The sequence below is a fragment of the Diabrotica virgifera genome, chromosome 5, assembly GCF_917563875.1.
Source record: "Diabrotica virgifera virgifera chromosome 5, PGI_DIABVI_V3a".
Taxonomy (NCBI): domain Eukaryota; kingdom Metazoa; phylum Arthropoda; class Insecta; order Coleoptera; family Chrysomelidae; genus Diabrotica; species Diabrotica virgifera.
Genome location: NC_065447.1, coordinates 146817521 through 147065784, shown reverse-complemented (window position 1 = coordinate 147065784; position 248264 = coordinate 146817521). Strand labels below are relative to the sequence as shown.

At 32.8% G+C, this 248264-nt stretch overlaps 2 protein-coding genes across 5 annotated transcripts; both read left to right on the top strand.

Moving 5' to 3' along the window:
* The first annotated feature begins 11240 nt into the window (after positions 1-11240).
* On the top strand, positions 11241-173368 carry LOC126884493 (neprilysin-1). Of its 4 annotated transcripts, none has more exons than XM_050650428.1 (15): positions 11241-11348; positions 38670-38730; positions 59228-59322; positions 83482-83781; positions 91081-91333; positions 91415-91637; positions 92524-92903; positions 104935-105031; positions 120350-120526; positions 129543-129702; positions 134133-134181; positions 134238-134305; positions 135813-135943; positions 152068-152232; positions 173042-173368. In XM_050650428.1, the coding sequence occupies exons 3-15, from the start codon at positions 59301-59303 to the stop codon at positions 173216-173218; spliced, it is 2202 nt and encodes a 733-aa protein (XP_050506385.1). In that variant the 5' UTR covers positions 11241-11348; positions 38670-38730; positions 59228-59300; the 3' UTR covers positions 173219-173368. The 4 variants fall into 4 exon arrangements, with proteins under 4 accessions (XP_050506385.1, XP_050506383.1, XP_050506384.1 ...); XM_050650426.1 differs by lacking the exon at positions 11241-11348 and adding an exon at positions 11378-11672; XM_050650427.1 differs by lacking the exons at positions 11241-11348; positions 38670-38730; positions 59228-59322 and adding an exon at positions 11378-11672.
* A 19977-nt stretch (positions 173369-193345) lies between these two features.
* On the top strand, positions 193346-232353 carry LOC126884492 (upstream stimulatory factor). The gene is made up of 4 exons (XM_050650425.1): positions 193346-193495; positions 197302-197456; positions 213200-213462; positions 219010-232353. The coding sequence occupies exons 1-4, from the start codon at positions 193467-193469 to the stop codon at positions 219367-219369; spliced, it is 807 nt and encodes a 268-aa protein (XP_050506382.1). The 5' UTR covers positions 193346-193466; the 3' UTR covers positions 219370-232353.
* The last annotated feature ends 15911 nt before the right edge of the window (positions 232354-248264 follow it).

Genomic DNA, 248264 nt, shown 5'->3' with positions numbered 1-248264 from the left:
TTTAATTGTTTTTGTTAATATTCCTGACTTATTTAAGAGCGAGTATACTTAAGTCAATTAATATTACTGAAGTTATCACATTATGTATAACTTTTTCTGCAAAAATCGGAATGGCACCTCTCACATCCACCTCATAGCAGATCCGTTCTGGTCTACACTTGATTTGTACTTAATAGTAGCAAGTGTAAAATATATATCTCCCATAAAAATAATATTACTTTATTTTAAAAGCTTTTACGCGTTTAAAGTTTATTTCTATTTTATTAGTGTTAAGTAATACTTTGCAGCCCATAATAGCAGCAATTCTAATTATGTATATTATGTAATTAGCTTTTTCCAAAATTAAAAGCAGCGCATATTAAAGAACGTCATATTATGTTAAATACATTATTAATTATATTATTTCACGTAGCCCTACAAGGTTTCCAAAATGGTTGTCAGACAATTTTTAAAGAGGGTAATAGTTTTATTATACAGGGTGTGACAAAAAAAGAGGACCAGTAGAATATTTCGCGAATTTCGCGAAACACATTTTTTAAAAAAACATTTTTTAAAAAATGTATTCAGTACCATAACAATTAGTTTGCAGACTTCTAATCTGTATATATAAATGAATGGGAAGAAAGAAGTATTTTTGAAGTGTTTAAAATTATTTAATTTCCTAGCTAAGCGCTTTCGGCTTACAAAGCCATCTTCAGAGCTTTGCTTCAATAAAATAATTCTTATAAGTAACTAATTTTAAATGGTACAAAGTTTAATTTACGTCAAAGGTTTAAAGTACTAGCAGTACTAGTATAAAGAGGGATCTGCAATAAAAACTGTGATTTTTATTTAAGATTTCAAAGTTGCCCCGCCCCACCTGCGGCGGGAGTAAGGGAAGGGTGCGGAGTCGCGTTTTGTGACATTCGATAGATTTTTAAAAAATATTTTGTATTTTTTTTTATTTCTAGTGTATTTCTAGATATATTAAACCGTTTCCATAATATTCCTAACGCATCACGAGAAATCTTTTCTCTTAGCAGGTTTTATTTTAGCACAATTTTTGTTATTTTATTGTTTTCTCGTGTGTTTCAAGCACTCTTTTATGTCATTTGTTATTTTAGATTTATTATTCATTGTTTCCTGTCCTTTATTTGTTTTTTTTTCACTAATATTTTCCTCTCCGATGGTTCCTATTATTCCTACTCTGATTTTTTAAACCTATGTTTCACTTGCATATTTGGTGGATGCTTTAATAAATCACGGCTCACCAAAAAATGTTTTTTCACTTCATGAGCCAAATCTTAAGACCATAAAGTAGCGATCAACAGGTAGCAACAAACGCGGTTCAAGATTGCGGCTGTAATTTTTAATATTTTGTCGAGATATTTGGCAAACATATTCGTAATATAATAAAGAATGGCGATACAGAGCCCAATTTGAGAAATATGTAAGTATGTGGAAATTACTCTATAACTAAATAAAATATTGCAAAAAGGAGCCTGTACCGCCATTAAGAAGAACAAAAAATACACTTTCTTCAAATAAACTTTTTTATCCCATGCCTAGATTTTGTGTCACATTGGATCTACTAAAAATCGATTTTCTATAACAAGAAATCGAACGTGACTGACTTGGCAACATTTCGCGGCTATGAGTGAAAAATTATTGTTTTGATAGTATAAATGTCACTGTCAGTGTCGAATTACCGACGCACTGTTGCCTCACTGTTGAAAGTTCGCAGAACTTTCGAAAAACAAAAATATTGATGACGCGCTACTGTTTACTCCTAATAATTGTGGGTTTAGAAGAACAAGAATATTATGTTATATCTACTCGGTTAAAAAAAATGAGTTACATTGCTTGCATTTAAGAGACGAGGTGAAGAGGACAAAGAACGAAAGAACTAGGTGAAGGATAAAAATTTTGCTCTGCGATGAAAAGTAACACTAGGAATGGAGTTGGAATAATTTCTGATAGATAAATGAAAGGTAACCTAACAGAAATTGTAAGAATGAGTGATACTATAATGTCGGTGACATTTTTATTTGCTAAATTAGTGTTGAATATTCTGTGTATGTATTAGTCCTGTCGCCAGGGGGGGTACAACGGCCTCCTTTATTCAGATGGACTTACCCAAGTTTTTTTCATGTATTTTGACCCGTAGAATACGAATTTTTTGGGTAACAGTTGATCCGGATGTCGATAAGATTGTTATTGACCAAGAACTTGAGGAATTACATAACCGCGATCTCTCGCAAAACAAAACATTTTTTGGTATTTTTTGGGTCATTCTAAGCAAAACATGTTTCTACAATTTTTTTCGTAGGATGGCTAGTTTTCGAGATAACCGCGGTTGAACTTTCAAAAAATCGAAAAATTGCAATTTTTGAACCCGAATAACTTTTGATTAAAAAATAAAATAGCCAGTCTGCTTACCGCATTTGAAAGTTTAAGTCAAATTATATCGGTTTTAATTATTTGCATTGCTAAAAATTTATTTTTTTATTGTTTAACAAAGCTATAAACACATAGTGTTTCCCGTGCCTTTACATGCATTTTAACGCATGCTACGTAGAAATAGCCTCGATTGCACTAGTACCTATTCTACCTACTCGTTAGATTTTAAATGAGAAATCATAGAAAACATCACTCACGCACTAGGTGTTTGTAGCTTTGTTTAACAATAACACAATAAATTTTTAGCAATGCAAATAATCAAAACCGATATAATTTGACTTGAACTTTCAAAGGCGCAAAAGTTATTCGGGTTTAAAAATTGCAGTTTTTCGATTTTTTGAAAGTTCAACCGCGTTTATCTCGAAAACTGAGCATCCTACGGGAAAACTTGTTAGAACATTTTTTACTTAGGACGACCCAAAAAATACAAAAAAATGTTTTGTTTTGTGAGAAACCTCTGTTATGTAATTCCTCAAGTTCTTGGTCAGTAACAATCTTATCGACATCCGGATCAACTGTTACCCAAAAAATTCGTATTCTACGGGTCAAAATACATGAAAAAACTTGGGTAAGTCCATCTGAATAAAAGAGGCCGTTGTACCCCCCTGGCGACAGGACTATATGCTTCACTAGGTTTTTATGATCAATTAAAAGACATACCTACTTAGAGACATTCTACGTCTGTTCCTAAGAAGATATAGGAAGGTGATGAAGGAAGAATAGGAGGTGATTTTAATACATATATGAGCCAATCTCACGGAGGAACGACTGGTCATTGTAACTAAAAATGGTGTTGGAGATGAGATACTAAAATTAGCAACAGCGTTAAACATGTCGACTGCTAACACATTCTTTCAAAAGAAAGAAAGGCTCACACAAAAAGGTATCATATACAAAAAGTGGCCAAAATAATTCTTAAATAGACTATTTTATGGCAAGAAAAATATACGTGAATATTAGAACAGCAAGGTAATGGTTAGTGAGACTGTGATCCAACAACAGAACTTGTTTGTGCTGAAAAGAGAAGTAAAAAGCGAAACGACACCAAAATATCGAAAAGAATCATAAAAAATTAAGTGGTGGATATGAAAAGATGAGAAAGAAAGTCTATTCAGGGCCAATATTGAAAAAAAAATGAGCTGGAGTGTGAAAGGAAGCCCTAATTCAATTTGAAGAAATATTATTCTTCTTTAGGCACCGTCTCCTCTAAGGAGGTTGTAAATTATTACAGCTATTTTCACTTTTGAGATTGCAGCCCTGAACAAGTCGATGGAACTGCAATTATAATACTTTCTCAAATTGTTGAGCCAGGAGTTGCGCTTTCTTCCAATACTTCGTTTTCCTTGCATTTTTCCTACATTTTTAGCAACATATATTTATCGCCTCTCATAACGTGGCCGAAATATTTTAACTTTCTTATCTTAATCGTATTCATGATTTCTTTTTCTTTTTCATCTGCCTGAGGACCTCAACATTTGTTATTCTGTCTGCCCAACTTATTTTTAATATTCTTTGGAGGTCCACATCTCGAATGCTTCAAGACGATCGCTTATTTATTTCTTTAATGTCCAGGCCTGCACCTTATACAGCAGCACCGAAAACACATATAAACATAATATTCTTATTTTGAGTTGCAAACTAAGGTCTCTACTGCATAATACTTTTTACATCTTGTTAAATGTTGCTCTAGCTTGTTCAAGCTTTTAAGAAATATGGCAAGTATTATTAATGTTATTGCTATTGAACTACTTGTAATAACCTCAGGAAAGAATATTGGGAATAAAGACCTGCTGGTAGTCAAAAGAAATTAAAAAAAAATAAAGGCGAAGAAAAATTTGAAAAAAATAGGTCGGACACAAATTTTCTAAACTATAAGGTAGCCAAAAAGAAGGCAAACATAACAGTAGTAATAGCTAAAGCGTATACAAATCTATATGACCAACTTGACATTAGGGAGGGTGGAGAAAAAATTTAAAATTGCCGAACATAGAGCAAAGAAGGCAAAAAATTTTATTCAGATCAGATGTATCCGAGATGAAAATAATAAAATAGTAGTTCACAAATTAAAGGTAAATAATTTGGACCAAACCATATACCTGGGAAAGTATGGATACCCTTACAAGAGACAGGAAAAGTTGCATTTTTTGATAAGGGCAGTTCTGCATTTTTGGCAGTTGCATAAATTTGACGTGATTTTCCATCTCTCATTAATCATTATTATTTGAGAAATAAAACGGCGAATGAAACACCAGAGATTATACTTAATATTAGGTAAGTATATATATTATGAGACTAATGCTTGTTCAGACTACACTGTCAAATGTTGGTTCTGCGTATTTCGCAGTTGCAGTATATCCACATTGTATGGACCACATACTGGATGGCCTTCAGATGCAGTTTCTTTGTAAAAGTGTGAAGAAAGTCCATGAAATGGCTTTAGCTTATCGTGAAGTGAAGATGCGTGAATTTAAAGAGTCCACAAGAAGTAGTAAAGAAGGAGCGCACTAGTCATATCTTGAACTAAGTTTTGAATATGAAAAAATTATCCTCACGATGCGCGATGGCTGCAGCGTTTTCTGGCCATTGACAAAAACATGATCGTGTGACCACATCTCATCAGTACTTGGCCCTTATCGACTTTTGGCGTATTTCGCCAACTTTTATTTTTTAACTTTAGAGATCAGAAAGAATACATACACGGCAGTGGACTGAAGCTGGCGAAAGTGCTCAGAAGCTGCCAAGAGTGGCTCAATGGGTCGAACAGTTTATGGCCACTGTATTTTGAAATTGCAAAGGCATAATTTTAATTGATTATCTTATTTGAAAAAGTTAAAACTATGAATGGCTAATATTATTGTGTGTTCTTGGACAAGTTGAAGCAACAATTCAATGAGAAACGGCTCCATATGTAGAAGAAAAAGTGTTGTTGCTTCATGACAATGCTTACAAGAGCATTAAGACCATGTCAATAATTTATGTGTTGGGCTTAGAATTGTTTTATTATCCAGCTGAAAATCCTGATTTGGCCCCCTTTGATCATTAAGTGTTCTCAAATTTAAATATATGGCCTGTAAATCAAAAATTCTGCTCGAACGAAAGATGAAACAAATGTCTATTTTGCAAAGATTCAAGAATCATATTATTCGGACAACATAAAGATGTTAAAAAATCACTGGAATCGTTGTATTAAGTTAAAATGGGACTATAGTGAGTAAAATAAAAGAATTTTCTGGAAAAACTGTTTTTAATTCCAAAAGAGGTTATTGATCAGACAACTAATCAAAATTTCTTGAACACACGTAATAGGCCCAGAAAGTTATATGTATCATAACTGCAAAAATTCTAATAATGCTTTTGTTTCATTTCCATGTTCATTATACTAAATTTACATTCAAGATGCAGTAGAAATAAACAAACCAAGACACGTTAAATGCTACTAGGACCACTCCCGAATCCTAGTTTACAATGTATAAACTTTGAAAATCATGGTTTGGGATTTACAATGTATATGTTACAGTTCAAGTTGATTATCCAGTTGGAGTTGACTCCAACTAGTTGGAGTCAACTCTAACGGCTGGCTTCAGTAAAAGTTGATTATAAATATAAAATGAAGATTTATATTCAACATTTACTAGTAAAAGTAGACTCCAACTAGGAAAAGTATACTCTTCCCAATGCCATTTAGTAAAAGTTGATTCTGATTCACACAAACAGCCGATTCTAGAAATTAAATGTTACTGAATATGTTCAAATTAGTCTAGGCTGTATCGTCGCCCCCGTTAGGTAAATTAGTCCGATTCGAATGTTTTGCACAAACTTACTCAAAAAGAGGTCCTTATAACAAATCTACTGGGTGCCAGGCAGTACCTTGATCGATAAATTGTTTAAACAATTTTTTTTAGACAAATTCACACAAATAATTTTTTCACTGCACAAAATAATTTTCCTAACAAGTCCAGAAAGTCATACTTTTCCGCACGCGACTGCAGTTTGCCGAACGACGCGGGAGTTCGGCAAGCAGTCGAGTGCGGAAACGAGACTTTCTGCAAGAGTTATGAACAATATTTTTTCTACGAGTCTTTAAAAAATGACCAAATATTAATCAATTAATTTAATTAATATGAAAATACATACACAAATTAATTCTTTGACAAGGTTGTCAAAACCAAACTTTCAGCATAATTGGTTAGCATGACGACGATCTTGGTTTCCATGACGACGATTCAAAACCACTGTTGTTATTGTCTACTGATTTGACTTTCGAATATTATGTCAAAATTATTTTATTTCATCGAATTCTCGCGTTATTTCATTAAAACATGGACACAATAAGATATATTTGAAATAAATTAGTAAATAATATCTAAATATTAGTTTATTGTCTGTATTATAATTACTTTAAGGCCATATTAACATATCTAAATTAACACGCGTGCGGAAAAGTAAAACGCGTGCTGAAAAGTAAAACGCGTGCGGAAAAGTAACACGCATGCGGAAAAGTAAAACTTTCTAAACTAAAACGCGTTCGCGAAAGTAGACATTTTTGCACGCTCGTAGAAAAAAGGTATTTTGTGATTTTTCTCTAAAATTAATTGTTGTCGAGTTATACGCGATTTAAAATTTGAAAAATGCGAAAATAGCCATTTTCAAGGCTTAATAACTCGGTTAAAATCCATTATTATGAAAGTCAGAAAGTGACCAAGTTTATAGCCCCCTCTACAAGATCCAGCAAAAATTTTTGTCATTATTTTATTACTAAGCTTTATCTTTAATTATTAACAATGAGCGCTAAGTGCGTATTAGGCGGCCGTCAATGGTGAGTGCTAAAGAGATGCACCATTCCAGCCATCCAATGGTGAATCTCACTCGCACTCACATTGACGGCCGCCTCAATACACGGTTAGCGCTCATTGTTGATAATTAAAAATAATATCTTATTAATGAAATAATGACAAAAATTTTTTCAGGATCTTATAGAGGTAGCTTTAATCTTTGATTTTTTTTTAGTTTCTGACTTTCATAATATATAATATCGTATGGCATTTTTGCCTTTCGGACAGCTCCGGCGCCAATTACACCTTTAACCCTGTTTCAAGTAACTAGTGTCGATGTACACTAGCCCAGGGGGACCTACGGCTTAACGTGTTCTCCGAGGCACGGTGAGACGGCTCGTGTCATTATTGGAAATGAAAATGGTTTGTCTTTGGCAGGGCTCGAACCCACGTGCACTGGCGTATGAGGCCAGCGATTATGCCGTTACTCCACGGCCGCTCGCTCGACTTTCACAAAAATTATCTTTAACCCGCCATTACACGCGCTATGAGGAAATCCCTCACCATATTTGTTTATAACCAATGAAATTGTGTAAACTAATACGATAGCCTTAAGCACCCAGGAATGCCTTTAGCATGGTTTATGAGAGGGTATGAAAAAGTTTTAGAATATTTCAGGCGGCCAGTGTGCTGTGTGATAGTTGAAAGAAGAGACATCCCTCTTCAAGTGAGGGAATTCCTCACTGCGCGTGCAATCACAGTGAAATCACGTTTCTGTTATCTCAAAGAAACTTTTAGGTTTTTATTTAATATTTAGGTAGGTTTAATTAAAATATTATTGTTTGGATTAGGTTTGGAACAGTGGCACACCGAGGGGGGTTTGGGGGTTAAAATCCCACCCAGAGCATATAGAAATATATATAAAAGAAAGTAGGAAAATGTAACTTGTCTTTCACAAATAATACAAAACACTTTCGGTGCCCAAGCAAACCCCCCCCCCCCAGAGGAAAATTATAGGTGCGCCACTGGTCAAGAACCCATTTTTAAATTTACCTATTCTATTTGGGAAATAAGCCACAATTTAACTTGAAAAATTGATTTTATTGACGTTTCGAATTCCACCTCGGACGTCGTTATCAAAATACAAAATATTAATAGTTAATTACATAAATGCCACAAAGAAATAGCTTCAGAACAGTTTTTAATTTTAATTTGTATTTTTAGTACAATCAATTCGCGTAAAGAACGTTAATTTCTTCAGTGGCTTGCTGAAATTGAAAATTAAGAAAACTTGCTTTTGATCTATATTATTTTTACTTTTTTTGTTAAATTAATAAAAAAAATGGTTTACGAGACTTTCTATAATATGTGAGTACAACCCATTTTATATTTATACATGTTGACATTCATTCTTCCTCGAAATAAGTCGAATATATGTAGGTGATGGCGACGCTCATACGCGTGCAACCACGTCACAATAGAAGACGCGTGTAACGGCGGGTTAACCGAGTTATTAAACATTGAAAATGGTTATTTTGGCAATTTTCAAATTTTAAGTCGCTAATAACTCGACAACAGTCAATTTTAGAGAAAAAAAGGCCCAAAGGATCTAAAAAAAATTTGTACGAAGTGAAAAAATTATTTTTGCAAATTTGTTTAAAATCATTGTTTATCGCCAAACGTCACTAAAATCATTCATTATTGTACTCATTTGACCTCATTTTCGGCAGTAAAGTATCACTTTGTTGTATTGAAAGAAGAATGTTAGTTTACCTGCCGCGATTATTAATCAAATTAACCGAGATTGAATGTAAGTGGTCAATGGCAGCAGTCGATTATTTATTTGAGTGAAATTAAAATTTATTTACTTTAATTATTAAAAATATTGTACAAAATTCATCTTATTATTAATAAAATTTATGTCAAAAAGTAAAATTCTGTAGTGTTTCGCAATTATATTCATACAAAATAAATCAAAACTTTACAGATTTAGTAATTAGGTAGGTATACAATATTGATAACTATCGATTAAACATCAAAACCGGCCATCGTGCAAAAGTCATCTGTCATTACTGTCATACGAATTTTTATTTAGTCTAAAATTAAAAAAAATTTCCTCAAAGTTGTAAGTAAGTGTTAATGTTTTTTATGATTGACGATACAATTTTGTACGCACCACCTCAATACTCTTTATCGAACGCGTCTGTTGCTCGCTTCGCTTCCTCTGCTCGTAATATCAGACTCGTTCGATAAAGAGCCACTTTACTGACTTGGTACATAAATAACTATTAAACAATTTTTCGACCACGGTACTGCCTAGTACCATCTGTCCGACAGCGAGTATAACTCCTAGTTAATTATAACAGGTAGAATGACAAATGAGGTGTCAAAGGAAAGATTAATATCCAAGGATGGTACTAAACGTGACAAATTTAACCTAGGGTGTCTATCCGTCTGTCCGCGAATATAACTCCTCCGTCATTATAACAGGTAGAATGACAAATCTTCTTCTTCTTCTTTTTGTATAGACATTACTTTGGTCTGTTTTTTCAATGTGCCTCTAGTAAGTTGTCGTTCCATCGTTTTCGTGGTCTTCCCACTGAACGTCCTCCTATTAGGGAACCATCTCTCGCTGTCCTGACTACATTCTATTCTATTCTTCTGTTTCTTACCCAGTTATTAATGTTATCCACCTTACATCTCCGTCGTATATCTGTACTTCTAGCTCTGTCCCATAGAGTCTTACTATCGATTTTTCGAAGGGTTTTCATCTCGGCTGTTTCGAGCAATCTTTTTGTCCTCTCTGTGTCGGGTTGTGTTTCTGCCGCGTATGTCATTATTGGTCTGATGACTGATTTGTAAATTCTGCCTTTCATTTCTTTTCCGATATGACAAATGATGTGTCAAATGAAAGCTTATAATCCAAGGATGGTAATATTCATTTTCTTCTTTCATTCATTAAATCCAATATTTCCTCTGTCATCCATCTTTGCTTCCGTGGTCGCTGTTTTGTGAGCATTTCAGTTGCCGTTGCAAAGGCGTGTCTGATTTCCTCCCGAAGGCGAAAGTTAAGGATGTTTAATTGTATGACAGTGTGCTAAAAAACAGTGCGAAAAAGTAAAACCCATTTAAAATACATTGTTACTTCAGACACACTTTAAACCCTTCATGTACTGCTATCTATATTTACAATTTTTACATTTTACATAATATGAGATAGAGTAGATAAAAATTATTTTTGTGAATTTGGTTAACAAAAATTGGCTAAACAATTTTTCGACCGCGGTACCGCGTGACACCCTGTGTATTTGTTATAAGGATTGTTATACGGATGTACATATTTCTTTGAGTAAGTTTGTGCAAAAAATCGAATCAGAATAATTTACCTAACGGGGGCGACGTTACAGACTATACTAATAAGTAGTTGAAACGGTCAAAATAAAGAAACGCACACTCATCAAAAATGCACTGGAGATTCTCGTATAATCAACATTTACTGAATCGATCCAGTAAGAGTCAACTCCAACTAGTAAAAGTTGATTTAAATTTTTAAAATCAACTTTTACTGCTCGTTTCAGTTGGAGTTGACTCCAACTAGTTGACTCTAACTGAGAATCAACTTGAACTGTAACATATACACATTTTAAATTATGATTCGGGAGTACTCCTAGTAGCATTTAACTTGTCTTGGTTTGTTTATTTCTACTGCATCTTGATTGTAAATTTAGTATAGGTATCTACAGTTTAGTATATACATCAACTATATAATTTAGTATATAATTTAAATTGTTAAATTATGCTCTAACGTTCTTACGTTGTTCTTAATATTATATTCTATCATAACAATTATTGATTCATGTACACTTGATAATATGAAATAGTTCCTTTATTTATACGTCACTAGAGTTGTTTTGTCTGTCGACATCATTAATTATTACATGCGTGTACGTATCTTCTAATTGATTTACGTATCGTTAATATTGAATATTTAAACAATAATTTATACCTAATATCTACTGTCTTCATTAGCAATGATACACTCTGTATTACTATATTCGGAATTGACCTTAAACCTTAAAGGAAGCACATCCTTTTAAGGAGTAACTAAATTTACATTATTGATATTACATGTAGCCGGTAAGTACTTAAAACTTAAGTTATCTAATCAATAAACGAATGTCAATCGATCTGTGGTTTGTGTTTACTCCAATTTATTGTATAAAGAGGTAAATTCTCAGTACAAAATGACACTTGATGGGCATGAACATACATAGTTGTTATTTCTCTGTCAAATATGAGGTATATCCTCTCGCGAGGAGTGTATTACCGCGCTGTAGCTAGTGACAAGAGTAGTATTTCTGGTAAACATGGATAATCACGCTTACCACCCTGATGAAAATCAACCGGAAAATCGGGGAAACATTCAAAATGCCGGTAACGGAAGACCATTTACAGTTGAAAGTAAGTTGAATCAAAGTTTATTAGTTTTAAGCATAAAGTTAGTGTTGACCTAATAACTTATTTAATTTTACTTCACAGAAAAAAATAAAAATTTAAAATTCCTAAAGTATTTTATAATATAAATATTTTATAATAAAAGTATTTTAATAAACTTTAGTTTTGATTCTGTTTTATAACTTTTTATATTTTTCATTTAATTTTAGTTATATTTAAAAATATTTAACTCATGTTCATTTTTCTTACATAATATGTGGTCTTTAGTATCTAATATTAAAATTTAATTCAGTTTTTGTAAATTTTTCAGGTTTTCATTTCATAACTCAAAACTTATTTTCTTTGTGAAATTGCATTTAATTCCTTTGAGTTTAATTATTAGGTATCTCTTTTTTTGCCTTTATTTTTCTTTTCCCTTTGGTAGTTTTTATTATATCGAAAGCTGAATCCCTATAGAATAGTGTTTTTGGTTTACTTTAAGTTAAATATTTAATTTCTTTATTTGAAATATACGTAATATAATATATCGTATAGTCCTAGGTACATTAACTTAATAGTTATAATAATCCTATTCTTACTTTGAACAATAAGCTCGGAATTTGATATCTTAATATTTGCTTGTTTATATTTCCTACATTTTAGTCTCTATACCTACCCAATTTTTTTCTAAATGATTAAATTCTGCCAGTTTCATTAATTTCTAATATCCAGTACTTATTTTTTAGTAGGTATTCAGTGTCTCTCGTTACTGTAGATGACTTCCTTCTCTTTTTATTTGGTGTTTATTTTATGTTACAAAGCATCAATCCTTATATCTGTTGTTTTTTTAATATTATTGTCTCTATATTAAATAAATTAGGATGCATTTTTCTCGAATATTTAATATATTTTAAGAGCGTAGGTGCAAAATTTCGAACCAATTCTTTTTAAATGCATTTATTTTTTTCGAATCCTGAAAAAAACTAATAAATATTTATAAAAAAAATTCAATTAAAACGCAGAACGATTACATTACCGAGGGCCAAAAATCCCTTAGATTAAATAGAAAGTTTCTTTTAAATGAGATATTTAAACTAAAAATCACATTTTCTCTTCTTTATCACCCCTGTAACTTATTCAAATAAACATTATAGAGGTTTTCAGGGACTTTCGGCCGTCGGTAATAATGTAATATTGCATTCTGCGTTTAAATTTTTCAAAAATACTTATTGGTTTTCTCAAGATTCGAAAAAAATGAATGCGTTTAAAAAGCATTGGCCGAAATTTTGCGCTTACGCTCTTAAGATAAGTTTTTATTCATTATGTTGCCAATCGTTTATCTTCTTTTATTAATGAAGATTTTATGTATACCGATTATACTAAAATCTAAATGTAGCATTCTCGTATGTACGTAATTTAAAATCTAAGGAGTATTACTCCAGGGAAATAAGGTTTTTGTCGGGACACTTGAGCAGCCAGGTTGCAAATGGGTTTTTGGGGTACTATATACCTAATACATTATACATACAAAAATGCCCGTCACAGTTCGGACGAGAATTTTAGTTATTAACCAATAAGGGTCAAAAATGGCAGTTTTTTCGTTTAAATCGCTACTGGTAAAAATAGGATAAATAAATATCTTATTTATAGTATTCTTCTTTAAGTAGATGAGCCAATGTTTAAAACGGCAGTTTTTTAATTTTGGTCCGATCATTTGTTGCTCCGAAAATTGCAAAATAAAACTAAAATTTCGAAAATAAAAAATTTGCTATAACTTTCGCGAAAGTGACTTTACGACTTTTATATTTCACAAAAAGTTGAGTCGAAGAGTCCGTATACTGGACAAAAAATTTTAAGACGATTCGTCAATTGTTTAAATTTTATTCAATTTGTTTTTCCCAAAGAGCTTTTTTTGTAATGTTATTGTTCAGAAAATAATAATTATATAGAAATTCTGTGAAAACCACATAAAAGAACAATAGTCTTGTTTTCAAATTATTGAAGAAAATCATTAAAAAGTAATTTTTGTCACTAAGAAAACATTTTACTAACGTAGAGTCATTTTTGGCTTGAAAACAATTGGAATAGCTTTGTTAATATTGACTGTAGACTAAATTTACCTTGGAATTTCAAAAGCTGGTATTTTTACACAAATTTTCAAAAAAAAAACTTTTCGCCTATGTTAATTACGGTCAAAGTTAGCCACTTTTACTATTTAATTCACAGTTACTTCAATATAGATAACATTCTCCTGTAACAGTGTTAGTTACCATACTACTCCGAAACGGCTTGGCCGATTTTTATGAAATTTTACAAGTATATCCTATGGGACTGAGAATAGGTTTTAATCTATTTTTCATACCCATAAGTTATAAGGGGGGTTGCCCCCCTGACATTTTTAAAATTTTTTTGGACAAAATTGTCTATCTCAATTTTATATGATGTAGGATTAAAAAATACATACAACCCTTAATTTACACTTTTCCATCACCAACCCCTATTTGTTAATACCCATCTATATATTTACATCTATAAAATTCTCCTGTCACAGTTTTAGTTGTCATACGCCTCCGAGACCGCTTGACCGATTTTTATGAAATTATATATGTATATTCGGTAGGTCTTAGAATCGGTCGTAATCTATTTTTTATATCCCTGAGTGATAAGGGGAACTCCCCCTAACATTTTGAAATGTTCGGTGGGGATTTACGTACATAACGTACTCTACAAGACTACGAGTACATAGAATTTAAAAAAATTATGATCAAAATCCATCAACAAGCTCTGGAGATATTAATCGCAGCATATGTTTGAAAGATCAGTTTCATTTTTTGAGTGCACGGATTTTAATAATTCATTTCCACCGACCACAAATCGATTTCGTTAGAACGTTATTTTTAAAGCTTTATTAACAGCTCTGTTGAAGTTTAAAGTTTACTCAAACTTTTACACATAAACTATATACCTCCAACTTCGAAATGGCGCTAGCTGGGTTGCTTAAAATTGTTGTAAACAAAGTAGCTGTCAATTAAATAAAAAAAGTGGCTAACTTTGACTGTAATTAACCTAGGCAAAAAGTGTTTTTTTGAAAATTCGTATAAAAATACCAGCTTTTCAAATCCTAAAGTAGTTTTAATCTAAAGTCAACATTAACAAAGTTATTCAAATTGTTTATGAACTAAAAATGACCCTACTTTAGTAAAATGTTTTCGGAAAAATAAAAATGACTTTTTAATGATTTTTGTAAAATACTTTGAAAACATGACTTTTTTTCTTTCATGTGGTTTTCACAGAATTGCTATTACATTACTATTTTTTGAACAACAATATTGCGAAAAAAGCTCATTTTGATAAACAAATTGAATAAAATTTAAACTAATTAACGAATCGTCTTAAAAAATTTTGTGCATTATATGGACGGTTTGTCTCAACTTTTTGTGCAATATAAAAGTCTTAAGGTTATTTTCACAAAAGTTATAGCAGTTTTTTCATTTTCGAAATTTTAGTCTTATTTTGCAATTTCTGAAGCAACAAATGATCGAACCGAAATTCAAAAACAGCCATTTTAAATCTTGGCTTTTCGACTAAAAGAATAATAGTAATAATAAGATATTTAATAACCCTATTGTTACCTGTAGCGATTTAAACGAAAAAACTGCCATGTTTGACCCTTAATTGTTAATAACTAAAATTCTCGTCCGAACTGTGACGGGCATTTTTGTATTTATAATGTATTAGGTATATAGTACCCAAAAAACCCATTTGCAACCTGGCTGCTCAAGTGTCCCGAACATGGTATATTTTTGCCCTATTTCCCTGGAGTATATCGTATATTATGATAGATTGTATATTATATAAAACTAACCCGTACTAGACATACAGCTCTAATGTTTTCGCTGTGTGGTTTTATATTTTTTATATATAGTCCAAGTAATGAATCTTTTCACCTCACAATTTTTACAGAATGGATCGATTTGCTTGAAAATTTGAGAATAAGTAGTGGATAGTCCAAGGATCAAAATCTATGTATATGATGCCGAAAGGCGCTTTTCGCAAATTAATAGTTTTCACGAGATATACTCATTCACGATTCACTCAATTTTTGCCGTAGAAAAAATTTTTTCAAACCAAATTCTTGGGAATTAAATAACCTACAATTTCATATTTAAATATTTTTTTGTATATCTGATGCTAATCTTTCCATTCTGAAGAAAAGCATTTTTTATTAAACTACAAAAATTTCGTATTCAGTTTTAATTCCAGTTTTTTTTTAAAACTAATCATTCTAAGCCAGTAAAACTTCTAGAATATATTACTAATACATAAATAAAGAAGAATGAATAAGGTCAATGACTAAAAACACCGATAACTTACATTATTATGCTTCCAATTGGATTTCTCCTTTTTTTTCAAAAAAATATCGTGATTTTTTAACCGTAACTTTTTTATCTTTTATCTTAGAAAGTTTGGTAAAAAATAATTTTGTACGTTTTATAAGATCTATAAGCCTATTAATAATAAATCTTTTTAAAATCCTCAGTCGCAAAAAGAGGTGACTTTGAAAGGATTGGTAAATGTGGTTTTTGCATGTTAATACAAGATTTAATTGCCAATAATAGCTCACTTAATCTCACTAGGCTACTTTTCTAGACATTAGTAAACATTTATATTTAATTTTAGTTCATTCCGGGATTATTTTATCGATGGTATGGTATGTTCAAGGTATCCTAAGTATTCTATACACTCTAAATACCTTACGTAACTTCTCGTTTGGAGCCCAAGCCTCATACATATAAGAGAACATAGAAAATATAACATCGAAAAGCCCTTACTCCTTACTGCACATGAATTTTCATATAACAGAGCTCATGCGACTATGTACTTTTAACTTTCTTGCTATTCTCTATTTCAATTTTGATTTCCTCGTACTGATCTCCTTCTTGGCCATTATCTCGCAATTGCTGGCTACAGTATCTATTAAAATGTTTAAAGTTTCTTTAACGGTTCTCTAACGGTAGGCGGCCGCAGATTGAGGGAGTAAAAAATATATACTTACTTGGGAACGATAATCACAGAAAATAACGATTATACTGAAGAAATAAGAGTGAGAATTGAAAAAGCACGTGAAAACTTTGTGAAAATGAAAAAGATTTTATGCAGCAAAGATCTGCAATTGGCGCTCAGAATAAGGCTAATTAAATGTTATGTGGGTACATAGTAGCGTTACCAGGTGTCCCGATTTGCGCGGGATGTCCTAATTTTCAGGGGTCTGGGGACGCGTAACGATTTGTACCTGATCGAGACACTAAATGTCCCGATTTTCAGCCACGAAAATCAATTTCAGGAGGACTTGCAGTGAATTTTATAACTATGTTATAAAAACAAGGCACTCCTAAAAGCGGCAAAATCGAATGAAAAATAGAATTTTAATAAAAAATAAATAATTTACTTAATCTACGATTTTTTTTTGTAATTTCGTCTGAATATTATTATTATGTAGGATTAAATACAGATTATAGAAACACCTTGTAGTCCAGTAAATGAACGGGAAATACGGCGATACCGTGTAATTTTCAGGATCAACTCCGAATTGCATGAAAATTTGGACGGCTTGTGCCGTTGGTTGCTTTTACTCGGAGGGTGACAGTCACCCCTAGTTGGGGGTGAAAAACCACGCTTTTAAAATAAGTCCGGAGATGGATAAATTGACTAATTCTAAGCAATTTTAGTTCTATAGGATTTTAACTTATTACTTACTTAACCCTTAAATGCATCGTGTTGCCGTTCGGCAACATAGGTAAACGATTGAATGAAATGTCTATTCTGATTCGAATTTGAAGTAACTGTATAGCGTTGCCTTTAGTCTACATAGTGGTAATATTAAATAGTTTGGCACTTTTTGTACAGATGTCATAAACATGCACTTCGACCCATTGAATTGTTTGGCAGCCAACCTGTAACGTCGTGTATTATTTGACGAAGTTTGTGAGTCTTATCTAGTTAGAATATTAGTGATTTATTATTGAAAAAATATCCTAGTTAGTAGGTAAGGTATATACTTTTTACTTTTATTATGCTCCCTTGTTGTTTTTCCCGCATTCATGAGAAAAATGAAAAACATTCTTTGTTGCCGTTTTGCTACAGTGCGCACTCAAGAATCCCTGACACAAAATATTTACATCTGATTCTTTATTACAGAATACATCGTCAGAATTATTTGTCGGAAAAGGATCTTCAGGAATATTGGGCAAATTTCACTGGCCTGAGTAGTGAAGATGAAAGTGATTTCTCCGACACAGATAGTATTGCAGACCCTGAATTTGGACCTAACTATGGCGACGAATCTGATGAAGAAACGTGCAATGGGGCTAAAGATATGGCAGAGGAGATAGACAGAACAGAAAATATGGAAATGCTAGAAAGTGAGCAAATCATCCACGAGAATGAAAGCTTGCCATCTACCGATCTTGGAGCATCCGGTAATGTAGTTGTTCGTTTGGCTCGCATTATTCCATAGCATCAAAATTTCCGTCTTTATCATGATAATTATTATACAGGTGTACCGCTGCTTGTATATAAAGCCAAAAGGGGAATATTATCATTGGGAACAGTTCAAAGGCAACGGATACCATATTGCAAATTACCAACACATACGGATATGAAGAATTTCCTCGTGGTGATAGTCATGAATATACTGCTACGGATGAAGGCGTAGATATCTCATCTACAATATAGAAAGTCGTCTTGCTTTCCACTTTTGCAGGTATATCTCCTATATACAAAATATAACGCTTTCATAAGACTGCGAAAAATCTACCGAAGTAGACTGTCCCTTTGTAATTAAAGAATATAACCACCATATGGGAGGGGTTGATCTCATGGACAGTCATATTGGAAGATAAAAAATTTCTATAAAAAGTAGGAAATGGTACCTCCGGCTATTTTATCACTTACTTGATTTAACAGTTGCCAATAAGAGCGACGGTTGCTAAGAACCCACAGGCAAAGCTTTTAACACAAGCGACTTTTCGCACAGAACTTGCAGAGTGTCTGTACAAGATGAGGAAACCACAGCAAAAAGAGGGAGACCAAATACATTGGAAGCTGACATCCAAGAAAAGAAAAAGAGAAGACCAGCTCAGTACGTTCCCCCAAAGATATTAGTAGGGACCAATATGGACACTGGCCGACTATAGAAGATAACAAACAACGGTGTAAATATCCCAATTGTAAGGGATACAAACAAAATGTCAGAAATGTGGTGTGGCACTGAGTTTCAATAAAAATAATATTTGTTTTTATAATCTTCATGTAAATTAACAATGTAGATTTTATATCCTAACTTGACCTTGTATGCACAATGTAGAATTTTGGCAACAAACTTGTTATTGTCAAAAACAAGTGTTTAAAATTAAACTTCATTTTTTCTATTATTTTTTCAATATTACTAAGCTTCCGCTAAAGGCCTTTTTTGATATTTGACATCAATAAAAAAAATCATGCATTTAAGGGTTAATACTTTTCGAGTTATTTGCGATTGAAAATGTGTATTTTTCGACAAAAAAAAATCACGCTTTCAGGCGATTTTCACAAATAACTCAAAAAGTAAGTATTTGATCGAAAAAAATATTCTTAGCAAAAATGTAGCACAATATAAAAAAATGAAAAAAAAAATGGTGAATTCGTAAAGTCTATAGACTCAGCAAAAGCAAATTTGTAGCTCATGGAAAATACGTTATTATTCGTCAAATTTCAAATCAAATATTTCAACGTGAAATAACCAAGAAATGAAGCACTTTTCGGAAAAAACCAATTATCACTTTTTTAATAAAGCTTTATTTTTATGTTTTAAAAAAGTTTCTAGCATCAAAACTAAGCGAGTTATGATCAAAATCAAGTTGACTCCTTTTTTTGTTAAAAAATCGTGAAAATCTCCCTTGACTTAGCACCCCAAATGAAATTAATCGTTACCGCTTTACAAACAATTTACTTTAGTTATGTATTTTTTACATGATTGAAAGGGCCTAAACGAGTCACTAATCTCGAGTGTATGCAAAATATGAACAGCCATATCTTAACCAATTTTTGTCTTACAGAAAAACAAAATGTATCTATCATATTTATAAAAGCAAAACCCACCTACTTTTTACTCCTTGAGATTTTTAGTATCACTAATACTTTTTAAGTTATTTTGAAAAAAGGACATTTTCCAATATTTTAGGAATTTTTTTTACTATAAAACCAATTTTTTTCATAACGAAGCACTCCCAACCGGTTAACCTTACAGATCGTATAAACAATACACCATGTAAAGTAAATGGTAAAGCGGTAACGATTAATTTTATTTACGGTGCTAAATAAGGGGAGATTTTCACGATTTTTTTACCAAAAAAAGGAGCCAACTTTATTTTGAGCGTTACTCGCTTAGTTTTAATGCTAGAGACTTTTATATAAAACAAAAATTAAAGATTTTTTAAACCTTTAAAAAATTTTAATAGGTTTTGCCCGAAAATTGCTTAATTTTTTGGTTATTTCAAGTTGAAAAATTCGATTTGGAATTTGACGAATAAGAATGTATTTTTGATGTGCTACAACTTTGCTTTTACTGGTTTTATAGACTTTCTGAACATACAATTTTTTGACTTATCGACTTAGTTTAAAAATTATATAGAACAAAAGTTTATAGGGTTAGTCTGTTGATCCATTTTGGGACTTACTTTAAACGCGCGTTTTTTTACTCCCGAGAAGGGGTAACTGTAAGTGTCACCCCCCAAGTAAAAGCAACCAACGGTACAAGTTCAACTTTGAAATAGACAGTAAGTAGAACCTAAAACCAGATTTTTATGCAATTCGGAGTCGACTCTGAAAATGACACTCCAAAACGGTCATTTACTGGGCTATTGTTGTTTATTTGTCCCGATCTACAACCCTAAATCCCGATTTGTTTTTGCTTATGTACCGATTAAAAACAAATCGGACCTGGCAACACTAGTACACAGTGTGCTTTACTATAGAGCATTATACTATGGACATTACCGAAATGCAATAAATCGACTTAACGCGTTTGAAATGTGGACATTTAGAAAAGTGTTAAGGATTTCATGGATAGATAGAGTCACGAATATAGAATTAGATGTTAAGGAGAATAAGCAGGGAGAGAGAGAGAGGGAAATTGAAAACACAGTAAAAGAAAGCAAATTGCAATATCTCGGATATGTGATGGGGGCCAAAGATATAACATCTTGAGACTCATAATTCAAGAAAAAATAGAGGGTAGGAGAAGCGTAGGAAGGATACGCTTTTTCTGGTTGACGAACCTGAGAGAATGGTTTGGTTGCAGTTCAAGGCAACTGTACAAAGCAGCTGCCTCGAAGGTCAGAATAGCCATGATGATTGCCAACCTTCGTCGCCGAGATGGCACTTAAAGAAGAAGATGGATTTTTTAAAAAGTAAATAATGACTCCATAAAAAATAAAGCTCTTAATAACAATTAATGTGAGAGCGCAGAATTCTGTCTTCCCTTCACAAAGAATTTACGCCAAATTCTTTGTGAAATTAGTACCCTGCCCTATGCAAACGTTTGCCGTTTGTAATTACATAGGTTTTTATTATATTCTTCTTTAAGTTCCATCTTAAGTCAAATACAGTCATCCAAAAAACAGCTCCTGAAAATTGCTATTTAAATAGTGAAATAATATATTTTGAGCTTGTAAACCTCGATCTATTACATCCTTAATAGTTTTTTATTGCCAGTGACCAAGAAAAACCTAGAAGTTAATTGTATTTGAATCTATTTTACCCCATTTGGGGTTTCCGTTTGGAGACGTCAATTAGAAGCGACAAAGTGTTCAATTATTAAAAACTTTAAAATTTAATATGGACTATGCAGGGAGACCTCCAGATAAACCTCCAGATATTAACAGGATGGATCAAGATAATAATTCTACAGACAATATAAGAGAACATTTCCTATATCAGAGCAGTGACGTAGGACCTTTCCATGTATATATAGAAAATAATACTCCGAACTTTAAAGGTCAGCTTAATGCTATCAAAATTGGCGACATTATACTCTCTAATTTTTCGAATTTAGATAACAAAATTACTAGTATTGACTCAATAGGCAAGAATAGAATTAGAATTAAATTTAAAGATTATTAATCAACCAATTTTTTAATCAATCAAAAAGCTTGCTCATTGTTTACAAACAACAATTTAGATGTTTACGTTCCGAAGTTTATACTCCATAGACACGGTATAATTAGGGACATAGATATAGAATTTTCAGAAGAATATATCAAAAATAAAATTAAGCAATATGACATGCACTGTAAGTTCGAAGTAGTTTCGGTTAGAAGAATAAATAGAAAGGCAGAGAAACGTATCGAAGATAAAACAATAAGAGACAAAGTTCCAACAAAATCATGTATTGTTAATTTTAAAGCACAAACTCTTCCTAAATATATCACAATTAATAAAGTGATTAAAGACGTCGAACCCTATGTTCAAAAAGTTCTATTATGTTTCCCTTGGCTCCGTTTTGGACACCTTGGATTTAATTGTAAAGCACGTCCCAGGTGCAACAAATGTCATGATTTCCATAATACAAAAGATTGTACAGTAAATGAATATACTCCAACTTGTTTCAGCTGTCAAGGTAATCATTTGACTACACACCTAAGTTCATGTCCTGAATTTTCTAGACAGAAACAAATTAAGAATACGATGTCATCATTAAATCTAAATTTCTTTGATGCATGTAAATAAATTCCGAAAGTTTCATATGCCAATATTGCTGCCAGAAATAGTAGTTCTTCCTTGCCAACCAATTCTAATCAGAATGAGCAATCTTATCAAGTAATTCCAAATCAATCAGCTTCATCCGCAAAGAAATTCTCCTCACAAATGTTCTTCAGCAGTAATAACCCAGAAAAAATAAATTTTAAGCGACACCGGCCAAGTTCTCCCAATCCTTTGGAATCAGCTAGAAAAGAAATACTTTCTCAAGAAAATATTCCTAGACAAAAAGGTGGTATTTATAATACGTCTAAATATACAGAGCATACAAATACAACAAACTTGCAAACACAAGGAGTACCATCACAATTAAATAATGTAATTTTAGAGTTGGTTCTTAATATAATTAGTTCATTAAAACTCACTGAAAATTTAGACAAATCAAAAACAGAGATTACACAACATATTAATAAATACTTAAGTACGGCAGCGATCTCACAAGAAGACTTACTATTTCAAACATAATGTCAGACACAACTAACCCTATAAACTTTTTACAATGGAACTGTAGCTCAGCAGTTTCTAATAAACCAAATTTAGAAGCCTTACTTATTCAAAAATATGTATATGTGGCCATGTTATCAGAAACATGGTTTAAACCAGAAAAATTTTATAACTTCTCAGGATATAATTGTTTTAGATCTGATCGCCCTGATGGGTACGGAGGCACAGCAATTTTAATTAAAAATAAAATAATTACAGAAGAGATAAATTTATTGGATAATTATAATTTTACTTATAATTGCATAGCTGTTAAACTTTCGTGTATCAAGAAACCTATACATATAATATACGTATATAAATAACCAGGTATTAGAGTAACGGTTGAAGAATGGGTCAATTTTTTTCAACACATTCCTTCTCCATTCATCATTGGTGGAGACTTCAACGCTCACAACATGGCATGGGGTTGCGAGAATAATGATACTCACGGTAAAGTTTTATTAGAGGCGATAGAACAATGTAATCTATTATAATATATAATATATTCAATATTATATATATTCAAGTATAATTATACTTAAATGATGGTTCTCCAACTCTTGCACTAACTTCCAGCCCATCAGCAATCGATATAACAATATGTACCCAGGACATTGTATCTAAATTAACTTGGTCTGTTATTCAAGATCCACATGGTTCTGATCATCTACCCTTGATCATCGCCTTGGAAAACTCGGAACAAGCAATACAACATGGTGACAATACACACAAAAGATGGAATTTACATAAAGCAGATTGGAATTTGTATTCATCGAACTTTTATTCGGGAAAACAACCACAAACTTATGAAGAATTAGTTACCGAAATAAACCGATGCGCAACCATCTCAATTCCAAAATCATACAACAACAACAAATATCCTACAAACAAGCTACCAAAACCATGGTGGGATAATAACTGCGAATCAGCTGCAAATAACCGCAAAACAGCATATAGACGTTATAAAACAAATCCTAATCTTCACAATCTTTATTGAATACAAAAAATTAGATGCCTTAGCAAAGAAAACTTTTAAAATTAGAAAAAAACAAACTTGGATAAATTACTGCGAAAGCTTAAACTCCAACACTCCAATCAGCGACGTCTGGAAGAAAGTAAATCGCTACAAACACCGAAAGCAGTCAAATCAACTTCCGATAAACACCGAAGCTGCATGGATAGAAGAGTTCCATTTCAAGATTTCACCTCCTTAGGTTCCAAGTCAAATAAATGAAGCTACAGTTACCGTACCCAGAGAAAACTTCAATCTAGAGAAACCATTTGAATTATGGGAATTAAATCATGGACTCAAGCAAAATAATAGTTCATCTCCAGGGATGGACTGTATATCATATTCTATGCTATATTTTCTACCTACAGAATACAAACTATTATTACTACAAATTTTTAACACTATATGGCAAAACAAAAATTTAATTCCCAAAGCATGGAAGGACTATATTGTATTACCTATAAAAAAACTAGGAAAGCCAGATAACACCCTATATCTTTAAGTTCCTGTATACTAAAAACTCTAGAGAGATTAATCAAAAATCGGCTTGAATACTGGCTTGAATCCGAAGATATCCTTCCCAAATCTCAGTACGGCTTTCGAAAATCCAGGTCTACACAAGATGCTCTCACTTCCCTAGTCTCTTCTTTACAGGTCAATTTTACAAATCAGGCGTCGACAGCTGCAGCATTTATAGATGTAACTTCAGCGTTTGATAACATCAATTTAGACATTCTTTATAAAAATTAGTAGATCTTGGAATGCCAGTTAAAATTTCAAATTTCATTGTATCCCTGTACAAGAATAGATGGACTTACTTAAAAATAAACGAGAACCTTTTACCACCAAGGTTAAGGAGTATAGGTATACCACAGGGTAGTATTTTAAGTCCACTTCTTTCTTCATTGTACAATATAGATTTAGAACGCATAGTACCTCCACACTCTAATATTTTAAAATTTGCAGATGATGTTGTGTTGTACACCTCCCATTCTCCTCTAGACATTTGTAGACGTCAACTTGAATTTACATTAGATTGTGTAAAAAATGATTACCATTCTCTAGGTTTATCCATATCAACGACAAAGACTGAAATTTGTTTTTTCTCCAAAAAACGCCAAATTCCTCAAGGCACCTTCAAATTAGGTAGAATAGAATTTCCGATAAAAAATTGTGTTAAATATCTTGGGACGTATTTGGATCGTAAATTGTTATGGAAGGATCAAATTCATTATATTATAAAGAAATCAGAAAATTCTATGAATATCCTTAGAGCTTTTTGTAGAACCGGTTGGGGAGCTGACCCGAATATTGCATTGCTATTCTATCGCTCAATGATTCGACCAATTTTCGAATATAGTTGTCATTTATATGGGTCTGCGTCAACAGGATATCTTAATAAAGTTGAAATCCAAAGGAATAAATGTTTGAGACTCTGTCTCGGTTACTTAAAATCTACTCCTATTACTATTATTGAGATTGAAGCTAAGGAACCACCACTTACTCTACGTAGACAGTTTTGTACAGATAAGTTTGTAGCTAGAGCTATTTCAAAAAACGTCAGCTACTTGAGGACTATTCGTAACTTGAATATATTAGATTTAAGCCACAAATATTGGTGTACTAAAAAAACCCCCATATACGTTGAAAGCTATAGGAAATTGACAATGTATGAACACCAAATATACAAAAATAAAATACCTCCAATTTACACTAAACCTCCTGAAACTCTCTTTTCCAAGATAATACAAACAAATTACATGGATTCAAACCTTCCAGGCAGTATTATCAACAAAATAATTAAAGACAAGTGGCCTATGTTTCAATATATTTTTACTGACGGCTCCAAAATTCAAAATAGAACCGGAAGTGCAATATATCACTGGAATTCTGAATACAAAGAATCATGCCGATTGCCTAATATATACTGCCGAATTATCAGCTTTATTACTTGCGCTAAAATATATAGCCTCTGTTGGTATGGACAATTATATCATTTTCACCGATTGTAGAAGTATTGTGGACAAACTCACTTCTATCCAATCGACAAAAAGTCTAAACCACATTGAGATAGAAATTAAGAGTCTATATTATGATATTACTTCCTCGGGCAGTTCAATTATTATTTGTTGGGTTAGAGGACATTCTGGAATATTTGGAAATGAAGAAGTCGACAAATTAGCTAAATCTGCAGCTTTAACCAAACGAAACATAAACAACATACTTCTACCAGTAACCGATATAGATAATATCAGTAAAAACCATTGCAAACAAAATTGGCAACGTGTATATAACCAAAGTACAACGGGAATAAATTTTAGAAATTGCCAACCACTAATTCCAAATGAGAGATGGTTTAAACAAGAATCAAATAGGCTATTTATAAAAACAATAAACAGAATGAGGTCAAATCACGCACTAACCCCAGCATACAAACACAGCATAGGTATCAGTGATAACCCATATTGCGCCTGTGGTGGAATGGGAGATCTACAGCACCTCATATTGGAGTGTGGACAGTACAGACAAAATATTAAAGTGATGTATGAAAAGTTAATTGATCTAAATTGTCCTTTACCTGTCAATTTAAACGAAATTCTTCTTCCAAAAAATAAGCAGACGTTAAAATGTCTTTACGAATATGTAACGTCCTGTAAATTTAAATTTTAAATAGGCTTAGATAATAAAATTAGAAATTGTAAAAATATCACACAAAATTGAAAAATGTATCCATTAATATATTATAACACCCTGTAAATTTAGATAATAGGTAGGCTTAGATATTAACTTAAAATTGTTATTGTAATACCATACAAAAGAAAACAAATAGTCTGGCTAATTGACTATGTCAAAGCCATTAATAAAAAAAAAAAAAAGTTCCATCTTCTATCGAAGGTTGGAAATCACCATGGCAATGCGGACTCTGTTGAATGCCGCTTTAAATAGTTCTGCACTACTGCATTCGAACCATCCCCTTAAGTTCTTAAGCCAGGATGCTTTTCGTCTTCCCACATTTCGCTTTTCTCGGATTTTGCCCCGCATAATAAGTTGTAATAATGAGTATTTTTGCCCTCTCATCACATGTCCCAAGTACTCAAGTTTGCGTCTTTTGATAGTTAGTATTATTTCCGGTTTATTTCCTATCCCTCTAGTTACTTCCACGTTTGACATTCTTTGAATCCATGATATTCATAGGATTCTTCTGTAACACCAAAATTCAAAGGCGGCCAACTTATTCAGGTGGACTTGTTTTAATGTCCACGCTTCCAAGCCATAAAGAAGAGTAGAGAACACGTACACCGAAGCATCCTTAGACGTAGTTCTAAGCTTATATTCCGACAACAAAGAAACTTTTTAAGTTTAATGAATGATGCACGTTTTTATTATACGAGCATATATTTTTGTCATCTACTTCAGATTCTGAGAGTATGAATTTTATGTTGCCTTTGTTAAATTCTTGTTAGCAATATGTTTGTAGACGCAACAATGCTTTGTTCGTGCAATGAGTTTTTCGTTCTCTAAACGTTTAAGCATTTCTTGTTGTGTAATCCGGGTCAATTGTTTCAATAGTGGTATGCAATCTAGTTCCTGGATAAACATAATATTATAATAGTCCAAGTAATGAAGCTTAAAATAGTACAAAACCTCGCAATTCTTACAGAATGGATCGATTTGCTCGAAAATTTGAGAATAAGTAGTGGATAGTCTAAGGATCAAAATCTATATGATACCGAAAGGCGCTTTTACCATGGGGGTGGTTGCCACCCCATCTCGGGGGGTGTAAATTTTTGTTCGTAAAACATTCATTCTAAGCAAAAACCGTTCTATACATTTTTTTGATAAAATTATTAGTTTTCGATTTACTCTCTAGCGAAAGTGTTAGTTTTATATCGAAAAAATCAATGTTTTTAATAAGTTTTCTGGTAATAACTCCAAAAGTTTTCGTTTTAAAAAACAACTTTACTTAACAAAAATGTACCTTTCGAAAAAATAAACCAAATCGATTTTTTAAAATTTTCTTTAAGACCAATAGTAATCGAGGTATACTTTATTATAATATGTTAGCTCTTCGTCAAATGCTAAATATTACAGTTTCAAAGTCAAAAGACGGGAAAACTATGCATTTTTCAAGGATAACTTGTTTGAACTAATTTAAACTATATAAAAATATCTACCTCAAGAAATATAAAAAAAGTATCTAGCTCAAAAATTAAGTTACTTGTGTGTAATGAAAAGAATGTCAGTCCCTATTTTTTTTCATCGAAAAAGTGATCGAAAGCAACCCACTAATCACCATCCTAATTAAAATTAGTCATTGACCTTATTTGATCTTCTTTATTTATGTATTATTAATAAGTTCTAGAAGTTTGACCGGCTTAGAGTGATTAGTTAAAAAAAAAATGAAGTTACAAGCGAATAACGAATTTTTGTAGTTTTGAACAAAATGGCCTTTCCTTCAGAATAGAAAGATTGGCGTGAGCGGTACGAAAAAATGTTTAAATATGAAATTGTAGCTTACTTAATTTTCAAGAACCTAATTTGCAAAAATTTTTCTGCGGCAAAAATTGAGTGAGCTATTGACAATTAAATCTTGTATTAACATGCAAAAACCACCTTTACCATCCCTTTCAAAGTCACCTCTTTTTGTGACTGAGGATTTTAAAAAGATTTAATATTAATAACCTTATAGATCTTGTAAAAACCTACAACATTCTTTTTTACCAAACTTTCTATCGTAAAAAATAAAAAGTTACGGTTAAAAATCAATATATTCTTTTGAAAAAAAAGGAGAAATCCAATTGGAAGCATAATAATGTAAGTTAGGGGTGTTTTTAGTCATTGTACTTATTCATTCTTCTTTATTTATGTATTAGTAATAGATTCTAGAAGTTTGACTGGCTTAGAATGATTAGTTTTAAAAAAACTGGAGTTAAAAGCGAATAAGGAATTTTTGTAGTTTAATAAAAAATGCCATTTTCTTCAGAATAGAAAGATTAGCATCAGAGATACAAAAAAATGTTTAAATATGAAATTGTAGGTTATTTCATATCCAAGAATTTGGTTTGAAAAAATTTTTTCTACGGCAGAAATTGAGTGAATCGTAAATGAGTATATCGAAAAATATTGATTTTTTTTAATATAAAACTAACACTTTCGATAGCGAATAAATCGCAAACTATTAATTTTAATCAAAAAAAATGTATAGATCATTTTTTGCTTAGAATGAACGTTTTTATCAACTTGTATGGTCAAAATGTAATAAAAAATTTCCACCCTCGAGATAGGGCGGCAACCACCCCCATGGTAAAAGCGCCTTTCGGCATCATATAGATTTTGATCCTTGGACTATCCACTATTTGTTCTCAAATTTTCAAGCAAATCGATCCATTCTGTAAAAATTGCGAGGTGAAAAGCTTCATTACTTGGACTAATAATAATATTCATATCTTTTATACCTCTGCTTATTTTTAGTTATTTTTCATTGATGTACCTACTTGTTTTTCTTGATTCTGAATTGCACGGAAATTCTAGGGCGTTTTTTTTTCATTTTCTTATGTTAATGGAAGTCATTATTTGTCTTTTATAAATATTTAATTTCATTATATTTTTCTTATAACCATATATCCTTGCATCCTTTAATCTATTTAGTGTTAATTTGAGTTTGCATGAATTTTGTGAGATTTTAATTCTTTTCTGCTCGTCTCTTTTTCATTAGTTGCAACAGTTTGTCCTTCATCTGCACTTAGTTTTTGTTATTATATTTGGTTTTAATTTATCATTGGTAGCAGTAACCAAGACATTTTTAATACTGGTCCACATTTTTCTCATTTTCTCGTTAGGCTCAAGTTTTTTTGCTTTCTGTATACTTAGGTCTTCAAGCATTTGCATTGTTTGCTCTTTTATGTTGTTTCTTTTTCCATATTCTCTTTAACTGCAGTTTAATTTTTATCAAAAACAGTATAGGTATGGTCTGAATGTATTTCGGCTCTTGGATTTATTTTCAAGGACTTCAATGGATTTTTAAACCACGTTATTTTACCACAGAAGGGAACTGGATCAGATATTCCCTATTATTTCGTATCTCTAGCGCAGAAACAGACGAGCCACTCTGCGGCGCTACTGAGTGGAGCCACAAAGTGGCTTAGGCAGGCGATTTTGTAGCGCCAATGATTTTGTAAATGGACGCCACTAGCAGCGAGGATCGGCGACAGTGGCTAGCCACTTTAGCTCGTCTAGAATAGCACGTTTAATTTATATAAAAATTTAGGGCAAAACCAGACGGATCACTCTGCAGCGCTACTCTGTGGATCCACAGAACAGCTTCCGATGTGACGTGGACGTTGCACCCCAGATGAGCGACTGTGACCGGCCCACAGCACACCCCCACATAGCAATGCAAGTTCCGTGTTAACGAGTGAAACGACGATTGTCGCATCAGCCAGTGGTCGGGAGCGTAACTATATGCCATATGGCGGTAAATTCAAAAGACCTGTAAAATTAACTGGGATTGAGAACTCATAAGGATAATCAATATAACCTTAAAATAACAAAAGAAAACAAAATCCTTATCCTATACGATAATATTTATATCGTTGATTGATAAAAATATACCTGTATGTATTTATCAATCAACGTTTACCATTCGTATACTATTTGGATTTTCTTGTGTTATTTTGAGGTTACATTTATTTTCCATTACATTAAAATGCCAAAGTGGTTAAAAAATTAAAGAATAAAACATAGAATACAATCTTTATTTATAAAAATGTTTATATGTATGTTCATAAAATGTTTGTTATCAATTATCAATGTAAAAACTTAAAACAAAACTACCCTATTATACATAATATACAGTGAGCACGTAAAGGTTGGAATAAATTCATTTTCTCAAGAGCGGACGATTTTGGAAAAAAATCCCGAAACAGGTCAATTTTTATTTTTAAATTACGACTTTTTGGCATATATATCATACTAGTGGCGTCACCCGTCTGGGCGTGATGACGTCATCGATGATTTTTTTAAATGAGAATAGGGGTGGTATGATAGCTCATTTGAAAGGTAATTCAATTCTTTATTCAGTAATATAAACATTAACATAATTATTTATAAAGGGTGCCTAAAAAATTTTTTTTTTAATTAAATTTATTGACAAAAAGAAGGTGTGTAATTTATTTAATTCAAAATACATTTTACTGCTATCAGAAAACAGAAAAAAATGTTTTTTGGCAAATAAATGTTGTTTTTTGCTTAAATTCAATATTAAAGCAGCCACCCACCAGCCTCGTGACAATTTGAACCAATTTAAGCCAATATCAATGATTATTTTTCAAATATTCATTTTTTTCTGTTTTCTGAGAGCAGTAAAATGTATTTTGAATTAAATAAATTACATATATTCTTCTTTTTATGTCAATAAATTCTGAGAGCAGTAAAATGTATTTTGAATTAAATAAATTACATATATTCTTCTTTTTATGTCAATAAATTTAATCAAAAAAAATTTTTTTTGGACACCCTGTATAAATAATTATGTTAATGTTTATATTACTGAATAGAGAATTAAATTATATTTCAAATGAGCTATCACACGACCACTATTCTCATTTAAAAAAATCATCGATGACGTCATCACGCCCAGATGGGTGACGTCACTAGTATGATATATATGCCAAAAAGTCGTAATTTAAAAATAAAAATTGACCTGTTTCGGGATTCTTTTCCAAAATCGTCCATTCTCGAGAAAATGAATTTATTCCAACCTTTACGTTCTCACTGTATATTTACACAATATTATTTATTCATCAGTTTAAACCACACCAAAATTGTATATATTTGGAATAAAACACAACTACTGTAATTCACTTTACACTTTTTGTTATTGGATGCACTATTTAAACGCTATTTATTAAAAAATAAAACAAATAAATATGGCGTCGTATTTTTCTCAAGGAAATGAAAACACAACGAAACGGAAGTGACAGTGGTGACAGAACGAGCGAAGGAACAACATGCACGTGCAGAAATCTGCAGAAATGAGACTAGTATCGCCATCCCGTGCCAGGGAGCGAACTAGCAAACGTGCGTTGACCTTGAATATCCCTGTTACATTGCTATGTGGGGTTCTGCTGTGGACCGGCCACAGTGGCTTGCATAAGAACCCACGGTAAACTACTTTTGTGGATTCACAGAGTGGCCGGTCATCGGAAGCTACGTTGTGGTGCCACAGAGTAGTGCTGCAGTGGTTCGTCTGTTTCTGGGGCTAGACCTAGTTCCGACTCCTAACTCACTGCGCTTCTGCATACTTTCAATCTTGAAGGTTTGACTAGCAACACAGGTGCGCAGTAGAACAGTTGCTGCTGGCTTAACCTCGTAAATTCGTTTAAATATGTTCTCTCTTGAAGCTATTGGAACTACTGAGATCATTGGAAGACCTAAAATACTAATAGATCTAAATAATAAAAGTGCCACTTTTAAGAGTTTGCATGACATCATTTTGTATAAGCTCTTTTATAGCTTAATAATAGTTACCACACTTTTTTAATCTTTAGTTTCCAGGTTAAAAAAAACTTACAATTGACCTCTTAAACTTTTGTTTTAATAATTCATTGTTTTAAGGAAGTATTAAAAACTTGAAGTTACTTAAAAGTATTTTTCTAGTGCAATCAATAAATAAATAATTGATATTTTAATATCAAACGTCCTGATGACAGCATTTACCAGCAGTTACCTAATCCTATTAGGTTAGGAAAATAAATTTTTCTCAGGATTTTTAAATCATTCATACTAGTCCAGGGCTCATCTGTTTTGAGATGGGCGTTGAGAGGTGACTCAAATTTTTTTGCAGAAATTGCTTGAAAATAACTCAAATAATAATATGTGAGTTATCCTCCCACTCAAAATGGTCCGGAACATTGTTTAAATAATCACAATGTCAAAATATGAAGGAAAAATTCGATTTTTTTATTGGTTTTTTGATTATAACTTTAAAACTGTTAATTTCTGAGAAAAGTTATACTGACATAAAAGTTGCGTAATTAAATTTCCTACAATATAGAATTGGTTAAAAATTTAAAAAATAGTCACCCTTGTTGCAAAATAGCAATACTTGCGAAAAAAACCATACCAAAACAAGTATTCGCATTTTACGTTTTTCAACCATTTATGCTACACTTAGGACCTTCATATTTTAACCAGAAAAACTTTATGATATCGTAAAACAACACTGTAAATTTCATTAAGATCGGATTAATAGATTTTGCAAAATAAATTTTGCAATCCAGCTTTCGCAAAAAAAATTCATTTTTTAAAAATGTTGCAGGACTGAAAATACAGCAAATAGTAAGTTGAATTTTTTTTTCTTATAGAGGTGTACTGTACCTTTCATTTGCAATTTGCAAAATTAAAATCGAATAATTAAAACGGCGTCAGGAAATTTTTTAAATAAACATTAATTTTTGGTGCTACGCGCAGGACAGCGGTGTTTGATTAACACAAGTTGATTTCCACCAAAATTTCTTCTAATCTTTAGCTAATATATTAGTTTCTTACTCTATATTTTGTTGTATTTTAATATTTTAATTCCACAAAAATCAAACTAATTTTATTATTGTTTGTGAAATATTGTTTAAACAATTGCATATGTTTAAAAATAATAAACTTTTATTCCCTAAGTTAAAATATATGAACAAAGAAAGTTTTTGCTAAAAAAAGTGTTATTTTAAAGGATAAAGTATGTGTTTTTATTTTGCAATAAACAAATTTATTTATTTATATCGAAATGTAATAAAAATTAAAATGTATCAATCATTATTAAAGGTCATTGAAATGCCCAATCAGAGCAAACTAACCGCTGTCCTGCGCGTAGCACCAATAATTAATGTTTATTTAAAAAAATTCCTGACGCCGTGGTAGTTAATCGATTTTAATTTTGCAAATTGCAAATAAAAGGTACAGTATACTTCTATATGCAAAAAAAAATTCAACTTGCTATCTGCTTTATTTTCAGTCCTGTAACAATTTGAAGAAACGAATTTTTTTTGCGAAAGCTGGATTGCAAAATTTATTTTGCAAAATTTATTGAACCGATCTTAATGAAATTTGCAGTATTGTTTTAGTGTATTATAAAGTTTTTCTGAGTGAAATATGAAGGCCCTAAGTGTAGCATAAATGGTTGAAAAAACGTAAAATGCGAATACTTGTTTTTGTATAGTTTTTTCGCAATTATTGCTATTTTGCAACAAGGGTGACTATTTTTTAAATTTATGACCAACTCTATATTGTAGGAAATTTAATTATGCAACTTTTATGTCAGTACAACTTTTCTCGGAAATGAATACTTTTAAAGTTATAATCAAAAAACGAAGAAAAAATCCAATTTTTCCTTCATTTTTTGACATTTTGATTATTTAAACAATGTTCCGGACCTTTTTGAGAGGGTGATAACTCAAATATTAGTATTTGAGTTATTTTCAAGCAATTTCTGCAAAAAAATTTGAGTCACCTCTCAACGTCCAAATGTACTAATATTTTTACAGATCCGCCCTGGTCTATACATATTTTTAAGTATTTACTTAATATATGCCTAGGAAGATTATATTCAACATTTTTGTCAATATACTCAAGTAGTGTCAATAATTCAACTCCCCCAATACTAGCTGTGATGATTCTGGTTTTTAGCATGAACCATGAATCCATTATATTAGTGAGGCTTCAATGCTCCTCTTTACTAGTGCTCTTTTTATGGATTCATATGAGATGTTATAAAATGCTCTATCTATGTCATTGAAAGCGCAAAGAGCTATTTCTTTTGCCACTATTGTCTTTTCAATGTTTCCAACAAGGAAATTTAGAGCATTTATAGTGGATTTGCCTATCTGGTATGCAAATTGAGGTTTGTGAAATGGTTTGCTAATTAGAGTTTCGCTTCTTATGTAGTAATCTACTAGTTTCTCCATTGTTTTTAGGAGAAAAGAGGTGAGGCATATAGGGCGATAAGACTTTGGTTCGTCCGTAGGACGTTTCCCCGTCTTTGGTATAAATACCACTTTTGCGTCCCTCCAAGCTTTTGGAATGTGACCCAGCACAATCCTTGCTAAGAAAAGCCGCTGTAGTTGGGCTGTATTTGCGTGAAGCCTTTTTGAGGTAAATCAGGAAAAATTCCGTCCCGTCCCGTTCCGGGGATTTAAAAGGTTTGAAGCTTTTAACAGCCCATTCGATTTTGTTTTTTGTAAAGATTTTTTCCGCTAGCTGTCTGCCGGATCTATTGAGGCCCTTTGGGGCCTCTGCCAGCTGGATGCTTTGCGGTTCATAATCTAGTACTTGTTGAGAGCCAGAAAAATGAGTCTTTAAAAGCTCTCTAATAGTTTCCGTTAGACTCTCAGTGTAGTCACCATTCGGCTTTTTAATCAGTCCGATTTCATTTATGTGATCTTTTGAAAGAACCTTTTGGAGTCGTTGTGCAGGGGCTAATTCCGTTATCCCTTCGCACAGTTTCTTCCATGAGTTCCTATTTGATTTCCTGAGTTCTTTATTGTACTCAGTAAGGGCACTTCTGTAGGGGTCCCAGCTACTTGTACATTTTGCCCTATTGAAGAGTTGTCTGACCTTTTTTATAAGTTGTTGTACTGACCTTTTTTATAAGTTCCTACTCTTTGTTCCACCAGGGAACATCTCTATTAGTTGTCGTACGTTTAAATGGACAACTTGGTTCATATACCTTTATTATGGCATTTTGAAATTGTCTTTCTTTATTGAGGCTCTATCTAGATTTTCCTTTGTGTCGAGCGACGTATCGAATTTCTCCATTTCGCTTTCGAGACGCTCTTTATAAGTGTCCCAATTGGTCTGTTTTGATACTCGATACTCCTCAAAGTCCTCCTCAGATGCGCCCATGTCGAATCTTATGTGTTGATGGTCCGACATTGAGGCTTCATGCGAGACATGCTAGTTGTATATATATTATTTGCTATAAACGACATAGTTAGGGTTATATCAAGAACCTCTTTCCTAATTGCGTTTATAAATGCGGGTTTATTACCTCTGCTTGCAATATCTAGGTTGTTAGCAGATGTTAATTCCTGTACTGTCCCATGCTGTGTGGTGTGCATTTGCATCGCAGCCAAGAATTAGTTGTCTATTCCTCCTCTTGCACCATCCCATGAGTATTTGTACTTCCTCTGGAGGTGGATAGTCTTCAGAGTCACCCGGGAAGTAGGCCGAGGCAATAAAAATTTGCCTCTTGCCTACTTCTGTTGGCATTTCCACTATTGCGGTTACCAAATCTGCCGTAATGAATTCTGGAACAGAAATATATTTGGTATTATGTGAGAGCAGTAGCGCTGCTCTTGGATTGTCAGTATTGGTGCTACAATTGTTACTACAACCTACCTACCTGATTTTATGTTGAGTCCATATATTCGTCCTCCATTAATCCAAGGCTCCCGTAGGACACCTATGGCTATGTTGTCTTCAGTAAACCTTCTTCTAAGCACGCTGGTAGCTGCTTTTGAATGTTGAAGGTTTATCTGTAGACACTTCAGCCTTTAAGTTGGGTTTTCAAAAGGGCTTGGGGACGTTTTAATTCCTCTTATCTTTTTTATCCGGTTTCACAGATTTTTTATCTATGGCTGATTCCTTGTACATGGTATTTGCTTGCCTGTCCTCCTGGATATTCAGCTTGGATTTGCTCCAAAGATTCGCTCCCCTCGATTCTCGTAAGTTGAGCACTTTCTTGCTCATCTGGGGCCTTAGATATTGTAGCGGGTTTTTGAGACCCGCTTGCTACGGATTTTTGAGACCCGCTTGTTGCGGGTTTTTGGGGCCCGCTTGTTGTGGGTTTTTCAGACCCACTTGTTGTGGCTTCTTTCTTGCCACTCTTTTTCCGTATGACTGTACGACCATATCTATAATTGATCGTATATCCCATAGTTTTTTGTTTTTCGGCTATCTACCGAGATGGTTAGGATCTCCACGGCTCGACTTATAGACCTATTTATTACTCTCCATGAGGAGGCATGGAGGCTGTTTTGAGCCTCTATAAGACCTAAAATTTTGTCCGTTGAATACTCTTTTCTTCCGTGAAAGTACGTCGTAAAGAGTTTGGTGTGAGGAATTTCTTCTCCCTCTACAAGTCTCAGCGTGGCGCCCTCCCATGGATGTATATCTCCAATGTGTGTCTTTAGCCACTGCAAGGTGGATTTATTGGCGCACATCAGAGCTAGCCAGCCGAGCCTGTTTTGAGCACTCAAGAAGTTAGGCTTTTCGCTCTTTTCTTTTTGGTGCTCTAGAATCTTGTCTAGGATCAATTCCTTAACGGCCTCTAATTGTTCCGTTGTAAGAGATTGACTTGGGAATTCCGAAGGCAGAATTCCCACTTTTATACCTTCAGCCATTTGACTGAAGGAGGGTTTTGCAGATTTAGGCACAGTGTCGCCTTTATCTGCATCACTCCTTGATTTTTTTGCCTGTCGGCCTTCAGGAGTGTTCTCTTCGGACTTCGGAGCGGACCCTTTTGAGTCCTTTTCCCAGAGATTTCTCCTTTATGGGCTCGACTGCTTTCTCTCGGGCTTCTTCCGGAGTCAGCCCTTTCTCTAGAAGGTATTTAAACCTTTTCTTGCGGCACCACTGAGCTTTACTGTTTATTTCCCTTGTTGAGGACTTAAGGACTTAAGCTCGTCGCCACTAGTTAGGAGAAGCTCTTCCTCAGTTTTTTCAAGCTTGTTTTCGGCCTGTACATGAGGTTCGCCAACTTCCATGCCTGTTTCCGAACTTTGGGAGTCGGATGTCCCTTTGTTTTCTTCATTTTTAGGTTCCATAAAAGTTTCCACGAGAAGCTAGGGAAATAAAAATCGCCTGCAGCAGAGCCTCGCATGCTACAGGAAGGCTATGGAAACGGGGGTGCGCCAGGTGCCTCAGAATACGCATAATACTAGTTAGATACCCTCTAACCATTCATCTTTTCTGCTTATGCTGTTCCACCTTTAAATTGGGGGATTTTATTGTGGTTCCCTTCCACTTGGCCGGCCGGTTAAGGCAAGCCCCCACATCTATGCTCGTCTTATGGACGAGCATCTGGACAATAATCCAGTCTTGAGATTCCATTTTAGGGGGCGAGCACCATCCTCCACACTGTGAATCCTGGTAGAGATAGCTTGGGTAGGTTGCTTCTTGGTCGCTGAAGCAGTTCATCCATTATTAGGCTCTTGACTACCTAGGAAGGATTCCCAGATATTCCAGAGAGCTAAGTTGTGACAGGAACTGCTCTAGCGAGGTCGTTTCACATCCTTTCATACTTCCCGTTCACCAGGCTTGTCCGTTTATAGGAGGTGCCTTCATTCATCGGAGAGGTCCTTATTAGGGAGATCCCATTCATTCACACACATACTTGATCCACTTCCTGCGCCAGATTATAGCCACAGCCCTATCTGAACAGTCAGCTTAAGCCCCCGAAGCAGCATCAAGGTCTTGCAACTATTATCGGGGGTGAATCAAGTAATACAAAGCCAATAAATAAAAAAAGGTTACGTTTTTAATAACATATATTTTATATCACTTCTTTATTATACTGTTCATGAAATAATACGAAAATTCCTTTTCATGACAATGAAATAAGGAGTGGCATATATTATTTTTTAATCCAAATCCATATAACAATAGTTTTTTATTGTTCACAAATTACCTCTGATTACTTTTGTATTGATTCAATGAATAAACCGAGCATTTTCCTATTGCAGGAAATCAACCTAGGAGCGACCGCAATGATTATCTAGTAGAAATCAATTCAAGAGCGAAAATGTAAGTTCTATACATAATACCCATATCATTTAACATCGGAATCAATTTGTTTTTTCATACAGTGTGAATGTTTTGGGTCGTATTAGTCTGGGCAGATTACCGAAAAAAGGCCATGTTTGATAAATGTTATTTACTAGCTATTTTATTGGTGGAATCGAATCTTAAGATTGCATATACAGGTATTCAAAATCCGCCAGAAAGTGTGCTATTTTGCTTGTAAAAAAATTAGCGCTCCGAAATCTTCGTTTTTTCAATTATTGCTCCGTAACTCCGAAAATTTTAACTTTAAACCAATAACAGCCAAAATGAAAATTCACCGTAATTTAATTTTGCACTGAGATATATTTTTTTCTTCAACGAAAATTTTACTCGGAATATCCGGGTTTTCCCAACAAAATCTTTAATTTGCAACTAAAATTTTCTTCTTCTTCTTCTCCAAAACAAAATTTTTAATTTGCAACTAAAATTTTAGGGAACTATTTATCAATACCTAAATAGCTGGTGACATAAAAGCTTTTTTGTAGTTAATTATATTTCCGTACGCCGTCGACGATCTAACAAGCATTTTAGCACCAATTAAATTGAAAATTAGGTTAAAATTTACGGTCGCAATAATAACCAGAATAATTATGATACACCAAAATAACTATGATTTTCGTATAAAAAGGTACTATACAATACATACATATCTAACGCACTTTGCAGAATTGAAATTGGGCTATTTGAGAGGCCTCACTGGCCTCAGGATTTTTTAAAATTACCTATAAACAATTTTTTCGCTTATAAACAAAATAGGATACCTCGGCAGCTCTTAGATTACATTAAGTTAAGGAAACGGTATTGGAAAGTATTCGGCAGGACTTTATTTAAGAGAGACAAAGTTGAATTGCGAGGAGTGGTTCCTGTTTATGAGATACAACCGGTCAAAAACCGACATTTGCGACGTAGTTATAAACAATAGGATGGTAATCTTCGAATCGTTACCTTTTCATTTCGGTCCTTTTTCTACATACACATTTTCATATCTTCAAGTGATTCATAACATATATTTAAATAATAAAACGATCGGTATTGCGCGTGAAAAATCCAAAAAATACCAAAATTCCAATCAAACACTAGGTTGAATAAAGTAGAATTTCAAAATTCAAAGTTGGTAGGTATACGTTAAAAGAATGTATTTTCACGGCTTCCCATAGAGCGATTTTCTTCATTTTTTTAACGCATCACTAAATGCGAAAAACGCCATAATTTTTTTATAATAAATTAATTTATTTATTATAACAAAAATTTTTAATTTGTTTAAAGAAAGTTTTGTTTCAACGATTATACAGCTTTCAAATGAGAATATTTGTATTTTGAACGTTAAAAGGTACACGTGTAGTTTTTCTAAAAAAAGGTCTACAACAGGAAAAAATATGTAGTTTTACTGTGATATAATAATCACAAAACTAAAGCATCTTTGGCATTTAGTAATACGTTAGTTAGGTGGCTCTACTCGAGTTACTTCGGATTAAAAAATATAAGAAAATTACTCTATGAGAATCTGAGAATAGTTATTTATGTACCAAGTCAGTAAAGTGACTCTTTATCGAACGAGTCTGATATTACGAGAAGAGCGAGTGTAGCGAGCGAGGCGAGTAACAGACGAGTTAGATAAAAAGTGTTTACTGACGTGGTGCATACAAAATTTTATCGCCAACATAATTTGTTGACTATGTAAGAGTTTGAGCTCTGTAATTATTTAAAAATAATATAAAATTTATAAAAAAAACTTGAATAAAAATCTGTCGTTTATTTAATTTCTTTAAAATCTCATTATAACACTACACAATTTTTTTAATTTGATTATCTTCATTATTTCATAAAATTAATCATCTTTCATTTTAATAACCCCTGAATAAAAAACTAAAGAGTGAAGTACTGAAAGCTTGGCAGCTTGGACAATGCCGAAATATATTTTATCTACAATTTCACTTTCTACGATAATTTGGTATTGGTTTTAACACTTAACCTGCAATTTACAATTTAAGAACTTTTTAAATTTTAGACGTCATAATAATTTCATAACAGTGATGACAGATAACTTTTGCAAGATGGCCGCTTTCGATTTTTAATCGATAGTTATCAATATTGAATAATTACTAAATCGGTAAAGTTTTAATTTATTTTATCGCCAACCGTCACTAAAGTCATTCATTATTGTGCTCATTTTCTCTCATTTGCGGCAGTAAAGTAACACTTTATTGTACTGAAAGAAGAATTTTACTTTACCTGCCGCGATTAATCAAATTAACCAAGATTGAATGTAAGTGATCTATGGCAGTCATCGAATGGCTAGTATAGGGCTTTTCATCGATTGTCATTTGTTTCGAGCTTCTGTCAAATGTCATATAATCCGTGTATAATATTAATATATACGGATTATACAACATATGACAGAAGCTCGAAACAAATGACTGTGAATGAAAAGCCCTATTTGAGTGAACTTAAAATTTATTTACTTTAATTATTAAAAATATTGTACACAATTTGCGATATTATCAATTAAATTTATGTCAAAAAGTGGAATTTTGTAGTATTTTATAATTATATTCATATAAAATAAATTTTTTAACCTATACCGATTTTGAACTTAAAAATTCTATTTTATACAATCTAGTTTTTGATTGGGATTTTGGTATTTTTGGTATTTTTCATACCTAATACCGATCGTTTTTTTATTTTAATATATTTTAAGAGTATCTTGAAGATATGAAAATTTGTGTGTAGAAAGAGGGCTGAAATAAAAAGGTAATAGTTCAAAGATTACCCCATTGTTTAGAAGTGCGTCGCAAATGTCGGTCAACTTTGACCGGTTGTATCTCGGGAACTACTCTTTGCAATTTTACTTTGTTTCTTTAAAAGAATCATTCTGACGCGTTATTTTCAATACCGTTTCTGAATTTAATGTAATCTAATAATAATTGCTGACATATTATATTTGTTTAATAAGCCAAAAAATTGTTAATAACTTTTTTCTACAACCGTGTTAAAAATGCAATTTTTAGCACTCCATAGGAGCGTTAAAAATGCTACTTTTAAGCACTAGTGCTTTAAAATTTTTAAGGCACTGCAGTTAAAGTGAATTGTCAAATTGTGAAACGTCAAAATATTTATATTTCATTTATTAACATTACAAAATATTTATATTTCATTTATTAACATTACAATTATACATAATAGTACAACTTGCGCAATTTGAAAAAGATGGTTTAAAAGGTTTTTTAAAATTTAATTTATACTGTATTATTGCATTTTTAACACGTTTGTAGAAAAAAACTATTTTGTTAGAATATACAACAATAAAAGTAGATCTTATTCTGTTATGATTTACGTATTGACAGTATAAGCAGTTTTGATGTAATGTCAAGAAAAATATAAAAATGGAATGTCAGTCAAGTTCAAGTAAAAGTTTTTGTAGGTATTGTCTTGTAATTGAGAATGAATAAATTATAATTGTTGATATATATAAGACGTTTGTAGAAAAAATATTGTATGATATACGTGTTAAAAAGTACATTTTTATGGCACTCATGTGAATTGCAGAACTCGCTTCGCTCATTCTGCAAACTTTCACATGCGTGCCTTAAACTTGTACTTTTAACACTTATATCATAAATAATTATAAAACATTCATGAAACCATTCAAATAGTCAAATTTCATATCTGTAAAGTACGTTAGAAAGGTATAGTGCCTTTTTCTACGAAAATCATAGTTATTCTGGTGTTTCATAATAATTACTCTGGTTATTATTGCGACCGTAAATTTTTAATTAACAATTTAATTGTTGCTAAACTATTTGTGTAGCTTTTGTAAAGGACTCCCTGCTAATACTCTAAATGCAAGGAAAAATCTCTGGAAAGAGAAATATGGGAAGTAGGATTATTTCCTGGCTGCGAAATTTAAGGAAGTGGTACGGGTGCAGTTCAATACAATTGTTCAGAGCTGCAGCCAACAAAGTTAAAATTGCTGCGATGGTAGCCAACCTCCGATAGGAGACGGTACTGCAAGAAGAAGACGAAACTATTTGTTAGATTGTCGCTGGATTCCGGAAATATAATATACTACAAATAAGCTTTTATGCCACCAAGCAATTTAATTATTAATAAATAATTACTTCTCTAAAATTTAAGTTTAAGATTAACGATTTTTTGGGAAAACCCGGATTTTCCGAGGAAAATTTTCGTCGAACAAAATGGGAAAATAATGTCTAAGTGCAAAATCAAAATATGGTGAATTTTTATTTGGAAGTTTCCGGTTTAAAGTTAAATTCGTCGATGCTAATTTGTTTATATACAAAACAGCACACTTTCTGCGAATTTTGCGTACCTATATTAGTAATATGTATATGCACTCATAAGATTCGATTCCAGTAATAAAATAGCTGGTAAATAACTTTTCCTTGTTTTTCCTAATTTGCTCAGAGTGTAGGTATATATCTACGCTAGGTAATATGTAAGCAAAAACGCCGAGATACGATAAATGATAAATTAATTTTTTTATATTTTCATATATCGTTTAAATAATGACGTCATAACAAATTCATTTTTTAATAACTTTTTTTGGTGAATTTTAAATAAACCGTATAATTTGAAGAACGCTCTTTTTTATTCTAAAAATAGCAAATTCCTATGACTTATCACAAATGAAACCAAAATTAATATCATAAATGCAATCAGGGATACTGAATGAATGATGACTTTTGACCATTTGGTACCCAAATACAGGCTTAAAATACCTTCCGAATTAGACTTGCCATGGGAGGAATGGTGCAGACGAACGGGGTACGACAGAAACAATCAGCACAGTTTTACGGAAAAACAAATTAGTGACTATATGTAACATCGACAGGACAACCGCTAACATATTATCATCCACAAAAACAAAAGTTGCATTGGAAAATCAAGGAGTAGATATACAAGATCACGTGAGAGGGCTACGACAAATCGTACATCGGACAGACCAATCGAAGAATACAAGTTAGACGAGAAAAACACCGAAATGTAAATAATCGAAAGAAAAGTGAAGACGTCTTCACTTTTCTTTCGATAGGGACGCGTCGTTCCTAGCACAACATGTAGAGCTTCAAGATACGATACAATATCGATACTTTTTAAGTATTGAGTATTGTATTGGTTATGCCAATAAAGTATCGTATCGTGTATAGATATCGACAATACTTTTTTATAAAAATGTCGTATTGATATTAATTTCGATAAGATATCGATACAATAATCGATAAAATATCGGCATAAACGGGATTAAATTAATAAAAAAAAAGATTATTTATTCATTTATCACTCTTTATTACAGAAAATCTCTTAAAATATACAAGAAATATCATAAATTACATTGTAACCTCACAAATATTATCCTTTAAAAGCTCTTTATCCATATGTTCACACAAATGAGTTCTTTGATACTTTTATCTTTTAAATAGCATTTTTTATTCGTTACTACAAGCGTTGCTTCAGTAAAAGGCCGCTCTATTGGTAGGGACGTCGTTTGGACACACAAAATATCCCTAACCAACCGAGATACAACGGGGAAAACACTACTATATGATTTCCACCATAATAAAATATTTGTGTCTTGTCCAGGTCTTGAAGATTGCAAGTAGTTTTCAATTTCCTTTTCAAAAACATCGGTATTATTTGATGATTTTAAAAATAAAATATCGTAATTGATTGACTTATTGGGTTCATTGTCCTTCTCTCTCGCAATAATGGAGAGCATACGCGCTTGTGCGTCTTATAACTCTTATAATATTTTAACTGTATATATCGCACACCTAGATCTAAAGAGAGTTAAGTCAAAAAAGCACTTTTTTCAAAAAACACGAAAAACTGTTTTCGGTGTCCATGTGCACTGCGGGAGTGTTTTGTTTTTATGGTTGGCTTTATTTATACACCAGAATATTATCTTGAAGTACTTTAATATTTAATACACGTTTTAAGGCTAAAAATCGATATTTTTGAATTGTTTTCCTTTTGCTTATTAATATATTTATATTTGTTATACTAACTTGAGTTGAGCCTGTGTTGGTGAATTAAGTTTGTAGTTGCATCTCGTTTGAAGAGGCATTGTTCATTTAGAACGAAGTGACTTTTTGGTTGGATGATGATTATTGTTTTCCACTTAAACCGGCTTGAATAATACCTAATTCTGTTTTCTTCGAAAGTGCTGTTTTTATCGCTTTATTGCTTAAATCAAGAGTTTATTTGAAAAATGCCTTGCATATTTGTATTTTGGATCCATTAATCTCAAAGTAAAAGGGATTGTTGAGAGCTCTAAAATTGTGTGTACTTAAGTACCGATATTTAGACTTTATTTGTTGCGAGTGGCGTACTAAGGATTATTTTTGCTTTTCAAGATCACCGAGTGCCCACTATTCATCAAAGTCCTATTGTTTCGACATTGTGTCCACTCTATCTTTGCATTTTAGGCGACATTTGTCTCTACATCAACAATAAATTGAACAAGAAATTGACAAAATTGGTTATGTTTTTATTTTGTCAAATTTCTTTATTTTCTTTTTATTCACGGCAAAATTGGATGTAGAATTGTGTTTTGTGTAAGTCAAATTTGACCTTGAAGAAGTTGGTCAATTTCTTGTTCAATTTATTGTTGATGTAAAGCGGGTATTAGATTTTGACAGGGTAGTTTATCTACCTCAATCTCAGTACCAGTTTCAGGAACCATAACACCTTCTGCGCCAACTTTGTCATTATCATCTTCGGTATCCGATGCACTGGAGCTGCTGCTGCTGGATCAAGTTACCGATGATAATGAAGGTATGACCTTAGGTGGGTGCGCATTTTTGTTTAACAATTGAAAATTAGGATCTTTATCTTAGTTGTCAATATCATTTTCATCGCTCTAAATAAGTGAAATACATATAATAGTCCGGGGCTGCTGTTTAGATGTGCTAGGGATAGATGTATTAACCGGTGTCAAAACAGCATGAGTTTCTTTGGATGGAACTTTATCGCTAGATGATATCTTCAAGTTATCTTCCACGGTTGCATGTTGACTAGAAGTTATAGGAGTGATATTTTATTTATACTGTTCTTCTACCCTACTTACAGAGTCATGTGCCACAAATCAATTTAGAAATGCCACAAAAAACAATTTTAATCTTTTTAGCTATGTTGTAAAGATAAATTTGTCAGAAACCATCTAAAGGGATCCAACTTGAAAAATTGGCAGTAATAGAGGAACCAATATTGTTAATGGTAAGATAAACATTAAACTGTACTACGACCTACAAACTCGAATCGTCAATAACGAAATAAGTTTAATTTTGATAAGATTTTACAGAAAAAAGGAAGTATCAAATATGACTCAGCAAAAAACAGACACAATTACAATATCGAAAATGTTTCAAGAGTAGGGTAACAACTAAAAATAAAAATAAAATCTTTACCTACCTTGCCAGCGATACAGGTTTAACTCAAATTATTGTATCCTTGTAATTAGCACTAACCATTTAAAAGGTGACAACTCAAAATAATACTGCTTCAAATTTCAACTAAACAGGTGCAACTCAAAATATCTCCATACTTTTTACGGAGGACACTTGCACTCCGCTTGTAATTCTGATTGCATCTAGCATTGTTCCCATTTATGCGCGGTGGGATCTGGCTCGCTCGTTCAACAGAAGAGACTCTAGGTGTAATCTAGCGTTGAATTTTGCACATATTTTTAAATCTCTTGTATTGATCGATAGGTATCCGTACAGGGAATTAAATGGTGAGCTTAACTCAATTTCACATATTTTTGACTTAACTCTCTTTAGATCTAGGTGTGCGATATGGCCTTATGCAGTACTCACGAGGCGTTTTATTTATTTTTTTCTCTATATCGATATTCTTAATAATATCGAGGCAAGCATATCGACGATACAAGAGTACTGTATTGATTTCAGATAATGAGTAGCTTATCGACATTAATATTGCTAAGGTATTTATTGTATCGGTATCGTATTGATTTTCGATACGATATCAATACAATATCGATATTTTTATCGAATATCGTGAAGCTCTAACAACATGTCATAAACACAGGACATCAAATAAAATTAAATTAAATAGCGATGCTAAACATTGCAAATAGGACTAAACATGTTATCATACTTTCCAATGGAAACCAATTCTACAGAAAAACGTAGAATAAGTTAAACAAATTTTGTTTTTGTTGCTTCCTTTTATTCCTTCTAATAATTTAATTTTATTCGACTTATTCATATTGATAATAGATGACTTTAAAATGATAATTATCAATATTTGCGAGTTGCATTCCTGAGACTTTATTGGAAGATAGTTTATTCGATTATATGAAATCAACAATAACTGACGAATATCCATCAGAAAAAATCATAACACGTGATTTGTCTTTAAAAATACAACCACTTGCAATGCTGATAGTAAAATTCTCTTGTTAGTGATCCTATAGTAAATCAAAAGCAAAAACCAGGAAAAACCTTATAATATTATCCCTCCCTACATGGTAAATATTTGGTCTTACATTTACTTATTTTATATTATAAAATCAGAGTATGGTGTAAGTTTTGAGAGTAAAATGTATGTTGTGTGTGTGCTATCGGATTTCTTGACTGTGGACTTAATCCATTAGCCGAACCAAATTTGTTTACTAACTAAAATCTTATGAGATATCTGTTATACTCTCATTATATTTTTGAATATGAATGACCTATTTGATAATAATGATTTACAAATATAAGTACTTATTATTTTAATGATAGCTTCTTTAATTTTTTTTATTTTATATATATATATACACACATATTTTTTTTTATTATTATTTTTTTTTCTTTTTTTTTTATTTTAATTTTTTTTTTTTTATTTATTTATATTTTTTTTTTATTTTTTTATTTATTTATTATGTGTTTTTTTTTTCTTTTTTTTCCTAACCTAAGGATTATTAACTGGGATACATAAGTGCTCAGGGGTCTTTCAGAGCAAAATCAAACAAGACCAGACCACGGAAAGGAGGGTCAACAAATGGGGTAAACAAAGGTAACTTATATATATATAATTTCACAATTTTAGTTTTATATTATTAATGTGTTTAATTAGGATCTCGTAGATACTTTTATCTTTTGTAGCAATCAGTGTTTGTAAACTAAAAGGTTTTCTTATGTGTTGTTTAGTATGAATTTGATTTATAAAATGTTCTACTTCTTTTTCTTTTAGTTTGCAATCTAATATCATATGTTCTGCGGATCCTAATTCTCCACATTCACAACAGTTTGTGTCAGACAATCCTATTTTATATTTATGTTCTGGAACTAAGGAGTGACCAAACCTAAGTCTACATATATATGATATGAGGACCTTGTTGCCTTGATAATCACTAAACCAGCCTTTAGATGGAATATATGTTTGAATACTTTTATAATACAGTCCCTTTTTGGAGTTGGTATACCATTCTTTCCAGTTATTCATTTTGTTGTTATTAATATAAGCATATGCGTCATTTAGTGTTAGCTTATATTCACAGTTAGTTTCTAGTTCTGTAGCACTCTTTGCTAGTTTGTCTACAATTTCATTGTGTTTTAAATTGCAATGAGCTTTTATCCAGCAGAAAGATATTTCTTTGCCTTTGGCTTTGAGTTCAATAAAGTTTCTTATTATTTCTATAACGATATGATTGTTATGTCCTGTCCACTTTTCCAATTCACTTAGAACACTTTTGCTATCTGACAGTATTACGAATCTATTGTTGTTATTGTTGATCGTGGCTATGTATTGCATTGCTTTCAATATTGCTATTAGTTCGCCTGTAAATACCGTGGTATCTTCATCCAGTCCTATTCCTTCTTTGTACTGTGTTTTAGGGTCCCATATGGCAGCAGCAACTTTAGAGTTAATCTTTGAGGCATCTGTATAAATTTGGTAATACTGTGGGCATAGTGTTTCTATATCTGCATTAAACATAGAGTTCCTTAAATTCGCTGGAAAGTTCGAATAATCTTTCATGTAAATTGGCTGTATATTAGGAGTGCTATTTAGATATATTTGAAATTTGGGTGATATTTTTGATGTGTATAATTTATTTTTAAATTGGCGCAAGTTGTTATATGTTTCAGCAAGTAGTAAAGAAGGTTTTTTCTTCCAGTATTCACTCGTTAGGTCATGTATAAAAAGTTTTTGACACTTATCCCCTATTAAACTCTCTTTAGCAATACTTTTAAGTATAAACTTTTCGCATAGAGTTTTTCTTCTCAGGTATAGTGGTGGTTCATTACACTCTATACTTAAATTTGACAATGGGGTGCTTATGAGAGCTCCGATAGATAATCGAAGGCATTTATTTGATAACACGTCTACTTTTTTAAGATGAGTTTTGGCTGCCTGATTATAAAATATGCATCCATAATCTAAAATAGATCTTATGTATGATCTGTACATTATTAATGAAATATTGGCATCTGCTCCCCAAGTTATGTGACTTACTGCTCGTAATGCATTATAACCTTTTTCAGCTCTTGTCACAATGTATTCAATATGGTCTTTCCAGCTCAGTTTTCTATCTAATATCATCCCCAAATACTTAATTTTAGGTTGAACTTTGAACTGGACGTTTTGTATTTTTACTAGTTCGGGAAGTTTTTGCTTTCTGGAGAATATGCCAATTTGTGTTTTATTTAAAGATATTGTTAAATTTAAGTGATACAAGTCTTCAAGTAAACAACTGTATACTTCATTTATTATTTTGCAGCCCTTTTCTATCTCGTTTTGGTCTACGTAAATACATATGTCATCTGCAAACTGTAATATTTTACCTTGGGTACTATTTGATATGCTTTTACCTATATCCGAAGTATAAATAGCATATAATATTGGGCTTAGAATACTTCCTTGAGGTATCCCAATGTTTGATATTCTGGGACCTAATAGTTTATTCCCAATTTGGATATACAAGATTCTATTACTGTAAAGTTTATAAATTCTCCAGCATAGTATATCTGGGATTCCCATTTTCTTCATTTGGTGATACAGGCTTACCAGATTAACATTGTCATATGCATTTTCGACGTCTATAAATGTAGCTACAACTGACTTATTAGTAGAAAATGAGTTGTAAACATCTAGTACCAAGTGTGATAAGTTTTCCATTGTTGAACATGATTTTCGGAATCCAAATTGTGTTGAAGAGAGTCGAGAATTTTTCTCCAGCCAAAATTCTAATCTTTGTTTAATCATTCTCTCCAATGTTTTCAAGATACATGACGATAGCGAAATGCCTCTGTATGAATCAGGACAATTTGCGGGTTTGTATTGCTTGAGAATTGGGACTATAATATATTCTTTCCATGAGTTTGGAACTTCCATGCTTGTCCATATGCGGTTTATTATATTTAGTAGTTGTATTTTTCTTTGGATAGGCAAATTATATAGCATACTATAGTGAATACTGTCCTTTCCTGGAGCTGAGTTGTTATTGTTTTTTAAACAATTTTTAAGCTCTTCCAAATTAAATAATTCTGTTAGAAATTTACTGTCTTCAGTGATTGTACTGTTCGTTGTACATGTAATTTCTTCCTCTAGGACCCAAGGTCTGGCAATTTTGTTAAAGAATAGTTCGATCCATTCATTTTCAACTATTGGATTTTTAGGTGGATTATAGGCGTTTTTTAATTTTCTAATCTCACTCCATATTTTACCTATCGGTGTATTTTTGTTCAAACTATTACATACATTTTTCCATGAGGCTCTTTTACTATTTAAAATAATTCTTTTTTTATATGCTTCTGCTTGCTGATATTTTAAGTAATTTTCGTGATTAGATATTCTTTTAAATTGTAAAAAGGCCTCCTTTTGTAGTCTAATAGCCTCCCTACATTCATTATTCCACCATGGTTTATTAAATTTTGCATTGGTCACTTTTCTCTTCTCTGGAATGCTAATTTTACTAGCATCATTTATAGAATCATAAAACATTTGATATTCTTGTTCTGTATTTTGTCCTATATTGTCTTTTTGTTTATTGCTTAACAAGTAAGAGAAAACTGTCCAATCCGCTTTTTTAATATCCCATTTAATTCTATTTCTAATTATATCATTATTATCAAAACAGGTATTTACATTACTATCATGTGCAAATTCGATAACTACTGGATAGTGGTCTGAACCCAGACTCATATTTTCTGTGTGCCAAGAGCATTTATAATAGATATCTCTTGAGCAAATTGTTAGATCTATAGCTGACTTATTTTTATTCATTGACCTCCGAATTAATGTTTCCGAACCGTCATTTAAGAAATTAAGTCCACATTCTTCCATAGCTTCAAAAAGATTTATCCCTTCGCGATCAGTTTCATCACATCCCCATATTTTATTATGGCAATTGAAGTCTCCCCCCACTAAAAATGGTTTGTTTAAACTATTAAAGAACCTGACCCACTCATTTTTCGATATACCTAGTTTAGGTTTTGCATATAGAGAATATAGATTTAAAATATTTTGATTTAAAATGACTTGTACTGCAACACACATTACATTATTTATTTTATAAAAATGTAAGTTATTCTGAAAATTTATGTTTTTATTTAATAATATTGCGACCCCTCCAAAACCTTGCGGTCTATCTTCGCGAAATATATTATATCGAGAAAAATTTATGTTTGTGTTTGGTTTCAACCAAGTTTCACTCAATAATATAGCCAAAAATTTATTTTCAAATATATATTTTTCGAAATGTCCCTTATTGTGTATTATCGATCGTGAATTCCACTGTAAGATTTTTTTACTTGTTAGATCCATTTAAAATTTTTTCTAGACTATCTTTAAATTCTTCCATAATTTGTTTATTTTCTGTCGGCAAAAGTTTTTTACCTAATATATTTTTAAATATTGTTAATATATTTTCACTAAGGTTTTTGTTTGTTGTTTGGTTATTTTGTGTTACCTGTTTGTGATACATTGGAATATTCTTAGGAATTGGTAGAGGCGGGTACGCAGAGGTGCTAGGATTGTTTAAAATATTTTCATGTTCTTCCGAATATGGGTAAACCGATTTATTTTGAGTGGCTTCGCTCCATTTTCTTTTTGTTGTTATTGTATATCTATTTCCTGCATTTGATGTTTTTAAGGCTGAGGTATAACTATTACTATATTTTAATTTTGCTTCTTCAAATGCCATATTTTCGTTTACCATAAGATATTTGATAGCCTTTTGTTTCTCAAACTCAGGACATTTTGCTCGGACCAGTGCTGAGTGTTTTCCAAAACAGAATAAACAAGTAGGCTCTGTTAACTCACATGCTTCAGATTCATGCTCCTGTCCACATTGTCCGCATCTTTTTTTCCCTCTACATTGACCCGTGACGTGGCCATACCTTAAACAATTTAGGCATTGTATTACTCTCGGTATATAGGTTTCGACTTGATATATCATTCTCTCAATGATAACTTCTTTTGGTATCATTTGTCCTCTAAAAGTCACCACTATCGTACCCGTCTCTATCAGCTCGTTGTTTGATTTTCTTTTCATTCTTTTTACACTTAATACCTTAAAATTACCATATTTACAAACAATAATGTCCTTTAATTCGTTTTCTGAGATACCTTTATCGACCCCTTTAATTACTCCACTTTTTTGTACCATAAAATTAGGAATGTATATGTCATAATCTTTTTCTAATAAATTTTTACTATCAATTAAAATATTTGCGCTTTTATATGAATTACATTCAATTCTAACTTTATTTCTACCAATAACGCTGATGTGAACTATATTATCTCTTACCGTAGGTTCTGCAGAAAGCACAAGACGCGCGGTGGCGATTCGATGTAGACGGCCAATGTGCCCGTTTCGGTTTTGTAAATAGACAAAATACGGTCCTTGGTCTCCTTGTGTATATTTATTTTTAATAGGTTTAATTAACAACTGGTTTTCATTAGAATTATTGTTATCGCTTACCTAATAAACTGGAAAAAAGTTATTTGATTGTGTTTTTGCTACCTTTTGTACCTGTGAACTTGCATTTTGACTTATTTGTGTTTGTTTTTCCTCCTGATCCAGTTCCATATTATTAATATTTATCGTCCCTCCCCGATCGGGTGGATGTCCTTTGCCAATGGTATTGACTTCCATTTTATTAATTACCGACTCACCAAAACTAATTTTCACCGATCACACACGCAAAAACGAACTGTTCGCTTCGAATGCTAAATCGATACTCCTAAAATGTATGTTATTTTAAAACATAAGTGATGATAAGTATGCTCGATATGTTATTGGCATACTAATATTGGTAATTTCATTCTGTTGATTTCCCCTTTTAATATGTGTAACTAAATCCTATTACGTTCTGTCGAGGAATATCGAAGAGTTATTTAAGGCGAGAAAGCTCTCTCGAATATACAGAAGAAACAGACCTTGATGATGAATTCGAAATCGAAAAGCAGTCATATGAGGACTTTTTACGTGTAATAAGAAATCTAAAACAAAAGAGAGCAGCAGGCCCAGATGAAATCCCAAATGAGCTAATAAAACGATGGCAACGGAAAATATACGACCTAATAATAAGGATTTGGGAAGAAGAAAGAATGCCCGAAGAATGAAAAACTGGATGGATATTTCCGATTCTTAAAAAAGGGGACATCAAAAAATGTAACAACTATAGAGAAGTAACACTGTTAAACAGCTGCTACAACATATTGACATCATTAATCAGACAAAAACTCTCAAAATACATTGAAACTAAAATAGGAGACTACCAGCACGGATTTAGAGAGGGAAGGTCAACAATAGATGCAGTTCACATAATCACACAGTCAATTGAGAAATGTTACAAACATGATATCGACTTACACATCCTTTTCATAGACTTCAAGCAAGTCTTTGACAGCTTAACAAGACCCGACCTAATAGAAGAGATGAAACCCCTAGATATACCAATGAAACTTATAAAGCTTACGAAAATGACAATGAAAGGATCGATTGCAGCAATAATTACAAACTGGCTATATACCAACGGATTGGCTGCTGTCGACTTTTGTGACGATACCTAAAAAAGCAAACGCGAAAAGTTGTAGTGACTACCGAACCATTAGCTTGATGAGTCATGTTTTAAAGATATTTCTACGAATTTTGCACTCTAGGATGTTCCAAAAAATAGAAGAACAGCTTAGTGATACACAGTTTGGATTCCGCAATAACCTTGGGACCAGAGAAGCACTGTTTAGTATTCAGGTTATGGTACAGAGATGCAGAGATGTCGGACATCCGGTTTATATGTGTTTCATTGACTTTGAGAAGGCCTTTAATCGGGTAAAACATACTGAAATGATTGCTATTCTTCAGAAGGTGGGTATTGATGATAAAGACCTACGCATTATCAAAAATCTTTACTGGCATCAACGTGCAAACATCAGGATTGGTCGGGACACTTCTGAAGAACTTCAAATACGAAGAGGAGTAAGGCAGGGCTGCATTTTTTCCCCACTAATATTTAACATCTATTCTGAGTTTGTTTTTAATAAAGCAGTGGATAATGCTCAATGTGGTATCAAAATGAATGGCGTCAATATTAATAATTTGAGATACGCGGATGACACGGTGTTAATTGCGAGCAATTATGAAGAACTTCAACATCTGATTAATAGGATTACCACAACGTGTGATGAATATGGACTCAAGCTAAACACCGCAAAGACCAAGGTGATGGTTGTCAGTAAGACGCCAGTACAACCGGAAGTAGTAACAGCTTATGATGAACAATTAGAGAGAACTAACAGTATCACCTACCTTGGTTGTAATCTAAATGAGAACTGAGACATGAGCAAAGAAATTAGAATACGTATAGAGAAGGCCAGAGCTGCATTCTTTAAGATAAAGAAACTTTTATGTGGAAACAACATTACTTTGAATCTTAAAATTAGATTAGTGAGATGTAATGTGTTCTCTACTCTTTTGTACGGTGTCGAAGGTTGGAATTTAACAGATACTCTTCTCAAGAAATTGGAAGCCTTTGAAATCTGGGTATACCGAAGAATCCTACGAATAAGTTGGGTGGATAGAGTTCGTAACGAAGTTGTTTTGTACCGGATGGGAAAAGTCACGGAAGTCGCCAGAACAGTTAAAAATCGAAAACTTGAATATTTTGGCCATGTTATGCGACACCCAGAGAGATATAAAATATACTCCATTTAATAATACAAGGCAAGGTAGACGGAAGAAGAGGGCCAGGTCGAAGAAGAACGTCGTGGCTTAAAAACCTGAGAGAATGGTATAACAGATCCTCTGCATCCCTTTTCGGAGCTGCCGTTAACAAAATTGCTATAGCCAATTTGATAGCCAACGTTCGATAAACGAGCACGGCACTTGAAGAAAAAAAAATAATTACAGATAACGGAATCACCAAAAATATAGAAGTAGCAAGTGGAGAACGACAAGGCGACTCTCTATCAACGTCACTATTTAATGTCGCTATAGAAGGAACAATAAGAGCTACAGAAATAAAAGGTAAGATTATAACATCGACGTCGCAACTTGTGACATATGCTGACGACATAGCATTAATAAGCAGAAACCTAAACAGTTTAAAGGAAGAATTTACGAAGTTATGCAAAGAGAAGCATCCAAAAGGGGTTTAGAAATAAATCAGAACAAAACAAAATACCTAACATGCTCAAGAAAAAACCCAGTTAATCTGATAAGCTTAAATATTGGTGAATATGAATTTGAAAAAGTAGAACATTTTAAATATCTTGGAGTCTCAGTTAATGGAACTAATGATAGAAGTATCGAAATTAATGAAAGAATCCAGGCAGGAAACAGAACCTACTGGAAATACAGTAACTTCCTCAAAGATAAGAAGCTTACTCAGAATACAAAACTGAAAATTTACAAACAGCAATTAGACCAGTAATCACATATGGTGCTGAAGTAATGTGTCTGACACAGAAAGAAGAAGAAAGATTGAGGATCCTAGAAAGGAAAATAATTCGGAGGATAGCAGGACCACTAAACTTAGGTAATAAGGAATTTAGAAAACTCATGAACCACGAAGTAAGAGAACTTTTGAAAGGAGAAGACATCGTCAGATTTATGAAGGCACAGAGACTCAGATGGATGGGACATATAGAAAGGAGTAATCCAGAAGCCGTTATCAAGAAAATTTCCAAATGGAGACCTGTATCAGGCAGACCACGAGGAAGACCCAAAACTAGATGGGAGAACCAGATAGTAGAGGACCATAAGAAGATGGGAGTCAGAGAATGTGTAACCAGAAGCAAAAACAGGAATGAATGGAGGAAAATTGTAGAAGATGCCAAGTCACACAACCAATTGTAAAACCAAAATGTTAATGCGGATTGATTCACCGCGACAAACGAATCGGAAGAGCCCAAAGAGGGCGGCAATCACTCCTCTAGGGGTGTATATGCCATGATGATGATTATTATAAAATCAGAGTATGGTGTTAGTTTTGAGAGTAAAATGTATGTTATTTTAAAACATAAGCGATGATAAGTATGCTCGATATGTTATTGGCATCTAATATTGGTAATTTCTTTCTGATGATTTCCCCTTTTAATATGTGTAACTAAATCCTATTACGTTCTGTCGAGGAATATCATCATGGTATGTGGTTTGTCTTGTACGATAGATTGTCTTGTCACGTATTACTGTTACCATTATTATTATACACATACCTTAAGACAAATCACATGATAGTATTTTTTTTTTGACGGCTACAGTCTGAAAAATTAAAGAATACCCATGAACGATCACATTAATCACTTATTTTGTATTTGCTGTTTTTTTCTATAGGGCTTTTCATTCACAGTCATTTGTTTCGAGCTTCTGTCAAATGTGGTATAATCCGTGTATATTAATATTATACACAGATTATACAACATATGACAGAAGCTCGAAACAAATGACAATCGATGAAAAGCCCTATAAATAACAAACGGTTGTTATTCGCGGTGTGCAAGTACTTGGAAAGGGAAACGAGAAACGACCGTGCGCGAGTCGCGGAGAAATATTGCATCTATCTTAAATAATTCATATTGTCAATTGAAATTGTCAAATTGACGTATATTTCATACCTTCTGTCATTGACGTAGCAAAATTATATATTGCTCCACAATATTGATATGATATGCAATTATTATATAAAGGTAAATTTAATTAATTGTATTTTGCTTGCAGTACTGCATTTTAATAACTGATTTTATTTACTACATACAATTGTTTACGTTTACTAAACATAACCTGCATCTTATTTTTTCTTCTTATTATTTTTTTGGACTATGGTCTTGACAATTATCCAGCAACCAGGACTAATATAATTGGCCAATATAATTAAAAGTGCGAATTAAAGTACAGAGCGTAGAAATAGAGGTCGCTTTGCCGAACTTGCACGGTCCCAATAGAAAAAGTCAGCAAATACAAAATAAGTGATTGATGTGATCGTTCATGGGTATTCTTTCATTTTTCCGACTGTATATCTTAAGTTAATGTTGATTTCATGTAATCGAATAAACTATCTTCCAATCAACTTATTCCAGGGACGCAGCTCATAAATATTGGCAATATCATTTTAGAGTCATCTACTTTCATCTTCTTCATCTTCTTTTTGTATAGATATGACTCTGTTTTTTCAATCTGCCTCTAGTAAGTTGTCGTTCCATCGTTTTCGTGGTCTTCCCACTGATCGTCTTCCTATTGGGGAACCGTCTCTCGCTTTACTTACTACTCTATTTTTGTTGTCATTCGGCTTATGTAGTTATTCCATTCTACTCTTCTGTTTCTTACCCAGTTATTAATGTTTCCCACTTTGCACCTCTGTCGTATATCTGTACTTCTAGCTCTGTCCGATAGTGTCTTACTATCGATTTTTCGAAGGATTTTCATCTTCGCTGTTTCGAGCAATCCTTTTGTCCTCTCTGTAGCAGGTTGTGTTTATGCCGTGTATGTCATTATTGGTCTGATGACTGTTTTGTAAATTCTGCCTTTCATTTCTTTTCCGATATTTATATTGTGTCATTCAGGCACCCTGCGGCTCTGTTTGCTCCATTCACTTGATCTTCCCTTTCTTTTTCGAGCTTTCCGTAGCTAGATAGTGTGATGCCTATTAGATATTTAAACTCCATCACTTGCTCTATTACCTGACCCTCCAGCTCCAATTTACATCTTATTGGATTTGCTGTTACAACCATACATTTTGTGTTTTTTGCGGAAATTAATATGTTAAATTTTCTGACAGTTTGTCACTTTGAGAGATTAGTATTGCATCGTCTGTATATCAGACGTTGCATATCAGTAAAGATCGCGGCATATTATCATGCACGTATCGTTTCCAGCACGTAGCGTAGTCTCTGAAAAACCTGATTTTACAAAGAGGTGTCTGATACGATACGTTCCAGACAGTGTGAATTGAATAATATGATACGTTCATATTTAAAACCATTAAAATCAATATTTTTCGGAAACTAAACGCTACGTGCTGGATTCGCTACCTACATGATAATATGCTGCGACCTCTAGATGTACCATTGGACTGCCGGAATGGCATTCCGGTAGTCCAATGGTTCATCTTACTCGCACTCACATGGACATCACGCTGTTAGCGCTCATTGTTAATAATAAAAATAACAGCTTAGTAATAAATTAATGATATAAATTTCTTCAGGATCATGTAGGGGGCTTTAAACTTTGATTTAGTTTCTGACTTTCATAATAATAAGTTTTAACCGAGTTATTAAGCCTTGAAAATGGCAATTTTCGCGTCATTCAAATTTTAAATCGCGTATAACTTGACTAAAATTAATTTTACAGAAAAATCACAAGAGACCTTTTTCACTCATAATGACCCAAAGAATCTAAAAAAAATCTACGAAGTGAAAAAATTGATTTTTGAATTTGTTTAAAAAAAATTGTTTAAACAATTTTCCGACCGCGGCACCTTCCGGCACCCTGTAAATTTTTTATAAGGACCTCTTTTTAAGTAAGTTTGTGCAAAAAAATCGAATCGGAATAATTTACCTGACGGGGGCAATACAATATATAGACAATGGTCTATAGAAACCAGTAACGTTAAATGGTGTTTATATACAAACTGTATTCAAAGCTTTAGTAAAAAAATGGTAAATAGTAAGTTAGGATATGTATGTCAGTATGTGCAAGTGGCTAAAAGCCCAATTCGTGTTGTTTTTATTTTACAGAATTAGGTTTTTTTCTATTGCTTTAGATTATGACGTCATTATGATGGAACGGATAGGTATTGAAAGTAAATCAAAATATAATTTTTTTTGTGTCTTTAGCACAAAAAAACTTTAACACAAAAAGACTTTAGGTATGTCATATTACACGATTTTGTTTACATTTATCTAATCTAGCCCTCATACGATATACTTTCTATGTATTATAATATAGCAACTACAGACTTGCAATGATATTAACGATATCTTTTTGTTTCAGTTTTAAACGACCACATTTCTATAAGAGACTGTCAATACTTTTTCTAGTTCTAGCAATAATTTTCTTTATTTTAATGATAGTTTTTATAGTATTATGTAAGTTAACTTACTTTTTAAATTAATAAATTAGTGGTTTTTCATATTATATTACAACGGACATAAAAAGCTACTAGGATATTTCTACCACTCATGGCAATATCTTCCAGAGAGCTCTTACATATGTATTTAGTTTTAATTATTTCAGTTGAAACTAGAGTTACTAGAATGGCATTGATAGTTGTCGAGACAAAATATTATGTTTCACAATATTTATAAAAAATAATAAAATATAAAAAAACATCGTATACATAGCTTTCCGAGAATAAAGAATAAATTACACTCTAAAGCTTAAGATATTACACACTTAGTCTGTGACCAATTTATGTTTCTATAAAAGAGTGTAAACTTCTTAGGCCGGCTATTTGTAACTATCTACCATTTTTCCGTATTTCCGAATATATAAAATATATTAAATATGAAGAAATTCGAATATGTTACGACTTGATTAATAGATCTACATATTTCGCTTGTTCTATATCTGTAGCGTTTGGCAATGGTTGATATCAAAAACGAAAAGTAATCAACATAAGAAATCAAGTAACATATCAAGTTTTGCCGTACCTAATAATTAAAAAAGCGGACATGTCATATTAGTGCAGTCACTGAAGGTGGATATGAGCTATGACCTCCGATTTCGCTGAACTTCCATCGATTTGCATGAAAATTGGTGAGTTGGTTAGAGGATATCTCAAGGAACAAAGGTGACATGGTGCCAACTTGCGCTTTTACCCTGGGGGTGGATGCCAGCCCCTCTGGGGGGTGAATATTATTTTATTAAAAGTAACCTCATAATTCAATAGAGGGACAAATTCTAAGCAAAATATGTTATATAAAGTTATTAATTTAAATGAATACTTTTTAAGTTATTAAAGATCAAAACTTTTAATTTTATGCATGTTTTTAACCGATTTTTCATAAATCGCTTAAAAACTATAAGTTTTCACAAAAAAGTTATTATTCCCAAAATTGAAGCTAATAAAAAATTAAATAAACTCCTTAACTAGAAAAACCCTTTTAGTGTTAACTATAAGTTAGTTATAGGTAATTGAATGTATATATTTTTTGGCCAGTACCCAAATCTAAGTATTCAAGCTTCAATAACGGGAAAACGATGCATTTTAGAACATAAGCTTATTAAACATTTCTCAAAGTTCTTAGCAATATCAATCAAATGAGCCCCCGAAGAAGTTGATAGCATTAAAATTTATGTTACAAAAGTTTTTCAAAATTCATCTTTTAAAAAAATTTTCAAAAAATGTTATTGTTTTCTCTTAAATAACTCCGTTAATTTTTACGATATCAGGTTCAAGTAATAACCATTGGAAAGTTAATTCCAAGGGCTAATAAACCACGTTGAATTTAATCTTTTAAACCACCTACTTTTCTAAAACTAAAATGTTAAATGACCCCGGTTACATGATTCTCGCAGCAAAATTTTAGGTTTAAACGTTTCTATTTCGGTTATTTTTTACCCTACAGAAATAGTATAAAAAGTAAAATATTTGATACAGAAAAAACTAAAATTTGGTTATATATCATTTTTTAGGTATATTGAGTATTTTTGGAGTAATTATCAAAAGAAAATGGAAACTACGATAATTTTAAAAATTCTGATTTTTTTAATTACATCTTTTTTTCAAAAATATTCATTCTAAACCGGTCAAAATTATTGTTGATATCATTACTTATGCTTATATAGAGAAACTTTTTTAAGAATTACAATAAATTTTAATTTTTGAGGAAATGGCGTATGTTTTAGTTTTCACTTTTTCCTAAAAAAATCGAAAGGGTTCTTTTATTTTCATCATAACTGGCTTAATTTTGATGCTGTTAACTTTTTCTTGAGCTCATTTGATAGGTACTTCGAAGTACTTTGACAAGTGTTTAACAGATATATTTTATAAAATGCATTGTTTTCCCGTTATTTAAGCTTGAATATTTAGATTTGAGTACTCGTCGAAAAAAATATACATTCAATTACCCATAACTCACTTTGAATTAACAGTAGTTTAGTTATTTAAGTAAGCAGTTTATTTAGTTTTTTGTTATCTTCAATTTTGGTAATAAGAACTTTTTTGTAAAAGCTGATAGTTTTTGAGTTATACGTGAAAAACAACTTTAAAACATGCATTTTTGAAGTTATACTTCTTTACGATCGAGGGTGAAATTTTATAATTCCCTGGCGCATGCGCAGACAGACAGTATGTAGTTCGTTGCTAATCTTTCAAATTATGTATGTATCAGCGCAAATAAGTCATTAAAAGAATATATCAGTGTTCTTAGTAAATGTATTATTTATTATAATTTTTGTGTCTTCCTCGGGCGTAAGATAATAAAATATCTATTTTTATACTTCACTTTGATCTATTTGTCACCGTGATGTGTAATTATATCCGACACGTCAATAACACGAGGCTTGATAGCTCGGCTGGTATAGCATTGGACCAAAGATCGAGAGATCGCGTGTTCAAATCCCGGACGATTCATATTCATTTTTTTTTATTTTTGGTATTGTTAAGTTTTGGTTAATTTTTGATATTGTAATTGTTAAGTATATTTATTTCGTTGAAATTATATAATAGAAGTATAACTTCTTACGTGCGTACAAAGTACACACACATTGTTTTTTACGAAAAAATAAAATCTTTGATCTTTAATAACTCAAAAAGTATCGATTTAAATTAACAATTTTATATAACAAATTTTGCCTATAATTTGTCCCTCTATCGATTTATGTTATTATTTTTAATAAAATAATTTTCACCCCCGAGAAGTGGTGGCATCCACCCCCAAGGTAAAAGCGCAAGTTGACATCATGTCACTTTTGTTCCTTGAGGTATTTTCTAAGTACTCACCAATTTTCATGAAAATCAATGGAGGTTCAACGAAATCGGAGGTGAAAACCTTCAGTTACTGCACTATATATTTTAATTCTCATTTTCAATTCACGTATATCATAGACATACCAAACTCTACCAACTTGAAGAAATGTTACTAAATAACATATCAAGCAAATAATCTTATTTTGGCAAAAATATCAAGTTTTGCTATACCCCTTCAGATATTATTAACCCTTCTGTATTTTGTGATTTATTGATGATATGGGTTAGTGTGATAGGGATGTCAAGTACTTTTAAAACTTGCTTATTTCTAGAAGGCGCTATTCTACGCTTTTTTTTCAAATTTACTATATTCCTCCAGTCATATTGCGTATATCTCACGTCTCCTCAGAATGGAGTCTATCTATCAGCAGCTTGTTTTGTGTATTCCCTAACCGGTGTTTAATCGGGACAGAAAGTTGCAGAAAGTACCGGCCCTTAATATGTCTAAATGATATTCCCAGAGGCGGCTTTACCTATTGTGCAGGGTGTGCGGTGCACACGGGCGCCGGAATATTAGGGGCGCCGAGCACCAAAGAGCAGGTCCTTTACTTTGTTTCAACATAAAATATGAAATTTTTTTAAATAGGAGGTGGAAGATGAATCAGTAACTGAAGCGAAAATACATTTTAAAGTAAACTTGAAAATGTATTCCTACTATTACCTATTAGATACCGCAATTACTAAATTTGACGAACGCTTCGAACTTTTAAAGCAAAATAATGACACTTTTTCGTTCCTTCAAAAATTAAAACAATGGAAGGATAAAACACTGCAGTAAACGGAGCCCCGCATACAGCAGACTTTTTATCGGCAGATAGTTTAGTCGGGATGGGCTGTTAGTGCGCATACCGACTAAATAGTCGGGTTGGTGAAGAGGGCGCACACTATCAAGAGCGACCGACTATTCTCGAACGATTTAGTACTAAAGTTCTTATTCGACTGTTGAAGTTAGTAGTCGCACAATGAAAAAAATATCCAGAAATGTTATTATCGCTCTCATATAACCGAGGAGGAAATCCAAGAAGAGATTCCGAGAGTATTGAGTGCATCCAATTTACAGTGAAAGAAATGACACGACGGTTAAAAGTAACAGACGTGATCCAGAAGATTGTCATGTTAAAATGGAACTGGGCAGGACACATATGAAGAATGGAAAACAACTGTTGGATGAAGCAAATTCTTAAATAGCGACCAAGGACTAGCAAAATAAGTAGAGGCGGACCTCAAACAAGATGGACTGATGACATCAAGTGAATGACTGGTCACGAATGGATGCAAAAAACAACAAACTAAAAGGGATACATCTAAGGAAGGCTTCTTTGTGGCGATGGATGGAATAGCTGTCGATGATGCTGATGATGAATTCTCAGTGATAGATTCTTTAGTAGAAAATTCTACACAATGTATTCTAAATTACTTGATTACGCAAAAACATTTTTCGCATCGGATGATCTTAGTCACCTTCAATGAACTAGTCATGCTAATTGGGCCATTCAGGTTTCTACAATTAACGATTGTGAATTAGACGATGCCATTTTTTTGCAAAATATTCAAAAAATATTCGCACGGTACAAGTATTGGACACCAAAACTAGGAGAGAATTGAACTATCGACCGATAAACAATCGTCGTGTGTGCGCAAGTCCTATTGGTAGGAGAGCCCAAGCGGGGATTTTTGCAGTTACTCGAGCGCGTCAGATTCATATAGGAAGAAACCTGGTGCCCTGCAGATGTACCTCTACCATATATTAGCTCTTTACACAGGGGAGTTCGTTAAGGGGGGTCCGAAAAAAAATATATCCTTAAAAATACTCGAAATTATCAGATTAAGATAAGGTAAGTTAAGGACATGCAAAACAGTGCAACAGTGTATTTCAAAAATCTGACGATTTGAGCGGTGCGTAAGGAAATGGGCGAGTTAAAAAGTTTCACAAAAAAGCGAATAATTCGCGAAATGAATGTTAGATCGAAAAACTAAAAAATACCTATGTGTTCATTATTTTTCAAAAATCTATCGAATGATACCAAATATGACCCCCACGGTGAGGGATGGGGGGTAAATTTAAAATTTTAAATACAAATCCCGCGATATTTCGCAAAATAAACATTAGATTGAAAAACTGCAAAATACACTTAATCAATAAATTTTTGAAAAATCTATCGAATGGTGCCAAACACGACCCTCCCAGGGAGGTGGGGTGTGGGGTTACTTTAAAATCTTATATAGGAGCCCCAAATTTTTATTCCAGATTTGAATACTTTACGTAAAAATAAGCAACTTTTATACGAAAAATTTTTTCAAATTATGGATAGATGACGCTATAATCGGAAAAAACGATTGTTGGAAATGGAAAATTAAATTAAAAATGGAAAGTCCCCACTAGAATGGAACACTTTACTTTACTTTTTTTGCTTTTAGGACCTACTCTTCACAACCCAATAGGTCCCCAAAGCGCTCGAGTGACTGCACATTTAGCATACTTCGCTCCCCTACTATACATATAGTTAGCTCACACTGATTAATCTGTCGGCCGATATTTGAACGACAAATTAGTTTGAAGGCAAACTATCTGCCGATAAAAAGTTTGCAGTCTGCGGGGGCTCTTTTGGGTAGGTTGTTCTGACGCCGTCTCCCGACATCATTGGCTCCCGACATCATTTAATTGGACTATTTACATCTGGATTTTTGTTTACAATATAAGTGTAAATAATACCCTATAATATCCTATGTGCTAGTACTAGAAATAGGTAGGTACCTATTCGACTATTCCATTTTGACTGCGCGTCTACCAAAAGGCGCCAGAGCATCAACTGCACACGGGCGCTACATGGACTAGAGCCGCCTCTGGATATTCCATAATTGTAATAATAAGTCACCTCTTTTTTTGTGCATTTGCCTTGCCCCCAAGTCAATGATTGTAAGTTCGAGATGAATCTATTCATGTAAATTTTATTGCATTTGAGAGACATTATATTTTCCATAAGATTTGTGCGGTGTACTGTTTTTTTAATTACCTGTTCTTTTTAAATTATTCAAACTTTTGGAATCCATTACTTACCTAAAGAGAATTTTAAATGGATATCGTTTAATTGCAATTGAAATATAAATAAAGCGGGTAGTACTAAGTATTGTTTTTTTTTTCTAACAACGAGTTTTGTACTCAGTTTGTATTAGGCATACATCAAAAATGAAAAAAGCAACCCTAGGGCCTATTTCTGTCAGTCTGATTTTATTCATGTGCCCCTTGAAGCGGCAGTGTCTTGTTAGGAAACCTACGATAATTCGCAAATCATTCCTATTAATATCTAATACCTCTTTGGATTATTTTTTCAAATCAAAGATTAGTTTTCAACCTAGTATTAGAAAAAAAATTAGACTATCCAGAGAAGCGGCACTCTTCTGAACAAAAAAACAACATATGCATAGGTTTTGCAGATGACTTGGTATTTCTGACACGTTCAAGAATAGAACTTCGACAAATGTTCAAAAAGTGTCTGAAGAAGCCAGAAAATATGGCCTGACCATAAACCAAGAAAAAAACAAATATGTGGAAATGAGAGGGGGAAATAACCCAAATAGGTTATATACTTACATATATTTAAAAATAATGAACCTGTCAATGATTATATCGAACCGCTTGTAAAACCGACTGGGAAACATATCAAGTCGACCTAGAATATTGTTTATGCAGGCTTAAACGGTAGAATCGGAATACGAAGACAGTTTGGTCTAGGCCATACTAGTTTATCCTATCGCGCTTAGGACAAACTAGTTTGGCCTAGGCCAAACTAGTTTGTCCTGAAATCGGGTTTGGCCGGTAACATATGCATGTGAAACAGACAATGAATCAGAAAGAAAAAAAAGCTAGAGATTTGGAAGAGAAAAATCTTTTTTGGTTGAAGAAAGTTTTTGGTTGTATAAAAGAGGGTAACGGGGAATGACGCAGAAGAAAAAACCAGGAGCTAATGGAGATGTATAATACCTGGTTGCACCAACAGATCTTAAGATTAAGACGGGCTTTAGAAACAAACACGTGGAACCATTGAGTCTTAGGTCAATTTTCAGATTGCCACAATTGCCACGTGGATTGCTTAGATAAGAATCGAAAATTATGGTGCAACGTAAGTGAGACTTAAAGCGGCCATATCTATAACCTGAGCTGGGCTAAGCTGGAGCTTAAGATTTGTTCGTGCAACCAGACATAAGAGACCTAAAATAATACAGAAAATCACAGCGCAGAGAGTTAGATGATTAGGGCCGGTTTGAAGAATGCCACAAGAAAAAAACTAAAAAACTTTCAAAGAATTGTGCAGTTAGGATAACAAGGGAAGGTAAGAAGAGGGAACCATGAAGGAAGTAGTTTGATCCGTCCGGACTGACATTGAAGAACTTGGTAAAAGGGACTGGTGAGAATAAGTGAAGGACCGGAAAAAGTGGAAGAATCTTGTTAAGACTATCGAAGCCAGGAGCCTCTAACTAGAGCCTGAAGTGCTGTTAAATATATAAAATTAGGCCTATAAACAGAAATGCAGGTGATTAATCCATCCATTATATTTATAAAAGTATAGAAAAATTAACAAATAAAGAGTAAGAAGATAAAAAAGTGAACAAAAGATAAACAAATATAGTCTTTAGTCTAGAAGTCTTTAGAAGAAAAGAACGGAGAGTCCACGAAGGAAGTAGTTTGATGCTGTCCGTAATGATATTGAAGAAACGGGTACAAGGGACTGGAGATAATAAGCCGGGGACCGGAAAAAGTGGAAGAATCTTGTCAAGACTATCGAAGCCAAGAGCCTCTAGGTCTAGAGCCTGAAGTGCTGTTAATATTATAAAATTAGGCCTAAAAATAGAAATTTAGGAGATTAATCCATAATTATATTTATAAAAGTAGAGAAAAATTAACACATAAAGGGTAAGAAGACCAAAAAGTGAACCAAAGATAAACAAATATAGTCTTTAGTCCTAAAAGTTAATTGGTCTGTTGAAAAATGCGAAGAAAAGGTTATCTATTATTTTGAATATTTTATTTTTTTAAAGCACTCTTTTATTCTTTAGCACTATAAATCACTTGTAGTACGAATTAATATAGGTTTTGCAGTTTTGCTATATCACCCGAGATAGTAGCACGAAATAATAGGTACACTACTCCAAGAAATTAACGCACCATCTTAAAAATGGGTAATTTTTGATATCTCAAATTTCCTAAACCTGTTGTCCGATTTAAGCACCTGGGGCGCCGTGGCTCGACTACAGGGGCGCCGCGAAAGTTTTCTTCCAATATTAGACATAATCACATAATTACCTTCAAGTATTAAACATTAAACTAAAGTTGTTTTGATTATTTCATTCATAGGAGATTCTGACCAATAGAAAGCTACAGACATGCAAATTAAGGTGAAAATTCCACACCTGTAATTTTGAACCAATCAAAATACGTTATTTTGACAGATCACCATGGCAACGGAGGTATTTTATCGGAAATTTTTTGCTCGTGGGGTACCCAACAGAGAATTATAGTGGAAATTTTTTGACGTTTACAATAACAGAACATTTTTGACAGACTGGTTTTTATTTGTTTACATAATTTAGTTTTGATTCATTTTCTATCACTTGTAGTTACTCAAAACTTATGTAAAATTGAAGAATATACTATTTTCTATCTTGAAATGGTATTCCCATGCAACTATAATGAGTAGAAATTACGAATTTGAAAGCCTAAATAATTGCTGACAAAGCTATGGCGCGCTATTAATCTGTTCATGCAGCTTTGGATTTTCAAATGCAAATTTGGTGTGGAATTTTCTTACCGAATACCACGCGAAGTCAAATTAATATCCGGAAATTTTTTTTTGATCATGAATATTTTTAGAAAATTTCCCTCGTCTGCGACTCGGGAAATTTTCAAAATATTCATGATCTCAAAAAAATTTCCGGAAATAATTTGACCTCTAGTGGTATTACTAGTGATAATTTTTGATAATCTCCCGTTGTTAAGCATATTACGTCAGATGCCCTTCGTTGCTACGAAAAAATACATTCAGTGACATTAATGACAAATGTTTTAAAAATTATAAAAGTGATGACTTTCAACCGTCAAATACATATTGTTATGATCTGCTTCTTATTAATTTTATATTAATTATTATTTATTTGATTAATTATTTAATTGTCGCAAATCATACATAAAAAATGAATAAAAAATCTCAGGGTGCCTTTTTATAATATTAAAAAAATGTCTAAATTATCTTACGTTATACTTATCTTCTCTCGTGGGTTTAGTATCTCTTAGTTGATCCTAATCGGGATAAAATAGGAAAAAGAAATAAAGCAAAAATATAAAATAAACATACAGAATTGTCTTTTATTTATCAAATCAATACTCTAAAAATCTATCAAATCTAAAACCTGTGGACACAGATGTCCGAATGAAATTTTTACCACTTAAATTTATTCTAGTTAAAAAAAAAACAATTTATCGGTTTGTTCCCGATGACTTTGGTACAACAAAATAAACAAAACCAAATTATGTATTCGCAAGATTAGCTATACTTCCAATTTACTTTTTGAAATATTGGAATTTTAATTCCTACGCTTTTTACTCAAAGTTTTAGTTTCCGAACATAAAAATATCTTTCACATAAGTTGACTGACCTTTTGCTTCACTCACTCTGATGTCTTCTCGTGACCCAAAACAGCTCTCCCTCGTTGACTATGTTAAAGGCTACTCATCAAAGCCCTCTCCGTTCTCCAGCTTCAAAACTATCAGCATACCAGCACCAATTCTCCAAAACGGGCCAAAGCCTCTTTTGACCAGTACTCGATTCAAACAGAACTCCAAAAATTCTCTGCTCTCCTTCTCACAATAATACAGAATCAAAGAGGTATTTCGTCTCAATTTGATCTGTCTCTCGTTCCACTTTACAGCACTATTCTCCACTATCAAACAGCCACTGGTACTTGCTAACTATCTATCCACGAAAACGTCGAACTGCTCCTCAGCGATGCCAATAACATACTGCCTTCTTTTTCAAATTCACTCAACATTCAAACCACTTTTCCCCTTCCAAATTGCCAAGACTCAGAAACATTTCTCTTTTCCATTCGACAAACAAACAGTCATTTACAAAATTATTCCGACCATCCTAATTACTTTCGGAGAAACTCCACAACATTTACTCGGGGTGAAACAAAGATATTAAAATTCCAAACTTTCTTTTAAACCATTTTTCTAGAAAATGATAATTACCTCTACCTGTGGTCTTTTTCCATTTTAAATCTAAATACATCGTCCTTTTCACTTTAATTATTCACAAAAGTCTTTAATGGTTCATCGGAAAGCTCATTAAAAAAGAAATCCACTTACATCCAAACTAAATTCTAATAAATATTTACAGATCAATATACAGGGTGTATCAAATTTATGTGCCCGCGTTATTTAAAAAAAATTTAATTTAATTTTCATTTTGCCTTTGATTGAAAAATTGAAAACACAATAATATTTATAACAACTGTGTGTTTAATTTCACTAATTGATACTTACCTACATATATAAATTACAATAAAATTTTGGTTTTGAACAGTTTTATTCATGAAATAATCGCAACACATTGCACTCGAACTCTAAAATTAATATAGAATTTTTGCCCTCGTGACACTTTGACATAATTTCACTTGCCTTCGGCTCGTGAAATTAAAACTGCCAAAGTGACACTCGGGAAAAATTCAATAATTTTAGAGCTCTTGTGCAATTACTACTGACAACTTTTTAACTTTTAAAATATACCTATATAAAAATGTTTCCCATGATAAACGAGTTCAGTTATTAGTAATTTTATTTGATGCCGACAATATATTCTCGATATTTTAAATTTCACGAAATAATTCTGTCACTACTGTAAATTGACTTCGGACCGACAGGCCATAAATCACTGCCGGTCGGCAAATACAATCGTCTCTTTGCACGTGCACATTTTAAAACTATCATAGAAACTATCAAACTGTACATAGAAAAATTAATGATAATAATATCAATGATTGTTGTCCCTTGTTGCAGGAGTTTATTATCTCCAATGAAGTTAATATCTCTTGCAATATTAAATCTATTTTTACGGATCACTTATCAGAGCTTATCAAATGGTTCGAAAAATACTTTCAAGCTGATAATATCGACCAGTTTGCATGGATTCAAGATCCATTTAGAGCGGAAGCTCCTTCTGAATTTACTTCTTTAGAAGAAGAAAATCTCATTGATTTGGCTTGCGACAATACGTTGAAGACAAAGTTTGGCTGCACGGAACTAACTGATTTTTGGATATCAGTAAAAGATGAATATCCGCTGCTAAGTGGTAAAGCTCTGCGCATCTTAATTCCATTTGCAACATCCTATTTGTGCGAAGCTGGGTTTTCGGCGGTCGCTGTAATAAAAAGTAAATACCGTGCGAAAATTAACGTGGAACAAGAAATGAATAGCTGTGTCCAGTTTGATTCCGAGATTTGAAAAGTTGTGTAATGAACAAGAACAAGCTCATTTATCCCATTAATTACTGTAATTATTTTTTCAGTAAATTGTTTGTGAATTTAAAGTATATTTCATTATTATTAAATTAACCTAACCATATCAACTGCAACAGAAACCGTATTAACTACAGTTAAAGTTAGACGTTAAATCAATATTTTGACTCAGGGCGCCGCGGAAAAATTCTAGTTTATTAAGTGCGCCGCAAACTAAAAAAACTTTGGGAACCACTGTGTTATATCCTTATTCTTTAACAATATCGCTGTAATAAAATTGTTGCTAGACACGTAAATCGTCACTGTATACCGGATGTACCAATCAAACTGTGTTTTTCTCTCAAAAAGTCACCACACCCTGTGGAATATTCTATAATTTATAAAATACTGAATCAGGTCTTCTTAACATTCTGTTAAGGATGTTAAGTTGATACAGGGTGTTTCTAACTAAAAGCGGCAAACTTTAAGAGGTAATTCTGCATGAAAAAATAATGACCGTTCGCTTTATGTTTGCAAATGCTTCGTTTCTGAGATATGGGATGTTGAACTGACGATTTATTTATTGCTCTAAAACCGGTAGTTTATGCAATTGAAATTTCGTAGGTTTTAAGAGGTAGTAATTGCGCATACGGGTCGTATTACCCATATGCACGCCAATTGTGAATATAAAATTCTTAGTTGTATGTCAAAATATCCGCAATAACTGCCTCTTAAAACTCACCAAATTTCAATTGCATATCTCAACCTGTTTTAGAGCAATACATTAATCGTCTGTTCGTAAGAAAAATTTCAACAGCCCGTATCTCGGAAACGAAGCATTTGCGGTCATAAGTTTATAAAGCAAACTGTCATTTTTTTTTAATGTAGAATTACCCTTTAAAGTTTGTCTTTGGCATGTCAAAAACATGGCTAGTTGTTAAAGTCCTCATCATCATAAGTGGCTCGACAATCCGTTGTGGATCTTGGCCTGCTCGCAAAGAAATCGCCACTCCAGTCGATTCCTGGCAACTTCCCTCCATCTTCTGACCCCTAGAACCTTTAGTTCTTCTTCCACATCATCAATCCATCCTCTTCATCGTCATCCTCTATTTCTTGTGCCCTCTGGGTTTGAAAATGTTAATTTCTTAGTGTATTCGTGATCTGACATCCTAGCAATGTATCCAGCCCACCTAAGTCTCTGCACTTTAACGAAAGTTGTATCTTCGACGCCATAGCCCATTTTCATTTACGGCCCCAAAAATCTTTCTAAAAATTTTTCTCTCAAAAATACCAAGAAGTCTTTCATCACTTTGAGATAAGGTCCACGTTTCAGCCCTACATATCAAAACCGGTCTTATTAAGGTCTTGTATATGTTACGCTCAAACTCCTAATTCGGACAATATCTGAAATTTTTACTCACTTCGCGATGTGGACTCACTTCGCGATCATTTTATTTGGACATTGGCCGAAGCGAAATACCCAGAGTAAACTCGTTACTCACGCGTTGTGAGTAAACGAAAGTACTCAATTGCCGAAGTAAACACGCACACCGGAGATTGAGCAAAACCATAATACCCATAACCCGACGTGGGTAATCTATTTTACTCACGTATTTCTAGTTTGCGCAAACGCCAAAATCCATTTCTCAGGGTTCAGACGTGCAGGTCGAGACATGTCACCCCCACTATCCTCACCCCCCACTATCCTCACTATTAAGCAAAGTAAAGTGAATATTTTCTGAAAAGAACTGCAATAAATATTGAAAGTGGTACTTGTATGAAAAAGACTATGTACATATGTATGTATGAAAACGTTTAATAAATTTTTACAATTTTCAATAATAATAGTTTAAGAGCTAGTGAACCCTCCGACTAACAGTCTTCCTGTAAGGCTAGAAATTTGTATAGTGATAATTCATAGCAAACCAAGGCTAAAAACCATGACATGGCAGGCATCAGCCCTGCACGTGTATCTACCAGGTGAATCTAAAAGTGCATAGTTTAGGGGTAAAATAAACTTTCTCCTGTAAGGTTTAAATTTAAGTATGTGTTTGCCAAAAAGTCCTAATTTAAAAATAAAAATTGACCTATCTGAGGATTTCTCTTCCAATTCGCCCATTCTGGAGATAATGAATTTATGCAAACTCAAATGTCTTCACTTATACTACAGTGTCGTTCCCGCTTGATTAACAATTAAAAAACAAAGGGGTTTTCGATATTGTATTGCAAAAAACTCTTTGGGATTTCATCAATCGATGTTTAAAGAATATCTACCTACCTTGGAAACATTGAAATTTTCAGTTAAATGTCCGATCCAGGGTTAAAAATGGCCGATTTCGCAATTTTTTAATTTATTAATCGCTTATAATGTCAAAAACTATTAACCTAAGAGAAAAGTCACTAAAGACCTTTTCTGTCTGGAATGATTCAAAAAACTTTTTTTTTTTTTTTTATTAACTCCCAGTATATTTACAATCTGTCACATATATAATATTGAAGGACAATAAGTAAATGGTCGGATATTTACATTGGACATGTAGGAAATATTTCCAGTGAATTATTTCCTTTACATAATTAACCTATTTATTAAAAACCGTTATTTGTTTGTTATTCTGAGTACACTTAGTTAAACCTGCTTATCAGGTCCGTTGGTTTAAATTTTTTTAAGCGGCGCACCTCACCTACTGTGTTAAATAGATCACTCGCGAGGGGGTTCACATGCGTATTTGCTCTATCCCGATATTTTTCACTATGTCGTTTTATTTCACTTTTTATGGTGGGGACTTCCAAGTCTCTTTCTATTACTGTATTTGGCACGTACCAAGGGGCATTGACTATTATTCTTAAAACCTTATTTTGGAACCTTTGAAGTATTTCTAAGTTTGAATTTGACGCTGTGCCCCATAGCTGGATTCCATATGTCCAGATTGGTTTTAGAATTGATTTATATACAAGTATTTTGTTTTGAATGGTCAGTTTTGATTTCCTGCCGATAATCCAGTATAGTTGCTGCAGTCTAAGTCCTAGTTGTTTTCGCTTGTTGAATATATGTGTTCGCCATGTGAGGCGTTTGTCTAGGTGCATGCCTAAGTATTTCACACTATCAGCTTGTGCTAATTGGCTGTTATTTAGTTTCACTGGTGGACACTGATCTCTTTTCATCGTGAAAGTAACGTGAATTGATTTGGATTCATTCGCTTTTATTTTCCACTTTTTTAGCCATACTCCTATTTTGTTCAAGTTTGTTTGTAGGTTTCTTGTAGCTCCTGCAGGATTGTGATGGGAGGCTAGTATTGCTGTATCATCAGCAAATGTTGATACTGTTGTTTGTTCTGTAGTGGGAATGTCTGCCGTGTACAATAAATATAATATTGGGCCCAAGGTACTACCCTGTGGTACTCCAGATTCTATGTGGTAGATGTTAGTATATTCAGACTGCTGTTTTACTAAGAAAAATCTGTTAGTTAGGTATGATTTTAATAATGGATAGAAGTTGTGAGGTAAACCTTTTTTTATTTTATACAATAGTCCAGGATGCCACACCTTATCAAAAGCTTGGCTAATATCTATGAATGCGGCTGAACAATACCTTTTCTTTTCTAAGTCATTGCTAATTTGTTTAACGACTCTGTGGACTTGTTCTATTGTACCATGTTTTGCTCTAAAGCCGAACTGATGATCTGGTATGAGCTTTTTTTCCGTTAATATTGGCTGCATTCGCTTGAGTAGAAGTTTCTCAAATATTTTTGATAAGATTGGCAAGAGACTGATGGGTCTGTACGAGCATATTTCATTAGGGTTTTTACCTGGTTTGGGAAGCATTATTATTTCTGCTACTTTCCACTGATTTGGAAAGTAGCTCAGCCTTAGCATTGCGTTAAAAATTTGTAGTAATGCTGTGATTCCTTTTCTAGTGAGTTTTTGCACTATAATGCCGGTTATTAAGTCATAGCCCGGTGCTTTTTTTGGTTTAATTTGGTGTACAATTACATCTCTTATTTTCTTGTATTTAAAGTTGCTTATGGGCTGTTCCATTTGGAGAGGTGACTCCAGGTAGTTTTGTATGTCGTCCATGTCTTCTTGTGTACTCTCTACTTCATTTGGTTTAAACACATTTGATAGGTGAAGTGCAAATGCATTGGCCTTTTCTTTGTCGTTTCTGGCCCATTTCCCCTGTTGATCTTTTATAGGGGGAATATGTTGTTGTGGCCTGTTCAATTTTCTTGTTGCTCTCCAGAGTGAGTAGTCTGTTGCTTCCGTTGGCGTTAGGTTTTCAAGATATGCCTGAACCGAGTCATTTTTCATCGTTAACAGAAGTTTTTTTAGGTCCTTACTTGCTTTATTGAGGTTTTTCTTATTTGCTGCTGTCCTTGTTTGCTGCCATTTCTTGCGTAGTCTTCTCTTTTCAGCAATTTGGTCTTTTATTATGATTGGGTTTTCGTCGATTTTATCACTGTCTTTTTGTATCGGGGTTGCAACCCAACCCGCAGTTTGAATGGAAGTTGTTAGTTTTTTTAATGCTACTTCTATGTCCTCGGTTGTTTTAAGAGGAATTTTAAGATCTATACATGCATCCACCCGTTCCTGAAAGGTGTCCCAATTTGTTTTATGATTGCATACTATAGGTTTTTTTGGTCGCACTACTATTCCCTCAAACATGGTTAAGAGTATTGGTGAATGATCAGATGACAGATCAAAGCTGGACTGTATTTTGAGTTGTTTAGTATTAATGCCTTTTGTTACGAAAAACTTAAAAAAACTTTGTTCGATGCAAAAAAATAATTTTAGGATAAAACTCTAATCTTTCCCCTCGTGTGGCAAGGTCTTATGATGTTCAGAATCGCCTGTTATTGTACACATTTCTTCTAAATGACTTACTCAAACACATACTTAAATTTAAACCTTACAGAAGAAAGTTTATTTTACCCCTAAACTATGCACTTTTCGATTCACCTGGTAGATACACGTGCAGGGCTGATGCCTGCCAGGTCATGGTTTTTAGCATTGGTGTGCTATGAATTATCACTATACAAATTTCTAGCCTTACAGGAAGACCGTTAGTCGGAGGGTTCACTAGCTCTTAGACTATAAGAAACTTCTTCTTCTTCTTCCTCTTTATAAGCAATTCTGCTTGTTCATTGGCGGATTGATACCTCTATGGAAGGTTGTCACTCCATCTTTTGCGCGGTCGGCCGATACTTCTTCTGCAGATTGGTGATTTATCTCGTGCTATTTTGACCACACGTGTCTCCTCCATTCTGGTTATGTGGTTGTTCCATTCTTTTTTTCTATTTAGTGTCCATTCGTTTATACACTGTACGTTACATTGTCTTCTAATATCTTCGCTCCTCTTTCGATCTCTCAGTGTATTTCCTGTAATTCTTCTCAGTACTCTCATCTCTGCCGTTTCCAGTAGTCTTTGTGTTGTGGCTGTATCGGGTCTTGTTTCTGATACATATGTCATTATTGGTCTTACACTGTCTTTATAAATTCTTGACTTCATCTCAGTGTTAATAAGTCGGTTTCGCCATATAGTGTTATTAAGGCATCCTGCCAATCTATTTGCTTTTTGTACTTGATTTCTCACTTCTTTATCTAGGTCTCCGTAACTTGACAATGTAATTCCAAGGTATTTTACTTCCATTACTTGTTCAATACTGATACCATCAATTTATATTTTGCATATGTTCTTTACTGATTACTATTGTTTTGGTTTTCTGAGATGAAATTGTCATATTGAATTCTTTTGCTCTTGTGTTAAATCTGTGGACTAATATTTGCCGACTATCTTCATCTTGGGCTATCAATATTGCATCGTCTGCGTAGCAGAGTATTTTTACTTCTTTGTTTCCCATTCTATAACCTCTTCCTTTGTTGACGTTTTTGATGATTTCATCCATGGTTAAATTGAAAAGCATAGGACTCAATGAATCTCCCTGTGTTATTCCGCTGCCTATATCTATAGGTTCTGTAAGTTGCCCATCTATTCTGACTTCCATTTTGTTGTTTTGGTAGATGTTCTCAATAGTTTTTATGATATCTAGAGGGACTTCTCTATTATTCAGAAGATGGATTACATCTTTGAGTCTTACTCTGTCAAATGCTTTCTTTAAGTCAATCAGACATAGAAATGCGGTCTATTATTATACTCCAGTGATTTCTCAGTAATTTGCTTTATGACGAATATTGCATCTGTACACGATCTTCCAGTACGAAAACCCTGTTGTTCATCTGCTAAACTTATCCTCTGATTCATTACGTCTTCTAAGATTTTAGTTGTAAGTTTTATGGTAGTACAGTAGAACCCCGCAAATCCGAACTAATTGGGGGGACAGCCTGTTCGGATTCCGAAAAGTTCGGATTATCCAAAAGTTAGCCTAAGAAGCTAACGAAGATGATTTTTAAAAGATTTGGACTGCCACCGATCCCTTTATGAAACTCTATCCGCACGTTTATGCCTCCAATATTCTAAAGCTGAAAAATATTTAGATCACTGAAATATTAAATCGCTAACGCCAGTAGTTTTGTTTCGTCACGGGACATGGGAATTCGGCCATGTAAATGATTCATTAATTTGTAATCTGGATATTGATTACACTATGCTTCTCATGTTTCTTATCTTTTTCAATGTTTTCGTTCATAGTATACCATGGAAAATGTGTATTATGCACATTCCTTTATTGATTGTGTTTAGTCTAATTCGACGTTTTTATTCACCCATTAGTGTTCCAGTGTTTAATACTGTAGCTAGCATCTTACGTAATTATTTTCTCACATAATAAACATGTTTTTAAATTTTTATTTTGAATTTTTAAAATTTTTTTTCACTTTCCGTTGGTTCAGATTTGCCGAAAGTTCGGATTTGCGGGGTTCGGATTTGCGGGGTTCTACTGTATTTAACAAGTTGATACCTCTGTAGTTTTCTGGCTGCTTTTTATCTCCTTTTTTGAATAGTAGAATTAGTTCGCTCGTTCTTCACTCTTCCGGTATTTTATTGTGTTTTATGATTTTGTTAATTAATGTTGTTAATTGTTCTGTCATTGTTGCTCCACAATATTTCAGTAATTCGTTTGGTATTCCATCCTTACCTGCAGCTTTTCTGTTCTTCAGCTTTTCGAGTGTTTTTCGTACTTCCTGTGCACTTATATTAACATCTTCATTTGATGTAATTTCTGGTGTTTCCGGTTCTAGCATCATTTGTTCTTCCTCTGCATAGAGCTTTTTTAGGTAGTCAATCCATGTATCCTTTTCTATGTGTTTTGGTTCTATTAGTTCCTTTACCTCCGTTCTTTGACCTCTTATAAAGCGCCATATTTCCTTTTGGAGACCATAAAAATCATGTTCCATTTCTTTCGAAAAACGTTCCCACTGATCTTCTTACTACTGAATGTGTTTCGTTTCTTATAGTCTTATAAATTATCGTATGCCTCTTGTGTTTTAGTTGACATGTATTTTAGGTAAGCTTTTTTCTTCCCTTTACATTTTTCCTTCACTTCTGTACAAAACCATGGAGTTCTTCGTCTTGGAAGCGATTTATTTTTATTAATGTTTCTTTCACCAAGAACTCCCTTGACTGAGGCTAACATATTAGACTTAATTTTTGCCCAGCTTTCTTCGACTCCGTCACTTTCTGTGATATACATGTTGCTGCTTTTTTCCGTTAGTCTTTTTTGGAATAGGTATCTTGTGGAGTCGTCCTGTAAGCTTTCGACTTTAATCTAAGAAACTTGTTATATTTTACTGTTTAGTTTTTTTAATGAATATAAATGTAGAATTTCAAGAAAAATTTTATTTTACTTGTTATTATGGAATTAGTGTAGGATATGGTTGTGTTTGGAGGCTTTTCGGGGTTTGCGAAAATTACAAACACCCACAACCCGACGTGGGTAAAATAGATTACCCACGTCGGGTTATGGATATTATGGTTTTGCTCAATCTCCGGTGTACGTGTTTATTTCGGCAATTAAACACTTTCGTTTACCCACAACGCGTTTTGGGTATTTCGCTTCAGCCAATGTCCGAATAAAATGCTCAGTCCGCGACGCGGGTAATTCATGTTGTCCACATCGCGACGTGAGTAAAAATTTCGGACATTGTCCGAATTCGGAGTTGTAACATATATATTGAGATATTGAATGGGTTGCATATGTGAGTCCATATTAAATATAGTAATGAAACACAGACTTACTCACAATCATTTAATTATACTTTGACGACCGGTTTCGATCTCTACAATATACAGATCATCTTCAGGTCGGCGTTACAAGTAGTTAAATGATGCCGTTACAAGGATTGCGTTGCAACTTAGTTGTTGTCATATTAGTACGTCCAAATTATGCTAATTGGTTTGTTGGGATAGTGATAGGGTAAACAGACATGTTACGTAGGTTAAAACACAGTAAGATTTCGAATTTGGAATGGATCCTGAAGGAAGATGCGTATGTGAAACGGGTGATGTTTTGTTAGAATGGAGAAAGACAATGCTCCAGGAGTTGCGTATTAATTGTAGCAAAGTATGAAATGTTATTCTAGGCTCTTGTACAAATGTGATGGTCTTAGCTCGTAGATGTTATACGATGCGGGCAGAGGTCAAAGCATAGGAAATGACAAATAGGAAAATGTTGTCATAAATTAATCTAATTTAAGATATGTTGTTCTCAGTAAGTTAACTGAGGGATGTCATAAGTATAATAATATCATAATATTATGAAGTAGTAAGTGCCATACACTGTGAAACTATGAAGTGTATAGAAATTAAAGGAAAGCTAGTTAGTTAAATGAAAAAATATTAATATCAAAACATCGGTTAAGAAACTTTAAATTGAAAAATTGAAAAAGGTAAGAAATTGATAAAATTAAAGATTATTTTGTTTGAGCTATTGTATAATGGGATATGTACAAAGAAAAAGAAAGAAACGAAATATTAATGGAAGGGTGTAGGCACTTACTTGAGAATAGTTTTTAACTAAATAAATAAATTAACACATAACACATAGGGTTTAAAAGCACAAAGACATAACAATTATTGGTAAAAGGTTTTTTTAAGGGAGGTAGCACTACATTTCCCCAATTACAAAGTAATTGGGGAAATGTAGTGCTACCTCCCTTAAAAAAACCTTTTACCAATAATTGTTATGTCTTTGTGCTTTTAAACCCTATGTGTTATGTGTTAATTTATTTATTTAGTTAAAAACTATTCTCAAGTAAGTGCCTACACCCTTCCATTAATATTTCGTTTCTTTCTTTTTCTTTGTACATATCCCATTATACAATAGCTCAAACAAAATAATCTTTAATTTTATCAATTTCTTACCTTTTTCAATTTTTCAATTTAAAGTTTCTTAACCGATGTTTTGATATTAATATTTTTTCATTTAACTAACTAGCTTTCCTTTAATTTCTATACACTTCATAGTTTCACAGTGTATGGCACTTACTACTTCATAATATTATGATATTATTATACTTATGACATCCCTCAGTTAACTTACTGAGAACAACATATCTTAAATTAGATTAATTTATGACAACATTTTCCTATTTGTCATTTCCTATGCTTTGACCTCTGCCCGCATCGTATAACATCTACGAGCTAAGACCATCACATTTGTACAAGAGCCTAGAATAACATTTCATACTTTGCTACAATTAATACGCAACTCCTGGAGCATTGTCTTTCTCCATTCTAACAAAACATCACCCGTTTCACATACGCATCTTCCTTCAGGATCCATTCCAAATTCGAAATCTTACTGTGTTTTAACCTACGTAACATGTCTGTTTACCCTATCACTATCCCAACAAACCAATTAGCATAATTTGGACGTACTAATATGACAACAACTAAGTTGCAACGCAATCCTTGTAACGGCATCATTTAACTACTTGTAACGCCGACCTGAAGATGATCTGTATATTGTAGAGATCGAAACCGGTCGTCAAAGTATAATTAAATGATTGTGAGTAAGTCTGTGTTTCATTACTATATTTTATATATATTGAGCCTTACTGCACGTATTTATATTTTTCTTTTTTAAATGTTTGTGGAGACCGTGAACAGTAACTGTTTTGTTTGCTATTGCTTTGCATCTTTTTATTTCGTCGCTTGTCGTGTTTATTGAGTTTACTAGCGATCCAAGATAAGTGAATTCCTTGACTTGCTCAAAGGAATGATTGTTAATTTGAATTATCTGTTGGATATTTCGGGAGTTTTTAGAAACCAACATATATTTGGTTTTTTCCTCGTTTACCACAAGTCCTAATTCATTTGCCGAGTCCGAAAGTCTTGTAAGACACTGCACCATGTCTCTCATACGTCTGCCCACTATAACTATGTCGTCAGCGAATGCGAGAATTTGCGTCGATCTATTAAAAATAGCTCCATAGTTGTTAAAGTACCTAACTTTTATATTATCCAGCATGAGCGATTGAATAAAAAAACAGAATGTTAAGAAGATCTGAGGCTGTAGTTGGGTTTTAATCAGTATTTTATAAATGCTAGAATATTCCACAGGGTGTGGTGAACTTTGAGAAAAAAACATAGTTTGATTGATACACCCGGTATACAATGACAATTAACCTGTTTTAGGGCAGTCAATGAGAGCAAGAACAGGTTATTACATACCTCCGAATTCTATCCTACTGCGTGGATTTTAATGAAATTTTAGGAATAACCTGAAAATATCTCCCTATTCAAGTCTACCCTATGCCGATGTGTGCTTTTGTCTTGGGGGCGGTTCCCACCCCTTCTCGGGGTGGAAAATTTTTTGGTTAAACAACCACAGAAGTTGCTAGAGAACCTAATTCTGAGCAAAAACTGTTCTATAATTTCTTTTTCGAAAACTCAATAATTTTTGAGTTATTCGTGGTTGAAAATTGGCCAATTTCATTGAAATATAACACCTTTTCAAACGGTTTTTTGCGAATACCTTAAAAACAATGCATCTAACTAAAAAAATTACATAAAACATTTTTGTAGCTCATAAAAAAACAAAGAGATTCGTTCCTTCTTTAATCATCTAGTTATAACACAAAAAGAGATATGGTAGGTAAAATTAGTTTGTTTTGTTGGTGCATGCTCAAATCAGTGTATTCAACTTGGAATAACAGAGAAACGGTCGATTTTAGGTGTATAATGCTACCAATACCTTTTATTGGGCTTGAAAAGTTCTTTCAAATAAGCAATATTAAATGTCGATTACATTCAAACTAAGCGAAATATGCTGCAAAAAATTGATGACTAACGAATTTTAAGAAAAAAATTGGGAAGTTCATTTAACCCCTCATCCACAAGAATTTAAATGTATCGTTTTCCTTCTACAATACATTTTACTACAGTGTTATTTTTATGTTCAAAAAGTTAAGCGGGTTTAAAATAATTGGTTTTTGAAAAAAATAAGATCAAATTATAGAGCGCATATTTAAATTTTCTTAAAAATCTTCCTTTTTCTCCATGTAACTTGAAAATGATAAGAGTACTTTATAAAAAATAAAATCAAAATGTTTATCTAGAAGAAACCTACATTTTTGTATGGCATCTTTTTTGGCATCTCTTATCATTTTCGAGTTACATGGAGAAATAGGAAGATTTTTAAGAAATTTTAAAAATGCGCTCAATAATTTGATCTAATTTTTTTCAAAAACCATTGATTTTAAACCCGCCCAACTTTTTGAACATAAAAAGAACACTATAGTAAAATGTATTGTAGAAGAAAAACAATGCATTTAAATTATTGTGGATGAGGGGTTAAATATACTTCTCATTTTTTTCTTAAAATACGTTAGTCATCAAATTTTTTACAGTTTATCTCGCATAGTTTGAATGTAATCGACATTTAATATTGCTTATTTTAAAGGTACTTTCAAGCACAACAAAAGTTATTGGTAGCATTATACACCTAAAATCGACCGATTCTCTGTTATTTCAAGTTAAATACACTGATTTGAGCATGCACCAAGAAAACAAGTTTCTTTCACTAACCATATCTCTTTTTGTGTTATAACTAGAAGATTCATAAAAGAAAGAATCTCTTTGTTATTTTATAAGCTACAAAAAAGTTTTTTTATGATTTTTTTAGTTAGATGCATAGTTTTTAAGGTATTCACAAAAAACCGTTTGAAAAGGTGTTATGTTTCAATGAAAATGGCCAATTTTCAACCAGGAATAACTCAAAAAGTATTGAGTTTTCGAAAAAAAATTATAGAACAGTTTTTGCTTAGTATTTAGGTACTCTAGCAACTTCCGTAGTTATTTAAGCAAAAAAATTTCCACCCCCGAGAAGGGGTGGGAACCGCCCCCAAGACAAAAGCACACATCGGAATAGGGTAGACTTTGTTTCTTGGGCTATTCCCTACTTACTGTGAAAATATCACGTAAATCGATATAGTAGGATGGAATTCAGAGCCACATACCCTCATTGACTGCTCTATTTAGCAACAATATTATTACAGCGATATTGTTAAAGAATAACCCCAGTTTCACACACTAATAATTTGAACGTGCGATCGCTAGAGCGGACGATAACATTCCTATGGTAGCTCAAGCAATCGCATGATAACTTTCACATTACACGGAGGTTGGAACGTTCGGTGTTGGAATGTCATGGTGCGTTCAAGCGATCACGCGTTCAAATTTTTAGTGTGTGAAGCTGGGCTAAGGCTATAACATATTAAAAAAATCACTTGTTTTAAATGACCCATTTTTAAGGTGATGCGTTAATTTCTTGGAGTAGTGTATATTACTTGATAAGGACAAATAGTATTTAATATATCGCCCTTTTTATAGATTCAAAACCGAAAGTCAAAATATGTACTTCAAGCGAATGTATCAAGACGGCATCAAGTTATGTTTCCTCAATAGATTATAGCGTAGATCCTTGTGATAATTTTTACGAATTTGCATGCGGAAAGTGGTCAGAAGATCATCTTAATCACGGATGGTGGAATACTTTTTCTAGTTTTTCCACTATAGAAGAAAAAATTGTTATCGAAACCGCAAATGCCTTAACCGAAGAACTGGACAATCCAAATGTACCAAAAGCGGTAACAAAGACTAGAGACTTTTTTAAAGCTTGTATGGATGTAGGTAAGTCCGGTTAAAAAATAATACGATACTTATTAATTTAGTTTAAGAGCATAGGTTCAAAATTTGGTGGCAACGCTTTTCAAATGCATTCATTTTTTTAAATCCTGAGAAAACTAATAAGTATTTTTAAAAAATTTAAGCTCTTAATAAAAGATTACATTATTACCGATGGCAGAAAGTCCCTTCCAATAAACAAAAAATTTCTTTTGAATGACATATTTGAAATTAAAAATCACTCAATTTTCTCTTTTTTTCAAATAAACATTATAGAGGTTTTCAAGGACTTTCAGTCCTCGGTAATAATTTAATCTTTCATCCTACGTTTAAATTTTTCAAAAATACTTACCTATTAGTTTTTCACAGGATTCGAAAAAAAAATGCATTTAGGAATCATTGCAAGCAAATTTTGCACCTATCCACTTAATATTTCTATTATTTATTTAGTGTATGGCGTACTTGGACAATGTAACCATAAATTATTAATATAAAGTACTATAAAAAAATATAAGCAAAAGTTTTACACCACCAAAAATTATGCTTATTTTAAAAGTTTTTTCTTTTAAATAATCTAATCTGGTAAATAGGGGAGTGCATATAGATTTTCACTTCGGAAAAAATCAAACAAGATAGAACTTTTTGTAATTTCATTAAGAAATGTTTAATAAACAACATATCAAAAAGTTCTACTCGAGAAGTGGGTGCTTCATTTTTTATTAAACAAATGAACTGCGAAAATTGATGTTTTTTAAGTAACTCCAAAAATATTAATTTTTGAAAAAAACTGACTTGTCCAATGAAAAATTCAGAAAATTTTACAAAAAAAATCTTATATAAAGATTTTTCTAAAATTAAATCTGCAGCTTCTATAATTTTTTGTTTATAACGCTAAAGTCACCCTTCTCACAAACATTGGCGCACTCTAAACGAGCCTACGGCGAAGTGCACGGTTGAGTTTTTTTAATGTAATTCTTGAACTAATCGATCAAATGAAATTTTACAAATTGAACATGAAAGAAGAATAATTAAGCTATCTTATAGTTATAATAAAAAGAAACAAAATATATGAGAATAAGTACGGTGTGGGCTGAAAGTGAGACTTACATGAATTTTGTTTAAAAATGATTTTAAAATGTGTAACTAATGCAATTTTTCTTATAAAACTCTCAATTTTGCACAACTTACCTTTCAATCATCTCAATAAACGATGTTTCATTCAAAAAAATCTCAAAAATTTAATTCAAATGATACGACGTCTCAAAAAATATAATTTTTGAAAACTTCATAGTTTTACAGAATTAACACCAATTTAAGACGGTATTACGCAATTTTCAACAGATCTATTACAGTTTTATAAGTGTTTCTTTTAAGTTCAGGATGTAATCTTTAAAATGCACTAAATTATTTTACTTAAGAAATGAAACAAACTATTTCTTTTTGAGAAAATTAAGAAACATAACAAAAATGTAATACAAAAACCGAAAATTACCAGCTAAAAAAATGTTTATGCAAAGTGATCAAAACTTTTTTCTGTAAAACTTATCTAAAATAAATTTAATAATAAGCTTCAACAATAATAAATGTTCAACAAAAAAAAATTTTTTAGCTCTTATACAGTATGTCTGCGTAACTTGGAACCTATTGATAACTTTTTTATTATCAGTCTTACGAAAAAAATGTATTCTTTATAAAATACTCTGCATCATATATAATCTAAGATGCAACCATCAAATATAAAATTTTATTAATGTTATACGAGGTATGTCAAAAAATATGAATTTCACTCAAGAGTAAAGTACCTTTATATTTCACAATATCGAAAATTGTTATAAAGAAAAGTTGTTTGGAATGAAAAAATATGTTTCAGTGTTCAACTACATCCTTCTAATTAAAATATTGTGAATAATAAAGGCACTTGACTCTTGAGAAAAATTCATATTTTACATACCTCGTATAAAACTGAAAAAGTTTGATATCTGATGGTTGTATCATAGATTTTAGACCAGGTAGAGCATTTTATGAAGAATAAGTTTTTTTCGTGAAATTGATAATAAACTAGTTACAATATTTGTAATAAAATCATGATGGGTATCCGTAATTTGAGAAGCAATTGATTTTTTTTTCGATTAGAATAATATTATTGTATATTAAAACATAGTTTTTAATTTCAAACAACTTTTCATAATAGCATTTTTTGATATTCTGGAATAAAAAGCTACTTTACTCTTTAAAGAAATTCATATTTTTGACATAACTAGTATAAAATTGATAAAATTTGATATCTGGTGGTTGAGTATTAGATTTTTGACTATCTAGAGTATTTTATGAAGAATAACTTTTTTTCGTAAAATTGATAATAAAAAAGTTTTCCCTCTGGTTCCTAGCTACGCAAACATACTGTATAAGAGCTTATGTATAAGAATTTTCAAATTGTAATGCCATATTCGGATTAAGCATAACCAAAAACAAAATAGAAACATATTTCATCAAAGTAAAATGATGAATTCAACGATATTTTTAAATTATTTATACAAAACAATTGTCATTGTTTAAATAATTAATAAACAAGTAGCGGTCAAATCTGCGAGTAGAACTTTTTACTTTAACATGTATATAAACTAACAAAAAAAGTTTTAGAAAAATATAAGCTTGTTTGAATTATTCCGAAACAATGCATGTTTTCGTTCTAATTGCACTCCCCTAAAACGGATTAACAGATTCCGCTATTTTTTTTATACCTACTTTAATTACTTGTACATTACTGTAATTTCTTAGTTAGTCATTAAGAAACTCTTCTACTGAATAATATGGTCTTTTAAATAGATGGGCTTTTGTCATTTTACAGAACTTGGGAAAGTATGCAGTAGATTTAAGTTGTAAAGGGAGATGGTTGTATAGTTTTTTTGCAGAATATAATATACATTTCTTTATATAGATTACTAACAACTCAGACGACGGGATCGGTAAATAGACATCAAAATTTGAATTTCTGCTGGAGTAGTCATGATGATTCAATGCTCCACGAATTAGGCAAAGAGTTTCTAAAATATACAAAGATGGAAACTTAAACACAGCTATTCCTTAACTGTGTGAATGAGGTTAGCAGCTTTGAATGCTGTAAAAATTAATTGCAAAATAAATACACTTACCATAAAATTTCAAACTCCAATAACTGTTTGTGTAATATAAAAAAATTCAAAATGCAAAAATTCGACAAAAAACAGCAAAAAATTCAACAGACTCACAGCCACTAAAGTAAATAAGCCAGAAACGTCACAAATTGTACCTAAAACCTGAAATCATACTCAAACGTCTTTTTTGTACCCATCTCTTTTCAGTAGTAATAACCCAAGGACATTGATAATTGTTCGAAAAATTTTATAACAGATTTCGAAAGCTTGTTGCTTGGAAACAGACCGACGCCGTAGGCGGAGGTCTGTTGCCTGTAAGCAACAAGCTTGAGAAAGTTGTTAAAAAATTTTTGAGCATTTATCAATGTTCGAGGGTTATTCGGATAGAAAATTTTTTGCTGGTTATGAAAAAAAAATACAGAGCAGAAACAATTTATTTAAATGTGCAATTACCAATTCTTCCACCGTCCGATTTCCATCTAATTCATATTTTCTATCATTGCAAAAGTCCATAAACGCTTTCCATACAAATTTTTTACTGTAAACAGTATTCTTTGGTATATTTGATTCGATAATTTCATTAATATTCTCATCAGTATTACAACCAAATCGTGACATTTTGAAATATTGGATATTTGAAATGTCAAAATCGAAATGAAACGAAATGTAGGTATCCATAGCTACATGATTGAGTGAAAACAGCCCATGGGATCTGTTTTCAGTATAATGTTGGTTTTATTGGTTGTATTCAATCAGATGACCACAAATTAATTGATTTCATTGGATTTCTAATTGAGCAAAAAATTTTCAATGTAATAAGTCTAGAGCGTTCATATATAAAATGAAAACATATGTACCGCGCTTTTCCGCGCTCAGCAGATGGGACGTGAATTGTAAATTGTAGAATTCCCTCATCTTCCTTAGTCTCAGCATCCGTATGGCTTGCAAATTGTAGAAGCCTCGGAGGTGTAACCAGAGAAGGTTCCCATTGTTTTCATTCTGGTGGGGTGTAGAATAGCATTATGTTGTTTTATATGCCACTAGAGTGAAAACTTAGTCTTTTTGCTAGCAGTTGCCGCTAGGGCATCTATGCCATTTCGTTCGTTGCGGTCCGGGACTGCACGCTGGGGTTTGTTTTGGTTGGATCAGAGAAAGTAGCATATGTGCCTCCTGATGAGAGACTAATAAGTTTCGAAACCGGTAGAGGTGCTTGCTGCACTCTCTGATTGGACTAGAATATGGTTCGGCTGTATTTTTGTTTTGCAACGAAATTGAAAATGGTTAATCATTTTTGATTTACATTTACTCTGATTAGAGTACGAAGGGAACCATTCTCGTTGGAACTTTACCGCGCTGAGCAGATGGGACGTGAATTGTAAATTGTAGAATTCCCTCATCTTCCTTAGTCTCAGCATCCGTATGGCTTGCAAATTGTAGAAGCCTCGGAGGTGTAACCAGAGAAGGTTCCCATTGTTTTCATTCTGGTGCATTGTTTTCATTCTGGTGTGGTGTAGAATAGCATTATGTTGTTTTACCACCAGAGTGCCACTAGAGTGAAAACTTAGTCTTTTTGCTAGCAGTTGCCGCTAGGGCATCTATGCCATTTCGTTCGTTGCGGTCCGGGACTGCGCGCTGGGGTTTGTTTTGTCTTTAGTTTCATGCGTGGAAGAGAATGATGCTAGATAAAAAGTATGTGTTTTATCTCGCCAGGTATTAATGACGTACGGGTAAAGAACCCTGGACCCAACTGTAAAAATATTAATTTTAAAATGTAAAGGAAAACAAGAATAAAAAACCGCTAAACGCCGTAAAAATGAGTGGCGCATACAATATTCCAGCTACAAAAGATCTGATATGAATATTACGTGGCGCGAAAATGTATTTTCATTTTGATGCAAAACAAAATTCTAGTTTTATTTTAAAATATTTTTTCATAATATTTGCCCAATTTGAAGTAAAACGCGCCACAAAAGAATAACTTTGATACAGTTTGAATTTTGAAACTCTTTTGTGGCGCGTTTACTTCACATTTAGCAAATATTATGAAAAAATCTTTTAAAATAAAACTAGAATTTTGTTTTGCATCAAAATGAAAATACATTTTCGCGCCACGTAATATTCATATCAGATGTTTTGTAGCTGGAATATTGTATGCGCCACTCATTTTTACGGCGTTTAGCGGTTTTTTATTCTTGTATCAGGAGTTTTTCAAAGTTATTTATAAACTAAATGTATAAAGTTGAATGCAATGTTTCTCGCTTACACGTTAAGCTTTATAAATGGTCGCCTTTGTCGCATTATCTCAAAATTGATCTAGTGTCCATCGAATGTACACTAGATTTTTTTCTATTCGAAATAGATTGAAAAAAATATTGGGATGGCCGGTAAATGAACTCGGATTGCCCGCTGCCAGATCAAATTAGCGTCGTAACCACTACAACTACATAAACCATTTAATTTAATTTAAGGGAATAATCGTTAATTGGATTATACTTTTGTAGCTTAATAACTTCTAAACGGCTTAACCGATTTTGTTCACTAAACATGAGTTTGAAACGTATTGACAAGTAGCATCTTATGCATCTAAGGTCAAGTATGATAACTGAAGCTATTACAGGAATTATTGAGCTTGAAAAACCGTTTTTCCCATAATAAATAGATTTGATCATATTTATGAAGCCTATAACTTAAAAATTCGAATTTTCCCGAATATAAGGTATACACCATTAGATTCGTCTCGAATCCTTCTACAAACGCTTAGTTATTGGCGTAATTCGTAGGTTGAAATTTTGAGTAATTGTCGAAAAACCAAAATTTTCAAAGTTTAGTCTTTCAGTTTTTCGTGAGCCGTGTGTATGTCTGGTTCTGACAGCTTAGACACCATTTGAAAGCTTAACTCAACGCTATTGATTTGGTGTATTTACTGTTCTCCTGTCTCTTCTTGAACCGAAGATATATACCGCCAAAAAATATGCCGTTTTGTACCTACCAAGTCCTATAGCTGGCTTATGGGTAGTCAAAACTCACAAACTACACCGGATCTGAATCGGCCCTCACCCCCTCTTCAAACACAGAAAAAACCGTTTCGCCCCCGAACCGTTTCGCCCCCGAACTGTTTCGCCCCCGGGATTTTACCTAACATTTTTAACTAGTTTGAGTTATAAATACAATGTTAATAATACATTTACCTATTGCTCATTTTTTGTTTGTTTTTCTTAGAAGTGCTTTGTTACACATATGTATAGTAGATAGACAGGATTAATACATAATTGTTCTCAGAAATAATTTTACATATTTTCTTACACAAAGGATTTTGTTCTCAGAAAACTCATTTTGCCTTACTTATAATTTACGGACCTAACCTAACCTAACCTAAGCTAAGAACAAAAAATGATCAAAAGGTAAATGTATTACTAACATTGTATTTATAACTCAATGCAACTAGTTAAAAATGTTGGGTAAAATCCCGGGGGCGAAACGGTTCGGGGGCGAAACGGTTCGGGGGCGAAACGGTTCGGGGGCGAAACGGCTGGGGACGAAACGGCGGGGGCGAAACGGTCAGGGGCGAAACGGCGGGGGCGAAACGTCCGTATCCCCATACATACATATCCACAAACATGTTCCCTTTTTTAAATAAAAATTGACTCATATTTCTGAGCTCGGTAACTTTTGAACGGTATAACCGATTTTCAAAATTAGACATGCGTTGGAAAGGTAATGATCAGTACTATTAGAAGCCGCAAAGGTCGGAGTTCAATTTTCGAAGTTTTTTGGAGTTTTGTGGACGAGAACGAAAAACAGACCCTAAATAAGAAGGGCCGTAAAATCCACATCCTTAGACCAAAATGGATGGTTGACATATGAATGGGTGAGTCTTTTCCTGAACTTTAAGAAGGGAGTTGGCCCAATTTTCAATTCGGTCAGATTTAGAGAATAGAAAATTTCGTGTATATATAGTGTCGCGTGTAGGGGGTGTAGGTGTGCGCCACTGGCGAGGACTGCCGTTCTCTGGTAATGCCAAAGCCGATGTCTTATTTGACACCCATTCTCATTAAAAAAAATGTTGGAGTGTGAAATGTGTGCCCTTTAATCAAAAATTGACCTGTGATCTCAAATTCTTGGCTCCAATCGTATGTTTTGATGATACTACCACTGTTCTTTTTTGTTGCAGATACTTTAGATGAACTTGAAACGACAACAATTTACCCCATTCTGGAAAAATTAAATTTACCAACTATTCCTACCTATTTGGCGGATCCCAATGATAAAAATTTTGTATTTGATTGGCCAAGAACAGAAACGTTAATAAAAAACTATTTATTAATGGACGTTTTTATGGGAGTTGATGTGGCTTCCAATGTTTTTAATGGATCTGAAAATGTACTTTACGTTGGAACACTTTCTAAAACGAGTCCATTACCCAGGTACAATTTTATATAATAATTAGAAAATAGTACTAATACTAACACATATAGGACATAACTCCTAACATCATATATTTCTAGTCCGACGAAAAATAAACGAAAATCGATGAAACAAATTATAATCGGAAGAAAAACTGAAACTGATGAAGAAGCATATAAACAATTGGAGAGAAGTGTTCATGATAATATTATAAAATATGTAATAACGACAATAGTGCTTAATGTTACCGGAAAACCTCCAGCAGAAGATGTACTTGAAACAGCGTCTACCGTAATTCTTGACATGGGGGAGTTTATTGACGAGGTGAGGTTAGCTATATACATGTACAAGACATAAACATCTATATATATATATATATATATATATATATATATATATATATATATATATATATATATATTTTCTTATAATTGCTTTCTGAATCTAAGATTCAGAAAGCAATTATAAGAAAAGATTGTTCCTCGAGATGTACCACATAAACAGTAATAAACGTTCAATTAATTACAAATCAGACACAAGTAGATTAAGCGAAATTTACTGCAATGTTTTAAAATTCGAAAAATAGCAGAATATTAAACAGATGGCTCGATATTGGAACTTTTGACCCTTAACACATGTGAGAAAAGATACCTGACTCAGTGCCGCCCTCGACGTTCTCGTGAAACGACATGCATAGCTTTAAGTTAAATTGCTTTATATAACATACCTACAACAATTCGTAAGTTATATCATTGTAATATTATGTTTGTACCTAACTGTTAGTTAATTTTGTAGTTTGTTCCTGATGAAGATGAAAAATTAATAAATACTCATCGAAATATCGAATTCAACAGAATTAAATGTAGTTTCAATCTAAGCCACAGACCGCAATTCCCGATAATTTCAACACTGTTTTATAGTGTTATAGAATATACTTGCACGGTCGATAAATACATCGGATTTCGAATCCAGTTCTATATATATATATACATATATACATATATATATATATATATATATATATATATATATATATATATATATATATATATATATATATAAATTGTCCTGTCACAGTGTTAGTTGCCATAGTCCTCCGAAACAGCTTGACCGATTTCTTTGGTATTCGCTAGCGCTGAGAGTCGGTCTTAATCTATTTTCCATAGCCCTAAATCATAAAGGTTAAATAATAAAAGTTAATATTTTTTAGTTACAAACAAATACTACTGATCCAGATCTCAGTGAAGACGATATATACACTATTAAAGTTGTTGATCTGGACCAAGAAATTATTACAATATTAAACAAATACCAAAAAGGTTTTTTATTGCCATATTTTAAATATCTTTTCAATGGTACTAACGTTACAGTTGCTCTAAATGATTCGCTATACGTAACAGAATTAGATAGAGTTTACTTGAAAACTGTTATGAACTATTTAGCTAATTTACCAGATATTAAAATTGAGCTATATATGTGGTGGATGGCTGCATATACGATGGTTATCAGTACATCTGAAGATATTTCGCAATATATAACTAAGCAGTTAAATTCCATCGAAGGTGATTCATCGGATGTTGTAAGGCCCAGGTGAGTGTATTTTAAAAGTTATTATGTAAGAAGCGCCAAATGAAATATTGTTCTGAAGCTATTTTCTTATGGTATCTTAATAGCATTTACTATTTTAGTTGGGAATAACCCACAATTTTATTTTGAAATTACGTTTATTTGACGTTTCGATTTCCACTTCGGAAATTTTCACAACGATTTCCGAAGTGGAAATCGAAACGTCAAACAAACTTAATTTCAAAATAAAATTGTGGCTAATTTCCAACTAAAATAGTAAATTATATATATTTTCAAAAAACCTTTTTACCACATAGTGGTGTAAGGCGACAATACATTACATTATGTTACATTATAACACAATACAAAAACAACTTGATCTTAAATTTAACTAATAACTGTTATACATTTATATTAGGTACAAATTTTACCCATTCCTTCTTATTTTTAGCGAGCGCAGCGTTCTTGCTTCTGTCCACGTTGTTCCCCTTTTCTCGATTATTTTGCCTAGTGTTCTATCCCATGTTTGTCGTGGTCTACCTTTCTTCTTTCTTCTTTGCGTTTTTACCTGCCAAATTTCTTTCACCGGTTTTGTCTGATCAATTTTCTGAAGATGACCCCATCAACTGAGTTGCCTTCTCTATATAAATTATAACGTTGACTCGATTTCCAAATCTTCTCTTATTTGAGTGTTCCGTAGTCTATCTCTTTTAGTAACTCCTCGTACTCGTCTAAGTATGGTATTTCATTTCTACTGCCTGTATTTTACTCTTTTGTCGTTCTGTTCGTACCCATGACTCGCAACCAAAGGTTAATACAGGTCTATATATTGACATGAACACATTAATTTTTGTTTTTCGTGTTATTTCTTTTTTATTTATGAATTTATTGCTCATTGCATGGTATAGGTTCATTGTTTTTTGAATTCTATTATTAATTTCTGTTTCCTGTCTTCCGTTGTCTTCTAATTCTACTCCTAAGTATTGGAATGTTCGTGCTTGTTCTATATTTACTTCTTCTATTTTTAGTTTATCTTTTCTTCTTCTTCTTCTTTTTCCCCCATGACCATACCTTTTTTTTATTTTTATTAACTGTCATTTCATACTTTTTTAGTGTTTCATTCCATATTTCTATATTTTTTTGTAGTTGTTTCTCATTTTCGGCCAATATGACGACTTCATCGGCGAACGCTCCTTCTGAAATGTCTATTCTTCTTAAATTTCTATAGAACCCCCATGCATTTTTTTCACTTTTACTTTACATTCTTTAATTATCTCATCCATGTAAATTATAAACAGTGTTGGACTCAATCCTCCTCCTTGTCTTAGTCCCTCGTTCGTAGTAAATAGTTTTGATGTTCTGTTTTGGCTGATGATATAATTCACATTGTTGTTGTAAATGTTCTTAATTACCCTTATCACTTTATTACTTATACCTCTCTTCTCTAATAATTCCCATAATTTTTGCTTTGGTACCGTGCCAAAAGCCTTTTCAAGATCTATGTAAGCCATATACATTTTTTTCTCCTGTTATTTTATTGTTATACTCTGAATATTTTTTTTGTTCAATATTTTTTCGTATATTTTCACGGCAGTGCTAACAGTGTTATTCCTCTGTAATTGTTGCAATCTGTTTTATCGCCCATTTTATAAATCGGCACTATCTGTGCCTTCTGCCAGTCCATCGGTATCTGTTGTTCTCTCGAAACTGCATTAAATATTTTTAATAATAGCTCTGTTGAATTTTGTCCCATTTTTTTATCATTTCACTGGTTATTCTGTCATACCCTGGTGCTTTTCCGTTTTTCATTTCTGCAATAGCTTCTTGCAGTTCATTTATGGTTATAGGGTCTACATTGTCTACTTCTATTCTTTGGTTTGCTACATTGTTTTCTTCTTGATAGCAGTGAGTTTGTAGCACATCTTGGAAATATTCTCTCCACCTGTTCATTATTTCATTTTCTTCTGTAAGCATTTCGCCAGTTTTGTTCTTTATGTTTTCTATTTCTTGAATTTTTTATCTCCATATAACAATTTTTGATTCTCTTTAATGTTTGTTTCCAAATTTTCTCCAAATTCTGTCAATTTGTCCTTCTTTGCCTTGGCAACCAGTTCTTTTACTAGTCTCCTGTGTTTTTTATATTCTTCATAGTTTTCTGGTATTTTGATTTGTAAGTATATTTTCCAAGCATTTTTCTTTCTTTTAACTTGTTGTTTTATTTCTTCATTCCACCATACAATTTGCTTTCTTTTATTGCTCTTTTTACTTGTTCCACATACTTCTGTCGTTGTATTTACTATTATCTCTTTGAAGTTGTTCCATAATTGTTCAACGTTTTGACCCTCTTTATTTTCTTTAGTATGTTCCAGTTTCTGATTTATGATCATCTGGTAAGTACTTCTAAGTATTCTCCGTATTTCTCAACTTATACGACCTAATAGTTTCATATTCTTGCTTCTTTTCTTGCATTTTGTGAGTGTTGTTATTATCTGACATATTTTGTTTTATTTTCATTATTACTAAATAATGGTCACTTCCTATTACTGGACCCCTTCTAACTTTTGTGTCTATTACATTTTTCTTGTTATTTTGTTCTACTAACATGTAATCAATTATCGATTTTCCTTCTCTACTTTTAACTTCTCTTGTACTCGTGTACTTGTGTATGTTTTTGTGTTCAAAAAATGTATTCGTTATTACTAAATTGTGCATCATACAGAAATCTAGCATTCTCATACCATTATTGTTTCGTGCTGTTTCTCCATCTTTTCCTAATATCTCCTTTTGCTTGTTCCGTGACCAATGCTAATTCTTCCCAGAATTTATCCTTATTATAAGCTGAGTTGTCTTCGTTTGGACCATATACAGTTATTATTGTTTTTAGATTCTTGCCTTTATCTTTCATTTCAACCGATAGTATTCTCTCTGATCAGGCTTTCTATTACTTATCTGGTCTGTTAATCTGGTGTGCACTACGCATCCCACCCCTGCCGCTGCTCTCTTGTTTTCTTTTATTCCACTATATAATAAGACATGATCATTTTCTGTTTTTACCATTCCTTGTCCTTTTTTCTTAGTTTCAGTTATTGTTAGTATATCTAGTCCTGTTTTTTCAAACTCCATCTTCAGTTCTTTTTCTTTGCCTTGTATACTTCTAATATTCCATTCTACATTCTAATATTCTACTAAGCAGTTAAATTCTATCGAAGGTGATTCATCGGATGTTGTAAGTGTATTTTAAAAGGTATTGCGTAAGAAGCGCCAAATAAAATATTGTTCTGAAGCTATTTTCTTGCGGTATCCTAATACAATTTACCTATAAAATAAAAATGTATACCAATTTTATTCAGTTGCATTGCGAAGGCAAAACAATCTTACCTTTCAATTAGAATACGGAGCGCAGTCCAGTCCTCTGAATCGCGATTTTCGACTCTTATTGGAGCCTAATCGGAAAGAACGTAGGCACTGTTCCCCATACCCTAATTGACTAGCGTCACAGCATAATAAACGAAACAGCAAGGACACTCCCTGATGCCGCCTTTGAAGTTGAAAAGTACAGGGTCGCCATTTTTCGCGTAGTTCATCTCAGTGGTGATGTGATGTGTTGGTTCATCAGTGTTGCCGATGTCACCAACTTTATTACCCGTAAGAGATTCTTTTTGAATAATTTCTGGAATTTATGCAAAAGATTAACAATACAATCGCCATTCATCGTCAATATTTTGTGTTATGTCCCAATTATTGACATAATTCCCACAGGCATACGTATAAAATTATGTTAAAAAATATGAATGTCATAAAAGTTGAGTAAATCTGATAATTATGTACAAATCGGCAACACTGTCGATTTTCTACATAGTCTGGTACTACGCACAAAATGGCCGACGATCTGCGCAGTAATAGTGCGCGGACTTTTCCCGCCTACTAGTGTGTCACTGCTGTTGCGTTTTCTATGCTGTGCTAGCGTCGAGAGTTTTTCCCACCCATTGCAACCGAAGTGAAGGTATTAGGTGACTAGCGTCATCTGGCAATTGAAAGATGAAGTTAGTTTTCAATCCTAATAGCAAAATTTATAATATTGAAAATATTAAAAATATTACTAAAAGATTTTTAATTTGAAAACTTATTGGTATATTTCCCTGGTGACACTTCCAAGGCTTCTACAATTTGCAAGCCAAATGGATGTTGCAGTGAAGACAAAGGGAAGGAATTCTACACTATGCAATTCACATCCCCCGTCTGCAGCTCGGTAAAGGTCCAACGGAAAATGCACCTGGTTACTCTACGGAGTAATACGACTATAAAATAAAAATGTATACCATTTTTATTCAGTTGCAATGCGAAGGCAAAACAATCTTACTTTTCAATTAGAATACGGAGCGCAGTCCAATCCTCTGAGTCGAGATTTTCGGCTCTTATTGGATCCTCATCGGAAAGAACGTAGGCACTGTTCTCCATACCCTAATTGACTAGCGTCGAGAGTTTTTCCCACCCATTGCAACCGAAGTGAAGGTATTAGGTGACTAGCGTCATCTGGCAATTGAAAGATGAAGTTAGTTTTCAATCCTAATAGCAAAATTAATAATATTGAAAATATTAAAAATATTACTAAAAGATTTTTAAATTGAAAACTTATTGGTATATTTCCCTGGTGACACCTCCAAAGCTTCTACAATTTGCAAGCCAAATGGATGCTGCAGTGAAGACAAAGGAAAGGAATTCTACACTATGCAATTCACATCCCCCGTCTGCAGCTCGGTAAAGTTCCAACGGAAAATGCACCTGGTTACTCTACGGAGTAATACGACTATAAAATAAAAATGTATACCATTTTTATTCAGTTGCAATGCGAAGGCAAAACAATCTTACTTTTTAATTGGAATACGGAGCGCAGTCCATTCCTCTGAATCGCGATTTTCGGCTCTTATTGGAGCCTCATCGGAAAGAACGTAGGCACTGTTCTCCATACGCTAATTGACTAGCGTCGAGAGTTTTTCCCACCCATTGCAACCGAAGTGAAGGTATTAGGTGACTAGCGTCATCTGGCAATTGAAAGATGAAGTTAGTTTTCAATCCTAATAGCAAAATTAATAATATTGAAAATATTAAAAATATTAAAAATATTACTAAAAGATTTTTAAATTGAAAACTTATTGGTATATTTCCCTGGTGACACCTCCAAAGCTTCTACAATTTGCAAGCCAAATGGATGCTGCAGTGAAGACAAAGGAAAGGAATTCTACACTATGCAATTCACATCCCCCGTCTGCATCTCGGTAAAGTTCCAACGGAAAATGCACCTGGTTACTCTACGGAGTAATACGACTATAAAATAAAAATGTATACCATTTTTATTCAGTTGCAATGCGAAGGCAAAACAATCTTACTTTTTAATTGGAATACGGAGCGCAGTCCATTCCTCTGAATCGCGATTTTCGGCTCTTATTGGAGCCTCATCGGAAAGAACGTAGGCACTGTTCTCCATACGCTAATTGACTAGCGTCGAGAGTTTTTCCCACCCATTGCAACCGAAGTGAAGGTATTAGGTGACTAGCGTCATCTGGCAATTGAAAGATGAAGTTAGTTTTCAATCCTAATAGCAAAATTTATAATATTGAAAATATTAAAAATATTACTAAAAGATTTTCGAATTGAAAACTTATTGGTACATTTCCCTGGTGACACCTCCAAGGCTTCTACAATTTGCAAGCCAAATGGATGCTGCAGTGAAGACAAAGGGAAGGAATTCTACACTATGCAATTCACATCCCCCGTCTGCAGCTCAGTAAAGTTCCAACGGAAAATGCACCTGGTTACTCTACGGAGTAATACGACTATAAAATAAAAATATATACCATTTTTATTCAGTTGCAATGCGAAGGCAAAACAATCTTACTTTTCAATTAGAATACGGAGCGCAGTCCAGTCCTCTGAATCGCGATTTTCGGCTCTTTTTGGAGCCTTATCGGAAAGAACGTAGGCACTGTTCTCCATACCCTAATTGACTATCGTCGAGAGTTTTTCCCACCCATTTCAACCGAAGTGAAGGTATTAGGTGACTAGCGTCATCTCACAATTGAAAGATGAAGTTAGTTTTCAATCCTAATAGAAAAATTAACCCTGGAGAACCTGAGCAACCTTACCGGAGATTGGGTAACCAACCCCAGTGGAAAGTAGGGTCAGGGCTGACGAGGAAGGGAGAAATGGTCCTCCGAAAAGGGGGTTGGGCGATAGGCCAGTAACCTATTCTTGTAAAAAAGTACTACTACGAAACCTTCAGATAGGCCTCGGAATGGACGGATATCAAGACGACGACTTTGGCAACGAAATATGGAATTTATGCTGGGAACATGGAATGTCAGAACGCTAAATAGACCAGGAGCACAGAGGATCCTTCTACACGAACTGAAAAGATATAAAATAGGAATCACTGCAGTACAAGAAACTAAATGGTTGGGAAAAGGTATCCGGGACACTAAAACACACACTATACTGTATAGCGGTAAAGATGAAGGAAATAAAGAATTTGGAGTAGCCTTTATCGTAGATAATAAAATGAAGCACCTGATAACAGATTTTCAAGCCATCAATGAAAGAATCTGCAAGCTTAGGATAAAAACGCATTTCTTCAACATAACCCTTATAAATGTACACTGTCCCACAAACGAACAGGAAGAAGACACTAAGGTAGCCTTTTATCAAGATCTAGAACGAATCTATGACTAAATACCAAGAAACGACATTAAAATGGTGATAGGAGACACAAACGCCAAGATCGGAAAAGAAGAAGAGTACATAGGGGTAATAGGGAAACATAGTTTGCATAGAGACACAAATGAGAATGGTCAGTTTCTAATAGATTTCGCAGCTGGAAAGAATATGATTATCAGTTCGACATGCTTCCCACATCGGGACATACATAAGGGCACTTGGATATCACCTGACGGAAACACAATAAATCAAATAGACCATATACTGACTGAAAAAAGAATGGCGACGAGTATATTAGATGTAAAAAGCAGACGTGGCGCAAGCTGTGACTCAGACCATCTACTAGTGCAGACACGGTTTAGATGCAAAATCAGTCAACAGGTAAAGGAAAAATATCCAAAACAAGAAAAACTAAACTTAGATAACCTAAAAGTCCCTGAGGTACAAGAAAGATTTGAGAGAACAGTGGATGAAAAATTACTAGAAGAAAACAGAGCAGACTCCACAATAGAAAATCAATGGAACACCATAAGCAGTATAATACTAAACACAGCGAAAGAAGTCATAAGAACAAAGACACAACGGAGAGAAGAAACATGGTTCGATGAAGAATGCAAACAAGCTATACAGGAAAGAAATAAAGCACATAAGAATTACATACTCAGACGTACTACAGAGAGAAAAACAGAATTTGAGAACAAAAGACGAAGAGCAGATAAACTGTGCAGGCAGAAAAAGAGAAAGTACGAAAACCAACGGATACTAAACATAGAGAGGGAGTTTAAGGAAAACGAAACACGTAGTGCATACCAACTTATTAAACATTTAAGACAGGGATACAAACCGAAGACTAGCCTCTGCAAAAATAAGAAGGGTGAAATCATTAGCGATATGGACGAAATTAAGATAACCTGGATGACATATTTTAAGGAAGTATTAAACAAAGGGGCACAACCACCATTACAACAACAGAGGCAGCAGCAGGCACGGCAGGAGGTACAACAACAAGAGCTGGGGGAAGATGGAGAAGAAAATGAATTAACTAGACCCCCAACGCTAGAGGAGGTCCAAACGGCAATCCACATACAAAAAAGCCATAAAGCACCGGGAATAGATAAAATACCTGCAGAACTACTCAAGCAAGGAGGAAGGAATTTGACACAACAGATGTACCAGCTAATACGAGAGATATGGATAGAAGAAGAAATCCCCCAACAATGGAAGAAAAGTATAATTTGCCCTATTCATAAAAAAGGAGACAAACTGTTGTGTCAGAATTATAGAGGCATCTCTTTACTTTGTTCGGGATACAAAATATTCACTGTTCTCCATATCCTAATTGACTAGCGTCGAGAGTTTTTCAACTAGTTTATCACAATTTACCTACTATTTTAGTTGGGAATAACCCACAATTTTATTTTGAAATTACGTTTATTTGACGTTTCGATTTCCACTTCGGAAATTTTCACAATGATTTCCGAAGTGGAAATCGCAATGTTAAACAAACTTAATTTCAAAATAAAATTGTGACTTATTCCCAACTAAAATAGTAAATTACCAAGCGTAATATCTTAAGTTTTGAAGGAGTTTTACAATAATTGTCGACAGACATTTTTAAAAAATAAGTCTATTTCTCGTAAATCTTGTCTACATAATAACCATCTTGAATTCACCACTGTTCTTCATTAACAGTGACCTTATTAAGGGTCCTAGTTCTTCTGGGTCCTAATTCTGAAACGTTTCTTTCTTGCTGATTCTTTCTTTGTTACTTTTCTTAATATTCTTTATATTTAAAGAACCTCCATCGAACCTGTTGAATTCTATATTTGTGACACTTTATAAGAAAGCAAGTTTCAATACATGATCGAATATAGCCTTATTATATACTTCAGATTTGATTAATTGATTGCAGAAAAATTTGGACAATATTGTGATAGTTGTGAATATTTATGCAAAAACTAGACTTATAATTTTATTTTATTTTATTAGACACTTTTCCCGTGCATTTTAGATGATATGGCATCACTCTGTCATAATTCAATATAAGTATGGTATAAAAATTAAGAATTGATATTTTAAGATCTGAATAATTTAACCCTTATAAACCACCCTTTTTAACCTTCCGCAACTAACATAGGTTTTCTAAACATTAAAGCTAACATCGGTGTCAGAGACCGATATAAAAAAATGTTTCCATTGACAAACTTTCAAGCGTAGGATTGTGTTTACTCCGTGACGGAGTAAAATTTACCTCTTTGGTACGGTGATGCACCCGTGTGTATCATGCTTGACTGTCCACTCAGTAAGGTGATGCACACGGGTGCATCATGAGTTTTCTTTTGCCATATAAGACGGTGACACCATCTGCATCATATTTCAGGTATTTTTGTTTCGTAAGAATTACCTTATTCTAAATTATTTTATTATTTACCTTATTCTAAATTATTATAAATTACCTTATTCTAAATTATTTTATTACCTAAAAGTGAAGAAACCATGCCCAGAAGGGGGTGATGTCCAAAAAGAGATTATATTTAGTTAATTTGATTGGTAATAAGGTTGTTTGGATGTTTGACTGATGGGATTGTGTGGGAGGTGAAGTTACTGTGCTGCTGTTTACAACTTACCTTACTATCCCTTGCAAGATAATTCGGATGGAATTTCCCAGATTAGGAGACTGAGACGATATCAAGCACAAAATAATCTGGGGAATTCCATCCGAATTATCTTGTTTATCTTTTTTAATAATTTTTGTTTAAAATGGTATTTTATGGATAAAATTTAATTTAGCTCCCATACTATGTAGAATAATAAATTTAATAAACATAGTTTTATTTCTAAAATTAGTGTTATTATTACATTAACTTTAATTTGTTGTAGTGTGATACTGTATTTTAACAGACCGCGCGAAGCCGCTCGAATCCGTATATAGGAGACGACTTGCCGAATGACGGTCCGGCACGAAGAAGTTAAACAAGAATGGTGCCTATTTTGTTCGCACGTTTTTCGTTAATATAAATATTTTTTCATCGATTATGTCACGTTCAACATTGGTCTCTGAGACCAAATTTGCCGATAATTGCATAATCACTTGACACCAAGGACTCAAACTTCAACACTAAAAACAGGCACCTGAATCAGGCAGCTACTGATGGCGGCGAAGATCATAATGAACAATTTGGATATAATCGTAAAAACTCTAAGTGGTCCGTCTCACAGACCGAATGTTAGTTACGGAAGGTTAATAACACAGTGTGTAAAAATGTGATTTATTACTGTTTTAATTAATAATCTAATATCAATGTTATTTTTTATCATTTTTTTATTTTTCAACCCTTAAAAATAACCCCTATCTTAAAAAAGTAAAAAACACATTTAAACATATCATTTACATTTAGTTATCTCCTTATTGACATGACTAGGATCTTTTTCTAATTTTACATCACTTAAAACTACCCCTCATGGTGAAAAATATAAAAGAAGAAAAAATTATCTTTACAGAAAAAAAATAAAATATTATGCAAAAGATCTATAGAAAAATATGTAAAATTATTTTTCAGACATTTAAAGAAAAACAGTGGTATCAATGATTTATTTTACTCTTCATTAATGTCGCCACTCTCATTCGAGCCTTCCTAATCTTTATCAGAGATTGGAGCCCTGTTTTGGCAGTAAACACCAGCAAATCCCGCACGTATATTGTTACAAAAAAGCATGACGCACTGCATCCTTTTTTTCAGTTGCAAAAAGTTCTTAATTCCTACGGCGTAGGTGATTTATGCATTTTTGTGGGCTGCAAATATCCATTAGCAGTATTCCATCCCCAATCAATTGGATTGAGAACTTTATCGCCTAGCCGATTTTGAATTTAGTAATAAACTCTTTGGTAGTAAACTGTACTCTTTTCACCAGTAGCTGTGAAAAGTGAGTAGTCGATACCGAGATCCAATTCACATCTACTCCAAAATTGGTGTATGCTCCAAAATAATAAAAAATGTTTGGTTTTTACAATAACTGCGTTGATTCTAAAGATACCGTATTCATTCAAAATCCAATTTAAAAGAAATTTATATTTAGTATTTAAAAGGTAAATGGGTAAGAGCGCAAGAAATGTGATAGTCGCGCTATCAATTTAATTTAAAGTAGTGATATCTCTGAGAGTTTTTGTGCTACAAGTTATGAAAAAATTGAATTTTCTGTCAAAATATTGTTTTTGTACGGAATCATTTTTTTTTCGTATCTCTTATCACTTTTTAGTTACATGGAGAAAAAGGCAGATTTTTAAAACATTTAAAAATGTACTCTATAATTTGATTTTTTTTTTCAAAAACTATGGAACATAGAAATAACATTAAAATAAAAGGTATTGTAGAAGAAAAACGATGTATTTAAATATTGGCGGATGAGGGGTTAAAATCCTGTAAAACATACTACTGATTTTTTTTAAATATATGAGTGATCAATCTTTTTTCTATCGTATCTCGCTTGTTTAAATGTATATTGGTCAGAAGAAAAAAGATAGGTACTAAATGGCCGAAGAAATTATTCAGTTAATAGAAAAGATAGGTCTTATTTGATTTAACTTGCTTTTATTTACAGTTGTTCCATATTCTTCTCAGCCGCCTTTTTTACATAATTACCATAATACTGTTAATTTTTTACTAAAATAAAGGTTATATTGATTATTTAACATTTTATTGCACTTTCATGGTTACCATATCGTTACCTATGTTATTATTACAATCTTAAATCTTATTAAAATAGAATTTGTATGTAAACAATCAAGCTTGGGAGAATGACAGAATGTCAATGTCATCAGAAATTGCCAGAAAAGCAAAAGTTACTAAAAATATACCTAATCAAATTGCAGAAAAAATTTCATGAAAAATAACTCAGGTTCTATAGCTGCAACTTTTTGATCAGCAACTTTTCTGTGCAATTTTTGAACTTTTTAGAACATCTGTAAACATATTAAAAATAGTAGTCATAATCATCCACCTTCGAAAGAAGACGGTATCTTTAGAAGAAGAATAAGAAGACACATCTAATTCAGTGAAATAATCATTTGGTTGAAATAATCTTCTTCTTTTTCTTAGCCTTCTTCGTCCATATTTGGACGTAAGCCTAAACTCCTTCCATTGGACTCTATCCTGAGCAACATATTTTCAATTTGTTCCGCCTCTTCTTTTAATATCATCAACCCATCTGACCTGTGGTCTTCCTCTTGATCTTTTTTTCGTAAGGTCTCCAATGTTTTATTGAACTTAATGAAATAATAGGTACAATAAAATAACAATAATTTCTTTACATACAAGTTATACATATTTATTAATTATTATTTTAGATCTGTAGTCTGCAGTACTGTAACGCAAACATATATGGGATATGGTTTAAGTTATATAATTGGAGATACAAATTTTGCTACCACAACAAAACCAAAGGTAAAACTGTTTACATATTTTTTATTAACTCTTTTCCTCTTAATTTGTAGCATTTAGTCGTATCCTTGTTTTTTATTTATTAGACAATATAGGGGAGTGCATATAGATTTTCACTTCGGAAAAATCAAACAAGACAGAATTTTTTGTAATTTCATTAAGAAATGTTTAATAAACAACATATCAAAAAGTTCTACTCCAGAAGTGGGTGCTTAATTTTTTATTAAACAAATGAACTGCGAAATTAATTCTTTTTTTAAATAACTACGAAAATATAAATTTTAGAAAAAAACTGACTTGACCATTGAAAAATTCAGAAAATTTTACAAAAAAAACTTATATAAAGAATTTTCTAAAATTAAATCTGTATCTTCTATATTTTTTTATTTATAACGCTAAAGTCACCCTTCTCACAAACATTGGCGCACTGTAAACTAATGTACGGCGAAGTGCATGGTTAAGTTATTTTAATGTAATTCTTTAACTAATAGATCAAATGAAATTTTACAAATTGAACATGAAAGAAGAATAATTAAGCTTTTAACTATTTATAATGGGAAATAAGCCACAATATTATTAAAAAATTATTTTTATTAACGTTTTATGGAATGCAGTATAATGTGGATACCCATACTGAAAGAGGAAGTCAATAGAAAGAAAATACCACAATTAGTAAGTCAATAGTCGAGTTAGTACATACTTTATATTTTAATATTACTTATATATCCATGTATTATTAATATTATTTATAATTTAAACAAAATCATAGTAAAGTCAGAATTTGGTATTAATTTTGAAAGTAAATTAAATGTAAGACCAAATACTTACGATGTCGAGATAGTATCACGAGGTCTTTCCTGGTTTTCCCTCGTGATTTACTATGAGATCTCTAACGCGAGAATTTTAATGTCACCGTTGCATGTGGTTGTCTTTTTAAAGACAGATCACATGCTATGATTTTTTTTGTGACGGATATTCTTGAGTTGGGGTTGATTTCATGTAATCGAATGAACTATCTTTCAGTAAAGTCGTCCCAGGAACGCAACTCATAAATATTGGCAATATCATTTTAAAGTCTTCTACTTTAAAATGTATCATATGTATCTGAATTGCCGATATAAATGAGTCAAATTAAATAAATTATTAGAAGAATTTTTTTACTAAGCAACAACATTTTTGTTTATGTTAATAGTATTTTGTATTTTGATAACGGCACCCGATTTGGGCGTCGAAACGTTAATAAAAATCATATTTTAATAATATTGTGGTTATTTCCCATTATAAATAGTTAAAATTGTAAAAATGCCACAAGAAAATAGCTTCAGAACAACAATAATTAAGCTATCTTACGGTTATAATAAAAAGAAACAAAATGTATGGGCATAAGTACGGTGTGAGCGGAAATTGAGCCTTACATGGATTTTGTTTATAAAAGATTTAAAAATGTGTAACTAATACAATTTTTCTTATAAAACTCTCAATTTTGCCCAACTTATTTTTCAAGCATTTTACTAAATGATGTTTTATTCAAAAAAAATCTCAAAAATGTAATTCAAATGATATGACGTCTCAAAAAATGTAATTTTTGAAATCTATGTAGTTTTATAGAATTACCACCACTTTAAGACGGTATTACTCAAGTCTTAACAAATCTATTACAGTTTTATAAGTGGTTTTGTGGTTTTTTAAAGCCTAGGATGTAATCTTTAAAACGCACTAAATTATTTTACTCTAAAAATGAAACACACTATTTCTTTTTGAGGAAATTAAGAAAGATAACAAAAATGTAATACAAAAACCGAAAATTACCAGCTAAAAGAATGTTTATACAAAATGATCAAAACTTTTTTCTGTAAAACTTACCTAAAATACATTTAATAATAAGCTTCAACAATAATAAATGTTCAGCAAAAAAATTTTTTTAGCTCTTATACAGTATGTCTGCGTAACTAGGAACCTATTTATAACTTTTTTTATTATCAGTTTTACGAAAAAAAGTTATTCCTTATAAAATACTCTGCATCATATATAATCTAAGATGTAATCATCAAATATCACTTTTAATTAATTTTATACGAGATATGTCAAAAAATATGAATTTCACTCAAGAGTAAAGTACCTTTACATTTCACAATATCTAAAATTGTTATTAAGAAAAGTTGTTTGGAATTAAAAATTTTGTTTAAGTGTTGAATTACATTCTTCTAATTAAAATACTGTGAATAATAAAGGCACTTAACTCTTAAGAAAAATTCATATTTTTTACATATCTCATATAAAATTTAAAAAATTTGATATCTGATGGTTGTATCTTAGATTTTAGACCCGGGAGTGCATTTTATGAAGAATAACTGTTTTCGTAAAGTGATAATAAAATAGTTCTCATAATTGTAATAAAATGATGATGAGTATCCGTAATTATTTGGGAAAAAAATGAAAAAAAAATTTTTCGATTAGAATGATGTAACTGTATATTTAAACATAGTTTTTAATTTCAAACAACTTTTCATAATATCATTTTTTGATATTCTGGAATATAAAGGTATCTACTTTACTCTTTAACGAAATTCATATTTTTGACATAACTCGTATAAAATTGATAAAATTTGATATCTGATGCTTGAGTTTTAGATTTTTGACCATCCAGAGCATTTTATGAAGAATAACTTTTTTTCGTAAAATTTATATTAAAAAAGTTTTCCATGTGGTTCCTATCTACGCAGACATACTGTATAAGAGCTTCTGTATAAGAATTTTCAAATTGCAATGCCATATTCGGATTCAGCATAATCAAACACGAAATAGAAACATATTTGATCAAAGTTAAATGATGAATTTAACGATATTTTTAAAATTATTTATACAAAACCATTGTTATTCTTTAAATAATTAATAAACAATTAGCGGCCAAATCTGCGAGTAGAACTTTTTACTTTAACAAGTATATAAACTAACATAAAAAGTTTTAGAAAAATATAAGCTTGTTTGAATTTTTCCGAGAAAATGCATGTTCGTTCTAATTGCACTCCCCTAAATATAGAATCAGCGTATTCATTTTTCGCGGCTGGCTTTCTTGTTTTCCTAGAAGTACATTTAGTCGAAGCAATAAAGCACTGAACCTCAAAAAAAACAGAACAAGACGGATCTTAATAATTATTTTTGTATTCTATTCGTGAATGCGCCAGGAAACTTTGTGACCCCGAGCCATAATATAATATTGAAAAACTGCATACAAAAAATGCATTCTTAAAGTGCATCTCAAACAGACAATAAAAAAAATTCAGAACTCGTCAATTATCGGCGGAAATAAGTTCAATTTTGTTAATCTGGGGTTTTTGGGGTCGTTGAAAACGAATATGACGTCATAAGTGATCTCCGGAGTACCTGGTGCAAAGGGTGCCTACTGTTTACCTCTTCATTAAAATTCATTAAAAAATTAGTCAAAATCATTAGGTACTCGGGTGGTTTTTAGGGTCACTAACGACGAATATGACATCGAAAGTGATCTACGGAGTACCTGGTGCCCAGGGTATCTACTGTTTACCTCGTCTTGTGGAGTTTTCGGCAAAAATTTATTAAAAAAACTAGTCAAAAATCATTACTCGGTGGTTTTTGGAGTCGCTAACGACGAATATGATATCGGAAGTGATCTCAGGAATACCTGGTGCCAGAGTACCTACTGTTTACCTCGTCTTTGGAATTGTTTACCTTCGTCAAATGTATAAGCAAGTATTGTGACACTAGATGTATTTTGCAAAGTAGAATAGGGAAAATGCAACGTCTATAGACGTTGTGTCACATTACATCAATCGAAATTAGACGTATATGGACGTTCTGTCCGTCAACGTGTTAGAAAATTAGTCAAAAATCATTAATCAGGGGGTTTTGGGGTCGCTGACGACGAATATGATATCTGAAGTGATCTCCGGAGTACCTGGTGCCCAGGGTACCTACTGTTTATCTCATGACTAATGATTTTTCACTAATTTTTTAATAAATTTGCCGAAAACCTCGGAAGACGAGGTAAACAGTAGGTACACTGGGCATCAGGTACTACGGATATCACTTCCGATGTCATATTCGTCGTCAGATACCACAAAAACCTCTCGATTAATGAATTTTGACTAATTTTTTAATGAATTTGACGAAAACTCCAGAAAACGAGGTAAACAGTAGGTACCCTCGTTACAAGGTATTCCGTAGATCACTTTCGATGCCATATTCGTCGTCAGCGACCCAAAAACCCCCGAGTAATGATTTTTGACTATTTTTTTAATAAATTTGCCGAAAACTGCAGAAGACGAGGTAAACAGTTGGTACAATGGGCACCAGGTACTCCGTAGATCACTACCGATGTCATATTTGTCGTTAGTGACCCTAAAAACCACCCGAGTAATGATTTTTGACTAATTTTTTAATGAATTTTAATGACGTGGTAAACAGTAAGTACCCTGGGGCACCAGGTACTCCGAAGATCACTTACGACGTCATATTCGTTTTCAGCGACCCCAAACACTCTAAAGTAACAAAATTGAACTCATTTCCGCCGACAATTGACGAGTTCAGAATTTTTTTATTGTCTGTTTGAGATGCATTTAAAAATGCATTTTTTGTATGCAGTTTTTCAATATTATATCATGGCTCGGGGTCACAAAGTTTCCTGGCGCATTCACGAATCGAATACAAAAAGAATTATTAAGATCCGTCTTGTCTTTTTTTTTGAGGTAAGACTGATTTTACAATTTTAGTGCTTTATTGCTTCGCCTAATTTCTTTCGGACTGGATGGTATTGTGATTAAGTACTAATTAAAAGTTTGAATACGTTTTTTGTAAGTCAAAGGACTAATTCAACCATTGTGCAACAAATGTGGAACCTATGAAAAAAAATGTTATCATCTTTCTAGTTTTAATTTTTTTAACCGATTATTCTTTAAAATCGTGTTTTATAGGATTTTTCATATTTTTTATAAAGTAGTTAATAACTAAACTGCTCATATTTTGTTGAGTGTTGTGTGTTATTTAAACCCTTACCTACCAATAACCACTTAAACCTTAGTAGGAACATATGAACATATATTATATTATAATATATAATAAAATACAGTTTAATTATTTGTTTTAAATAAATAATGAGACCCTGTTGAATGTGAGACAAGAATAAAGGTAGAACAGCTACGAGACTTGTCAACACGAGATATATACCAAAGAAGACTGCAAAAAGTACTGAATGAAAACTACATTACACCTGATGAAGAGACATAGAAGAAAGTTGGAGGAAGATCAGAGATAATATCAAAATGTCAGCAACGGAAGCACATGGAGAACGTAAGATAAGTAAACATATACGAAAGAAAAGGAGAACTCCATGGTTCTGTGAAGAAATAAAAATAAAATGCCAAGAAAAAATAAAATCTACCTAGAATAGGTCCAGGCAAGTCCAAAAGTACGAGACAAACATATGAAGAATATAAAAAAGTACGAAATGAATTAAACTCAATAGTAAGAAGGAAGAAAACATAACATTGGGAAGCATTTTCAAAAGAGATGGAGCACGACTTTTATGGGATGCAAAAGGAAATGTGGAAAATGATAAGAGGTCAAAAGCAGAAATGAAGGAATTGATAGAAGTAAAACATATTGATACAAATACATGGACAACTCACCTAAAAAACCTCTATCAAACAGCTAATTACAAAGAACTGGAAACACCAGGATTAGAATCGGATGAGAAAACACAAATTAAAGAGGAAGATATAAAGCACGCCTTAAAAAAGATGAAAAATCGAAAAGCTCCTGGGAAAGATGGAATAGCTAATGAACTTTTAAAATACGGAGGAGATAGACTTCACAAAGAACTGAATATCCTTATAAGTAAAATAATAAGTACAGGAAGAATTCCAGAAGAATGGAGAACCACTGAAATGATAGCGTTATTTAAGAAAGGTGATAGGGCAGACCCCAGTAACTATAGAAGGATAAATTTACTGAGCACTATACTGAAACTCACAACAAAAATACTTATGGAGAAAATAATGGCGTGCATAAATATATCGGATGAACAACAAGGATTTAGAAGTGGAATATCATATAACGATGCAGTTTTTGTGATAAGGCAAATAGCGGAGAAATCATTAGAATATAACAAACCAGCCTTTTTCTGTTTCATAGACCTAGAGAAAGAGTTTGATAGAATCCAATTAAAAGATGTGATACACCTACTATATGACAAAAATTTACCACTGGATATCATAAAACTGATAGAAAACATATATGTAAGAAATTAAATAGAAATGAAATTCAATGGAATAATAACAGAACCCATAGAAACAAACACAGGAATCAGGCAAGGAGATTCACTAAGCCCTCTACTGTTTAACATAATCTTGGATGCAATAATAAAACAAGTGAAGAAAAAAAGAGGATACAAAATGAGCAACAGAGAGATAAAAATACTCTGTTACGCTGATGACACCGTGTTAGTAGCAGAGTGCGAAGACGACCTACAAAGATTATTGCATGAGTTCAACATTAAAGGCAGGTTGACATTACTAGTGAATAACGAACGTGGCTCACGCTTACATATTTTGCCCGTGCTATTGTTAGATATTTTATTATCTATTTTCAAACTCGAGCAGTACATTTGTATCTATGCATTACATAAATACAAATGTACTGCTCGAGTTTGAAAATAGATAATAAAATATCTAACAATAGCACGGGCAAAATACGTAAGCGTGAGCCACGTTCGTTATTCACTAGTAATGTCAACCCGCCTTAACGCAAAAGAAATGAATATGAAAATATCAGCCCAAAAAACAAAAAGCTTAGTAATTGCCAAAGAACCAATAAGATGCAAATTGGAGTTAGACAATCAAATTATACAACAAGTAATGACTTTCAAATATCTGGGAATTAATCTATCAGCCGACAACAATATCGAAGAAGAGGTAAAAGACAAAATAATTAAAGCCAGTAGAACGGCCGGAGGACTAAACGACACAATTTGGAAAAACAAACACCTAAGATTGGAAACAAAGTCCCGAATATATAAGTCAGTTATTAGGCCAGTTATGACTTACACGGCCGAAACAAGACCAGATACAAGCAAAACACTAAGACATCTGGAAACCAACGAAATGAAGATCTTAAGAAGGATTGCTGGAAAAGGACTACAGGATAGGGTAAGAAGTGAGGAAATCAGACGCATATGTAAGGTAAACAATATAAATACCTGGGTAAAGAACAGAAAATAAGAGTGGAATAAGCACATAAGCAGGATGTCTGAATCAAGGATAGTAAGAATAGCCAGGGACAAGTCGCCGTTAGGCAGGAGAAGTATAGAACGCCCAAGGAAAAGATGGAATGACAACTTAGGGGCAGAATGAAAGGCACCGTTGAAGAAAAACAGGCAGTACTGCCTATATAAAAGAAGAAGAAGAAATAAATAATAAATAGACGGAAATGAGAAGTCCCAGATCTAAACAATAAATCTGAAAATAATGATGGAACCACTTTCTTGTAACATTCTTAACCTCTGCCTTTTACAATTTATAAGGCAAGGAGAACGAATAAAAGAGACGAAAGGGACTCTACAATATGCGGTCATCTTCCGTGTATTCATTCGTCTAGGAAAAACTCCAACGAAAGTTGATTCTATCTGAAGAGGTCTGGAGAGACCGAAACAGACGCATGGGGATGGTGGATCATCTCTGAACCGAAATGAAACATAATAGTACCTATAGTAAAATAAGATTACACTCAGTGGCGGTTGGTATATAAGTGCTGCGGAGCTGCAGAACCACCAAAATAATCCAAACAAAATTACTTTGAAAATTAAATAAAAAATATCACTACTTATAAAATCTAAACTCATTTAGATGGTTTTCGTGCATGGCCGCCTTTATTTTAATCTGTCGTCCGTCGCATCTCATGGCGATAGCAAGTCCCACTTATTTGACCGGACCGGTGCTACTCCGAGCTGTGAACTGTTAAAGATATCCCCGATAATACCCGCTCAACCCTCGCCTACACTTTTCAGGCGACGACTGAAAGCAATATTTGAGCTGCATTTGTCGCAGTTCGAACTAGTGTGTACAAACCTACGTTTATTGTAATTTTAAATAATCGTTGATCGCGACGCGACGACTGTTAAAATAAGTTGTCCTGCACGTAATTCGGTATTTATATTAAGTATATGAGAATAAAAGTGCTGTTCAGGATGGATGTTATTTATAATTTGATTAATGTTAAGAGATTCTTTAAATATTCTTATGACGAAAAACTAGAATTAAAATGCAAAGGACGTCCTTTGCCGGATATTAAAATCGAAAAAGAAGGATCAAGCCGAGGGAAAAATTACAAACGACAATTTAATTGCGATATTTATACGAGAAATAGTTGGATATATGGCTGCAACAGAAAAAACGCTCTTTTCTGTTTTCCTTGTGTACTCTTTGGAGGTGATAAGTCATGGACGCAAGTTGGTGTAACAGACTTAGTACATTTAAGTGATAAAATAAAAAAGCACGAAACTTCTAAGCATCATTTGCACAATCAAATGGAATATGCTTTATTAGGCTCCGTGAATATTAAAGAACAGTTAGATTCTGCATACTGGATAAATATTCAAAAATTCAATGAAGCTGTAACAAAAAATAGGTATGTTCTCTCAAAAATTATAGACTGCATAAAATTTTGTAGTGTTTTCGAATTGGCGCTTCGGGGACACGACGAGACACAAACATCCGACAATCCTGGAATTTTTCGCGGCCTCATAAATTTTACTGCTGAATTGGATAGAACTTTAGCACAACACTTGGAAGAATCGACGGTTTTTAAGGGCATTTCTAAAGAAATTCAAAATGATATTTTGGACTGCATGTTGGAATTATGCCAGGATAAAATTTTGGAGGAAATTCGGGAATCTCCATATCTAGCTGTCATGGCCGACGAGACTACAGACATTTCAGCAAAATCACAAATGGTTGTAGTATATAGATATTGTCGAAATGGAGCACCGGTAGAACGATTTTGGACATATTTGGTACCTTCAAAATTAAATGCAGATACTTTAAGCAAAAACATTTTCAGTGTTTTGGATCCTATCCTGGAAAACTCAAATAATAAACTAATTGCTCAGAGTTATGATGGGGCAGCGGTCATGTGTGGACAGCACGCAGGAGTTCAAGCCAGAATCAAAGAAAAATATCCATTTGCTCATTTTGTACACTGTTACGCGCATCAATTAAATTTAATAATGTCTAAGGCTTGTTCCGAAAACTCTCAAGTTAGACTTTTTTTTGGAAATTTAAATGAAATCCCTACCTTTTTTAAAAATTCGCCACAACGAGTGGCAGTTTTAGATAAAATCGTCCAAAAGAAAATTCCTCATGGCGCTCCAACTCGCTGGAACTTCAATATTCGAACTGTTAATGTTGTGTTTGAACATCGACCTTCTTTTATCGAATGTATGGAAGAAATAGAAGAATCGTTTGATAAGGCAGCTGTCTGTAGTTCAGCGTCTTCCATTCGAAGAATACTAGTGGATCAAAATTTTGTTTTTTGGTTAACATTTTTCCATCGCATAATGCCACAAGTAGACGTTTTGTATAATGGCCTTCAAAAGACTAAAACGGATCCTTTGGAAATCAATAAAAAGGTGACAGATTTCGAAAGATACATGAATTCAGTTAGAAATTCAATAGATGATACCATTGACCAAGGTTCTAGTTTATGCGTTGAACCATTACCAACTAAAAGGTTACGGAAGGATAACAGTCCAGTAGATCATCGGAGAGCATCTATCGAAGTTTGTGATATAATCATAAATTGTGCAAATGATAGATTTGCTTTTAAAAATCACCTACTTGCAACTTCATTGCTTTATCCTGAGCAATTTGATAATTATTGTGCTAATTTCCCAGATGATAATTTAAGCCTGACTTGCGCGTCATATCCAAATTTAGATAGGGAGCGCTTGAAGACTGAATTATCTGTTATTTATTTTAGAAGAGACTGTAGAGATATTATTGGGGCAATACCTTTTTTAAAATTTTTAATTGAAAATAATTTAACAGAGCCTTTTCAAGAAACTGTAAAACTGCTTCAAATTCTAATTACAGTGCCCATGAGTACGGCAGAAGCTGAAAGGTGCTTTTCGAGTTTAAAACGGATTAAAACATTCTTGAGAAATTCCATGACTGAAGACCGACTTGTAGCATTAACCATGTTGTCAGTAGAAAAAACACTTATAAAAGAAATACCAAACTTTAATGAAAAAGTTATAGACAAGTTTGCTTTAAAAAAAAATCGACGAATCGAGCTTATTTATAAAAAAAATAATATATTTGGCTCTGTGTGTAGTTAGTTCGTAAGACCCTATAATGCAATTATTGTTGTGGCGATTTTGTTTGTAGTGTTTTTTCGTTTGCATTCCTTAGTTTCGCGTATTTATCGATAAAATTCTACTAAAAACATAAACTATAAAACAATTACTAGTGTGCCATAATGTAAAATTGCTATTTTTGATATAATTGGATTTATCTTCAATTTGAAAAGAAGAAAATCGGTAAGTTCTTTATTATTTTTTAATAGATATATAATGAATAAATATATGGTGTAAAATATCAAACTAAAAGCCTCGTAAAATACAACGATTAAAAGATATTGAATTAAAAAAAACCAAAAAATACTGCAGAACTACCAAATTTTTGAGTCACCAGCCGCCACTGATTACACTACATGTAAATCATAATGTAAATTCGTACAGGTTGGAACACATTTTATATCAAAGTTTAGGTGAATACAAAAGATATTTTCAAGAAAGTATCCAAATCATATAAGGGGATCATTGTTTAAATATGTAATTAAAAAGGGGTCATTTTTGCACAATATTTACTTTTTTAACTGCTGAGGTAATTTACATTTTAATGAAGGTCTTTAGGGTTTTTTTCTACAAAGCTGAAGGACAAATCTTTCACCTAAGACTTACTAAATTAAATTGGACCCCCTTTTTATTTAAATAATTATATATAATATTTAAAAATCAAATTTGCAAAAAATATTTTTTGCCTTTTAAATAAAAATTATAAATTATTTTATTTAATAGGGGAAGTTGCGCTATGTTACCAGTATTAAGCAAAAAAAAAATTGGTTAAAAAATATTTAATAATTTATGAGATATTTAATTTGTTTATCAAATGTTACTATATTAATTGCAAAAACGCGGTTGTTACCAAAAGAATATAAACCTGTTTAAAATCTCATTACTCTTATTTTTATGTATGTTTTCGATAAATGTATTGATAAATTCAATGTTTAATTTAACTCCCCTCTAAAATGACATATGAAAATTGTTCTATGTTTATTTATTAACGTCGCGGGGATTAAACATTTTGAAATGCTGTTCGATAATCGGGTTCCTGGGAATTTTTCACTAATTAACAAATTTTTTTGTCGTTTTTTCTTCTTCTTTTTTTCCCTTATAGTAAAAGATATACTTTTGCTTAGAGAGGGGGTTTCATGAAGAATGTCCAATCTCTGAGTTGTTGATTCTAAACCTCAAAATATTAAGATTTAACCAAAATCACTTAAATAAAATATGGCTCCTTATTGAGTTACAGAGTGTTTTATTTAAAAATTTAAAAATTATTTTTGCTCAGTATTTTAAAACTATTCGACGTATCCTTCTCATACTTGGTAGAAAGTGTAGGTACTATACACCTTATGAAATTATGTGAAATACAGGTTTCCGGTTATTACCAGAGGCGTACGACAGGGGAAAGCAAATGGTTGACCCTTCCCAAATTCTACGTCACTGGCGAAATTGCCATTTTACCGCAATTGTTAGATTCTCCAATACTCTCTATGTAAATAACTTACTCTTCACCCTAACGATAAAGTCATTAGTTTTAGAGGTATTTGAAGTTAAAACTTTTAAAGGCACAGTTATTTTGATTAATGTTTTGTGCCGCTTATTTTTTAATTTTTCAAATATCTCGAAAGCTAATGATTTTATCGTTAAGACTAAAGAGTATATTATTCATTCTTAACGATAAAATCATTAGTTTTCGAGATATTTGAAACTAAAAATTAATCGACTCAATATATTAATCAAGATATCTGAATAACTGTGCCGTTACATGTTTACCTTCAAATATCTCGAAAACTAATGACTTTATCGTTACGAGTAAAGAGGATGTTATTTACATAGAGTATTGGAGAATCTAAAAATTGTGTTAAACTGGCAATTTCACCAGTGACGTAGAATTTCGGAAGGGTCAACCATTTACTGGCCCCTGTCGTACGCCTCTGGTAATAACCTGAAACTTGTAAGTATTTAAAATAATTTCATAGGGTTTATAGTACTTACACTTTCTACCAAGTATGAAAAGGATACGTAGAACAGTTTTAAAATACTGAGTAAAAATATTTTTTTAAATTTTTAAATAAAACACCTTCTAACTCAATAAGGAGGCATATTTTATTTAAGCGATTTTGGTTAAATCTTAATACTTTAAGGTCTAGAATCTATAACTCAGAGATTGGACATTCTTAATGAAACCCCCTCTACATATAAGCGAAACTATATATTTTACTAGAAGGAAAAAAAAGAAGAAGAAAAAACGACAAAAAATTTTTGTTAATTAGTAAAAAATTCCCAGAAACCCGATTATCGGAACAGAATTTCAAAATTTTTAATCCCCGTGACATTATTAAAAAAAATATAAACAAATTAGAACAATTTTCAAATTAGATTTTAGAGGGTAATTAAATTTAAATTTAAATTTATCAATACATTTATCGAAAACATACATAAAAATAAAAGTAATGACGTTTTACACATATTTATATTCTTTTAGTAACATCCGCGTTTTTGCAATTGAAAATATAGTTACATTTAATAAACAAATTAAATATCTCACAAATTATTAAATATTTTTTAACCAGTGTTTTTTGCCTAATATGTACTGGTAATATAGCGCAACTTCTCCTATTAAATAAAATAATTTATAGTGCTTATTTAACAGGCAAATAATATTTTTTTGCAAATTTGATTTTTAAATTTTATATATAAATTTAATCTAGTAAGTCTTAGGTAAAAGATTTATCCTTAAGCTTTGTACAAAAAAAAATCTAAAGACCTTCATTAAAATGTAAATTACCTCAGCAGTTAAAAAAGTAAATATTGTGCAAAAATGACCCCTTTTTAATTATTTAAACAATGATCCCCTCATATGATTTGGATACTTTTTTGAAAAAATCTTTTGTATTCACCTAAACTTTGATATAAAATTTATTCCAACCTCTACGGAATTACATTTTGTTTTTTTTTATTTTATTAGGCTATAGGCGGTTTTTATTCGGTGTCGGAAAGTTGGTCGGGAATACTTCGTTGACGGAAAATTAGTCGACAACATTTGGTCGACAAACAGTTGGTCGAATGCACAATTCATCGAAAGTGCAATTCGTCGACGAACATTTGATCGAATGGATTTTTCGTCGACAAAGACCCAAAGGGAATGCCTCGATTCCCTAACAATTTATTTACCTCAGCATCTCAATATTTCGTCTTGTCCGCAAGTGCCCCCAAATTTGATTTGTCCGGAAATGCTCCGTTCGCAAGTGCGCCGACACCAAAAAGAAGAACGGTACAACATCACTAAGGCATTCTGCACACGAGGCGTATCGTCATAGACGCGTATAAGTTTCGTCATGCAGCGACGATTCCTTTATGCCTTAAAATCCGCAAACGATTAGATTTGCAAGCGGCATGTGATCGTCTTCTTTGGAGAATATTAAATACAAGTATGCATTTTTAATCCTGTATTACAAAATTAGACCAAATTAGCAACATAATACCGTAAACCGTATATCGATACCTGTTTTCTATCTCGAGATATCTTAAGAAACGTGCAAATTTTAAACAACTGTTAATGTCACCGGTAAAAGAAGTTAAGGAAAAGTGGAACTATGGAAAAAACAAAGAAACATTTTCAAGATGTAAACGCATATAATTAATTAAAACAACAATAAGACAAACAACACTATAAAATATAACAAAAAAATAAAACAACTACTTACTTAGTGACGACCTAAATGTTCAAATTCTTGCCCATCATTTTCGATGAGTATCCCCATCTTGCCCATCTTTCAAGAGTAGATTGAACAGCAGTCTCAATTTCTGCTTTTGCAATGCTTTCAATGGCGTTTCGTATTCTCTAGATTCTAGATCATGTTTTCTCGAGTAGTGGGCCTAGCGGCAAAACAAGGTCTTTAATCCGTCCCCACAAATAAAAGTTTAAAACAGTTAAATCTGTTGCTATTCAATCTACTCTTGAAAGGGTAAAAATGCTTGCATCGAAACTGATAAGCAACAATTTGAACATTTAGGCAGTCACTAAGACTAAGTAAGTAGTTGCTTTTATTTCTTTGGTATATTTTATAGTGTTGTTTGTTGTTTTAATTAATTTATATACGTTTACATCTGGAAAATGTTTATTTGTTTTTTCCATAGCACACTACTTTTCCTTAACCTCGTTTACTGGTGACAGTAACAGTTATGTTTAAAATTTACACATTTCTTAAGATATCTCGAGATAGAAAAAAGGTATCGACATGCGGTTTTCGGTATTATGTTGCTAATTTGGTCTAATTTTGTAATACAGGATTAAAAATGCATACTTGTATTTAATATTTTCCAAAGAAAACTAGATTTCTGAAAATAATTAAATAACGCCTCCTAGCTTGCATATTACTTATTAGGCTATTTCGAAAATAAGACACTTACATTGAGGAAAAAGAGCTGTTTTCAACAAGACCAAGTATGCAAAATTCGATTTAGCGGAACCGGACTTACAGTCATTTTTTCATAAGAAGGTTCCCACTCACCCCCAGCTCTAATTTGCAAAAGTATACTTAAACTTGTGAAATCAAATATGCGCAGAATTTTATGAAGAATACGATGATTGGATTTCCAGTGCCCTTTCATTAGGTTTTTGTAAAATTTTGATTTTTTTATTTTTGATATTCAATTACACCCTCTAGCGGTGGACCTAAAATTATGAAAATAATTTCCAGGCTTTTCCCGAGTCAACTTTAGTTATAAATATTTTTTTCTCAAAGCTGTACTATAAGCGGTTCCCGAGATATGGCCGAGAGCCATTCTTATTGGGACACCCGGTACATTCGATGAATTGTGCATTCGACCAACTGTTTGTCGACCAAATGTTGTCGACTAATTTTCCGTCGACGAAGTGTTCTCGACCAACTCTCCTGTCCTAGACCCGTTTTAATTTAATTAATACATAATAAATATTTTAGGTAGAAGGAATGATTCAAAGATTGAAGGATTCGTTTGTAAATAGTGTTATGAAAATAACTTGGATGGATAGTAAAACCAAAAGAGATACCCTAGAAAAAAGTAAGGAAACAATATCTTTTATCGGATATCCTGATTGGCTGTATGAAGAAGGCGAATTGGATAAATACTACAGTGACGTAAGTTAAATTTTCTTGAAAGTTTTCTTGAAAGACGAATTTTCTTGAAAGTCAACTAGAAGGTGTTGAGTAGGAATGTGACATTCTTTTTCGCTGCAAATAACAAAATTCCATTACAAGCATTACAATTTCAAAAATAGCCATAGTGGCTTTTATAAATGCTTTCAAAATAAATTTTTGTTTTAAAAGTATTTTGTATTATGTTTAATCATGCTGATTAGGGACCGCAGACATTCGGATACAATTAGCGTCTCTTTGCAAAGACAATGACATCGACTTTGCTAAGTTTTTTTTATTTAAACAATATAAATACACCTAATCTACAGGATTAATCAGTATTTTTTCTTTAACCTAATTTCCCTAAAAATGTTTGTAAACTAGATGTCACCTTGTCCATCCTAGCTTTTTATTACATGAAATGCCCACTTCTTTGTTGTGGCTACACAGCACAGCACTGACTATGCTTTTCACTAATTGCTCACGTCTTTATTGTGGCTACAATACAATGCACAACACTAATAACTAAGCCCGGCACAACTTCTCACATTAGACGAGCTCGAACCGTTTAGTCCTCTTGAGCCTTCGCATCTGGGGTTCGTTGACAACAAGCTGAAGTGCTTCATGGTTGGGATGCTTATGGAGCCTCTCTTCATGTCCCCTGGCGACTTTCTTAATTTCATTTGGAATAGATTCGATTTTAAGATCTCTACGCAAATCGTCATTCCGAACATACCAAGGAGCACATACAATACGAGTATTCCTTAATATTCGGTTCTGAAGCGTTTCTAAATGTCGGTAATTGCTTTTTTGGTACAGCCCCATAATTGCAGGCCATAGGTCCACACCGGTTTTAATATCTAATGGTAAATTAGTACTTTGTTCTGGATGGAAAGTTGAGAGTACCTACCTATTAGCCAATACATATTTTTCTACTTTATCTTCAACTGTTCAGTTTTCTTTTTAACGTGCTCCTTCCATTTTAGTTTGACGTCGAGATTTAAACCCAGGTATTTCGCTGTTTTCTTATTAGGAACAACGCTGTTGTTTAAGATTATTGATTTTCTTGTTAGTGAAGTTAATATGAACTGACTTCTGTTCATTAAACTTTATAAGCCATTTTTTGGACCAGCCGTCTATGCCATTAATTGCTTTTTGTAAATTAATCGTAGATTCCTCTATAGTTGCTCCTATTGTCAGGACTGCTGTATCATCAGCAAATGTGGCCAGTTGGATGTTTTCCCACTCTGGAATGTCAGATGTGTACAAAAGGTATAGTATTGGTCCAAGAACGCTACCTTGTGGAACCCCTGCATTTATTTGCTTTAACTCAGAGTACTCGTTTCCCATTTTAACTCTAAATGTTCGCTGGTGTAGGTATGACTGCAATATTTCAACGAGTTGCATAGGAAATATTTTCTTTAGCTTCATTAACAGACCGTTGTGCCATACTTTGTCAAATGCTTTTGCGATATCCAGGAATACTGCTGAACAGATTTTGTCCCCTTCCAATGCTTTCTCTATTTCAGTTACTATTCGATGGATCTGGTCAATTGTGGATTGTTTATCACGAAATCCAAATTGGTATGTCAGAATAATATTTTTTTGTTCAATTATATGGTTCATTCTTCCTAGTAGTAATTTTTCAAACACCTTTGAGATTATGGATAGTAAGGATATTGGCCTGTATGATGTTAATTCATGGTTATTTTGTCCTACTTTGGGTATCATTATGGCCTTTACAGTTTTCCAAAGGATGGGAACATATCTAAGCCTAAAGCATGCATTTATTAGTGTAGTAAGCTTTACTATGGCTTTTCTAAGTAAATTTTTTTGGTATCTCACCATTGATCAGGTCAAACCCAGGCGCTTTTTTTGTATTGATGTTCTTGATTAATTTTTGAACTTCTTTTGTAGTAGTCAGTTATATGTTAACAGAATCAGTAGCTACTCGTTCATCATCTACATGAGTTTCCCCAGGGTTTGGTTAAAATATGTTTTCTAAATAATCAGCGAACGCATCCACTTTCTCTTTGGGATTTCTTGCCCATGTTCTGTTTTCTTTTCGTTAAGGAGGTATATGCTGAACTGGCTTATTTATCTTTTTGGCTGCGTTCCAGAGGGAGTAATCGGTGCATTCATCATCAGTTAGTTCTCAGGGACTTATTGTCACTTTGTTAAGTAACAAGACATTTACTCAACACACATATTACACATTACACTAGGTACCTGATTACATAAATTCACTGTACCATGCCAATGGCCATAAATTTTTGAGGCATTAGGCTAAATAAAAAAGCTTATGCCGATTGCGAATGTGTAAGAATTCTTAAAAGGCCCTTACACAAAAGTGTAAGGTCACAAAAACAGGCGATTCGAGGTGAGAGCAAGAGCAAGACCAACTGGGTTGATAGTTACCTCTCACTGAAATGCTTCTATGTTTTTGAGAGGGGATCTGTATGCTCACCATCATCATCATCATCATCAACCCGTACGCGTCCACTGCTGGAAATAGGTCTCCCTCAGCTCTTTCCATATGTCTCTCTTTTGTGCGGCTTGCATCTAATTGCCGATAATATGCTTCAGATCATCGGACCATCTGGTTGGTGAGCGTCCTCTGCTCCGTAGTGCTTCTTCTGGTGGCCTCCACTCGACAATACGTTTTGTCCATAGATTGTCTGACAATCTGGCGACGTGTCCTGCCCAATTCCACGACAGCGTCTGTTGTTTGTGCCAATGTGCGTCAATATCAGTGCCAATGGTTTGTTGTATTCCGCAGACTTCTTTATTAGGTTTTTATTACCAGTAAGTTGTCGTTAGTGTAGTGCTATATCCAGATCTAAATCCAGCCTGTTCTCTGGGCTGATAAAAGTCTAACTTAGCCTACAGTCTTTTTTTGATAATTTTTGTGAAAATTTAATATACAGGGTGGTGAATTGGAAAACGGGCCATAGAAAACTCAATGTAAAATTCTAAACTGTTGAATTCCTGCTTCCCTAATTATTCTACATCAAAAGAAATCAGAAACTATTTGTAGAGGATTGAAATCTTTATTGAAAACAATTGTTAAAATTGTTCTACGAATTAAACACATTCCAAAATTTTGTAAAATATAATAAATTGTAGCAAGTATTTGCCAAATTTAGGCCACACACAGTGCAAGAATGTGTATAAGGTTGCCTTCGGTCACAATGAAATTATTATATTAACAATATTTTGAACTGTCAGTATTTTTATTTTATCGTTTTTATGGTTTAAAAAACAATAAAGTCGAAAAGATGTCCTCAGTTGAGGAGAAAGTAGTAATAATAAAGATGTTTTATTCAGTCAATAGTTTACGTACTGTCAGAGATAGTAACGTGTGGCCTTACTTTTACGCACTTACTTAGGTATGGCAAAAATGTATTCTAGTTTTCAAAATTTTGGACTCTGTTTAAATCGTAGAACAATTTTAACTTTTGTTTTTAATACCGATTTTAATCCTCTACAAATAGTTTCTCATGACTTTTGATGTAAAATAATTAGGGAAGCAGGAATTCAACAATTTAGAATTTTACATTGAGTTTCCTATGGCCCGTTTTTGCAATTCACCACCCGGTATGTGTGATAGCAAACTGATAGGACGGTAGTTTTTTTAGATCTGTTATGTCACCTTCCTTGTGTAATAAGACAATGACTGCATTATTCCATTGAAAAGGGGTTTTTCGTTGGTAAATGCATTAGGTGAAAAGTTTGGCCAAAGCCTGGATAATTTTATTTCCACCTTGCTTGATTGCCTCGTTCACTATTCCGTCATCGCCAGGAGATTTATTATTTTTCATTTCTGAAAGTACCTTTTTAACTTCATATAGTAATATAGTGTTACTTCTGGCATTAATTCTGATCCCTGGTTTGTGATTTTGGGCAGGGGCTGATCTTGCCTTTCGTTGGTGCTCTCATACATTTCGCGATAAAACGATTCGACGACCTTGAGGATTTCGGCTCTATCTGTAGCAATGTTGTCATCTTTGCTGTATCTGTATCTGTATGTATCTAATCTGTATGTTACTTTCAACAAAATATTATCTTTTATCATCGACCTATCGTCAAAATGTTTATAATATTTAAAACTTTAGTGGGTATGTAAGTTAAGGGTCATTTGGTCTCATTTTGTTGCTAATTCTAATATTACTGAATACATAGACATTTTTCACCGATGATGGTCCAATAGGACTGAAACCGTGAATTTATAAATCCATTTGGATATTTTTTTAAAAAATTTAATAAAATATTTATACTATTTTATTATTTTACGTTATCATTTTCTAATATTTCATTCTCTGATACTCTTTGTCTGTATAAGTATTCTGTGGATTCTGATTTTTTGTGTTGGTTCCTCTCCCTGCGTTGTGATGTATTTCGTAATGGTTCTTAGTTTACAAAATAGTAGGCTATAGTCTCTATTTACCTGCATCTGCTTAGTTAAGGCAACTTAACGTCATTTATTTTTGATGTGAATGTACCTATATCTTTATTTGTTATAACATAATCTATCATACAGTGCGGTGGAATAAGTGTTGCCCCCCCTGTTAACTTGTTTATTTTAAGAATATAAGCAAAACGCTCGGACAGGTCGATTTTTAAACTAACCATAGTATATTATAGCATCAACGTTTCGAACTTTACGCGATCCCTCTTCAGGTGACAGCCGTAACTTTGACTTTTTTTAATGGGAAAGTACATCATGTGACACCTCATTTAAAAGCTCTTAAAATACTGATTTCAAAAATGTATAATACTTTAATCCTATTTGAGAGCGTAGGCGCAAAATTTTGGTCGAATTCTTTCTAAATGCAATCATTTTTTTCGAATCCTGAAAAAACTGATAAATATTTTTGAAAAATTTAAACGCAGAATGAAATATTACAGTATTCTCGATGGTCCAAAGTCCCTGAGAACTCCTATAATGTTTATTTTAATAAGTCACAGTGGTGAAAAAAAAAGAAAATTTAGTGTGATTTTTAATTTCAAATATATCATTCAAAAGAAATTTTTGTTTATTATAAGGGACTGTCAGCCCTCGGTAATAATATAATCTTTCATTCTGCGTTTAAATTTTTCAAAAATACTTATTAGTTTTCTCAGAATTCGAAAAAAATACATGCGTTTAAAAAGTGTTCAACCGAAATTTTGCGCCTACGATTTCAAAAAGGATTAAAGTATTATACATTTTTGAAATCAGTATTTCAAAAGCTGTTAAATGAGGTGTCACATGATGTACTTTACCATTTAAAAAAATCAAAGTTATGGCTGTCACCTGAAGAGAGATCGCGTAAAGTTCGAAACGTTGATGATATAATATACTGTGGTTAGTTTAAAAATCGACCTGTCCGAGCGTTTTGCTTATATTATTAGAATAAACAAGTTAACGGGGGGGGGGCAACACTTATTCCACCGCACTGTAGATCTTTATCCACAGGTGTTATTGAATATAGATTTGTGTTGGTCTTTGTGGTCAAAAAATGTGTTATTTATAGGGATTTATTTATGGATTTATTTATGGATTTATATTGTTTGGATTTATGGATTTCTAAGAGTTTACCATGAAGTAAACACTTATCCAGAGTGGGCCAAAGAAAACAGTCCACCTCGATATTTGGCAGTATTTATTAGATTTTAAGGAAATGAGGAAACAGGTCGTTTTTTGATCTATGGGGGACACATTTTTACGGTACATACATCTGCCATTTGTCAACCCTTTCACTTCTCCCCCCCCCCCCCTATTTTTAAATAGGGAATAGGGGTTGTGTGCTACCTCATTTCAAAGGATATTCAATTCTCTATCTCTATACCGATAGTATATAATATCTATGTATTATTTTTATTTTATATATTTTATTAACGTATGTATTTGATTTTCGACCATTTATTTTGGATTTGGTTTTGAGACTAGATTTTTGACAACTTATTTTGAAATCCCGTATATTTTTCGGGCTCGTTTTAAAGCTTTCTTCCAAGCTTTTGTAGACAATTTTGTTTATATAATATGACCAGGTTAGTTGTATTAATTAAACCATCCCTATTTTATATCGATTTACATTTCTTGGCAGCGGTACAAATCCATGAAATGTCTAGTCTGGATTTGTGGAAAGTGAAACTTTTCATTGATTTTATTTAAATTATTCAAGGCTATTTGTCCAGCAGAAATATAGGTCGTGTTTAGGTTTCACTTTAATGAAACAAGTTTTTGCAATTGAACTTTGAGTGTCAACATAAAATTGCTCATGCTTAGATGTTACTTTATTTATAGTATCCTGCTATACAGTATAAATAAGACAGCTACTCTAACTAAAGCGATGAGGGGTATCCTGAGTATTTATTAATGCCGGCACCACACTTGGCTATGTTTTATTTGGCTACGCTGTATGCGCTGTATGCGTTTAGCTGCTGATTACAAATTTGAAGGATGTTTTTGGTCGGAATGGTCAATAAATTGTTATTGTATTGTATAACAATTTAATTGTATAAATATAAATTGTATATAGGTAAGGCTCTAGCTCGTAATCCAAAAGAAAAAAATTGGTTCGAATAAAATTGGTTCCTTAATAGCCCAGTAAATGAACCAGAAATGCGGCAATACCGTGCAGTGGCGGATTCAAAGGGGGCGATGAGGGCGATCGGTCCCCCTCTCAAACCAAGTGACTTAATTTAAATTATATACCGGGTGTCCACTTATTTTTCCCCCATTTTAACTGCCTATAACTTCTAAATGGCTCAAGATAAAAATATGCGGTTTTCACTGAAATATTTTATTTTACTAAAAGTTTTGTCTGAATGAATTGAATTTTTTATATCGCTTTCAAATACGAAATAAAATATGGCGGATTTTCGAAAAAAAACGTTGTTGACTATTTTTTAATGGAACACCCAGTATATTCTTTTGTAAATTGAAAGAAAGATCATTCACCTATCTAGCGATATAAAGTTTTTCAAAATCCGTTATCAAATCACTGAGTAATTAATTTTTAAAATGAGAGGTGCAACGTGGATATCGCATACCTAAATAACATAACTAACCAAGTTATGTGATTTCCACATTGCATCTCTCATTTTAAAAATTAATTGCTCAGTCATTTGACAACCGATTTTAAAAATTTTTATATCGCTGGATAGATAAATGACCTTTTTTTCAAGTTTTTAGGTAAGTGACCATTTTTTATATATAACTGGACCGTTCACTCTTGTTAGAGTATAGGTCGCTCAAATACTATGAGCTCTTTTAATCCATTTCACGCGGTGGATTAGTCCGCAGTGTCCTTTAGGTCATCGTTCATAGGTTGTGATGTTTTTTTGCCTTCTCTACTATCTTCTTCCACTCACTCCGGTCCTGAATCTTTTCTCTCCAGTTTGCAATTTCCATCTAACCATTTTTTATACCGCTTTTAAATAAAAAATGGCGGATTTAAAAAAAAAACGTTGTTGACTTTTTTTATTAAAACACCCAGTATATTTTTTTGTATCTTGAAAAAACGTTCCTTTATCTATCCAGCAACATAAAAATTTTTAAAATCGGTTGCCAAATGACTGAGCAATTAATTTTTAAAATGAGAGATGCAATGTGGAAATCACATAACATAATATCATTTTGCTCAGTTATGTTATTTGGGTATGTGATATCCACGTTGCACCCCTCATTTTAAAAATTAATTACTCAGTGATTTGACAACCGATTTTAAAAAACTTTATATCGCTGGATAGGTGAATGACCTTTCTTTCAATTTACAAAAAAAATATACTGTTTATTCCATTAAAAAAAGTCAACAACGTTTTTTTCAAAAATCCGCCATTTTTTTTTCGCATTTGAAAGCGATATAAAAAATTCAATCCATTCAAACAAAACTTTTACTAAAATAAAACATTTCAACGAATACCGCATATTTCTATCTTAAACCGTTTAGAAGTTATAGGCAGTTAAAATGGGAGAAAATATAAGTGGACACCCGGTATAAGGATTATAAAAACATTCATTTATTTTTATAGAAATTTGATTGGCCCTCCCTCTTAACGGGGCTGGATTCGCCGCTGTTACCATTTAATTTTCAGGGTCAACTCCTGCATGAAAATTTGGATTTAGGTTCTACTTACCCGCCACTTTAAAGTTGAACTTGAGCCGTTGGTTGCTTTTACTTGGCGGGTAAAAAACCCTTTTCTCGGGGGTGAAAAAACGCGCGTTTGAAATACGTCCGGAAATGGATAAATTGACAAAATAACTTTTGTTTTATAGAGTTTTTTTAAGTAAGTCAATACTTTTCGTGTTATTTGCGATTGAAAATGTTTATTTTTCGACGAAAAAACACGTTTTTAGGCGGTTTTTCGCAAACAACTCACAAACTAAGTATTTTATCGAAAAAAAAATATAAATAAATCTTAGCAGAAATGGAGCATAAAAAATGAAAAAATTGTGTATTCGTGATATAGACCCAGCAAAAGCAGTGGCTCCTGAAAAATAGTTGTGGCTCATGAAAAATACGTTTTAATTCGTCAAATTCCAAATCGAGTATTTCAACGTGAAATAGCCAAAAAATTAAGCAATTTTTGGGGAAAAATCCATTAAAACTTTGTGTGTTTAAAAAATATTTATTTCTCTTTTTTATAAAAGCTTATAGCATCAAAACTAAGCGAATTATGCTCAAAACAAAGTTTGCCCCTTTTTTTGGTAAAAAAAAAATCGTGAAAATCTCCCCCTATTAATCGTTACCACTTTACAAAAAATTTACTTTACTTATGTATTTTTTATATGATTTGTAAGTTTCACCGGTTTAAAGTGCTTATTTTTGATCGGAATTTGGACAGCCGATATAAAATCGACCGTCCAAAATCGGTGTGTATGTATTAGCGTTAGCCTATGAGTTTGATTATTCCGCTTGCTAGTGGGGGCGGATTTTAGTTTTGATGTATTAATTAGTTGATATCAATTTCAAATAAAACAAAACGTACATAGTTTAAATGTAATTTATGAGTAATTTATTTATTTTCTTAGGTAGTAATAAACGACGATACTTACTTGGAAAATATGGTAAGCGTGATATCGTCAGAATCCACAAGAACATTAAAAAGCTTACGAAAACCTCACAAAAGAGAAATGGCTAGCGAACCCCTTGAAGTTAATGCTTTTAATTTTTTTTCTGAAAACTCTATAAGTAAGTAATTATTTTACACTTTTGATTTGTATACATGCTGTAAGAAAGTAATACTAACATTTTTGACTATCCTTGCTATCAAGAATACCTACAATCATCCCACTACCCGGCCACAAAAGTCTTAATAATATTGTTCTAACATATATTATATAGGTATCTATAAATAAAATCTGTTTGAAGGAACTATAAATATAGAGTTACGGTTAAGTTTCTTTCTGTCTTTGTTTAGGCTTGTTGATGCCTATTCATGGTAGGAGATTTGTTTGACCGATTTGACACCAGAATCTTGAGAGATTTAATGTTAAATTGATAAATAACCGATTTGCTGTCGGTTGTGGTCGTGTTTTTAGGACTATTTTCTTCTAAGTACTTTCTGGGGTAGTGGCGGTAAACACTAACTAACACTAATAGATCGTTGGCACATAAAGGATAAAGGCAAAAGGGTTAGGATAGAACGGACAAAAACCATCGACCAAAACAAGAAAAAAGTACCCTACAAAAGTAAATCACATATAGGTACTACAAAAAAGGTGAATAATTACAATCATTTCAATAAACTTTTAAGAAAATGTAGGTAGTCCGAAGACCAAGTCCAAAACTGAAACAAATAAGTAACGGATTAAATATCCGATACGTAGAAAAGTAGGTACCTAATAAAAAATTAGTAGTAAGATACAGAACCGTAACAAGAAAGAAATGAAATCATAATAAGAAAGAAAGAGAAAGAGAATAAACAAGAAAGTGGTATAATACGATCACAATAAAGATGCACAGAAATAAACAAATTAAGACAAGTTGAATGTTATGAGGAGCACTCCCAAATCATAATTTTAAAGTTTATACATTGTAAAGCATGATTCGGGAGTACTCCTCGTATCATATGATTCGGGAGTACTTCTCGTATCATTTAACATATCTTGGTTAGTTTATTTCTAGTGCATCTTTATTATGATATTAGTATAGGTACATATAATATGTATAACGCACTGATAAAAGAGATGGTGCATCGAAATTAACAGGACAAATTATAAGGAAATACTGCACTACCCTACTGCTAACAGTATAATTATATCCTGTTAGAAAAATATACCCTAAAAAGGTAAATGACACATACTACAAAAACAGAGTGAATAATTATAATAATTTTAATAAACGAAAAATGTAGGTAGTCCGAAGCGCAAGTAAAAAATTGACACAAATAAACAACAAATTAAATAGCTAGCTGATACGCAGAAAAGTAATAGAACAGTAGTAGGAAGAAAGTACATAGAAAACAGTGCACTGATTAAACAGATGATGTACCGAAATTAGCAGCACAAATTGTCAAGAAACTTGTTTTATTGGGAAGCGGAAATACTTGAATGGTGAATTATTCAGTGACATCTATTATAGAGGTCACTGGGGCGGTTCTCTACGTACTACATTTATCGCCCCACAGATTTTTATAACCAAGATGCAGGATGTTTTATCGATTTTGCCCATTTCTTCCTGGATCCATAACTTAAAAACCACCTTGAGCATTTTTTTGATATTTGGTAGTACATATTTATATGATATGTCTCATTCAGAACCCAAACACACAACTACTAATCACAAGAAAAATCTAATCTTTATTTCAAGTTAAGAATAGAACGTTACGCTTACGGAGATCAGTATTGCCAAACCTCTCGCGTACGGGTGGATACTCGACTGCCGATATACGATTCATTCTAGTCAGCACGGCGTGGCATCGCCGTGCTGCTATCGCCCATAAGAAATACTTAGGGCTATTTCCGCAATGTTCTATTCTAAACGTGAAACGCTCCATAGGTCCGCATAAACAAAAAATATAAATTATTTGTGACCTTGAACCAACACCTTGTATATTTAAATTTTCAAAATTTGTTTGCATATTTAAATTGAGCACAAAAAATTAAGTTTAATGGTTCGTTTTAATTTTTAACTTGAAGCTACTTTCAAATTAAGTAGATAGATTTGAAATATTTTAGAAGTCTGATATTAAAAAGCTAGTATTATTAACTTTTAATAATAAATTATTAAAGTTGATTAATAAATACTCATTATGTTTTATAAAATTTATATTTTAAAAATAATCAAATACCTACTTATTTACTATATTGGAACGTCCCACTTACTAATCATAAGAAAACCCAGGTCCGGATTAACAAAAAAATATGAAGTAATTGTGAGCTTTACACAACACCCTGTATATTGGAATTTTCAGTATCCGTTTGCACATTTGAAAAGAGAACAAAAAACTAAATTTAATGGTTTACTTCCATTTTTTGCGCAGACAATTTAATGACTTTAATTTTGAAACTATGTCGAGATTTTATGAACTCAGAAAAATATAACAAAAATTTCAATATAACTTCAAAGATTAAACCGTCTGTCTGTGCAAAAAATTGAAGCGAACCATGAAATTTAGTTTTCTGTGCTCTCGTCAAATGTGCGAACAGGTGTTGTTTCAAGGTCACAATTTTTAAAATTAGTATTTATTCAGTAACGTTAATACTGTATTAGTGAAATTATAATAATGCCTGCTTTTTAATCTCAGAGTTTTTAAAAATTTCAATATAATTTCAAGAATAAAGTCATTGAATTGTCTGCGCAAAAAATTGAAGAGAACCTATAAACTCAGTTTTTTTCGCTTTGTTCAAATATTCAAACGGAATTTGAAAATTTCAATAGGTATACAGGGTGTTGTTTCATGGTCACAATGACTTTATATTTTTTGTTAATCCGGACCTGGATTTTTCTTGTGATTAGTAGTTGGGTCGTTTGGGTTCTAAATCAGACATATGTATACCAAACATCAAAAAAATATGCTAGGTGGTTCTAAAGTTATGTACCCAGAAAGAAATGACAACATCGATTAAACACCTTCATCGTAAATCGGTTATAAAAATCGGTGGGACAATAAATGCAGTATATCTAGAACCAACTCGGTGACCTCTATTCACCATTCAAAATTCAAGTATTTGCGTTTCCCAATGAAACACTCAGTATAAAATAATTTAAAAATTTAAATTGATATGTTCCGCCTCTAAATCTTAAGATACTATGTAGTTCAGAGGAATAAGGGAAAAAATATCCTGTTGGTGACACAACCCCTCCAGGCCGAAACCAAATTTTTTGAGTAGTTTGGACATCTGTAATAATAACCTATATATTTCCTGCAGCCGATTTTGATGATGTACATAGTTATAAACAAATGAAGATCAAAAAACGGTAAATTTTCGCTTTTTTGGTTGCTTAGAAAATTGCAAAATAAATCATCAATTTTGAGTTTTTATAAATATTCATAACTTATGTAAAAATTAACTTAGAACCTTCGTATTACACGGAATGCTGAGACTTCTGTGCTTAAATCAAACCCTATATTTCAAAGTAATTTGTCAAATAGTTTAAAAGTTATTTAATTTGTTTATCCCAAATTAATTTTTTTTTGCAACACTATAAGTCAGAAAATGATCAAGTTACAGTAATACTTTGGACAGTTTATGAAAGAAGAAGATTTACTCTATTAATTTAATTTAAAAAAAGTGACCAAAAATAATTCTAAATAGTGCAAAATTATTTTGCAAGAACAAGTGAATTAAAAAAACGGGGGAGCTAACTTCGTCCCTAATTGTCCTAGGACAATTATTTTTCTTTCTAAATGTGTATAAAAATTCAGTCTTTCTAAATATGAAAAAATAAAATTTTTCTACGGGTAACGGTTACAAAGTTATTCTAATTTTTTATAAGTAAGCAAAAAATCGACATGTTTTGCAAAATAATTTTACACTGTTTAAAATTACTTTTTGTAATTTTTTTTAATGAAGTTAATAGTATGAATATTTTTCTTTCATAAACTGTCCGAAGTATTACTGTAACCTCATAATTTTCTGACTTATAGTGTTGCAAAAAAAATTAATTTGGATAAACAAATTAAATAACTTTTAAACTATTTGACCAATTACTTTGGAATTTAGGGTATGATTTAAGCACGAGAAGTCTCAGCATTCCGTGTAATAAGAAGGTTCTAAGTTAATTTTTACAACAGTTATGAATATTTATAAAAACTCAAAATGTATGATTTATTTTGCAATTTTCTAAGCAACCAATAAGGATAGACTTATTCAGCGAACGCCATATTGAAGTTTTTATACGATTTATGAGTTTCTTACTCTCAAATTTGTTTAAAATGCTTAACTTTTTGGCAATAGACGAAAAAAGCGAAAAATTACCGTTTTTTGATCTTCATTTGTTTATAACTATGTATATCATCAAAATCGGCTGCAGGAAACATATAGGTTATTAATATAGATGTCCATATTACTCAAAAAATTTGTTTCGGCCTGGAGGGGGATGTGTCACGAGAAAAATCTTATTTCTCTGGACTAATGGTAGTGCGTACATGAATTAAATAACTATACAATTTTCAGATATTCCAATGGCTATTTTAAATTTTCCCATGTACCATCTAGGACTAGAGTAAGTATTTTTCACATTAACTCGTTAAAATATGCAAAAATGATTTTCTATTTTAGGGTTTTAAATTATGGCTCTATAGGAACGATTTTAGGCCATGAACTCACCCATGCGTTCGACAATACAGGTAAGACAAAAATTCAAATACACTATAGAACATGAAAATGTTGGATCAGTGTTATAGATTCATCTTTCTTATTTTATTTAATATTCGGTAATAAACCCGTAAATAAACCTGAAATACGGCGATACCGTGTAATTTTCAGTGTCGCCACCGAATTGTATGAAAATTTGGAATTAGGTTCTACGTACCCTTCATTTCAAAGTTGGAATCAAGCCGTTGCGTTGGTTGCTTTCACTTGGGAGTTGAAAGTCACTCCTTCTCGGACGTGAAAAAACATACGTTTAAAATAAGTCCGGAAATGGATACACTGACTAATTCTAAGAAACTTTTGTTCTAGGTACAGAGTACCTAGGTACAGAGTATCTAAGTCAATACTTTTCGAGTTATTTGAGTGTGAAAATGTTTATTTTTCAATAAAAAAACACGTTTTCTTAGCATTCTTAGCAACAATGTAGCTTAATAAAAAATAGTGTATTCATGAAGTCTATCGACCTAATAAAAGCAAAGTTGTAGCACACGAAAAATTGTTCTTATTCGTCAAAATTCCAAACCGAATATTTTAGCTGAAATAACCAAAAAATGAAGCACTTTTCGGAAAAAATTCATTGAAACTTTTTTAAAGCGATTAAAAAAGCTTAATGTTTGTTGTTCACAAAAGGTTCTAGCATCAAATCTAGGCAAGTTACGCTCAAAATAAAGCGGTAAAAAAATCGTGGAAATCTCCCCCTATTTAGCACCGCAAATAAAATTAATTTATTTAGTGCTAAGGGTTCTACTTCAATGGGCTAGAGCTAGTCACTAATCACGAGTGTATGCAAATTTTGAAAATACAATCTTAAGTGGGTAGGCAAAAAATTTGCGTGTAATTCTTTTAAAATGCTTACAAACTATCAATCCCAATAATCACCGTTTCATTGACACTAACCCGGATTTTATGGACTTGAAGCGTTAGGACTTCTGGCTTCCGATTTACCTACTACTAAAGCAATTTAGTCCATCAACTATGTATCTATCCATCCATTTGGACGTTTTGTTTTAAATAAATCATAACGCTACGGAATTCATAGAAGGAACAATTGTTTAGTTTAAACTTTCGATTCCTACTTCACGTAATTTGTTGCAATTAAATACTTAAAATCAATTCACTAACATTTTAAGTCCTAAAATTACAGAAGTATTTTATAATTTTCAAGTATCGTTCCTTTTTTGCTTAAGTAAAAGTATTAGAGTACTTTCATCAAACATTAGTACCAGTTTTGAGACAAACACTTAAAACTTTCAAGTACAAGTACTTATTGGCTTTTTTGTACTGGAAGTACCTAAAGTATTTAGAGTAATTAAAGTACACAAATAACCACTTCAAATAGGTACTTTCAGTAATCAGTACCGCACATCTGAGTACCTACATCTTTAAGTAAAGTCATAAATATTTATTACATTAATTTACATACAATAAGTGTATAAATGTAAAAGAAAAACTACTTATCTTTATATATTTTGTAAATTTTAGGACGAAAATACAACAAATATGGAGACTATGTACATTGGTGGACCAACAAAACTATAGAAACTTTTGAAAACCTTACAGATTGTTTTATTAAACAATATGACAACTTTACTATAGAAGGCATCGAAAAACATGTAATTTCTTTTCTATTTAGTTCGTGTTAAAAGTCGTATAACCTAATTCTCACTCTATTGATTGTGTGAAAACTTCAATGATTATGTTTTTTCTGTGGATGCTATGTTCTTTGGATACTGTGCAACTTCTCTCACTACTTACATACATTCAAAACGAACAATTTCTCACGCAGTGAGAGCAGTCGGCCATTGTAGTGAGAAATATTTTTTCTTACTGGTTCTCCTACGGTTTTTCATACATATGATCGCCGTTTCCATGGTAACATGTACCGGATGTCCCAATAACAATGGCTCTCGCCCATATCGCAGGAACCGTTTATAGTACAGCTTTGAGAAAAAAATATTTATAACAAAAGTTGCCTCGGGAAAAGCCTGGAAATTATTTTCATAATTGTAGGTCCACCACTAAAGGGCGTAATTGAAAATCAAAAATTAAAAAATCAAAATTTTACAAAATTTGCCCAATAAAAGGACACTATAAATACAGTCATCATATTCTTCATAAAAATCTGCGCATATTTGATTTCACAAGTTTAATTCTACCTTTGCAAATAAGAGGTGGGGGTGAATGGGAACTTTCTTATGAAAAAATGGCTGTAAGTCCGGCTATGCTAAATCGAATTTTGCATACTTGGTCTTGTTGAAAAGAGTTCTTTTTCGTCAAGAATCTTATTTTCGAGATAGCCTAATAAGTAATATGCAAGCTAGGAGGCGTCATTTAATTATTTTCAGAAATCTAGTTTTCTTTGGAAAATATTAAATGCAAGTATGCATTTTTAATCCTGTCTAACAAAATTAGACCAAATAAGCAACATAATATCGAAAACCGTATGTCGATACATTTTTTCTATCTCGAGATATCTTAAGAAACGTGTAAATTTTAAACAACTGTTAATGTCACCGGTAAACGAAGTTAAGGAAAGTAGTGTGCTATGAAAAAAACAAAAAAAGATTTTCCAAATGTAAACGTATATAATTAATTAAAACAACAATAAGACAAACAACATTATAAAATATAACAAAGAAATAAAAGCAACTACTTACTTAGTGACGACCTAAATTTTCAAATTGTTGCCCATCATTTTCGATGCAAGCATTTACTCTTTCAAGAGTAGATTTAACAGCAGTCTCAATTTCTGCTTTCTCAATGCTTTGAATGGCGTTTCGTATTCTCTAAATTCTAGATCATGTTTTCTCGAGTAGTGAGCCTCGCGGCAAAAACAAGGTATTTAATCCGTCCCCATAAATAAAAGTCTAAAACAGTTAAACCTGAGTTAAACCTGTTGCTATTCAATCTACTCTTGAAAGATTAAATGCTTGCATCGAAAATGAAGGTCAACAATTTGAACATTTAGGCAGTCACTAAGACTAAGTAAGTAGTTGCTTTTATTTTTCTTTGTTATATTTTATAGTGTTGTTTGTCTTATTGTTTGTCTTATTGTTGTTGTAATTAATTATATACCTTTACATCTGGAAAATGTTTATTTGTTTTTTTCCATAGCACACTACTTTTCCTTTACCTCGTTTACCGGTGACAGTAACAGTTATGTTTAAAATTTACACATTTCTTAAGATATCTCGAGATAGAAAAAAGGTATCAACATGCGGTTTTCGGTATTATGTTGCTAATTTTGTCTAATTTTGTAATACAGGATTAAAAATGCATACTTGTATTTAATATTTTCCAAAGAAAACTAGATTTCTGAAAATAATTAAATACCTCCTCCTAGCTTGCATATTACCTATTAGGCTATTTCGAAAATAAGACACTTACATTGACGAAAAAGAGCTGTTTTCAACAAGACCAAGTATGCAAAATTCGATTTAGCAGAACCGGACTTACAGCCATTTTTTCATAAGAAGGTTCTTACTCACCCCCACCTCTTATTTGCAAAGGTAGACTTAAACTTATGAAATCAAATATGCGCAGAATTTTATAAAGAATACGATAATTGGATTTCCAGTGCCCTTTCATTAGGTAAATTTTGTAAAATTTAGATTTTTTAATTTTTGTTATTCAATTACGCCCTCTAGCGGTGGACCTACAATTATGAAAATAATTTCCAGGCTTTTTCCCGAGGCAACTTTTGTTATAAATATTTTTCTCCCAAAGCTGTACTATAAACGGTTCCTGAGATATGGCCGAGAGCCATTCTTATTGGGACACCCGATACAATACAAACACAATTAGAATTTTAAATAAATAACGTACACAAATTTTAAGAATATTAAATACCTACATACCTAAATGTGTATGTATTTTATTTCAATTTATTCGTATAATATACCTACCTAAATCTAAAAGAAATTAAACTATTTAATTTTGAAGTTTGAACTCTTGATAAAACCTCATTCATAGAAAAAGTACAGTGTACAACACATGAGAAAATGACATATTTCTCCCTCACTTGATTTGCGGCACTCGCCTCGTGCCTCGGCTCGTGCTAACAAACTTCTGCGCTCGTGAGAAATATGTCTTTTTTCTCACTTGTTGTACAATATACTATTTTTCCGTCTTGAGATTTATAAATACCAACCGTAATAGGGATAGGAGATTGGGATCATGGAATGTACGGAAGCTATAAATATATAACAGAACTTTTTATGAATAACACCTAGGTATGAGATATCGAAGAAATAAATAATATAAATGAAATTAGGAAATTTTATAAAAACATCATTTGATTTTTATAATAAGTATAGATGTACCTATCTATCTATATTATTCGTTGTGTGCAAGTACTTATAGGGGATACGAGAAACGATCCTGCGCAAATAGCGGAGAAATCTTGCAACTTTCTTAAATAATTCATATTGTCAATTGAAATTGTCAAATTGACGTATATTTCATACCTACTGTCATTGAAGAAGAAATATTTTATGTTGCTCCACAATATTGATATGATATGCAATTATTATATAAAAGTAAATTTAATTAATTTTATTTTGCTTTCAGTTCCTACTGCATTTTAATAATTAATTTTATTTACTACATAGAATTATTTACCTTTTAATAACATAACCTTAATCTTACTTCTTCTTCTTCCTTTATTGGGTTATATCCCTCGGGATAATTCGCCCAGCTTACACCAGGGAAATACTCTTGTCTTGCTCTGGGCAGTCGAATATTTCCAAATATATATGTTAAAGCCTCAATTTTTTTAAATATATATTAGCAGGAACATCTTCGTATAGGGCCAGACAGTCCCTACAGGAAAGGCAATATTATACCATAAGGGTTAAGACTTTTATCATTTGGAGGTCCAATATCTTTTTATATCTTTATCTTCTTAATTTTTTTAATTCAAATTTGGGAATTATTGATTAATTTATAAATTAAGTTTGGCTAAGTTAAGGAATTTAAGGATCAGGTTAATCCTACGTGGATTAAGGTTGGACATAAGTAGGCAAATTTCAATGGGAGTAGGGATATTTGTCTTGGCTAATTCTTTATATAGGTCAAAATTGGGTGACATATTTATAGGGCACTCAAAAATCAGATGATTTAAGGACCCAACTCGGCCACAGTCACAATATGGGTCATCTTTTACTCCTATCCTGAATAGGTGAACTGGAGTAGCACAATGACCTGTCCTCATTCTAATAATGGTGGTTATATGTCTTCTGTCTTGGTATGCAAAATTGTGGTACCAGGGGAGTTTATCTATCTGACCTACAATTTTAGAGTAAAATGAATTATTTCGATTTTTCACCTGCCATTCTTGCTTCCACCGATTCCAGATGGAATGCTTGATGTCTGGTAGAAAGTTGGAATAGTGAAGAGTGATACCAGCAGCTACATTTAAGGTTCTACCTATATTAGCTAGTTTATCAGCCACCATGTTCCCTTTAATATTCGAGTGTCCTGGAATCCATGCCAGACTAATATTTACGTTATTTTCTTTCGCTTCAATGATGCCTCTCTTGGTCATGAACGATGAATGTTCTGTTTCCATAGAATAGGTTGATCTGCCTATTTTCTGTAAGGCACTTTTAGAGTCCGAGCAGATGATTGCTTGTTTAATCCCATTTTTCAAAATAATTTGGAGGGCATGATTAATTGCGACAATCTCAGCCGTACATATTTGGGTATACTTAGGTAGTTTACTGGTATAAGAATAGTTGATCTCTCGGCTAAAGACACCAAAGCCTGCTGATCCTTCATCATCAACCGAGCCGTCCGTGAAGAATTTGGTGTGACTAGGTTTATTTAGAATTATTTTTTGGAGTTGAACTGAGGCAAGTTCATCTGAACGATTAGATTGGATATTTATGATTGGAATTGTTGATAATTGATGGTCTAGTTCAAAGTTATGGCATGGGTATAAGTCACTTAAATATAAGTTGGGATAAGTACTTTTAAATTTGTTTTTTAAAAGCACTAGAAATGGAATACTTCTGTTTTTCCAATGATTTTGGTTCCTTTGAATTGCCAAGTCTAACAGGTCGAGAGCGGAAATAATTGGGTTGCCAATTAACATTAAATTTTTTAATATAAATTTAGAGCTAAGCCATTCCCATCTAGATTTAAGCGAGATCTGACCACTTTCACTTAAGAGAGCATGAATTGGGGTAGATTTCATGCATCCAGTTATAATTCGGATACTTTTGTATTTTAGTTTCTCCAATCTTTTAATTAAGGAAGTTGGACAATCGAAAATTACCTGGCAGCCATAGTCCAGATGGCTCTGAATCAGACCATTGTGTACAATTTGTAAGGTTTTTGGATCACTTCCCCAATAAGTCCCACAAAGAGCTCTCATCACATTCAGGCCACGATTTACTTTTAGTTCTATTGAGTTTACATATGAATTCCACTTTAAGTTTTTTTGAATATTTACCCCCAGGTATTTGACTGAATCCACCCAACCAATATTCTGGTTACAAAATATTACGTTAGGGGGAGAGATTTTCGTGTTTCCTTTTGTAAATAATATTGCAGAAGATTTGTTCTTAGACAGATTTAAATTGTGGTCTAGCAACCATGATTCCATCTGAATCAATAATTTATTTACATTAATTACCAATTCATTAATATCACTCCCTCTAATCAGAAGAACCAAATCGTCTGCATACTGAATTAGTTTGCATGAAGAGGGGATTAAATTATACAGGGAAAGACAATATAGGTTGAAGAGGATAGGGCTTAATGGGGAACCTTGGGGTAGTCCCAGACTTGATTTTCTTGGGCCATGGGTTTGTCCCAGTTTGTCTTTGACAAATAGCCCTCTATCATTTAGAAGGCAGAAAATCAAATTAGCCAGTTGGGTTGGAATGTTATACTTTAATAATTTGGAATACAAGAGTGATATATTGACATTATCATAAGCAGAAGAGATATCTAGAAATATGCCAACAGTGTATTGATTTTGAGCGAAGCCTATTTGAATTGTTGAGGTGAGGTATGTAAGGCATTCCGTACAACCTCTACCCCTTCTAAATCCTAGTTGTAGTGGATTAAAAATCTTATTATGTTCCACAATCCACTCTATTCTATTCTTTATAAGAGTTTCGAGCATTTTGCCTACACATGAAGAAAGAGCTATTGGTCTAAAGTTTAACGGATTATTACAATCTTTATCTTTTTTGATTATAGGTAAAATTACTGATTGTTTCCACTGAACAGGAACTATACCCGTTCTAAGACTTTCATTAAAAAGTTGAATTAATAACAAAGATCCAACAACGGGAAGATTTTTTAACATTGAGTAGGAAATCTGATCCAAACCAGGAGCCGAGTCAGATTTAATTGAGAGGGAGTTCTGATACTCGTCGAGAGCAAATGGCGGTTCTAGGGCTTGAGGAGATCTAACCAATACTTTATTGACAGCGGAAAGGGGGGTTAAGCAACATAGAATTTCGTGGGATATAGGAGTAGAGGGCAATTGTGTATATATTGAAGGTTTCGAAGCCGATACCTTATTAATTTTCTCCCACACAACTTTTAGAGGAGTGTTTCTATTTAATTTACTGCAAAATAGTCTGAAACTATTTTTACGTTTTGATTTTAGGGATTTTCTTGATTTGGCTATATTCTTTTTAGCCTCGATATAGTTTTCCATTAAGGGGATATTTTTAAATTTTTTTAAGGCAGACACTCTCGCAGAGACGACTTCAGCACATGAGTCATCCCACCATGGAATGTGGTATTTGGAATTATTAGGAGGGTGAAGCCAAGGTATTGTTTCATCAGCTACCGATGATATGGAGTTAGTAAAAAATTCGTAATCTTCCCTGGGAGAAGCTAAGAAAATGCTGTTTAAATTGTTATGATAAGTAGACCAATCAGCTTTCTTTAGATTTCTTCTTTTACATGAATGCGGGGGAGATTGAGGACATACACCTATCTGACATATTATGGGGAAGTGGTCACTAGTTCCAGTATCTGAAATAGTGGACCACTTGCCCACACTGGCTGCCACATCGACTGATGCCATTGTTAGATCTACTACCGACTTACTGCCTCCTGGGGCCACCAGTCTAGTTGGGGACCCATCATTGAGAAATACTAGCTCAAGTTCCTCCAAAGAATCAAAAATAATCCTACCATTGTGACTGTCTCTAGAACTACCCCATGCCTTATGATTACAATTTAGATCACCCATGATTAAAAATGGCTTATTAAGTAATTTAACAAGGGAAAACCAGTTGGATTTGGAGATAGAGTTGTCTTGTGGACAGTATATATTAAGAATATTCAAATTAAAGTTAGGGAGAAATGTGAGTTGGAATTGGACATCATGATTGAAGCCTGGATTGGCAATTTGAATTTCCCTATAATCAATATTATTTTTGATAAGAGTAATTAATCCGCCATAGCCATCCTCTCGATCTTTTCTGATTATTTGATACCCTCTACATCTTATAACATGTTGGTTTGAGAGCCAAGATTCGCTAATAAGGATTATATCTGGGTTAAGGTTTTTTATAAGGATTTTTAGATTGTCAGAATTAGTGTTATACGAACGTATATTCCACTGAATAATAGTTATCGGAGTGTTAGGATTCATTATAAAGAGTATGTTTGCTAGACCAAGGAGTCAAAAGATCTCGAATCCTCAGGCTCGAGATCCTCTATTCCCCTCCGACCCTGGTTTACATTTGTATTGAAAGGTGATACACTTTTGTTTATGCTAGTCTTTAGATCTGCCATATTGTAAGGAATGGAGTATGATTTTGAGTTTATTAAGTCCCCAATGAAGGTCATGACGAGCTCCCTGTGAGATTGGTTCAGCATATACATGGCCTGATTGAAATCCAAATGAAGTTGGGATAAAGATTGTGAGTTAGTGATTTGAGAATCAGAGTGAGCAGGATTGAATTTTGAAGTCGAAGGCTCATTTATTCTTCTACCTGATGGATTAATAAGTAGTCTTTGGTGGGAGATTTTATCATAACCTGTATTTTCTTGTATTGAAGGTCTTCTTCTTTTTGGTGGAGATTGAGTGACTTGACTAAAAGGTTTTGAATATTGAGCTGAGGCTGCAGACCTCCTCTCTTGTGGTAATATGCCATTAGAATTATTCTGATCGCTATGTAAGGGGGGGAAATCGTTTATGTTTAAAGATGAAATATTATGGATCCTAGGAACCTGCTGACTTGCCTCATAGAAAGATAGATTAGAAAAGGACATTAGATCCTTAATATCTTTTTGTCTGACTCTCTCTCTACAATTACGACTATTTGATTCATGGTCAGAAGATTTGCAGAAAATGCAATATTTTGTACACGTATTAGATGAAGAATCCTCATGAGAAGTTCCGCATCTAGCACATTTCTTTTTTCCTCTACATTGGTTCGTAGAATGGCCATAAAGTAAGCAATTTCCACATTGAAGAACAGGGCTGATGAATGGTGTGACCCTCATTGGTAGTTGATATATGGAAATTTCTTTAGGAATAGTTTTTCCTGAAAAAGTTATGCTAATAGTTCCCGTGGAGACAAATTCAACCTTTGAATCCACTTGTACTCTCCGGTTCATTCGCTTTACACTTAATATCTTACATAAAGCCAAGTTGGTTTCTGATGCCTCCTTTATTTCTTCCTCTGTGAATCTTTTATTAACTCCCCTTACTATACCCCTACAAGAAATCTGATGAAATGGAATGAACACGTCATACCCTAGGGCTTCCCAATCTTTCCTCACAACGAAATCGTTGGCTGCTTTTCTAGTGGCAAATAATACCCCTATCCTGTTTTTACCTTTTCTACTGATTTTCGTGATGTCTTTAATTTTTAAAACAGAAATAGATTTAGCTATACTTAACACGTGGTAATCTCCAATATTTTTATCCTGACCCTGGACAAATACTTCATAAGGACCTATGTCGGTCTCCGAAAATAGTATTTGTTTTTTTCCTTTAAGACTTTTCTGAATAATTGGAGGTTGAGATTGACATTCATGTGGGTTGATTTTATTAGGAGGGTCAGGTGGTGGAGGAGGATCGGGAGGAACTTCTTCCTCCATCTTATGCGGCAGATTGACGAATTTAAAATCTATGCCAGTCGATGCAAATTAGAAATTAACAGGGAAATATAGATAGTTTTAGCCCTTACCCTTTGGATGAGTCGTCCGTTCACCTCGAACGATAATCACAGAAATGTCTATTTTAAGTTTTCTTCCAAAAAATCAAATGTCAAACACAACAAAATTCACAACAGATATTCACTGCGAAAAGAAGCCGAGGCTGTTCATCCCAGCGGACCTCGACTTCTTATCAACGATAAATAAAAATTTAACAAGAATTAACAACTGTTTTCACACTAAATTAGGTTTGATGAGGTTTTTTTAGCAAAAATTAAAAACTGTCAACTGTGACGTTTTCAACCAACTCCTACTCCACCTTAATCTTACTTTTTCTTTTTATAATTTTTTGGGCAATCGCCTTGACAAATATCCAGCAACCAGACTAATATAATTGGCCAATATAATTAAAAATGCTAAAAATGTTGCTGAGCCATGAAAAAAAGGTGTCGCTTTCCGAACTTTCACGGCCCCAATACAGTGTGGAAGGCACTTATGGAATAAAATTATTTCTGTCCTTGTTTCAAAAAATTATAAAAAACGCTGGGACCAGTGAATTTTTATATCTATACAAATCTTCAGTTTTTATTTATTTATTTATTTATTGACGGGATACCACCCAATTAAAGATATACATAAAATATTACAATAATTATTATCTAGTGATAAATTAAACATAAATACAGTGATGAGCGCACTAATAACCGGCAAAATAACGCAAAAGATGGAAAACATATTAAGTTGTTAGATTAAAAGAGATGAACCTACTAGAAGATGTGTTAAATTTAGCGATAGTAACTTATTAATTAATATTTTATTGATTGTTTCCCACCTTTAGACGTATCGGACGAGCTTGAGAAATGCCACTGTCACAGTGACAGTTTTAGTTGACATACTTCTCTGATACGTCTAAAGGTGGGAAACAATCAATATAATGTCAATTTATATGTTACTATCGCTAAATTTAATAGCTCTACTAGTTTTATGTCTTCTTATCTCACAGTTTAATATGTTTTCCATCTTTTGCGCTATTTTGCCGGTTATTAGCGCGCTTATCACTGTATAGTGAATATGACAAAAATTGACGATGCAGCCATATAGAAAAAACAAATATTAAATAAGATTTTAAACATAAATTCTAATGCACAGGGTGATTCATGCAAATTAAAACCGGAACAACTGGTGTATGTTTTCAAAGACTGATAGTGTGTAAATAAATTTATTAAAATCAGCTAAGTACTTTCAGCATTTTTAATGCCATCATCAGAGCTATCATCTTATAATTCATTCTGATGATGGCATTGAAAATGCTGAAAGTACTTAGCTGATTTTAATAAATTTATTTACACACTATCAATCTTTGAAAGCATACACCAGTTCCCGTTTTGATTTATATAGAAGTGTGTACAAGTCAAACAATCTGTTTCTATTGATTCATGCAAGCCTAACAGGATCCATAAGCTTTATTTTTAAATGAACACCCTGTATATTTTTATATTTTTAAAAGCTGGTTAACAACCTGATTTCAAAGAACTATATAATGTAGGGCGTATTATGAATAATACAGGGTGAAATTATAAAGTATAGAAACAAGTTATCGAATAAAATTATTTTAGAAAATTATAAAAAATACTAGGACACGTCATCTTTTAAATTCAAATGGCAAATTTATAAATATAAATTTAAACATACAGGGTGATTCACGCAAGTACCTATAGCATAGTCCACGATCTGTAGTTTTAATGAATCATCCTGAATATTTTATGTTTTTAGAAGCTACTTAATAACCTCATCTCAAGAAATTGTAGGTATTACGTAGAGTTTATTATGAAAATACAAGGTGAAATTTTGAAATTATTTATAAATTGCGTCAAGGCATAAATACCAACCCAATATATTGATACTTAGCTTAGAAAATGTATGTGTTTACTTAGTTAATTTAAAAAATAGTACCATTATTTAAAGTATGATAAATTGTTATTTCAAAATTTGATGTAGGTATTTAAAACTTGACGAAAATTTTACATAATTTTAAAATGCCACCTTATATCTTTTACAATAGACCTTACATAATACATTTTTTTAGATGAGGTTGTTGAGCAGCTTCTAAAAACATAAAAGGGCATTTCATTAAAATTAAATATCATGGACTATGCCAGTGGCGTGCTGGCCATATAAATGAATCGGTGCAATCACCGAGAGGCCGCGGCCTCTTGAGGCCGGTCAAATAGGTTTTTCCACAAAAAATTTTAGATGTAACAAAAAAAATATTTAATTTCTAATTGAATGTTAATTTTGCTAATAATATACTCACGGACAAAAATATTTCATATGCATGTGAAATGAAATTTTTGGTGCTACTATCTTAAGCCCCCCAGTATCATAGCAATAGTATTCCTTTTCCGAATGCGATTTTTTTAAGTGTCCTATAAATGCTATAATCGGATTTAAATCTGATCTGGCTATATGCTGGCCAATATAACTTTTTAAATTGAATCTCACAACCAGTATGTCATATCCAATGTGGCTTGCAAATGGCAAGATATGATCTAATAAAATGTTTCCAATGTACATGTCAGCTGGCATTCGCTTAATCACCTCCACGTGTTCGGTATGTCCTTTCAACGCTCCGTAGCACTATTCGCCACCACCAAACCTAACGTTCTGTATGAGGTTACAACTGGCATACTGTTCACTAACTCTTCTGTAGACGAAGTTTTGTCAATCTTGCTTCCATATAATGAACGGTATGCCAGATGTAACCTCATATAAAGCGTTAATTTGGATGGTGGCGGCATAGTGCTATGGAGTGGTATTTCGTGGAAAGGAGATACTACCGAACTGTGGAGGTGATTGGGTGAATGACAGCTAATGTGTACATTAAAAACATTTTAGAAAATCATGTTTTGCCATTTGCCAGCCATATCGGATAACAAATTCGTGTTAATGCACCATAGCGGAGGTCTTTATGTCGGTAGAAGAGTGAATACTTACCTTGGTGAGAGTCAATTTAAAAATTATGTTGGCCACCATATAGCCCACATCAAATTTAAATCCGATTATACCATTTATATAATACTTTAAAACATCGCATTCGGAAAAGAAATCTGATTTCTGTGACACTGGGGGCAGCACCAAAAATTTCATTCCACACGTTAATTTCAAAATATTAATGCAATATTTTTGTCCGTGGGTGTATTATTAAAACATTTCAACACCATTTAATTTTTTTTAATTGTAAAATACAGTTTAATTAAGTAAATGAATGAGACTATATACATAAATAGATTGCTACAGATTTATTTTCATACATACAAGTATATTTATGGTTTTCCAATTTCCTTCAAACTCTGTAGAATAAAAAATGGAAACACGTCTTGCACATTTTTGACGGAATTATTGGAAGTATCGAAAAACGCTTTTATCAAGACAAATCGTTTTATGATGATTTCTGCCTTACTGCATACAATATTGTCATATAAATATGTCATTTATTATTTGTAAGATTGCTTATTATTAAATAAAAAAATATAGCAAATTAAAAAACTCGTTGAATTCAAAGTTTTATGTTTTATTTAAAAATAATTTATATTTTTGTTTTTTTGATTTTATAACTAACGAATGAAGCATCCTGATAATAGAAGGTAAAATGAGGATGGGAGGCCGCTTTTCTATAAAATCACCGGGCCGCTTAAAAAGTTCCAGCACGCCACTGGACTATGCTAGACTTGTGTGAATCACCCTGTATATTTAAATGTATGTTTAAACAGTGCATATTTGAATTCGAAAGTTTTTTCGTATCCTAGCGTTTTTTATAATTTTCTAATCCTCCTCCTCCTCTATCTGTTATCCTTCGTAAGGATGTAGTGGCGTCATGTAAGTCGTTTGACTATTTCTATCCAATCCTCTCTCTCCTGTGCGTGTTGTTTTGCTTCGGAGAACGAGTAACCAGTCATGTCCCTTATTTGGTCCGACCATCGTAATGGAGATCTTCCTCTGGATCTTCTGCCCTCTACGTTGCCTTCAACTATCATTCGTTCCATGCCTTCCCTTCTTCTAGTTATATGTCCAAAATATCTCAGTATATTTTGGTTGATAGTTGTGCTGAGTCTAGTTTTTATGTTAAGTTCGGCTAATATTGAATTATTTGTGCGATGTGCGGTCCATGGTATGCGCAACATTCCCGGTAGACCCACATTTCAAATGCCATTATACGTTTTGCATCTGCTTTTTTGATGGTCCAAGTCTCTGAAGCGTAGGTGGCGATAGGAAATATTAACGCTCGAACAAGGCGTAATTTTGTGTTTTTTGCAATGTCAGTATTCTTCCATATTTTTGTGAGTTTGGCTGTTGCCAATCTGGCCCTTATGATGCGCCTACGGATCTCGTCTTCGCATCCTCCACTGTTAGTAATAACGGAGCCTAAGTAATTAAATTGTCTGACTACTTCGTAACTTGCTAAGTCTCTTATCTCCGGTTGGTTGTTTCTGCTTCTATCGATGATCATTACTTTGGTTTTCTGTATATTTATTTTCAAACCATATTCTGTACTCACCGTTCCTAGCCTATTCATAATTTCTTTCAGTTCTGGTGAAGACGCCAATATAACAGTGTCATCAGCATAACGCAGGTTTTTTTATTTTTCTTCCTCCTATCGTTGCTCCACCTTGCCATTCCTCAAAAACTTGACGCATAATGTGTTCACTATATATATATTGAATAGAATGGGGGATATTATACATCCCTGCCGCACTCCAGATTTTAATTTGAAGTTTTTCGAAACCACATTATTAACTCTTACATTAGCGGTGTTATTTACATAAAGTGCTTGTAATAGATAGATTAGATGTTCTGGTGTACCCATTTCTCTAAGTATATGCCACATTTTATCCCATTTTACGTTATCGAAGGCCTTGGAGTAGTCAACAAAGCACAAATATGTTTCTATGTTAAACTCTCGAGATTTTTCGATAATTTGACAAATATTAAGAATGTGTTCTCTTGTTCCCCTACCTGGGACGAATCCGCATTGTTCTTGTGGAATTTGCGGTAAGAGAATGGATTTTAATCTTTCATTGATTATTGTTAGATGTACTTTGCTCGCCTGAGATATCAACGCTACTGTACGGTAATTACTGCAATCTGTCGGAGAACCTTTTTTGTATATGGGGATAAACGTGAGTTTACCCCAGTCATTTGGCCACTTTCCGGTATTCCAGATCTCATTGCAAATTCTAAGCATTACTTCCGTCCCTAATTCCCCCATTTCTTTGAGTATTTCAGCTGTTATTCCATCCTCTCCTTGTGATTTTCTACATTTTAGCTTTTTTATTGCCGACTCAATTTCAGATTTCAATATTTGAGGTTCTTTTTCATAACTTCTTTTCTCATTATTATGTTCTGGGTCATTGTTAAAGAATAGTATTTCACAATATTGTTTCCAAACCTCTGCGATACCGTCTGGGTTTGTTATGGTATTTCCACTATTATCTTTGATGATCTGTGTCTGCACAAGTGTTTTATAGTTGTATTTATGGTGCTTATCTCTATTTCTTTTTGTATTGAATTTGACGTGCCGTTTTTTTCTTTGGGATTTGTGTTTTTGATGGCTTCGGTGATCAACTTCTTTGTGTATTCCCACGTTTTTTCAGGGTCTCCGGTAGTAACTGGTAGGTCAGCTTTTGCTAGTGCCTCTCTAAACTTTTCCGGGTGTTTTGGAACCAATTTTTGTCTTTTTTTCGCAATTGTTTTACTGTGCAACTTAATGCGAAATTCTGATTGTAGCATTTTATGGTCCGAACCACAGTCTGCAGCTGGTTTTGTCTTCACATTGGTTACAGAGCTCCTCCATCGTTTAGTGATAAGAATATAATCTATTTGGTTCTTGTATCGTCCTCCAGGCGAAGACCATGTTGATAATCTTCGCGGATGATATTTAAACATTGTGTTTACTATACTGAGATCCATATCGATGGCAAATTGAAGGAGCCGTTCACCTCTGTCATTTCGCTCGCCTAAGCCATGCTCACCTATCGTTCCTTTTAAATGTTCGTCTACTTTCGTTCTTCCTATTTTTGCGTTCCAATCTCCTATTATCAGCATTGGTTCTTCCTTAGGTATATTAGAGATGGTTTCATGTATCAGATGGTATGTTTCTTCTACTATATCTTCTGTCGCTTCGGATGTTGGCATATATACCTGTATAATGTGCATTTTGACTGGTTTAGCGTTTAGGGTTATTTTTATTATACGATCATTTACTGGAAGGTATTCATGTACATATATGGCCCAACGTTTTTGAATTAATATTGCTACGCCTTTTTGTCCTGATTTGTTAGCTCCTGACATGAAAACTTTATAGTGAGTGGCTTCCCAATGTCCTTGGCCTTCCCAGTGTGTCTCAGATATATATCTTCTCCTTGATCAGTTCATTTTCTAGTATATACAATTTCCTGGCTCTAGCAGCCCCCTAACATCCCATGTTGCGATGCGGTGTTTTTTACGTAATGCTAAGTTTGATCTTCCAGTATCCCATTTCGCAGATATTGCCTGGTCGTCCACAATCATCTGCCCGGTCGCCCACTTCACACCATTCGACCCGGAATCGATACGGCGCCGGTTGCTAGCCGGATTGCAAAGCACAGAATTTCCTTGCCTAGTCGTCATTTCATAACGCTCTCTGGGAAGATAATCAGGTGGTTTCCCGTTGCCTGCCTGATCGCAGTATCACAGCCGGTTGAACTAAGATGTAGTTGCCGGCTGTGAGTATTTTACACCAGACCTGTATGAATCACACAGCCCCAGTGCAAAAATGACGTAGCTGCTGCCCTATGTCATGCCCTCAGTTGATCCGCGGGTACTTATTCGGTTTAACCTTATTCGTACCTGACCTGCATATCTACAGGAACGTTTCCTATCAGCCATTGGGACGCGTTGTGTCGGGGTTGAGGACACCCCCGTCCCAGTCCGTCTTCTGTGAAGTACTGAAGAGCCCCTACTCAATTCAGAGCTCCCCCCACGCAAGCTAGGACCGGCACGTAATTTTCTAATATAAGGACACAAAAAATTTTATTCCATAAGTGGCCTCCATATTTTATAATTTCAAAAGTTCACCCTGTATTATTCATAATGATATATAACTATATGATATAGTTCGTTGAAATCAGGTTGTTAAGCAGCTTTTAAAAATATAAAAGTATACAGGGTGTTCCATTAAAATAAAGCTTATTTATGGACTATGCTAGGTTTGCATGAATTACCCTGTACATTTAAATTTATATCTAAAAAGCGCACATTTATATAGGTATAAAAATCGACGGGTCTCGGCGTTTTTTATAATTTTTTAAAACAAGGACAGAAATAATTTTATTCCATAAGTGCCTTCCACCCTATATCACTGAATACCACAAGATTACTCTACGCGTATGGATATTACACGTCACGCTAAATATTACTTCGGGCCCTTGCAAAAAGATCATACCGAGCGATTAGAAATATTCACTTAAATTTTGTTTTGTAATTCCACAACTTACTTAGTTTAACAGATTAACTTTTAGTAGGAATATCCTTGTGAAATAATTTGTATTAATATTTTTTATAGATAAATGGTAAACAGACTTTGGGAGAAAACATAGCAGATAATGGTGGTTTAAATGAAGCAATTGGTGCTTATAAAAAATATGTTGCCAAGCATGGGGAAGAACCAAAATTGCCAGGTTTCGAAAATTATACCAGCTTTCAACTATTTTTTATTGCTTATGCAAATGTAAGTTTTTGCTATTCGAAAACTAAAATTGACTAACATAAATTTATTATTTAGAAAAATCTTAAAGATACTTTATTGATTGATGGTCTTTATAACATTGATAAAAAATTCCATGGATGCCTTATTTTAATGTTAATTGGTATTAATACAATCTTATAATATTGTTTACAGGAAAAGTTAAGAGCTATCACATTTAATATTAGTCTATGAGTCTTAGACGGAAAGTTTTTTTAAGTACCTACTTTATTTTAAATACTTACTTTGGGATAGCCATTTTGATCGCCAACATCCGGAACGGATAGGCACCGTAAGAAGAAGACGAAATTATTACTTTAAAAGCTTTTTAAATAGTTTATAATATGACCGTTGTTCTCTTCTATTTACAAATTTATTTTCCAAAAATTTAGTCTAAATTTTCTGTAGGTATTCCTTGTAAAAATGCAAGTCAAAGTTTAAAAAAATAACACAAAATAGAACACTAAAGTTAATGTAACCAAATAAATATCTATATATATAAATATCTAGATATAATATAATTATACAGCATGTCCAGAAACTCTAAGACAATTTAACTTTAAGACAATTTAACCCAATTCACCTAGTCCAAAAATGCTTTCTAAGGGAGCTAGAGCTAGAGATGGCGTCTGGTAATTAGTTTTTCTTAAATGCCTCCGGAACGCTTCTAGTTAGAAAAACAATAATTGGTATTGTCTTTATCTTCCAGAGATAAATCGATTCCATCCATTGCGAATTTCTAAGCGTCCGTTTTGAGTAGGGCAATGGTTATTTTATGGCATAACTTTTTTGTCTTTAATTTTTAAGCATTTCTTAAAAAGTTAAAAAAAAACTATTTAGAAAAACAAAATCTTGTACGTTTAATTATATTCCAGATGTGAATCGATTTCATTAATTGCGAATTTCTAGTACCGGTCATATGCGTCGGTTTTTCTGTAGCTTAACGCTTATTTTATCGCATAACTTTTTGTCTTTAATTTTTAAGCATTTTTGACACTAGATTATTAAATTATGAGGTATTCTACTAGTAAAAGTTACTCGTAATCCTTTTTTTTGAAAATTTTTTTTAATTTTTTTTTTTCAAATTCAAGAGACGAAAAATTTGCAAATCGATTTTCCAAAAAAAAAGGGGTGCTTCCTACCGACTTAAAGCAAGAGTACCTTTTAGCACTAGAGCATCTCACAATTTAATATTTCAATGTACAAAATGCTTAAAATTTAAAGAAAAAAAGTTATGCGATAACGGCGTCCTACCCAAAACGGACGCTTATGACCGGTACTAGAAATTCGCAATGGATGGAATCGATTTATCTCTAGCCGATGAATATGTGTACCAATTTTCGTTTTTCTATCTAGAAGCGTTCTGGATGTATTTAAGAAAAACTAATTACAAGACTCCATTTTCAAAGAGCTCTAGCTCCCTTGGAAAGCATTTTCGGACTAGGTGAATTTGGTTAAATTGTCTTAAAATTACCTAAGGAATCTCCTGTCTTCGTTTGTCGGTAGAGTTTCTGGACAGCCTGTATAACCAAAAAGAAATAAATCAGGCTTAAAAATTTGCCAAAACATTAAGACAACAATGAGAGAACGATAGAATAACAAACAAGAAGAATATTAGATAGATCTTCTAAGAGATGATGATAAATTTACAGTGCAAATAATATAGGTATTTAATAGGTTTCCATTCAAACAACAAAAACACCGTGATTCTGAAGAGTTCACCTGTTTTATTAAAAAATGACAACAACAAATAATTACACTTTTATAAAAAAGAACTTTTTTATAATAAAACCTTTTTATTATTTATAGGAAAGAATATAAAATAATTTAACGATAAACGATTTAACGATAAAATGCTTAAAATTCCAAAAATTACACTCTAATAAAAAAGTACTTTTTATAATATCACGGTTTTGTTATTGTACATATATAGGACACAACATGTTTGGAAAGAATAATTAACTTATAAAATATGAACTTTTAGTAGGTGTATTAACTGTTATTTATAATTATGATTCCAAAAATTACACTAGTATAAAATAGTATTTTTTATAATACCACGGTTGTTTAAAATGGTATATATAATTTTAAGTATATAAACTTTTAATTATTTATTAAAACAATTAAAAAAAGATACGCAACAGCCGGGTTCCAACTGAGGACCATCTGCAGTCTAATGCCACTGAGGCACCATCGATTTGTAGATATCGATTTATTAACGTACTTTAAAATAGCAGTGCATTAGTCACATTTTTAAAATAGTTTGACATTTAAAAAAATCGATTTATCCATACAGTGTGATTGGTCAGTGGGGTAAAGCTTTGTATATCCGTTATAAGTAATAAATAGTAATAAAAGTTAATAACAAAAATTGTAGCCAACTTTGATTACAGATTGATAATCGGTAATCGCAAATTGTAAGTTTTAGACAATAATTATTCAATCATGGCTTACTTAAAATTTGAAAAGATTTAGACCCGTAATTATTAATAATTTTGCTCTGAAAAATGAAAATATCTCGAAAACTAATAAATTTACACATAGGGACTGTTATACAAAAATTATAGTATGGTACTGTTACTTTTCGATAATGATATAAAATACATGGTGTTCTATTTAAAATTACTGAGAAAATAATGTACTTGCATTTTGACTCGCCCTGTATTCAATATAAAGAAAATTAGCAAAACAACCATTTACGAAAATTTTGACAATAAATAAAAAAATATAACGTTAATAAACCATTGACCTTGTGCTTGCTTTTATTTATACAGGTAGTTAAACTTGTTACGATTTTCATATAAAATTGGTTATAACTTTGTAAATACCCCGTATAACATACCAAACCTTTATATTTTTGTAATCAAAAAGTTACGAAGATTTCGAATATAAAATAAAATATAGGGTGTTCTATTTAAAAAAACATAAGTTTGGTCTGCCACTATGTTATCGAACACCCTGTAACATTCTAACTAATTTTGTAATGTGAAGCTCATAGTTCGCTACAATTTTTGTTATTAAGTTTTATCGCTATACATTACTATAACGGATCTACGGAGCTTCACCCCACTAATTAATCAGCCTGTATAATAGCAGTTAAATATTGCATTGTTAGCTAGTTCTAAGCTATCCTGAAAATTTCAGGTGTCTCGGTAGCCTAGAACTATTTTTAAAATGGATTACAAAATTTGCGGAGTCCGTGACACCAACCAAGCCAAGTATAGTATTTTTACTACAAAAACGTTATTACGTAGGTCAAAATTTTTGACGTAAGAGAACTGTCAAAACATTAGAATGTGACTTTTCATTATTGCCGTGTTTATAATAAACATAGCAATAATGAAAAGTCACATTCTAATGTTTTGACAGTTCTCTTACGTCAAAAATTTTGACCTACGTAATAACGTTTTTGTAGTAAAAATACTATATATAAAAAGGTTTTAAAATAAGCGTTGCTAACTGATCCACAGCAATCAGAAAGAAAACTAGGACCACACTAACCTTCAAGAAGAAATAATTTCAGGTCACGGCTTTTAAAGACCACAAACCAATGTAAAATTTTCCATTTTTTTATGTGCACATATAGTCGCGGTAAAATATTGCAAAACCTCCGATTTTTAAACAACCACTTGGATTGACATGAAATTTGGTATACAATTGTGCCGATGTGCGCTTTTGCCTTGGGGTGAGTTTCGCCCCTTCTCATCGATGAAAAACCATACGTACTAAATAAGCGCGAAATTTAATAAACTGACTAATTCTAAACAACCTTTGTTCTATAAAGTTTTTTCACTATGTCAATACTCTTTGAGTTATTTGCGAGTGAATGTTTTCATTTTTCAACCAATTTTCAAGAAATTTCAACGTTTTTAGACTGTTTTTTTGCAAATAACTTTTTAAGTACTAGTATGGTATAGTTAGACCCAAACCCAGACATCCAAAGTGAAAGTTATCCTCCAACACCAAATTGTTCTATATGGTCCACATAATGTTCAGAAAAAAGTCACACCATTTTGAGCGTCGGGTTTGGGGGGGAGAGGGGGGAGAAATCTGCAAATTCGTAGGTTTTTACGTTTTTCGTCATTATTTCTAAAACTAAGCGGTTTAGCATGGACAACCCTCTACACAAAATTGTTCTACATTAAATTTGAAATAAAAAAGACCGTATGCATAACCCTTCAAAAATGAACGGTTCCAAAGTTACGGAGGTAGTATAGTATAATTGGTCAAAAAAAAGGCCTAACCCAGACATCCAAAGTAAAAGTTTTCCTTTAACACCAAATTGTTCTATACGGTCCACATATTGTTCAGTAAAAAGTTACACCATTTTAAGCGTCCGGTTTTTGGGGGAGATGGGGGAGAAGTCGGTAAATTAGTAGTTTTTTTAAGTTTTTCGTCAATATTTCTAAAACTATGCTTTACCGTTAGGAATGTTCTATAGAAAAATGTTTTACATAAAATTTAAAACAAAAAAGGTTCTATACATATATATATATATATATATATATATATACATTAGCACTTCGAGCCAAGCAGGCTCATGGCTTGGTTTACAATCTTCCTCCATTCTTGCTTGTTCTTCGCTTTTTCTTTCCAATTGGTTGCATTGAGATACTTCAGGTCATCATTAACTTCATGGCTCCATCTGGTCCTAGGTCTTCCTTTTCTCTTTTTACCACCTATTGTAGCGCTTAACATGATTTTAGGCATTCTAACTTGGGCCATTCTTTGGACATGTCCTAACCATCTAAGTCTTTGTGATCTTACAACTGCAATTATATTAGGCTCCTTATACAATTCTTCTAACTCCTTGTTTGTTCTTCGTGTCCACTGATTGTTGATTATTTTTCCCCCAAATATCCTTCTAAGTATTTTTCTTTCCCATACTTGTAACATTGATTGCTCGGTTTTGTCCAAGTTTCTGAGGCATACGTAACTATTGGTCGTATCACAGTTTTATACGTTCTTAATTTAGCTGCTTTGGATATATTTTTGCTTCTGAGTATTCTATTGAGTGCATACATGCAACGATTCCCTGACATTAGTCTTTTGTGTATTTCATCCCGGATATTTGGTTTACTAGAAAATAAGGTCCCTAAATATTCAAATCTGTCTACCTTTTCAAATTTATACATTGTTCCTTCATTCGTTGTTATCATTAAATATTGCCCTTGTTCAAATTTTTTGTCAGTCCATTCCATATACTTAGTTTTTGTTTCATTTATATAAAGTCCTTTTTCTCGAGCTGCCTTTTCTAGTCGTTCTACTACCTCTTTTAGTTGTTCCTTGCTTCTGGATAGAATTACTACATCATCCGCGAATGCCAAACATTGATGTTTTTTGTGATATATATGTCCTGATCTGTTAATATTAGCCTCTTTTATTATCATTTCCAATACTACATTAAATAGCAGTGATGACAACGGATCCCCTTGTCGTACTCGTTCTTTCACTTCGAAATTTTCTGTTAGTTTGTTATTTACTTTTACTTTATTTTCTGTTTTCGTAAGTGTAAGCTTTATCATTCTTATTATTTTTGGTGAAACTTCTAGATTTTTTAACGCTTTATATATTTCTTTTCTTTTTATTCTATCAAAAGCTTGCTTAAAATCTAAGAAGAGTGCCATTGTTGGTTTATTATATTCATAGCTCTCAGCTTGTATTTCTCTTAAAGTAAAGATGTTGTCTATAGTACTTCTTCCTTTTCTAAAGCCACACTGGTATTCACCTATGCTATTGTTAAGACTTCTTGCTAGCTTGTTTTTGATGTGGACTGCTAATATCTTATATATTACATTTAATAGTGCCACGCCCCTATAATTTTGACATTCTGCTTTGTCCCCCTTTTTATAAAGAGGACATATCACTGCTTGCTTCCACTCCATTGGTAGTTCTTCCTTTTCCCATATGTTTTTTAGTAATTTGTGTATTTTGTCTGTCAGCTGCGCTCCTCCATATTTTAACATTTCCGCTGTTATAGAATCACTTCCAGGACATTTATAGTTTTTTAGATTCTTAATAATAATTTCAACTTCATTTAGGGATGTTGCTATATCTTCCGTACTGTCTCTTTGCATACTCATTATGGCGTCTGTGTATCCTTCATTATCGTGATTTATGTGTTCTTCATTTCCATCATCTGTGTCTTCTTCATTGTGATTATTTGTGTACTCCCCGTTTAACAATTCATCAAAATATTGTTTCCATCGTTTTAATATTTCTTGGTCATCAAATATCATTTTTCCTTCTTTATCTTTGTAATAAATGGGCTGTGGTTTATATTCTCTTTTTTGATTTTTAATGCCTTGATATAAATTTCTAATAAGATTATTTTTGTAATTCTCTTCAATGTCTTTCAACTTATCTTCGTAAAATTTTCTCTTTTTATTTCGTAAAATTGCGCTGGTTTTTCTTCTTTGCTCTATGTAAAGTGTTTCCGCTGTTTTTGATTTCAGTCTTAGACTTTCTAATCGTAGCTTGTTCCGTTTCTCTATTTCTAGTTTGCATTCATCGTCGAGCCATGCCTTTTGTTGTTTCTTGATTGGCTTGTCAGTATCATCTGCTACGGCTTTTAAAGTATTTTTAATTAAGTCCCATGTTTGTTCTACATTGTCATTTTCTGTAATAAGTTCCAGTTTCTTGTTAAGTGTCAACTGGTATACCTTTTTTTCTTCTTCTGTTTGTAACCTGACTAGCTTGTTCATCATGCGTTTTTCTCTGTTTCTGTTTCTATTTATAGGTATTATTTGTTTCATTTTTATTCCCACTAAAAAGTGGTCTGAATCTATATCTGGCCCTCTATATGTACGTATATGCATTATGCTTTTTTCTACATCCTTCTCTATTAAAACATGGTCTATTTGGTTTACCGTTTGACCGTCCGGCGATCTTCAAGTGCCCTTGTGTATTTCCTTTCTCTGGAAGTAGGTACTTTTTATTAAAAGGTTTTTTTCTCTTGCAAAGTCGATGAGCATGTGTCCATTTTGATTCGTTGTTGGATGCAAGCTGTATTTTCCTATAGTAGGCTTAAATATGTCCTCTCTACCTATTTTGGCATTGGTATCTCCAAGGACTATTTTGAGATCATATTTGGGGATGCTTTCATATACTTGGTCCAGTAGGTTATAAAACTCTTCCTTTACCTCTATTTCTTTTTCTTCCGAAGGTGCATGTATATTTACAAATGAAATTTTTTGGAATTTTCCCTTTACTCTAAGAACACTCAGTCTATGGGATATTGCTCTGAATTCGACAATTGATGCTCTAAAGTTTTTATGTATTAAAAAGCCTGTACCCAGCATTCTATTTTGCCCTCCACTATTAAAGAATAAGTAATCTTCTATTTCCTGACTGTATTACCCTAATTGCTTTGTTTCTTGTAATGCGACAATCTGAAAACTGTATCTTTTAAGTTCAAGTACCATTTGTTTTAATTTTCCTTCTTTGTGACTTCCTCTTATATTCCATGTCGCCATACGTATTACTTCGTTTGATTTTATTGTTTTCTTTTTTGTTTCGTCTTTTCTCTCTTGTCTCCTTTTTCTTTGCCGTGTCGTCTTTATAGTATTGTTCTGTCCGTTATTGCTTATTAGTTTTTTGAGCGGTTATAATTTACTCTTTCCAACTTTTCTCTTTCTCTGTTCCATTTCCATACTTCATTATCCAAAATTAACTTTTGATATCCCACCTTAGCAATTTTCCCTTTGGTCTTCTCATCTTTAGCAGTTGCTCTAATTTTGGATTGTATTTCTCTTTCACGTTTTGTTAGATCATCATTTATGTATATGCGGTTCGGCAGTTCTTTGAGTTTATGTATGTTTTTCATTATTTTCATCTTTTCGTATTTGCTATCCAGTTCGACTAAGTATATTTTATCTCCCAATTTCCTTGCTTCATTGATTTTTACTTCTATACCCATTTCCTTGTCGATAAAATTTTTTACTGAATCTCTTAATACCTTTGGATTATTTGTAGTTATCGGGATGCCTTGTATAACTATATTTTTCCTTCTTTTGTCGCTTTCAAGGTATTGAATTCTCTCGTTGCAACTCATTATTTCTTTCTGCAAATTATTAATTTCTTTTAACATTTTTTCATTATTATTCTTCATTGCTGATATTTCGTTTTTATTTTCAATCTGTTCTTTTTTGAGTTCTTTTAGTTCCTCGGAAATCTCCTTCATTTTCTTATCTTGTTCTTTTTGTTGTTTTCTTATTTCTTCTGTGTCCTCTTTAAGATTTTTTAACATAGACATAATTTGCGTTAGCATTTCTTTGTTGGAACCGTCATCTTTCTTTGGAGATCTGGTGGTTTTTTTAGATTGTTGAAAAGCATCCAAGACATCTGTAGCTTTTCTTTTTCCTGATTCATCTGCTGTAGTTGAGTCATCGGAATCATACATTTTGATTATACCGCGATAGATTTTCATATAAAATTGGTTATAACTTTGTAAATACCCCGTATAACATACCAAACCTTTATATTTTTGTAATCAAAAAGTTACGAAGATTTCGAATATAAAATAAAATATAGGGTGTTCTATTTAAAAAAACATAAGTTTGGTCTGCCACTATGTTATCGAACACCCTGTAACATTCTAACTAATTTTGTAATGTGAAGCTCATAGTTCGCTACAATTTTTGTTATTAAGTTTTATCGCTATACATTACTATAACGGATCTACGGAGCTTCACCCCACTAATTAATCAGCCTGTATAATAGCAGTTAAATATTGCATTGTTAGCTAGTTCTAAGCTATCCTGAAAATTTTAGGTGTCTAGGTAGCCTAGAACTATTTTTAAAATGGATTACAAAATTTGCGGAGTCCGTGACACCAACCAAGCCAAGTATATAAAAAGGGTTTTAAAATAAGCGTTGCTAACTGATCCACAGCAATCAGAAAGAAAACTAGGACCACACTAACCTTCAAGAAGAAATAATTTCAGGTCACGGCTTTTAAAGACCACAAACCAATGTAAAATTTTCCATTTTTTTATGTGCACATATAGTCGCGGTAAAATATTGCAAAACCTCCGATTTTTAAACAACCACTTGGATTGACATGAAATTTGGTATACAATTGTGCCGATGTGCGCTTTTGCCTTGGGGTGAGTTTCGCCCCTTCTCATCGATGAAAAACCATACGTACTAAATAAGCGCGAAATTTAATAAACTGACTAATTCTAAACAACCTTTGTTCTATAAAGTTTTTTCACTATGTCAATACTCTTTGAGTTATTTGCGAGTGAATGTTTTCATTTTTCAACCAATTTTCAAGAAATTTCAACGTTTTTAGACTTTTTTTGCAAATAACTTTTTAAGTACTAGTATGGTATAGTTAGACCCAAACCCAGACATCCAAAGTGAAAGTTATCCTCCAACACCAAATTGTTCTATATGGTCCACATAATGTTCAGAAAAAAGTCACACCATTTTGAGCGTCGGGTTTGGGGGGAGAGGGGGGAGAAATCTGCAAATTCGTAGGTTTTTACGTTTTTCGTCATTATTTCTAAAACTAAGCGGTTTAGCATGAACAACCCTCTACACAAAATTGTTCTACATTAAATTTGAAATAAAAAAGGCCGTATGCATAACCCTTCAAAAATGAACGGTTCCAAAGTTACGGAGGTAGTATAGTATAATTGGTCAAAAAAAAAGGCCTAACCCAGATATCCAAAGTAAAAGTTTTTCTTTAACACCAAATTGTTCTATATGGTCCACATATTGTTCAGTAAAAAGTTACACCATTTTGAGAGTCCGGTTTTTGGGGGAGATGGGGGAGAAGTCGGTAAATTAGTAGTTTTTTTAAGTTTTTCGTCAATATTTCTAAAACTATGCTTTACCGTAAGGAATGTTCTATAGAGAAATGTTTTACATAAAATTTAAAACAAAAAAGGTTCTATACATAATTATTATAAAATCAATGGTTCCAGAGTTACGGAGGGTGAAAAGTGGAGGTTTTCGATACTTTTTATATTAACAGATTTCTTCCCCCTCTCCCCCCCAAACCCGACGCTCAAAATGGTGTGACTTTTTTCTGAACATTATGTGGACCATGTAGAACAATTTGGTGTTGGAGGATAACTTTCACTTTGGATGTCTGGGTTTTTGGTATAGTTATATCATAAATATTGCCCAAAAAATATAAAAAGTATCGAAAACATCGACATTTAACCCTCCGTAACTCTGGAACCGTTGATTTGATAACAATTATGTATAGACGATTTTTTGTTTTGAATTTCATGTAGAAAATTTTTGTACATTGTTTACGCTAAAGCATAGTTTTAGAAATATTGACGAAAAACTTTAAAAATTTACTAATTTACCGGCTTCTCTCCCATCTCCCTCCCAAACTGGACGCTCAAAATGGTGTAACTTTTTACTGAACAATATGTGGACCATATAGAACATTTTGGTGTTGGAGGAAAACTTTTACTTTGGATGTTTGGGTTAGGCCTTTTTTGGACCAGTTATACTATACTACCTCCGTAACTTTGGAACCATTCATTTTAGAAAGATTATGCTTAGGGCCTTTTTTATTTCAAATTTAATGTAGAACAATTTTGTATAGAAGGTTGTTCATGCTAAACCGCATAGTCTTAGAAATATTGGCGAAAAACTTAAAAAACTACGAATTTACTGATTTCTACCCCCTATCCCCCCCCCCAAACCCGACGCTCAAAATGGTGTGACTTTTTTCTGGATATTGTGTGGACCATATAGACAATTTGGTGTTGAAGGATAACTTTCACTTCCGGGTTATGCCATCTTTTGGATCAACTATACTATACTATACGTTTACTAACAAATGTTTACTAACAAAAAGTAAATAATTTATCGAAAAAATATTTATAGCAGAAATATAGCCTATAAAAAAATGAAAAAAGGTGTAGTGAAGTCTGCAGAGCCAATAGAAGCAGGGTTGTAGCTAATGAAAAGTAGGTTGTTATTTGTCAAATTCCAAATCCAATGTGTCGACTTAAATTAACTAACAAATGAATTACTTTTCGAGGAAAACTCATGACAACTTTTTTAAATTTAAAAAAAGCTTTATTTTTGTTTTAAAAAAGTCTCTGACATCAAAAGTAAGTTACGGTCAAAATATTGATGGTCCCTTTTATTATTTTTTTTTTGGAAATAAAATCATGAAAATCACTCCTTAAATTAGCATCCCAAATGAAATTAATCGTTACCCTCAAAAGTTACTTTACTTATGTATTATTTATAGGATTTGTAAGTTTCATTGGTTCAAAATGCTTACTTTTGAAAAGGCTGTAATTAAAGGGGCTTGAACGAGTCACTAATCACGAGTATATGCAAATTTTGAACAGGAATATCTTAACCAAACTAAACTAACATATTTTAACCAATTTGTTTTACAAAAAAAAAAACAAAAAAAATCCAAAATATTCAAAAAAGCAAAATGTACATTTTTAACTGTTTAATTTTTAAGTTATTTTCGAAAAAAAAGGTTTTTTTCAAAGTTGGAAAAAAATTACTTTAAAACCATTTTCTTTTTCAAAAATGAGCACTTTGCCGATGAAACTTACAAATGAAGGGTGAAGGAAAAAAACAGGGAATGTCACACTTTATAAGAAATTGAGATAGTGACACTATCTAACAGATATTTTATGTCTTTACTATTTACAGTAGACTAGTAGATAATAACTTGGACCGTCCGATAAATATGCCTATTTAAAATAGTACTGTGAAGGATAAAAACTGGAAATAGTACTGTAAAGGTAAAAACAAGGAGAGTCCACTTGAACAAAAACAAAAAATTAACTACTATACGTTTTTATTTCAAGTTTAATCATTTAGTTTCCTTTGTTTATGTTTGTTACAAACTTCTTCTTCTTCTTAGGGTGCCTGTCTGTTCCGAACGTTGACGATCATTCTGGCAATGATGACTTTATTGGTTGCTATACGGAATAGTTGTGTTAAGATCTTTCTATACCATGCTCTCAGGTTAGCAAGGCAGGATATTCTTATTCGTCCTGGGGCACTTTTTCCTTTAATTTTACCTTGTAAACTGCATTGGAGTAGATCGTATCTGCCTTGACTTCGCAAGTCCCAAGTACGGCCTTTCACGAAGTTGACTAAATCTGCGGTTGTGTTCATCCTCCGTAGCCGTAGTACTTTTTCATTGATGACTTTGTCTGTACATGGTATATTCAGGATCCTTCTGTACAACCATAGCTTCAAAGCCTGAAGTGTTAGAAACGGCACGGCCAATAAAGTTAGAGTTAGGCGTAATGGAGTTTCCCAAGAAATTGATGTGTGTTTTAAAGCATTCATGTCAATACATGGTGTCACTAAAGGCAAAATTGAACACCTACAAAAAAATTTAAAAGCTACAGGAACTTTTGCACAAGACAAACGTGGTAAGCATAGTTCCCAGCATAGAAAGTTGCATCCAGAATCGCGTGAAGCAATATATTAACCACAAAGTCTTTTAAAACTAGATTATCCCATTACAGTTTACACAAATCTAAGAAAAAGTATTTACCAGAGAGTTTGAACATTACAAAGAAAAACATCCGACCATTAAAGTTTCTTACGTTACGACATATCGGCAAATTTTTTACACGAAATTTAATTTGTCCTTTGGTTACCCAAGATCAGACACGACATGTTCAGCATGTGATGAATTCCAGGCGAAATTAAAATCATTAAATTAAGAAAAGGTTGCTGCACAGATTCGTAAATTAACAATTCAAAATGAGTTACACAAATGTAAGGTACAGACATTCTATAATTTTAAAAAGGCTGCTCGCAAAAAGTAAAAAAAATCAGGCGACCATTGCATTAGACATTAGACTATCAAAAAATATTACATTGCCTTTTGTTATAACCTTTATTGCCATTTTTGTTGCCATAATTTTGTTTTCAGCCTTTCTATCAGCTGGTGCAACTAATGTTTGTAACGTAAAATAATATTGTAATGTAAAATATCACGTGACGTTTGGACAGTCCTTGTTTTTTTCAGTTTTTATTTGTAGTTAGGTACTTGTTTAATTTTTTTATCTCTTCTTTAAAAATTTGGTTAAAATGAGTTTGTGCATTAAATACAATGTACTTTAAGTTTACTAAATAAAAATAAATACTATTTCTTCAGTGCAATGGTTTAAAGATATGTAGTTACAAACAGTAAATTTCATATTTTCTCAAAACAAAGATAACGTGACATTCCTTGTTTTTTCCCCTAACCCTTCAAATCATATAAACAATACATAACTACCTAAATTAACTTGTGAAGCGGTAATGATTAATTTCATTTGGGATGCTAATGAGAGGGTGATTTTTAGGATTTTTGATGCTAGAAACTTTTTTAAAAAACAAAAATAGAGAATGTTTAACATTGTCGAATAAATCAAAATATTCGATTTGAAATTTGTCAAATAACAACCTACTTTTCATTAGCTACAATCTATTCTAGTCGGTCTACAGACTTCATATATACCGTTTTTTTTTTTCACTTTTTTAAAGTCTATCATTTTTGCTAAGAGTATTTTTTGCGATAAAATACTTTTTGAGTTATTTTGTGAAAACCCGTCTTAAAACGTGCTTTTTGTAGAAAAATGAACATATTCACTCGCAAATAACTCGAAAATTATTGACTTAGTGGGAAAGCTCTATAGAATAAAAGTTGCTAAAAATTATTAGTCATTTTATCCAATTCTACTAGTGGAGGTGTAAAAGTATCGATAGGAACCTATAAATTTACATTACATTACAACTATTTACAACATAGTTTCCGATTTTTTAGACCTATCGGAGGAGTATGACAACTGTTATAGTCTAAAAGCTAGTGAACCCTCCGACTAACGGTCGTCCTGTAAGGCTAGAAATTTTTCTAGTGATAATTCATATCACACCAAAGCTAAAAACCATGACCTGGCAGGCATCAGCGGTGCACGTGTATCTACCAAGTGGATCGAAAAGTGAAAATTTAGGGGGTAAAATAAACTTTCTCCTGTAAGGTTTTATGTGTTTGAGTAAGTCATTTAGAATAAATGTGTACAATGACAGGCGATTCTGAAGAGCATAAGACCTTGCCAGGCGAGGGGAAAGATTAGGGGTTTTTCCTAAAATTATTCTTTTTGCATCGAACAATTTTTTTTAGGTTTTTTGAATCATTCCAAACAGAAAAGGTCTTTAGTGATTTTTCTCTTAAGTTAATAGTTTTTGTTATATAAGCGATTGAAAATTTTGAAAATTGCGAAACCGGTCATTTTTAACCCTAAATCGGACATTTATCTAAAAATTTCAATGTTACCAAGGTACATAGATATTCTTTCAACATTTATTGATGAAATACCGAACAGTTTTTTGCAATAAAATATCGAAAACTCCTTTATTTTTTTAATTGCTAATCAAGCAGGCGCGACACTGTAGTATAAGTGAGGACATTTGAGTTTACATAAATTCATTATCTCGTGAATGGGCAAATTTCAAGAGAAATCCTCAGACAGGTCAATTTTTATTTTTGAATTATGACTTTTTGGCATATATATAATACTAGTGACGTCATCCATCGGCGTGATGACGTAATCGATGATTTTTTTAAATAAGAGTAGGGGTTGTGTGATAGCTCATTTGAAGGGTTATTCAATTCTCTATTCATTAATATAAACATTAACATAATTATTTATACAGGGTGCACAAAAAAAGTTTTTCTATTTGTCAAATTTATTCAATTTATTCAAAGTTAATTTAATAAAAAATTTTTTTTTGTAGACCCTGTATAAATAATTATGTTAATGTTTACATTAGTGAATAGAGAATTAAAAAACCTTTCAAATGAGCTAGCACACAACCCCTACTCTCATTTAAAAAAATCATCGATTACATCATCACGCTCAGATGGATGACGTCACTAGTATTATATATATGCCAAAAAGTCCTAATTTAAAAATAAAAATCGACCTGTGTGAGGATTTCTCTTGAAATTTGCCCATTCTCGAGATAATGAATTTATGCCAACTCAAACGTCCTCACTTATTCTACAGTGTCGCGCCCGCTTGATTAGCAATTAAAAAACAAAGGCGTTTCCGATATTGTATTGCAAAAAACTCTTTGGGATTTCATCAATCAATGTTTAAAAATATCTACCTACCTTGGTAACTTTGAAATTTTTAGATAAATGTCCGATTTAGGGTTAAAAATGGCCGATTTCGCAATTTTCAAAATTTTCAATCGCTTATATAACAAAAACTATTAACTTAAGAGAAAAATCACTAAAGACCTTTTCTGTTTGGAATGATTCAAAAAACCTAAAAAAATTTGTTCGATGCAAAAAGAATAATTTTAGGAAAAACCCCTAATCTTTCCCCTCGCCTGGCAAGGTCTTATGCTCTTCAGAATCGCCTGTCATTGTACACATTTCTTCTAAATGACTTACTCAAACACATACATACTTAAATTTAAACCTTGCAGGAGAAAGTTTATTTTACCCCTAAATTTGCACTTTTCGATTCACCTGGTAGATACACGTGCACCGCTGATGCCTGCCAGGTCATGGTTTTTAGCCTTGGTGTGCTATGAATTATCACTAGAAAAATTTCTAGCCTTACAGGACGACCGTTAGTCGGAGGGTTCACTAGCTCTTAGACTATTACTGTGACAGGAGAAATTTATAACATTTCTTCTGTCACAGACGTCTAAAGCTGGGAAAGTATGTAATGTAAATTTATAATTTTCTATCAATAATTTTACACCAACACTAGTCTCATCTCTTTTTATTTTCACAACGTTTACAATACAGTGATGAGCGCGCTAATAACCGGCAAAATAACGGAAAAGATGGAAAACATAATACATTGTGAAGTAAAAATGATAAAACTGTAGAGGTGGAAATTATCGATATAAACGTATAAATTAACATTACATTAAATAGTTTCCCACCTTTAGACGTATCGAAGGAGTATGACAACTGCCACTGTGACAGAAGATTTTTATAAAATACTCCTGTCACAGACGTCTTTGGTGGAAAACTATGTCTTCTTCTTCAGCTGCCATCTCCGCTACGGAGGTTGGCAATCATCATAGCTATTTTAATTTTTGAGGCAGTAGCTCTAAATAGTTGTTTTGAGCTGCATCCAAACCATTCTCTCAGGTTCTTCAGCCATGAAATTCATCTTCTTCCGATGCTTCTTCTGCCATCTATCTTTCCTTGCATTATGAGTCGCAGGATGCCATACTTCTCGCCCCGCATCACATGTCCGAGATACTGTAGTTTTTTTCTTTAATTGTAAGTTCAATTTCCTTCTCTTTACCTATTCTTCTCAGTACTTCGTTGTTCGTAACTCTATCTACCCAGGAAACCCTCATAATTCTTCTATAGGTCCACATTTCAAAGGCGTTAAGTCGTCTCATTGTCTCTACATTTAACGTCCATGATTCCACTCCATAGTATAGTACACTGTATACGTAACATTTTGTTAGGCGCACTTTAAGAGCTAATGTTAAATCTTTGCTACATAGGACCTTTTTCATTTTCATAAAATTAGAACGTGCTTTTTCGATTCTGACTTTGATTTCTGCAGTGTAGTCATTATTTTCTGTTATAAGTGTTCCTAGGTAAGTGTACTTTTTTACTCTTTCGATCTGTTGGCCCTCTACTATTAAGATTTCGTTAGTATTATGGTTGTTTTTACTAATTTTCATAAACTTCGTCTTTTTGATATTAAGAGAGTCCGTACGCCCTACTACACCTTACTATTTTACTCATGAGTCTTTGCAGGTCTTCTAAACTATCGGCCATTATTACTGTATCATCTGCATATATGATGTTGTTAACTAAGACTCCATTTACTCTTATGCCGACTGTTTCATCTTCCAGAGTTTCTTGCATTACTTCTTCAGAATAAGCGTTAAATAATAGAGGTGATAGTATGCAGCCTTGCCTGACTCCTCTCTTTATTTCCATTTCTTCAGATGCTTCTTTTTCAAATCTTACCATTGCTCGCTGATTGTAATAGAGGTGTGTTATTAGTCTTAAATCTCTTTCATCTAGGTTTTTAGTTTTCAAGAATTTCCATGAGTCGATCATGTTTTACTTAATCAAACGCTTTATTGTAGTCTATAAAACAGACGTAAAGAGGACGGTTAACATCCAAACATCTCTGTGTCAGCACGTTGAAGGAGAATAATGCCTCTCTGGTACCCATACCATTGCGCAACCCATATTGAGTGTCACTAATATCCAGCTCCAGTTTAGAGTGTATTCTGGCGTGGATAATTTTCAGTAGTAATTGCACAAGAGCTCTAAAATTCTATATTAATTTTAGAGATCGAGTGCAATTTGTTGCGATTATTTCATGAATAAAACTGTTCAAAACCAAAATTTTATTGTAATTTATTTATGTAAGTACAAATTAGTACAATTAAACACACAGTTGTTATAAATATTTTACGGTTGAAAGTCATCACTTTTATAATTTTTAAAACATTAATTGTCATTAATGTCACTGAATGTATTTTTTCATAGCAACGAAGGGCATCTGACATAATATACTTGACGACGGGAAATTATCAAAAATTATCAGTTTAATTTAGATTTCTGTAGCTTTCTATTGGTCAGAATCTCCTATGAATGAAATAATCAGCAGAATTTTCAAGGTACATATGTGACATTAAGCTTATGGTTCGGTAGTCACTACATTCTTTGGCATTCATTTTCTTTGGCAAACACACAAATGCTGATGTCAACATTTCTCTAGGGAAACTTTATCATCTCGCTAGGTAATTCATCTGGACCAGCAGGTTTATTGGTTTTCATACAGTCTATTGCCTGACTAACTTCTGATTTGGTTATCTCTGGGCCCACATCTTCGGTTTGGCTATCTACGGATGTACTAGCTTCTCTCTGGTCATGAAATAGTTCCTCGATGTACTCTTTCCATCGTCGTAGTTTTCGTTCTGTCTCCATTATAATATTTCCATTTTTGTCGAGCAATATATTTGACGTTCTTCTATTTCCTATTCCGGCTAGTTCTTTGACTTTTTTATGTAGGTTGAAGTTGTTATATCTGTTTTGCAATTCTTCTATTTCTTTACATTTTTCAGAGAAGTAGGTTTCTTTAGCCTCCCTAATTTTCTTCTTATTTGGTTTTGAAGCTGTTTATAGCGGGTCTTATTGATGGTTTTGTTTTTTCGTCTTTCATTCATCAACTCTAGAATTTCCTCCGTCATCCATTCGTCTTTCTTATATTTGGTTGTTGTAAGTACAGTGGAACCCCGATAAGTCGGCCCCCGATAACCCGGAAGTCCGGCTAACCCGGACCGATTTTTATCAGACAAACATTACAACAATAAAAATGTATGTCCTTTATGCTGGATTTTACAATTTCTTTTCAACATCTTAAAATATTTTCTTTTATCTTTCCTTATAAACATTTTGTTCGAATACTATAATATCTTATATTTTTCAGGCTAATTTTATTTATCATAATAAACTTTCTTCGTAGAAATTTGTCGCTTTAGCGAATTCCTATGTAGTTCATTCGTTTCAATTTTCAATGTCAAACACATTATACAATGAGAGATAATGCGTATTTGTGTAATTTGATACATAATATACCTTAGTAAAAATGACTGGCATGGCAGACAACACGTGTTATCGAAACCAACAGGCATCTAGTATCCTTTATTTACTTGTAACTGTCTAGCATTGTTTAGAAAAGACTATTAAAAAATTATTTTTCAAACAATGGTCTTAGTCTTCACTCTTATTAAATAACATAAGTTCGTTCTCGTTGCGAGACGGTATTGTGTGTGTGTAGTAAAGTCGCATTGTTCGTTCCGTTCTGTAATCGTTCGTAAATATATTCAGATTTTGTGTTTGCCTACGTAATGGCAATAAAACTTAAAATGTTGTTTTTGTTTCAAAATGATAACAAAAGACAGTTTGGACAATCGGTGCAAAGCTAAGAAAGCTAAAAATGAGACTCTCGACGACGCGACGCTTTGTATGTGTGGAACGCGAACGTGGTTTACAAGTGTCTGTGTGCCAATTATAACGGAGTTTATCTGTAAGCATACCATATTTTAATAATTTTTACCATTTTCTCCGGCTAACCCGAATTTTCGATAACCCGGATCGGCCGCGGTCCCGATTAATCCGAGTTAACGGGGTTCCACTGTACTTTCTTACTTGGATCTAATATAGAGGTTTTAAATAATTGCCACTGCTGTTCTACGTTGCAATTATTTCCTGGGTTTCTGTCTAGATTTGTGTTGATTACGTGTTTCAGATTTTCTTTTGTTTCTTCTGACTTTAGTTTCTGTAAGTTAAGTTTATTGTTGTTGCGGCTTTTTTGCATCTTTTTTAGTTGAAGTTGAAACCTAGCAATAAGAAGACTGTGATCAGAAGATACATCCGCTCCTGGATATGCCTTTACTGCCTGAATTGAGTTTCGATATGTGTGCTTTATTAGGATGTAGTCAATTTGATTTCTGACGATTTTGTTGTCTTTGTCAGCTGGAGATTTCCATGTATAAAGGCGTCGCTTAGGTAATTTAAATAATGTATTTGCGGCTATAACATTATGCTCCTGGCAAAATTCAATTAGGCGATCCCCTCTGTCGTTTCGATCGCCAAGCCCATAGGGTCCTACATTAGGGTAGCATTTTCTTTCGCCAATTTTTGCATTGAAATCACCCATGATCACTGTTATGTCTCTAGATGCTGTGAGATGTAATGTTTTTTGAAGTTCGCTATAAAAGTTTTCTATTTCTTCTTCATTTTTGTCAGCAGTTGGCGCATAAATCTGGATAAGGTTCATTTTTCCATGGGTTGTCAATAACTGCAACATTATAATTCTCTCGGACATTGGAACGAAGCCTGTTACTGATCTCGTTACTTTTTCACTGAGGATCATAGCAACTCCATATCTGTGTCGGGTGTCGCTGCTTCCAGAGTAATAGATTCGTCCATTGTCTGTATTGAGTTCGCCAGAGCTAACCCATCTTGTATCGCTTATTCCTAATATATCGATATCTAGTTGCATCATCTCATGCTGCATATTCCTCAGTTTCCCAGGTTCATACATACTTCTTACATTCCATGTAGCGATTTTGTAGGTGGATTTGTATATATTTAGTGAACAGGGATTTCGCTGACTAACGGCCTGGGAAGCCATGTCGTTACTGTTGTTTCTTCCTCTGCCGAATATTGGCATCCGAGAACCATGATTAGTAGGTTGTTGATTGTCATTTCTGTAAGCCATGAAGATTTCTAGGGATACTTCACGAGTCTTTAATGCAGTGGTTTCCCGTTGCCTTCTGCATTCTTATACCGTTGACCATTCTGAAAGCCGTTGAAAACTATGTAATTTTAAAGTACGAGTCTGGGTTGACATAATATCTAATTAATACAACAGTAATTTGGAATTACTACCCGTTTATTTAAGCATAGGTACATGTTACGTAAATATAACTAATTGCATGTAAACAATAATGCATGAGGACGCCATGCCAATATGAAAGTAGTTCGCGCATGCGTGTAAATAATTCTTCGTTGCGCGCGCAAACACGGGCTTGATAGTCAGAGAGCTGGATACATTACAGTAATGTATTGTTAATTTATATGCTTATATCGATAATTTCCACCTCTATTAGTTTCATCTCTTTTTATTTCACAATGTATTATGTTTTCCATATTTTGAGTTATTTGGCCAGTTATTAGCGCTCTCATCACTATATATCTAATTAGCAGTTTTCATATAAAAATAATATACTGTATTATATCACTATAATTTACAAGTTTGAGGAACTTTAATATTTATTTTAGATATGGTGTCAAACGGCATCCATTGAAGATCTCACAACTGCAATCGAATATGACGAACATTGTCCAAATGCAATAAGAGTATTGGGGAGTCTTCAAAACTCGCCAGATTTTGCAAACGCTTTTCACTGTCCTACTGGAAGTCCAATGAATCCAAAGAACAAATGCAAAATATGGTGAACAATTATAATTAGAGTTTTTTTATATTTTTAATGGGTGATAATAGTATAATAGTTTAATATTTATTAAAGTGAAGATTGTTAGCAATAAATATAGTTACCTATTAAGTTTAATATTCTGTAAAACAAACTTAATAAATCGTTTTTTCTAGATTTTTTATGTTGTACTCTAAAATACTAAAAATACTGTTGTACTCTATTTACTCTAAAATACTCTATTTTATGTTGTTGCTGCTGAATGATTCTTAGTTTCAAGAAGAGAATATACATCTTATGTTATTATTGCTTCATATTATAGAATCCAATGGGAGAGTAGGTACAGAGGGAGCCTCCACGTGATTGATAATACAAGATCAATAATAAAAATAAAGTGTCACTACCTGGAATTATCTGAAAACGTTTTTATTTATGGCCAATCCTCTCACTTCTGGATCCAATCCAGAAATAAATAAGAAAACAAATCAACCTACCTTGATAATAATGTACTTACATAAAATAAACAAAAGATTGGCTCTTTGCCAAATTCACAATAATGTGATATACATATTGTGTATACGAGAGACTCATCGCGATACATAAGCGTATACAGTGATGAGCGCGCTAATAACCGACAAAGAGCACAAAAGATGGAAAACGTAATAAATTGTGAGATAAAAAGAAATGAAACTAGTCGAGCTGGGAAATTTAGCGATATTAACCTAAAAATGTACATTATATTGATTGTTTCCCACCTTTAGACGTATCGGACGAGTTTGGCAACTACCAATAGGGCTTTTCATCGATTGTCATTTGTTTCGAGCTTCTGTCATGTGTCACATAATATTAATATATCTACGTCATACGTTATTGGTATATAACCATGATACAAACCAAAGACGTATGACGTAGATATATTAATATTATGTGACACATGACAGAAGCTTGAAACAAATGACTGTGAATGAAAAGCCCTATGTCACAGCGGCAGTTTTGGTTGACATACGTGTAAAGGTGGGAAACAATCAATATAATGTAAATTTATATATTAATATCGCTTAATTCCCCAGCTCCACTAGTTTCATTTCTTTTTATCTCACAACTTAATACGTTTTCCATCTTTTGCGCTATTTTGCCGGTTATTGACACGCTCATTACTGTATACCAAATACTAATACGCAACTTTTATGAGAAATGCAACTTATCATGCAGAAAAGCATGATACCTACTGACACTCCAGAGAAACTTGTGCTGGAAGAAAGGCAGAATAGTAGTATTGTATATGGCTTAACACCCCATGTGGGGTTTCGCCGCTGTCGCTTTCTAGATCCATTTTACGGGGTAGATCAGTCTCCACGATCATTTTATTTGTTCACTAATATGTCTCCATTGTTTGATGCATGCATTATTCCGATATTAACATATGGGGCACAAACATGGACAATCACAAAAAAGAATGTGAACATACTCAGAGTCACTCAACACGCGATGGAAAGAACAGTGCTTGGCATATCACTTAAGGACAGGAAAACAAACACATTGATAAGACAGAAAACCAAAGTCACCGATGTGGTACAAAAATCATTAAACTTGAAATGGGAATACGCATACGCTGGACATGTAGCTAGGAACGATCTAAACAAATGGCACAGAACAATTCTAACCTGGAGACCATACCAACACAAAAGACCCAGAGACAGACCTCCTATGAGATGGACAGATGATCTGAATCGAACTACCGAGAAAAATTGGCTACAAGTAGAGTACAACAAAAAACAATGGAAAGGAAGACTTGAAGAGGCTTATATTCAGATGTGGACGTGAATGGCTAGACGAAGAAGAAGAAGAAAAATGTCTCCATTTCTTCCAGTCTATTGCCTTCTCTTTCCATTTTGTAATTCCTGCTCCTCTTAGGTCCTCCTCTACTTCAGTTAACCATTTCGATATGGGTCGACCATGTCCCCTTTTTCCTCCTGGTTGCCATAATATCATAGCTTTTGATACTGATTCTGATCCTTGCCACCATATTATAATCCAGCTATTTGGTTCTTTGTACTTTTATTTTTTTACTATATCTTCTCCATTTAATTCTTCTAAAATTTCTTTATTCGTTCTCCATCTATACTCTTGTTCTTCGATTCTCACTGGACCCATTATCTTTCGTTCGTTTATCCTTAATTTCTCTTCTTCTTTTTTTTGTCATATTCATCGTTTCTGATGCATACATCGTTATTGGTATTATTATTGTTTTATATATCCTTTCTTCGATCTCCGTTTTTCTTTCATCTTTGTTGTTTATCATAACGCCCAGGTATTTAAATTTCTGTACTTTCTCGAATTTTTTATTTCCTATCTTTATCTCTCTGTTTTGTTCTGCTTTTCCAAGTCTCATTAGTTTTTCTCTTTTCATTAATTCTTAGTCCCATCTTCTTTCCCTCTTCTTCAATCTCCATTAATAATTTTTTCATGATTTTTCGTGTTTTTTTTTTGTTACTATCGCTATATCATCTGCATAGGCGATTAGTTGGTAACCTGATGCACTTAGGTTTCTCTTGTGGATCTTTCTTAACACAAAATCTACTGTCAGGTTAAATAGTGTTGCTGACAGTGAGTAACCTTGTCTCACTCCTTTATTTATTTCGAATTCTTCTGTTTCCCCTTTTTGTGTTAGAATTGGCGAGGAACCGCAAAGTGGGCGACAGACGCCTGGTGGCGAATTTCAAAAGCATCAAATCAAGGAAAACAATGAATTTGTCATTAATTTGTGTACATATTTGCCGTCAGTTTATATTGTAATTGACAATGATTTCGACTTAAAAAAAACTATTGCAGTGTTCCTCAGTATTCATTCCTATTTCCTATTATACTCTACGTAATGAAGTAAACTAGCCAATGTCAAATAACACATTTTGTTAATTTAATATTTGTATTAAAAGTAGTATTTTTTAATGTTTAAACGACTGTAAAATCAAATAAATAAAATGTAGTATATGTATATTCGGTGCACAGCATGTACGTTGTTATGTAAAATATTCCGACCACCTCGTAATAATTTCCAAAACAATTATTATAAAATAAATTCACCTACTTAGTTTACAGTTTTTATTTTATTAAAAATTGTTATCTATTAGGGTAAAATAAATTGTAGTGTACATACCTATTAATTAAATTAAAAAAAAACAAGATTAGAAATTGTAAGATATATTATAGTTATTAAGGTACCAAGGTTAAGTTTGTACAAACTTCGAGGAATCCATACACTAACATACACCCACAACTTCCGCAAAATATCCCACATATATTTGATTATCACGTTACTCGATTTTATTCCACATCCCTAAGTCGCTTAAGATTAAACCATGGCAATTTTCCTGCACATTTAGCTAAAATAGGAATGCGTATCAACTCTCTCTGTTCATGTGATAACTACTCTACTGCAGATTTAAATCATATAATCTTTAATTGTGAACTTAATAAAAACCATACGAAAGCACTAATTGCTAGACTTCAGGAGCGGAATGTAAGTTTACCGCTGAATATTTCACATCTACTAAGCTTCAATACCAAAACTATTAATGATATTATCATACAATTTCTTAAAGATTCTAAAATAAAAATTTAATATGACATCTTCAATCTTCAACTTTCAAATATCTGTGGCAAAAAGTTTATCTAATGCCATCCCCTCTTTGTGAACACACACACAAGGTACCAAGGGTATTATAAGGATAATAACGCTTGAGGTCAATGGTGTAGGTATAGACCGAGGGCCTCCGGCCCGAGGTATATACGTTGACCGAAAGCTTTATTATTATAATACCCGTGGTGCCTTCAACGTTTAATGTCCGACTAAATTATTCTTTATATGCGAAAAATTTGAATGACTTTTGAATTAATTAGTTTTTAAATAAGTATATTTAATACCCTTGGTACCTTAATAACTATTAAAACGCTGTGTAATTATTTATCGAGGACCAGATTTTTTTGCTGGACTGTGTATATCGAGCAGGATAAAAAGTAATGACGACTTTAATTTAATAAAAATTTTCTTTATAAAGAAATTGAACAAATACATCGATAGCTTAATATTAAAGCATTATAAGAGTTCCTTACATTAAATTATAATTATCGCAGATGCAAATATGTGAATTGTTGATAGTTTCTAGTTAGTGACAAAAAGGTAAAAACAAATCAGTAGTTAGCATCAAATTTTAAAGAATGCATACAGATGAAACATAATTTGAGTATTCTTTAACCTATAAGATGTCCTGGTGGTAAAACTTATGGAAGCGGAGCCCAAGTTGGGATTTTTCCAGTTACTCGAGCGCGTCAGATTATCATATGAGGAGAAACCTTGTACCCTACAGATGTACATCGTGACCCGTCAAAATAGCCCGGTCAAAACAGCCCCGTCAAAACAGCCCCGTCAAAACAGCCCCGTAAAAAAAGCCCCGTCAAAATAGCCCGAACACAAAATAGCCTCGACAAAATAGCCCGCAAACAAAATAGCCCCGACAAAATAGATCGCACACAAAATAGCCCCGGTCAAAACAGCCCCGGCTAAAATAGCCCAGGCTAAAACAGCCTCTTGTAAACAATTACATAATTATTTATACAAGGTGTCCAAAAACTTTTTTTTAATTTAAATTATTTGACAAAAAGGAAGAATGTATTTAATTTATTTAATTTAAAATGCATTTTACTGTTGCCTGAAAACGGAAAAAAATGTTTATATCATAAATAAACATTGATTTTCGCTTAACTTAAATGTTCAAACTTCCAAGAGGCAGGGAAGACAGGACTCGAGTTCTCTGAAAAGACCATTTTTATTTAATGTGGTTCAGATAAACATCTGAATTGAGGATAATTACCATTTCCGAAAAAATGTATTTTTAAGGAATGATTTCATGATGAATTCTGAAGGGAGCTTTTTTGTCGGGGCTATTTTGTCGGCGGGCTATAATTCCGCGGCTATTTTGTCTGCAGGCTATTTTGTCGGAGCTATTTTGTGTGCGGGATATTATGTCGGGGCTATTTTGTCGGAGCTTTTTTGACGGGGCTATTTTGACGGGGTACCGATGTACATACATCTACCATATATTGGCTCTTAGCACAGGGGAGTTCGTTCAGGGGGCACGAAAAAAAAACCTATCCTTAAAAATACTCGAAATTGTCAGATTAAGATAAGGTAAGTTAAGTACATGCAAAAGAGTGTATGTTTCAAAAATCTGACGATTTGAGCGGGGCGCGTACGGAAATGGGAGAGTCAAAAAGTTTCACAAAAATAAAGCGAATATTTCGCGAAATGAACGTCAGATCGAAAAACTAAAAACTATATGTTCAATATTTTTCAAAAATCTATCGAAAGATACTAAACATGACCCCACGGAGATGGGTGGGGGGTAAATTTAAAATTTGAAATACACATCCCGCGATATTTCACAAAATAAACATCAGATCGAAAAACTGCAAAATACACTTATTCAATATTATTTTTGGAAAGTCTATCGAATGGTACCAAACACGACCCCCTCCCCCCCTGGGTTTACTTTAAAATCTTAAATGGGAGCCCCCATTTTTTATTGCAGATTTGGATTCTTTGCATAAAAATAAGCAACTTTTATTCGAAACATTTTTTCGAATTATGGATATATGGCGCTATAATCGGAAAAAACGATTGTTGGAAATGGAAAATTAAATTAAAAAATGAGAAGTCCCCACTAAAATGGAAAATTTTACTTAACTTTTTTTTTGGTTTTAGGACTTAATAATCACAACCCAATAGGTCCCCAAAGCGCTCGAGTGACTTCACATTTAGCATACTTTGCTCCCCTACTATTAGTGGTTACTTTGGTAAAAAAACCCTTGCACTGAGATATGCAAATGATATTTGGTAGGTTTTCATCATTATCATCATCATCATCAGGCTCTCTCGATCCACTGCTGGACATATGCCTCCCCTGTTTGTCTCCAAACAGGGGACGTTTTAATAGGTAGTTATTGCGCATTTTTTGACGTAAAATTAAGAATTTTATATTCACCATTGGCGTGCATACGGTTCAAATTATCCGGTCATATTACCCGTATGTATGCCAATGGTGAATATAAAATTCTTCTTTGTAACGGTACCAAAGTTATTTGAAATTTCGATCCAGTTTACATTTGTAACACTTTCGTTGCACCCTATATGTTAGAATCGTTGAATTCATATTTGTTTTCAGAGATTGTTGAGTTCTCGCAAATCTATCGCTTTAGAGTTGTGCTTTAGAGTATGTAGGTGTGACGCAATTCGTTTCTCACGATGTAAAATGTGTATTTTGTCGATCGTACGATTCTCAGGATTCTAGCGTGAATATAATAGCTATTTTGATCTGAGGGACTTTATTTTGTATACGTTATCTTTTGACGTCAAAGAAATTAGAGCCATAAATCTTTCAGTAATTTTTTTTTACCGACAGAAAGTCGGGGTTTTATTTATTTTAAAGTTGGAATGTCGATAAGAGCCTTTGAGTGTGTTTATATAATCCAACAAGTGTTCTTTTTGATGACGCATATGAGAACGGGCCTTGGCTGTGAATGCGTCCAAGTCAGCGTTTTTTTTTTTGAGAAAATAGACGGTACGAAATATTGAGATCTGCTTGTTTGTTTTTTTTTGTGATTGGTCGAGCTGTTTTGGTATGCATTAGAGAGCTTAACCCGAGGCATAATTTGCAACTTCTTATTGATTGAGATTTGATTGACTGAGTGTCAAGTCGGTTAATTGGTTGTTGAATTTTTGCTAGGAAGATTGGATGATTTCTGGAGGGGGCGTTGAATTTTGGAGATTAAAGTTTGAAGAGATCGGTCAAGTGAGTTCCAGTAGGACTGTCATCGAGTTCAGGAGTGAGAGCTATCGACAAGAAGATCTTGCCGGTGCCTCGGGCCGCCAATATGCGGTTACCGGCAAAATTAATAGTGCAGTTCCAATCACGTTCCAGTTAAGTTTTTTTGCAATTTTATTGCAGAAGTTTTGTGTTTAGTTAGTGTTTGTCCTAATATGGCCTAAGCAACCTGCAGGATACGGAGTTCAGCTGTTTTCAAGCGAACGCGATATTTTTGTACCACTATTGGTAGGGGAAAGGTAGGTAAAGTGGAATAATTACCGATTCAAGCTTGTATCCCGGTAGAAGTATTCGTCTTAAAAGTTTGAGTTTATGGAAGAAGCCACTTACGTTATAGCCCTACGTAGTACTGTTAAGAAATTAAACTAATATATCACCACTTCGGAGAAAAACGTCAAAAGTAAAAGTGGTGTAATATTCCACTTTACCCGCCATATTGGAGGTAAAGCGGAATACAAAAACTTAAAATGAATTAATATTATTTATTCAACTAAGCATATAAACAGAGCTCAGGAACATTGAAAAACCCTCGTCTTAACTGTTTTGGTTCATTAATAATCATTTTAATGTCCTTAATGTTGTAATCTAATACATCATCTTTATTAGGCCATTTGAAATATTTTTGCGTCCTTTCCATACACTTTACAGACGCTGATTCACCTGATTTTGAAATTACTAAACCGGGAAATGTTTGTCCGTTGTACTCTACAGCTACATATATCCCTTCCTTAATATCTTCTGTTTTTATGGTAGGAATTTGAACTGGTAGGTCCAACTCTGAACCGCTGTCGGTGTCACTATAAATGCTGATGTTTGCATCATCTTCTTCTTCGCTGTCGCTTTGAAATAGTTGCTTCGTAACTTTCTTGGTTGGATTATTTGGGGTCGGAGCCTTCAAATTCTTTAACTCTTCAATAAAAGTGGTAGAAGTTGCTACTACAGTTTTTCCTGATCGAGCCCTTTTCTTCGTTGGATTTTCGATATTTGAAGCGACCCGTGGGATAGGTAAAATATCCGCAGGACTAACAATAGTCTTATGGAGGAGAATGTCATTTGACACTGGAGTGGACGCTGATGGCAGGTTAGATGTAGCGAGTAGAGGCCCAGGACGATCAGTTGTATCTGCAGCCACGAAAACGTTTGGATCAGGTCTCTCAAACGGCCAAATACCCGTCTTCTTAAATCCTGAGATAGCTGTTGCCATACTAGCTGCCTTCAAGTAAGCTTCTCCGAAGAGAGGACCGACATCATGAATCGTCACAACTTTCCCCGAGTGGGTTCGCAGCCAAACTCGCACTGCCTGTTCATAGAAGGTCGACATGGGATACATAAATGATACGTCCAGTGGCTGAAGTCGATGTGTGCAATGTGGTGGTAGCACCAGGATGTCTACAAAGTTTTTCTTAGCAAGCTCTAAGACTTCAATGTTTTTTATGTGGGTTGAATGGCCATCTAAAATTAGTAAAACCCTGTCCTCGGAGGTAGGCTTCGCAAATTTAATAAAATGGTGAAACCAAGCCGTAAAGATTTCGGTCTGCATCCATCCAGAAGCATGCGTGAAAATTTTGGTATTCAGAGGAACTCCAATGTCGAATGTCAAGTGATGTCTCACCCGTGGAAAAATAAGAGCAGGAGGGATGTATTCCCCTGCAGCGTTGAAGCAAATTTCTGCAGTTGTAAGCGTACCTCTTTCAGCTGATGATAAAACTCCTACTTGCTTTTTCCCCTTTTTTGAAATAATCTTTGAAGGCTTATTTGGCACGGTAGAGATTCCGGTTTCGTCACAATTATAGATGCGGTTAGGTTTGTAGTTGTGTTTTTGGTATAAGTCTTCCAATAAATCAAAGAACTTTCCGACACTAACTGCGTTAAATGCTGACGCTCGCGCTGCTGACGTTTTTTCTGGAAGTCGAAGTGAAAGAACTGGGTGCCGTTTCATGAAACCAAGCAACCATACTTTACCAGCTTCTTTCTTCTCATTATTGAATCTATGTTCAATGTTATTTCGTAGGGCAAACTCGTAGGTAAGATATTTTAAGTCAGAAATAGTTAGCCCAAACAGGCGTTCTTCCATTTTAAGAATATAGTCTACCAACATCCTCTCTTGATCTACCGTGAACACGCAACGGAATCGTCCAAGTTGCGCTTCACTAAACGTTCTTCTGGTGGTCGCTTTAATCTTCTAAAAAGAGTTGTCGATGGAATGTTATATTGTTTTGCAGAAGAATGAATTGATAAACCACCTTGACATGCAGTTAGAGCCTCAGCCATTGCCTTCTCGTCCCAACTCTGCTGCGAAGTCTTTCGTTTGTAAAAATTAGGCATGCTAAAAAAATGTTGTCACTTAATAACATTGTTAAACTTTTAGGAGGTAAAGTGGAACGTCATTCCGCTTTACCCGCATACGTTTCATTCCACTTTACCCGCATCAACATTTTTTCTGTACAAACACGATAGCTACTAACCAAACGTGCTAATAAGTTAAAGAAAGAGTATTTATGTCCACAAATAACCATTTTATACAATAGATAATAAATACGGTTAGAAAAACTTACCTGTTGCTGATAAGAAATTTCGTCTTAGTCACCAAATATTACAACTTTTTGTTAAAAAACAATGATCTTGTTTAACTCACATGAACCATAGAGTTATATATTAGCATAGAGAGAGTGTCATTCAGAGCGAAGTGACGACACCATCTTTTTTATTTGGATTAGTGCTGTCTCACTCTTACGCATAGTAAAGCTGCTACAGTTGTCCTCCTCTTCCGTGCCTATCTTCACACTGAATGTCATCATAGATTTTCAATACAATGTGTTAGAAAGAGATGCAGCAAACCAGTCCATGAGATCTTGTCGTCAGGAAGCGCGGAAGATAGGCTCCCTCTATGTTAATATATACCTCTATGACATGAACATATCAATGAAAGTGCGCCATATTGAAGTAAATATTGCCAAATGTCAAAAGGTATATTGTGGTAGGAGTTACAACAAAAACCGCCAATTTTGAAATTAAATTTTAAGCTTATTCCGCTTTACCCACCCATTCCACTTTACCTACCTTTCCCCTACCATATTTCTTTACATGCAAGCAGAAGTTAAGAAGTTTTCTTTTGATGTTACTAGTTCAACACCCCAGTTAAAGCCTAAAGTTTGCTAGTATTTTTTTGATTCCGTTAATGAACTAGATATCAAATTTTTTTTTTTTTTTAATTTTTGTCCGAGTACCTAAGTGCTAATTTATTTTGACAATGCTGAATTTTTCTATAAAAGTTTTTTAATGAACTATGGGTAACCTGATGTAGGTACTTTTGTTGTATCAATTAGTGACTTTTGTGAAGTGAAATCGCGCTTTTGACTTAACAACCACCAAAGAAAAATCAGGACTGATAAACAAGGTATATTTTGTAAACTTTCTATTTTAATTCTTTTGGTAATCACGATCTCTTTTGTAGACCGTAAGAGATCACAAATTTAGATTCATTTTTTTTTTGTTTTAATAAATAATGTTTAATTTGCTAAATACAATCTTATTATTTCCCTTTTCCTTCTCTCTTGTATCGTAAGAACAGTAAAGAATTGGCTGAGTATAGTATAGACTAAGATAAGGTAAGTTACGTTATAAGTATTTTGTATATTAGGCTATTGATTATATTCAAAATAAGATAACTAAAAGGAACTACAACGTTAACGAGGTTTTATTATTTCATATGGTCAATGGACATCTATATATGAAAAAACCGCGGAGTGCTACCATTTAAAGGGGTGCGTTTTTGAGAAATGGGTGAATTAGTCCCTGGGCACAGGTTACATTAGGGTGATTTCTATGCACTTTTGGTACAAACATACCTACATAAAAATTGTTCCTGGTTAAATTTCCTATCTAAATATCACTTTTTAAAGTCAATGGTACTTTTTATTACAAAAATATATTCAAAAGAAAAAGCACAAAGAAACCCAAAAGAAAGAAATTTTGTTTTTTGTCCCATAACTTTTGTCCACGAGGATATAGGTATAGACATTGCTTTACAGAAAAAAAACCTACATATTTCTTCTTTAAAATGTTATTTAGTAGCGGTAACTAGGATTTATAGTTTTCGAAATATGATTTTTCAAAGTTCGCCACTCACAGCAATTTTGGGCAATTTTCCTTGTTATTTCGCAAATATTGTTCTGTAACTTTTTTCTCCATAACTTTAGGTATATGCAATGGTACCCTTAATAGAAATAGAAATCAATTACCTTTAAAATGGTCTACTGTACAAAGTTGTACGACTTTTTTTTAAGAGATTATGGTTTTCAAGGTTTTATAATTATAACGATTTTTTATAATATAATATAAAAATAAAATAATATTATTATATAATATATTATAAATTATATAATACCTAATATAAAAAAATATTATTTTTTACATTTTTTAAGATTATTTTTGACATTTCTCTTTTTTTTTTTGTAGGTACATTAATATACTATATATTGCTCCATAAAGAGGGCTTACTTTCTGTTCTTTAAAATGGTGTATCATCTATATTTAAATAATGGAATCCGAGTGATTCTTTGATATTTTTTTACCTGTATTATTTAAAATTATTTCTTTTACAAAAATTACATAAACATAGTCTTAGAAAACATCACTTTAATTAAAATTATTTAAACGTTGACATTTAAAAAATTTTCAAAATCAAAGTCCATCTCTTCGTTAGCATTAGCTTCAATATCTTCCTTTGACACCCCAGTTATCTTAGAGTTCCCACAATTAGTACCCATGCACATGCGCCCTTTGCAGAATATTGAACAACTAATTCCTATCTTCCTACAACCGCAGTTATTTTGTACATCCTTTGGTACATGTACATGCTATTTTTTCAAGCAAAGCTTGTGATGCAGGAGCGTTGACAGTAAATATTGGAATTAATCCATATTTTGAAGTTTGCCCGGTCAAGTCAAGTGGATCCAAAGTATTACCTATAAAAAATAAGATTCAATCATAACACACAATCACATAAAAAAGTTATAATGAGAAATTTAAAAAATAATCCTAAAATCAAAAATCGTTGCAAGTACTTATTACATTTTGAAAAAGCATATCTTATTCAAAAATAATCCTAGAATTTTTTATAATACACCATTTTAAAGTAAAGAGAATAAGCTTTCTTTTTTATTATATGTATAATATATACCTAAATGTAGAAAAAAAGATATAATGGGAAATTTAAAAAATAATCGTAATAAACATAAAAACTCGTTGAAAGTATAAAATCTTGAAAAAGATAACCTCTTTAAAAGAAGTCGTACAACATTATACAGTAGAACATTTTAAAGGTAATTGATTTCTATTCCTCTTACATGTACCATTGCATATGCCAAAGTTGCGTAGAAAAAAGTTACAGAACAATATTTGCGAAATAACAAGGAAAATTGCCCAAAATTGCTGTGAGTGGCGAAAGAAGAAATATGTAGGTTTTTTTTTCTGTAAAGCAATGTCTATACCTATATCCTCGTGGACAAAAGTTATGGGACAAAAAACAAAATTTCTTTCTTTTGGGTTTCTTTGTGCTTTTTCTTTTGAATATATTTTTGTAATAAAAAGTACCATTGACTTTAAAAAGTGATATTTAGATAGGAAATTCAACCAGGAACAATTTTTATGTAGGTATGTTTGTACCAAAAGTGCATAGAAATCACCCTAATGTAACCTGTGCCCAGGGACTAATTCACCCATTTCTCAAAAACGCACCCCTTTAAATGGTAGCACTCCGCGGTTTTTTCATATATAGATGTCCATTGACCATATGAAATAATAAAACCTCGTTAACGTTGTAGTTCCTTTCTATAGTACATAATCAATAGCCAATATGGTATATTTTTTTATTTGACTATGTTTTTGTTTTATTTTGAGCTATCTATCTTTCCTTTATTATTTCTATTTTTTGTATAAATTTTTGGTTCCTTTGAGGTAACCAGTAGCGCCCAATATTTTATTTTTTTTTTTATTTAACATCCTTATTTTGATTTTTCTAATTTATTATTTTTCTAAGCTAATAAGAGTATACTATTAACATCCCTTAAAGATCCACCCCCACATCTCTTCCGATTCTGAGCTTACTGTGGACATGTTCTTCATTGTGTAACATCCCCTAATATCACATAACAACATCTTGTCAAAATTATATTCCCTTTTCATGTGATACAAATGTCACCCTCTTTTGGGGAATTAAGAGATAGTTATTGCGCATTTTTTGACGTAAAATTAAGAATTTTATATTCACCATTGGCGTGCATACGGTTCATACTATCCGGTCATATTACCAGTATGCATGCCAATGGTGAATATAAAATTCTTCTTTGCATGTCAAAAAATAAATAACTCGTGAGTTTGTAAGAAAAAATTCAACATCCCCTATCTCGGAAACGAAGCATTTGCGTATCTCTACATATGTTTATCAAGCAAACGGTCATTATTTTTTCATACAGAATTACCCCTTTGTCTAATTTGTCGCACTTATTTAGAAACACCCTGTACTCTGTACTGATGAAGAACATGGCTAGTTGTTAAAGTAACTAACTTTTTTATTATCCAACATAAGCGAATGAATAAAAAAATTGAATGTTAAGAAAATGCTATAGTTGGGTTTTAATTTCAGTATTTTATAGATGCTACAATATTCCACAGGGTGTTCCGAACTTTTAGAAAAAAAAACACAGTTTGATTGGTATACCCGGTATACAATGACAATTTGCCTGTCTAGCAACAATATTATTACAGCGAATATTGTTAAAGAATAATGCTATAACACGTTAAAAAAATCACTTAAATCGGACAATAGGTTGAGGACATTCGAGACCAATAATGACCCATTTTGTGGTGCCCGTTTTCTCGGACGCGCAGTGTATTTATATTTCAATAAGAAAATATTTACATAGCGTCACGATTCATTTTCAAACAAATTAAGTCAAAATATAAAGTGAAACGTACGCCGATGTATGTAGTATATAGTATATACTATATACTATATATAGCGGACTGATAGCATATTTGAAAAAAGCGGTACCAAATATACTCGCCGTGCATTGTGTAATTCACAGACAGCATTTAGTTGCAAAAAATCTTAGTGATCGCCTTCATTGTTCACTACAATATGTAATTACTGCAGTTAACAAGATCAGAAGCAGTGCTCTCAATGATAGATTGTTTAGAAAACTGTGTGATGAAAACGACGACAATTTTAATCGTTTATTGTTGCACACAGAAGTTCGATGGCTTTCGAAGGATACCTGTCTAAAAAGATTTTATGATCTCTTTGACTCAGTTTTAGAGTTTTTTGAAAGCAAAGATGATTCTTTGAGAGACAATTTATTAAAATTTAAGAGCGATATTGCTTATTTAACTGATTTATATGATAAATTTAATGAAACAAACCTACAGCTACAAGGTGATAATTTGAATTTGATCAAAGCAAAAGGAACTATTTCCTCGTTCGTGTCAAAACTTAATTTGTATAGGCAAAATTTGGGTCGGAGACAATTTCATCAGTTTCAAAATCTTTCCTCTGTGGAGACAAATGATGAAGACATTCTGGTATATTGCCAGCACTTGAAAGCACTTCAAGAAGATTTTAGGAATATATTTCAGGATATCCTTGGTCTGATTATTCCAGATTGGGTGCTAGAACCGTTCTCAAGTTTAGAAACAGCAGAATTATCACTACAGGAGGAATTGATAGAATTGTCAACAAATGAAGAGTTAAAAGTGAAATTTAAAAATGGATACCAAGAATTTTGGCTGCAATGTCAAATTTCAGTATTATATCCAGCTTTATGGGCTGCATCAAAGAAGTTTTTCATTGCCTTTCCTTCATCGTATTTAGCCGAAAGAGGATTTAGCATAGTCAGCAATTTATTAACAAAGAAGAGAAATAGACTGTCCATAGTAGAGCGCGGTGATTTAAGATTGCTGATGACAAGTATGGAACCAAATATTGACAGATTACTATCATTACATCAAGCTCAGCCTTCTCATTAAAAATGTTATATTATTATTATATTGTTTTTTATGATATGTATTTAAGTTACAGTTTGATCAATACATGAATACTGTATTTTTGAATAAAACATTTTTTTTTAATTTGTTGTTGCTTGGATTAGTTAAGGGGCCGTCGAATCATATTTAAAGTAGCCTTTGACCCAAAAAAGGTAAAACAATTGTGAATGAAAGTGCGTTACTAATTTTAAAATGGAAGAGTTTTTTAAGGGGGGCGTTAAGTATTTTGTTTTTGGAAAAATGGGCGGTAGGCCGAAAAAGGTTGGGAACCACTGGTATATAGTATACAAAATGTATATACACATCGACGTTCGTTTCACTTTGTTTTGACTTAATTTGTTTGAAAATGAATCGTGACGCATGGGAAAAGTTATAGCGGACGAACAATATCTGCATATTGCATACATTTCATAATTAGTGTAGGGGAAACAGGGTAACACTGAGACACTTTTTTCATTTAACCGTAAGTCCACTACTGTGCCACTACTATGACATGTATAAACGAAATTTCTTCAGGATTGTACTCTCACACAACGGCGGATCGATGGGGAGGAAAAAAGGGGAAATTTCTCCCCCTAACAAGACCCAAAAATTAATTCCCCCCAAAATTTTAAGAAATAAATTGTGGAAACTTAAAAATACATTAGCTGACATGAAACTTAAACCACAGACAGACAAAATTCAACCCAATAAACACGCTAGTGGTGTTTATTGGGCCTGTAAAAGCATATACATCAGCATGTTTTGCTTCTCCAACAATTATTGTTTTGAAGGAAACTTGTGAACGATTTTTCCATCTGCATACCATCCATTTGTCGCTTTGAAGTTCGCATTACCCAAATCTTCGGCTATATCTTTAACTTTTTCTTTTAAAACTGGACCACTGATAGGAACATTTTGGGTCCTATTCTCAGTAAACCACTCGGATAATACCTGTTCGACATCTGACTATTTTTCACTGTGTTTTCGTTTTTGTGTTATTTTTGAATTAGCTTGCTAATCGGTTGATAAAACAGTAGTCTAAAAGTTTGCTCGCCTGAGCTTGTGAAATTCCAAACTTTTTAGCAAAGTCGATTTGACTGCACTTGGTTTGTTTCGTGTATTCAATTACATTAACTTTTTCTAATAAAGTAAGGCCTTTTTTTACAAATTGAAGAGTCTCAGATGCAGAATCCACCAAAAATGGTAAATAGTTATTTAAACCTGAGACTATTCGTTTTGAAAGTTCTTTCTGGTACCTACATCCTTAATCTGCGACTTTTTCAATTAATAAGACCGCAGACGACGAATATAGAAAACGAAAAGGAAACGATCACATTCCGCTTTCATTCGTCTAGGAAAAAAGGACAGAAGAGGAACTTTCAGTACTCAAATCCGAGTAAAGATAGAAAAATAATAAATGATGGTTTTGCTTGTTTTCGAATCAGAGGGATGCACACCCGCTGGACAGGCTGTTTCTACCATTGCAGGCGTCATCAGCAGCGTTCGTTAGCGTGCACTCCTCTGAATCGAAAAATAGCTGGACCATCAATTTAAAGGGAATCTGAAAGATAATTCAAAATCCCCATTAGGACGCGATACAGCGACATCTCTTAACAAATTGAAGAGTCTCAGATGCAGAATCCACCAAAAATGGTAAATAGTTATTTAAACCTGAGACTATTCGTTTTGAAAGTTCTTTCTGGTGCATCCTTAATCTGCGACTTTTTCAATTAATAAGACCGCAGACGACGAATATAGAAAACGAAAAGGAAACGATCACATTCCGCTTTCATTCGTCTAGGAAAAAAGGACAGAAGAGGAACTTTCAGTACTCAAATCCGAGTAAAGATAGAAAAATAATAAATGATGGTTTTGATTGTTTTCGATTCAGAGGGATGCACATCCGCTGGACAGGCTGTTTCTACCATTGCAGGCGTCATCAGCAGCGTTCGTTAGCGTGCACTCCTCTGAATCGAAAAATAGCTGGACCATCAATTTAAAGGGAATCTGAAAGATAATTCAAAATCCCCATTAGGACGCGATACAGCGACATCTCTTAACAAATTGAAGAGTCTCAGATGCAGAATCCACCAAAAATGGTAAATAGTTATTTAACCCTGAGACTATTCGTTTTGAAAGTTCTTTCTGGTATATCCTTAATCTGCGACTTTTTCAATTAATAAGACCGCAGACGACGAATATAGAAAACGAAAAGGAAACGATCACATTCCGCTTTCATTCGTCTAGGAAAAAAGGACAGAAGAGGAACTTTCAGTACTCAAATCCGAGTAAAGATAGAAAAATAATAAATGATGGTTTTGCTTGTTTTCGATTCAGAGGGATGCACACCCGCTGGACAGGCTGTTTCTACCATTGCAGGGGTCATCAGCAGCGTTCGTTAGGAGTGCAAGCTAACGAACGCTACTGATGACGCCTACAATGGTAGAAACAGCCTGTCTAGCGGGTGTGCATCCCTCTGAATCGAAAACAAGCAAAACCATCATTTATTATTTTTCTATCTTTACTCGGATTTGAGTACTGAAAGTTCCCCTTCTGTCCTTTTTTCCTAGACGAATTAAAGCGGAATGTGATCGTTTCCTTTTAGTTTTCTATATTCGTCATCTGCGGTCTTATTAATTGAAAAAGTCGCAGATTAAGGATGTACCAGAAAGAACTTTCAAAACGAATAGTCTCAGGTTTAGATAACTATTTACCATTTTTGGTGGATTCTGCATCTGGGACTCTTCAATTTGTTAAGAGATGTCGCTGTATCGCGTCCTAATGGGATTTTGAATTATCTTTCAGATTCCCGTTAAATTGATGGTCCAGCTATTTTTCGATTCAGATGAGTGCACGCTAACGAACGCTGCTGATGACGCCTGCAATGGTAGAAACAGCCTGTCCAGCGAGTGTGCATCCCTCTGAATCGAAAACAAGCAAAACCATCATTTATTATTTTTCTATCTTTACTCGGATTTGAGCACTGAAAGTTTCTCTTCTGTCCTTTTTTCCTAGACGAATGAAAGGGGAATGTGATCGTTTCCTTTTCGTTTTCTATATTCTTCGTCTGCGGTCTTATTAATTGAAAAAGTCGCAGATTAAGGATGTACCAGAAAGAACTTTCAAAACGAATAGTCTCAGATTTAAATTACTATTTACCATTTTTGGTGGATTCTGCATCTGAGACTCTTCAATTTGTTAAGAGATGTCGCTGTATCGCGTCCTAATGGGGATTTTGAATTATCTTTCAGATTCCCTTTAAATTGATGGTCCAGCTATTATTCGATTCGGAGAAGTGCACGCTAACGAATGCTGCTGATGACGCCTGCAATGGTAGGAACAGCCTGTCCAGCGGATGTGCATCCCTCTGAATCGAAAACAAGCAAAACCATCATTTATTATTTTTCTATCTTTACTCGGATTTGAGTACTGAAAGTTCTGTCCTTTTTTCCTAGACGAATGAAAGCGGAATGTGATCGTTTCCTTTTCGTTTTCTATATTCCTCGTCTGCGGTCTTATTAATTGAAAAAGTCGCAGATTAAGGATGTACCAGAAAGAACTTTCAAAACGAATAGTCTCAGGTTTAAATAACTATTTACCATTTTTGGTGGATTCTGCATTTGAGACTCTTTAATTTGTTAAGAGATGTCGCTGTATCGCGTCCTAATGGGGATTTTAAATTATCTTTCAGATTCCCTTTAAATTGATGGTCCACCTATTTTTCGATTCAGAGGAGTGCACGCTAACGAACGCTGCTGATGACGCCTGCAATGGTAGAAACTGCCTGTCCAGCGGGTGTGCATCCCTCTGAATCGAAAACAAGCAAAACCATCATGTATTATCTTTTTTTTTTAATTTGTAATGATGGGTCTCTCAGCGGACCACCGGCAAGAAACCGAAAGCCTACCAATTCCAACGCACTCCCACTAGACTCCCTCCACTACCGATGGAAGCCAGGTGAGGGGTCACCGAAATGGTATTTAAGAAGAGAGCCGAGGAAGAATAATCAGTCTTGCGGCGTTAAGCTCTAGGCTCCCTGACTAACGAGTGTACTGAACCGGTAGGCCAATTTGGGCGAAGGAACTGTGTAGCGAAGAGATTCTTCGCTCGTAATTAAACAGGATCCGTGTAACCGTTCCGGAGTTGTTGTAAGGGTGTCTGTATAGTTATTGATATTTTGATTGTGGAAGTATGTTTACTTACACTGGATTAAAGTGTAATGAGTTGTGAGTCTATGTGTAATTGCTTCTTGTATTACATTAATTGCATTTTCTTTTGATAGCAGGAAATACAATTTTATTTTTCTTTTGCAGACGTTCGCCAAGGAAGCTTATTTCTCCGAAACAGAGCGAAGATAAAATATTATTTCATTTTATTATTTTAACTTTAAACTCTATATAAATATCCTTAATACATTTATTTTATTTTCACCCGTGTTTTACTGAGTCATCTGTTGTCCTGAAAGAACTATCCGTCACAAATTTCACAATGCGATGATTCACTTCTTGCAAACAAGTAATCTCTGGGTGAATTCTCAATTAAATGTTTCTAAAAATTTTACAACAGGCATGCAACAGGCAACTAAGTTGGTGGGCAATAAGTAAAGAAATTTTTAGACAAATGAAATTACTTTATGACCTGTGAATGTGTCGGCGAACTATTGAAATTATACTTCATAACAAAGTTATAAAGTAGGTATTTATTACCTGACAAACCCTAATATATATAAAACAGCACTACAGACCTTCGAGGCCCTTGGCTACAAACCATAATAAACCAGACATAATTTCAATTTTCAGGAAATTGTACATCTAAATTTATTCCGTGACCTGAAAAATATTCTATTAAACGGTATTATTTTATTAAAACATATTCCAATAAACGGAAAAAATTTATTAAGGAGTAAATGGAAACCTTTCGAGACCCCGAATTTATATTCCATAAACCGGGATATTCGTATAACCGGTATTATAATAAGCGGGTTTGACTGTAATGCGTGTTGTGTGGACGTATGGTGCAATGCAATAATGTCCATGTCCACCCTATTCCACCATTTCTAGGCATTTGTAAATTAAAAAGTTTATTAAACTGTGATTTTTATATAAAAAATGTCCAATATTTACTTTGGGATTTCATCAAGAAACATTTAGATCAAAATAAACACCCCGGCAAAGGAACATTATACATGTCCATATAGTTTCACGGTGTTGGGTTTGTAGCCAAAGATTAAAATGGAGGATCTCTCGAGTTGCGCACTAAACAGTTTTCAATTTTGCCTTCGCGTCACATGACCTGTACATTGGCCCCGTGACCAAAATTGTAGGAAAATTCAAAATTGTTTGCTAAGATAAATAAAATAATACAATCATGGATATTCTCGATCCATTAGAAACGGGGTAAGTTATTATATAAGTACATACAATTTTGTTTTTCACTTGTTATATAACTACGTATTGGTGACAAGGTCAATCAGTAATTTTCCCAAAGATCTTTAAATATAATCGTACACAAGGAGAATTTGTTTGTTTATATTTGTTTATGGACAGAAATGATCATTTTCCCAAAATCTACTTTTAGATTTTTTATATAGTTTCCCTAAGTAAACATCTGATTTCATATTTCAAATAAGTTACAAATGAGATAATGATAAGATAATGTTCTAATTAGCAATAAATATATGTTTACCACAGACCAATATAATCTTATTTTGTGGCAAAAGTAAATATATATTTCAAAGGTTTTTGTATGTTTATAGGTTATGTTTTTATAACAATAAATAATATGTGTTATCAAAATTCAGATTTCTATAATAGCTAATGTTGCCTCCCCTTTTAATCTTTCGATACTCTCTCATATTCTCCCAATTATTGTCTTTTAATTCCATCCTTTTGTATATACTCGACATCAATTCTACCATTAACTTCTTTATATTTTGTATTCTCTTCCTATGACTATATAAGGCTTATTCTAGGATAGAACCGGCATGTCCAGCACCGTCCTAGTCAGCAAGTCAGCTAGATTTTTTGTTTTCTTGTCTTATTCCAGACATTCCGACTTTTAAGGTACGTATCCACTATGCTCCTGAACCTCTTGCGCTAAATGCTTCCTGCAAATCCTCCAATGTATACAGCACACGCTCCTCTACATATAAATCGCCATCGATTGAAGTGCTGAGACGGAGCGTGAACATATCCACTGTGAGGCAGGAGCGCAGAGCGCTAGAGAAGCGCATAAATAGTGGATACCTACATGCCTTTACACATTTTTTCTCTTCACTAATTTAATTTAACCCATTCGCTGCCGCGATACAATTAGGCATCGGTAGTCAGAGGCCAGAATACATTTTAACCGATTTATGTGGCAAGTACAAGCGGCCCCGTACATGGTCAGTGGCACAAAGGCAAACACTGCCGAGCGGCCACTTAAGTGTCCAGCAGCATCCAATGGGTTAAATAACTTAACGTGAAGTAAAAAACTCCCTGGTGTAGTTGGTATAAAATTTAATGAAGAATTAAAATTTTTAAACATTTAAAAGGATTACATGCATTGTTCAGAACGTTTTCGACTTATCAGTCCATCATCAGTGAACTCTGTGTCCTTGTAAAATAGCCACAATGCCAAACGCTGGTTGGAAATGTTTAAACTAGATTATAAATACAAGAAATAATGTGACTTATAGTTGATGGCAATGTATTATCTCCAGGAACATGTGAATACTCTGATTGTTCATGCTAATGCATAAAAATGCTTGATGTCACACAGGGTAGATTATGAACGATAACCTGACCAATACCAATATAACATCAATGGACTGACTTCCATTGAGTCCAAACATGAATCTCATCGGACACATACGGGATGAGCTCAATCGCAAGGTTTGGGTCCATAATCCAGCTCCAGTGACAGTGACGGCGCTAAAAACTGCTTTAGATAAACAGTGGGAAGTGATTATTCAGCAATCAGTCAGAAACATAAGACTTAAGGTCCTTAAGAGCTCACATGAAAAGTGTAACACAAAGTAGAGGAGGATATACTAAGTATTAATTTTCATTTTTTTGTTATTTACTTTTATGTTCATTACATTATGACTTTCATTCATAACATGTTTTCTCACATACAATATTAGGTTATCTTTGTTATGTTTTTTAGTTACTAACTTTATAAACATTGGTGTCATTGCAATAAAAATTATTTTACTTCTAATTTTACCTGTATATGGATCACACACTTGCCAAACAGCGTAGTCAAAAAATATAACTTATTTTACTTTTGAGTCAATTTTTTTGCTCGCAAGTGTAGTATAAAACTAATATTTTTTTAATTCATAAGGTTCATTATTTTTATTACATATTAGATTATTATGTTAAATCTTTTATTACATAGATAATACGTACATATGTACAGGGTGTAACAAAAATACAGGTCATAAATTAAACCACATATTCTGGGACCACAAATAGTTCGGATGAACCTAACTTACCTTAGTACAAATATGCACACAAAAGAAGTTACAGCCCTTTGAAATTACAAAATGAAAATCACTTTTTTTGAATGTATCGAAAACCATTAGAGATTTTTTGTTGAAAATGGACATGTGGCATTCTTATGGAAAGAACATGTTAACGAAAAATTATAGTGAAATTTGTGCACCCCATAAAAAATTTATGGGGGTTTTGTTCTTTTAAACCTCCCCAAACTTTTGTGTCCATTCCAAATAAATTATTATTGTGGTGCCATTAGTTAAATTCAATATTTTTAAAACTTTTTTGCCTCTTAGTATTTTTTTGATAAGAAGGCAGTTTTTATCGAGTTGCGGCTTCTCTTTTATGTTTACATAAAAATTTTATGAGGGTTTTGTTCCTTTAAACCCCCCAAATATTTGTGTATGTTCCAATTAAACTATTACTGCGGTACCATTAGTTAAACACAGTGTTTTTAAAACTTTTTTGCCTCTTTGTATTTTTTTGATAAAGTATATTTTATCGAGATGTGGCTTCTTTTTTAATATAGTTCAAAATATACTTAAAAATGTAAATCATAAATAAATTTTCATATTATTACCAAGTCTCCATAATCGTACTTTACCATATACAAATATGTGGTGGATTTGACAAATATTCAAATATCTCGATAAAAACTGACTTTTGGAAAAAATATTTAGAGACAAAAAAGTTTTTAAAAACTTGTGTTTAACTAATGGCGCTATAATAATAATTAAATTTGAACGTACACAAAATTTTGAGGGGGTTGAAAGGAATTAAACCCCCATAAAATTTTTATGGGGTGTCCAAATTTCATTATCATTTTTTCTTAAAATACTACTGCCATAAGAATACCACATGTCCATTTTCAATAAAAAATCTCTAATAGTTTTCGATATATTGGAAAAAATCGATTTTCATTTTGTAACTTCAAAGGGCTGTAACTTTTTTCCGTGCACATTTGTACTAAGGTAAGTTAGGTTCAATCGAACTATTTTTGGTCCCAGAATATGCGATTAAATTTATGACCTGTATTTTTGTTACACCCTGTATATACAGTCCATCCAATATACTTACTGTTGCACGTCATTATCCACGTCAGAGATCTAAGTTGACATTGTTGCCCAATTACAAAAAATTCTTGAATTCATTTTAAATCAAATATCACATAATTTTTGCGGAAGTGGATTATACAACAAAACAAATTAATATTCAATGTAAATAAATAAAAACTTTAGAAATAGAATTAAGTTATAATTTTACGTTAAAGTAAATAATAAAAACAGTAAATATAATAAAACAAATACTTATAGTAAAGAATAAAAACAAATATGAAGTGTCATCACCTCAACTGTCAAATAAATGTTATCAATTTATGCCAAAATGTCACCTTTGTTCGATCGCAGTTAGAGTGTAACCCAAACAAGTGTGCTTTATAAAAACGCTTTATATTCTACTTATACAAATTAAATGAAACAAGTTAGAGTATGTTTCTTTAAATGTATGTTAATAGAAATCTTCCAATATTATTTCTATGCGTATATAATAAAATATTTCTAGTGGCTGTAATTCCCGTGTACTCCGCTTAATGATTCTAAAAAGGAACCGACCTACCACCTAAATATTTCGTGTTGGTATCATGTGACGTCACAGGCTATGACGCGGATGACGTGCAACAGTATGTATATTGAACAGATTGTAAATAGTTACTTGTATTTTAGAGAATCTGAAGAAGTGGAAAGTAAAATAATTTTAAACGAAATTCATATTAAAGGACAAGAAAGTGATGAAGATGCCAATGGAGAACAACTATCCCCACAAACCTTGTTGGAAACACCTGACCATGAAGTGCAATATGCATTGAAGCCTACAGAAGGTACACAATAATATAAATAATAAAAATCATATATTGCTTCTATCTATTTTTCTGTATACAGGGTGTTGTAAATAAGTATGACAAATTTTGAGGGGTGATTCTACATAAAAAAATAATGACAGTTTGCTCTATAAACATATATCTGTAAATGCTTCGTTTCCAAGATACAGGGTGTTCAAATTTTTATTTCAAACTGCCAATTTATTTATTAAGACCGCTTGAGCTGTGAAAATGAAATTTGGTGGATTTTAAAAGGTTGTTATTACGCATTTTCTGGCATACAACTAAGAATTTCGTATTCATCATTCGCATGCATGCGGGTAATGGTCTGAATTTTTTTAAATATAAAAATGGTATGCCACTAAGGTATTTCAAATTAAAAATTATTTTTATATTCCACATTTAATTTATGATAAAATACCTTTCTAGTCATTTGCACCTTCTATGGTGCACCATTTTTATGCAAAAAAATTAAACATATTGGCACATATTTTTCATTGCTTAATACATTATCAAGAACTATCCAATACAATAATACTAAACTAGAACTAGAAATTTTCAAAATGACCTCCTTTAGATGTGACTGAAGAATTTTATATTCATCATTGGCGCACGTACTGTAATGGTCTGAATTTATTTAAAAATAAAAATAGTAGGTACGCCACTGAGATATGTCAAATTAAAATTAAAAATCTTTTTCATCATTTTGCAATTCCTCAATCAATTTACAACAAAAAAGCTTTCTTGCCTTTTGTTCATATGAGGCGCCGTTTTGATGGAAAAAAAAATAAAACATTAACGTTTACAAAGTATTTAAAATAAGTCTCTATGCATATGGAAACCACCTCGAATACTTTGTAAGTGTTAAGATGCTTTATTTTTTTGTATAAAAACGGCGCCTCATATGAAAAAAAGGCAAGATATATTTTTGTCACAAATTATACGAGGAATTCAAAAATAATTTTTAATTTGACATATATCTTAGTGGCATACTATTTTTTTCCTAAATAAATTCAGACTATTACCCGTACGTTCGACAATGATGAATATAAAATTCTTCTGTCATCAGTAAAGGAAGTCATTTTGAACATTTTTTGTAGCTTTGCACCTAGCTAAAATCTTATTAGCAATATTTTTTGTTATTGTTCTAATAGTTTAGTATTATTATATTGAATAGTTCTTTTTTGCATACAAATGGTGCAGCATATGAAAATAAGACTAGAGGTTTTTTATCATAAATTAAACGTGGAATTTAAAAATCATTTTTAATTTTTTTCTTTAAAAACATTCAGACAATTACCCTTATGCGCGCCAATGATAAATACAAAGTTTTTAGTTGTAGGCCAAAAAATGCGCAATAAACCCAATCTCCTAAAAATATGGTAGCCTAAATTTTACTTGGATTCGTTTTGATCCTAAAATTTGATGACTTGGAATGCTCCTTTCATGGGTTATTAATGTATTTCCATTTCTTTATTATTTAGAGATCGTCTTCTCAAAAGTATACTTCACATACCAAGTTTGATGACATCTTTTTATATTTTGATTTTTGTGTCCCTATCATATACGGGATGAGGCAGGTAAACGGCCAATTAGAAATATATTGAGAACTAAAGGTAACTGAATCAATCAAGAAAATTGGAATTGAGGGGTTTTGAAGGGTGAATTGTTTAATGAAAATATTTTCATATATTTGCTACTTCCGGTTATACCGGAAGTTGCCTATAACTTCTTTTTTTAAGGGGCATATTTTCACATTTTTGGATTCTCCTCGATATCTTCTTTCTTAAAATATGACGTTTTGTAATGTTATACGAGGTAGTTTAACCCTCCGATAGCCACGTCTCGTAAAGTTACGAGTGGACACACTGGGGTATCTAATGCCGCACATACAGTACGTAAATCGTTCAGCTGGACATAGGAAATATGAGAGAATTGTGGCAACTGCGCTAACCTGTGTTAGTTGAAGCTTGAAGCTTCTGTTCGAGAACGAGTTTTTGGTGCAATAGAGCTGTTAGAACGAATAGAATGAGTGACTTTTGAAGCAAGGCTGTCCATAAATAAATCAAAAACAAAGTTGATGATTAATGAGTTAATAATTTTACATTAATTTTTAAAATATTTTTTTCACGCCAACCGTCACTAAAGTCATTCATTATTGTACTCATTTGCGGCAGTAAAGTAACACTTTATTGTACTGAAAGAAGAATTTTTTACCTGCCGCGATTAATCAAATTAACCGAGATTCAATGTAAGTGGTCGATAGCAGTAATCGATTATTTATTTGAGTGAACTTAAAATTTATTTACTTTAATTATTAAAAATATTGTACATAATTTACGTTATTATTAATTAAATTTATGCCAAAAAGTGAAATTCTGTAGTATTTTGCAATTATATTCATATAAAATTAATCAAAACTTTACCGATTTTGTAATTATTCAATATTAATATTTATCTATCGATTAAAAATCGGAAGCGGCATGCAGAAGTCATCTGTCATCACTGTCATATTTAAATTGAAAATTGTAAGCGGTGTACGCTGTGTCTAGGTACACGCTAACGTGTACGCAAATAAAAAAGTTAGGTACACGCTTAAACGTCATCAAATCAGTGACGTCACTATTTAGCGTGCACTCTGACTGGGTTTTTCGGTGCACGCTAATTTGAGCTGCGTGTATGCTGTGGTATTTAAAAGTATCTGATATGGTGAGTGTCAGAGTGTGGTTAGAATTTGTCTAATCACTAATCACGTTGTGTTTACCCTTTAATTATTGATTAATAGTAAAGAGTTTTCTTATTTTTTATTTGTTTAGTATTTTTTTTAATTAACTATGGAGTGTGGACAATTATTTAGTTCTATTAATAAGTTTAACAACATTCTAAAACAGTATGAAAAAGATAAGAGACAAAAATTCGTGATTAAGGGTAGCAGAAGTATTAAGATAAAATATACAGGACAATTGATTAGTGTGATAAAGCTCAGTAGATCCGCTACCCTAATAGATAGCAATAAAAGTTAGTAACAAAAATTGTAGCAAACTTTGAGATTTATATAATAAAATTAGTTAGAATGTTACAGGGCGTTCGATAAAATAGTGGCAGACCAAACTTATGTTTTTTAAATGGATCACCCTATATTTTATTTTATGTTCGAAATCTTCTTAACTTCTCCATCACAAAAATATAAAGGTTTATTATGTTATACAGGGTATTCACAAAGTTATAACCAATTATTTATGAAAATCGTAACAAGTTTAACTCCCTGTATAAATAAAAATAAACACAACAGCATTGGTTTATAAACTGGTATAATTAACTTATGTATAATATAAAAATTATTTTAACAGTGTTTTGTACATGTCATGTCAACTAAATATTTATTTTGCCTACTTGAATACATACTTTTATATACACATTGATTTATTACAATAATTAAGTTTGAACATCTGAATAGTTCTGCTTCCCTTCCCCTAATAAGAAATATTTTTCTATCAAACAAACACTAATAAATATATCAAAATAGCGTATACCAAAATATACAGTCACTGCGCACGCTAAATAATGACGTCACTTGCTTGATGAAGTTTAATTCGCGTGTACCTAACTTTTTTATTTGCGTATACGTTAGCGTGTACCTAGACACAGCGGTAATAAAAGTGTTAAAACGAATATCAAATTATAGTACAGTAGTGCTGCTTTGGAAATGGAAGAAATTACATGTACGCCACCTAAAATACGCAAGAAATCGTTGGAGGCAGTTTCAGAGCTTCTCCCAGCAAAATCCATCGAAAAATACAATAGGCAATATGACATATTTGAAGCATGGCGTAAAAAAATAGTATTACTAATTATAGTGAAAGTTATTTACTAGCATATTTCTCTGAATTGTCTAAAGAATATTCTCCATCCACTATGTGGTCCTATTATTCAATGTTGAAGGCAACTTTGACCACAAATAAAGACATAGATATAAGCAAGTTTACGAATGTTTTGTATAATTGTACCTATGTACAAAAAATGTTTCTGCTAAAATTTAGGAATATATTAATTTATAAGTATGTAAGTAGTACAAAATTTTCTTTACAATTTTTACTCACCTATTTCTTTTTTTATACCCAATATCGGCCGCGTCTAGCAAGTGGTTGCGTAGGGTAGGGGTATGTGTATCTAGTTACAGACGTGTTATTACTTGGTTCGAGTCCCCCGTAAGGAAATTTTTTTTAGTATTAATGGTTATTGACATACTTAGACTCTTATAAGGACTTAAAAAATGATTAAAAATAATTAAAATAATTAATCGGGCTGTTGTCCAATGACGTCACCCGACAAGTCCCGAAAAGTTACCCCAATGACGTCACCACGACAAGTCGGATTGTACATTGTACAATAAAAAGATTAAACAAAATATGACTATTTATTTAGATTTTCTACGATTAAACAAGGAAAAAGCAACTTCGAAAGGCTGTTATTTTAAGTACCTCTTACGTGCATACAAAGTACACACACTCTTTTTTCATTAGAAGGATGTAGTTAAGTAAGTGTTAATGTTTTGTATGATTGGCGATAAAATCTTGTATGCACCACGTCAGTAAAGACTCTTTATCGAACTCGTCTGTTATTCGCCTCGCGCGCTAGGCTCGCTCGGCTCATAATATCAGACTCGTTCGATAAAGAGTCACTTTACTGACTTGGTACATAAATAACTATTATTTAAAAACTAATTTCAAAACTAAACAGTTTTCTCATTCCCTCAGTTAGGCCAAAAATATTTAGCTACTACATTGTCATATTTTGACGTTTATTTGGGTCAGTCGAAATAAGTTATTTCAAAATTTCAAACCTCAAAATTTATAAATTTTGAGGTTAATGTCCCTTAATGCTAATGACGATATTGTCATCGAGAGAGCTCAGTTGGCACAAGTATCACAATATAATACAATTGTATTTATGTATCTAAATATATACAATGTATGTTCCCTATGTCCAGCTGAACAATTTACGTACTGTATAAAAAACGGTATTAGATGTCAAAAATATCAAAAATTTGTTAGAGTAACAAAAGAAAAGCGTTAGTTTTAAAACTTTATTTTATGACTTTAACATACTATAACAACTCAGACCCAAAATAAAAAAAGTAGTCAGTCTGACAATGTAATCTGAACAAAGAAAACGTTTACTACAAAAAAAATTCACAAACATCCCAAAAGTATAATACCTAAATATGTAGGTGCAAAATAATTGAATTAGTCTTATAAACACACATTGCACTGAATTTTTTTCTCACTTTGACTTTTGCAAAAAAATTTATTGAACAACTCTCACTTCAACGCTCAATATCTAACTGATAAAACACTTCAGAAAATGCAATAGCCGCAGATAGTATTTTAAAGATAGTCACTCGCACATATCGAAATAGATAGTGGTGTGTACGAAAGAATATTAGTAAAACTTACTAAAACTTTAAAATGCGGCACGGAGTACCGCAGTGTGGACACCAGAGGGTTAAGCACTCACGGTATTCATTTTTTTTTTCGAATCCTGAGAAAACTAGATAATAAGTATTTTTGAAAAATTTAAACGCTGAATGAAGGACTACTTTATTACCGAAGGCCGAAAGTCCCTTAGAATAAATAAAAAGTTTCTTTTGAATGAAATATTTGCAATTAAAAATCACACTAAATTTTCTCGTTTATTTTCACCCCTGTAACTTAATAAAATAAACATTACAGATAGACCAACAGTAAGGATCTACGAAAAAACGTCTATTTTTGGATGTGAGAGGTGGCATTCGGATTTTTGCAGATAAAGTTAGGTGACACCTTCAGTAATAATAATTGACTTATGCTCCTTCTCAAATATGCCCGGAACATTAATAAAAAAATTAAAATATTTAAAAATTTCGAAAAACATCGATTTTTTTCTGCTTTCTTTGCTTATAACTTTAAAACGATTCGTTTTGGTACAAAGTCGTACAGAAATAAAATAAAGATAATTAAATTTTGTATGATATACGACTGGTAAAAAATGTCTTAAGGTATTACCTTTTCTGCAATATAGCAATAAATACAAAATAAGGGGGCAAAATAAGTCTGTTGATATTCAATATTTTTTAACCACTTTGGTGGCACTTAGAACCTTTAGTAATTCACTTAGAAAATTCTTTGTAACATACTTAAATCGTGTACCAAATTTCAATAAAATCGACCTAATAGATTTTGCATAATAAATTTGCAATCTAAATGTTTTTAAAAAAGTTCAAATTTTTTAAAATCTTCCTGAACAAAAAGTAGACCATTTAGAAGTTGGCTAATTTTTTTAAATATAAAGAGGTGCTCTATCTATCTAATAAACTTTACAGAATTAAAATCGGATTATTTAAGGGGCCTCAGCAATGTTTTAAATTTATAAACAATTTTTTGGCTTATAAACAAATAGCTTTATTTAATAATAAAAAAATTAATTTTTAGCAATGCAAATAATTAAAACCGGCATAATTTGACTTAAACTTTCAAATGCTGTCAGCAGAATTGCTATTTTATTTTTTAATCAAACGTTATTCGCGTTCAAAAATTTCAATTTCTCGATTTTTTGAAAGTTCCACCGCGTTTATCTCGAAAACTATGCCTCCTGCGAAAAAACTTGTAAGAACATTTTTTGCTTAGAATTACCCAAGAAATACAAAAAAAAATGTTTTATTTTGCGAAAAATCGATGTTATGTAATTCCTCAAGTTCTTTGTTTATTATTATAAACTATCTTATAGACATCCGGATCAACTGTTACCCAAAAAATTCGTGTTATACGGGTCAAAATACATAAAAAACTTGGGTAAGTCCATCTAAATAAAGGAGCCCGTAGCACCCCCTCCTGGCCACAGCACTAATTTGTTTATAAGCCAAAAAATTGTTTATAACTTTAAAACATTGCTGACGCTGCTTAAATAATCCGATTTCAATTCTGTAAAGTGCATTAGATAGGTGGAGTACTTATTTATATGTAAAAAAATTGACAAATCTTTGTATGTTCTAGTTTTTGTTGTGCAAGATTTTAAAAAATTTTAATTTTTTAAAAAAAGTTTAGATTGCAAAATTATTATGCAAAATCTAGTAAGTCAATTTTAATGAAATTTGGTGTACGGTTTTAGCACATTACAAAAATTTTCTAAGCCAATTAGGAAGGTTCCAAGTGTAACTTAAGTGATGAAAAATCATTGAATAAGGACAGGCTTGTTTTGCCCCCTTATTTTATATTTATTGCTATTTTGAAGCAATTGTGATAAATTAAGACATTTTTAACCAATCGCATCTGATAGAAAATTTAATTATCTTTGTTTTATTCCTATACGACTTTGTTCTAAAATGAATAGCTTTTAAGTTATAAGCAAAAAAAAGTAGAAAAAAAAAATTTTGAAATTTTTAAATATTTTATTTTTTTTTATTAATGTTCCGGGCATATTTGAGAAGGAGCATAAATCAATTATTATTAACGAAGTTATCACCTAACTTTATTCGCAAAAATCTGAATGCCACCTCTCACATCCACCTAAAAACAGATCCTTACTGGTCTAAGAAGCTTTCAGGGACTTTCGGCCCTCGGTAATAACGTAGTTTTTCATTCTGCGTTTAAATTTTTCAAAAATATTTATTGATACATTCAAAATGAATACATTTAAAACACATTGAAAATTTTGACAGGCGTCAAAATGTTGCATTTTGCGCCGTTCCCCTTAATATAAATATGCAATATTATCTAGTCAATAAGAATAAGAATGTCTAATAAGAATTTATCATCAGAAATTCCCTGATGGAAGACAACCAAGAAAAGAAATTTTTCAAAGTTTAATAGAACCATTTCAACGGACTGAACACTTAGATTACGATAAATCTGATCCAACCAAAACTATTGTGATTAAAATGAATTCAATGTAATCCTTGGCGTCACTGAGAATGTGCATATTACTACGACTGTTGTCATAATCTAAAGTCGACTTTACATTACATGATTTATCATGTGATTTGTCATATAATTTGGTCATGGAGTGAAATTTACATGTTTACACTGTGTGATTTGTCATATGATTTTGCATTGTTTATACGGCTAGTTTTGTCATAAGCATTGTCATGCGGCTCGTCATGGGAAAAATCATATGACAAATCACATGATAAATCATGTAGTGTAAAGTCGACTTTTGTGTCTAGTCCGTCGAAATAGTTCTAGTAAACGTTGAAAAGTTTCTCTTCTTCGTTGTTGTCTATGAGGGAATTGCTGATGATTAATTATTATTGTTACTAATAGCACATTTTTGTTATACTTTCCTAGAGCAAAAATAATACTAATAAGTTCCTCATTAGAAAAATTCACATTAGTAATGGTAACAAAGCAACTGGAACTATAAAAATAGTATGATATCAAATGTTTAAGCAAGTTTACTGCCAGCAAGTCGTAGCCAACTAGGTAGAATATTGTAGGTTTTTATTAATATTTTACGCACCAACAATCTTACAGATGAGTCCACAAGTCTTTACCCGTGCGTCATCATTTAAAGCATACGAAATAAGTCGATGATAAGTCGGAAATTGAAATTTACTAAACGCAACAGCAAGTAACAGTAAGTAGCTACTGCTCCTATTACGGGTTAAAATTTGAGTTATCAAATATGTGTTTTATCTCGCCAGGTATTAATGACGCACGGGTAAAGACTCGTTGACTCAACGGTAACTATGTAGGCATTTTGATATTTATCTCATTCAATATTAATAAATTAAGGATCAGTCTAGAGTATAGATGAATATGTATTTATTTTCGAAAACTGATTTTTGATTGAATATTTTCACGGCTAACCTAATGTAATAAAATGTCTTGTAATTTTTGGTGCAATTAGTGTTTGGCTTAAAAAATCACGAATAACTTACAAATTAAAGCAGTTAGGTATAGGAAATTCTTTACTAAAATATAGGGTGTTGCATTTAAGAAAACTCAGAAAATACTCATTCCGAGTTTTGACCAACCCTGTATACTGACATTAATCATTTCGCTAAATCAATAATTTTTAACAATAGTAGATTATATTAAAAATCAGTTGAACATAATTAGAGGTTTTGATATTAAATCACTACAATTATACAGAGTGTGAATGTTGCTACGAAATTAATAAAAAAAAAAACGTATCTTTTAAACTACCCCGTATAAAATTACAAAACCTCATATTTTAAGAAAAAATACATCAAGGAAAATCAAAAAATGTGAAAATATACAGGGTGTCCCATTAAAAACGAAGTTATGAGCAGCTTCCGTATAACCGGAAGTATAAAATAAAGTAGCAAATAGATGATAATATTTTCATTAAAAATAGTTCACTCTTCAAAATCTCTTCCTTCAAATTTTCACGATTCGGTTACAGGGTTGTTTCGTTTTAAACATTTTGTTTTAAACAACTGTTTTAAACATTTGTATATGTTTAAAACAGTTTTTGTTTAAAACAGTTTAAAACACGTTTAAAACATTTATTAAACAAGCGTTTTTTTTTCATTTTCGTTATTAAAATAATAAATAAATATGAAAAAAATTCTCAAATACATTATACAAACTTTTTAACATACATATTATTTATTTATTAATAACCGGAACTTAACAAAAATTGGAAAACTTAAAACATTTTGCATAGAAGAGTTAATAAATTTCTCAAAACTGCTCAGTCTCATAGTAATCTTGTAATCTAAAATTATCAATCTGATATCCGATCAGTCACGCCATCAGTGATGCAATTAAGCTTTTCAAAAATTGAAACCAACTTAGTAGCTTTGATATTGCCTAGCCGATTACTTAGTTTGGAATGGTAAACCGTATGTTGAGAAGAGTCTTTCTATGTTGGCTGACGATGCATTAGCTGTGTGGAGCTGTTGAGCAAGTTTCAAGGCTGTAGTATTTATATTTTTCATAGAACACCACCATGTCTATGGTATTACATTTTCAATTAAATGTTTAGAAAACATATATGGTTTAAATGTGCACTTTTCCTGGTAATTAATAATAATGGGCGATGCTTCTGGATGATAATTTATAATGGATAGATGATAAGTTTATTTCCAATAAAGCGCGTATCAAGCAAATTTGACAAAAATGGGCTGGGGTCAAAGCCATTTCCATACGCTCTTTGAAGCTCCTTCGTATTGTGTACAAAAATTCGCCATTTGCATGTTTCAGAAATACACTAAACTCCACAAAATAACTTATGGTAGGCGTTATTGCAATAGCCAACTTGCAATGCAAATTTATAAATAGTAAATAGTCTGGGGTTCCCCTAGGCAATAGCTCCTAATTGCAATTGGTTTGCTTATCTATGTACCTATTATGTTAAAGAAAAGTTAAAATCAAAGATATTAATATTATTAATTAACTAGTTTTTATGGGAAATAAGCCAAAATTTTACTAAAAAAATGATTTTATTAACGTTTCGACGCCCAAATCGGGTGTCGTTGTCAAAATACAAAAAATATGAAATCATTTTTTTAGTAAAATTGTGGCTTATTTCCCATAAAAACTAGTTAATTGCAAAAATGCCACAAGAAAATAGCTTCAGAACAATAAATATTATGTTAAGAAAATATGATTTAAACAATGTTTTTTTCTAAGTTTTATTTGTTTAAAACATAAAATTTAAAAACAAAATAAAACATGTTTAAAACAAAAAAAACGTTTAAAACAAAAAAAAACATGTTTTGTATAAAATTAAAAAAACATGTTTTTTTTCAACCCTGTTCAGTTACCTTTAGTTTTCTAGATATTTCTAATTGACCGTTTATCCGCCTCACCCTGTATACTATTAGACCGGGCAGTATCGTCGCCCCCGCTAGCGCAATTATTCCGATTCGATTTTTTTGCACAAACTTACTCAAAAAGAGGTCCTTATAACATATCCACAGGGTGCCGGGCGGTGCCGTGGTCGAAAAATTTTTTAAACAATTTTTTTTAAACAAATTCACAAAAATAATTTTTTTATTTCCAAAAAGTTTTTTTAGAATAATTTGGGTCATTCTGAGCAAAAAAGGTCTCCTGTAATTTTTTTCTAAAATTGACTGTTTTCGAGTTATACGCGATTAAAAATTTGAAAAATGCGAAAATGGCCATTTTCAAGGCTTCATAACTCGTTCAAAAATGATTATTATGGAATTCAAAAAGTGACAAAATCAAGATTCAAATACCTTCTTCAGCATTCTGAAGAGATTTTTGTCATTAATTTATTACAAAGCTGTCATTTTTAGTTATTAACAATTAGCGCTATAGTCCAACTGTATCGTCGCCCCCGTTAACGGAACTATTTCGATTAGATTTTTTTGCACAAACTTACTCAAAAGGAGGTCCTTGTAACATATCCATAGGGTGCCGGGCGGTGCCGTGGTCGAAAAATTTTTTAAACAATTTTTTTTAAACAAATTCACAAAAATAATTTTTTTATTTCAAACAATTTTTTTTAGATAATCTGGGTCATTCTGAGCAAAAAAGGTCTCCTGTTATTTTTCTCTAAAATTGACTGTTGTCGAGTTATACGCGATTAAAAATTTGAAAAATGCGAAAATGGCCATTTTCAAGGCTTCATAACTCGATCAAAAATGATTATTATGAAATTCAAAAAGTAACAAAATCAAGATTCAAATACCTTCTTCAGCGTTCTGAAGAGATTTTTGTCATTAATTTATTACAAAGCTGTTATTTTTAGTTATTAACAATTAGCGCTATAGTCTAACTGTATCGTCGCCCCCGTTAGCGGAACAATTTCGATCAGATTTTTTTTGCACAAACTTACTCAAAAAGGGGTCCTCATAACATATCCACAAGGTGCCTTGCGGTGCCGTGGTCGAAAAATTTTTTAAACAATCTTTTTTAAACAAATTCACAAAAATAGTTTTTTCATTTCCAACAATTTTTTTAGATAACTTGGGTCATTCTAAGCAAAAAAAGGTCTCTTGTAATTTTTCTCTAAAATTGATTGTTGTCGAGTTATATGCGATTAAAAATTTGAAAAATGCGAAAATTGCCATTTCAAGGCTTCATAACTCTATTAAAAATGATTATTATGAAATTCAAAAAGTGACAAAATCAAGATTGAAATACCTTCTTCGGCGTCCTGAAGAGATTTTTGTCATTATTTTATTACAAATCTGTTATTTTTAGTTATTAACAATTAGCGGTATAGTCCAACTGTATCGTCGCCCCCGTTAGCGGAACTATTTCGATTAGATTTTTTTTGCACAAACTTACTCAAAAAGAGGTCCTTATAACATATCCACAGGGTGCCGGCCGGTGCCGTGGTCTAAAAATTGTTTAAACAATTTTTCGACCACCGGTGGGCACTCTGTGAATATGTTATAAGGACCTATTTTTGAGTAAGTGTGCAAAAAAATCTAATCGAAATAGTTCCGCTAACGGGGGCGACGATACAGTTGGACTATAGCGCTAATTGTTAATAACTAAAAGTAACAGCTTTGTAATAAAATAGTGACAAAAATCTCTTCATGACGTTGAAGAAGGTGTTTGAATGTTGATATTGTCACTTTTTGAATTTCATAATAATCATTTTTAATCGAGTTATGAAGCCTTGAAAATGGCCATTTTCGCATTTTTCAAATTTTTAATCGCGTATAACTCGACAACAGTCAATTTTAGAGAAAAATGACAAGAGACCTTTTTTGTTCAGAATGACCCAAATTATCTAAAAAAAAATTGTTGGAAATAAAAAAATTATTTTTGTGAATTTGTTTAAAAAAAATTGTTTAAAAAATTTTTCGACCACGGCACCCTTTGGATATGTTATAAAGACCTCTTTTTGAGTAAGTTTGTGCAAAAAAATCGAATCGAAATAGTTCCGCTAACGGGGGCGACGATACAGTTGGACTATACCGCTAATTGTTAATAACTAAAAATAACAGCTTTGTAATAAAAAAGTGACAAAAATCTCTTCAGGACGTTGAAGAAGGTATTTAAATCTTGATTTCGTCACTTTTTGAATTTCATAATAATCATTTTTAATCGAGTTATGAAGCCTCGAAAATGGCCATTTTCGCATTTTTCAAATTTTTAATCGCGTATAACTCGACAACAGTCAATTTTAGAGAAAAATGACAGGAGACCTTTTTTGCTCAGAATGACCCAAATTATCTAAAAAAAAATTTTGGAAATAAAAAAATTATTTTTGTGGATTTGTTTAAAAAAAATGTTTAAAAAATTTTTCGACCACGGCACCGCCCGGCACCCTGTGGATATGTTATAAGGACCTCTTTTTGAGTAAGTTTGTGCAAAAAAATCGAATCGGAATAATTATGCTAGCGGGGGCGACGATACTGCCCGGTCTATATGTATGTTGCTGCCTTTTACAATACATGTATACATACAATACAATGAGTAACATACAATTTCTTGAAACTAACATACATTTTGATTAGTTATTCATGAACTTTTTGTCATCTTATTTTTGCTTCCATGTCGGCACCACACTTCGCTATGTGTTATTTGTTATGCGCCTTATTCGGCCGCATAGGACGAAGTGTGGAGGGTTCATTCGTCTGTTCGCACGCATAATGCATAAGCACGAATAGCAAATACGCATATTTGACCAGTTGTAGGTTTTGACACGCTTCAAAGGACAAATATTTGGGAGCATTCAGCGTAGCCGCATAACAAATAACACATAGCGACGTGCGGTACCGGCATCATATTATGAATGGTGATCTGTGCTGTTCCAAGCTTTTTTGTATCTTGTTGCTAGTGGCAGATTGTCAGCCTATCTTGTAATTATGTAATATCTGTATAATGTGCTTGTTGGTTTCTGTCAATCATTCCATCCAGTACTATGTTAACACATTGCGTGCCACGCTTTAATCGGGATACTACTCTCAGGGGCCATTGATATCCACGGCCATGAAAGTTAGTCATACGTGTATATCCAAAATGAGCGACGTGGCCCCTGGCAAAATATCTGTGTCTCTACAAGAATGTGATATACGATAGTAGATTTGTCTTGCGATAGTGGCGCCATCGGGCGGAGAGGCGGAAGTACTTATCGGACCACCCACAACCACGCTTATTAGACTTTATTACGGTTGTCTTGTCCGACGGTGGTGGGGAGACTTATATTTTTGACTTTACGTCACAAGAGTTTACATTCCCATATTTTTAAATTATTTTCGATCATTGAATGTGTGTTATTGTGTATATATGTGCATTATTTGTGTTATTATGAAATAATAAGACAAATAGTACACATTTTATCTTATACCGGGTGGTGAATCGTAAAAAATGCCATAGGAAACTCAATGTAAAATTCTGAATTGTTAATTCCTGCTTCCCTAATTATTCTACTCAAAAGTCATGAGAGAATACTTGTAGAGAATTAAAATCTGTATTAAAATCAAAAGTTAAAATTGTTCTACGATTTAAATGCATTCCAAAATTTTGAAAAATATGATACATTTGCCACAATAGATATGCGTGTAAAAGTAAGGCCACACGTTACTATTTAACTGACAGTGCTCACACCATTGACTGAATAAAAAATCTTTATTATTAATCCTTTCTCCGCAACTGAGGGTATCTTATCAACTGTATTGTTTTTAAACAATAGATGATAAAATAAAAATATTGACAGTTCAAAAATGTGAACATTATTGCATTGTGTGTGGCCTAAGTTTGGGCTGAAAACTAAAATGTATTACATTTTTACAAAATTTTGGAATAGGTTAATTCGTAGAACAATTTTAACAGTTGTGTTCAATGCAGATTTCAATCCTCTTCAAATAGTTTCTAATGTCTTTTGATGTAAAATAATTATTAGGGAAGCTGGAATTCAACAGTTCAGAATTTTACATTGAGTTAATGCAAAACTTTGACGCATGTCAAAATTCTCAATGTGTTTTAATTGTATTCATATTTTTCGAATCCTGAGAAAACTAATAAATATTTTTGAAAAATTTAAACTCAGAATGAAAGACTACATTATTACCGAGGGCTGAAAATCCCTGAAAACTTCTATAATGTTTATTTTAATAAATTACAGGGCTGAAAATAAAAGAGAAGTGTGATATTTAATTTCAAATATTTCATTCAATAGAATCTGCTTGTTTATTCTAAGGGGCTTTCCGGCCTCGGTAATAATGTAATCTTGCATCCTGCGTTTAAATTTTTCTAAAATACTTGGTTTTCTCAGGATTCGAAAAAAATCATATTACGATTCAAATGACAGTAAACTCTCGTGATGTAATCTCACCCTTAATGTTCATTGGTTAGTCGATTTAGGCAACCGTAGTAATGTCTAAGAACCGTGACCCACAACAGGAGTATTAATCTTCTTTTTCTTCTTCTTATACCTGTTGTAGATCTGTCGATCTATTAATTCCGACGTTGTAGTATTTCTTGAGAGGTAGACTGCCAGCTATCTATCCATTTTTTTGGTGGTCTCCCCGTTGGACGCTTGTCAGCTGGTGTTCCTTGTACCGCATTTCTCGGTAGTCTGTGCTCCTCCATTCTTTTTACATTACTGAACCATTCTCTTCTTCTTTGCCTACCCCATCTTACTACATCTTGCACGCCACATTGTCCCCTGATGATGTTGTTTCGTATTCTATCCCTTCTTGTCTTCCCTGCTATTGCCTTTAGTGTCTTCATTTCGGCTGTTCGTAGCATGGTTTTGGTTTTATTGGTATTAATCACAAAGATTAATTGAATTAGTTACTATGTTTTATATTTTAGGAAATATGTTTACATACAGAGTTCTCCAAGTGGATGATTCAGCAGTTGAAACTACGCCACATCTTGTTGCAACTACGGGGGCTTTTAATAATCCAGTTCCTCAAGTAATAGGTAGCAATGTGAATGGACAACTTTACCTCATAGGCAATGCTAATGAAATGTTTGCTACACAAAGTGGAACTAGAGCAATAGCTCCTCGAACTACCATTGTTGACACAGCCAACAATACTGTTGTTTCTAGCATCAATACCAGCATTAAAAGGGTAATATAACTATTAAGAAACTGTCATATACACAATATCTAGGAATAATTTTGTTGTATGAACCTTATGGTGCATGTTTAATACACTGACCCTTTAAGAATACTTCACTACACTAAAATACCTTTAAGAATGTCGCTGTAATAATGTTGTTGCTAGACAGGTAAATTGTCATTGTATACCAGGTGTACCAATCAAACTGTGTTTTTTCTCAAAGTTCGCAAGAGCCTGTGGAATATTCTAGCAGTTATACAATACTTAAATAAAAACCCAACTATAGCCTCAGGTTTTCTCGACATTTTGTTTTTTAATTAATTCGCTTATGTTGGATAATAATAAAGTTAGGTACTTTAACAACTAGCCATATAACAACATATCCTCATTTTCTGCTAGTTTAATAAACAAGTCTAAATTAGGCTATGAGAAATTAACAATTTGATAAATTTAAAATTGTTAACAGTCAAAAAGTATCTGGTTTGTTGTGAAAATTACTTATTTATTTATTTTTTTTACGGGCAAGCCCAATTCTATAAAAATACATTACATTTTTTAATTGAACATAAAGTGTTACATAAATACACATAGTATACAGATAAAAACAATAACATAATATAATATAAAAAACAGACATACAGAAAAATATAAATATAATATAGAAGTAAATATGTAATAAGAATTAATATCATAAAAAAATGTGACTGGCTGAATGACATAAAGTCCATGCCATTAAAAAAATATATCATAAAAACAGGTTAACAAATTATAGATTACAGACGTTTCACTCAAATATTGATCTTATGTAAATTTCTTTTAAAATGACTGATGGAGTTGTCGAACAGTTGTAAATTGAAAAGGGAGTTTGCTAAATTCAAGACTCTGGGTACGAACGAAAAAAGTGAATAATTAAACCTATGGAATGGTACATCAAATGTTCGCACTTGTCTAGTGGTGCGAGGTGGCACAAACAGTGCGATCTTATTAAGTAGTTGAGAACAACTGCATATACCATTTAAGATCTTGAATAATAGCAAAAGGTCCCTTTGTTTTCTCCGGCTTGCAAGAGAGGGGACCTGCAGTTGATGCTGCCATACAGTGTAATCTTGATAGGTATGAAGCTTAAAAGCAATGTAACGGAAGAAACTATTTTGGACTAGTTCAAGTTTCCTAATGTAGACCAAGTAGTGTGGGTACCACACTGAAGAACAATACTTGAGGTGAGACCTGACCAAGGAGAAGTAAAGAACTCTAATACTGGATACGTCTGTAAAATCACGAGTTGTTCTTTTTACAAAACCCAGCATTTTCATAGATGTTTGAATGACATTGATAATGTGAGTATTGAAATAAAGAAAATTTTCCAGTGTAATCCCCAAGTCCTTGATTTTATTTAGTGTTGAGCAATTGGCCATCAATGTAATAGTTTGATAATATTGGGTGGTGAGTACGGTTAAAATTAATTACATGACATTTGCTGGAATTAAGGTTCATACCGTTAAGTGAACACCATGCAGAGAGTTTAGTCAGTTCTAGTTGCAATATGGCAGCATCATAATGATTTTTTATAACTTTAAAGCACTTCAAGTCATCAGCAAATAGCAAGGCGTTACAATCGTGAAAACAGTTGGTAATATCATTAATAAATATATTATAATGGACCCCTGTGGTACACCTGACTTAACTGAAAAAGTTTGTGAGTAAAAGTGGTTCACTCGGACCTGTTGAAATCTTTCAGTTAAATAACTCTGTAACCACTGCAACAAAGGCCCACTTATGCCATAGGAGCTAAGCTTTCGAATCAGGAGTTCATGATTTACTCTGTCAAAGGCCTTGGAAAAGTCAGTATAAATTGAATCAACTTGAAGTCCCTCTTCCAAGGCTTCAGACAGAAAATCATCATAGGTCAACAAACTCAGTTCAGCAGACTTACCTGTAGTAAAACCAAATTGCTGAGAGTTTAGGATCCCGGAGCTATCGAAGGTGAGGAAATCAGTAATAATACTTTCAAAAACCTTTGGTATAACACTAAGAATAGATATAGGGCGGTCATTACTAATATTAGATTTATTACCAGATTTGTATATTGGTGTGACATAAGAAAGTTTCCAAAAGTCTGGAAACTGACCTACATCCAAAGATTTATTAAATATATGAAACAAAGGTCGCGATAGTATAAAACTGAATTCCCTAAGAAAATTAGGTGGTATACCATCAGGCCCAGGACCCTTGTTGACACTTAATGATGAAAGCTTTTCGTAAATTTTGGAAATCTGGATACGATATGATGAGATATTGAGTTTAGACTGAATATGGTCAACATTGCAATTTAAAGTAATATCACTATAAACCGATGAAAAGTAATCTGCAAATAAGTTGGCAATATCATTGCCACATGAAGCTACAGAGTCATTCAGGGTCATTGAGTCAGGTATACAATTGTTTTCACGCTTGCTACCTACAAATTTCCAAAAATGCCTTGCGTTATTATAAAACGTTCGTAATTGTGATAACAACATTTAGATAGATGTTTACAATTTGTTCTCAGATGACAAAATGCAGCATAGCTTGCAGGAGTCTTTAATATTTTATAAATTTTATGAGCTTTTATTTTTTCATTTAACAATTACTTAAGCTCAGAAGAATACCAACAAGGAAATTTCTTAGTATTAAAATATTTAACTGGAGTGAAATGTTCAATAAGAGAGTAAATAATGTCATAAAACATAGCAATCATCTCGGAAAGATCTCTACCACGAAACAGGTTATCCCATTCTATAAATTCTAGATATTGGTGAATTGCTGGAAAGTTTGCGTTACGGAAATCATAATAATATTCCTTACCAGAAATTGACGTATCAAAAACATTAAGCTGCAATGATGTTAACAGAGGAGGATGATGAGAGTCAGGTGAAACCAGAGCATCGTCAGCTTCAGAAATGACAAGCTCTTCTGGGGCCAGGATAAGATCCAGAATAACACCCCTGCTATTAAATATAAAATTACATTGAAAAAGATTATGATAAGCACACATATTTGAAACAACCTCAATGGCATCAACTACAGCTGGCGGTGATGAAGTTTGTGAGGTTGCAGAAGAGCAATAATCTTCAACTCTCCACCTAGCTGAGGGGAGATTATAGTCACCAAATAAGTGAAATTTCAGGGATGAAAATGGCTCACTTAGAAGCATCAGTTGGTCAGCATGAACTTGATAGGTGTAGGCTGGAGATTGAGGTGGAATGTATAGAGCTCCCAGAATAAGTTTACCATGGAACCGTACAAACAGCTGTTCAATTAGTAAATTTATTATTTAAAGTTTCAATTAAGTCCGTATTTTTTTGTTGTTTGGCGGAAATGGAATATGGAAGCTACAAGGAATTCGACCAGCGATGAGTGTGTTCAAGCAGTGACCTTACATAGCGAAGGACTTAGCTACTACGCTATCGGTCGGAGGTTGGGAGTTTCACATAGAGAAATGAACGACTACAGCAGACGTTCCGGACAAGGTAGACCTCGAGTTACTACGGTGGGTCAAGAATATTTTATTAGAGTATGCGCTTTAGAGAACGATTTACCACGTCAAGGAATCTTTTAATGGAACTCATAGACGGAGAGGCAGCGCTGAAGAACCTCTTTGAATTTACTAAAGCTAAATTTTTCATAGTTGATTACTGTGATTGTGTAGAGAAACATACTGCGGTCGGTCAAGCGAAACATACGGGTAGAAGTGAGAGGGTATCAAAGTTGCTTTCCTACGAAGGTAATTAAATCCATTTACTAAGGCTGAAAATCAGTACACACATTCTAAATTGAATATAAATAAAAGTTATTATAGTCGGTCAGCTGTATGACCGGACGGAGCCGGTCGGTCGGCCCCAATAAATGTACAGTGTTATTCACTATATTTTGACCCCCTTGTAAACTGCTTTATTTACAGAATTAGAAAAAAATGTAAAATACAAAAGTTATTTGATTTTTTAATTATGATTTTTAGACATATATATATCGTACTAGTGACGTCGTCCATCTGGTCGTGATGACGTAATCGACTATTTTTTAAATGAGAATAGGGGTCGTGTGCTAGCTCATTTGAAAGGTTATTCAATTCTCTATACAGTACTATAAACATTAAGATCATTATTTATACAGGGTGTCCAAAAAAATTTTTGAATTATTTAAACAATTTGTTTATATTAATGTTTTTTAATTAATGTTTATATTACTGAATAGGGAATTGAAGAACCCTTCAAACGAGCTAGCACTCGACCCCTATTCCCATTTAAAAAAAGTCGATTACGTCATCACGCCCAAATGGATGACGTCACTAGTACGATATATATGTCAAAAAATCATAATTTAAAAATCGAATAACTTTTGTATTTTACATTTTTTTCTAATTCTGTAAATAAAGCAGTTTACAAGGGGGTCAAAATATAGTGAATAACCCTGTACATTCACTGGGGCCGACCGACCGGCTCTGTCCCGTCATACAGCTGACCGACTATAATAACTTTTATTTATATTTAATTTAGAATGTGTGTACTGATTTTCAGCCTTAGTAAATGGATTTAATTACCTTCGTAGGAAAGAAACTTTTATACCCTCTCAATAACCCCTGTTCTACGTTTCGCTTGACCGACCGCAGTATGTTTCTCTACACAATCACAGTAATCAACTGTGAAAAATCTAGCTTTAGTAAATTCAAAGAGATTTTTCATCGCTGCCTCTTGGAGTATCAGTGCGGTTTATAATATCCAACCAAGCGTTCATACCGTTAGGAGACGTCTTGTAGCACATGACTTGCGTATTCAAAGATCAGCTATAGGCTAAACGCATTTACGCCAACGCTAGATTGCAATTTGCCGGAGCACACGTAAACTGGAATAACGACGACTGGGAAAACGTTCTGTTTACAGATGAATCCAGATTTTGCCTCTATAGTTCCGATCGACATTTAAAAACCAAAAAAAAAACCTCTAAAAACAAGTTTTTCGGATTTATCAAGAGGGCGCATCTGGAAAATTTTGAAAAACCCTATTAATATATTTTTAAAAATACCCTAAAACCCTAAAAAAATAGACCTGCAGCCATCTTCAAAAAAAGTTATACACATTTTTTAAAAAACAAAATAAAAATACATTTGGAGTTTGTGTATACTCAGGTCTATAAAAAATATAGACATGTTTTGTAAAAGCCTCAACTATGCCTGTGAATGTTTTGAAATTTTTAAATCAATTGCATCCCATCTAAAAGAAGAAAGAGGAACGTTTTTGGGGGTTGTGGGGAAGGGGGTAGAGGGTTAAAATTTAGCTGAACCTTATTTTTTAATTACACAGAACGTAAAAAAATTTAAAAAATTGAATTCTGGGAATGATGGCGTTTGCCTTAACGGGGGTACCCTTTATCTACAATTCTGACTGAATTGTTTATTTTAAACTTGATTTTCTTGCTTCTACTAGTATCTAATTTTACTTATTTTAATTTGTGTTTTCGGTAAACATTCTGATGCTAATTTAAAACCTGGGATATTTATTCGCAATAAATATATTTTAGAGAGATGAACGACGACGAGCAACTCACAACGAAGTGGAACGAAGACGTCGTGACAAAATCAACAATTGGATAACGAAACTAGCGACAATAATTCCCGAGAATTGCGTTGGCGAGACTCGAGCCAACGGCCATTACGACGGCCAATCAAAAGGTGGTATTCTAGCCAAGGCTTGTGATTACATTATGGACCTCAAAACTATGGTAGAAAAATATGAAAATTTGTCACGACAGCATAACGAACTTCTAAGTGCATTGGAGATGGTTAATAGTAAAAATTCATCTTTAGAGAGAGAAAATAAAGAACTTAAAGCTATTTTGAAAAAGAATAGCATTCTCTACGTACCTAATGATCTTTCTTAGTGTTGTTATGTTTTTAAATTTTGTTATTTTAAGAGTACATATTGTGAAAGCACGGCGAGGTCACATTTCGGTTTTTTAGCACGACTATATTATAACTTGTACGTATATTATCATTCAGAAGTATGAAATCAAAAATAATTGAACTGATATTAACCATACTGACCAAATTTTTAGCAGCTGGTTTTTATAGTGATAATTAAAGTTGTTGACTAATTTTCGTAACTTTGTTTAAAATTTGTGATGGTATTTAATTCTTGAAAAACTTGAAAAGTTAAGTCTGGTTACTATAACATTTCAAATAAGCTCATTTAAAACGAATCAAATGAAAATAAGGTTGAAATTTAGGTCTGCCCCCATCACCAAGTTGCGCGTATTTAGAATTATAGTGCTACATATTATGTACCGGGTGTCCCAATAAGAATGGCTCTCGGCCATATCTCAGGAACCGTTTATAGTACAGCTTTGGGAAAAAAATTATAACAAAAGTGGCCTCGAGAAAAGCCCGGAAATTATTTTCATAATTGTAAGTCCACCGCTAGAGGGCGTAATTGAATATCAAAAATGTAAAAATCAAAATTTTACAAAATTTACATAATGAAAGGGCACTGAAAATCCGATCATCGTATTCTTCGCAAAATTCTGCGAATATTTGATTTCACAAGTGCAACTCTACCTTTGCAAATAAGAGCTGGGGGTGAGTGGGAACCTTGTTATGAAAAAATGGCTGTAAGTCCGGTTCTGCTAAATCGATTTTTGCAAACTTGGTCTCGTTGAAAACACATCTTTTTCGTCAATGTAAGAGTTATAATTACGAAACAGCCTAATAAGTAATATGTCAGATAGGGGGCGCTATTTTATGTTTTTCAGAAATCTAGTTTTCTTTGGAAAATATTAAATACAAGTATGCACTTTTAACCCTGTATTACAAAATTAGACCAAATTAGCAACAGAATATCGAAAACCGCATGTCGATACCTTTTTTATACCTCGAGATATCTTAAGAAACGTATAAATTGTAAGCAAACTGATAATGTCACCGGTAAGCGAAGTTAAGGAAATCAAAGTGAAAACAGGTAGTGTGCTAAGGGAACAAATTACAGCGGGGAACTTGCGGAGTGCCGACAGAAGTGAATATTTCTCATAGATTCAATTATATTCGGTTGGATTCCATTCGATTGGATTTAATTTTATTTATTATAATTGTGCTTATAATTTAATATATTTAAAATATACCCAATTTAATACATAATATATATGGTTTGTCAAACGTAGGAAAGAGGTTGAAAATCTTACAATCACCGAAATTTTTAAACTTTTTGCTACGTTTGACAAACTGTACTAGTGATTTTACCCGTTAATTTTAGAATTAACAAACTTTCAAAAGAAGTTTTACTTCAAATTTGATAGTGAATTTAATTATTATTATATAAAATAAATAGGATGTTTAAAAATATAATTTGAGGATAAGTAGGTTGAAAGGAATAATGTAATCAACAAATTTAAAAAGGTCACTTTTGTATAACGGGCTCCCCTTTAATGAGAATATCTAATAATAAATTAAATCTTCCATGCATTATTTACGTTTAAAATTTACACGAAGTATTTACTATACTTCATCAGTAATTAAATTTTTAAATTAAAAAATATCGGTTACTTTATTAAGAAAAATAATTTAAATCTTTATGTATCTTTATATCTTATTAATCCTAATTTTAACGGGTAAAATCACTAGTATATAATATTATGTATTAAATTAGGTATATATTATATATTTATATTTAATTATAGGCATAATATATATTAAATAAAATTAAATCTAATCGAATGGAATCGAATTGAATCAAACGAATATAATCGAATCTATAATAAGTATTCATTTCTGTCGGCATTCCGCAAGTGCCACGCTCTACTTTTTTCTACAGCACACTACTTGTTTCCACTTTGATTTCCGTAACTTCGTTTACAGGAGACATCATCAGTTATGTTTAAAAATTAGCACGTTTCTTAAGATATCTCATATCTCGAGATACAAAAAAGGTTTCGACATGCGGTTTTCGCTACTCTGTTGCTAATTTGGTCTAATTTTGCAATACAGGATTAAAAATGCATACTTGTATTTAATATTTTCTAAAGAAAACTAGATTTCCGAAAAACATAAAATAGCGCCCCCTAGCTGGTATATTACTTATTAATCTGTTTCGTAATTATTTCTCTTACATTGACGAAAAAGATCTGTTTTCAACGAGACCAAGTTTGCAAAAATCGATGTAGCAGAACCGGACTTACAGCCATTTTTTCATAACAAGGTTCCCACTCACCCCCACCTCTTATTTGAAAAGATAGACTTAAACTTGCGAAATAAACTATGCGCAGGATTTTATAAAGAATACGATGATCGGATTTCCAGTGCCCTTTCATTGGGTAAATTTTGTAAAATTTTGATTTTTTAATTTTTGATATTCAGTTACGCCCTCTAGCGGTGGGCTTACAATTATGAAAATAATTTCCAGGCTTTTCCCGAGGCAACTTTTGTTATAATTTTTTTTTTCCAAAGCTGTACTATAAACGGTTCCTGAGATATAGCCGAGAGCCATTCTTATTGGGACACCCGGTACATATGTACAATAACATAAAAAAAGCTTTGTTGTGTTCGTAATACCCATATATAAAGGCGTGTCATTTCTAAATCAATCAGGTGCAGGTGTAAATACCACATAACTTTAACAACTTCATCTTTCTCTAACAGTATCTTCTGTCTATTACCCTATTTATTTATAAGATTGACCCGCTTCAAGCACTGCCTTCTCGTGGCTTCTTCTTCTTAAAGTTTCATCTCCTATCGGAGGTTGGATATCATAATGGCTATGGTCACTTTGTTGGCTGCTGCTCTGAACAGTTGTAATGAACTACAGTTAAACCATTCTCTAAGGTTCCTCAGCCAGGAGATGCGTCTTCTTCATATGCTTCTTCTTCCTTGGATCCTTCTTTGCATAATAACTCTCAGCAACTCATATTTTTCTCCTCTGGTAATGTGACCCAAATATTCCAGTTTTCTTGTTTTTATACTGTTCATAATTTCTAACTCCTTATTTAAACGTCGTAGCACTTCAACATTGGTAATCCTTTAAACCCACTGAATTTTCAATATTCTTCTGTAACACCACATTTCGAACGTTTCTATTTATTTTTCTTATGTGTTGTCTCTTCAATGTCCAAGCTTCCATTCCGTATAGTAATATAGAAAATATGTAGCATCTTAGAGCCCTCAATCTGAGAGGCAATTGAAGGTCTTTGTTTGTAAGCAGTGTCTTCATTTTTATAAATTCTTGTCTTGCAGTTTCAATTCGCACTTTAATTTCTTTGCTTTGGTCATTTTTGTCATCAACCCAGGTTCCCAGATATTTTTATGTCTTTAATTTTTCTATTTGGGTTTGCTCTAATATTAACCTTTCATTTCCATGTTGTGTTTTTGAGACAATCATAAATTTAGTTTTTTCTTGTTTATTTTGAGTCCATATCGAATGCAATAATCGTTAATTCTATTTAACAATTCTTGTAGCGATGCCAGGGTGTCTGTCATTATAACGGTGTCATCAGCGAATCTTATGTTATTTAAAATCCATAAGGAAAAATTTCCTGTAACTGGCTGTATACCATTAATTACAAAAATTGAAGAAAATCTTCTGTGTAAAAGGTATATTTATTTAAAACCCCAATAAAGGGCTACATTAAAAACAGAACGTTTTCGCTCTAAAGAGAGCATCATCAGTGTTCTAAGCAAGCTCTACATGCTAAGCCACCAAAAATCATGGGTTAAAACCCTTAAAACGCCGACCAAAAGTCTTATATTGGCGTGTTATATATTAAACCCTGGCGATGGGTGAAATTTAAACAAGATATACCTCAAAGCATCATATGTCTATACCACGTGTATGTGGGTGGTTGAGTTGATTTCTCTTTGTGAAGACTCATATTCCGACGTTCATGATCAGTACGGTGTCTTTGGGCTTTTTCTAATGCCATTATGATTGACTAGGAATGCCATTTTAGACCTTTAATACAGTGGTTTTCCGTTCCCTTCCGTATCCTTAAGCCGTTGACCCACTTCACTGGTTCATCCGCCTTTAGGGTCAATTTCTTGACCCTAGGACAAAAAAGTGCCCTACCACTTACCAACTCATCCGCCCGAAGCCGTTGGTCAATAAGTGGGGGATTGCTTATACCGGCAATCATTCGGTGAATTTTTGTGGCATTAAGTTTTTATATGCTTTACCATCACTACCAAGATATGATCATAAGCTTAACAAGTAGGGTGTAGAAGAAATTTTCTTTTGATAAGTTGGTAGACTCGCTGACACATCTGATGCGTATAACATTGTTTTTATTTCTTTCAGTTTTAAATATTCTGTTTACTAATTCAGGTTCCCTATTTTGTCAGTTTGGTTTTATAGAATAATTTGTGGTATTTTTCTGATTCATTGCTGGCATATTTATTGACAGGTAGATTATCGACTATCCATCTCTTCAGTGATCTTATGCATGCTTTTGTCAACTGGTTTTCTCTAGAACAATTTTAGTCTGTCTTTCTCCTTTTTTGTCGTGTTATGACTTAATGCCTTAATATGATTGACGCCATCTTTGTCTTCATCATATTACTAACTACATCTTGTATTCCATATTACGTTCTCGTATGTCTGTTCTAGTTTTACCTTATCATCACCATTATCAATCGGCCCTGATTTGTCCATTGTTTTTGTTTTAAAACAAACCAATTAAAACCATTAGACCAGAAAATCTGACACGATTTTCTGTGGGCATCTCGGTAGGTTCTATGTACGTACTAGGACGGTCCGAGAAGTACTTAGCCTTCAAAAGAAAAACAAAAATTTTGGAAATGTGATGATTAATTTCTGAACGTAATCTCCATTCAGCTTGATACACTTGACCCGGCGATTCTCTACCTTCTTTAATCCGTCTGAAAAATACGTGTTCTCGATGTCTGCAAAGTAGGTTTCCTTGGCGCTAATAAACTCCTCATTCGACTTAAATTTCTGCCAGGCGAGTGACTTTTTCAAGTTTGGAAACAAAAAGAAGTCGTACAGTGCCAAATCTGGAGAATACGGTGGATGGGACAGCAGTTCGTACCCCAATTTGGCCATGGATACGGCGGAGGTGTGAGCCGGTGCGTTGTTATGGTGGAAGAGTACTTTTTTCTTCCCCAATTGGGGTTGTTTTGTCTGCAATTCAAAAACAAGTCAAAATGGTTCTAAAATTATCGTTAAAGAATTTCTAAACAGTTGGTTGTACTGTGATAACGTAGAAAATTGTCATTGACCGCGTTCAAGTTTAAAAGAAAATAATGTATAATATGTGTTGTATTATATGTTTAGTAAACAGTGCGGCAGATCTGTCTTTCTGAATAATTGCTGTTCCTTGATTTTTATTAGGTCTTATAGTTTAACCTTCAATATTGTGGATAATAATATAATTATTGTATATAGCATACATCTGTTTGGTAGTTGCCATTGGTAATTTAAATTTGTTTTTTGTATCATTGATTACAAATTACTAAAACTACGCCATCATTGATTTTAGAATTGTGGTACTCGAAGATTTTATAGTTTGGTAACTAAAGTGCTCATCAAAAGTTAGCGATAAAGAATATTATGCTCATTTTCATAGGTGATTTTTTCGTGAACTGATTAACGGTTTCTGCTAATTTATTATTTAGATTTTTCTTTAGTATTTACTCAGTTGTGCAAAGGTTTACTCAATTTTTTTTGTACTTATGCCGGGTGGAAGAAAAAAAAAAGAATGTGTGTGTGTACTTTGTACGCACGTAAGAAGTTATACTTCTATTATATGATTTCAACGAAATAAATATACTTTCAACAGGTTATTTGTATTTTATTTAAAGATTAAACTAATTTTTACTTACTACTTTCCAAAAAATTTTAGTAAAACAATACCAAAAATAAAAAAAAAATAGAAAACACACAGATTCGATCCGGGAACCTCTCGATCTCCGGTCACACGCTCCATCACTGAGCTATACTCCCTTTGCTGGATTTCTCATATATACTGACAAATTTAATAGACCAAGTGAAGTATACAAAAATACTTTAAATATACTTATGTACTATTATTATAAAATATCTTATTCCCGAGGAAGACAAATCCAAAGACACAAAAATTATAATAAATATATTTACTAAAAACACTAATAATATATTCTTTTCACGCACACTTTATTTGCGCTACATAAAGATGTAGCGACTAATACCATACTGTCGGTGTGCGCATGCGCCAGGGAATGTAAAAATTCACCCTCGTACCTAAAGAAGTATAACTTCAAAAATGTTTTTCGTATATTAAGTTTGAGACGCGCTGTAGGGAAGACGAGGTATAAATGTTAGAATACATCGGAATCGCATTGTAGTCTTATTGGACGTTGAGCATTTTGTTTTTTGAATGTCCCTGGTATATTTAGAAACAAAGAAAATAGACGGTTTTGTAATTTGACATGTGTTTTAACCGAAACAAAAGTTTGAGAAACCTAGTAGGGAGGTTGTAGGAAGGAAAAGGCACAAAGGTGCCTTTCCCATTCTATTTTTTTAATTTCTCTCATATCTTTAATAACACAGAAACTGTACGCTTTTATTCTTTAATATTTGTTTTAACTGACGACATGCGATCAGTGAGGAGGCCATATCTTATCATATCACTAAGATTAAATTATTCCCTACCTATAGTGCGAAAGGAACAGAGTGTCCAAAGAGAAAAAATCTATGTAATGTACTTCTCGCTATTTAAAGACCCTCCACCTTGACACCAAATCCGTTTTCACCCCAAAACATCACAGAGCCTCCATTAAACAATCTCGTCTCTCGTATGTTGCGCTATGCATACCGCTTACCTGGTTGACCAATAACTCATAGGTGTCGATTAGAACTGTTTACCTTATGTGATTTTCTGTTTTAAAAGTTTTGTTAACTGTTATTTTTTATTGTTAATTTAGTTTTGTTTCAGATAAAACACATATTAAAGAGTAAAACCATCTATTTTCATTGTTTATCAGGGTCATTCAAAAAACAAAATGTTCACAAAACATAAGACTACATACAATACGATTCCGATGTATACTCAGGTTTATACCTCGTCCTCCCTATAGGGGGTCTCAAACTTAACATAAGTCAAACATTTCTTTTCTTCCACCTGGTATAAGTACAAAAAATAAGTTTGAGTAAACCTTTGCACAACTGTGTAGGTACTGAAGGAAAATCAAAAATAATTTTAAAAAAATAGCGGAATCCGTTAATTTGTTGACGAAAAGATCAACTAGGAAAATGAGCATAATTTTCTATACCCCTAACTTTTGACGAGCAGTTTATTTTTAAGTGATTGGGGGTTTTGTTAGTATGACGAGTGTTTGGAAAAATAATGGAATTTGGTCTACACATTTTTGTATGTCATGAGCGCATTGCATTTCATACTTATGAATTATATTTGGAACCGATTTAAAGAAATTTTTTAGAAAAATTATCGAAAATTATTTTTAGCAGAGAGATTAGATTAATTATTATTTTTTAAATTTTAATGAGTTGAAAATATACTTGTACATTCACAATGTAGTTATATATTCTTTAGGAAACGTTTATTTGTTTAAAAAGAAATTGTGGTTCTATCGATTACAAATTATTTTAATGCACTAGTCAATAATTAAATTCACAGGAATTTATTTAATTAATTTGAGGATATAATTAATTTCTTGATAATATGATACCTAAACAAAATTCATTATGTTAAACTAATTTTAAAATATTGCTAATTAATATTATTTTCATTTTGTTCTCTGAATTTAGGGTATAAATTGCGATTTTATAAGAATGTTCAATAATTTTTAAGGCATTAGTTACGTTTTTTGCAACGTTCATCCTCTTAGCGTAATTGTTTTTGTTTTCTTCATAAGTTGTTTTTATGTTAGTTTTAATGTTAGCATTCTAGCTTCTTATGTAGTTTGGTATGAGGATTTTTGTAATTGTCTTTTAACTACTTTTTAATCATATGGGGGAGCGATTATATAATATATACTTTTACTTTTGCTAATTTCTTGTTTTTTACGTTTTGATTTTAGGTAAATGTCCCTTTTTATCTTTGCACACATATCCCTCTATGTTTAAGTCATCATTTCCTTCATATCTTTAGCACATCGTCGATGAAGTACTGATGATTTATGTCAAGCGATTTTCACATCTTTTTTCTTCCATGCAGTTATTGTGTTCATTCCAATCTTTTCTTTTAATATTCAGTTATTCATGTCTTTGATCATAAACCGGTATGTTTTATTTTCTTTTCTTTATTTATCTAAGAATGTCTTTCTAATTATTCTACAAAGTATATTTATTTAATTGATGGATTCGACCGTTACTTGATTTCATTTTATCTAACAATAAAACACTGAAAACTTTTGTTTTCAATACTTTCACAAAATTTATTACAAATTAATGTCACTTCAGCTGTTTCGGCAGAGTGCCTGTCTCAAGTGATTTATTTTACTATGTCTTTACTGCATTTTAAAGTCTCTAAATGAATAGGTTGAGGAGTGGGGAGCTGTTCGTCTCAAGTTGGTCATTCAGAATTATACTTAGATATAAACTTTAAAACTTTAAAATGTAACATCACATAGTAAAATAAATCGCTTGAGAAAGGTGGTGTGAGTTTGTATTCTAACCCCAACAGTGGTGAAAAGGGTTTAATTATTACATTTTGCCTAATTGGACATAGGTGAATATTTTAGGACCACGCGCATATGTTCCAAAGCAATAGAGTCCTTTGATATTAACAAACTAGTGAACTTTTTGGGCGAATGGTTCTGAGAATTTATTTGGTCGGGTTTTATAGTTATTAATTAACACGAAATAAAGGGTTGTGCACACGTGAAATAAAAGTGATAAGCGACAAAAACATTTATTAACAACGAGTTTGACAAATAAGCGGCTTAACGATAACTTGTCTAACCCGTTGTCCTAGCTGAACGACAAACGCGACACGACGCGAAAATATCAAGTAATGGTTGTATTTGTGTGTGGCCTACGTTTTCGGGTTAATCAGTCTACGACAAGACGCGACGAAGTGCGATCCTTTTTTTTGTTCGCGACGAGACACGACGCACGCAGTATGACATATCTTAAAGTCAGTAACAGCATCTCTTCAACAGAAATTGGTTTTTGAAAATTATTTATTGGCAGTTCAAACTGGGTTTAACAGCTGCAATAATATAATCGAAAGTATACTCTTTAAACCAACGTGGATTATTTCTTAATTTCGAATATAAATGATGCAATTCTCCAAATTTATTTTGCTCTAAATATTTATATGATATTTGTTGTCTTTCTTCTTCGTTTATGGAATTTTTTTAGAGCTAAGTATTTAGAATATGAATGTTCTAGTAACACTGCCGTACACTCCCCATACTGAAGAATAGGAATGAATTGACATCGTCACGTTTGTCCTAGGTTGAGCGATGGAAGGCGACGCGATGCGACGCTACATAAGCCACACGTCGTGTGAAGTACTGGTCGCATCGTATCGCATCGCAGCGCGTCGCGTCGTTTTCCGTCGCTCGCCTAGGACAACGGGTTAGTAGCGAAAGAGAGAGAAAGAGTCTATTATACAAATTTCCGTGTTGACAATTAGCGAGAGGGGTAATTATTGCGAGAGCGTAATGGATTTTCACGACGAAAAGATGAGCACACACTTAACACCTCGCCTTAGAGAGGCTGGCGAGAAACTGGTTAGTTTTTATTCTAAAACTGCAATATTTTGTTTAAGGGTAATAATGTCACTTAACAAGAGCGTATCCATGGCATCCACACATGTTTATACCCTTGCGACCACCGAAGACGCCAAAGCAGCAACCATATGTCCGTTATCTTTTGTGTCCTAACACAACACTTACAAACAAAATTCTTAAATCTTACTAGCCAATGGTACCGATTGTCCCAACAAATTTAAAAGCGATATTTGTACATAAATGCCAACCAATTTAACTGTTGTTTTCACAACAAAAGGCACTCTGCCGAAATAGGTGTAATGACATTAATTTGTAATAAATTTTGTGAAAGTATTGAAAACAAAAGTTTTCAGTGTTTTATTGTTAGGTATATTTATTTCTGTTGTTTCCACTAGTCGTTCTATTTTAGATATTTTATGGTCTAGTTTCTGCATTATAAATAATGTTATGAGGGGTCTCTTGTAAATTATTGATTTGGTAATTTCATTTATTATTAATTTATTACGGAACTTATTATGTTCAAAGATTTAGTTGTTCAATTTATTCTATTAAATTGGTATAAGGGCCGTTGCAGATCGTTTTTGTTGCCCCACTACTATCTCTGCATCATCATTAATTGCCGGGATAGTAATATGTTAATATCGTTTTATACCATTTTATATCCTTTTATTTGCCCTACTTATTATTCATTTCCACAATTAAAAAATGCGGTCTTACTCCTGCTAAATAAAAAATTGTTCAATCAGATACTTGGGGTATCAAAAAGGTTCACCTCTAGGGGTCCTGTAAGTAGATGACCTGATATGATGTATAGTGTCACTCACAGTCTCTAGCGGATGTGGACGTCAAAGGCAGTTTTTATATGGTCGTCTAAAGACGAGACTATGTTCTATGCATTTCTTTAGAAGGCTCTTCGAACTGACACCCCAGTTGATAGTATTATAGGTATCATCTTTACACTTTCCAATTTCTACTGTCTCTTTATTATACCTCAATGTATCTATACTTAGCGCTTTTTTATTCTATTTAAAGCGATTTTGGTAAGATTATTGTTGTTAGATATTGCCATATCAATAAGGGTCGTTTGTCTAATTAGTTTGTTGACTAGTATGGGATCAGGTCCAAGCGCAGTAGTTAGTCTGTGAGCATAGTAAGGTCCAGTACACCTTGTAGTGGCCTTCTCAAGCATATTGGGACATATTTATTAAAAGACAGATGGTTCACTTGGAGAAGTTTGAGTTTGTGAGCTAGTTATTAATGAAATATATTTTCTACTGGCAACTCCAATAAGATGTTGGGCTATAAACTTAGTTATTTTCGGGACCCTCTTTTTCGGGAAACATCTTTTCTGATATCTTTCAATAGTTCAACACTATATTGTCGACATTGTCGTGACTGACATTTATATATCGCCCATGAAGGGTATTCTCTCTCTCCATCCATATGCGTGTTTTTCTTCGTCAAATGCGCGCATATCCATACCTTAAGGGGTTACATAGGTCTTGCGGGTAAAAAAAGTGACTTTAAAAAAAATTGTATCTCGAAAACTAAAAATTATTTTTATTTATAACTGAAACATGTAAAAGTATAGTTCTTAAGGTACTCTGAAAAAAATTTTCAGCCAAAAATATTCATTTTTGTAGAGTTGACTGCAATTTTTCGACAACAGCCCTTTTTTGCGGTGGGCAGCATAACTAAGTCCAGTCTCATCTGAAATCAAAAAATCAAAAAGTTTCTTGTAGTTTATATCTCTGGCTAGTGAATGAACGAAGGAATTTGAAAAAAAAATGAAATTTGAAGATTTTACATAAGTTTAAACACATTTACGACCCCAATTTTTCTCATTTTTTTCAAAAATGATCATTTTTAAAGTAGTTTTTTTTATAAAACAAAAACAACTTCACCTAATAAAAATTCCTTCGTTCATTCACTAGCCAGAGGTATAAACTACAAGAAACTTTTTGATTTCAGATGAGGCTGGACTTAGTTGTACTGCCCACCGCAAAAAAGGGCTGTTATCGAAAAATTGCAGTCAACTCTACAAAAATGAATATTTTTGGCTGACAATTTTTTTGAGAGTACCTTAAGTACTATACTTTTACATGTTCCAATTATAAATAAAAATAATTTTTAGTTTTCGAGATAAAATTTTTTTTTAAAGTCACTTTTTTTACCCGCAAGACCTATGTAACCCCTTAAAACAAGAGTGTTAAGGCGCGTATTCATTAGGTTGGTGCTCCGTGCTTCGTGTAACTGCTCCAATGGATACGGCATGTGCTTCTCTACATATAAACCGCCACCGGTGGGGTGGGCGCCAACGTATCCACTATGTGGAGCAGTTACGCGGAGCACCAATACAATACCAAATGAACTGCTTCGAGTTTTTCAATCGAAAACCGTATAATGAAAAGAAAAATAACTCTAACAATAAGATTTATTTATTTATTTAGTTTATGACAATAAATTGTAATATAAAACATTATATTAATGTCGATCTATACATAGATCGATAACGTTGAGATGATTATTTGTTTTGCGCATGAACGCCATGGAAGGCATACGACGACTGTTCCGTTGAAAAACTATCTCATTTTCAATTTTTATATCTCCTGTTACGGTTTAAATTTTGTAAGTCTATCCTACCATTTTATGTATTTTCTGTTATGCTCTCTACAGTCAACTTAACATTTTTCTGACTTAGCCCAAATAATTTGTTATATGGTGCAATAATTCTCGTTCTCTCCATCTCTGTTAATTTATTTTTATATATTTTACATTTAAATGAATTTATCGTTTTCTCTAAGTTCATTTATTTTCTAAATGGTACTGTGTAATATATAAGTGACAATGTTTTGTTGTACGTCACTTCTATTCCTGAAAATAGTACAATTTAGAAATATTTCATACGAATAATTTATTTAGTAATGTGAATGCTACAAATAAGTATTTTGTATTTGTGATCATAGGACTTTTAATACTAGTAAAATTGTGATTTATTTGAAAAAATATCGAAAATAATACTAGTGGCCTTTCGTAGCTTTTTTTACGAATAGTTATGTTTGTATATTTTTTATTTTTTACTTTATTATAAAAGTAATGTACAGATATTCACTGCATATTTTTTTAGGTTTTTAGTTCAGTGGTTATTTAAACTTAAAAACTGTTGTAAATAAATGAATATGAAAGTATAAGTACCTTTTTATTTCTTAAATATACAGAGTGAGTTTTACGTATGGAACGCCTCATTTATCTCGGAAACGGCTTGCACGATTTTTATAAATTATGGTAGATTAGTAGTGTCTTCTAATGCAGCCGATATTATAGTGGTATTTACATTGTTGTCAGATCTTCCGTTTTTTTTTTGTAAATCTAATGAACTTTCTTATTTCAATTGGAACACCCTATATATTTTTTGCGTTTTAAAGTCCTTTATAATTCTGATTATTTTCCATGTAATATTCATCATCATCATCATTGGCGTTACAACTCTTCGTGAGTCTTTGCCGCGTTTACTGTTGCCTTCCATGTTTGTCGGTCCTGTGCCACTAATTCCCATTGTCGCACTCCCATTTTCTCTAGATCTTCTTTAACTGCATCTTTGCACCTTTTTCTAGGCCGCCCTACAGACCTTCTTCCATCTGGCCTTTCCCAGAACACATTGCTTATAAGGCGATTGTCGTTACGGCGTATCACATGCCCTGTCCATCTGAATCTATTAGCCTTTATATATATGGCTAGATTTTTTTTTCCGAATAGAGACTAGCTCGTTATTGTATCTGCGCCTCCATTCGTTTGACACCCTGTCTCTGCAAGGGCCATATATATGTATTTCAAGGGCCACATATATGTAATTAAAAGGGCACATGTCATATGCCCTATACCTAAATGCCATAATTTCGGAAGTATTGCTACATTTATATTAAAAAAAAATTTAAAACAAAATATAAAAATCTATTTTTTGGCCCGGACAGACAATATTTTAGGTTGTTTGGATCATTAGGTACAAAAAAGGTCTTTTATAATTTTTCTCTGAAATTGATCGTTTTCGAGTTATGCAATTTAAAACCTTATTTTATCAGTTCTCGATAAGAATTCTTATTTTAAACCATTGTTTTTAGTTGTTAATGCAGTCCGATCGCCCAACAATTAAAAAACAATGTTTTAAAATAAAACATGCCAAAAATTATTATGGGGAGCTTATAGAAGAAGGTTTGAACTTAAATTTAGTGACTTCGTAATTTCAAAAATAATATTTTTACTTGTGTTTTTGAGCCTTGAAAATCGCCACTTTTCAGTTTTAAACTGTTTTGTAACTCGAAAACGATCGACGTTAAAGAAAAATTACAAGACTTTTTTTGTTCCCAATAATCCAAACGACCTAGTCCGCCAGGGCCGAAAAAATTGATTTTTATAATTTGTTTTAAATTTTTTTTTAAATAAATGGAGCAATAACTCTGAAATTACGGCATTAGATAGAGGGAATATTACATGAAAAATGTTGTGTTCAATTTAAAATAAGAAAGTTCTAAGTATTTTCAGAAAAACGGAAGATCTGACAACAATGTAAATACCAACATAATATCAAATAATATCGACCGCATCACCCTTAAAACCCTTACTCACTACAACCTATAAAAATTGTGCAAGCCGTTTCCGAGATAATTGAGGCGTTCCATACATAAAACTCACTCTGTATGTAATCATCATCGGACTCATAACCTACATACGTGTCCACATCTACATCATTGGAAGCTGAAGAAGTGAACATGTAAGACTTAACATTGGATCGAATACTATGGTTTCAAATGGGAGAAATAGAGAATATATCGCTGGTACCTTAGGCTACTGATTATATTCAAAATAAGATAGCTAAAAGGAACTACAACGTTAACGGGGTTTTATTATTTCATATGGCCAATGGACATCTATATATGAAAAAACTGCTCAGTGCTACCATTTAAAGGGGTGCGTTTTTGAGAAATGGGTGAATTAGTCCCTGGGCGCAGGTTACATTAGTGTGACTTCTATGCACTTTTGGTACAAACATATCTACATAAAAGTTGTTCCTGTTAAATTTCCTATCTAAATATTACTTTTTAAAGTCAATGATACTTTTTTTACAAAAATATATTCAAAAGAAAAAGCACAAAGAAACCCAAAAGAAAGAAATTTTGTTTTTTGTTCCATAACTTTTGTCCACGAGGATATAGGTATAGACACTGCTTTACAGAAAAAAAACCTATATATTTCTTCTTTAAAATGTTGTTTAGTAGAGGTAATTAGGATTTATAGTTTTCGAAATATGATTTTTCAAAGTTCGCCAATCACAGCATGTTTTGGGTAATTTTCCGTTATTTCGCAAATATTGTTCTGTAACTTTTTTCTACGTAACTTTAGGTATACCTATGCAATGGTACACGTAATAGGAATAGAAATCAATTACCTTTAAAATGGTCTACTGTATAACGTTGTACGACTTTTTTTTAAAGAGATTATGGTTTTTCAAGGTTTTATACTTTTAACGATTTTTATAATATAATATAAAAATAAAATAATATTATTATATAATATATTAGATATTATATTATATATAGTATATACAGTGCTAGTCAAAAGTCCGTACCCCCCCTCGTATCTTTTGAACGGTTATACTTATAATAGTGAAATTAGGAGGGAGGAAATAAACGGATGTAGGCTTCTTAACCAATCATGACAGGTGACGTAATAGTGACAGATGACGTTACAGCGCCACTATGACAGATAATTTTAAATGGGACCTTATGGCAAGTGATACCTCGTTTGAAAGGTATTGAAAATACCTATTCAGTCATACTAATTTTGTTTGAGTTTAAGCTCATTTTGATGAATAAATGAAATAATATAAAATTGTAGTTTCGCATTTAATTAATAAAAATTCAAACCTCCGCCTATGATTACTTGTCAAAAAGGTTGACGTTGACGTAAAAACTACTAGAGAACTGAAAAGCGTCAACTTTTTTGACAAAAAAACCATAGGCGGACATTTGAATTTTTATTAGTTAAATACGAAACTACAATGTTATATTTATTTAATTTATTCACCAAAATCAAAATCGACTTAAACCCAAAAAAATTAGTATGACTGGATAGGTATTTTCAATACCTTTCAAACGAGGTATCACTTGCCATAAGGTCCCATTTAAAATTATCTGTCATAGTGGCGCTGTAACGTCATCTGTCACTATTACGTCACCTGTCATGACTAGTTAAGAAGCCTATATCCGTTTATTTCCTCCCTCCAAATTCCACTATTATAAGTATAACCGTTCAAAAGATACGAGGGGGGGTACGGACTTTTGACTAGCACTGTATAATATTATATTATATATTATATAATACGTAATATAAAAAAATATTATTTTTTACATTTTTTAAGATTATTTTTGAAATTTCTCATTATAACTTTTTTTTCTTGTACATGGATATACTATATATTGCTCAATGAATAAAGAGGGCTTACTTTCTGTTCTTTAAAATGGTGTATCATCTATATTTAAATATGTAATGGAAACCGAGTGATTCTTTGAAATTTTTGACCTGTATTATTTAAAATTATTTCTTTTACAAAAATTACATAAACATTAGTCTTAGAAAACATCACTTTAGTTAAAATTATTTAAACGTTGACATTTAAAAAATTTTCGAAATCAAAGTCCACCTCTTCGTTAGCATTAGCCTCAATATCTTCCTCTGACACCTCAGTTATCTTAGAGTTCCCACAATTAATACCCATGCACATGCACCCCTTGTAGAATATTGAACAACTAATTCCTATCTTCCTACAACCGCAGTTTTTTGTACATCCTTTGGTACATTTACATTGTAGTGTAGGAAACAAAGGTTGAACCTTGCAAAATGGACACAAGTCCGGTTTTATTTTTTTTCTGGTATATCAAGGGGTGCTTATTATAAGACTAACTTTTTCTGAAAAAATTTCGCCCCGGAACCTCCCTTTTCACCCCTTTAAAGGGGGTAATTTATGGTTTTTGCAGAACGTAGCCCTTCCTGTACCTTTTACAAAAAATTTCTTTTATAGAAATATGAAGAGGACTATATTTTCTACGATTTATTTCCGACACCATCTCTCTATCATCCACCGTTTAGCGGGGGTGGCGCCCTAAAGTTGACAAGTTTTTAAAAAAGATGTTTTTAAAAAATATATATTTTTCCCTAACTGTAACGGAAATTAAGAAGAAATCCTGCGGCGAGTATTCACAAATAATTGACTGATTTTTTGGTATAGGTTTCACTTAAGGGTAATTGCCCTTTTTTTAATTACAGGGTGTTACATTTTAAAAAACCTCTTTTTATACCATCTGAACCGTTTATGCTAGAGTAAAAAAACTTTCAGCGATTACCCATGTACTGGTGCTATTTACAAATTTGTATAATGCACCTCCATTTTTTCCCCGGAACAACCCCAAAAAAAGAAGAATTAATAAATAAACTGATTTTCTTGGAATCCTTCACACACAATGCCCTTTATTAATATGCTTTATATATTATTTTGTGCACGTTATTATTACCCATGCATGGACACCAAAAGCAATTTCCTAGTGCAACCCCTGTAACAAAAAAAAATAAATAAAATGGGGGGTTGAAAATTTTTTTTTGTTTTTTGCTTTTTGATCCATATGGGCATATGCTTCATCAATAATGCTTTTCAAAAATATACATGGTTATTGCAACATCTCTGCGAAAACCACCCCTATCCTTGAAAATATACTGCAGAAACTACCCCTATCCCTTGGCGAGCATATTTTTACGATTTTCTCATTACCTATGTATTCTTTTTAAACAAAACTTATACAAGGTTAAAGACCACTATGTACTCTAAAAATTATGTCCTATTCATTTTTTCGTATAAGCAACCGTGACGGCACAGTGGCGCCGTAAACCTCATATATGCTTTGGCGGGCTCCAGTTTTTGTTTTTTTTTTCGTCATCTGTTCGTTTTATTGATAAAGTACTTATGCAAAATAAAACAACACAGTGTAACCTACAAATTATGACTTATGCACATTTTACCTTCTTTGCTCCCCAAAGCCACAGTGGTGGCCCAAAATAAATTTTGGCATATTTTCGCCACCTACATGCATTTTATTGCATTAATGCTACCTTAACAGCACAATATTTACCCTTAGGTGGTCGCTACGCAGTGGCGGATCCAGGGAGGGGTGATCACCTCCCCCCCCCTCAAACCAAGTGATATTATATTCAAAGATTATAAAAATATTCATTTATTTTTATAAAAATTTAACCAATTGGCACCCCCCTCTTAACGATGCTGGATCCGCCACTGTCGCTAAAGGATAAAAAGTCATTCTTATAAAAATAATATTAATATAATATAAGTATTTCTATAAAAATAAATGAATATTTTTATAATCTTCAAATATAATATCACTTGGTTTGAGAGGGGTGGGGGTGATCGCCCCCATCACCCCTCCCTGGATCCGCCACTGCTTAGCGACCACTTAGGGGTGAATATTGTGCTATTAAGGTAGCATTAACGCAATAAAATGCGTGTAGGTGGCGAAAATATGAAAAAATTTATTTTGGGCCACCACTGTAGCTTTGGGGAGCAAAGAATGTAAAATGTGCATAGGTCATGATTTGTAGGTTACACTGTGTTGTTTTATTTTACAGAAGTACTCTATCAATAAAACAAAAAGATGACGAAAAAATAAACGAAAACTGGAGCCCGTCAAAGCATATATGAGGTTTACGGCGCCACTGTGCCGTAACGGTTGCTTAAATGAAAAAAATGAATAGGACCTAATTTTTAGAGTAAATAGTGATCTTTAACCTTGTATAAGTTTTCTTTAAAAAAATATGAATAGGTAATGAGAAAATCGTAAAAACATGCTGGATAAGGTATAGGGGTAGTTTCTGCAGTATATTTTCAAGGATAGGGGTGGTTTGCGCAGGGATGGTGCAATAACCATATATATTTTTGAAAAGCACTATTGATGAAGCATATGCCCATATGGATCAAAAAGCAAAAAACAAAAAAAAATTTTCAACCCCCCATTTTATTTATTGTTTTTGGCTACAGGGGTTGCACTAGGAAATCGCTTTTAGTGTCCATGTATGGGTAATAATAACTTTCACAAAATGATATATGAAGCATATTAATGAAGGGCATTGTGTGTGAAGGATTCCAATAAAATCACTTTATTTATTAATTCTTCTTTTTTTTTGGGTGGTTCCGGGGAAAAAATGGGGGTGCATTATACAAATTTGTAAATAACACCAGTACATGGGTAATCGCTGAAAGTCTTTTTACTCTAGCATAAACGGTTCAGATGGTATAAAAAGGGGTTTTTTAAAATGTAACACCCTGTAATTAAAAAAAGGGCAATTACCCTTAAGTGAAACCTATACCAAAAAATCAATCATCTATTTGTGAATAATTTCCGCAGCATTTCTTTTTAATTTCCGTTACAGTTAGGGAAAAATATATATTTTTTAAAAACATCTTTTTTAAAAACTTGTCAACTTTGGGGCGCCACCCTTGCTAAACGGTGGATGATAGAGAGATGCTGTCGGAAATAAATCGTAGAAAATATAATCCTCTTCATATTTCTATAAAAGAAATTTTTTGTAAAAGGTACAGGAAGGGCTACGTTCTGCAAAAACCATAAATTACCCCCTTTAAAGGGGTGAAAAGGGGGGTTCCGCGGCGAAATTTTTTCAGAAAAAGTTAGTCTTATAATAAGCACCCCTTGATATGCCAGAAAAAAAATAAAACCGGACTTGTGTCCATTTTGCAAGGTTCAACCTCTGTTTCCTACACTATTGTATTTTTTCAAGCAAAGCTTGTGGTGCAGGAGCTTTGACAGTAAATATTGGAATTAATCCATATTTTGAAGTTTGCCTGGCCGAGCCAAGTGGATCCAAAGTATTACCTATAAAAAATAAGATTCAATCATAACACACAATCACATAAAAAAAGGTATAATGAGGAATTTAAAAAATAATCCTAAAATCAAAAATCGTTGCAAGTACTTATTACATTTTGAAAAACCATATCTTATTCAAAAATAGTCCTAGAATTTTTTATAAGACACCATTTTAAAGTAAACAGAATAAGCTTTCTTTTTTATTACATATATAATATATACCTAAATGTAGAAAAAAAGTTATAATGGGAAATCTAAAAAATAATCGTAAAAAATACAAAAACTCGTTAAAAGTATAAAGTTTTGAAAAAGATAACCTCTTTAAAAGAAGTCGTACAACATTATACAGTAGAACATTTTAAAGGTCATTGATTTCTATTCCTCTTACATGTACCATTGCATATGCCTAAAGTTACAGAATAATATTTGCGAAATAACAAGGAAAATTGCCCAAAATTGCTGTGAGTGGCAAAATATGTAAGTTTTTTTTTCTGTGAAGTAATGTCTATACCTATATCCCCGTGGACAAAAGTTATGGGACAAAAAACAAAATTTCTTTCTTTTGGGTTTCTTTTTTTGTGCGTTTTCCTTTGAATATATTTTTGTAAAAAAAAGTATCTTTGACTTTAAAAAGTTATATTTAGATAGGAAATTTAACCAGGAACAATTTTTATGTACCAAATCCCAATCTTTGTACCAAAAGTGCATAGAACTCACCCTAATGTAACCTGTGCCCAGGGGCTAATTCACCCATTTCTCAAAAACGCACCCCTTTAAATGGTAGCACTCCGCGGTGTTTTCATATATAGGGATTTATTGACCATATGAAATAATAAAACCCCGTTAACGTTGTAGTTCCTTTCTGCAGTACATAATCAATAGCCTACCTATGATTAATGTGATTCCTAATACATTTCCAGTGAAAATAATAACTCTTTGATAAGTGTTGGCGATACAATTTTTTTGTATATGCGTGTCCGCGAAGATTATAACACCCAAAATATGTATAACGAAAAGATTTAGTTCACAATAGATGCCGACGAAAACAATTATTTCCGTTTCTGTTTCTGCCGACGAAAACAATTATTTCTAAGAACTTTTTAGTAATTGTAATTTTCCTGGACCCACAAACAGAAATGATGTTTTTGCTGATACTCCTCAAAAAATAAATTTTTTCGTTAACACTTTATTAGGGATTATAATTTTCACAATCATATAACCGAAAATAATATTTTTCGCGGAGTTCATTGAAAGTTCTATTATTAACGGCATTTTTCGGAGTTATACTTTTGGTAGTCGGCGGCGATATGAAGGTATAGTTTACATGGGAAATAATGCTTGTTACCTATCGTTCTCTCAAAATTCAAACTGCAAATTAGTACCTATATTTTTGGATCTATAACGCCAGTAATACTAGTGAGAAGATCATTATGATCCTTTAGATTTTTAGATCATGTTGAGACGACGCTAAAAGAGTTAGTTTAGGTGACTAAAGTTTTAGAAACCGCATAAACAATGTTTTAAATAAGTTTCTTAGAATTAATTTCTGTCTTTTGTTTTAACAGGTAAAAAAACTTACTCAAAATTGGTTTTTATTGTAACTACAACTACCGTTTTCGGGCTTCTTTAATGGCATATGCGCAAAATGTCGCCTGTCAAAATGTTCAATGTGTTTTAATTAAATGTATTCATTTTTTTTTCGAATGCTAAGAAAACTAATATATATTTTTGAAAAATTTAAACGCAGAATGAAAGATTGCATTATTACCGAGGGCCGAAAGTCCCTTAGAATAACCAAAAAGTTTATTTTGAACAGTGGCGTAGCTAGCCCCACAGGGGCCCCATATCAATGTTTGTTGCGGGGTCTTTTTCCAGGATTCATATGGGATAGTGCTAATAAAATGTTCAACAAAAGAAGCAATCACGCTTGTATGGAATAATATGTTTTATTGTCGCTGAAAATTTTACAATTTTATGGACAAAGCTTACAAATATTGGAAAAAAACAATAATAAATACAGTTTATTAAAATTACATAAATCGTCAATATTACAAAGATTAAGACTTTGTCATCATTAAAGAAGATATACATGTTAGAATAATAGCAAGCAATAGAAGTCTACATGCCCTTAAGGCCATGGGTACATAATTCGCAAATATTTTACGGCTATCCCTACTTTTTCTGTCTTTACATGGCAAATTACGTGTAGTAAAATTCACACTGGTATGGATATGTAAATATTACTAGAATGTCATTCTACTTGACAATGTCATAACTAACTTAAAGAGATGGCTTTTGAATGTTCTTGGATAACTGTTATTTTTTGTATAATTGCAAATTATTAATTCAGTTAATAAATAAGATAATTTTTTCATTAACTATGTATTCAGTGATTGTAATAATTTATATGTACTTACAACAAAAACTAATACTCAATCGAGAAAAGCGGAAAAGTGTTAAAGTGATTTTTTAATAATATATTGTTAATATAGAACGCTTACAATTTTGAACATCTTTATACAACAAAATACTTGGATCACAGAATATATATTGATGTATTCTCTGCCTCTATCTTCCATAAATAATATACAATAAATAACTTTTTATAAAGTTCACATCGTAAATCAATTTATTTATCAAATACACTATATATCAATATTATTTAATAAGCAACTAAAAATATTCCCGATTCATGTCAAATATTTAAAATTGTCACTGATTGTCAGTGTCTGACTGACAATATTATGCTGACAATATTCTATTCGACTGAGTGCGTTGTATGACAAAGATAGATTTGGAAAATATTACCACGGACATTGTGTTCATTTTTTTCGAATCCTGAAAAAAACAATAAATATTTTTGAAAAATCTAAACGCAGAATGAAAGACTGAATTATTACCGAGGGCCGAAAGTCCCTTAGAATAAATAAAAAGTTTATTTTGAATGAGATATCTGAAATTAAAAATAACACTAAATTATTTCTTAGTTTTTCACCCCTGTAACTTATTAAAATAAACGTTATAGAAGTTCTCAGGGACTTTCGGCCCTCGCTAATAACGTAATCTTTCATTCTGCGTTTAAATTTTTCAAAAATACTTATTAGTTTTCTCGGGATTCGAAAAAAATGAATCCCCATTTGAATAGTATTGCAGCCGAAAATACGTACCCATCCTCTTAATGAAATGTTGAAAATCAAGTTTTTATCAAGAAAGGCAGTTTATATAAAACAACTATACAACCAATAGTAACATATACTGCAGTGAGACATGGATAATGACAAAAAATGAACAAAATTTACCGGAGATCTGGAAGAGGAAAATCCTGAGGAAGATATATGGAGGCATGTACGGTTTATAGATAAGAAGATCAAATGATGAGTTCAATGAATTATACAAACACAATATAATAGGAGTGATTAAAGGCATAGATACTTAGATGGCGAGGTCATCTAGATGCCGAACACGAGGACTCCAAAAAGGGTACTAAACTACACTATAGCTTCAAAAAAGAGACAAGGAAAGCCGAAAAATAGATGGAAAAAAGGTCGAAAAATACATGGAAAGAATGGGACTAGAAGACCAGAAAAGAAAAATGAATAACAAGAAGGAATAAAAAAAAATCACATATCAAGCCAAAGAAGATCTCAGTACATAAAGAAAAGTGAAAATGCAGAAAGAACAAACTTTTCAATCCATGGGCCCATTTAGTTTAGTGCTATTGTATATACCCAGTTCTGTTTTTGTGACCGTACGCCGTACCGGTACCTCCTGGGAGAAAAAATAAAAAACAGCAAAATTATAGACAAATTCCTGAATTTTTGCCTTGCTCCCAAATAGCTTTAAAATGCCCTTATTGAGGCTAAATTTAACAAGTTTTCCCGAGGGTGGCCCCACTTATGAACACTTCCCAGACCCCCCGGAACACTGCGTACCGGAACCTATATTGTTACAAAAACAGCACTGTATATACCTATATTATTACAAAGTAAACAAGATGGACCGATGACATCAAGCGAATGGCTGGCCACGAACGGATGCAAAAAACAGCAAACAGATATGAATGGACACGCCTAAGGGAGGCTTACATCCGACGATAGATGGAATAGCTGTTGATGATGATGAAAAGAGAATGAAATCAAACAAAACAATATATTGCAAAATTTAAATAAATTACAAATTGCATAATACAACATATAACTAATAAGTTCTGCGTATAACGCCCAAATATAGATAATAATAATAAACCTAATAAACTCTACAAAAGTCGAAAATTGTTAAGACTTGTCAGTTTTTTCAAGCCAAGGATGAATTGACATTGAAAATGAGTTTAAACCACAGTATAAAGAGGGACAGTAGAACCACTCTCCGAAAAATTGGAAGTAAAATCTGTAGTCGCGCATGGCGACCGCGCAATGTTGTTAGTCGCTTTTGCCCCACTGTCGCATTGCTAGTCGCATAGAAACGAACGGATTTTAACAGGGAAAACCCGCATCCACCACTGGTGAATTACCAATTGCGTACTGCCGGTATTACTTCTTGAGATCAAAGCGCCGACAGAGGAGTGGTTTTACTGTGGAACCTCTATATACTGTGCTTAAACATAGAAGCTCTGTTCTTATGGTATAACAGCGAGCGGCCCCCAAATAGATATACATAAATACAATTTATAGATAAAGAACAGATTACACGAAAATATACCCAAACAATACACACTGAGAATAGAAAAAAGATAAAAATATAATTTATAGAAATTTATAATTTATATAAAGAATCCATTACACAAAAATGTCGATATCCAAATAATATGCACATATGATATTCAAATAATGAAATTTTGTTTCCTTATGCCGCGCTGGGGCCCCTGAATGTGGGGCCCCGTATAATTGATACAGCGGTAGCTACGCCTCTGCTTTTCAATGAGATATTTGAAATTCAAAGTCACACTAAATTTTTTCTTTTCACCCCTGTAACTTATTAAAATAAACATTATAGAAGTTTTCAGGGACTTTAGGCCCTCGGTAATAACGTAATCTTTCATTCTACGTTTAAATTTTTCAAAAATACTTAGTAGTTTTCTCAGAACTCGAAAAAAAATGAATATATTTAAAGCACATTGACCATTTTCACAGGAGACATTTTGCGCCTATTCCCTTATATATATCCAATCCTGTTACTCCGTGAAGGAGCATAGGGCATCCACGAAGCTTCTCCATTCTCCTCTATTTCTGGCCAGCATTGCTATTTCTCCCCAGGTTTTCTTCATACTTTTGTGGTCTTCTTCAACGGTACTCCTCCATGTTTTGATCGGGCGTCCTCTGCTTCTTCGTCCTACTGCATTCCATTTGAGTGCCTATTTTGTTATGTCTGCATTTTCTTTCCTCAGTGTGTGTCCCAGCCAGTTCCATCTTTTCCTCTTTATTGTTGTTCTGATGGGTTCTTGTTTGGTTTTTTTTTCATAGTGCTACATTTGTTATGGTATTGGGCCAATATACCTTTAGAATTTTACGTAGACATCTATTTACAAAAACTTAGATTTTATTTACATTTCCGTCAGTTTTTGCTCATGTTTAACTCCCATAAAGTAGCACAGTTTTCACGTTACTATTAAATAGCTTTATTTTAGTATTTTGGCTGATCTGTGTTGATCTCCATATATTTGCGAGGGTTCCAAAGGCTTGTTGTGCTTTTCGTATTCTCTGTTTAATATCTGCTTGAGCTCCACCTTTTGCACTGATTATACTGCCTAGGTAGCAAAATTCTTGAACCTGTTTTATTTATTTTAGTTGATGTATAGTTTGTCCCAGTTAGTTACTCCTATTCTCATCTCTACTGTCTTGTTCGTGTTGATTTTAAGACCCACTTCTGCCGATTTCACCTCTAGCTTCCTTAACATGCTCTTCATATCATCTATTGTGTTCGCTATGAAACAGATATCATCTGCGTATTCCATATCTGCTAGTTTCTTGTTCTGAAGGTAGTTCCAAGGGATCCCATTTTTTTCTTTCAATTGTTTTTTCCAGTATATGGTATTTTATCTGTCATTTGCCCTTTATGCAATACCTGACATGTTGTTTGCTGATACATCATTTTGATTATTCCAATGATCTTAGGAGGTAATCTATTTAGCCTTAAGATTTTCCACAGGGCTGTATGTTTTATGCTGTCTAAGGCTTTAGCAAAGTCTATAAAGGCCATTATCAAGGCTGCGTTTTCTCTATAGTTTCGTCTATGATGATTCTTGCCGTCGAAATTTGGTCTATACGGGATCTCCGTATAATTGATACAGCGGTAGATACGCCTCTGCATTTCAATGAGATATTGGAAATTAAAAGTCACACTAAATTTTTTCTTTTCACCCCTGTAACTTATTAAAATAAACATAGAAGTTTGCAGGGACTTAAGGCCTTCGGTAATAACGTAATCTTCCATTCTGAGTTTAAATGTTTCAAAAATGCTTAGTAGTTTTCTCAGGATTCGAAAAAAATGAATAGATTTAAAGCACATTGACCATTTGGACAGGCGACATTTTGCGCCTATGCCCTTAAGTATTAATTAATACATGTCCCTCTTATCGTCGTCAACACAAGAAAAACTAGTAACTCCATTTTCCTTAATTTTTCAGGAGAACCTAAAAACAGTAACATTAGAAGAACAGGTAACTCCAACATGGGTTCATAAAATAAAATATGGAAAACCATGTAACTCCAGCGATAGTTTATAAAGCAACAAAAATCCCTTTATTTTTAAATCATACTAAAAACATTTATTACCCACATCAACTTACTTTATTTTACTTCCTTACAGATGTAAAATTAGAACTTAAAAACCTCTATTTCACTCCAAAAAACAAATCAAATCAACGGCAGTAATAACTTAACTGACTTAACAGAAAATGCGCGGGAGTTGCGTGTTTTACTAACATAATTTTTTGACAAGGGGAGATACCTGCTTTTCTAGTATAGGTACATTTTAAAATTAGAAATCTACATTTAAATGCCGTATTATTTGTCGGATGGCAGGAATAGGCGATTGGCTAATGGATGGCAGTAAAATCTCATTTTAAGTAAAAATTGGAGTTACGCAGTTTTCTTGTGTCGACGACGTTATGCTTCTAACGTCATAAATTTCAATACATTTCAGACTTTTTGCACCTAAAACCTTGTTTTACTAATAGTTAGATGAATTCCGACACAGAAACGCAGTAAAGAATGCATCTCCGCGATTGTAGTCCCTTATAAAAGTTAAGATTTTTAATAATAATTTCGTTGTAAAACGCAACAAGAACCGTCTTATACACTAAGCGCCAAAATTAACGCACCACCTTAAAAATGGGACATTTTTAATGTCTGATATTTCCTAAACCTGTTGTCCGATTTTAGTGATTTTTTAAATATTTTATAGCTTTATTCTTCAGGAATATCGATGTAATAATATTGTTGCTAATCAGATAAGTGTCATTGTATACCGGGTGTAACAATGATAGTGTGTTTTTTCCTCAAAGTTTGGAACATCCTGTGGAATATTCTAGCGTATATAAAATATTGAAATTAAAACTCAACTGGAACCTTAGGTTATCTTAACATTTTGCTTTTTGATTCATTCGCTTATGTTGGATAATAAAAAAGTTAGGTACGTTAACAACTAGCAACGTTTTTCATCAATACAGGGTGTTTCTAAATAAGTGCGACAAACTTTGAGGGGTAATTCTGCATGCAAAAATAATGACCGTTTACTTTATAAACATGTTTCCGCAAATGCTTCGTTTCCTAGATACGGGATGTTAAATTTTTTCTTACAAACTGACGATTTATTTATTGCTCTATAAAACCGGTTGTGATATGCAAATGAAATTTAGTGGGTTTTAAGAGGTAGTTATTGCGCATTTTTTGACGTACAACTAAGAATTTTATATTCACCATTGGCGTGCATACTGGTCATATTGCCCGTATGCACGCCAATGGTGAATATAAAATTCTTAAGAGGATCGGTACGTATTTTCTGCTGCAATGCTATTCAAATGGGGATTCATTTTTTTCGAATCCTGAGAAAACTAATAAGTATTTTTGAAAAATGTAAACGCAGAATGAAAGATCACGTTATTAGCGAGGCCTGAAAGTCCCTGAGAACTTCTATAATGTTTATTTTAATAAGTTACAGGGGTGAAAAACTAAGAGAAAATTTAGTGTGATTTTTAATTTCAAGTATATCATTCAAAATAAACTTTTTATTTATTCTAAGGGACTTTCGGCCCTCGGTAATAATTTAGTCTTTCATTCTGCGTTTAAATTTTTCAAAAATATTTATTGGTTTTTTCAGGATTCGAAAAAAATAAACACAATGCCGTGGTAATATTTTCCAAATTTATCTTTGTCTTACAACGCACTCAGCCGAATATAATATTGTCAGCATATATTGTCAGTCAGATACTGACAATCAGTGACAATTTTAAATATTTGACATTGCATCGGGAATATGTTGAGTTATTGATTAAATATTATTGATATACAGAGAGAGTCTGTAAAGTGGAATAAATTCAATATCTCAAATACTAATTGTTTTTTTGGAAAATGCTCAGACCCGTCGATTAGTATTTCAAATTGTCCTTTTTGACATTCAATAATAATGTATACAGGGTGTCCCAATTTAGAGATATGACGTCATCGTCGATTTTCTTAAATGGCAACACTGTCATTTTGATAGCTAATTTGATAGGGTTTGTAAAGTTATACATAACTGCAAAATATCAAATTTTTATTCTCTACCATTTACAAGATAATAGAAAATAACAAAGTTATATCTGTAATTTGGAATATATTCAATAATTAAAATACTAACTGTTTTTTTGAAAAATGCTCAGACCCGTCGATTAGTATATCAAATTGTCCTTTTTGACATATAATAATAATGTATACAGGGTGTCCCAATTTAGAGATATGACGTCATCGTTGATTTTCTTAAATGGCAACACTGTCATTTTGATAGCTATTTTGATAGGGTGTGTAAAGTTATACACAACTGCAAAATTTCAAATTTGTATTCTCTACCATTTAGATGATAATAAAAAATAACAAAGTTATGAAAAAGAAGTAATCAACTAATAATTGAATTTAATTATTTCAATAAATTAAGCAAAAACTCATAATGTTGCCCTCAATTAT

Bases quoted from the DNA above. Each gene is read 5' to 3' on its own strand.
- LOC126884493 (XM_050650426.1), top strand. From the start codon at position 11,579: ATGGATAATCACGCTTACCACCCTGATGAAAATCAACCGGAAAATCGG. The intron at 59,323-83,481 runs GTAAGTTAACTT...CCCTTTTTATAG, and splicing joins GATAGTTTTTATAGTATTAT to ATTCAAAACCGAAAGTCAAA. The intron at 91,638-92,523 runs GTGAGGTTAGCT...AATATTTTTTAG, and splicing joins TGGGGGAGTTTATTGACGAG to TTACAAACAAATACTACTGA.
- LOC126884492 (XM_050650425.1), top strand. From the start codon at position 193,467: ATGGATATTCTCGATCCATTAGAAACGGG. The intron at 193,496-197,301 runs GTAAGTTATTAT...CTTGTATTTTAG, and splicing joins CTCGATCCATTAGAAACGGG to AGAATCTGAAGAAGTGGAAA. The intron at 213,463-219,009 runs GTAATATAACTA...AATATATTTTAG, and splicing joins TCAATACCAGCATTAAAAGG to AGAGATGAACGACGACGAGC.